This window comes from Hemicordylus capensis, chromosome 2 (genome assembly GCF_027244095.1).
Source record: "Hemicordylus capensis ecotype Gifberg chromosome 2, rHemCap1.1.pri, whole genome shotgun sequence".
NCBI classification, from domain to species: domain Eukaryota; kingdom Metazoa; phylum Chordata; class Lepidosauria; order Squamata; family Cordylidae; genus Hemicordylus; species Hemicordylus capensis.
In genome coordinates, this window is record NC_069658.1 from 241,610,052 (window position 1) to 241,849,765 (window position 239,714).

At 47.0% G+C, this 239,714-nt stretch overlaps 8 protein-coding genes, 1 long non-coding RNA gene and 1 pseudogene across 21 annotated transcripts; 5 read left to right on the forward strand and 5 right to left on the reverse strand.

Annotated features, from left to right (window-relative positions):
• Positions 1 to 4,794: 4,794 nt before the first annotated feature.
• On the reverse strand, positions 4,795 to 35,029 carry LOC128347580 (zinc finger protein 420-like; annotated as a pseudogene).
• LOC128347564 (zinc finger and SCAN domain-containing protein 31-like) lies at positions 12,417 to 18,197 on the reverse strand. The gene is made up of 3 exons (XM_053302524.1): positions 17,127 to 18,197; positions 15,971 to 16,097; positions 12,417 to 12,633 (listed from the first exon to the last, which is right to left on the reverse strand). Exons 1-3 carry the CDS (start codon positions 17,520 to 17,522, stop codon positions 12,569 to 12,571), a joined length of 588 nt encoding a protein of 195 aa, XP_053158499.1. The 5' UTR covers positions 17,523 to 18,197; the 3' UTR covers positions 12,417 to 12,568.
• Positions 35,030 to 37,676: 2,647 nt separating the features above from the next.
• Positions 37,677 to 54,227, forward strand: LOC128343902 (zinc finger protein 41-like). Its single transcript, XM_053293334.1, has 7 exons — positions 37,677 to 37,748; positions 37,874 to 38,224; positions 42,360 to 42,492; positions 43,217 to 43,281; positions 46,373 to 46,499; positions 47,930 to 48,031; positions 49,388 to 54,227. Exons 1-7 carry the CDS (start codon positions 37,677 to 37,679, stop codon positions 49,642 to 49,644), a joined length of 1,107 nt encoding a protein of 368 aa, XP_053149309.1. The 3' UTR covers positions 49,645 to 54,227.
• A 2,308-nt stretch (positions 54,228 to 56,535) lies between these two features.
• LOC128347499 (zinc finger protein 773-like) lies at positions 56,536 to 68,867 on the forward strand. Of its 4 annotated transcripts, none has more exons than XM_053302349.1 (6): positions 56,536 to 56,570; positions 57,735 to 58,418; positions 59,695 to 59,815; positions 60,972 to 61,048; positions 64,641 to 64,767; positions 66,480 to 68,867. In XM_053302349.1, the coding sequence occupies exons 2-6, from the start codon at positions 58,011 to 58,013 to the stop codon at positions 67,523 to 67,525; spliced, it is 1,779 nt and encodes a 592-aa protein (XP_053158324.1). In that variant the 5' UTR covers positions 56,536 to 56,570; positions 57,735 to 58,010; the 3' UTR covers positions 67,526 to 68,867. The 4 variants fall into 4 exon arrangements, with proteins under 4 accessions (XP_053158324.1, XP_053158323.1, XP_053158321.1 ...); XM_053302348.1 differs by lacking the exon at positions 56,536 to 56,570 and adding an exon at positions 56,575 to 56,691; XM_053302346.1 differs by lacking the exon at positions 56,536 to 56,570 and adding an exon at positions 56,585 to 56,691 and having other exon boundaries at positions 56,847 to 58,418.
• LOC128347623 (uncharacterized) lies at positions 59,817 to 70,194 on the reverse strand. The gene is made up of 2 exons (XR_008317624.1): positions 70,139 to 70,194; positions 59,817 to 60,215 (listed from the first exon to the last, which is right to left on the reverse strand). It is a non-coding gene; the product is annotated as an uncharacterized LOC128347623 (long non-coding RNA).
• A 5,136-nt stretch (positions 70,195 to 75,330) lies between these two features.
• Positions 75,331 to 118,653, forward strand: LOC128347591 (zinc finger protein 420-like). Its single transcript, XM_053302540.1, has 7 exons — positions 75,331 to 75,404; positions 76,690 to 77,166; positions 77,536 to 77,662; positions 77,947 to 78,029; positions 78,122 to 78,248; positions 82,820 to 84,418; positions 114,834 to 118,653. The coding sequence occupies exons 2-7, from the start codon at positions 76,771 to 76,773 to the stop codon at positions 115,610 to 115,612; spliced, it is 3,111 nt and encodes a 1,036-aa protein (XP_053158515.1). The 5' UTR covers positions 75,331 to 75,404; positions 76,690 to 76,770; the 3' UTR covers positions 115,613 to 118,653.
• Positions 118,654 to 123,112: 4,459 nt separating this feature from the next.
• On the forward strand, positions 123,113 to 140,285 carry LOC128347463 (oocyte zinc finger protein XlCOF6-like). Of its 4 annotated transcripts, none has more exons than XM_053302188.1 (6): positions 123,113 to 123,216; positions 123,629 to 124,240; positions 124,543 to 124,669; positions 125,408 to 125,490; positions 125,704 to 125,830; positions 132,758 to 140,285. In XM_053302188.1, exons 2-6 carry the CDS (start codon positions 123,845 to 123,847, stop codon positions 134,371 to 134,373), a joined length of 2,349 nt encoding a protein of 782 aa, XP_053158163.1. In that variant the 5' UTR covers positions 123,113 to 123,216; positions 123,629 to 123,844; the 3' UTR covers positions 134,374 to 140,285. The 4 variants fall into 4 exon arrangements, with proteins under 4 accessions (XP_053158163.1, XP_053158166.1, XP_053158164.1 ...); XM_053302191.1 differs by having other exon boundaries at positions 132,761 to 140,285; XM_053302189.1 differs by having other exon boundaries at positions 123,127 to 123,216; positions 123,712 to 124,240.
• A 1,503-nt stretch (positions 140,286 to 141,788) lies between these two features.
• On the forward strand, positions 141,789 to 169,516 carry LOC128347449 (oocyte zinc finger protein XlCOF6-like). Of its 6 annotated transcripts, none has more exons than XM_053302148.1 (6): positions 141,789 to 142,576; positions 142,877 to 143,003; positions 143,785 to 143,867; positions 144,077 to 144,203; positions 149,417 to 151,217; positions 165,320 to 169,516. In XM_053302148.1, the coding sequence occupies exons 1-6, from the start codon at positions 142,169 to 142,171 to the stop codon at positions 166,875 to 166,877; spliced, it is 4,104 nt and encodes a 1,367-aa protein (XP_053158123.1). In that variant the 5' UTR covers positions 141,789 to 142,168; the 3' UTR covers positions 166,878 to 169,516. The 6 variants fall into 6 exon arrangements, with proteins under 6 accessions (XP_053158123.1, XP_053158119.1, XP_053158118.1 ...); XM_053302144.1 differs by lacking the exons at positions 141,789 to 142,576; positions 142,877 to 143,003; positions 143,785 to 143,867; positions 144,077 to 144,203; positions 149,417 to 151,217 and adding exons at positions 156,565 to 156,647; positions 157,370 to 157,864; positions 158,186 to 158,312; positions 160,422 to 160,504; positions 161,900 to 162,026 and having other exon boundaries at positions 164,974 to 169,516; XM_053302143.1 differs by lacking the exons at positions 141,789 to 142,576; positions 142,877 to 143,003; positions 143,785 to 143,867; positions 144,077 to 144,203; positions 149,417 to 151,217 and adding exons at positions 157,086 to 157,864; positions 158,186 to 158,312; positions 160,422 to 160,504; positions 161,900 to 162,026 and having other exon boundaries at positions 164,974 to 169,516.
• A 17,315-nt stretch (positions 169,517 to 186,831) lies between these two features.
• On the reverse strand, positions 186,832 to 231,979 carry LOC128347467 (zinc finger protein 11-like). Of its 2 annotated transcripts, XM_053302202.1 has the most exons (8): positions 231,871 to 231,979; positions 230,890 to 231,405; positions 230,445 to 230,571; positions 228,543 to 228,625; positions 227,677 to 227,803; positions 213,351 to 214,826; positions 210,077 to 210,089; positions 186,832 to 192,750 (listed from the first exon to the last, which is right to left on the reverse strand). In XM_053302202.1, exons 2-8 carry the CDS (start codon positions 231,292 to 231,294, stop codon positions 191,439 to 191,441), a joined length of 3,543 nt encoding a protein of 1,180 aa, XP_053158177.1. In that variant the 5' UTR covers positions 231,295 to 231,405; positions 231,871 to 231,979; the 3' UTR covers positions 186,832 to 191,438. The 2 variants fall into 2 exon arrangements, with proteins under 2 accessions (XP_053158177.1, XP_053158176.1); XM_053302201.1 differs by lacking the exons at positions 186,832 to 192,750; positions 210,077 to 210,089 and having other exon boundaries at positions 212,390 to 214,823.
• On the reverse strand, positions 193,542 to 202,831 carry LOC128347549 (zinc finger protein 213-like). Its single transcript, XM_053302503.1, has 5 exons — positions 201,771 to 202,831; positions 201,322 to 201,448; positions 199,393 to 199,475; positions 198,666 to 198,792; positions 193,542 to 193,785 (listed from the first exon to the last, which is right to left on the reverse strand). The coding sequence occupies exons 1-5, from the start codon at positions 202,164 to 202,166 to the stop codon at positions 193,691 to 193,693; spliced, it is 828 nt and encodes a 275-aa protein (XP_053158478.1). The 5' UTR covers positions 202,167 to 202,831; the 3' UTR covers positions 193,542 to 193,690.
• Positions 231,980 to 239,714: the final 7,735 nt, after the last annotated feature.

Consider the following 239,714-nt stretch of genomic DNA (forward strand, 5'->3'; position numbering starts at 1 on the left):
TTAGCAGTTTTATTTTCAATCCCCTTCCTAATGATCCCTAGCATGGAATTAGACTTTTTCACAGCTGCCGCACATTGAGTCGACACTTTCAATGAGCTCTCCACCACGACCCCAAGATCCCTCTCCTAGACAGTCACCGACAGCTCGGATCCCATCAGTGTATACTTGAAGTCGGGGTTTTTTTGTCCCCATGTGTATCACCTTACACTTGCCAACAGTGAACCACATTTGCCACTTTGTCGCCCACTCACCCAGTTTGGAGAGATCCTTTTGGAGCTCCTCACAATCTGTTTTGGATTTCACTACCCGAAAGAGTTTGTAGTGTAGTATTTCTATAGTTTAGACATTTTGCCTCTAGGTTGCTAAAATATTCCAGTTAATGATTTTGGTTACTTAGTCAGTCTTTCTGTTTTTACTAACTGCAGGCCTACAAAATGGACAAAGACTGAGGCCTGTGTGTTTGCTAACCTATTAATCTATAAAACATCATTGTTTGGGCCCAAAGGTACATGCATATTTTACACCAATCACAAAGTTATAACATTGCAGTAATATATCAGTAGTGAATCGAGCAGGTATTACCAAATGAATTAACCAATGTGTCATTTGCTGTGCCATCAGTACAACATAATATAGTTTCAAGAACATGAACAGCTCTGACACCTCCTAGCCCAACACATCCCACCCAAAAGCATTTTGTGTATTGGGGAGATCCCTAACGAAGGCATACCACCAGGAGTGGCTGGTGCAGGAGCCGCCGGGGGAAAGACACCTTTAGGCACAAATTAATAGGTGCTTACCTCCACTCTGGCTGCAGCTGCAGTGCGCTGCTCGGGCGGATCAGCTCCTCCACTCACCTGGCCACTGGTGGGGGATGGACTCTCTGGAAGCCAGGTGGCATAGCCGATTGGCTGCAGGGAGTGCCGGGCAGCTGCCGCTCAGAGTAGTTTGCAGCTGCAGCCAGAGCAGAGGTAAGCACCTCTTGGTTTGTGCTTAAAGGTGCCTTGTTATTCCACCGTTATTCCACCAGTAGCGGCAGCCACTTCTACATACCACATATTAAGGAACTTCTCTTCCTTGGTCATTCCCTTAGCTATTGTTAGTTGTTGTGTGATCCTCCCCGCCCCCCACCTGCTATTGCAATTGCCCATATTCCAGCGTACTATTCTATTAACCCCATGTGACCTGTCCTCCATGCAAAGCAGTTTCCATTCTAGCTGCTGCCAGAAGTAGTATTATTAAATCTTTGTGGAGGAGATCCCAGAGCCTAAAGGGTGATCTTTATCTGCAAGAAGCAAAGAGGCTGTTAAAGGCCTTGTGGTTTATTCTCAGATGGTGGATTTATTGCTGAAGTGTTGGAAATAACTGAAACCAATATACTGGGAGGTCTCCTAACTTGTCTTTTACTTCCTATCCTGATAATGCTTTTTATTTTATTTATTTACCATATTTCTATACTGCGTGATATATACATCTCTAGGTGGTGTACAAATTTAAAACACAATATAAAACAGAGAAAAACGGTAAAAAAAATTTCACAGAATGCAATAAAAACAATCTTATAAAATAAAAATTAAGCAGTTAAAAAATTAGTATCAGTTAAAAGCCTGCAAAAACAGAGGCGTCCGGAGGGTCCTCCTAAACACAAATGGAGATGTTCTTAATTCAACAAGGAACATATTCCAAAGCCCCAGGACAGGCATAGAGAAGGCCTGGTCCCAAGTTGCCCCCAAATGAGCTGGCAACAACCATAACTGGAACTCTCCAGATGATCTTAATAGGCGGCAGGGTTCATGACAAAAAAGGGGCTCTCTTAAGACCCAAGCCATCGAGGGCTTTATAGGTAACTAGTGATTTGAGGCCCGTTAAATAACGGGCGCTAGTAGAGTTGTGCACTCCGGGCCCCCCGCTGCCATTCCCCCTTCCGCCGGTGCCAGCCTCCATGCCGCGGTTTCGGCAGCGCCGCCAGGCCTCGGCGGCGGCTTCCCCCCCCCTCTTCCCCCGCCCGGCTTCGGCGGCGCGTCCAGGCCTCGGCCATGGCTCCGCCGCCGCCTCGGCCGCGCTGCGTCTTCTGGCCGAGGCGGTGGCTATGCCGCCGCCTCGGCCAGCTTCCCCCGCCGCCTCTTCCCTGGCTTCCCCGACTTCGTGGGGCTTACCCGGCTTCACAGCGGCCGCTTCTGGCCTTTCCGCGGCCAGCTTCCCCCGCCGCCTCTTCCCTGGCTTCCCCGGCTTCGCCTCTTCCCCGGCTTCGCAGCGGCCGCTTCTGGCCTTTCCGCGGCCGGGCAAACAACCGCCCAACATGGCCGCCTGGTGCTTGCGGTCGTGTCTCCCTCGGCATGTTCTGGGCATGCGCTCCGCGCATGCCCAGAACAGCCAAGGGAGACAAGGATGCAGACACCAGCCTTCTAAGGCACGGACGCACACCTAACCATCTTATTAGAGAGGATAACCAGCACTTTGTATTTTGCTTAGAAACATAGCAGCAGCCACTGCAGTTCTTTTAAAAAATTGTGTTATATGGTCCCTTTGAGTTATCCCAGAGACATCTGGCTGCCACATTCTGTACCAGTTGAGGTTTCTGGACTACATACAAAGGCAGCTCCAGGTAGAGAGCATTACAGTAGTCAAGCCTGAAGGTTACCAGCATATGCACCACTAGTTTAAGGTCATTTACCTCCAGAAATGGATGTAGCTGACAAATCATTCGAAAAAGTGCTCCTGAACACTGCCTCAATATGATAAACCAGAGAGAGTTTTGGATCCAGGGGCACTCCCAAGCTACATACCTGATCTTTCAGGAGGAGTATAACCCCATCCAGAACAGGCACATCTAAACCATCTCCCAAGTCCCGACCCCGTAACCAGTAGCCCTTATTTGGATTCAACTTCCATTTGTTATCCCTCTTCCAGCCCATTACCACATCCAGGCAGGCATTTAGGGAAGTTCTGCCATTTCCTGATGAAAGTGATATGGAGCAATATATCTGGGTGTCATCAGCATATTGAGAACACCTTGCACCAAATCTCCTGATTATTTTTTTTAATTGTTACATTTGTATACCACCCTTCATTAAAACAATCCCAAGGTGGTTATGCTGCTGCTGATCTCTCTCAGCAATTTCATGTAGATGTTAAAGAACATTGGAGACAGTACAGAGCCCTTTGGAACTCCATGCTTTAGTTCTTACTTTGCAGAGCAGCAGTTTCCAATCGACACCATCTGGAATCTACCGGAGAGCTTGGAACGGAACCACTGTAAAACAGTGCCACCCAATTCCCTCCCTCCTCAGGCAATCCAGAAGGATACCATGGTCGATGGTATCAAAAGCCACCAAGAGATCCAAAAGAATCAGCAGAGTCACACTCCCTTTTTGGAGATCATCAGGCTGACCAAGACAGTCTCTACCCCATAGCCCACTTGAAAGCTGGTTTGAAATGGGTCTAGATAATCTCCATCATCCAAAATTGCCTGGAGCTGAGAGGCCACCACTCACTCAATCACGTTGCCCAACCACGAAAGATTAGAAACAGGTCTGTAATTAGCTTACTCTGAGGGATCCAATTCAGGTTTCTTCAAATAAGGTCTAATAATGATCTCCTTAAGACAAGGAGGCATCCTGCCCTCCCTCAGAGAAGCATTTATATTATTTACCAGACCCTCTCTAATACCAGATCCCACTAGACATGAATTTGCAGCAGCAATGTGGGCAGAAGAGAACCGCTTCTTTGCTGCCCACACTGCCAGAGCATAGATCTTTCAAATGTGTTCTGTGTTGCTACCTGTCAGATTTGTGCTGGGTCTTCCCCCTGCTTGTGCTCTAGTCATCTATCTTACCTCTTCAGCCCCTATAGTTCTTTCGAATATCATGGGGCTGACTTTGAAGCCAGTTGTAGAGGATGCATAAGAATGATTGTACCTACTGCTCTAGTGAGTTTGTTATACCATGTTTGCACCAGAATCACTAGCAGAATCACTAGCAGAGCCAACTCTAAACCCTTCCAAGGCTTCTTGGAATCCTATTAGTTCCAATAACCTTCTCAAGTGGACCAATCTAATAGGTCCTTCACCTCTGCAGAGGTGGGTTTTTGTTGCAAGTCCTACCTTAACCAGGTGGTGATCCATCCATAACGGGAGATAATCCGCCCAATGGGGAGATGACAGGACCCTACCCATGGAACACCACCCTGATTGGAACAAAAGACCCAACCGGATGTGTTACCAGCATTATGCATCGGTCCAGAGACCAACTGCTATAGGCCCATAGTCGTCATCGCTACTATGAACTCCTGAGCCACTCCCAACAACTCATTCCCGAAATGAACATTAAACCCACCACCACCAAAAACCTGGGCAACTCCAATGCCAACTCTGCAACCAGAACCATCATTTCAGTTAGGGACTCTGTTGGGCAGTGGGGTGATTGGTACACCAACAGATGTCAGTCTATCATTGGTCCCTAGACTTAAGTACACACATTCAACAGAGGCTAATTCCTTGATAGGGATCCTGGTAAGGGAGATGGTATTCCTATAGACCACAGCCACCCCACCTCCTCACCCATACCTGCTCCACCACAGAGTAACCCACAGGAAGAAGATGGGACCAACCAGACCACTAGGCTCTCCCGACCAAGTCTCTGTAATGCACACCAGGTCAGCTCCTTCATCCATAATCAAGTCATGGATGATCTCAGACTTATTTTAGACCAACCTGGCATTACATCATAATAAGGTGAGGTTCTGTGACTAATTGGCACTGCTCTCCAAGGTCAAAGAGGTGGCAGGCCTCCTGGATGGGGAAACCGCAGTCCATTTTATTAATTAATTATTTATTTAACTTATTTCTATACCACCCAAAACTTACATCTCTGAATTCCCTTCCCCTGTAATGGCCTGCTGACCTACTAGCGCCATATCTTTGTCGATTCACCACCACCACCACTGGAATAGCTGTCCCAGAGTCATCCCCTATCTCTGGTCAACCCAAGACACATACCTGTACCAGGCCCAGCCAAGTTTTAGGCAACAAAAATAGTGTAGTCAATGGGCTCTGGCCTTTGGTGGTGGCCTTCAGGGGTGGGACTGAGTGCTGGGGCCAAACATATTGTTTTGGACTCGTAAAAGGAAGACTCCTGCCCAGCACTCAGTCCCACTGGTTACAGCACCAAAATTTTTAAAAGTTGTCAGGCTTTACAGAGTTTACAAATGGTGGATGAGACATGAATGTTTGTAGAGGGGAAGTAGTGGCTTCTCTCCTGTGTGATGAATTCCTTGATGGATAGTAAGGTCTGACTTGTGCCTGAAACATTTTGCATGCTCCTAACTTTTAAGAAGGATTCTTTCCTGTGTGACTTCTTTCATGTTTCCTAAGATCTGAGCTCCGACTGAAGCTTCTCCCACACACTAAGCATTTAAATGGTTTCTCTCCTGTATGAATTCTTTGGTGGGTAGTAAGGTCTGAGTTCTGACAGAAATTCTTCCCGCACTCTGAACACTGAAATGGTTTCTCTCCTGTATGAATTCTTTCATGTTTCCTAAGATCTGAGCTCCAACTGAAGCTTTTTCCACAGTCCAAGCATTTAAATGGTTTCTCTCCTGTATGCATTCTGTGATGCTGTGTAAGATATGAGCTCTGACCGAAACTCTTTCCACACTCCAAACATTTAAATGGCTTCTCTCCTGTATGGATTCTGTTATGGGTAGCAAGGTCTGAGTTGTGACGGAAACTCTTCCCACACTCCAAACATTTGAATGGTTTCTCTCCTGTGTGAATTCTTTGATGCCTACTAAGGACTGAGCTCTGGCTGAAACTCTTCCCACACTGCAGACAAGTAAACGGTTTCTCTCCCGTGTGAATTCGCTGATGAACAGTAAGTCCTGAGCTGTGCCTGCAATTCTTCCCGCATTCCAAACACGTAAATGGTTTCTCTCCTGTATGAATTCTTTGATGGATAGTAAGTACCGAGCTCTGACAGAAACTCTTCCCACACTCCAGACATGTAAATGGTTTCTCTCCTGTGTGAATTCTTTGATGGACGGTAAGGAATGCGCTCCGACTGAAGCTCTTTCCACAGTCCAAACATATAAATGGCTTTTCTCCTGTGTGAATTGTTTCATGTTTTATGAGAGTGGACCTGTCACGGAAGCTCTTTCCACACTCCAGACATTTAAAAGGTTTCTCTCCTGTGTGAATTCTTTCGTGTTTTCTGAGAGCAGACTTGTCACTGAAGCTCTTTCCGCATTTCAAACATGCAAATGGTTTCTCTCCTGTGTGACTTCTTTGATGTATAATAAGTAGTGACATCTTTCTGAAACTCTTCTCACACTCCAAACATTTAAATGATTTCTTTTTTCCTCTGTGAATTCTTTTATGTTCTGTAAGAGTGGATTGCTGACTGAAGTTCTTTCCACATTCCAAACATGTAAATGGTTTTTCGCCTGTGTGAATTCTTTCATGGTTTGTAAGTGTTGAGCTTCGACTGAAGCTCCTCCCACACTCCAAACATGTAAATGGTTTACCTCCTGTGTGAATTCTTTGGTGCATACTAAGACCTGACCTGCGAGTGAAACTTTTCTCACACTCCAAACATTTAAATGGTTTCTCTCCTGTGTGAGTTCTTTGATGAGTAGAAAGGTCTGACCGCTGACGGAAACTCTTCCCACAATCCAAACATTTAAATGGTTTCTCCTCTCTGTGAATTTGTCCATGTTTTTTAAGTGCTGAGCCCCAACTGAAGTTCCTCCCACACTCCAAACATTTGTATGGTTTCTCTCCTCTGTGAATTCTTTCATGGATTGTAAGGTCTGATCGCTGACGGAAATCCTTCCCACACTCCAAACATTTAAATGGTCTCTCTCCTGTGTGAATTCTTTGATGTTCTCTAAGATGTGTGCTCCGAGTGAAGCTCTTCCCACACTCCAAACATTTAAATGGTCTCTCTCCTGTGTGAATTCTTTGATGGATAGTAAGGACCGAGCTCCGAATGAAGCTCTTTCCACAATCAAAGCACTTAAATGGCTTATCCCCTATCCTGATTCTCCAATTAAGGCTTGAATTACAACTGAAGCTTTTTGCACATGAGAGGCGCTTCCTCCATTCATTTATTTTGTCCATTTTTTCTTGGATTGGGGTTTCCTGTTGGTCCCCAGCATGAAGAGCAGTGGATTCATTCCTCCTTTCCTGTTTTATGTCAGTTCTCTTTCTCTGCTGTCCTCCCTTTTTATGTCTCATTCTTTGCACTAACGCTCTACATGGTTCTTCCTCATTCTTTCTGTACCATCCATCATCTACTGGGAGAGAAAGAAAGCAAGCAAGCATGAATTACAAGGAGAAATGGAGCTTGAGCAATATAGTCATCCCTCACCAACTGCTAGGGTTCCATTATGGCAAAACCTCGCCATTAGCTAATTCACAGTTGGCGAGGCATTAAAGACTGTGGGAAACTGCAAGTTAGGGGAACCATGACCGCAAAAAGACCTAAAAATAAAGGAAAACAAAACAAACAATATAAAAATCACCAAAAAATCCTGTAATATCGCCAAGAGTCACCAAGAAGAATGAGCAAATCAAACCTCTGGACATTTTTTGAACCCCGCCAAATCACACAAAGGCATTTTAAATTGGTAAGGGACAGCAAGGGTTAGCAAAGGTCACCAAGAGGATTGAGCAGATTGAACCTCTGAACCCCGCCCCCAAAATCACAGAAACGCCTTCAAAATCACTAAAGAGCCTCGCTACTCGGGTCGCGGTTGGCAAGGCCTGTCACAGTTTCCCATTCACATATACTCAAAACTGTGGTTGGTAAAAACCGTGGTTGGAAAGGGGTGACCATAGACTCAAATAACTACTATCAAGGCTGGTGTGGTCTTGAGAGGTGGACGATGGAAACCTACATTTTAGCTGCCCACTCAGTCATGGAGTTGAATGGGTCCAATTACTATCTCTCTGCCAAACTTACTGCCCATGCGTGAGTTGCAGGCACTCCCCGCGTTACAAACATCTGTTCATACAAACAAGACGTCACTCATGGGAACTATATACATTCCAATTTATCAATAGCTGGAGGTCCCAGTCTTAATCCCCAACACATTGAATTGAAGTATTTGAGTAGCATGGTTTGGAAGTCCAGTGCAGAAGACGCGGGAGAGAGGCTTCCCATCAGCATGGACAAGATTCAGCTTAGTAGATTAATAGCAGTTTCATGTTTCTGTAAGATGACTAAGTCTTCAACATTTCCCCTAGAATTTGGATCCCTCCAAAAATTGGATAACGGGGGAGCTTTGCCAGAAGATGTTACCAAAAGAGACTGATATTTTAAAAATACCCAGCAGCAATTTCAGGATAAAGAGGGAGCCTTACCCAGAGAGGCCACATTCTGCCTATTCTCCTCCATGACGGCTCTGTGCAGGGCTCTTTGGTCTGCATCCAGCAGAGCCCACTCCTCCTCCGTGAAATGCACAGCCACCTCCTCAAAGGACACAGGACCCTGAAAGAAGAAGAAAAATTTTTCACTCACAGATAACAAAAGGATTCTAGAAAGGGAACCTCTGAGGATAATCAAAGAGAAACATTCGAAGTGAAGAAAGATATTATTTCAGACTCAGAGGAAGGAATTGGCCCATCTCCCCAGTGATCCCTTTCCTACCTGCTGTGATGTTAAAGAAGCCTTTTCTCCACCATCACCCAGGGCAGAAGAGCTTGGGAAAATTGCTGGTGCTATTCCATGACCTATGAGAGGCAACATTAATCAGAGTGATTTGCTTTTTATAGACATTTTCAGCCACAGTTCCTTGTTGGAGGTGGTGGGGTGGGGAGAGTGCAGGGGAGAAAAAGATCACTCTACACCTCCTGGTTTGATAAGGACATTTATGAATATACATACTTTAGCTTGCTGACTCTAAACAGATTTCCAGATTTATGTAGAATAACCTGGGGACAGAACTCCCCCTCAGACAGTGTCCCAGGAAGATACAAGCAGCGAACTCCTGTGTTTTAGGCACAACGGAGAAAAGGGCACCCAGCAGAAGCAGTGAGCTCCATCATGAGGCAAACTGAGGCCGTTGCTTCAGGTGCAGGCCCATCCTGAGGCCGGGCTGACCGCCTAAGGTCCTGCCCTTCTCCAGGCCCTGCGCTCTCTCCCCTGACCAGCACTCAGCAGTAGGGATGTGCACAATCTGTCGGCTGGATGGTTCGGTGGACGGTGGTGGTGGTTGAAGGAGCAAGGAGGGTGCCCTTACACCCCCCACACAGACCGTGTTTCCCCTGCTGGCGCCAGCTGGCGTGGAGCTGCTGCATATGAGCTTGTAAGTAGGAAGGATGGTGGACAGGCTAATTACGTTTATTGTGTAAACCACCTAGAGATGTGAGTTTGGGGGCAGTATACAGTGTGAGTGAGTGAGTGAGTGAGTGTGTGCGCGCACATGCTCATAAACAATTTATATTAGGAACATAGGAAGCTGCCATATACTGAGTGGTCCATCTAGCTCAGTGGTCCATCTAGCTCAGTACTGTCTACACAGACTGACAGCGGCTCCTCCAAGGTCGCAGGCAGGAATCTCTCTCAGCCCTATCTTGGAAATGACAGGGAGGGAACTTGGAACCTTCTGCTCTTCCCAGAGCGGCTCCATTCCCTGAGGGGAATCTCTTACAGTGCTTGCACATCAAGCCTCCCATTCATAAGCAACCAGGGTGGACCCTGCTTAGCTAAGGGGACAGGACCTGCTTGCTACCACAAGACCAGCTTGAAATAATAGGTGGTCCCTCGTGTACTGATTTGCCCTGAGACCCACACGCCCCTAGGGACAGCCCTGCCCAAGCGCATAATTTCTGGGGAGCCAAAGGGGTGGCAACAGAAGTGCACTTAAGTAATTTTGGAGCCTGGACCTAAAGGCCTCCCACTGCCACAAGATAAGCTGCCATCCACTATTTTTTACATCATAACATGCTCAGGCAAAGCTGGAAACTACTTTTTATTTTATTTTTTAAAGCAGAAATTCTGAATAAGATACTTCCAACTGACCTGCAGATAACACATTTCCCATGGACAATCCTGCCACTTCAGTTAGCTGAATGCACGACTCGCTCCCCCTCTCACTCACTTACTCACTATTACCTGTTGCTCTTCTCTGGACTGGACTGGTCTGGTGGTGGTTTTCTGTTGGTCTGAGTGTGTGTGTACATGGTGGCAAAAGAGGGACACGTGTGCTGGCTGGCTGGCTTGCTGCAGGTGCTTGCCTGGCGCTACGGTTTGCCTCTGCCACTCCACTCATGCCTGTAGTCACTGCTTGGATTGGTGGTGGTGGTGGTGGGGATGTCTCTTTCTCTCTCCGTCACTGTGGCTCTGTGTCTCTTAGGATGCTGCTAGTCCTCGTGTCTCAGTCTCTCTCGGGCTGCCACTCGCGCCGACGGTACAGGCGGGGGCAGGTGGCGCAGGCCTAGCCGTACCTGGCCCAGCTGCACCCGGCCCTCAGTACCACCCACCTCCGCTTTAGTCATAGGAGAGGAGAGCTGGTCTTGTGGTAGCAAGCATGACTTGTCCCCATAGCTAAGCAGGGTCTGCCCTGGTTGCATCTGAATGGGAGACTAGAAGTGTGAGCACTGCAAGATATTCCCCTCAGGGGATGGAGCCGCTCTGGGAAGAGCAGAAGGTTTTGGGTTCCCTCTCTGGCTTCTCCAAGATAGGGCTGAGAGAGATTCCTGCCTGCAACCTTGGAGAAGCCGCTGCCAGTCTGTGAAGACAATACTGAGCTAGACAGACCAATGGTCTGACTCAGTATATGGCAGTTTCCTATATTTCACATGCTCTATGCAGGAGCCCTCATTCCGCAATAGAAGAGAGAGAGCTCATTCTCTTGGCCTCCAAAAAATTTCTCAGCTGCTTAGGGAACTTCCACTCCAGTGTGCCCCCATCGCCACCACCAAGGGCATGCCTCTGGCATTTGTTTACCACAAACTAAAAACTTCAGGCATTCTGGTAATAGTTTCTGAGTTGTACAAAAGTGCCTCAGGCTGCAGTGGTTTCACGCTGCTCTCATTTTTTCTGCGTTCAGATTCGTCCTGGAAAAATCCTATGCGCTCTCTCTCTTCTTTTGAAGATGCAGGGGTCCTGCATAGAGCATGGGATGGAGGTTGGGTGGGGCGTACTGAGGGCCGGGTGCAGCTGAGCCAGGTAGGACTAGGCCTGCATTACCTGCCCACGCCTGTACCGTTGGTGTGAGTGAGAGAGACTGAGACACTAGGTCTTTTAAAATTTGTTGTACACTGTCCAGAGCCTTTGGATGGGGCAGTTTATAAGTGTAATAAAAATAGATAAATAAATAAATATGCATCTTATAATTTTCAGTTTTAATTTGAATCTAATAATTGTTTTTCATATTTTTTTAAAAAAAATTAATTGTATTACTTGTATCTGTGTCTATTTTATTGTTGTAAGCTGCCCCGAGCAGTATTGCACTGGAGGGGCAGGGTATAAATATTTTAAATAAATAAATACCTGCTCGGGGCGGCTTACAACAATATCCCTGCTAACTTGGCAAAGAGGCACCTTTTAGCATGGTGATTCTCTTTTATTGAGCAGGGGGAGAGTAACTGGCCCTCTCCACCCCAGCACAGTACCTCTAGTGACTGTTGCTGGTGTCTATCTTATGTTTCTTTTTAGATTGTAAGCTCTTTGGGGACAGGGATTCATCTTATTTATTTATTATTTCTCTGTGTAAACTGCCCTCACCCATTTTTGTAAGGGTGGTATAGAAATAGAATGAATAAACAAACAAACAAACCTTTACTCAGAAGTAAGTCCCACTGTGTTCAATGGGCTTACTTCCTAAGTGAATTTAGGGTTTTCATTTTAAAATTTGCTATCTGACTATCAGGAATATATTTTTAATCAAGCAAGATTTTTAATCAATTAGCTTAACCAACTAAATGATATAGCTGTAATAAGTAGCGAGACTAAATTTCTAGGCTACGTGGTTTCCTGATATTACACAGGCATGGCGGTGCCTATGTATTATGGGTGGAAATAAAACAGCATCCTTTCATGTTATTTCACCAGATCGCCCCCACCCCTCCTTCTGCGGCATCTCAAGGCTTTCCCTTTGCACTATTCACACTATTCAGAGCATTAAGTTCAGAATAATCTGAACAAGTGTGCCAATCTGCACAGAATCTGCGGGGAAATGGTTAAGTTACAAGGAGCAGCAGTTGAAAAGCTGGCATGAAACTTCGGAACGTGAGCTGCGTCTCTCTCCACCCCGCCCGCCAATCACAGGGAATATTATGCATCCAAATAGGGAAGACCAAATGGGCTCCGTTTCTTCAGGAGACTTTCCCATACTCTGATGCTTCAATACTCCATCTTCCGCACAAGGGCCTTTCATGGGTTAGTTGAAATAAATAGGTTTTGCATTTCTACAAGTTAACTTGCAAGCTTTGTATTGTAGCATCAAATTCAGACACGTTCAGTTCGGTTGGGATGTTTGTGAAGAGAAAAGGAGAGGGGGGAAGAAGGGAGTGACTGGGCGGAGACGGGAAGCAGTGGCTGCTCAGTGTGGTCTGTGCTTGTTGTTTTTAGCCCGGGAGGCAGCTGAGAAGGGCTTCTGACAGGGCTGGATGGTGAAATCTCCCCACCCCTCCTGGAAAGGGAGAAATATCTTGAAAATAAAGGACACTCATTACACGGCAATGCTTCAACTCATGTTCCTGAGGTAATTAACACTTCTGCCTATACAGCGGCCTCCATTTTGCAATACCTTACCTCAGAATCGCTAGGCCTCAGTGCTCATGTTTGTTTTCCACCCTCCAACTTTGTGCCTCATAAGAGGGAAGGGCTGCTGAGTTCCTTCTAAGGGCCAGAGGGCCCAGGACTTTTAACAGTTGTAGGACAAACATTCATCAGGTGCAACGTTGCCTAGCATATGAGGGTGCAAGAAGCACCTGTTGATATTCTGCCTCTACTTCAGTTTCTTCCCCATTATAGAACCCTATTATAATGTCTGGGAGACAAAAAGCCACCTACCTTGCAAGACAGCAATATGGATTGCTTCCACATACTTTTTTGCATCATAGCAAGCTTTATGATTAAAATCCCCCTATATTTTTCTGTTGTTGTGTAGTAATACCAACAGCCCACCTACCCAACAGGGCTGTTATCAGAATCCGCATCCAAAAATTTTATGGTAAGAAATTTTCATGGTAAGCAGCACCTGTTGATATTCTGCCTGTACTTCAGTTGCCTGACATTCAGAACTTCAGTGGGTGCAGTTTGCATAACCAAACGCTGGGGGAGAACTCCACCAGCTGAGTGGACCAGCAGAGAGACAGAGCACAGAGCATGGAAGCAGCAAGCAATGCTTCAATCATAAAAATTACCATGCTTGCACCATGTCTGGAGGTCTGGGTCTAACATCTCAATAATAAGCAGAAACTCAGCTATTGGAGCAAGGAGCACCTTGATGGAGTTCTCCCCAGCATGTGGGAGATGTATCATGGGGCGTTTTCCCCATCATGTGGAGACAAAAACTGCACCCTTTGAAATTCTGAATGTCATATAGCTGGCTGTCAGGCAGCTAAGGTTCAGGCAGGATAACAACAGGTGCTGCTTGCATCCTGTCCTGCAACTGTTAAAAGTCCTGGTTCCTTTGGTCCCATTCTCTCACCAGAGAGTGGGACAACTAAAATATACTGTATACTCCTTATCTGTTTGCTTGGAGACTTGAAGCAGCAACTGGTCAGCATTCTATATCACTGATGTGTCTTTGGAGAGAGAGTTTAGTGTGGAATGTTGGTAGATAGATAGATAGATAGATAGGTAGATAGATAGATAGATAGATAGATAGATTTACTGTACCTAAAGCTTTTTTTAAAAAATTGAACAGACACCTCAGAAGCTTGATAGATTGATTTAGAACTTGAGTTTCTAGATTAAGGTAGGGTGACAATCTGTACACAAAGTAGAGTTGATGCTGATTCACTGTTGGGGAGATATATATGGTTGTATTCAAAAATTTCCAAGAAAGCAGAATGCATGTGTTTTTAAACACACACACACACATACACAGAGAGAGAAGATGTACTATTGGAAGTTAAAGGGCACTGGTTAACTGTCAATGTCTTTTTATATTTCAAAAGTAAGGCAAGCACCATTCTATGTATGCAGTAGCTGGCATATTCATCCCTACAGTTACCATCCCTGTGGTGAACATATCCATCCCTCATTTTACTCATTCTGCTGATTGCAGTTGTTGCCTCACCAGGTACTCAGAAACACGTTACCAAATTCTTTTTAAACCTTGTAACGCTAATCCCCAGCTTTTGCTGTTGCCACCAGCCTAAGCAAGTAGTGGGAAGGAGCATGGGGTCCCAGCCAAACTATATTTCCATGGTTATGATTTTGTAGGCCAGTACAATATCTCAGACTGGACATCAGGTGTCATGCCCCCATGGTGTGAACATCATCATCATGAGCCATCAGATTTCCTCACTTTTTGCAATGATTGCTTGCAGCCCAAGGACACACAGAGTTGGGCGCCTAGAGGGCCTCATTCATGGTGGTACCCTTGAGTGCTCATCACTCAGTGCATTGTGGGATATCTGGAGGCCAGGATGCATTGTCCCATCCCCAAGAGATCTGAACTGCTCCAAGGATTATTATTTATACAACATTGAAAGGACAGATCTATTCTAGGCATTCAGTTATGGATATCTGATATTTGGTCCTTGACATTTGAACTGGTTTTCTTTCAATGGAATGGCAATCTGGTCTAATTTTAATGTGCTTTTTGCGGTTTAATGAGAGAGATCTTTGGAAGGTTCCTCCCTCCAAGTATTAATACAGGAAGCCCTCCTTTTTTGTGGGGGTTCTGTTCCGGGAAACTCCCACAAATGGTGAATCCGCAATATTGGAGTGCTTAACCATCAAAAAAAAAAAGGGATTAGGTTCATCACAGGTGGTGTGAGTGGCTGGGACACTTAAAGAATGTCCCAGCCACCTGTGCCACCACTTTAAATCACCCTGTATACCAGATGCGAAGCAGGGAGAGGGGCCATTTAAATGTGCGTCACCACTGCCCAGGTGGTGGTGCACAGGCAGGTGGCGCACAGGCAGGGTTCAAGAGCCGGTGCGAGTGGCCAAGAACCTTCCCCTCCACCTCTCTAAAGACTTCAAGGGGCCGTGAGGAAGGCATCCAGCCACACATGCTGCTTCTTAATGTCTCCCCGTGTGGGCAGGGAGGCTTTAAGAACATAAGAACAGCCCTGCTGGATCAGGCCCAAGGCCCATCTAGTCCAGCATCCTGTTTCACACAGTGGCCCACCAGATGGCTGGGGACCTTTCTGACTGCCTCTCTAAACCCCAGAAGGCTTAGAGAGGTGGTCAGGAAGGCATCCGGTCACTCACACCCCACTTTGGGAGGGGCAGCGGGGACAGTGGCCATGTAATGGTCATTTAGCCTGCTTCTTAGCTGGCATGCCAAGAGGCTTAAAGTGGCAGCTCTTAGAGCTCTTAGAGGCAGCTCTTAGAGGCAGCTCTTAAGTTATTGCGAGGATAGAAAACCCCTCATAAGCAGAACTACTCCCATGGTAACTGAATTGGTATGCAGGCAGGGAACCTGCAAATAGGTGAATCTGCGATGTGAAAATCCACGGAAAACAAGGGCCTCCTGTACTAGTATTATTTATATATTATGTAAATGATTAAGGAGGTTTTCTTCTTTTTCTGTTTGACTTCTGTCTTTCTCCTTTTTATTTATTTAGCTAATTATGTATATCATCACTATTTTGTTGTTGTTTGGTTAGGTAAAATAAAGTGGGGGAGGGGGGGAAGGAGGTAGCAATGTCTCTGCCACCTGGCTTGGCAACATGGTTTAAAAGCATATACCTACTGTGGGGTGGGGGGTTCATATTGACCTTTGACTCAGGCAGCATAATTCCTTGAGCAGCTTCTGAGCAGAAGTACGATCCATTAATCCTTACCCAGTGAGGTGGTATCTCTGTTGGCCTCCTGAGAGATCCCCCTGTACAGCAGCTTCTGTCTGGGGTCTGATAGAACCTTCCCTACTTCAGAAAAATCAGTGGTAACTTCTGATAACCTCCCCTGCACCTGAAACACAAACAAAAATCGAAGGCAGGGATAGGAAGTGGGAATTAGAGAAGGAATGAGGTTAGGGAAAGGCAATAGGTGGAGGAAGGAAGGAATGTTAGCAAACATCCACCTGCAGGGACTTTGAAACAAATCTGGACCACCATGGGGAATTTATTTTTGCTCACATTGATCTTCATTTGATTAATTACCTTTAGCTATTAATTAATTATACTTCTTTGTTGTATTAGTTTGTTCTCAATAATTGTTATGCAGTGCCTTGAAGGTTTGCAGAAAGGTGGGATATCTATTTTTTTAGCCTACTTTCCAGTAGGCTTATGAGGTCACCTGGCATTCTTTGTGTGTGTCCATGTACCCCGCCCCGCCCCCGCCCCCCATCAACTTCGCAATGCCTGGACCAATATGAACCAAATCATGTACAGTTGTAGGGACACATAGGGATACCTCAACAGTGTAGTTTGTGATGATGTCATCCAACCCAGTTCAAGGTGGCAGACATGTAAACCTTTGAGGTGCAAGTGCACTAACTTGTGGACTGTCTAACCGATTTGAACCAAACTTGCCACAGATCTATGGACACATAGTGATGCCCCAATGGTGTAGTTTGTGGTGATGTCACCCACCCTGATCCAAGATGGCGGACGTGTGAACTTTTGAAGTGCAAGTGTACTAACCTGAGGACTGTCTGATTTGAACCAAATTTGATACAGTTGTAGTGAGTGACACACAAGGACACCTCAATGGTGTAGTTTGTAATGATGTAATCCACTCCGATCCAAGACGGTGGATGCATGAACATTTCAGGTGCAAGAAATTTAACTTGTGGACCTTGATTTGAACCAAATTTAGTCCCATTGTAGAGACAGTGAAAGGAAAGTAGGCTGATTAGTTCTTACTAGAACAACTTGTTATATAAATGAATGAATGAATGGGATTTATCTATCAAATTTGTATGCTGCCCCAAACTTCTGATGCTGAGCAGCTTACAATCTTTTAATTTAATCTTCTATGAGTATAAACCTCTCTCACCTGCTGCTCTTCCTGCTTCTTGTCCTCTTCCTGGCTCAGGAGGAAGCCTTCTGCCAGGGCCACCGCCTGCGAACTGGTCTCTGGCCCACATTCTCTGACCCAGCTCTCCAACTCTGGAGGAAGGCCTGTCAGGAATCGCTCCAGGACCAGCAGATCCAACATCTGGTTTTTTGTGTGTCGCTCTGGTTTGAGCCACTGATAGCAAAGCTTGTGGACTTGGTTGCAGACCTCTCGGGGTCCTTTAGCCTCCTGGTACTGGAACTGTCTGAAGTGCTGGCTCTGGACATCTGAACTGAGCATGCCCTCATCCAGATTCTTCTGCAGAGTCTTTTCCTGGAATTCCTCACTGCTCCCCGCTGTGATGGCATCTGGGACATCTGAGGCTTGCATTCCCATCTCCCGTTCTGGGCTCTAAAAACCACCTCTAACAAGGCAAGGACTCTTCATCTTTGCAGCAGGAACTGCTATAATTGCTGGGACCACTGCATTCTGCAATGCCAACACATGGTTTTGTGACCAAAGTATTGTACACTCAAGTCAGGGAGAGGCTTTTCAGAGAAAGGGGATTCCAGGCAGTAAAAGAAACTTCTCTCCTATAGGAAATGAGGCAAACATTCAAAGAGCAACTAGAGACTGGAGGGCGGTTCCTTCACTTGCAAGTCCCCTCAGGATGAGGATCACACAATGCTCCCATTGAAAGCCTTGCCTTGGGCTCCCACCCCTGCCCATAACAGCTGTCTTTTCCTCGCCCTCTTCCCTCCAGCAAGCACCCCAGCCAGATCTCCTCCCCTCCCTTCAGCAGCCATTTGTCTCTCCCAGGGCACTGAAAAACCTGCATAAATTGACTGAAAACTGGCTTCAGTCTCCCCAAATCCCAGGGCCCTCCATGTTTTGCATAGAGGTGTGTGTGGCGGGGGGGGGGGGAAGCTTGTGTTGGCTTTGGAGGGACCCCAGCTGGATCAGCCACACAGACCACCTCCCCATGGGATGCAATGTGGGGCGGGAGGCTCTCTCCCCCCCCTTCTCTTCCCCCCCCTTCTCTTCCTCCCTCCCCAGTCACTTGCTCAGCTGTACTCTGCCGCGGGGGGGGGGTCTTCCAGTCCACCCTTTGCACACTCGCCTTTCTGTCTGCTTGCCACCCCCTCCCTCACATTGAGACTGCCCTCCAAACGAATGCACCGAAGGAGGCTCGCCAGGTCCAAGAGAGCATTTTAGGGGGCGGGAGAGGGAGGGCATCAGGGCAGGAAGAAGCTGCCAGCAAGCAATCCCCTTACTTTTGCCTCTCTAGGGCTTGCGCGTCTCTCTCACTTTAACCCTGAGATGGCAGGGCATCTTGCTAGAATGCCCAAACAAATGGACGGAGGTACCTTCTTCCTTGCCTTGCAGAAGACAGAAGTAGCACCAGTAAATAAAGAGGATTTCCAGACTGAGTGTTTGTGGGGAGCGTCAGTGAACTACGGAGTCATCCTTGGACATCCACATCTTGGTCGTCCCTTTTGCCGACTCTAGGCCTCTGCAGCTGGGTTGCCTTGCCACACTTTTTCTTACACTCTCTCTGGTACACCGTAGTAAGCGTGTAGAAATTCAACAGGTGCAGAGTACTGCCACCATGAAAGTACAATGGACTTTGCCTGTTGAATTATTGCCTGTCAACTCGTTTCTCCCTGGCTCTGCCCTAAGAAGTGAGAAAAGGCAGAGATTCCCCCATGCTGCCACACAATGTGCTCCAATAATTGGCATTTTTACCACCCACCTCCTTTGGCCAGTTTTCCAGGGGAGTTTGCTAAAGTCAGGGTGGGAAGTAAAAATCCAAATCCTGCCTTGGCTACAGAGAAAGAAAGACAATCAAGTTACTACACGTTTCCCTAGCAACCTGACCTAGCCCAAGAAACTCCATTGTTTGTCCTCTCAGAACAATTATTATCTGAATAGAAATGATAATGATCCCTCCCAAGAGGAACTAAAGCTCACAGTACTTTCACACAACACGTGATCCACTTGTGGAACTCTCTGCCACAGGATGTGGTGACAGCCAACAACCTGGATGGCTTTAAGAGGGGTTTGGATAACTGCATGGAGGAGAGGTCTGTCAATGGCTACCAGTCGCAGGGCAGTGGGCCACCTCCAGCCTCAAAGGCCGGATGCCTCTGAGTACCAGTTGCAGGGGAGTAACAGCAGGAGGGAAGGCATGCCCTCAGCTCCTTCCTGTAGGTTTCAAGAGGCATCTGGTGGGCCACTGTGCAAAGCAGGATGCTGGACTAGATGGGCCTTGGGCCTGATCCAGCAGGGCTGTTCTTATGTATCCAGAACCTTTCCCAGAGGCGGGAAGGTAGGGTAAAGTCGATTGAGTTATGAGGGTGTTTATTAGCCATAAGCGCAGTAATAATTCAGAGAAACCTGGGGGCCATTCACATTGGTGTTCTTTTAATAGGGTTGCTATCCGTTCTTGAATATTTTTTCCAATCCCCACCCCCCACCCCCTGTGTACCCCTCATACCACTTGCTCTCTGGTCTGGTCTTTCTCTGGACCCCTCTGGCCAGGAAGTGGGATGCCGCTCCTCCTCCTTCCTACCTGCACATGCCTGGTGTGTTTGAAAATTTCCAATTGGTAAACATTCTGTCTATTGCCAGCGTCTGGGTCTCTTCCAGGAGCAGGGCTAATGACACTTGTCAGTGCCCCCTCCCCCCCGCCCCGCTCCCAGCACCATTCATTCATTCGAATTCGATTTCTAAACCGCCCTTCCAAAAACAGCTCAGGGCAGTTTACACGGAGAAATAACAAACAAATAAGATGGAACCCTGTCCCCAAAGGGCTCATAATCTAAAAAGAAACATCAGATAGACACCAGCAACAGTCACTGGAGGTACTGTGCTGGGAGTGGATAGGGCCAGTTACTCTCCCCCTGCTAAATAAAGAGGTGCACCAGAGGTACACCTAGGTAATTTTGGAGCCTCGACCTAAAGGCTTTTGGAGCCCCCCCCCCCCAATTAAGCATTATTATTGTTGTTGTTTACACAGTCAGACAGGTGTTATTGACTGGTTTGTTTTATCCAGACATCGAGTCCTTCCCAAGGACCTGGGATGCCAGAATTTTATTGTCAATGTTGTTGCTGTTACTGTTATAGATATTGCCGCAGAATATAGGCTGTTCCCAGTAAAGCTGCTATTTGTAATTGGCTGGTGGTGATTTCTGTGGCCCCTATGGTGTTGAGGTGCTCTTCAACGTGTTTTGGAATTGCACCTAAGGCGCCAGTTACTACTGGGATTATTTTGGTCTTTTTCTGCCACAGCCTTTCAATTTCAATTTGTAGATCTTTGTATTTTGTTATTTTTTCTATTTCTTTTCCTTCTATTCTGCTATCACCTGGTATTGCTATGTCGATTATTTTAACTTGTTTTTCTTTATTCTCAACTACAGTTTTTTCTTCTCAACTACAGCATCATTATTATTTCTTGTTCACACAGTCAGACAGATGTTATTGACTGGTTTGTTTTATCCAGACATCGAGTCCTTCCCAAGGACATGGGATGGCTGAATTTTGTTATCAATTTTGTTGCTGTTATTATACATATCGTTGCAGAATATAGGCTGTTCCCAGTAAAGTTGCTTTTTGTAATTGGCTAATGGTGATTTCTGTGGCCTCTATGGTGTTGAGGCGCTCTTCAAGTTGTTTTGGAATTGCACCTAGGGTGCCAATTACCACTGTGATTATTTTGGTCTTTTTCTGCCACAGCCTTTCAATTTCAATTTGTAGATCTTTGTATTTGTGATTTTTTTCTATTTCTTTTTCTTCTATTCTGCTATCCACTGGTATTGCTATGTCGATTATTTTAACTTGTTTTTTCTTCTTCTTGACTACAGTTATATCTGATGTATTGTGTGGCAGATGTTTGTCTGTTTGTAGTCGGAAGTCCCATAATATTTTTGCATCTTCATTTTCTACCACTTTTTCAATTTTGTGGTTCCACCAATGTTTGGCTACAGGTAGCTTGTATTTTTTGCAGATGTTCCAGTGTATCATCGCTGCTACCTTGTCATGCCTTTGTTTGTAGTCAGTCTGTGCGATCTTTTTACAACAGCTGATTAGGTGGTCCACTGTTTCATCTGCTTCTTTACAAAGGCAGCACTTGCTGTTTGTTGTTGGTTTTTCAACTTTTGCTCTTATTGCATTTGTTCTTAGTGCCTGTTCTTGCGCAGCCAGTATTAAACCCTCTGTTTCTTTCTTCAAGTTGCCATTCTTAAGCCATTGCCAGGTCTTGGTGATGTCTGATTTTCCACCTATATTGTGCAATATTGACCATGCAGTGGCTTATTTTTCCATTTTTCTGCTCGGTTCTTGACTTGATATTTCTTGTAGGCCTGCTTTGTTTCATTGGTGTTGAATAGTTTCTCATTATTGACCATTTGAAGTGCATCTTCTTCACTGTCCTTTATATATTCTTCAAGGCCTCTTTTCTCTTCCTTTACTGTTTGATGGACTTGCAGCATTCCTCTTCCACCTGAGCTGCGAGGGAGGTATAGCCTATATCAGGGGCGTAGCTATAATTGCGTGAACAGGTTCAAAGAACCCGAGCCGCACCCAATCAGGAGCCGCCATTAGCGGCCCTGACACGCCCCCCACGTCTGACATCAGACATGGGGGCGGGAGTTTAGCTCCCGAGCGGGGGCTGTGCGGCCCCTTCGAGAGCTAAACAAAGGTTGGTGCTGTGAACGCAGCGCCAGCCTAACTAGCTCCTGAAGGGGCTGCCCGGCCCCTTCAGAAGCTAAGACTGGTGCTGCGTTCGCAACGCAGCCCAGAAGCGGCTCTTCCCTGCGAACGCAGCCCCAGCCTTTGTTTAACTGTCGAAGGGCCACATGGCCCCTTCGACAGTTAAGCTGCTTCTCCCAAATGGAGCCTCAAGGCTCCGTTCGGTAGCCAGACCACGCCCCCCGCATCTGATGGCAGACGCGGGGGCATGGCTATCCCCTGCATCTGACGTCAGACATAGGGGGCGGGGCTATCGGGGCGCCCGCCGCGGCTGCACACAGGCTGCCGGCGGGCTAGCTACGCCCCTAGCCTATATACATCACTGCGGGGGTGCAGAGCATGATTGATGGTCATTATTTTCCTGGTCTTACGATCTAGCATCTCTAGCTCTGCCTGGGTCCAGTCTATTATTCCTGCAGTGTATCTAATAACAGGTATAGCCCAGGTGTTTATGGCTTGTATGGTGTTCCCGTCATTTAGTATGGACTTCAGGATTTTTTAAAACTCTCCTGATGTATTCACTTCCAATTTTTCTTTTAACTTCAGTGTGTGCAATGTTATCCGCCTGGAGAATGCCCAAGTATTTGTAATGTTCTTTCTCTTCCAAGTTCTTGATCTTGCTTCCATTGGGCAGTTCTATTCCTTCTGTTTTTCTTATTTTCCCTCTGTTCATTATTAATGCAGCACACTTGTCTAGTCCAAAGTCCATTGCTATATCGCTACTGAATATATGGACAGTGTTTAGCAGTGATTCGATTTCTGACTGGGACTTTCCATACAACTTCAGATCGTCCATGTACAGCAGATGGTTGATTTGACTTCATGTTTTAGATGTTTGGTATCCGAGGCCTGTTTTGTTTAGTATTTGTGAAAGTGGAGTCATGGTGATTACAAATAACAGAGGAGATAGTGAGTCCCCTTGGAAAATACCTCTTCTAATGCTAACCTGACCAAGTGTCTCGCCGTTGATTGTTAACTGTGTACTCCACATGCTCATTGCTTTTTTACTAAATATCTGAATGTTTTTGCTGACACCAGTTGTTTCTAAACATTTTAGTATCCATGTGTGAGGCAATGAGTTGAAGGCTTTCTTGTAGTCGATCCATGCAACACTTAGATTTGTTTTTCTTCTCTTGCAATTTTCTAAAATAATTTTGTCAATTAGCAGCTGGTCTTTTGTGCCTCTGGTGTTCGAGCAATTTCCTTTCTGCAACTGGAAGCTGTTTGTTAGTTAATAAGTGTTGCATTACTTCATCTGCTATTATTCCAGTTAATAATGTGAACATGGTTGGCAGGCAGGTTATCGGTCTATAATTACTTGGAACTGCACCTTTTGCTGGGTCTTTCATTATGAGATGAGTTTTCCCAGTTATTAGCCATTGTTCGATATCTCCTCCTTACAAAAAGTGATTGAACTGCTTTGATAGTTGTTTATGAAGGCTTGTTAGGTGTTTAAGCCAAAAGCCATGCAGTTCATAGTCGCCTGGTGCAGTCCAGTTTTTAATTTTCTTTGCTCTTTCACTTATTAATTCTGGTGTTATTATTAGATCTTGCATTTGTTGGTTACATTTTTCGACCTCTTTCACCCAGCCTGCTTTTTTATTATAATCTATTGGATTGTCCCATAATTTCCCCCAGAATTGCACTGTTTCTTCTTTATTTGGTGCTTCTATGTTTCTTGCAGTTTCTCCTTCTATGCTGTGGTAGAAACGTCTCTGATTCGACTGGAATTGGAGATTCTGCCTGTGTTGTGTAATTCTGGCTTTGTATCTGCTAATCTTCTTTGACACTGCTGTTATTTGCTGCATCATCATCATCATCATCATCATTATTATTATTATTAATAATAATAATTCAATTTCTATACCGCCCCTCCAAAAATGTCTCAGGGCAGTTTACACAGAGAAATAATAAATAAATAAGATGCTCAGCTGGGTGAGCACACCACCCAGGACAGACTAAAGAGAGCACACTACCCAGGACAGACTAAAGAAGATTTGGGAGCCCCCAAGAGCTATGGAAGCCCTGGACTTTGGCCCGGATGTCCAGGGATAAGAGCATCTTTATCCGCCAAAGAGCCAACCACCTCCTAGGACAGCTTTTGGCCAGCATCCAACCAAGGATGTACACGGACCGTCGAGGCACGGTCTGACGCTTGGTGGGGGGGTGTAGCTTTAAGGGCGGGGGGTTGTACTTACCTCTCCCACCGCTTTCCCCCCTCCAGCGCTCCATTTGTTAGTGAAATTTTCAGGGCGGCAGCATTCCTCCCTGCCACCCCTGCCCCCTCGTTGCCTGTGAAAAGCGGAAGTAACGTCTGCGCATGCACGCGCTGCACATGTCACACATGCCGCACATGTCACACATGCTGCGCATGCGTGGACATTACTTCTGCTTTTCGCAGGCAACAAGGGGGCAGGGGCAGCAGAAGGAATGCTGCCGCCCCGAATATTTCACTAACAAATGGAGCGCCGGAGGGGGGGAAGCGGCGGGAGGGGTAAGTACAACCCCACCGCCCTTAAAGCGATACACACACACCCCAGCGTCGAACCACCGGACCAGGCCACTTGCAAACCGGTTCGCAGGCCTCTAACATGGCCTGCAGACCGGTTCATGCACATCCCTACATCCAACATTATCCACCACCACCATGGCACTTGGCAAAGAAATCAGAAGTGTGAAAGAGCAGTCAACAACCCCGCCATTAAAGGATGTTACCCTGGCAGGCTTTGTGTAAGGCCCTATGCCTGGACCTAGCTGCTGTCTACATGCCACTGGAAACGCCAACCAGAAGAGGACAGAAATTTACTGTACAGTTCTGAGATCTCCACCAAATTAATTAGGCAGCTGCCTATCACCCAAGATTTATCTCCAGGACGTTCCCTCTGACTTGACTCCGCGCAGAGGAATGGGATGCTATTCTGCCCAATGACCAACACCTGCCATTATTGCAAACAGGGACACTGGGAGGCAGGATGTCCCAATCGCCCAGCGCCTCGCCCTTACCCAGAGTCTAACCCTTTCGGACAATAAGGCGGCTGCCATCTTAAAACTCAATAGTATTTAGGACCTGCATGTCGGGGAAGGGGTTTTGGGTAACAACTGCAACAATTATATGTTGTCTGCAGCTTTGCTTACTGTTGACCAATCTGGTCCCTTTGTGCAATAGGGGAAGGGAAAATACCTCTGTTAGTGGGTACAGGTGCAACCAAGTCCACCCAGCACACATGGAGGATGTGGCTGCTGTCCTGGCTCCATCTTGACAGATTGTAAACGCTGTTGGAATAAGTGGAGTAGTGATACCCCTCCAGTGTCACACCCCACTTCTGTGCAAGTGGGTCCTGTACAATGAGATAGGCAAAGCCCTGCTTTCTCTGGCCTGGGAAGAAAGATCAGACAAATAACTCTCCAGAACCACCTGGATCTGGATGATGTCCTGGCCTTCAAGGGAGGTGTCTGTACCCTGTTGAATGTTGAATCTATGTGCCTGATAACTATGATGAAACTTTTTGACCATGTCCAGAAGATTCAGCAAGTGGCTTATGTACCCACAGACAACTTTGGGGAGTCTTGATCTTGGCTAACCTCCTAGCTGCCTGATATAGGGGTTCTAGGGAAGAAAATACTAGCAGTCTGCATGGCAACCTTATATGTTGGAATAATGCTGATAAAATGCTTGATGCAGCGGATCACTCCGCCTCCCAGTATGCTCCCCCTAGATGCTCAGACATGCAGGTGATTTATAACAAACTGCACAGGTTGGAAGAGCAAACCTCTAAGAATGATTTTGGAAGGAGTGAGTCTTAATGTATCCACATGAAGCCTCAAAGGGTGGACTGATAAAGGAAAATTCCAGTCTCCTTTCACGTAGTTGTGTAATCTACATAAGTCCTAAAGGTTGGAGGTTTCTGCACCCTGCTGTTACAACTTTGTTGTTGTTGAGGCTGGGCAGACTGCTAGGAATAAGTAGGAATAGAATGAGGCTATTCTCACAATGGGGAAAAACTAGGCTAAGGGAGCCCAGCCTGGTTTTCCCTCATCGTGAGAACCTCCAGGCTTGTGGGAGGGCCCAGTGGTTCAGTGGTGGCTAGCCTGCCAACGTAGCCCTCCTCTAAAAAGGTTAGCAGAGCGAGCGCCCCGCTAACCCTGTTTTCTCGATCATTGGACGCCGCGGTGTGGCTCCATGCCAACCCAGGAGACCCCTAACATGCGAGTAGACCCCTAACCTGGAGGCTGCAACAATCCTCCTGGTGTCAGGGGTCCCCCCAGAATGCCCCACACACTCACGTGGGGCATGCTGGGACTTCCAAGGGGTGGACTGCCCCCAATCCCCGCCAACCCTACCGGGTCTGTGACAGATCCGGTAATTATGTGGGCAGCCAATCCAGCCAAGGGAGAGCTTGATGCTTGTGTGCGGGGAGAGCGGGCTTGACCCACTCTCCTCACCAAACCCCTCCCAGCTCTACACACCGATCGTGTGTACAGCCTCAACATGTTTATGAAAAGAATGTTATAGAGCCTGTTTCTAAGTTATTTGAGAATATGGCTTCCCTGGGGGTCAGATGCTGACCATAGCTGACATATCCTGACTCAATTTAATAGAGGAAGTTCTACTATAATTTAGCAGCCCTTTTAGAGCAACTCCCAAGTAGTAATATTGACTCATTGAGTGAGGATCTCAGCCAATGGCTTGGGCCCAAACCACGGCTGACGTGCTGCAGCATCTTCCACCAGTGGGATTGTGTGAAGGCGCTCTTGTGCAAGGCTGCCAGGATGCCTTGGCATCAAGAGCAGCAGCCCCAGCACAGTGGTTATGCCGACGGCAGACTGTGCATCATGTTGACCCATGAAGACAGTGTGGAAGACGTCATTATAGGATTGCCTAGGAAGCTGCTTTATACCGAGTCAGACCATTGGTCCATCTAGCTCAGCATTGGCTACACTGACTGGCAGTAGATCTCCAAGACTGCAGGCAGAACTCCCTCCCAGTCCTGCATGGAGAGATGGCAGGGATTGAACCTGGGACCTTCTGCAAGCAAGCATTCAGCCCCGGAGGATGGTGCCATCCACTAAGGGGGATATATTCAAGCGTTCACATGTAGTCTCCCATTCAAATACAAACCAGTGCAGACCCTGCTTAGCACAGGGGACAATTTATGCTCATTCTTCATGCTGAAGGCAGCTCAGATGAAAAGCCCTTGCAGGGCAGGCAGGTAAGTAAATATCTTGAGCTTCAACCCTTCCTGGCACCTCCAGTTTCAAGGCCCAAAGGGAAAATAATCACAGATGTCTTCTAATGCCTTGATCTCCTGAGGGGTGTCACTTGATGCAAAACCTTCCCCTGCATGGAAGTGGCTCAGCTCTTGCAACTCTTTGCAGTCCAAAGGCCATTGTGGCTGGGGTTGGTTGGAGTCACCATCTAACCGCATCTGGGGACAAAAGCTAGGAACCCGGGGGGCGGGGCTTGAGAGAGGCACAGTAGCATTCACAGTAGCAGCAGCACATTCACAGTAGCAGCAGCACCTGCCTTCCGGATGGGGCATGTTTTCAAACATTTATTATGAAAAGAGAAATGAAAAATGCATTATATATACATGCAGGCAATTCCAGAATACAGAGGCAAAGATAAACAAAAAGAAATGTTGTAAGACTAATTGAGTCATGGCATGCATTCTTCAAACATACAGAAAGAATAGGGAATTGTTTGGCATTTAAACAAAAAAAAAAGACAGAGTGAGTTTATTGCATTATTTTAAGAACATTTCCTTAGGTATACCTTCTCTTGGAAATCTATGGTGGACATTCTGGGACTTTCTCATAGTTGCTAATTCCCATTCCCATGAATCTGCAGCCCCCTCCTGCTGCTAGGTGGAGGCAGCTCTTCTCAGAGTGGGTCATCATTCCTTGGCTGTTTCCCACATTTCAGGCACCACAGGGGCCCATGGAACTGGCTGGGAAATCCTGTGGGCCATCTGGGATGTCTAGTGTCCCTCTGTGCTTTCCCAACATCCCCACATGCCTGCCCAGCTGGCCCTGTGGACTCTGGTTCCAATAGAAGGGGCCCTCCTGGCCCTGGAGATGTGAGGAGGAACTACGTGGGGATGTCTACGCTGGGAGCAGCACCAGGAGGATCCAGTCCTTTGGCTTCCCATCCATGGGATCCAGTTGACTTCCCATTCACAGAACCTAACTTGAGCAGCAAGGAGAGTGTTCACCGCCTTGAAATAGAGGGTGGAGAATGGCACCAACATACTTCAACTAGGGAACAGACTTGTTAGTGTGAAAATAACAGCCATTACATTTCTATGTCTGCTCCTCCTTTAAAAATGGAATCATTCCAAATGACCTCATAACGTAGGTTTCCCTAAGCTTTACATGCTATCTGTTTATTATGAAACTAGGCAGGGGCAGTGACCAGAGGAGCGGCCACTGACATGGGCATACCCTATCTGTGTGCCTGCTAGGGATGTGCATGGAACAGGTCAAGGGAAGTTCAAAGGTTTGTGGGGGTGATTTGAAGGGTGGGGGAGGGTGCACTCACTCCTCCCTCCACTTTTCCCCTGCCGGCTCTTCGTCTGTAGAGGATCCGTCGAGGAGGTAGCATACGTCCCTGCCGCCCTGCCCCCTCGTCAGACCCTACATCAGCGCAAGTACCAGATGCATATTTCCACTGATGTAGGGTCCGACGAGGCAACGAGGTGGTAGGGAGGTATGCTATAGCCCCGACAGATCCTTTGCAAATAGAGGGGGAAAGCAGAGGCAGGGGTAAGTGCACTCTCCCCTGCCAGAGTCAACCCCACTGCCTTTGAACCAGTGGTCGTTTGAACTGGTTCGGAGGCCCATAAAGGGCGTCCAAACCGGTTCCATGCACATCCTTAGTGCCTGCCTCTTTTGTATGACCTATGGCTGTAATAAAATTGATTGATAGTGCCTGCCTCCTCTCGCTTTCCTCTTGGCTGCCCCGACCCCCAACTGCATGCCTTTCCTCCACTCCACCAGTGAGTGCTCTGTACAGGTGCTGCCCACCACAGCAACTGCAGCAGTTTCTCTGTCCCCCGCCCTTCTTCTTTAAGAGGTGGAGGGGTGTAGAAGAGAAGTGAGATAGAAGCTATGAATATACAAACATGTATATCCTTTCACATGTGAATTCTTTTATGTTGTGTAAGATTGGAGCTACGACTGAAGCTCTTTCCACACTCCAAGCATCTAAATGGTTTCTCTCCTGTGTGAATTCCTTGGTGTTGCTTAAGATTTGAGCTCCAATTGAAACTCTTTCCACACTCCAAGCATCTAAATGGTTTTTCTCCTGTATGAATTTTTTGATGTTCTCTAAGATTTGAGCTCTGACCGAATCTCTTTCCACACTCCAAGCATCTAAAGGGTTTCTCTCCTGTGTGAATTCCTTGGTGTTTCTTAAGATTTGAGCTCGAATTGAAGCTCTTTCCACACTCCAAGCATTTAAACGGTTTCTCTCCTGTGTGTATTCTTTGATGTTCTCTAAGATGTGAACTCTGATTGAAGCTCTTTCCACACTCCAAGCATCTAAATGGTTTCTCTCCTGTGTGAATTCCTTGGTGTTTCTTAAGATTTGAGCTTGATTTGAATCTCTTTCCACACTCCAAGCATCTAAATGGTTTCTCTCCTGTGTGGATTCTTTGATGTTTAATAAGGTGTGAGTTCTGACTGAAGCTCTTTCCACACTCCAAGCATCTAAATGGTTTCTCTTCTGTATGAATACCTTGGTGTTGCTTAAGATTTGAGCTCGAATTGAAACTCTTTCCACACTCCAAGCATTTAAATGGTTTCTCTCCTGTATGAATTTTTTGGTGTTCTCTAAGATGTGAACTCTGATTGAAGCTCTTTCCACACTCCAAGCATCTAAAGGGTTTCTCTCCTGTGTAAATTCCTTGGTGTTTCTTAAGATTTGAGTTCCAATTGAAGCTCTTTCCACACTCCAAGCATCTAAATGGTTTCTCTCCTGTATGAAGTTTTTGATGTTCTCTAAGATTTGAGCTCTGACTGAAGCTCTTTCCACACTCCAAGCATCTAAAGGGTTTCTCTCCTTTATGAATTTTTTGATGTTTTGTAAGATTTGAGCTCCGACTGAATCTCTTCCCACACTCCAAGCATCTAAATGGTTTCTCTCCAGTGTGAGTTCTTTGATGTTTAATAAGGTCCGAGTGCTGACTGAAGCTCTTTCTACACTCTAAGCACGTAAAAGTCTCCTCCCCTCTCTTCATTCTCCAGTGACATTTAAGCGACGATTTATAACTGATGCTTTTCTCATGTGAGAGCGGCTTCCTCCTTTGCTTTCCCTTCTCTATTTTTTCTTGGATTGGTGTTTCTTGGTAGTCACCAGCATGAACAGGAGATGATTCATAATTCCTCTCCTGGTTTACTTTTGTTATTTTTCTCTCTTGTCCTTCCTTTTTACATCTCATTCTTTCCACTAATGATCCACATGCTTCTCCTTCAGTCTTGATTTTCCACCCATCACCTGCTAGGAGAGAGTGAGAAAGAAGCCTGGTATAGATTGCAGGGAGAAAAGAATGGTCAAATCAAGCAATAAAGCCAATTAATTGCTACTCTAATAGACAAAACAGACTTCAGGCCAGGAAGTAAATCATGAAACTCATCTTCAGTGATTGACAGTAAATGTAGTCTGGTGTGGTGTAGAAAGGTGACCTATGGAAACTCAGGTTTGGCTTCCAACCCAGCCCTGACGTTGATTGGGTTGCCTTGTCGAGTTCCTACATCTCAGCCAACTGTATTAAGCAAGATTGTTTCCCTGTATAATGGGGTAATCCCACTGTTACTGCAACCCGTGGAATAAGCCCACCATTGCTGATCAGAACCCTTTGGAAGAAGGTCAGCTTACAAGAGATACGTCAACAGGACAGAGAGCCATTAGCGCAGAGGAAGAACAGGCAGCATTTGTATTCATAAAGTCCCAGAATTAATCCTCAACACTTCCAGTTTAGGATTTTGGTAGCAGGGATTAGAGGTCCTGTGCAAGAAACCCTACTGAGATGGAACCAATTAGCACAGACAGGATTCAGTTCAATGCATCACCCTACAAAAAACTTTCTCAGCTTTTTTTTTTATGGTGAACAATTCCTAATTTAGGATGAAAATTTTCTTCAGGACTTGGAGCCCACCTGCCCAATTACCTATTTCCCCCATCCTTCTCAGTTTATGTATTCACTTGTCAAAAGGATGTCAAAGATGTACCCAAAGGAGCTCATCACTTCTGTCACCACAACTTTCCCTGCCCATTCTCAATCTCAAAAGTCCCTCTTCAGGGCTCGGTTTTGCTGCAGCCTGTGCATCTTGCTTGTCCTCATCCAATCAGCTCCAAAGCAGGGTTCAAACACCGAGATGAGAAGTACTCTCAAAATATTCCACATCCTCCAAAGGCAAGCCAGCAAGAACTCCCCGATATCCAAGCCTAACACTCAGGGACGTAGCTAGGGAGCCCATAGAGGGGGCCCATGTTTGCCGCTCTCCCTGGCGGCCCCTCAAAGTGAGAGAGATAATGAAGGAAATATGGAGGAGTGAAGCTGAACCCATCCGCTCAATTATAGCTCCACCCCGGTAACACTCTTTCATGTGGTTCCCACAACCGGCCACTGGATAAGTGTTCCCCCACCCAGCAGAGAGGCCCCACAATCCTGCCATATGAACACACCAAAAATGAATGCTGGGTCCTGATAAAGAAAGTAGCAGCAGCAATTTCTTGGAAAGAGAAGGAGCCATACCCAGAGAGGCCACATTCTGCCTATTCTCCTCCATGACTGCTCTGTGCAGGGCTCTTTGGTCTGCTTCCAGCAGAGCCCACTCCTCCTCCGTGAAATGCACAGCCACCTCCTCAAAGGACACGGCACCCTGAAACAAGAACATATCTGACTCACAGGTAAGAAAACAGTCCCCCCACCCCCATAAGCAAATCTCTGGGGAAAATTAAGATGGAACAGCTAAGAGTCCTCTGGTAGGATTCAAGCCCTCACAGCCTTCCTAGTGGGCAGATTCCAGAGAAGCAAAGATTATTTCAGGCTCAGAAAAAGGCACCCAGGCTGTTCCCCGCATGATGCCTCTCCTACCTGAACTGGTTGGGTAGAAGCTATTTCTCCATCCACACACGGGAGCCATGACCTCATCAACACCTCCACTGGTGTTCCATGAACTAAGAGAGACAAAAGCAACCAGAGGATGATTTATCATAGAGCCATAAATGGTGACATTTGAAAGGGATCTTTGAGGTCCTCTAATTCCCACCCCTTGCTCACTGCATGAAATTGCTATTGTGTTCCTGACAGATGACTCTCCAGATAGCTTATCCTGATATGTTCAATATCAATTCCTGCTTATTGAGGGGAGAGGGAGAGGAAGGTGTCCCCACTCCCACTGACTCCTGGGCAGAACTAGAGGTGCTGACTTGGACATACACGCTTTCTAATTTGTTGGATGACCCAACAGGCAGTGACACATCAATAGGATCAGAGCTGTGTCAAGGCAGGGAGGCTTCAGCATTAACTGCCCTGCAGGCTTGATGAGCAGAGCAGCACAAGGGGAATGAGATCTGGAAGTGAGGTTTGCTTCTGTCCCTTCCCTTTAAAATGCTCACCTCGTGGACATATTTAGTTGTAATGTGCATCATTAATTAATATTGTACATCATTAATCATATTTATCTGTAATGTGCATCATAATTTAGCAGGGGGAGAGTAACTGGCCCTATCCACCCCCAGCACAGTACCTCCAGTGACTGTTGCTGGTGTCTATCTTATGTTTCTTTTAGATTGTGAGCCCTTTGGGGACAGGGATCCATCTTATTTATTTATTATTCCTCTATGTATATTATTCCCCTGAGCCGTTTTTGGAAATCAATCTATCAATCCCTCATGGACATAGTTCTGGCAGTGGACAGCACTTTCATGAGGAGAGGAGCAAAAATCGCCCCCTAGTCTCCTTCCCCGTGTGCTGCCCTGCCCATCAAGCATGCAGGGTAACTGCTCTAAAAGTTCCCTGCTCCAATTCAGCTCTGATCAGGTTGACAGACCACTCACTGCCCATCACATCATCTGTGGACTCCAAATTGATCTTTAGCTTTGTTCGGGATAGACTAGACACCAATAGCCCCCCCGCCCACCACAAATGGACTCAGGGGAACAAAGAAGTTGCCCTTTTTAGGCACATGGGATTAAGGGAGACCCAGCAGAAGTGTGATCCGTTATTCCTTACCCAGTGAGGTGGTATCTGCATGATACTCCTGAGAGCTCCCTACGTGCAGCAGCTTCAGTCTGGTATCTGGTAGAGTCTTCTCTGCCTCAGAAAAACCAGTAGTTGTTTCTGCTAGCGGCCCCTGACCCTGAAACACCAACCAATATCCCAGGCAGGGAATGGGGAGGGCTAGGATACTTCCACCTCAAGGGCACTGAGAGAAAACTGGGCAAATTAAGGACATTTCTACTTGCTTATAATATTCTCCATTTCAGTAAGCAGTAAAATAAAGTGTGTTGTGAAGTTGATTTCGACTCCTGGTGCCCACAGACCCTGCGGTTGTCTTTGCTAGAATACAGGAGGGGTTTACCATGGCCTCCTCCCATGCAGTATGAGAAGATGCCTTTCAGCATCTTCCTATATTGCTGCTTCCCGATATAGTAGCAGCAGGATTTGAATTGGCAACCTTCTGCTTGTTAGTCAAGCATTTTCCCACTGCGCTACTTGAAGAGTCAATAAGCAGACTTAACCATTTATTAACTTTACTTTCTTTCTGGTGGGCCACTCTGCAAAACGGGATGCTAGACTAGATGAGCCTTGGGCCTGATCCAGCAGGGCTATTCTTATGTTCTTAGTATTAGTGACACTATGAGCTTTCTCAGAAAAGTTGGATATCATTTTTTATATACATGAACATATGATGAAAAGAACTCATTTCATCTCCCACCCACTCTCTCACCTGCTGCTCTTCCTGCTTCTTGGCTTCTGCCTGGCTCAGGAGGAAACCTTCTGCCAGGGCCACCGCCTGCGAACTGGTCTCTGCTCCACATTCCCTCACCCAGCTCTCCATCTCAGGGGGCAGGATGGTCAGAAACTCCTCTAGGATCACAAGGTCCATGATCTGGTTTTTTGTGTGTTGCTGTGGTTTGAGCCACTGACGGCAAAGGTGGTGGAGTCGGCTGCAAACCTTTCGGGGGCCCTCAACCTCCTGGTAGCTGAACTGCCTGAAGCGCTGGCACTGTACATCTGAAGGGAGCGTATCCTCATGCAGTATTTCCTGCAGAGCCCTTTCCCAGAATTCCTCACTGCTCCCAGCCTTGATGGTCTCTGGGCCACCTGAATCCTGCATTTCCATCTTCAATTCCGTGCTCCAAAGGCAGCCTCCCAGAAGACCAAAGTTCTTTTATCCACAGACTGGTCCTTGCAGCAGGAACTGCTGTAAAGGATGAAGCCACTGAGTACTGCAAACACAAAACTTGCTTCTGTGCCTGAAGGAAAAGGGAGTTTTTGAGCTCCTAACAAGGACTTTCCCCTCTAGGAAAGGAGCCAAACATCCAAAGGGCACCTGGAGAATGAAAGGAGATTCCTTCATTTGCAAGGCACAGACCAATGGAGCCCCTCCTCTCCTCCCCAGACTCCCGTTGTGTCCCCCGCGTGCCAAAAACAGCCTTCTCTCCCCCACCCCTCTTTCCTCCCCAAATACTCCAGCCCGATCTGCTCCCCCCTCCCCTTCAGGGACCACCGTCTTTCGCGTCAGGGCACTGCAAAGCTGTATATGGGAAGTAGCTTGAAAACTGGCTTCAGTCCCCTCAAAACCTCCTTCGTTTGCAGACAGAAGGAAAGAAGCTTGTCTTGGCTGGGGAGGAACTGCAGAGGCATCACCAGCCCCACACAGGCCACCTCCCCAGGAGCTGAAGTCCGGTGGGGTGGGTGGGCTGCTGGGGTGACTTACTTTCCCACTGGCCCCACCTTTGGCCCCACTCCCCTCCTGGGTTTTGCTCTCCGTCTGGGGGGGGGGGGTTCCACCCACTCCTCCTCCATTGATTCCTTGCCCTTTATCACTCACCCACTCTCCACCGAGCGAGACTCCCCTCCAAATAGACGCCCCGAGGGGCTCCCCAAATGATCCCGGAGTCCACTTGCCAGGGAAGGGGGCGGGGCAGGAAGAGAGTGTTGCCAATGCCATTGCCAATCACGAGTCCTTTTTGCCCTCTCTAGGATCCACGTCTCTCTCACCTTAACCCTGAGCTGGCATCTCAGTCGGGAGTCCAAGGGGTGGGCACTGCTTCCCTTCTTTGCCCTTCCGAAGAGGGAAACTGGTGTTGTTGGCACCCGGGGGACACCAAGCCATCCTCAGCAGAATGGAGCCTTTAGGTCACGAGACAGGGATGGTTGATACTGGTTTTAAAATGGGGAGCTTTTCTCAATGGCCACAATGGAGGAAAGTAAGCAGTGGGGTCCCCCAGGAATCTGTGCTGGAACCATTACCCTTTAAATTATCCATATTAATGATCTAGAAATTGGGGTAAGCAGCAAAGTAGCCAAATTTGCAGAGGACACTAAATCTAGTGTAGTAATCACAGGGTGCTTTCCCAAGAAAAGACATCTGTGAGCAAAGGAATTGCCTTCCACAATGCAGTCCTCTTAGCAACCTCTCTAGGAAGATACATGTCCAGGGGTGTAGTGAAGGGGGGAAGCGCTGCAACGGAGCACCGGTACTTCTTGGTTCCTGAACTTCTGAATTTGCAACTCTATCACTGTACAGGTCCTTGATTTAACCCTGCGACTGAATTATGCTGAATTAGGCAAGCAGAGAGGACTGGCTTCTCTTGCCCTGCAAAAGAGAGAGCAGAACATGCACTGAAGTGTTTACACTCAGATTCTAATTCCAGATTCACTACTGAGCTGCCAGCCTTTCATACCTGCTTGAGATGTAGACACTGAACCAGTGCAGTGTTTCTCGTCATAGTGATTTCAACACAATCTTTTTCTATTGAATTTCCCCGCTACTACCCATCAATTTGTTCAGAACCGAATTGCATTGACTACAACTCCCATCACCCCGACACAAAATTATTTATTTTTACATTTATATCCCACTTTTTCCTCCAAGGAGCTCAGAGCAGTGTACATGGTTATTTTTATCCTCACAACAACCCTGTGAGGTAGGTGAGGCTGAGAGATACATGACTGGCCCAGAGTCACCCAGTGAGTTTCATGGTTGAATGGGGGTTCGAACTTGGGGCTTCCCAGTCCTAGTCCAACACTCTAACCACTACGCTGTGCTGGCTCCTTATTATGGCCTTACTCAGTATAAAAAGCTTCACCTCTGGGACACAGGGCACATGTCATAGGGCACAACTGCTCTCAATGGCATGGGAAGTGGGTGACTTTGCCCAGTTCACATCCTTCTACCCCCCCGCCCCCCAATCTTGATTCACAGTCCCTTCTGCCTCAAGCGCTGCTCTAGGAATGGGAACCAGTCACTTTTAACAGTTATAGTTTAACCCTTGGTGTTAGAGATGAAATTTCTTGCAGCCAGCACTTTTGCTTTGCCCTGGAAAGCAGGAAGCACAGATGGCATTTGCCGCCACACAAACTCTCACAAACGATTAATCTAGAAGACTAACTATTGTTATATTATTATCCATACAGTGTTGTCATTGTGCTATCTGTGTGCTGCAGCCTGCCAGGCTGTTAAAAAGCACAAGAGAATAGGTCTGTGCCCCAAGGAGCTTACAATTTATTTTGTGAGGCGGCGGGGGAGGCTAGCAGGGGTCTAACAGTTGCATGGGAGGCAGCTACACTCTAACAATTTGTACCGCACAAACCTCGTTATTTTTAAAGTGGACTTATGCCACCTAATGGCGCAGCGGGAAAGTAACTTGCTTAGCGAGCAAGAGGTTGCTAAACACCTATATCGGGCAGCAGCGATATAGGAAGATGCTGAAAAGCATCATCTCATACTTGACAGCACAACTTTACAGTGCAATAGCACAATTCCCCAAATCCCCAGTTTTTAGTGCAACTCAGGGGTGTAACTATGATAGGGCAAGGGGAGACAGTTGTCTGGGGGCCCAGTGCCTTGGGGGCCACCCCAGAGGCAAGTCACATGACTGATTCCCCCAGCTGCGCACCCGCCCGGGCTTCCTTCAGTTGCATTCATCCTCCAAAATTGATGTAAGTGTTAAGATCTGGAGCTACCAGAACAGCATGTCTTTCTCTAGTACCATTAAATGACTTGCATCGTCCACAATTTACAAAACCTTTTAAAAAATAATTTAGGATGATGTTCTGTGACACATAGGTGTATATATATATTACTATGCTTTTTGTTACCACTATTCAGCCTCACTTACGATTTCTTTACTCCATCAGCTGAGCTTTAGTGCGGGGGGACCCATTTTAAAATCTTGTCTCTGGGCCCATTCCAACCTTGCTACGCCCCTGGTGCAACTATGCAATCTTTGTGTGCTTGCACAATTCTGCTTGTTACGCAAGCGCTCCATGAATTAGGGTGTCGTCAAAGAGTCTCCATACCAAATACCACGAGGATAGGATAGTTTATTGTAAGGAGTAGGATGATTACGTTTCGCAATACTAGCATGCCAAGAAGGCGCTTTGCCTTCACTGCATTTATTACACCCAAGGGCCAAGATAGGGAAAGGGGCCGACCACAAGGAACTGAAATATATAATGTATGTATCTCCTTTTTAGAAAAAACCTAAAAAAGTATAAAGGTTCCTTTATACTTTATTTCCCCACCGCCTGTGTGTCCTTGGCAGGAGGTAGAATAACACCGGAGATGCACATGAGAGACTATTCCTTCTTTAATGCCGAAATGGAGACTTTTTACAACCAAATCAGGCATTTGAGCGTAATCCACACTGGACTCACTCAACCCAAGGCGCCCCCAGGCAATACAGCCCTTTCATCTCAGTGGTTTTGAAGAGTGGCTCTTTAAGAGTTAGAGCGACACTCTAGCGCCGTGACAAAGTCTAGGAAAGGGGGAAGTGTGACCTCACACCGCCACTTCCTACCCCGCCTCTTCCTTTGTGCGCGCTTGGAAAGAGTTCCTTCGGCCCCTTCTGCGGCTGGAAAAGGTTGAGACTCCGCCAGCCTCTCGTTTTCGCAGCCGGCTCCTTCCCTCGTGCTTTTTGCAGCTCGTGGCTGAAGCCTGAGAGGCTCCCCAAGGAGAACATCCTGGATCTTTTGACCCTGCAGCAGTTCCTGACCGTCCTGCCCCCGGAGGTGCAGAGCTGGGTGCGAGAATGCGGGGCAGAGACCAGGTCCCAGGCGGTGGCCGTGGAGGAAGGGTTCCTCTTGGGCCAGGCGGAGCAGGAAAAGCAGCAGGTGAGAGGGTTTCGTCCTCCCTTTCGAAGCTGGGTTGCAAGGAGATCCTGCCCCTCAAACCCCTCTGCCAGGTGACTGTGCGGGCGTTTCTGAGAATGGTCCAAGGCAGCTTGGTTCATGGGTCAGCCTCCGAGTGTGGCATCACTGGGTGCTCTCTGGCCCCTTCCGGATATTGGGAGGGCAGCTTAAAAGCAAGGACTGGATCACTTGACACTGCTGAGAAGAGTCACATTTGTAAATGTTCCCTGTGTTTAAACAAACCAACCCACAAACTTCCTTGCAAGTAGAAAGCTTACATCAGAGAGAAATGTGATATTCCTGTTGTTTTGGTTTTTCTGCTTCAGAGGTAGTTTTTCCTCCCCAAATGGAACTTTCTGAAATGCAGCATTTCACTAAGAGTGTGATGCAGCTTATTTGACTGCCTCAGCAGGTGATTGTTGAATTGCTTCACTGGATTGTAAAGTAAAAGTGTGCTGTCGTGTTGGTGTTGACTCCTGGTGCCCACAGAGCCCTGTGGTTTTCTTTGGTAGAATACAGGAGGGGTTTACCATTGCCTCCTCCCGTGCAGTATGAGATGATGCCTTTCAGCATCTTCCTATATCGCTGCTGCCTGATATAGGTGTTTCCCAGACTATGAGGGCATAGACTAGATTCTCCAAGGTCCTTTCCAACTTTAAATTCTATGACTTTATCTTCCCAAGCTCTCACTTTTTTTTCACCCTGCACATAATTAATCTATAGAATTCCCTGCCACAGGATGTGGTGATGGTCACTAGCTTGGATGCTCTTAAAAGGAGCTTGGACAAATTCATGGAGGACAGGTCTATCAATGGCTACTAATCAGGTGGCTATGGGCCACCTCCAGCCTCAGAGGCAGGATGCCTCTGAATACCAGTTGCAGTGGAGTAACAGTAGGGAGAGAGGGCATGCCCTTACCTCTTGGCTGTGGGCTTCTCAGAAGCATCTGGTGGGCCACGGTGTGAAACAGGATGCTGGACTAAATAGGCCTTAGGCCTGATCCAGCAGGACTGTTCTTATGCCCTAGCCTCTCACGGCCAGGAGTGCGTCAATGTGTTGGTGCAAGTTCCAGTTCTGTTTTATATTTTATAACTGTTTTCTGACCCAGTTTCCATGGACTTGAAAGTAAATCCACCAGATCCCTACCTGCAGCTTGGGTGAGGTGGCAGAGACCCTGCTTAAGTTAAGAACAAAAGGACAGCCCTGCTGGATCAGCCCTTAGGCCTTTCTAGTCCAGCATCCTGTTTCACACAGTGGCTCACCAGATGCCTCTGAGAAACCCACAGGCAAGATCTGAGGGCTCAGCCTTGGCATATAGGGTTACGAGAGACTCCTGTCTGAAACCCTAAGGAACTGCTGCCAGTCAGAGCCAAGGATACTGAGCTAGATGGACCAATGGTGAGTTGGCATAAACCAGCTACCTATGCAAATGTAGCACGATTGAATAGTTATTGAGTTAACTGTTGGTGCAGTTAGAATGCAACTGTACGCTCTAAACAATGCAATACACTTGTTTCCTGGGTAGGTACATACACATAAGAGAGGAGAGCTGGTCTTGTGGTAGTAAGCATGACGTCCTCTTAGCTAAGCAGGGTCTGCCCTGGTTGCATTTGAAAGAGAGACTAGAAATGTGAGCACTGAAGATATTCCCCTCAGGGGATGGAGCTGTTCTGGGAAGAGCAGAAGGTTCCAAGTTCCCTCCCTGGCAGCATCTCCAAGATAGGGCTGAGAGAGATGCCTGCCTGCAGCCTTGGAGAAGCCGCTGCCAGTCTGTATAGACAATACTGAGCTAGATGGACCAATGGTCTAACTCAGTATATGGCAGTTTCCTATGTTCCTATACAGAGCTTAATTAGTGCACAACTCCTATGCTTCAAACAGCTGGGTCTTGGGGTGTGGGTGCGGGAAACCACTGTGGCTCAGTAGCAGAACATCTGCTTTGCATGCAGAAGGTCCTAGATTCAGTCCCTGACATCTTCAGGAAGGGCTGGGAAATCCCCATCTGAAACCCTGGAGAGCTTCTCCCAGTCAGTGTAGTGCTTAACCTGGGGCCCATGGCATAGGTCTAGGTGGTCCGTGCTGGACTGACCGTCTTTGCTGCACTGAATTAATTTACTTTTTGCTGAGCCAGAATAAGGCTTTTTGAAAACAACTGTCCTGAGCGCTTCTTTTGTTTTCTCTAACTTTTACAGAAGCCTTATGGAAATATATTCCATAAATCGTGGGGTGTGGGGGTGTGGCTCATGGGTGACACTTGAGGACCTGGGGGTTCTGTAGGTGCAAAAAGATGAGAACCAGCGTGGTGTAGTGGCTAGAGTGCTGGACTAGGACCGGAGAGACCCGAGTTCAAATCCCCATTCAGCCATGATGCTTGCTGGGTGACTCTGGGCCAGTCACTTCTCTCTCAGCCTAACTTACTTCACAGGGTTATTGTGAGGAGAAACTCAAGTATGTAGTACACCGCTCTGGGCTCCTTGGAGGAAGAGTGGGATATAAATGTAAAATAATAATAATAAAATAATAAAAAGGTTACGAATCACTGGGGAGCTGAAACTCAGCTAGTTGGTAAAGGTAAAGTGTGCCGTCAAGTTGGTGTTGACTCCTGGTGCCCACAAAGCCCTGCGGTTGTCTTTGGTAGAATACAGGAGGGGTTTACCATTGCCTGTTCCCACGCAGTATGAGATGATCCCTTTCAGCATCTTCCTATATCGCTGCTGCCCGATATAGGTGTTTCTGGGAAACATACTAGTGGGGATTCGAACCAACCTCTGGCTTGCTAGTCAGGTTATTTCCTTGCTGTGCCATTAGGTGGCTTCCAGCTAGATGGACCGAGAGTCTAACTTGGCATAAGGCAGCTTCCTATGCAACCTCTGGGAGGCAGAGTCAGGGACTGGGATCTGCAACATGGCCACTTTACCTGAATCATTCAGCCCTCCTGCAGATGTTGGACTACTGCTCCCATCATCCCTGACTATTGGCAACTGTGGCTGGGGGGATGATGGGAGTTGTAGTCCAAAAAAAAGCTGGAGGGTTTTTTGTTGTGCAGCCCTGCTCTGATTTTAATCCCCCTGCCAACAGAGCAAAGAGGCACATTTTTAGCATAGTGACTCTCTTATACTTAGTAGGGAGGGAGCTACTGTCTCTTTCCAACCCCAGCACAGTATTTTCCTAGCGGCTGTTGCTGGTGTCGCATTTGTGTTTCTCTTTAGATTGGGAGCTCTTTTGGGAGAGGAAGCCATCTTTCTTGCACCCCTATAGAAATCACTTTGTGAACTTTTTTTTGTTGAAAAGCGGTATATACATATCCTCTCTAATAAAACGCTTGGTGTCCGTCCGTGGACGGACACCAAGCGTGCGTTCGTGCCTGGCCTGTTCTGGGCATGCCCAGAACAGGGCAAGGGAGGCACGAACGGCAGGACCCGGCGGCCATGTTGGGGCTGGGAGAAGGAGAAGTGGCCGCCGCCTACGCCAGGAGGAGAGTGCAGGAGAGGCGGCGGCGCAGCCGTGGCCACGGCCAGAGGTGGCGGTGGCCGCGACGGGGCAACTGGCGGCGGGAGTGCGGGTGAGGCGGCGGCGGGGCCAGAAGCGGCCGCCGCAAATAAAGGAGAGAGGCGGCGGGGAAGCTGGCCGAGGTGGTGGCGGAGCCGCCGCCGAGGCCTGGCACCACCAGTAAAGCCGGGCGGGGGGGGAAACCTTGGGGCCCGATCCCACCATTCCCGTCCCCCCGCCAAATTACTAAGGGCCAAATTGGCCCTGAAAAATGCCGCCGCCGAACCGCCCTCCCAGCTGCCCTATCCCACCATTTGTACAGGAAAGAGGAGCTCGCTAGCAGAGCTCCTCTTTCTGCAAAGGCTCTTCTCAAACTGGCGCTTTGAGCGGAAAGGGTGTCCTTTCCGCTCAAAGCGCCAGTTTGAGAAGAGCCTTTGCAGAAAGAGGAGCTCTGCTGGCGAGCTCCTCTTTCCTGTACAAATGGTGGGATCGGGCAGCTGGGAGGGCGGTTCGGCGACGGGGGCCGAAAGCATTACTAGCGCCCGTTTTTCAACGGGCTAAAATTCACTTGTTCATAATAAGAACTCCTCTCCTTGTTCCTTGCATGGTATCTTTACTGCTGTTTCAGGTACAAGGTCCAATTCTGGTGGTTGATTCTTCAGAATCAAAAGAGGATGTACCAGAATCAAAAGAGGATGCATCAGAAACCTATCAGGAGCTGCTCCTCGGGGGCAAAAGCCTGACTTGGGACCCCTTGCCTGGTAAGGATTCCTTATGCCTTAATTATGGTGATGGAATTGACCTGATGAATTTTAGCTCTCTCCTCCTTTTGTGCCTGCAATAAAGCCTTTTGTTTGTTGTGCCTTGTTTTAAATTGGAAGTGTATCAGTTGCAGCTTATCAATATGGGAGAGGCAAGCAACGTGCGTCTTCCAATGTTGCTGAACTACAACTTCCATCGGCTCTAGCTGTATTAATGAATCCCATTAATCTCTGGAATTCTCTACCAGGGAAAGTGGTGATGGCCACTAGCTTGAATGGCTTTAAAAGGGGCTTAGACAAATTCATGAAGGACAGGTCTATCAGTGGCTACTAGTCTGGTGGCTGTAGGCCACCTCCAGTTTCAGAGGTAAGATGCCTTCAAATACCAGTTGCAGGGGAGCAACAGCAAGAGAGAGGGTATGCCCTCAGATCTTGCCTGTGGGCTTCTCAGGGGCATCTGGTGGGCCACTGTGTGAAACAGGATGCTGGACTAGATAGGCCTTGGGCCTCATCCAGCAGGGCTGTTCTTATGTAATGAATTGTGGCTAGGGGTGCTGGGAGTTGTAGTTCAGTAACAACTCTAGAGCTCCACATTGCCTGTCCATGCAATATTGTAAGCTTCTTGGGAGGCTCCAGTCAAAAAGCAATTTAAAATCTACTGCAGCCATGTTAAGTGAGGCCTTATACGTCCCTTTTCCCTTGATTGACCTCCTTTCTCTCACAGGACCTGGACTGAGATTGCAGCAGCTTTCTAAACCAATAAGAACGCCCACCGTGCAGCCAGCTCAGGTAGGGTGGGGTGTCATCAGGGGGCAGTTTGTGCAGGGGGCAGTTTGGGGGCTGCCTCTTTGATTGCAGGACCCAAAGCAACATGTTTCTTTTCTGTCGCAAAAAGCATATGGCGTAGGGGCAAAGTCCCCTGGTGTAGCCAGGGTTCAAATCCTGATTGGTTAGAAGCTCATTGTGTGACTTTGGGCCAGTCTGTCTTAGGCTGTCCTACCTCACAAGGCCACTGCATCTGCACAAAAACTATGTCCGTCGTCCTGGTTTTCTCAGAAGGAGGGCAGGATAGGATTCAGCTGGGGTAAATGGAAGACATTGAATATTTGGAGATCACAGCTCATTTCTTCCTTATGTAAATTTTTCCTGCCCATCCTCGCTCACAAGGCTGTTGTGCAGGAAAAAAAGAGGAGGAAAATCTTATTTGTTGTCCTGACCTTTTTTGGAAGAAAAGAGAGAGAGAGAAAAGATGTGATGAAAATTGAACTTCCAGGTAGGGATGTGCATGGAGCTGATTCGGAGACCCTTCCTGGGATACTTCCACCGATTTCCAGTAAATGGGGCAGCAGGGAGGTACACTGCTACGTTGCTACCCCGGTGGACATTCAAAACCTGGTGGAGGGAGGGGTAAGTGCACCCTCCCCCGCCCTTAAAGCAGACCATACCTCCACCTTTGAGCCTCCTCTGCCCGGTTTTGTGTACATCCCTACTTCTAGACAGCACAGGTTATCTCCTCTAAAAAAATGTAAATCTTTTTCCCCTGCCTCCCTGTTCATAGTCCCAGAGCTGTCCCTGGGGGACGCGAGGCTAGGGGCAAATCAGCATGTGTGCGGGGAGGGGGGGACCTTAGCATTTCGATCTAATATACATCATATATAAAACATGCACACAAACATAGTAGTAGTAGTAGTATCTTCATATTTTCAGATGGGGAGGAGTTTGCTAAGAGATGGTGGCTATCCAGTAAATCTATGTTGGAGCTGACGTGTCAGTTGACTTCCCTCTCCTTACACTGTTAACTTTCCAAACCGCTAAATCTAAGCACTAAACTTCCATGCCTATTTGCTTGGAAGTAACTCCCACTGAATTGAATGAGAATTGCTCCCCAGTCCCAAGTAAGTGTGTGCACAAGGTTGCAGCTTGTAATTCCAATTGATTTCACTTGGAGGAAGTAAAGCACATGCTTCACTTTTCCACGAAGATCAATGAGACTCGATCCTTAACTTTAGGTGGATTATGCCCAGAATGATTGACAGAGTCTTTTCAAGGGTTTCAAGCCGGGGGAATTAGTTCAGATAATAGTGTGTGTGTATAGTCATGGTTCTGTATTGCAGAACGGTTTGTGGGATTCTCATGATGTTGAGCACTAGGACCCAGCAGGAAGATTCCCCCCTTTCTCTGGTTTTAACAGTACCTCGGATTACAAGGATAACTCTTGTGCATGGAGTCTAGGCTACCGCTGTATTCTGTGCGGGGATCATTCCAAACCAAATGCTGAATGAGACCAAAATGAAGGGATTAACTGAATACAATAAGAACTGCAGAAGCAACTAATGTAGGAAACAGCAGCCGGGAGGCGGGGGGGGGGGAGGGAGCCCTACACACGCACAGATTATAAGGTAACTGAAATGGTTCTCATTTCCTGTCTTTTAATCTTTGGCTCAGGATTTAGCATTGTCATTAGAAGTTTATAAAACATTAAGGCAGTTGCATTTGTGCACACTTGGATTTTGGAGTTTTGTGTCGGGGCAGTCTGTTTTCTTGTCATTCCCTTGGTTTTTAAGCTGACAACTACATGCGTTTCACTTGCTGGAGGAGCTTCATTCTCACCCCAGTCAGTTGCAGAAGTTGTCTTAAAAACACGAGCAAAACATTTTGTGGGGCACCTCCTCTCTTGCAGCTGTTTGATTTGTTCTAGGAAAGCCTAATTTGACAGCTTTTTGCCGTTAGAAAAGTGTGTTACTTTTTATCTTATGTTTTTGATGATGGGTTGAGTTTTTTAAACTAAATTTGTGAAGGAAGTTTATTGAGGGCACCAACAGTGGCTGAACTCACAAGAATATAAAAACAAGTATATAATGCTGCAAATATGCATTAACAGAAACATTTCGACACGCAACATAGCAATTGGCGCATTAAATAGCTCTTTTAAGTGACCCCCCCCCAGAGAGCTCCCTGCCCCTTAATTCCCTTGTTTGCAATCCGGGCAGGGGCGTAACTACTATTAGGGAAGGGGAGGCGGCTGCCTGGGGCCCCCCACGCCTCAAGGGGCCCCCCAGAGGCAAGTCACATGACTTGTCGTGTGTGTATGTGTGTGTCAGCGAGAGGCCCATTTTAAAATTTTGTCTCTGGGCCCACTCCAGCCTTGTTATGCCCCTGAATCCGGGCAGTGCTTCAGCACATTGCAGGGGTGGGGAAGTGGGGTGGAGGCCCCAGCGCCACCTCCAGCACCGGCTGCATATGACCCAGCAGGCTAGGAAGTCTGGGAGAGGCTGGAGACAGCTGCACGGCTGCTGAACCAGCGAAGAGGCCGACTGCTTGCCGCCAGCTCGGCCACCGCCGCTCCCCCCGCCTCACCAGCACACATGGCGACTGGCTGCCGCTGCTGGGAGCCGAGGCAGGCGCGCGGCAGAACAAGGCTGCAGAGCGAGTGGAGAGACGGGCTGCTCTCTGTTCGCTTGGCCACTGCTAGTGTGCCGTGTGCCGCCCGCCGCCGTTCCTCCCCCACAAGCACCCCTGGCGGCTAGTTGCCACGGCACCGCCGGGCATGTGGCTTGAGGCTGCCTGCTCGCAGCGTCACCACTGCCGCCAACGAGGGGCCCCTCCAAGCGTGGGGCCCAGGGTGGTCGCACCGGTCGCCCAGCCCTACAGACAGGCCTGCATAGGCCAAACACAAAGCAATGGGGAAACCCCAGCAACCCCTTAAGGAACCTTTCCAGTCGCTGTTAAGCAGGGGAGCAAGGGGCATCTTTGAGCTCTGCTACGGTTTCCTCACGTGCGCAGACTCTGCCAGAGAAATGCCCGCTGCCAGTGACCCCCTTCCCTTCCTCCGCCCTCTCTGGGGTTCTCTGTTAATGGGGAACGTTTCTCCTTCATTCAGGCTTCATTTTCCTTTGAGGAGGTGGCCGTGTATTTCTCCAAGGGGGAGTGGGCTCTGCTGGATCCAGGCCAACAGGCTCTTTATAAGGAAGTCATGCTGGAGAATTACGGGATGGTCGCCTCTCTGGGTAAGGATCCCTCTTCCCTTGGTTGGTAAGTGCTGAAAGGCCTGGATTCCCATTGGCTTGTTCCTGATCAATGTTCCTGATCAGATTTGCCAAGGAGGAAGGATGGCCGGGTTGTCCACCTGAGCATGCTGGCTGAGTATTACCATCTTCTGCTCCTCTCTGGGCACACCCACTACGTTTCACCAACCTGCCTTTGCATGGCTTGTCTAGCCTGGCAGGATGCAGGGCCTTTTGCAGGCTGCTAAACATAGGAACATAGGGAGCTGCCTTCTACCGAGTCAGACCCTTGGTCCATCTAGCTCAGTATTGTCTACAGAGGCTGGCAGCAGCTTCTCCAAGATTGCAGGCCGGAGTCTCTCTCAGCCCTATCTTGGAGATGTCGGGGAGGGAACTTGGAACCTTCTGCATGCAAGCACACTGGTGCTCTTCCCAGAGTGGCCCCGTCCCCTATGGGGAATATCTTACAGTGCTCACACATGTAGTCTCCCTTTCAAATGCAAACCAGAGTTGACTCTGCTTGGCAAAGGGGACAATTCATGCTTGCTACCACAAGATCAGCCACCTAATGGTGCAGCAGGAAAATGCTTGACTAACAAGCAGAAGGTTGCCGGTTTGAGTCCCTGCTGCTACTATATCGGGGCAGCAGCGATATAGGAAGATGCTGAAAGGCATCATCTCATACTGCACGGGAGGAGACAATGGTAAACCCCTCCTGTATTCTACCCAAAGAAAACCACAGGGCTCTGGGGGCGCCCGGAGTCGAAATCGACTTGACGGCACACTTTACCTTTACCACAAGACCAGCTCTCACCGGTCTTCCATGAGGGGAGATCAGACAGTTGCATCAAGCAGCAGATTCTTTGGAGTGGGCGGCATATTAAATGTTTCTAATAAATAAATGTTTCTAATAAATTATTGGGGCACCAGCAAGGGTGGGGAGAAGGGTCACCCGGGGGGGGTGACATTTGGCATCCTGCCTTGGGTACTCATTGCCCCTCAGATCAGGGATGCCTCCTAAATTGCTTCCCATCTTTGCTTGGGAACCAACAGGATGCTCTCCCGTCCTGGATGGGCTCCAACATCTCCCATCCAACAGGATGCCTTCCCAGTGTTTAGTCTTTGCTGCCCCTGAGCTGAGACCCAGGCAAGTGTGAGGCACTGCTGCCTTCTCCACCCCGTCTGTTTTCCTGATCAACACTCCAGCCCCCTCTTATTTGAATCACAGGCCGGGACGGGCAGAGATCAGGAGGATGTTTCCAGGCTCCTGCTGTGCTTCCGTGCTCTCTAGGCAGGGGCCAAATTCTTACTGTGGGCCCTTTGCTCGTTTTGGCGGAGAAGGGGACAGGCCGGTTTTGCCAGGTTGGTTTGGGATGCCAAGCATTTATTTATGCTTCCCAAGATGCTGAAAACCCGCCTCTGTTTTCCTCCAGAAGGAGGGCATTCCGTTCCCAAACCTGACCTGATCACCTGGCTGGAAAACGGAAAAGAAGAGCCGTTTGTCCAAAACTTAAAGGAAGGGGAGAAAACGGCAGGTAAGTGCTTTAAATGTGGGGTCTAATAATAATAATAATAATTCGATTTCTATACCGCCCTTCCAAATATGGCTCAGGGCGGTTTACAAAGAGGAATAATACATAAATAAGATGGATCCCTGTCCCCAAAGGGCTCACATTCTAAAAAGAAACATAAGATAGACACCCGCAACAGTCACTGGAGGTACTGTGCTGGGGGTGGATAGGGCCAGTTACTCTCCCCCTGCTAAATAAAGAGAATCACCACGGTAAAAGGTGCCTCTTTGCCCAGTTAGCAGGGGTTAGGGTTAGGGTCAAACAGCGACAGAAGTGTCTCAGGCCTTGAGTTCTCCCCATGAGCGTCTCCTCTAACTGAGTAAAGAGACACCTTTGTAAAGGTGTTATTTTGACACCTGCTTTAACTTTTATGTGTGTTTTAATTGTTGTTAGCCGCCCAGAGACGTAAGTTTGGGTGGGGTATAAATTTAATAAATAAATAAAATAAAATGGTGATTCTCTTATATTCAGCAGGGGGAGAGCTATTGGCCCTATCCAGCCCCAGCACAGCATCCCTCCAGTGGCTGTTGCTGGGATCTGCCTTCTTTTTCCTTTTATATTGTGAGCGCTTTGGGACAGGGAACCATCTTATATATGCATTATTTATTTTTTCTATGTAATCTCTTTGAGAACTTTAACCAAAGAGCATTATTTTAATATTCGTAGTTCATCGTTCGCTCTGTTGGCTTCATGGGGTCCACTTCTGACTACTGGGGGCCCCATTTCCTTCTCAAAGTTTGCTTTCATGTTAAGATAGGCCTTGACAAATTTTCTTTAGATCTAGGAGCCAGCCCAGAAATGGACAGTGGGCATTTGGTAAATTAATGGACTTAGTGACTGATGTTGTGGAGAGAGAGGGTAAATGGGCTTCTCTTTCTCCTGCTAACTGAGCAAAGCGGCACCTTTTAAAAGTGGCCGTTCTCTGTATTTAATAGGGGGAGAGCAACTGGCCCTGTCCATCCCCAGCACAGCATCCCTCCAGTGGCTGTTGCTGGTGTCTATCTTGTGTTTCTTTTTTCAGATTGTGAGCCATCTGGGATCAGGGGGACATTTTATTTATTTATATCTATGCAACCTCTTTGGGGACTTTTAAAAAGCGGTATCTACATATTCTTTATCCCCTTTACAAGTGTATATACTTGCAACAGAAACAAAGCTGCCTGGGACAGATAAAGATCTTCTTAAACTCTCCCTCTGAATATCCTTGTCTTGGCTCCTTGGCACCTGGAAACTGTCAAGCCCTGTCTTAAAGGCTTAGATAGGCTCTGAAGGCTGAATTGTCTGTTTGTTTTTAAAATACTTCCCTCCTTTTTACTACAGGAGAGAAACCATACAAGTGCTTGGAATGTGGAAAGAGCTTTGCTTGTGGCGAATGCCTTCAATCCCATAAAGGAATGCACAGAGGGGAGGAACCGCATAAATGCTTAGACTGTGGCAAAAGCTTTGCTTGGAGGACATACCGGAGTAGGCCTAAGCTGCAGGAGAGTGAGAGGCCACGTCAGCCTTTGGAGTACGGAAAGCACTTCAACCCAATTAGAACTCGTCTTTCACATCAAAGAACCCGCTTGGAGGACTGATGGTATGAAAGGATTCTGGAAATAAGGAGGCATAATGAATCACCCTAGCAACACCATTAACTGCAATCTTCTCTCTTTTGGCATAAGATTCTGTGGGATTCATTTGCCGAATGAATTCATTTGCCGGGGTCAGGAGATTGCTCCATTCAGTGGTTCTGACTGGGACGTGTTCTCAAGAGTGCTTGTCATATTCTGAAAAAGGAAGAAAATGTTTAAAGGGTTAATTCACGATTGTGGTTTTGCAATAAAACTAGTACGTCGCAAACGCCCTGATCACCTGGTTGATCAAGCCTCCGCTCCCCACCCCCTGGTTTCTGTGGTTCACAGAGATTCTCTTTTCTACTGAGGGTCATTTCTGCAAGTTGGGGTCCAAAGTGCTGGTTCTGGATGGATTCTCCAAATGCCCCATACTCAGGGGGTGACTTTGTACACGCTTTCATGCTGTCTTCAGGCTAAATACACCAGTGCCTCTGGCTCCAACAGAATGACCGCACTCTCTCTTTTTAATCTATTCTGAGACTTTTGGGGGTCAGAACAAAAGCTGTTGATCCTGGCATTGTTTGGTACCTGGGTCCTTCTCTCCACTCTTTAAAATGCTGTCTCATTTAAGAAAATCGTCAGTATTCTTACAAATTCATTGATATGCCCAAGGGATGGGGATTTTAATGTCACGTGATCAGTCATTGTTCCTGCTTTCAGCCTGGGTTCCTTACACTTACGTTTTCCCTCCTTCTTTCAGCCTCCATTCTCTTCCTCTGGCTGAGACATTGCAAATTAGATCAGTGCAATAGAAGTGCCAAACTGACACTGCTCAGTTCTAAATATTTAATTCGAAGAGCCAACTTCTTGCAGTGCTTATCCTAAGAGGCAGAATGCCATCTTGGGCACACTTAATCAAAAGGGAAGCTTGCAAAGAACCTAGGCAGGTGTTATCAGAGCATCAGATTTTGTTTCTTTTTAGACTGTGAGCCCCTTGAGGACAGCATCTTATTTTTTCTTGTAAATGACTTTGCAAACATTTGTGTTGACGAGCATTAATAGTTTGCTGCTGAACTCTCTAAATAGTAAATTAATTCATTTTAAGCAGCACCAACCTTTTGCAAAGCTGAATCCTATCTTATTATTTTATTATTATTATTAATAATACAGACAAACCTCGTTACTTGCTTGGATTCTGTTCCTCGCCTACTACCACGAGTAACAAGGCATTATGCCTGTGGGAAAAGCGGGTTTAGGTTCCAAAATGGACCAAAAAGCTGGAAAAATTGCAAAAAAAGAAGAAAATAATTGAAACTGTTTACTATACCGTGCTCCCATGTTCTCAGGAATGCCCCTAAAACTGAAAAATTGTTGCTGTTTTTAAAGCCACAAAATGGCTCCTCCTGACAAAATGGCAGCTAGCAATGACCTCCATGGTCACTTCTGGCCCTCTAGGAACAGTGGATACGTGGGTTTAACCCTCTAGTATCCGTGGATAATGAAAATGTGTGTCAATTAGAAACCCCGCGAATAGCGAGGTTCTACTGTAATGTTTATATACGGCTTTTCAACAAAATTCTCAAAGCTGTTTATTTAAAATATTTATACCCCACCCCTCCAGTGCACTACTGCTTGGGGCGGCTCACAACATTACGGTTTGCATAGCTGTCATGGCTATGCGTAGACAGGAAATGGTTCCTTGTCCTCGTAAGTAATAATAATAATAATAAGCTAAAGGACTCATAAGCTAAAAATAAACAGAAAGTAGGCCCTAGCAATAGCCACTGGAGGGACATTGTGCTGGACATGAATAGGAACATAGAAAGCTGCCATATACTGAGTCAGACCATTGGTCTATCTAGCTCAGTATTGTCTTCACAGACTGGCAGTGGCTTCTCCAAGGTTGCAGGCAGGAATCTCTCTCCGCTCTATCTTGGAGAATCCAGAGAGGGCTACACAGAAGAGAACCACCACTTTAAAGGGTACCCCTTTGCCCAGTTCTAAAGTCCCACTGCCAGTCTGCCTCTGGTCATGTGTGTTCTCTCTCTCTCCCCCTCCCCATATTCAACCCATCAACCTTCAGGTAGATGAGATCATCACGTAGATAGGAACTTGTGCCCCAAGATGATGAGCCTGAGGAAGACAGGAACCATACCCAGGACTCATAGTGGTAGGGAGGAAAGTTGGCAACCAGGCATGCAAAGGTCCTGGTACTGAGGGGCGTTGGAGTTGGTCTTGTAGTAGTAAGCATGACTTGTCCCCTTAGCTAAGCAGGGTCTGCCCTGGTTGCATATGAAAGGGAGACTAGAAGTGTGAGCATTGTAAGAGATTCCCCCTAAGGGATGGTGCCGCTCTGGGAAGAGCAGAAGGCTCCAAGTTCCCTCCCTGGAATCCCCAAGGAAGGGCTGAGAGAGATACCTGCCTGCAACCTTGGAGAAGCCGCTGCCACCCAGTCTGTGTGTAGACAATTCTGAGCTAGATGGACCAAGGGTCTGACTCCGTATATGGCAGCTTCCTAAATTCCTATGAGCAGAGCAACCCCACCCAAAAGGCAGCCAGAGCAACTCGTTGCCACTGACTGAATTGCCACACCCAGAGCCCTGGCCACTTTGTGTCCTTCCTAGGTAGTGCTGCCTTGTGTTCTTGGCTCCCACCAGCCTCAAGACAACTCCCTATTCAGCACCCCTACAGTAACTGTTCCTGGTGTCGTCCTTATGTTTCTTTTTAGATTGCGAGTCCCTTTAGCACAGGGAACTATATTATTTTTATTTTTATTTTATGTAAACTGCTTTGAGAACTTTTCCATTGAAAAGTGGTAAATAATAATAATTATTAATACAGACCATTGGCATACAAACTCCCTGCCTTTTTCAACTGTGGGAATTCTCCATTCGGAAGCCCCCTTTCTTTGAGTCCTTCCAGACTGCAAAAAACTGCACAAAGGGAAAAGCTTTTGTGCAAGTTGGAAGCAAAAGCTTACTCAGTCTCCACACACTCCCTGCAGGCTGGCATCTGAGCCTGTGCAGTGATTCAAATATTGGATTAGGACCAGGGAGACCCAAGTTCAAATCCCCACTCAGCCATGAAACTCCCTGGGTGACTCTGGGCAAGTCACAATTGTGAGGATAAATATAACCACCTACACCACTCTGGGCTCCTTGGAGGAAGAGTGGGATATAAATGTCATAAATAAAATATCTTCTTTTCCAGTGGGATCTCACAAACTGCTCCGATGGCCGGCAGGCCCCTGCATTATTTCTAGAACTCCACCTGCCAGTCAACTCTTGTTTTCCTGGAATATTACACTCCTTCCCTCCTCTGCTTTGCTAAAAAAGTACTAATGAAAAGGGTGTCTTGTTTTTGGAAAGCAAGAGATAGCCAGTAGGTGGCGCTGTGGAAATTGCACAAGGTCCCTGCCAGCTGTATGAGCAGCCCCGTGAGATGTTGCTGGGGGATGGGGTGGAGAGACACATGCCTGCAGGAGTGTGTGGAGGAGGCTGAGTGAGCTCTCGCTTCCAGCCTGCACACAAGATCTTCATGTCCCACAGGGGGGTTTTTCCTGTCTGGTTTGCACAGACTTAGAAAGTAGTACTACACACATGTACACGTACATGCTGTTGGACTCCCTGAGTTTAAGGAGCCAGCCTGACAGTCCTATAACCTCCATCCAACCTCAGGAAAAAACATGGTGGAAATATGTGCTCTCTGTGCTCCATAATTTGCAGGGTGGGTTGGGGAAATCTTGGATTTTACAATGTACCCTTTGAAAGTCAACTTTCTCCCCTATCCTTGTGTTTTCCTTCTCCTTAAATAGTAATAATAATAGGTGGCCATGCTGATCCATTAGATACAAAGGCTGACATCCTGACTAAGGCTGTACATGTGCCATGGGAAGAAATGCCCTTGCTGTAGAAAGCTTCCTGACTATTGAGCACCAGTGCTTGGGTAGGTGGGAAATTTTGCCAATGAATCTCCCCTTCCCCTAGAAATGCCTCGTGCCTCCTGAAAACCTGTCCATGAGGGCTGCATGACCCTTAGGGACATATTTTCAGGTGGTGCAGAGCATTTCCAGGGGAAGGAGAGCTATGCAAAACTCCTCCCACCCTTGTGCAATTGCCGTAGCTGAGTTAGTAGAAGCCTTCCACGGCAGGGACACATCTCATGTAGCATACATGCAGCCTTAGACAGCATGTTGGCTGAAGCCTTGAGCAGCAAGCTTTTGAGTTCTCCAGAACTCTTCATCAGGCTCGTAGCGAAGCGAAGCGAAGGGAGGTGGCTAATCAGGGCATGGTTTCATAGCTCCAAAGTCTGCAGCTTGTAATAGGCTTAAAATAGCATACAGAAGTTTATGAATGTTAAAAGCTGCAGTACTGAGGAATGGAACACCATGTCTACTCTCCCTCCCACTCACCTTATCTCTTTTTTCTGTTTAATATCCAGCCTGATGAAGAATTCTGCAAAACTCAAAGGTTTGCTGTTCATGTCATTTTGATTGGTTCTAATAAAGGTATTATCAAATTGTGACTTTTGAATCTTAAATAACTAAATGGTCTTTCTCAAGACCTATATTTAGAAGACAAACGCAGAATAAAATTGTGAACATTTCTGTCTTGTCTGTTGATTTTCATTAGCTCCCCAATTTTTATAGAAGATCTTGTTAGAATTCTATTTCAGATTGTGTGTGAGGAGTTTGGTGAAAAGAAAACTGAAAGGGAAAATCAGGAAAATCACTTCGCTCCAGAATGCATGGAGTTTACTTAAAACCACAATACTAGAAGCCCAGTTAGAATGTATACCAAATCCAGGAGGATGCCAGCATGGCTAACAAGTAAAATCAAGGAAGCTATAAAGGGGAAGGCCACCTTAAGTGGCACAGCGGGGAAATGCTTGATTAACAAGCAAAAAGCCCTGGATGGCTTTAGGAAGGGTTTGGATAACTTCATGGAGGAGAGGTCTATCAATGGCTACTAATTGGAGGGCTATAGGCCACCTCCAGCCTCAAAGGCAGGATGCCTCTGAGTACCAGTTGCAGGGGAGTAACAGCAGGAGAGAGGGCAGGCCCTCAACTCCTGCCTGTGTGGCTTCCAGCGGCATCTGGTGGTCCACTGCGTGAAACAGGATGCTGGACTAGATAGGCCTTGGGCCTGATCCAGCAGGGCTGTTCTTATGTTCTAAGGTTGCCGGTTTGAATCCCCACTGCTATCCCCATTGAGCAACAGTGATATAGGAAGATGCTGAAAGGCATCATCTCATACTGCGCGGGAGGAGGCAATGGTAAACCCCTCCTGTATTCTACCAAAGAAAACCGCAGGACTCTGTGGGTGCCAAGAGTCAAAATCGACTTGTTGACACACTTTACCTTTATAAAGGGGAAGAAGACTTCCTTTAGAAATTGGAAGGCCTGCTCAGATTAGGGATCCCACTCTTTCTCCAAGGAGCTCAAGGACAAGGAGTTGTAAATGCAGGAAATCTCATTTCTGTCTGCACAATTAGTCAAACTAATGGAGCATGTGGATAGGCACAGAGCCTCCTCAAGCTCCTGTTAAAGATGGAGGGAGGCATCTGAAAGTGTTGGAAGGGACCACAAGGCATGCCCCAAAATGCTGGTGTGGTGGTAGTGGTGGGTTACCCAGACAGCATGTGGATAGGTTCAAAGTGTGTTGATCAGCACAGAGGAAATGCAAGCTCCTGTTAAGGATGAGGGGGGCATTGAGGGTGTTGGGAGGGACCACAAGGCATGCCCAATCATGCTAGTTTCGGGGGGGAAATCCAGACTACTGAAAGCCACCCCAAAAGATGCAGAAAGTGCCGATGCTAGTTTCGGGGGGGAAATCCAGACTACTGAAAGCCACCCCAAAAGATGCAGAAAGTGCCGATGCTTTGCAGGCATTGAATGCTCAGATGAAGGTTCTGAAACAACGTCCCTCTTTCTTGGATGCATTACCATACCTCTGTACAAGACAGTCCCTTTAACCCTTAGAGAAAAAGAAAAAAAGGAAAGATTGTGAAAAAAGGAAAGATTGTGCCATCGAGTCAGTTTTGACTCCTGGTGACCACAGAGCCATGTAGTTTTCTCGACAGAATACAGGAGTGGTTTACCATTGCCTTCTCCCACGCAGTATGAGACCTTCCTATATTGCTGCTGCCCAAGAAGTTTCCCATATTCTGGGAAACACACCCGGGGGGGGGGTTTGAACCAACAGCCTCCTGCTCTCTAGGCAGGTTGCTTCCCCGCTGCGCCATTAGGTGGCATAACCCTTAGAGAACCACTCGTCGAAAAATCCTGTGATGAAGTGTATATTGCCAAGAGACAACAGGGCGGGACATAGATTGAACCGTGGCAGCCCTAGGCTAGTGTGGATTAATTTCCAGCTCTATTGCATTTTTATAGCAGATACTTTGGAAACCAGATTTACTTATTCATTTTTGCTTGTTTTATCATCCCTCTTCTGTCTTTTTTAGATTGTAAGCCCCCTTAGGACAGGGAACCAACCATCTTCATATTGTTCTGCTATGCAGATTGCTTTGAGAACTTATTTTTGTTGAAAAGAGGTAAATAAGTGTCCTTTTAAATAAGAATAGGTCAGACAAGTCGTAGCCACTTTAAGTGGCGCAGTGGGGAAATGCTTGACTAACAAGCAGAAGGTTGCCGGTTTGAATCCCCGCTGGTATGTTTCTCAGAATATGGAAAATACCTATATTGGGCAGCTATATAGGAAGATGCTGAAAGGCATCATCTCATACAATGGCAAACCCCTCCTGTATTCTACCAAAGACAACCACAGCAGGGCTCTGTGGGCGCCAGGAGTCGAAATCGACTTGACGGCACACTTTACCTTGACATAAGAGTCTTGCCGGCTGTTTGCTGGTGAAGTTCCATCTCAGGGTTACAGTGAGGGAGTCAGAGATTCCTAGAGAGGCAAATAGGAAGGAAGACACAAAGGCTGGTAAGTGGTGGATAGAAAAGGATCGTGCTGTCCTGCCTGCCTGCGTCCTGTGTGCTGTCTGCCTGCTTGCCTGCGTTGTCCCTCCTCAGCTCTGGGGAGACGCAGCCCCCTTTGGGATCTGGTGGGTTCCAAGGGCGTTTGGGTGAAGGGCTTCAAGACTGCGGGGGTGGGGGGGTGGAAGGAAAATACAAGGCAGACAAATGAGAGGTGGGTGGGAAGAGCCAAGATTAGGGTTGCCAACGCTGGAGACTGAGATTGGTGCCTGTTTTGGTTTAGATTCCTGGCCAATTCCTGGCAATCCTAGAAATTTTGAGAGAGGCGCCCAGCTTCCCAGCTCGGTCAGCGAGGAGAGAAAAAACCTGAGAGGCAGTTGCAGGTTGGGGGAGGGGGGCAGCAAGAGCTCCCCATATTAACCCCCACCACACACAAAAAATATTACCCCCACAATGGGAGCTGGCCTTTGCAGATGACCATCTGGGGCTGATGGCACCACCACAGCAAACATATACCAGGTACTTTCTTTCCTCTCTGAAAAACCAGGAGAGGTCTTGAATTTGGATAAATCAGATATTTCCGGAGAAAGGAGCAGCTGAAAGGAGGGCAGGGAGAACAGCTGGGATCCACTGGGAGAAAGGAGACCTCCGCCAGGCTTCGTGTGTGTGTGTGTGTGAGGGGGGAGGGGCGGGGAGGAATTACAGGGGGAGAGAGAGAGAGAGAATGAACTGTGTATGGCTAAAAGAGAAGCTGCTAGGATGGGTTCAGTGGTGGGAAGATATTGCACTGACTGTCTGTTCAATGAGAGAAGGAGGCTCAGTGGTAGAGCATCTGTTTACATGCAGAAGGTCCCAAATTCAATCCCTTGGCATTTCCAGGGAGCGCTTGGAAATATCCACCTGAAATGCTAGAGAGCTGCTGCCAGTCATTGTAGGCAATATTAAGCTAGATAGACCAAGAGTCTGGCTGGGTGTAAGGCAGCGACCTGCATCTGCCTGCTTGCATTCAAAAGGTTCCACGTTCCCTCCTTGGCAGTTCCAAGACAGGGCTGAGAGAGATTCCTGCCTGCAACCTTGGAGAAGCTGCTGCCAGTCTGTGTAGGTAATCCTGAGCGAGATGGACCAGTGGTCTGATTCTGAATAAGGCAGCTTCCTATGTCCTGTATTCCAGATGGAGATTTTCTGGCCTACAGTTGAAGGAACCTTCTCCAGGAATTTAGTTCCTTTTGAACAACCTGTATAGGGAAAAGACCCTCTCACTAATTGGAACCATCTATTTTGCCTTGTAAAATATTTCCTACTTTGAAGTGTAGTAGATCCACATGCAGATTTATCTGTTACTTTTGCAAGACCTTGTGGTCCCCCCAGATGCCTAAATAGAACATTTGGTAAAACAAGGTGAGCCTTCGACTGTGTTAGAGCCTGCTTTTGGTGCACAGTTTTGAGAATGGAAGATTTGGCTGGCCCTGAAGCAGGAAAAGGCCTTGATGCCACCCAGGCTGGGAGCAGTGGGGAATTCTGGGAATGGACTGTGCAGAAGATCCTAGGTGAGGAAACCGTCAGCTCAGATGTACAGCGCCAGCGCTTCAGGCAGTTCCACTACCAGGAGGCCAAGGGGCCCCGAGAGCTTTGCAGCCGACTCCATTACCTTTGTGGCGAATGGCTAAAGCCAGAGCAACACACCAAGAAGCAGATCCTGGACCTGGTGATCCTGGAGCAGTTCCTGGCCATCCTGCCCCTGGAGATGGAAAACTGGATCAGAGCATGTGGGCCAGAGAGCATTTCGCAGGCGGTGGCCCTGGCAGAAGGTTTCCTCTTGAGTCAGGAACAGGACAAGAAGCAGGAAGAGCAGCAGGTGAGAGAGTTTTGTCCCAGTAGTTCCAAGAGGCTGAGGATATTTCCAAGCATGTCTTAAAATTCCCCAGGAGTTCCCCATTTCCTCAGAATCATCCAAGAAGGGGATGTCCTAAACTCTCCAGACCTTTGCCAAAACCAATTAAGAAGAGCCCTGCTGGATCAGACCCAGTGCCAACCTGGTCCAGCGTCCCGTTTCACACAGTGGCCCACCAGACGCCTCTGGGAAGCCCACAAGCAAGAGGTGAGGGCATGCCTTCTCTCCTGCCGTTGCTTGCTGGCAACTGGTGTTCAGAGGCATCCTGCCTCTGAGCCTTGAGGTAAGAACATAAGTACAGCCCTGCTGCATCAGGCCCAAGGCCTATCTAAGTCTAGGGATGTGCACGAACCAGTCCGGAGGCCATTCGAAAGGCCTCCGAACCAGTTCGAAGGTTCAATGCCGGGGTGCCTCTTTAAGGGTGGGGGAGGGTGCACTTACCCCTCCCACCGCTTTTCCCTGCCAGCGCTCTGTTTTTAGTAAAATTCATGGGGCGGCAGTGTACCTCCCTGCTGCCCCTTCCCCCGTTCCTGACCAGAATTGGCTGGAAGTATCACCTGCATGTGCACCCACCATATGCACGTGCCCACCGCATGCGTACACCCACCGCACATGTCACGTGCGTGGCGGGCGCACCTGCGCATGTGGCGTGCACACGCGCAGGCAATACTTCTAGCCAAGAACTGCTGCCCCATGGATTTTGCTAAAAATGGAACGCTGGCGGGGGGGGAAGCGACGGGAGGGGTGAGTGCATCCTCCTCCACCCCCTCAGTGTCAAACCGCACCTCCATGGTTCTGTGCACATCACTAATCTAGCCCAGCATCCTGTTTCCCACAGTAGCCTATAGCCATGGAGGAGGTGAGCTGGTCTTGTAGTAGCAAGCATGACTTGTCCCCTTAGCTAAGCAGGGCCCACTCTGGTTGCCTATGGATGGGCGACTAGATGTGTGAGCACTATAAGATATCCCCCGTAGAGCTGCTCTGGGAAGAGCAGAAGGTTCCAAGTTCCCTCCCTGGCTTCTCCAAGATAGAGCTCTGAGAGATTCCTGCCTGCAACCCTGGAGAAGCCACTGCCAGTCTGTGTAGATAACACTGAGCTAGATGGACCTACGGACTGACTCAGGATATGGCAGCTTCCTATGTTCCTTTAAGACTGGTAGCCATGGATAGACCTCTCCTCCAGGTTTTTCTTTTTCAGTCCTCTCTCATTCCCGGCTTGGGATGCTCACTGCCATTTCAGGTGCGGAACCCATTAAGGGAAGTGGATACTGATTTCCTCGAGGCAGAGAAGGCTCTGTCAGATAGGAGACAGAGGCTAACGTTCAGGTGGATTGTGCATGAGAATGGGACCACTTCACAAGGTAAGAGTGTATGGGATGCATGCCCACTTTATTTATTTATTTAACATGTTTGCATACTGCCCAAATCTCACGTCTCCGTGTGGTTTACAATAAAATACAAATTAAAACAATATGAAAACATTAAAATGATTTAAAATATAACACAGTATTAAAACTGTTAAAATCTGTAGATCTAATTCAAAGCCTGGGTGATCAAGTGTGCCTTAACTGCCTTTTAAAACATTGTTAGAGATGGGAAGGCTCCTATTTCAGTAGGAAGTGCATCTCAAAGTCTTCGGGCAGCAGCAGAGAAGGTGGTTTGTCTGTTGATTTGGTCTCCCTCCCTCAAATACATATGAAATCTGGGGGCTGAAGTATGAAGGCATCTATGTTTTTGAGCCTGTTTGAAGTGTTTTCTTGCCTGTAAAAGGGACCAAGATGCATTACCAATATAAAATGTGTTTAGCTACAAAAAGGTTGGATCATTATCAAAGAAAGTGAGGGGGGAAATGACTGAAATGATGAGGAAAATTACTCACACTCTTCTTACTTAAATTAAAAGGGCAAGTTAGGCAGTGTTTAACATAGGGGTAGGCAACTTTGACACTCTAGCGGTTGTTGAACTACAACGTCCATCATCTCCAGCTACAATTTATTTGGATTGGATCCTCTTGAGTCCTAGAGTTTGAATCCAAGCGACTGCCTTTCCCACAAAATTGTTAAACCAGCCAGACTCATATATAACCCTTTACTTAAGACATTATGGACTCAGACCACTTCCATACAGCAACAAAGTATGGGATATTCAAAGCTTTCACATAAGCAATTGTATGATTCCCTGTACACATGCTGTTCCACTTGTCAGGCAGCTCCTGTATTCCAAGACATCCTTTTTGATTACCACTTTAGTGCTTCTTGGAATGCAAGAGCTGGCCAGCAGGTGGCGCTGCAAAAACTGCACCTGGTCCCTGTTTGGTGTGTATACCGAGGTAAAATCAAGAAAGTGCAGAAGCCTGCAGGAGCTTGTGTATGGGGAGTAAAAGTACACTTGAAACTTGCATGGAAGCTTTGGAAATCCTGCATTATATTGTCATATGAAAGTAGCCTCAGTTCAGCCTAGGAGATGCCCTTAATGCAGTGTCTCAATACCATTATAAACAAACTGTCTCTCTCATAGGTGGTGGAAAGACACCAGAGATGTGTACTAGATTGTCTCTTCTGTATGGTGGAATACCTTCTTTGCAACCCAATGAGGTAGGAGAGGGATCACTGGGGAGGAGGATGGGGGGAATCCTGGGGATTCCATGGGGAGCCAGCATGGTGTAGTGGTTAGAGTGCTGGACTAGGACCGGGGAGACCCAAGTTCAAATCCCCATTCAGCCATGATACTTGCTGGGTGACTCTGGGCCAGTCACTTCTCTCTCAGCCTAACCTACTTCACGGGGTTGTTGTGAGGATAAACCTAAGTATGTGGTACACTGTTCTGGGCTCCTTGGAGGAAAAGTGGGATATAAAAAATGATTTAAAACAAAAAATAATTTAAAAATCCTGTGTTGCCCCATGCATCTCCCCAGGTGTAAATGGTTGTATCTCTTTTCCTTTGCTTCTGTGAAGCTGTGCTCTGAAAGCTACTGTGAAGATTTAAATCCTGTAAGACAGGGTTCCTCAGATGTCATTGAACTACAACTCCCATTATCCAAAGGCCACTGTAGCTGAGGATGTTAGGAGTTGTAGATCAAGAACATCTGGGGATCCAAGGTTGAGAATACCTGTCATAAGGGAACCCTTCAGCCATTTTGCCTTAACTGCCCTCTCAGGTAGTGCTTAATGAGGGAAGAATTATTGGGCAGGTTCAGACGTTATGCCAACCACTGTTAAATGCCAGTTCTACACGACATCTCCTCGCCTCAGGATCGTGTACTCCTCCTCCCTTGTCTGAGTGCAAATTGGAAGAATTCTCACCTCTGATAGGTGAGGAAGAAACCATGATCTGCCATGACATCCGAACCAACTCATCTTGGTATATTCTAACTGACTTGAAATAAACCGTGATATAAAACCCACTTCAAACTCTGGGTTCACATCTCGGGTTTTTTTTTAATAAGTAGGTTAGAATAAACTGCAGCTGGTTGTTTTGGAAATCGTGACCAACCTAAGTTTGTTCCTAACCTCAGTCAGAAGTAAAATTCTTCTGATTTGTGTGGAGGCAAAGTGTGACGACCGTGCGCTCCCAGTGCTAGAAGGCTTTGTGCAGAAAAGATATTTAAATATTATTTATTTATTTATTTATTTTATTTACTTGATTTATATACCGCCCTTCCAAAATGGCTCAGGGAGGTTTGCAATTAAAACAATAAAAAGCTAAAACAAGTTAAAAACAATATAGCCACAATTAACAATTTAAAAACATTTTAAAACAACAATTAAACAAATTACAGTAATTAAAAGCCCCAAAATTGGGTTAGAATTTAAAACCCTGGAAAGCCAGGCCAAAGAAATACGTTTTAAGGGCTCTCCTGAAGGCTAGTAAAGAATTCAAATTACGGATTTCCGCAGGGAGCGCATTCCACAGCCCCGGAGCAGCTATAGAGAAGGCCCGCCTCTGAGTCGTCACCAGATGAGCTGGTGGCAACTGGAGGCGGACCTCCTCAGATGACCTTAATGTGCGGTGGGCATCACGCAGAAGAAGGTGCTCTCTAAGGTAACTCGGACCTAAGCCGTTCAGGGCTTTAAAGGTAATCACCAGCACTTTGTATTTTGCCCGGAAACATATCGGCAGCCAGTGCAATTGTTTCAAAATAGGCGTAATATGGTCTCTCCGGGTTACCCCAGAGACCAATCTGGCTGCCGCATTCTGAACTAACTGAAGTTTCCGGACTACGTACAATGGCAGCCCCACGTGGAGCGCATTGCAATAGTCAAGCCGGGAGGTTACCAGCTGGTGCACCACTGTTTTGAGGTCATCCTCCTCAAGGAATGGACGCAGCTGTCGAATCAGCCGAAGCTGACAGAAAGCATTCCTGGCCATGGCCTCCACCTGAGAAACCAGGGTGAGGCCTGGATCCAGGAGTACTCCCAAGCTGCTCACCTGCTCCTTCTGGGGGAGTATAACCCCATCCAGCACAGGGAGTTCTAACTCACTCCTCAGATTCTGAGCCCCCACAATGAGCACCTCCGTCTTGCTTGGATTCAGCTTCAATTTGTTCTCCCTCATCCAGCCCATTACTGCCTGTAGGCAGGCATTTAAAGAGTGAGTGCCATTTCCTGAAGGTGAAAAGGAGAAGTAGATTTGGGTGTCATCGGCATACTGATAACACCCAGCACCAAATCTCCTGATGACCTCATCCAGCGGTTTCATGTAGATATTAAAAAGCATTGGTGACAGAATGGAGCCCTGAGGGACTCCATATAACAGCTCCTGCTTTGAGGAGCAACTGTCACCAAGCTCCACCATCTGGGATCTACCCGAGAGATAGGAACGGAACCACTGCAAAGCAGTGCCCCCTATTCCCAACCCCCCCAGGCGACCCAGAAGGATACCATGGTCGATGGTATCGAACGCCGCCGAGAGATCCAAGAGGACCAGCAGAGTCACACTCCCTCTGTCGATTCCCCGGTAAAGGTCATCCATCAGACCGACCAAGGCTGTCTCAACCCCATAGCCCATTCTAAAGCCAGTTTGAAATGGGTCTAGATAATCAGTTTCCTCCAAAACCGCCTGGAGCTGGTTAGCCACCACCTTCTCGATTACCTTGCCCAGCCAGGGGAGATTGGAGATTGGCCTATAACTACCCATCGCTGAGGGATCCAGGGTAGGCTTCTTAAGAAGAGGTCTAACTATTGCCTCCTTCAAACATGGAGGCACCCTACTCTCTCTCAGTGATGCATTTATGATATTAACTAGGCCATCTCCAACCATCTCTCCGCTAGATCGAAGCAGCCAGGTCGGGCAAGGATCCAGAGAACAAGTGGTAGGCCGTACCGCTCCAAGCAGCTTGTCCACATCCACGTCCAAATATGATTCTGTGTCTGGACCTACTCATTACATTATCTCTGAAGGCAGTAGGGCAGTTCAAGAATAGGTTAGAAGATGCCTCCAAACCTAGTTTGGGAGCGGCGTGTGCTCCCAATTTGTGATTGTTTGAGAGTTAAAAACAAGGCTGGAGGTTATTATGTGTTAAGCTGCAGCTGAGTCGGAGGATCCCTGCTAATGGAGCAAAGAGACACCTTTTAAAGTGGTGATCTCTTACATTTAGCAGGGGAAGAGCAACTGGCCTTATCCAGACCCAGCACAGCATCCCTCCAGTGGCTGTTGCTGGGATCTGCCTTATGTTTCTTTTTATATTGTGAGCCCTTTGGAGACAGGGGACCAGCTGACATATTTATTGTTTGTTTTTCTATGCAAACCACTTTGAGAACTTGGGTTGAAGAGCGGTGTATCAATATTCGTCATCGTAGGACTTCCCCTCCTACCTTGTTAAAGAGCTGGGTACAGCTGCTGGGTATGAGGGAGTCCTCTGACTCAGCTGCTGCTTTACACATGATCACCAACCGCGCCACCAACCTTGTTTTTGACTCCGATGATCACTCACAGGAGTGCGTGCAGCTCCCGAACTAGTGTTGGAGACTTCCCCTCCCCTATTCTTGATCGTCTCTGATGCCGTGGCTAAATTTACTTAAAGAAGTCCCATTGAAATGAAAAGAACAAGTTAGGCATCACTAACTTGTCCTTTTACTTTCAGTGGGACTTCCTTGAGCATGCCTAACTTGCCCTTTTAAATTCAAAGGGACTTCTTTGAGTAAGTTTGGTCAGGATGTTAGTCACTTTTGGTTTGTTTCCTTTCAGGGCCTGGTGACCTTTGAGGATGTGGCTGTGTATTTCACAGAGGAGGAGTGGACTCTTCTTGATCTGAACCAGAAAGCACTACATGGGAAAGTCATGGACGAGAATCATGGAATTGTGGCTTCTTTGGGTAAAGCTTCCTTTTCATCCAGACACTTTTGTCTTTCTGTTTGCTTTATCAGCTACCTGGGTCCTCTTCTTTTGGTCAGTTCTGGCAGGTTTGTGGGTGGGTGGGCGGGTGGGGGTAAATTTGGGTTGCTGCCACTAAGTTGGCACCACCCTAAATTAAGGAGAAGTAAGTTTTCTGGAGATTAAGGTTGTGGGAGTCAAGAATGAAACCTTTTCGTTTAAGCAGGGCAGAATTCACATGTTCCTCACGGAAAGTCTTATATTCACTCTTTCTGATAAGACTTGAAACTTTTGTTCTTGGCATATCTCCAGATCTGTGAAGCACAGTAATCCAAGGGTCCTTCTAGACTACAAAAAATTGCACTACAAAAGTCTAGTCCTTCTAGCTAGACTATAAAAAAATGCACAATTTGGAAAGTTTGCCCGCAAGTTGGAAACGAGAGCCTACTCAGCCTCCAGACACTCCCATAGGCTCATGTCGTCTTTTTCAGTGTGAGATCATGGGCTGGTCACATGATCATGGGCTGGTCTGAAGCCAGCAGGGACTTTGAGCAATTATATAGTGCCATATGCTGGCCATTTGAGGGCAATCTGTGACAAAAGGTAAGCAATTTTTAAAGTAGTTTCAAAATATGCAATGTTCAGCACATATTGCCTGCAATGGCCAGCAGATGATGATGATGATGATGATGATGATAATTCAATTTCTATACTGCCCTTCCAAAAATGGCTCAGGGCAGTTTACAAAGAGAAATAACAAATAAGATGGCTCCCTGTCCCCAAAGGGCTCACATTCTAAAATGGAGCTGCAAAATTGCACCAGATCCCTGCTGGCCCTGGTCTGTGAGTTTGTGCTGGGAAAGAAGGTGCAAACCTACAGGAGTTATGCAGGTGTGTCTGAAGACGAGTCAGCTCTCGCTTCCAAATTGCAGATGAACTCTTCAGGTCACAGAACAGTTTTGCATGCTGGAAGACCCAAGGTTGCAGCTGTGTCTGGGAGCAGGAACCTTATCGGTCACCATTGTTGTATATAAGAACATAAGAACAGCCGTGCTGGATCAGGACCAAGGCCCATCTAGTCCAGCATCCTGTTTCACACAGTGGCCCACTAGATGCCACTAGAAGCCACAGGCAGGAGTTGAGGGCATGCCCTCTCTCCTGCTGTTACTCCCCTGCTGTTACTCCCCTGCAACTGGTACTCAGAGGCATCCTGCCTTTGAGGCTGGAGGTGGCCTTTAGCCCTCTGTAAACCTTTAGTGGTTTACACAGAGAGAGAGAGAGAGAGAGAGAGAGAGAGAGATATCAATAAATTAAATTAAATTAAATTAAATTAAATAAGAAAGTTGTCTCCCTGTCCCCAAAGTGTTCACAATTTTAAAAAGAAATGTAAGGTAGACACCAGCAAAAGCCACTGGGGAGATGCTGTGCAGGGGCTGGATAGGGCCAGTTGCTCTCCCCCTGCTAAATAAAGAGAATCACCACTTTAACAAGGTGCCCCTTTGCTCAGTTAGCAAGGGGTCTAATTAGATGGATGACACACAAGAATAAGATATGCCTGCTGTGAAAGAAAGGGTGGCAACGCGGAGAGTACAGAGATGTGTGGCAGCAGGCCGAGGACGTATCACAGACCATAATATGTCCAGTCAAGAACAATCCATTCCCTGATTGGAGGGGTTTTTGGGCTCTTACCAGTTTTGTGTCTCTTCATTCTAGGAAGTGATGGCTGGAAGAGCAAGAATGAGAAAGCATTACCTGGAGTGGCACTGCAAAGAATCCGATGTAAAGAGGGAGGAAAGCCAGGGAGGAAAACTGAAGCAAAACAAGAGCAGAAGGATGACTCTTCTGCTTCTCAGGGCGGTGTCTTCCAGGGAATGCCAATTCAAGAAAGAATGCATAAGGGCAAGGAAAAGAACAAATGCCCCGTGTGTGGGAAAAGCTTCAGCTCTCCATCAAGCCTAAACTATCACTGGCAAACTCACACAGGGGAGAAACCATTTAAATGCCCTGAGTGTGGAAAGAGCTTCTGTCAGAGGACAAATCTGGTTAAACACCAAATAATCCACACTGGGGAGAAACCGTTTCAGTGCTCTGAGTGTGGGAAGAGCTTCTACCAGAGGACAAACCTAGTTAAACACCAAACAATCCATACCGGGGCAAAACCATTTAAATGTCTGGAGTGTGGGAAGAGCTTCAGTCGGAGGGAGAACCTTATTGGCCATCAAAGGATGCACACGGGGGAGAAACCATTCAAATGCCCGGAGTGCGGAAAGAGCTTCATGTGGAATGCCCAACTGACTTCCCATCAAGCAATCCACATAGGGGAGAAACCGTATCAGTGCTTGGAGTGTGGCAAGAGCTTCTGCAGGAAGCAGAGACTCCTTCGACACCAAACGATCCACACAGGGGAGAAGCCGTATCAGTGCTCAGACTGTAGCAAAAGCTTTTCCGATCAGTCATGCCTTACTAGACATCGAAGAGTCCACACAGGGGAAAGGCCGTATAAGTGCCTGGAGTGTGGAAAGAGTTTCCGGCGCAGCGCGCACCTGACAGTACATCAAAGAATTCACACTGGGGAGAAGCCATTTAAATGTTTTGAATGCGGGAAGACTTTCAGCCAGAGAACAAGCCTCACTTCCCATCAAAGAATGCACACAGCAGGAAGAGTGTACAAATGTCTGGAATGCGGAATGCGCTTCAGTCAGACCACAGCCCTCACTTCGCATCTAAGAATCCACTTAATGGATGCCCTGTATAAATGAATTCTAGAAATGCTGAAGCTGCTGAATGCTGAGTCAGACCCATAGTCAACCTCAGTATTGTCTGCCCTGACTGGCAGCCACTGTCCAGGGTTCCAGACAAGGGTTTTTCTCATCCCTGCCTAGACATCCTGGGAGTTGAATCTGGAACTTTCTGCAGGCATGATAGATATTTTAGAATTTTAAGCTGTTAAAGCTATCCCCGAACCTCATGCAAAGTCGGTGCTTTCCCACTGAGCTAGAGTCTCTCCAAAATGAAATTGAGCCATTGTTCTCTGTAGGAAAAACAACAAAGAGTCTTGGGGCACTTTAAGCATTAACAGATGGAATGTAGCATGTACTTCCATAAGATGTGTTTGCTGACAGAGGCTCCGGGAAAGTTCATGCTGCAGTATGCGTTCTTCACCCCCAGTGCTGGAACAGCTCATCCAGCCTTGGGACAAGGAGCTTCTGTCCACTGGACCCACCCATTTTATGAACCTTAGGCTTGATGGTGTATATTTAGCAATTCATCACAAGCTAGAGCAGACAGTTTGTCCAGCATATTGCATCACAAGGACATGAGTGTCCCTTTTCATGTTGTCTATTTCAGGGAGACAGAATATTGATCCATCTTAAGGGCCATCTGCTTCCATAGCCAGCATAGCATAGTGGTTAGAGTGTTGGACTAGGACTGGGAAGACCTGAGTTAGAATCCCCATTCAACCATGAAACTCATTGGGTGACTGGGCAAGTCATGTATCTCTCAGCCTAACCTACCTCACAGGGTAGTTGTGAGGATAAAAATAACCATGTACACTGCTCTGAGGTCCTCAGAGGAAGAGCAGGATATAAATGTACGAAATAAATAAATAAATATTCAAGATTATCATTAGGGGCTTTTCTCCAGATGTCCATATTGCCAAAGGGTAAGGGACAGGGCCTTTTCAGTAGTGGCACCCTGATTTGGAGATGCTCTCTGCAAAAGCTGCTCACCTGGTGCCCAGAGTAATGAGATTTTGGTTCCAGGCAAAGACCTCTTGATGTCCCTGGTCTCTTCATGTTTAATCTGATGTTGCTGCTTTTGAGTTGTTATCAAGGATTCTCAAACTTGGGTCCCCAGATGTTGTTGAACTAAAATTCATGTAGAAGCTACAATGCCCAAAGAGAAGATGGGAGTTGTAGTCTAACAACATCTGGAGACTCAAGTTTCAGAACCCCAGTGTTATATGATGGCTGTGATTCTGGTATCAGGGCTGTGTTTTATAGGCTGTTTTGTATGCTGAGAGATGTAAGCTGCTTTGAAAGTTTCATGAAGGAAAAGGAGGGATGTAAATATTCTAAATAAATAAAATGGGTGCCTGAGGAGGTCTGCCTGGCTGGATCTTGACAGCAGGAGGTGTTAATTGATTCTAGAACTGGGACCATTGCTGTAATAACACAAAACACATGCCTGGAACAGGCAGTTTTTCACAGTGCTGTTGTGGGGTTGGCAGGATTATCCTATATACAAATATGACGGATATTTATATATCGCTTTTCAACAAAAGTTCCCAAAGTGGTTTACAGTGATATAAATAAATAAATGAAGCTAGCTGGGCCGGGCACAGAGCATCTCCGCCTCTAGTTCTCTTCTCGGCTTTCTTCTCTCCTCGCCCCCCCCCCCCGCTGCCGCCTTCTTCCCACCACCCCCCTGGCCGCCACTTTCCTCTCCCTGCCCATTGGCCTCTGCTTTCCTCCCCCACCCCCTGGCCGCCACTTTCCTCTCTCCCCCCCACCGGCCACCACTTTCCTTTTCCCCGCTCTGGCTGCTGCTTTTCTCTCCCCCACCCCTGCTGCCGCTTTCCTCAGCCTGCACCTTATCTTTTCCGCCACTACTTTCCTCTCCCCCTCCCAGAAGCTCGCTCACGAACTCTTGCAATAGCTGCCACACATGTGATTAGCAACGGGTATGCCTTAAAGAGAGAGAGAGAGAGAGAGATCCAGCATAAACTGCACAGAGCATCTGTGTGCTAGTATTTGATTGCTCCCCCTCACCCCCTGCCACAGCCCCCCTTACCTCAGAGATCTCTCCACCCTCACCTGAGCCGCACTCCTGCTCCTCCTCCTCTATCCGGTTGCTTCCATCTCCCTCACTCCTCTTGGTCACTCCTCCATTTCTTTACTCCATCCCCCTTTCCCCTCTTGGTTGCGGCTGCAACGCTGTGGCACCTATTGGCCAAGCTGCAGCTCTCTATCCCCAGAGACCTCCCCACCAAGCCCCGCTTTTTCTCCTCCCCACAGGAGCAGCAGCGGGCGATCACCACCGTACCTTGCTTGCCTTCCTCCCTCCGCCAATGGCCTCAGTAGCCCCAAACAGCAGCAGTGGTTGACTGGGTCCTTTTTTGCTGCCACCGCCGCCATAGCCACTCATTCCACTCAGGTCACTGACAGGCTGGGGCCTGTCCCTCACCCTTCCTTCGTTCTCTCTTCCCCTCCCCTCTTTTTATCTCTCCTCCACTAGCTCTTCCCTCCCCCCGTCTTTCTTCCCCTCCATTCTTTCTTTCTCTCCCTTCTTGAGTTAACAGATCTTGTTCATCTTGTTTCCTCATCTAATTCACACAACGGCGGCCTCCTCCTAAAGGGTCTCTTTCCTACCTCACGGCCCCTCTCTTTGCTGACCCCTGCCCACTATCCTTTTAGATAGATAGATAGATTCCTCTCCTCTACAATCAAGAACGTCTTCCGACTAGTAACAGTTGCATTCCAACTGACCTTAACCATCACAGGCTCCTCCTCCTTATCTGCATATGGAATCCCCACTGCCCAATCACCGTGGTGCTTCTGCTCTCACAGGCTCCTCCCTATCTGCATATGGAATCCCCACTGCCCAATCACCATGGTGCTTCTGCTCGCGAGAGCTGCAACACACGGGACTAGTCATGGGTAAGCCTTAGAGAATAATATAGCGAGATAGATGGCTCCCTGTCCCCAAAGGGCTCACAGGAGAGCCAGTGTGGTGTAGTGGTTAGAGTGCTGGACTAGGACCGGGGAGACCCGAGTTCAAATCCCCATTCAGCCAGGAAACTAGCTGGGTGACTCTGGGCCAGTCACTCCTCTCTCAGCCTAACCTACTTCACAGGGTTGTTGTGAAAGAGAAACTCAAGTATGTAGTACACCGCTCTGGGCTCCTTGGAGGAAGAGCGGGATATAAATGTAAAAAAAAATTAATAATAATAATAATAATAATAACAACAAGATAGACACCTGCCACAGCCACTGGAGGGATGCTGTGCGAGGGTGGTGGAGAATAGGGCCAGTTGCTCTCCCCCTGCTAATTAAAGAGAATCACCACTTTTAAAAGGTGCCTCTGTATAGCAGGGGGCGGCTATATACCTGAGGCTCTCCAGCTGTTGTTGGGCAACCATCATCCCCAGACACCATTTATTCTGGCTGGGGATGATGGCTTGTAGTCCAGCAACAGCTGGAGAACCTCGGGTTGGCCACGGCTGCCGTAAAGGATAAAGATGCAATTATTGGAGAATGGTTTACTTGCTGCTGTGGAAAGTTGCTCGTGCTGAGCAAGTTCCCCAGATCAGCAGCTTCCAAACGGGATAGGTGGGAGGTTTTACAGCCAGTGGCAGCTGGCTGGGGGTGAGGCCTACAGAAGATATCCCTGCCTCTTCAACTCCAGCAGGAACTGAATCTATAACTATGTTATAGCCTGGTAGTGAGTGGTTCCAAAGCATTATGATGCCAATTTCTGTAGCAATCCTGTGTTAAGAACATGTTCTGCTGGATCAGGCCCAAGGCCTCCCTAGTCCAGCATCCTGTCTTACACAGTGGCCCACCAGACTCCTCTGAGGAGCTCACAGGCACTCCCCACAAGAAGTGGAGGTTGGACTACTAGGAGATCTATTAGGTTCTTTCCAGCTCTAACATTCCATGATTCTACACTCAATGGATGTGTGCAGTCCCCCGCGCCCTACAGATTGCACATATTCTGGATGCAGATTTAAAATCAGCATACATTAGAATAGATGCTTAACTGCTCTCTTGTGAATTAGCAGAAATAGCATGAAAGAGGCTGATGCGTTGTGAAATGCTTCCTGCTTTGCTACTCAGTGAATCTTGCAGCATGAACATAGGAACATAGGAAACTGCCATATTCTGAGTCAGACCATTGGTCTATCTAGCTCAGTATTGTCTTCACAGACTGGCAGCAGCTTATCCAAGGTTGCAGGCAGGAATCTCTCTCAGGTATGCTTTGGTAGTTTGTTGGTTCAATAAAAAAATCTTGTCCTATTAAAAAAAATAATAATCTTGTCCTATCTTGGAGAAGCCAGAGAGGGAACTTGAAACCTTCTGCTCTTTCCAGAGCGGTTTCATCCCCTGAGGGGAATATCTTGCAGTGCTCACACATCAAGTCTCCCATTCAGATGCAACCAGGGCAGAACCTGCTTAGCTATGGGGACAAGTCATGCTTGCTTCCACAAGACCAGCTCTCCTCATGCCACAAGCCATATCATGGTTATATTCATTTTTTAAAAAACCAAATTAAATGTCAAGTTGTCACCTCAAAGAAACCTGGGAAATGTAGGCTGCTGAGGTATTGAAAAATTCAAAATATTCCCTGACCACTTTATGGAACACTTTATGTTCCCTAATTCCTAAGAAACTATTAAGCCGGTTAAAGTCAGTGGTATGTTCTGTTAATTTTAATTATACCAATGAAATAAAACATCCTCAACATGATTTAACACAGATAACTAATCTGTGCTAATTCAACTTGAGGATGTGCCCTGTTTACTGCATTTGTATCCTCTTATTCATCCAGCGTTCTCAGACCATTTGTTTATGCTTATCTTCTTCATTTTCTTTCCATAACCATCCTGTAAGGTAGGTTAGGTGGAGCATGTGTAACTGGCCTAAGGTTACCTACTGAGCTTCATGGCGACATTGGTGAGTGAGATTTAAAATGAGATCTCTGAGACACTGGAGTGGGAGATTTGAAACTAGGTCCCTCCCTGTGGAAGATCTGAATAGGAGATTTAAAACTGGATCTTTGTGGGAGTTGTGAGCAGGAGATTTCAAGCTGAGTTTCTTGTGAGATTTCAGACTGGGTCTCTGTGTCCTCTATCTGGCCCTTGTTTGTAGGACGGAAACCTCTACACATGAACACGCACACAGAGGCCTATTTATATGTTACCTTCAAGGCATGTACAATCTGGGTATACTGTACGTACATATATTATTTGCCTATTAGGTTGGAAGCTGTCCAGAGAAGAATTTGTTATGGGGTGGCCATATAAATAAATTCATTGTTTTTATTATGTTTAATGCAGAAACAGTAATACACCTCCTATATGTACCCTGTGTTTGAAGGGGCCTCTAGCCTCTACCCAGACACTAAGATGAATGCATGTACAGTCATTCACACAAAAACATGTACAGAGACCTGTGTGCATATACAAGATGGTGTCGGTATAATGATACATGGAAAGACACATCCAGGCCCACCACTCTCTTCCCCCCAGTTTGCATTCAATACCAAGATTTTCTGTTCACTTTTTCCAATGGGAAAACACACCATGAAAAACTCACAAACTTTCTACCTGCTTTGCCTTCAGAGCAAACATTATTTATTATTATTATTATTATTATTACATTTCTATCCCGCTCTTCCTCCAGGGAGCCCAGAGCGGTGTACTACATACTTGAGTTTCTCTTTCACAACAACCCTATGAAGTAGGTTAGGCTGAGAGCGAAGTGACTGGCCCAGAGTCACCCAGCTAGTTTCATGGCTGAATGGGGATTTGAACTCGGGTCTCCCCGGTCCTAGTCCAGCACTCTAACCACTACACCATGCTGGCTCTATACCTATATCATTTTTGGTTAGTTAATTTATTTCATCCTATTTACAAACTGCCTAACACATACATCCCAAGGAGGTCTACAGCAATGTAAAATAATAAAATAAAGCACAATTACAATTAAAACAAAAAATTTTAAAAGGCCTGAGAAAACAGGTGTGTCTTGAGTAATTTTTTGAAGGCAGCCAGAGACAGAGAAGCTCTTCTATCGACAGGGAGCACATTCCAAAGCCCCCCTGGGGTAAAGGGAGCCAAATACAGTGTACTGCTTTGGATACCCAAGACAGAGCTTTACGTGTTTTCCAGACTCTTCCACCACCAGGGGTTCTCAAAGCGTCCCCAGATGCTGTGTGAGTGCACCTCCCATTCACCCCAGCCACAATGGCCCTTTTTTGCTGGGGATGATGGGAGTTGTAGTCCAACAACACCTGTACACAGAAGTTTGAGAACTCCTGCTCTACATTTTGAAAAGTTTCTCCAGTGCGATCTGGGGAGGAAACAACACCCACCACTTATGCAGATGAGGGGGCCCTGTGGTCAATTCTGAAGGCACAAGCTGTAATTTTGAGGCTTGCACAAATGTGTTAAATAAATGAAAAAATATGTATATTTTTTAAGACTCCACAGCAACAAGTGCAATATAATCTGTGTACCTGTTTCGACCAAACCCATGGGTAAGGACTGTTTATTCCCTTGGAGAAGCCACTGACAATTTTGGTCCTGAGTACATTGTATAGTGGTGGAGGCAGGGGTGTCCTTAGCCCTGGCAGGGGGCGGGCCTGGGGTAAGTCAGCCAGTGCAGGGGGGACCCTTCTAGTTAATTGTAATGGCAGCAACAAGAACAGAGCCCAGGCAATCACCCTGGTTGCCCTGGAGAGCTGGTCTTGTGGTAGCAAGCATGACTTGTCCCCATAGCTAAACAGGGTCTGCCCTGGTTGCATATGAATGGGTGACTTGATGTGTGAGCACTGCAAGATATTCCCCTCAGGGGATGAAGAGCAGAAGGTTTCAAAATGGTCAGGCAAAGATCTCTTCCCCAACTATTGTTGGTAGGTATCCAGAGCAAATACAAGTTAACTAGAAAATGCAGTTGCTAAATTGCATATGCAAATTATTGGCAAACCAATTTACATATGCAAAGTAGGTGCCCAGATTTGGAGACCTAGAATATGGCAACCCTACTTTCACTATAAAGTGATAATTACCATCTTCACAAGTTAGCCAATCTTCAGTCTTAAACATTCACACACCCGCCATCTTGAATCAGGGTAGATGACATCATTACTAACTACGCCCTTGATCCCTCCCTATGTGTCGCTCACTACAATTGTGCCAAATTTAGTTCAGATTGGTCAGGCAGTTCACAAGTTAGCCCACTTGCACCTCAAACATTAACTATCCACCATCTTGAATCGGGGTGAATGAATCACATCATTACAAACTATGCCAACATAGGTGTCCCTACAGTTACCCAATTTGGTTCATATTGGTCCTGGCATTGCAAAGTTGGGGTCCAGGCATTGCAAAGGTCCAGGCATTGCAAAGAAAGGGACACAGTCACACACAGACTGCCGCGTGATCTCATAAGCTTACTTTCCTTAAGGAAAATGGGCTAATAAAAGGGTACGTGAGTTTTTACTGCTGCTTCTGTGTGTTTTTACCTGTTGTATTGTTTTTGTGCCTGTATTTTATATGTTTTTATATTTTTTAGCTTGATGTTTTTATTGCCTTTTTATTGTATGTTTTAACTTTTGTAAACCGCCTTGGGGTTGTCTTTTAACGAAAGGCGGTATATAAATGCAACAGTAAAAGAAATAAATAAAATAAAATCTCCTTCGACTGTCTACACTGCAGAGATGATGGCATCTCAGAGTTAAAGTAAGAGAGACGGTGAGTCCTAGAGAGGCAAAAATGAGAAAAAGGAATTGTGATTGGTGAGAGTCCTTCTCAGCTCTCCCGGCTTGCCTGGGAAGTGGCTTCACCCACTAATAACTTGGAGGGGAAGCGCAGGCTGCACGGAAAGCTCAGGCTGGGTGACAGATGCAAAGAAGGTAAGTGAGGATTGAGGAGGCTGGAAAGAAACCCCGGGAGGAGGAGTAAAGCGTGGTGAATTGGGTGAGAGCCAGCGTGGTGTAGTGGTTAGAGTGCTGGACTAGGACCAGGGAGACCTGAGTTCAAATCCCCATTCAGCCATGAAACTAGCTGGCTGACACTGGGCCAGTCACTTCTCTCTCAGCCTAACCTACTTCACTGGGTTGTTGTGAAAGAGAAACTCAAGTATGTAGTACACCGCTCTGGGCTCCTTGGAGGAAGAGCGGGATATAAATGTAATAATAATAATAATAATAATAAAGGGAGTGAATGGGAGAAAAACATGCAGAGGAGAAAAAGCCCCGGGGGGGGGTCCCCACACATCACACACCCCACGTTTCATCCCACGGGTGGGTGGTCTGTGTAGCAGCTGAGCTGATCCCTCTGTAGTTACCCCAAAGGGAGCTCAAGCACCTTTCCTTCACTTTGCAAAACCGAGAGGGCCCCTGAATTGGAAGAGGGTGAGACCAGTTTCAACTTCTTTTCCAAGTAGCTTTGTAGTGTGCTAAGGAGAAGGACAAGAGCCGCCGAAGAAAGGGTGAAGGAAAGGGAGCAGATCTGGCTGGGGGATTTGGGAGAGGAAAAGTGGGGGCGGGGCGGGGTGGGGCGGGAGCTCACAAAAGATTTTCAGAGGGAGAGGATGCACTGCGTGACCCTCAGCGGGGGGGGGGGGGGTCAGTGGCTTGCAGGCAAAGGAGGAAGTCTCTGGTTGCTCTTTGAATGTGTGCCTCCTCCCCTTAAGGGAAGAGCCTCTGTAAGGAGCTGGGAATGATCCCTTCTTTTGTAAAATGCCCCCCTGGCATGATGATGGTCTTGTGGTAGCAAGCAAGAACTGGTCTTGTGCTAGCAAGCATGACTTGTCCTCTTAGCTAAGCAGGGTCCACCCTGGTTGCATATGAATGGGAGACTAGAAGTGTGAGCACTGTAAGATATTCCCCTCAGGGGATGGAGCCGCTCTGGGAAGAGCAGAAGGTTTCAAGTTCCCTCCCTGGCTTCTCCAAGCTAGGGCTGAGAGAGATTCCTGCCTGCAACCCTGGAGAAGTTGCTGCCGGTCTCTGTGTAGACAGTGCTGAGCTAGACAGACCAAGGGTCTGACTCAGTATATGATTGCTTCCTATGTTACACTTCCCTCCCAGAACAATGTGCAGAATTCAGTGACACCATGTGTGCTGTAAACCCTCCAGAGCTGTGAGCTTGGGGCAATATCCAAATATACTATGTAAACTAAATTCAATTCAATTACAGCCATTCCTGCTGAAAGGACAAGCCTGGTGGAAGAACAACTCCAATCTTGTTGGAGGTGCCTGTTGGAGCATAGAACTGGAGATGGAAATGCAAGCTGCAGCTGGCCCAGAGACCATCAAGTCTGGTGGCAGTGAGGAATTCTGGGAAAGCAGTGTGGAGAAGGCCATGGGTTGGGACACAATCAGTTCAGATGTATACTACCAGCACTTCAGGTGCTTACGCTACAAGGAGGCTGAAGGACCCCGAGAGCTCTGCAGCCAACTCCACAGGTTTTGCCATCAGTGGCTCAAACCAGAGCAACACACAAAACACCAGATGCTGGACCTGGTGATCCTGAAGCAGTTCCTGGCCATCCTGCCCCCAGAGATGGAGAGCTGGGTCAGGGAATGTGGGCCAGAGACCAGTTCGCAGGCAGTGGCCCTGGCAGAAGGTTTCCTTCTGAGCCAAGCAGAGGACAAAAAGCAGGAAGAACAGCAGGTGAGAGAGTTTCATCCTGGTAGTTAGAGGAAATTAATTTGTTTGTTTATAGTTTTAAGAATAACTTTTTAAATTCATTTCTATTAAAAATTGCTATTTCACCTTTCTGCAAATGTCAGTGTGTCTCATAATAATAATTAAGAACAAACTAAGTCAACAAAGAAGTACAATTAATTAATAGTTAGTTAATTAATAGTAATTATTAAAATAAAGAACAATTTGAGCAAGAATAAATTCCCCCTGGCTGTCCAGATTTCGCTCAAAATCCTTGCAGGAGGTTGTATTCCAACCCTCCAGCCTCCTATCTATGCCTGTCCTGTCCCCCACCCTTCACCCATCTCCTGCCTGGGATTTTCATTGGTGTTTCAGGTGCAGGACCGGTTAGCAGAAGCGAACCCTAACTTTTCTGAGGCAGAGAAGACTCTATCAGAAACCAGACGGAAGCTGCAGTTCAGTGGGATCTCTCAGGGGGGTGATGCAGATGCCACCTCACTGGGTAAGGATATTAATGGATCTCATGCCTACTGGGTCTCCCTTCCTCTGATTTGGCTAAAGTGCATGCTGCTTTTGCGTTCCCCTGAGACTGTTTGTGGGAGGCTTTTCTCTCCAGTCTACCTTATATAAACCTGGAGATCTGTTTATTGTCAACAAGTTAAGAAATGTATATGTCACCTTGGGTTCTGCACATCAGTCAGTGGCAGTCAGATGATCTTCTTCTCCCCTCCCCACAACAAGGAACCGATATTAAGCATCATCTGGCCACCCTTGTCTCTCTCATAGGCTTTGGAATATCTCTGGCAATGAGTTCACAGTCGGGTCCTCTGTGTGGTGGAAGAGAAATGGCTTCTCTGCAACCACATCAGGTAGGATATGGATAATCAGGGAGATGTTTTACCTCGGCTATTTGCTTACAAGACGAAGACGTATTTGAGCTGAAAATGTTTACTTCTTTCAGGGTCCCTTGTCCTTTGAGGAGGCTGCGGTGCATTTCACGGAAGATGAGTGGGCTTTGCTGGATGCAGACCAAAGAACCCTGCACAGAGAAGTCATGGAGGAGACAACTTGGAATGTGGCCTTTCTGGGTAAGGCTCCTTCTTGATCCAAAAATTGCTCCTGCTACCTTGTTTGTTGTTACCCAGCATTCTTTTTTTCTGGCAGGATTCTGGGATCTCTCCACTGGGTAGGGGGAACACCTACTAACTTGGCAAAGAGGCACCTTTTTAATGTGGTGATTCTCTTTATTTAGCAGGGGGAGTAACTGGCCCTATCCACCCCCAGCACAGTACCTCCAGTGACTGTTGCTGGGGTCTATCTTATGTTTCTTTTTAGATTGTGAGCCCTTTGGGGACAGGGATCCATCTTATTTATTTATTATTTCTCTCTGTAAACCACCCTGAGCCATTTTTGGAAGAGCGGTATAGAAATCGAGATGATGATGATATTTATAATAATAATTAATAATAATTTTATTATAACAATAATTTTATAATAATATAAAGGACAGTGAAGAAGATGCATTTAAAATGGTCAATAACTAGAAACTATTGAACACCAATGAAATAAAGCAGGCCTACAAGAAAGAACAAGTAAAGAACCGAGCAGAAAAATGGAAAAATAAGCCACTGCATGGCCAATATTTGCACAATATAACTGGAAAATTCAGCTGGAATTTTATTATCAGTGTTGTTGCTGTTATTATTATAGATATCATTGCAGAATATAGGCTGTTCCCAGTAAAGTTGCTTTTTGTAATTGGCTGGTGGTGATTTCTGTGGCCCCTATGGCGTTGAGGTGCTCTTCAAGGTGTTTTGGAATTGCACCTAGGGCGTCAATTACTACTGGGATTATTTTGGTCTTCTTCTGCCACAGCCTTTCAATTTCAATTTGTAGATATTTGTATTTTGTGATTTTTTCCTATTTCTTTTTCTTCTATTCTGCTATCACCTGGTATTGCTATGTTGATTATTTTGACTTCTTTTTCTTTCTTCTCTACTACAGTTATATCTGGTGTATTGTGTGGCAGATGTTTGTCTATTTGTAGTCGGAAGTCCCATAATACTTTTGCATCTTCATTTTCTACAACTTTTTCAATTATATGGTCCCATCAATTTTTGGCTACAGGTAGCTTGTATTTTTTGCAGATGTTCCAGTGTATCATCCCTGCTACCTTGTCATGCCTTTGTTTGTAGTCAATCTGTGCGATCTTTTTATGACAGCTGATTAGGTGATCCCCTGTTTCATCTGCTTCTTTACAAAGGCGGCACTTGCTGTTTGTTGTTGGTTTTTTCTATTTTTGCTCTTATTGCATTTGTTCTTAGTGCCTGTTCTTGTGCAACCAATATTAAACCCTCAGTTTCTTTCTTCAAGTTGCCATTCTTAAGCCACTGCCAGGTCTTGGTGATGTTTGATTTTCCAGTTATATTGTGCAAATATTGACCATGCAGTGGCTTATTTTTCCATTTTTCTGCTCGGTTCTTTACTTGTTCTTTCTTGTAGGCCTGCTTTGTTTCTTCATCGTTGTTGTTGTTGTTGTTGTTGTTGTTTTGTAGCCAATCAGACTGGTAGTAGACTGTGACGAGAGAGGGGAGATCTTGTTTGTATTTACTTTCTGATCTTCCCAAAGAATTTTGTTTTGCTGCACCATACATGCTCTCTTAATAATTGGGAACTCTTTTTATTGGGGTTTTCTGGTTTGGTAACATGTTGATGTAGGCATGAGGATAAGGACAACGTCACTCTAAGATCCTTTAACATTGAATAAAGTAAAAGTTTATTAATTACACAAATTCCGTTGGTTGCTTGGGTCTCTGTTTGGAAAGTAGGGTAGCTTGCTTGTTTAGTTACAAGATTGCAGTTACAATATGTTTACATATACTTGATGAGTCTTGATTTTAGAATTGTTTCCTTCCCAAGCCCGTATAACCTTTTACTCAGAACCAGAGACACACTTACCCCTGGACTTCGGGGCCAAGGGCCAGGGCCCCCAAACCTTCTTTAGTCTGTCCCAGGTGGTGGCGTTGCCATTCTGTGCTGCTAGTCCACAATGCACCGGGTGGCTGACAGTGTTCTCTCTAATTTTTTTCATCTGTGTGCAGAATTAGATTTTGCATTAGCAGAAACACTTCTGCTGGGTGGCAGTATCAAGGCAGTGTGCACATGCATTCAAGGTGGGGCCTTCCTGATTCAACCTGAGCAGGATCTAAAATTAACTGAGCGGACATCAAAAAATGTGTGAGCGTGCGCACGCCTTAGAGGGAACTGGTGGCTGAGCATGACCTCTGCTTTAGAGATGGAGGAGGGGAAAGAAATATGTGGGATGGGAATATGTGGAATATAAATATGTGGAATATACTTGTTGTATATTCTTACATTCTTGTGAGTTCAGTTGCTGTTTCTGCCCTCAAGAACCCACATGTTAAAAATACTGCATGTGTCAGTGTGTGTGTGTTGGGGATGATGTTTAACTCGCAGTGGGGTGTCTGTGTCTCCAAAGACCTTTAGGTTCAGGCTCCAAAATTACCTAGGTACGCCCCTGCTCAGAACCGCACTAGGTTCTCTTTACCTCCCGCCTTCTCCCTGGGCTGTCCCTCAAACTCTTGTATTTACTTCCCTGAACCAAACCAGGTTCTCTCTGTACCCAGCCTATTCCGAGGCTGGACGTCAGATACCCTCTCTGTGTGTGTCTTTTATTTCCAACTGACATTCTCTAACTGAATTCTAACTGCTTTGTTTTCCCCTCACTGATCAGGGGGCTTCCCAGACTCAGCTACTGGGCTTTAACCCCTAGGGATGTGCACGGAACCACGGCTGGGCGGTTCTGAAGCAGCAGGGTGGCACTTTAAGGACAGTTGGGGAGTGCACTTACCCCTCCCGCCATCTTTCCCCTACTGGCGTTATTTTTTCATAAAAACCTTCAGGGCAGCAGCATACCTCCCTGCCGCCCCATTGCCCTTCTCGGCTGGAAGTGGCTAGAAGTACTGGGGGTGTGTGCGCACACACAACCAGTACTTCCAGCAGAGGAGATCTACGGGGCAGCAGGGAGGTTCGCTTGCGGGAGGAGTAAGTGCACCCTCCCCCTGCCCTTATAGCGCCAACCCCCCAGGGCCTTCGAACTTCAAATCGGCCCCGTGTTCGAACCTGTTCGGAGGCCCGTAAAAGGGCCTCCGAACAGGTTCGTGCACATCCCTATTAACCCCTTCATATCTGGACAACTAGAACGATACACTCATTTCATCATATAGAGGCTGTTCTCACGCTCATGGATTAGGCTGCACGAGAGAACCACTGGGATCGGTGCCCTAATCCCGAGGACCTGGGCACCACCTAGCCAGGCTAGCTGAGGTTAAAGGAGTGAGTGCTCCCTTAACTCGGGCTCCGGGATCATGTGGTTTCCAGCCCAGCCAAAGGCAGAGTCAGGGGAATCCCCCAATGCATTGTGCATGTCACGCAGTGCATTGTGGGATCTCCAGAGGCCAGGACATGTAGGCCCAGCCTCTGTAACTGCATGCTGCATAACGCAGTGCTGCTCTTCTGGGAGTGTGGTTCGTACTCCCAGCCAGAATCAGGCGCTTGTCTGGGGAGAAGGTGAGTTAAACCAGCCTTCCCCGCCCACCCAGTCTTGTGAATGACCTCACTGACTGATATTGGGGGCGTCCTTCTGGCTTGCCTTTGGAGGATGTAAAATTTTCGAAGCAAGTGCCTTTTAGATTCCCATGTCATAGACTCTTCTCTGCTTCAGAAAAGTTGGGAATCTAGACTGGCTATTAACAATTGCACTGGCTGGATTCCAAGACTGGCTATAACAATCACACTTCAAGCCAAGCCGGGAAAGCAGCAGCTGTATTCTTGTGCCAGGCTGATTATTCCTGGTTCAAACAATGTGGCATGACTCACTGGCTATTTGGGCATCGTCATGGAACTCTCAGCTGGCTTGCATCTATTTTTGGGAATAATGCTTTGGAGCTAATTGGCTGAAGATGAGCAGGAGGGATGTGCGACAGCAGAACCACATCCGGCAGAGAGACTTTTGGTATGAATCTTTATCCAAACAGCTCATCCCCTGCTAACGGAGCAAAGAGGCACCTTTTACACGTGGTGATTCTAGACAATACCTTCCATTCAACTTCATGGCTGGGTGGGAAGCGAAACCCAGGGGTCCATAGTCCACTCCACACCATAATTCATTTAATGCCAACCACTGGCCAGTATTTGATTTGTGTGAAGACATACCTCTTGTTAGGAACATAGGAACATAGGAAACTGCCATATACTGAGTCAGACCATTGGTCTATCTTGCTCAGTATTGTCTTCACAGACTGGCAGCAGCTTCTCCAAGGTTGCAGGCAGGAATCTCTCTCAGCCCTATCTTGGAGAAGCCAGGGAGGGAACTTGAAACTTTCTGCTCTTCCCAGAGCGGCTTCATCCCCTGTAGGGAATATCTTACACTGCTCACACATCAAGTCTCCCATTCATATGCAACCAGGGCAGACCCTGCTTAGCTATGGGGACAAGTCATGCTTGCTATCACAAGACCAGCTTTCCTCTCCTAGTCATTTTCTCAGTGGTAGTAGCAGCTGATTGGTTTGACGGTTTAATTTCAGCTTCCATATTTCCCTGCAATTCATACTTGGTTTCTTTCTCTCTGTTCCTGCAGGTGATTGGTGGACAAGGAAGTATGAGGGAGAACCATGCAAAGCATTAGTGGAAAGAGTGAGATGTAAAGGAGGACGACAGCTGAAGAAGGAAACAGAAGCACAACTGGAAAGGAGGAATAAACTCTCTGCTCTTCATGCTCATGGCTCCCAGGAGACCAATATCCAAGAAGAAATAGACAAAAGAAATCAAAGAAGGAAGTACCTCTTTAAAACTGAAGCTTTTTTGAAGAAAAATGTCATTTTTAAATCGAGGGTTAAACATAATTGGAGACTCAAGAGAGGAGAGAAGCCATTTCAATGTTTGGAGTGTGGAAAGAGCTTCAGTCAGAACTCAGCCCTTACACAGCATAAGAGAATTCATACAGGAGAGAAACCATTTAAATGTTTGGAGTGTGGAAAGAACTTCAGTCGGAAATCAGCCCTTACACAACATAAGAGAATTCATACAGGAGAGAAACCATTTAAATGCTCTGTGTGTGGAAAGAGCTTCAATCGGAGATCAGCTCTTATAAAACATCAAATAATTCACACTGGAGAGAAAGGATTTAAATGTTTTGAATGTGGAAAAAGCTTCAGTGGGAGATCAGAACTTACAAAATATCCAAGAATTTGCATAGGGGAGAAAGTATTTAAATGCTCTGAGTGCAGGAAGAGCTTCAATAGGAGCCCAGATCTTACACATCAGCAAATAATTCACATAAGAGGGAAACCATTTCAATGTTTAGAGTGTGGAAAGAGCTTCAATTGGAGCTCATGTCTTAAGAGACATCAACGAATTCACAAAGTAGAGAAGCCATTTAAATGTGTGGAGTATGGAAAGAGCTTCACTTGCAGTGAAGAACTTAGTGTATGTCTAAGAATTCATCCAAGAGAGAAGCCCTATAAATGCTTCAAGTGTGAAAAGAGCTTCATATGGAGCACGGATCTTATGAGACATGAAAGAATTCATACAGGAGAAAAACCGTTTACATGTTTTGACTGTGGAAAGAGTTTCAGCCAGCGAGAACACCTTAGCATACATCTAAGAACTCACACAGGAGAGAAATGCATGGAATCTGGAAAGAGCTGTAGTCAGAGCTCAAAACTTAGACAACATCAAAGAATCCATACGGGGGAGAAGTCATTTAAATGTAGGAAATGTGGAAAGAGCTTCAGCTGGAGCCCAGATCTTAAACGACATGTAAAAATTCACAGAGGAGAGAAGCCAGTTAAATGTTTGGAGTGTGGAAAGAGCTTCAGATGGCGCTCAGACCTTACAAGGCATGAAAGAATTCACACAGGAGAGAAACCATTTATATGCTTGGAGTGTGGGAAAAACTTCAGTTGTAGCTCAAGACTTGCACAACATGAGAGAACTCACATAGAAGAGAAACCCTATAAATGTCTGGAGTGTGGGAAGAGCTTCAATTGGAGCTCAAGACTTGCACAACACCAGAGAACTCACACAGGAGAGAAACCATTTAAATGTCTGGAGTGTGGAAGGAGCTTCAGTCAGACCTCAGATCTTAGGAGACATGAAAGAATTCACACAGGAGAAAAACCATTCAAATGCTTGGTGTGTGGAAAGAGCTTCCGTCAAAGATCAGTCCTTGTTAGCCATCAAATAATTCACAAATAAGATCAATTGTTTTAAATGTCTGGAGTGGGAAGAGAGCATTTGTCAGAACTCAGATGTTACACAGCATCAAATAATTCATTCAGGAGAAACACACTCCAGGGTTGTTGTTGTTGTTGTTATTAATTCGATTTCTATACCACCCTTCCAAAAATGGCTGAGGGCGGTTTACACAGAGAAATAATAAATAAGATAAGATGGATCCCTGTCCCCAAAGGGCTCACATTCTAAAAAGAAACATAAGACACACACCAGCAACAGTCACTGGAAGTATTGTGCTGGGGGTGGATAGGGCCAGTTACTCTCCCCCTGCTAAATAAGAGCCCCTGGTGGCGCAGTGGTAAAAAAACTGCCGCCCTGTAACCAGAAGGTTACAAGTTCGATCCTGACCAGGGGCTCAAGGTTGACTCAGCCTTCCATCCTTCCGAGGTCGGTAAAATGAGTACCCAGAATGTTGGGGGGCAATATGCTAAATCATTGTAAACCGCTTAGAGAGCTTCCAGCTATAGAGCGGTATATAAATGTAAGTGCTATTGCTATTGCTAAATAAAGAGAATCACCACTGGGCTCTTTGCCCAGTTAGCAGGGGTAACCCCTTATAAACCCTGGTGAGAGTCTCAGTCTGTTTCTTTAGCTTTAAAACTCCCAATGCATTGAAGCCTGACAACCATATATGTTCTTTTTCACACGTGGCCACCTGCTGTCATCCTATGAAACACTAAGGTTAATAGATACAAATAGGGGGGCCCCTCTTTTCTTTTGTTTTACTGCCAGGATAATGGTGGATAAATATTCTCACTTCCCTTCCCAGGGCTGAGAATATGAATACAACAAATATTTATATACCGCTTTTCAACAGAAGTTCCCAAAGCGGTTTACAAAGATATAAATAAATAAAATGGCTCCCTATCCCCAAAGGGTTCCCAGTCTAAAACAGAAACATAAGATAGACACCAGCAACAGCCACTGGAGGGATGCTGTGCTTGGGATGGATAGGGCCAGTTGCTGTCCCTCTGCTCAATAAAGAGAATTGCCACTTTTAAAAGGTGCCGCTTTGCTCAGTTAGCTGACATAGGAGCTGACAGAATTGTATTAGAGAATATTTTAGCTGTCTTCCTGTGTGTCTGAGCTGTTAGGCAGCTGGATAAATCAGATTTCATATTTGCCCTTTAACTAAGGAAAATGGAATAAGCAGTGGAGGTTTTTTTTAGTTCACTTCCAGGAGAATGGACTCAGATGCATATGGTCTGGCTGCTGTACCTTGCCAGAAGCAATGTTCCTTTTTTCCCTCAACCTGGAACAAAGGACTACCATCATGCATTTAAGCTGTAAATTTTGAGTAAATATTTTTACAACTCTAAAATAACTGATGTCTGCTCCAACAACAACCAGGTCAGGAAGCATGTAAGAATACTTTCAGACTTTTCTGTACTGTTTTCCTCTGGTTTCATCACAATCTTCATTTGCCTATAAACTCTGTGCCATTTGTTTATACTAAAGCAAGATTTTTGATTTATTTTATTTTTTTAACTCTAAAGCTGGACTGTGCTGGGTTTTATATTAAGCTAGCTTTGGCTAACGTGCTAAGTGAAGGCTCTAGGATTTGGGGGGTTTCCCTTCTCTCCGGCATATGTGGCTGAATTTGTGAGTTCAGAGAGGCACAAAGGTAGCCAGCCTGCCTGGAAACAGTTGCCATTGGTAGGGGATACTCAGGGTGAGCTGAGCAGTAGGGGGTATAAAGATTTTAACAAACAGGAGCTTGCACTCTGGGTTCTCCACATAGATATGAACTGAACTCATTTATTTATGGTCAACAACCAAATAAACACTACAGCAAAGAACAATACAGTACAATACAATAACATAAGTAAACATTTAAAAACCAGTTTGCAGGCACCTTATTTTACATGCCTCTGAACAAAAACAAGCAATCTTATGAGGTAACTTCTTCATGCTTATCTCCTAAAAAATAAACAATAAAATGTTTGATATGTGTGTGTCTGATATGTTTAATATATAGTATAACCCCTGCTAACTTGGTAAAGAGGCACTTTTTAATGTGGTGGTGCTCTTTATTTAGCAGGGGGAGAGTAACTGGCCCTATCCACCCCCAGCACAGTACCTCCAGTGACTGTTGCTGGTGTCTATCTTATGTTTCTTTTTATACTGTGAGCCCTTTTGGGACAGCGATCCATCTTATTTATATATTATTTCTCTGTGTAAAACGCCCTGAGTCATTTTTGGAAGGGCGGTATAGAAATCGAATTATTATTAATAATAATAAGGGCAGGTATTGGTCTCTGAAAAATCACATCGATCTTTATTTGTTTATGTTTATAACTTCCTCCAAGGAGCCCAGAGCGGTGTATATATTTGTTTCTCCCCAAATCACCCCTGCTAACTTGGCAAAGAGGCACCTTTTTAACGTGGTGATTCTCTTTATTTAGCAGGGGGAGAGTAACTGGCCCTATCCACCCCCAGCACAGTACCTCCAGTGACTGTTGCTGGTGTCTGTCTTGTCTTTCTTTTTATACTGTGAGCCCTTTGGGGACAGGGATTCATCTTATTTATTTATTTATGTATAATTTCTCTGTGTAAACCACCCTGAGCCATTTTTGGAAGGGCGGTATAGAAATCTAATAAAAAATAAAAATAAATATGCATTGCGTGCAAAGTAAACCTGATGTGCACATTCAAAAAATAAGGCTAATTCATAAAATTGATAATATGTGAAAATATAAATTTCTCGCACTTGCCCAGATTTTGAACAAAGTCCTTTTTTTAGATGGATATATTCCAACTCTCTGTCCTCTACCCCCCACCTTTGCTTGTCCTCTTCCTTTTCTAATTCCCCCCCACTCCTCCCCAGCCCCTGCCTGGGATTTTGTTGGTGTTTCAGGTGCAGGGGCAGTTAGCAGAAGGGGCCGCCAACTTCTCCGTGGCAGTGAAAGCTCTCGGAGATACCATCACAAGGTGAGGGTCAGTTGGATCTCTGAAGAGGGTGACGCCTTCTTGCTGAATGCGGATTAATGGTTCATGCTTCTACTTGTTAATGGACATCACTTCTACATGGTTTAGCTTCCTAGGGTGTGCCTAAAATGTATGGGCTGCTGCTCCGGTGTCCCCGAGTCAGTTTGTAGGAGACCTTTTTTCCTCCAGTCTGCCCCAAACAAAGCTGGACATCTGTTTAAGGTCAACAAGCTAGCAAATTCATTTGTCCAAATCAACACATTGAATTCTGCCCAGGATCCTATGGGGCTTATGTGTGTGATCTTTTTCTTCCTTCCTCAAGGAACCAGTATCTTTATTTATTTATAGATAAAGGGTGTGTGTGTGTGTGTGTGTGTGGATACATCACTACCTTTGTCTCTTAGTCTGTGGAATAATGCCAGCAATGTGTACAAGGTCATCTTCCATGTGTGGTGGTGGAGAAATGACTCATACAACCAGATCAGGTAGGAGAGAGTTCTCTGGGAATAGAGGCAGGGGACAGCTTGGGCACTTTTTTCTGAGTCTGAGAGAATCTGCCTCTTGATGTCTATCAAAGCTTCAAAGCTGCCCGCTAGTAAGCCTATAAAGGCATGAATTATTTTTTAAACATTTTATATTCTGCTTTTCCTCCAAGGAGCCCAGAGCGGTGTACTACATACTTAAGTTTCTCCTCACAACAAACCTGTGAAGTAGGTTAGGCTGAGAGAGAAGTGACTGGCCCAGAGTCACCCAGCAAGTTTCATGGCTGAATTGAGATTTGAACTCGGGTCTCCCCGGTCCTAGCCCAGCACTCTAACCACTACACCACACTGGCTCTGCCATTCTCACAGAACCATTGCCTGCTTCATCTTCATTATCCTTAGCTCTAGGCTTTCAAGAGGAAAAACCTTTTTCTTGTCTGCAAGTTGAAAACCTTTTCTTCTCAGGATCCCGTATCCTTTGAGGTGGTGGTTCTGCATTTCATTGAGGAGGAGGGGTTCCGCTGGACCCTGATCAAATAGCTTTGTGTGGGGCAGTAGGTGCTACGGCTCATAGCTAGAAAACCACTCAGTGGATTGATTTAGAAACTTGACAGTATGGGATAAGTGGGTTTGATGATGGTCCATGTCGATTTTGAGGTATAGAAAGGAAATAAATGGCTTGCTTGTGAGTTTTAATGTTTGACAAGTAACCCCAGCAGTCTGGCAGAATTTTTGTTATCTGAGACTGTGTCTTTTGGGAAATGATATATGATAAATCGAGGGGAACATCTAGAATATGCTTTGCCGTAGTAGCAATGTTAGATGTCTGTCGGGTGTTGTTGTTTTTTAATTAAACACAATTAATGACTCATTTTTGCTTGTCGTAGCACATCAGTAGGTGGGAACCCCTGTTGCTTAGCAGCAGTCCAGCTACCGAAGTTGGCTCTTTAGAGTGGAAAAGGGTGGCTCCACCCTTTGGAGCTGCCTGGGGCACTGTCAGGCATGGAAACGCCCCTGAAGAAGCTGGAACATTCGCTGAAGTTTGGGGAGTGTGTATATATGCAAAGGAAAAAACTTGTTTGGTAATTAGGGATAATTAAATGAGTGGCAACTTCAACTGAGCTCCAGAAAGCAAGGAAATTTGATGGCCCATGATGTTCATGCCATGGAGGCACGGGACTCTTTCTCTTGTCAGGTATCGTACTGCCTTCCAAAATTGTAACCATAGAAACACTATTGGGCAGGGTCCAAAACAGGGTAAAACCAACGAAGGGCATTTATTTATTTATTTTATTTGTCATGTTTCTATACTGCCTGGTATAAACATCTCTAGGCAGTGTACAAATTAATCACAACAAATATTAAAACAGTATAGAACAGTTAAAATTCACAACAGTTAAAATTCACAAACCGAATATAGTCACAGATATACTGGTCTTGTGGTAGCAAGCATGACTTGTCCCCTTAGCTAAGCAGGGTCTGCCCTGGTTGCATATGAATGGGAGACTAGAAGTGTGAGCACTGTAAGATATTCCCCTCAGGGGGAATAAGCCATATTTAAAGCCATCCAAACTAGTGGCCATCACCACACATCTCATGGCAAAGAAATCCATAGATTAATTATGCGCCGTGTGAAAAAGTACTTCCTCTTGTCAGCCCTAAATTTCCCAACATTCAGTTTCATGGGATGACCCCTGGTTCTAGTGTTGTGAGAGGGAGAAAAATTTCTCTCTGTCCTCTCTCTCTACTCCATGCATAATTTTATACACCTCTACTATGTCTCTCCATAGTCTCTTCTTTTCCAGACTAAAAAGCCCCAGATGCTGTAGCCTTGCCTCATAAGGAAGGTGCTCTAGGCCCCTGATCACCTTGGTTGCCCTCTTCTGCAATATTTCCAGTTCTACAATGTCCTTAATATAAGGTCACCAGAACTGTACACAGTACTCCAAATGTGGCCACACCATAGATTTGTATAAGGGCATTATATTAGCATTTTTCTTTTCAATCTACTTCCTAATGATCCCTTGCATAGAACTGGCCTTTCTCAAAGCTGTCATGCATGGAATCAACACTTTCAATGGGCTGTCCCCCACGATGCCAAGATCTCTCTCCTGCCTCTCCTGGGGGAGGAGAGCTGGTCTTGTGGTAGCAAGCATGACTTGTCCCCATAGCTAAGCAGGGTCTGCCCTGGTTGCATCTGAATGTGTGAGCACTGCAAGAGATTCCCCTCAGGGGATTGAGCTGCTCTGGGAAGAGCAGAAGGTTTCAGGTTCCCTCCCTGGCTTCTCCAAGATAGGGCTGAGAGAGATTCCTGCCTGCAACCTTGGAGAAGCCGCTGCCGGTCTATGAAGACAATACTGAGCTAGATAGACCAATGGTCTGACTCAGTATATGGCAGTTTCCTATGTTTCCTATGTTCCAACAACTCACAGAACTTTTTCCATTGTTTTCCACTAACATTTTTCAAAGGACCTTTTCATTATTCTCCCCTCCCCCAAGCACTGTCCCCTCTAAGACATGAGCATGTGTGCGCGTGCTCACAAGTTTTTGGATGTCCGCTCAGTTCATTTTGGATCGTGCTCAGGCTGAATCAGGAAGGCCGCATTCTGAATGTATGTGCGCACACACTGCCTTGATACTGCCGCCCAGAACAAAATTCATTCCGCACAGAAATGGAAAAAAAAATTAGAGGGACCACCCAACCCCCAAGGCTAGGGATATGTATGAACCAGAGCGGGATCTTTAAAAACAAAGAGGAGAGCAGGTCTTTACATGCTCTCTGCTGCAGCATGCAGCTTCCTGCTGTCACGGTGCTGCCCCCAATAACACATGTGTGGCACATGCACATGCAAATCCCTACCTGACAATTTTTCAGGGATTGTTTGTTCCCTCATTATATGGAAGCAAGTCGCTCTGAGTTTAATGGAGTTTTCCCCTCTTAGGTTTGAACATAGAATTGCCAGCATCCTCTTTCTCACAGTGCTCAGCTACATGCTTCCAGTAAGCTCCAAAAAAATACAGCAAGGAAATCCCAGAAACCATTCCCACCCAGTGCCAACAAACTATTATTGTGGTGTAGAGACTGCCCTTCAACATGGAGGTTCTACATGAGAGCCAAGCCACCTGTGAATATGGAGACTTCATTTCTTAAGTATGGCCAAGTGAAGCTTCCATATTCACTGACAGTTTGGTTCTGATGTAGAACCTTCATGTTCAAGAGCAGTATACACCAGAATGATGGTTTCTTGGTGCTGCGTGGGAATGCAACTTCCTAGCATGGGGTCCTTGGTCCCAATACTATACATTTTTACTCAGAAGTAAGCCCCAGATAAATAAAAGGGGGCAGAGGGAGAAAAACAAATGCCCATGAAAGGAAAGTGAGGGGGAGGAATGTTTGTTTAACTATACAAGTCCCAGAGTGCTCATAAAGGTAAAGTGTGCTGTCAAGTCGATTTTGACTCCTGGCGCCCACAGAGCCCTGTGCTTTTCTTTTGGCTCATAAACTGTCCTTATTAGGCACCTATGTTCAGAACCAGGAAGTCACTCACTATAAATTGCCAGGACTGACCCCTCCCTACTTTGGCTTCAGAATTCTGAGTGGGCAGACTCCGTTATGCTCATAGCTAACTTTCCCTTAGTTATTTTCACTGTTATGAGGATTTTGAACAGCAATTACTCAACAATAACGAAATTGATGTCTTTCAAAACAGCAAAAGGCACCAGTCCTTTATGGACCTTAATTTGGGGGGAATGCTAAAAAGACATCAAATATTTGAAAATATATATTGAGGTCATTCACACAATTGAAACCCAGGTTTGGGAGCTGTGTGTGCTCCCTATTTTCAGTTGTGTGGAAGCAAGGTAAGAGGAAAACCTGGGCCTGGGGAGAAGTGATTGTGTGGAAGCAAGGCAGGAGGAAAACCTACCCAGGAAACTGGAAACATAGTCTGGAATACAGCAGCCAGATTGGTCTGGGGAACAATTCGAAGGGACCATATAACTCAAATTTTGAAATAATTGCACTGGCTGCCAAAAAGTTTCCGTGGAAAATACAAAGTGCTGGTTATTACCTACAAAGCCCTTAAGGGCTTGGGTTCAGGGTATTTAAGAGAGTGTCTTATTTGTCATGAACCCTGTCGCCTACTAAGATCAACTGGAGAGGTCTGGTTATGGTTGCCGCCAGCTCGTATGGGACTGGGCCTTCTCTGTGGTTGCCCCAGGGCTTTGGAATATACTCCCTGTTGAAATAAGAGTATCCCCTTCACTGTTTTTTTTCCATGAAGACTCTCAAGACGTACCTGTTTTCTCAGGCTTTTAACCACAGATTTTTAAACTGCCCAGAGACATACGTTTTGGGCGGTATAAAAATATGTTTGCTAACTAGTTAATTAATTAATTAATTAATTAAATGTGATAGGGACATAAGAAGCTGCCATATACTGAATCAGACCATTGGTCTGTCTAGCTCAGTATTGTCTTCACAGACCAGCAGCAGCTTCTCCAAAGTTGCAGGCAGGAATCTCTCTCAGCCCTGTCTGGGAGAAGCCAGGAAGGGAACTTGAAACCTTCTGCTCTTCCCAGAGCAGCTCAATCCCCTGAGGGGAATATCTTGCAGTGCTCACACATCAAGTCTCCCATTCAGATGCAACCAGGGCAGACCCTGCTTAGCTATGGGGACAAGTCATGCTTGCTACCACAAGACCAGCTCTCCTCCCCCAGGAGAGGCAGGAGAGAGATCTTGGCATCGTGGGGGACCAGTGGGGGAAGAGTGGAGGGAGGGGTACGTGCACCCTCCCACACCCTTAAAGCAGCACCACCACCCTGCATTCGAGTTTCCCCTGCCCGGTTCCATGCACATCCCTACCACTTGCCTGTGGGCTCCCCAGAGGCATCTATATATACTGAGTCAGACCATTGGTCCTTCTAGCTCAGTATTGTCTACCCAGACTGGCAGTGGCTTCTCCAAGTTTGCAGGCAGGAATCTCTCTCAGCCCTATCTTGGAGATGCTGCCAGGGAGCAAACTTGGAACCTTCTACTTCTTCCAGAGCAGCTCCATCCCCTAAGAGGAATCTCTTACAGTGCTTGCACATCAAGACTCCCATTCATATGCAACTAGGGTGGACCCTGCTTAGCTAAGGGGACAAGTCGTGCTTGCTACCACAAGACCAGCTCTCCTCAACTAGCAGTAAGGCATGAAGACCTTATCTATCTCCCTAATGGATTTCCTCAATAAACTACTTTATTTAGAACTCTAACTCCATGTCCCCAGACAGTATTAATCAGCAGTGCTCTCCTTACCTGTGCACTTCCACTGTAGCTGGGGTGAATAAAGAAATCTCCCCTCCAAGCAATCCAACATTTCAGACCATGAGCAGGTGGCTACTCAGACTATACTGGTCTTCATGAGAGAAGTTGAGAAAGACACAAAAGCCCTCTGGCCCAGAGTGAATGGGATTAAGGATACTTTGCTCAGTGTTAACAGTCGCATGGAAAACACTGAGAAGCAAACTGGAATGGTGGTAGAGGGAAAAGCTGCAGGCCAGCAGAAAAATCCCACTAAGTTCCAGGCTGAAGTTACAGTACTCTAGGCCAAAGTATGGGACCTGGAAGACCAAAGCTGCAGACCTAACATCTGAACAGTCAGGGTTCATGAAGGGACAGGCGGAAAAGACCCTTTTAAAGTTGTCGATGCATTACTGGGAGAACTGCTTCACCTACTAGAGGAGGTAGAGAGCTCCACTGAGTTTGCTCACAGAACCATTGGGCCTCTCCTCAGCCAACTACAGAGGCGTAACTATAGGGGGGGCATGTGCCCCAGGCGCCATCTTTTCTGGTCACGTGGGGGGGCGCCGCCATGACCAATTTTATTTATTTATTTTTTAATTTTTTGTTAATACAAATGTTTCCTGCTCAGTGCAGCAGCGCTGCAGCACTCAAGGGAGCGCGTCGGTGCCCCCTTCCCCACAAGCGGTCCCTTCCGTGCTGCCTGCGCCCCCCCCATTGCTTTGCTGGTGCCTGGCGGCCAGTCAGTGGCCTGGCTTGGCGGCGGCGGCAGGCACTTGTGAGGAAAAACCTAAGTATAATGTAGTATGTTGGGGGGTGGGGGGGCGCGGTGGGGGGGGCGCCATTTCAGTGCTTGCCCCGGGCGCCATTTCCCCCTGTTACGCCTCTGGCCAACTACCCTGGCCTTTCTTAGTAAAACTGCTTTGGTTTCTTGTGGAAGAAGAAAATGTTGCATACTCGGGGTGGGGTGGGGTGGGGAGAGTTTTGCTGTGGCCCTAATCAGATTAAAGTCTGGTTGTTTCAGAGTTTTTCTAAGCCGGTTGTTGATTTAAGGAAACCTCACCCAAAATGGCTAGTTCAGGAGAATCAATTACCTTGCTTCTTTAAATATTCAGCCATTTGTTGCTGAGGGTTAGCAACTCAGTTAAGCAATCTGGACCCTCACAGAAGACTGAAGAGTTCCTGTTTAGTGGCTAACGTTTTGTAACCTTTTGTAACCTCATTATGTACCCTTTTAACGTTACATAACGAGGCTACTCACACAGACTACAAAAACCGAGCTAAGGGAGCCTAGCCCAATTTTTGCAGTCCGTGTGAACCACTGGACTTGGCTGCGAGCCCGGTGGTTCCTGAGCGGGTAACCCGCTCAAGTAACCCGCCCCTTAAACCGGGTTTAACTACGGCTCTGCGGCGCGGCTACTCACAAAGAGACCCCCAACCAGGAGGCTTAAAAGCAGCCTCCCAGCTCGGGGGTCTCTCCAGTATGCCTTGCGTGCTTGTGCAGGGCATACTGGACCTTCCGGGGGCCATGCGGACCCCTATCCTCCCAGCCCCCTCCCCTCCGGGGTGCGAGGAGAGCAGTTTTAGCCCACTCTCCTCGCAAACCCCCCTAGAGCAGTGATTCTCAAACTTGGGTCCTCAGGTGTTATTGGACTTCAACTCCCATAATCCCCAACCAAAGGCCACTGAGGCTGGGGATTATGGGAGTTGAAGTCCAATAACACGTGAGGACCCAAGTTTGAGAATCCCTGGTCTAGAGGCTCTTCTCACCGATTGTGAGAAGAGCCTCAACAACTTTCTTCACTGTTACAAAGTCTTGATTCATGCCTGATCTGTCACTACAGCATCGCCCCAGCTTTGGCCTCCAGTTACTACAACAAAGAGAGAGTACTGTGGCTTTGCAAAGAACTGTAGTAAAAGTTCTTTACTGTATAATTAGAGCATTATTACTCTCACTTGCTTTTTGAATGTGAGGACTTTTCTCCATTGGAGCAGGTTTAGCAAGTTACCAGGTCTGTGGGTGCACTTACCATGTCTGGGACACACCCACCCACCCAAACAAAAAATTGATTGACAGTTCTCAATATAATACTGGTTGGGTTTCCTAATGCTATCTCAGTTTAGGAATTTGAAATGTTATGTTTATATTTAGGTCCAGTAAACAAATGTTTTTAAGGTTTTAAGGATTCTGCTTAAAGCACAAGGTGTGAGAATAGCATTTTGAGGTGGCGATCTATGAGGCCTGGATCATCTGGAATCTTAAGTGGGGTGCTGGTCGTTTAGTGTAGTAGGACTTCTTTGGGAGATTTTACATTTATTTTTATTTTTCTTGGTACACCATGCCCACTGCTGGATCATTCCTGAATTGCTTATTGTAATCTACTCTCCCTCCACATTTCTTGCCATAGCCTGCAATAGGGATTCCCAACCTCTTTGACAAGTATACCCGTTCTGTTGCAAACCTTCAGCTCAGGTATGCCATAGAGATTTTTAATGTGTACGTAAACAAACACACGCGTGCGCACACACACACACACCTACCTGCACACATGTTAAAGTTATGAGACAGGCTACTTCAGTCACTGGCTAGTGTCCAGACTAAGTTACTCGCAAGTACTCCCACTGAAGTATTGAAATTTTTCCCATTTGAAGTAAACTTGTCCATTAATTTAAATATGATTGCTTATGAGGGAGGGAGAGCTCTGAGTATTTTATTTATTTATTTTATATACTGCCCGACTCCAAAGGCTCTAGGACAGGGTATCTTAATCTTGGGCTCCCAGATGTTGTTGGACTACAACTCCCAGAATCCCCAGCCACAAAGGCCATGTCTGGGAATTCTGGGAGTTTAGTCCAACAACATCTGAGGGCCCAAGGTTAAGAAACCCTGAGCTAGGAGGTTCCTGGGAGTCCTTTTGGTACCCCTAGGCTACTGGTATACCCTGTTCAAAACCCCTGGCCTGCAACAGTCTTTTGGGCCGGATACTCTAGGTGCTTTGGAACCCTCAGAAATGCTTAATTTTTATTTTATTTTATTTTATTTTATTCTTTTATACATTTTCTATCCTGCTCTTCCTCCAAGGAGCCCAGAGTGGTGTACTACATACTTAAGTTTCTCCTCACAACAACCCTGTGAAGTAGGTTAGGCTGAGAGAGAAGTGACTGGCCCAGAGTCACCCAGCAAGTATCATGGCGGCATATGCAATTTGGTATTCATACCTCAATTCAGATGTTTGTAATGTTTTAAATGATGTTAAAGCTGAGTGGTGTGAGGAATAGAGCGTGAATTTTATGGACTCTCAGTGGAATAGTGTTCTCTCAGGCATCTCACAGTCTACTATGGACATTAAACTGTCTTATTCAAGCAAAAGTAGTTTTAAGGGTGTACTGGTCTCCAGTAGGATTTTGATAACAGGATAACAAAGTTCTGACAGGTGTTGGTGAGGCGGTGGTCCAGAAGGAAATGTTGATGCCTCTGCTGCAGCACTGTAAAGTAATTGGCCCTTTCTGGAGAGAAGAATCTGTGAGAATTAATGTTACACTTGAGCTAAACCTCAGATTACCAGATGCTTTGGTGGTCCTTGGTTTCTGCCCCCCACCTAACTTTGATCTCTCAGAGGGTGAGAAACAATGGATTATTAGATCTTTAGCTACAAGGCTTATTTTTCAATTGTGGAAAGCCTCTGAAGCCCCAGATATAGAAGACTGCATGAACAAGATCATGGCTCTGGCTTCATAGAGAAAACAATGCATTTAGGGGGAAAGGGCACACCAGGCAAATTTAAGAACGTTTGGAAAGTATTCCTTGAACTCTTCGGATGCTGTCTTAAGTATAGAACTGTACTACCTCCTACCTTTGGTGGTGGTAGTTTGATTTAGTTTATTTTTCTGGAGAAGTAGAGGAGTGAGCCCTATGGGGCTCCCATTTCTCGCTCCAAGCATTCAGTGTGGGCCAGGCACATCTTACTCCAGGGACAGTATCAAGTGGGGAGTTTGACTGGATGGTACACCTGTTGAACCATAATGCAGGTGTTATGCAGATGAGCTCAGGGAAGACAGAAACCTCCCATGGAGCAGAATGACAAAAACTCACTTGATCTTGATTTTCAGTGTGAATACAGGGAAAGTGAGACCGCACAATCCTTCTGACTTTGGGAGTTTTAAGCACGAGATGTCAGAAAGGTTACCACAGGGATAACTGGCTTGGGACAGCCAAGTGTTCACAGCAGTGTTGCTGTTTGATCCTTTGATGTTCGTGGTTCTTATCAGTGTGAAGCAGAATTCACCAAGTGTTGCATTGTTCGCACAAATATTGTGCTGGGAATTCTCTCCGGTAAGAGATACCCTTCTAATATAGCAGAGTGCACAGAGGCACAACACATCGGAGTCTGTCCAGGCATGCGTGTATGCTGAGAGTAAAAGAACTTGGAGCCAGTTCATAGTTTCAAATCAATATAAGGAGTATTTATTAGTGAACTCAATTCTAGATAGTAAAGTGGGGAGATAGGATCTCTAATCTAGCTAGCTAGCTGAATGCATCTCTGCACACATGGTGCAAGGAGAGAGGAGCTTGCATGTTGCAAGGGAGAAGGAATGGAAGAGGAAGTGGCAAGGCAGGAAGGAAGGAAGTTCCCTGAGAGTAGCAATCTACATATCAAAGGGATAGTGTCAGAGCTGTAGATAAGGGATGACCAATGTCTTGACCTCTCTAGCCCTCTGACTCACTAGTCTGTCCCCCTCTGTCATTGAGACATGAGACAGCGCAAAGTCCTTCACTTCCAACATATTGGAGGTGTCATGCCCCTAAACATCAGGTGCTAGAGAACGCTATGGGGAGGGGATGGTTGCCCTCTTTCCCTGCTGCTTATTGGCTTCCCAGATGCATCTGATTGGCCACTGTTTGAAGCGGGATGCTGGACTAGATGGGCCTTGGGCCTAACCCAGCAGGGTTTGTCTTATGTTCTTATGAATGTTTGTTGTTTTTGATTGTGTGATCTTACTGAAACTAATACAAAAATTTGTATTTATACTTCCTCAGCCTAATTCTTTTTCTTACTTCAGGCACTTTAGCTTCCCAGGCTTTATATTACCTGCTCCTTAGCAACTAGCACTATTCACATGTTTTATGTTCAACACTCGTACAAATGTACATTGTATACGGGTACAGTGATTCACATGTTATGTTGAATGCAGGTACAGCAATACCCTTCCTATCTATACTGTATGTATGTATGTATTATATCCCTATGTAAACCGCATTGGAAACTTTTGTTGAAAAGTGGTATATAAATATTTGTTGTAGTAGTAGTAGTAGTAGTAGTGGTAGTATATCATGCATCTGAAGGGCCTATACCCATGTTCACTTTTAAAATGAACAAAGGTACAGTCATCCACACAAAAACATTTACCTGTGTACAGATAACTGTACACTTATTCAGCATAATTGGTGTTGAGTAGATCAGCCCTCTGTTCTGGACTTGGCACATCGGCTCAGCTCAGAGTACTGGTCTACCTGCCAACCCCAATTGGTAGACCAGTTCTCCCTGGAAAAAAATTGCACTCAAATAACTTGAATTTGAGGTCAATTTGTCAAAACAAGCCAGCTGTTTTGACTCATTTATTTGAGGATTTTGCAATTTGATTTGAGCTTGAATTGAATAGCAAAATCTGATTCGTGCACATCTCTACAGATCTGTACCTGTGTGTGCTGTACACTTGTTGAATATAATGTGTGAATAAGGTATGTGTTTCTTTTCTTAAATAACTTCTGGTGCCAGGAATGTTAGGGCTTCCAAGTAATAAAGGCTTGGAGGAGGAGGAGGAGGAGGAAGAGGAGATAAATCACCTGCTTAGTTGGAAGAGAAACTAGTTGTTTATCTTTAAGAGGACTCTTCCTTTCCAGTGCATCATGAATTCATTTTCTCTTGTTAATTTGATGCATATGTTCTTATCTCTTATTTTAATGCTTGTGTAGAACCTTAGTGATAACAATAAATGATTTAATTTGTTTCAATAAATCACCACTGTGTGCACTTGTGTGAAGATCAGTAGCTGTGGTGTGGGTACTATTGACTTCATAACTGGCTACTTAGGACCATGACCCCTGACCTAATTGTGCTCATCATTCTTTATGTTCTATTTGCGTTACTTAAGACACCTCCTACCCTGCTATAGAAAGGCCCAGCAGCAGGCCCAGCCAAAGGTTTCTAACATCAAACTTTCCGTGTTTGGCTATTCTGACACAGGAAGCAAAGTTTGGGGGGAAGTTACTGAGGACCCTAAAGTCACCTCTATTTTCTTCTATGACACTGACCTCCACAACTATGATTCCACAGTTGTGTAGCTGTAGTACTGAGGACTCTCAAGACAGCGTGTGTTCACTCTATGGCATTTACATTTTCCCCAGATATATGGATCCTGTGAGAGCAGAGCATCCGCTGGTGTTCACAACCATTATCCAAACTGTCCTTCACTTTTCTGCAACCAAGAGACTGGTGTTTCATGATTGATGTATGTGTTCAGAACACATTGAATGGAATAATTTAAGGGATAGTAAAAATTCTCTCCCACTGAGCACTTTCTCTTAAGGCGTGGAGAGCTGAGTTGTAAGAAGATGGTCTGCTTGGCTTGCTCATCCTATAAATAGCTTGCTGTCTCAAGAGTGCACCACAGACTTGACCATTGAACAGGCAAGGCTCAAGGATTGTCCCTATAGTATGCACTCTCAACACTGGAGTGCCCTTTGAAACACTTGAGAAGGTAACACTTTCTGGTAACTTGCCTCATACATGAATGTACTCCTGGGTTGGGTAACCTGAAGGAGTCTGTCATTGTTTATAGTTGGTACTTAATCTCTGTCTATTCTCTTGGAGAAATGCTTCTTTTAAATCTTGAGAACTGTGTAGCATGACCCGCAGTGTCTGAACCCTGAAGAGGTAAAACAGACAAGTAGCGATGTGTACCTCCTGAGTCTAAGGCTTCAGCCAGAGGCGTAACGATAGGGGGGGCAGGGGGGGCACGTGCCCCGGGCGCCACTCTGGGAGGGGGCGCAGAAAAGCTCCACCACCAAAAAAAAATTTTTTTCCAAAAAAATTTTTCCCCAAAAAGAATTTTCCCCAAATTCTGGGCGGCAGGGGGTGGCTGGCGGGCGCTCCCACTGGCTGGAGTCTGCACTCTGCAATCCGCCGCCGCCCGCCACGCGATGTCAAGGTGCAGTCAACTACGCTCATATCAGCCTGCTCCTTTTCCCGCCCAGGCTCTGTTTCCGAGAAAATACGATAATACCCTTCCCTGCTACGAGTGAAAAGGAGGTCCCGAGACCTCCCCCAAGGCGACGCGTGGGTGACAGGTCCACTCTGCGCCCCTTCCTGATCCACTGTCCAGTTTGGATTTGGACGGAGGACACGAAGCTGACTTCACTGCCAGCGCCTTTCTCCAACAAAGTTTAGACCTGACGTCTTAGCCTCCCACTCTCCCTGCCCTTTGTGCCTAGAGTTCCTCATCAAAGCAATAAGAGCCTCTTCGGAGAGTCTGAGCGTTGATCTGCCTTGACAAAACGAATTGTGACTAGTTCCATAGGTTTATAAAGGAGCTGGAGAAATGAGGATTCCTAAGAAACTATCTAGTCAGTGTCTTAAAGTAGAGGAGAATGGACCCCAGAGGGCGGGATGGCTGGAGCTTCCTCGGAAAGTCTCTGTGCGTTTGTCTTTCCGATAAGCTTTCTTTCTATTTTGCACCGTTCCTGAGTCGTCGGCTGCCCTCTGACTCATGGAGGAGGGCAGGGCATGCCAAATTGCATTTGCAATATATGCCCTTACCTTAGCTGCCTAGTGCGGGCTACCTGCTCAGAGAGGCTTTAAGGACGGAGGGATGCACGGAGCACAAAGGCAGCGGGGAGGCAGCAAGCAAGTCCTCCAATGGCTCTTGTTTCCGCCCGGAGTGGAGGGAGCCTCGTCTTGGCTTTTCCCTTGCTTCCTTTCCCTCCCACTCCCCTCCTCCCCAATCTCTGGCTCTCTGCAGCACGGCATCCGGTGTGTCCCCTCAGGCAAGCCTATTATTATCTTGCAGGTTTGGGTGGGGAAAGTAATCACACCGTGACTTTTCCATCTCCAAAGTGGTCAGGTAAATGAGTCCCAAGGATAAATAGACAGCCTCCTTTGCAAGTCAACAATAAGATTCCTGCTAGATGGAGAGCTGCCTTTACCATTCATTTTTGTTAACCAGGTAAATGGGAAGGAAGAGCAGTCTTCTTAAACAGACCAAGAGCAGCTCCTCCTTTTGTTTATCTGATCCAATACACAAGTGAGATGGGGCCATAGCTCAAGGGCATTCTACTTCACAGTTTGAGAACCTAGGATTCAATCCACCCTAGAAAAGGGGAAGGGAAGGCAAGCAATTATTTATTCACAAGAATTTGTGAATGCCTGTTTTGTTTTTTTTTCCCATTTACCAAAGAATGTGTGCAATATAAGTTTAAAAACACACACAATATAGCAAGTGCAGACAAAATGTGCATACCAAACTGTTCAGGAATATGAAAATTGGTCAAATCTGAAGGAAATAAACCCCGTCTACCTTTCCTATCTGTGCAAAATAAATATAATACAAATCAAAAGGCTTTTTACTAGTACATTGTTTTTGCCTGCTACACAACTAGCATAAATGCCCTTATTTGCAAAACTATAGCTGCTTTTGAAAGGTGAATACTAAGCAGGGATGCACAAGTTGTTATCTCTTACCTCACCCTAGCAAAGTCTGACAGCAGATTTGTAACAGAACACTAGCCTTGTACTAAAACCAATACCAGTCTATGTGCTTTATTGCTCTAACATCCAGTTTATTCCCAGGAAATTGGGCTGTGGGCAATTAAGATTTATAAGTGAAATGGCTTTTAGGCTCCCAGCTATTTGCCTTTTGAGCAAGTGCATTCCCATCTCTTCTTACATATCCTTTACTCAAGAAGAGGAACTCATAGGCTCTTATGAAGAACCTATTCGCCTATTACTGTAATAAGAAGCTTTTTTTCCCCAATACACAGAAATGGATTAAATATTTTGGTATGGCTGAAAGAGATGTCAAAAAGGAGTATGGTGATTGAAAACATCTCCTGCCTGCCCCAGAGATAAGCAGCGTAGTCTTCCTCGGATCTATTAGCTACCATGGAGTGTCACAGGCTCTGTACACATATTAGCTGCTCTCCCTCCTAGGAGGGGCAAACCCATGTTTTGTGGGTATATGTCATATCACAGATCAGAATAAGAATGATTTTTTTAAAGACAGGCAAAAATAAACAGTCTTGTCTGAATTCTTATTTTATACTTAAAAGGTATGAGGTTTTTTTAAAGGACAGGCACTCCACAGCAAGCTTATCATGATGTATATGTTTGAGGATTGTTTTTTTAGCCTAACAAATGGGTCCCATTGGCAATTTACTTGTGTACTTAGCATGTAAGCGCAGGCATTATTAAGAAAAAAGAAGAAATGAAATGCTTGCTTAATTTATGTATGTTATAAGTATGAGAGATTTTTTTTTAAAGTGGTGGCTTAGTTATAGCATCGCAATATTGAAGTGATTAGATAGATAGATAGATAGATAGATAGATAGATAGATAGATAGATCCCCTGCCTGGGCACGCGCGCACACACACACACACACACTCCTTTCCTCAGAAGCTGAAGTGGGTAGGAGGGCCGGGGGGCATTTCTTCTTTTCCACTGCGCTTCCCACCCTACACAGTTGTGAGGGAGATCCGGGGAAACCCGAGTTCAAATCCCCATTCAGGCATAATACTTGCTGGGTGGCTCAAAACTGACTTTGATGGCATCATAGACTGATTTGCATCTATGAAAGCAAGGAGGGCCAAGTTATGATAGTTTGCTAATTAGAAAATTAGTGAGCGTGAGTTGCAATTTCTGCATTTTTGGTTATTTATTGCATTTTTGGTTATTTATTGCATTTATTGCATTTTTGGTTATTTATTGCATTTTTGGTTATTTATTGCATTTATTGCATTTTTGGTTATTTATTGCATTTTTGGTTATTTATTGCATTTTGAAATTTTTGGTAATTTTTGTAATTTTTAAAATAAAAGTTTTCTGAAACATGTGTGTCAGTCAGATGTATGTTGGAGGGTGGCAGGGGGGGCACGGCGGGGGGGGCGCAATTTCAGTGCTTGCCCCGGGCGCCGTTTTCCCTTGTTACGCCTCTGGCTTCAGCCATGGGAAGCCAACCCTGGCTCCGACACTTGCCCGATGTCTGCTTTATAAGTGTATGTATGGAACCAATAAAAGGTGTTTTAAAAAAACCTTTTTGTTTGTTTCAAATAAACTAGGGTGCCACCTAATGGTGCAGCGGGGAAGTAACTTGACTAGCAAGCCAGAGGTTGCTGGTTTGAATCCTTGCTGGTATGTTTTCCAGACTATGGGAAACACCTATATCACACAGCAGCGATATACAGGTGAAACTTGGAAAATTAGACTATCGTGCAAAAGTCCATTAATTTCAGTAATGCAAATTAAAAGGTGAAACTGATATATGAGACAGACGCATTACATGCAAAGCGAGATAAGTCAAGCCTTAATTTGTTATAATTGTGATGATCATGGCGTACAGCTCATGAAAACCCCAAATCCACAATCCCAGAAAATTAGAATATTACATGGAACCAATAAGACAAGGATTGAAGAATAGAACAATATTGGACCTCCGAAAAGTATACAGTGTACTGTGCTTGATTGGCCAGCAAACTCGCCTGACCTGACCCCATAGAGAATCTATGGGGCATTGCCAAGAGAAGGATGAGAGACATGAGACCAAACAATGCAGAAGAGCTGAAGGCTGCTAATGAAGCATCCTGGTCTTCCATAACACCTCATCAGTGCCACAGGCTGATAGCATCCATGCCACGCCGCATTGAGGCAGTAATTGCTGCAAAAGGGGCCCAAACCAAGTACTGAATACATATGCATGCTTATACTTTTCCGAGGTCCGATATTGTTCTATTCTTCAATCCTTGTCTTCTTGGTTCCATGTAATATTCTAATTTTCTGGGATTGTGGATTTGGGGTTTTCATGAGCTGTACGCCATGATGCTGAAAGGCATCATCTCATACTGCGCAGGAGGAGGCAATGGTAAACCCCTCCTATATTCTACCAAAGACAACCACAGGGCTCTGTTGGTGCCAGGAGTCGACACCGACTAGAGCAGGGTTTCTCAACGTGTGGGTCCCCAGATGTTACTGGACTTCAACTCCCATAATCCCCAGCCCCAGTGGCCTTTGGTTGGGAATTATGGGAGTTGAAGTCCAATTACATCTGGGGACCCACACATTGAGAAACCCTGGACTAGAGGGTGCACTTTACTTATATTAACCCCATAAGATCCATTTCACCACAAGATGGAGCAATTTCCTCAGGCCTTCTGCCTTGACACAGGGAATGGGGGAAGGGGCACATCCTGTCTGGGATGCTAAGAAGTCCTTGTCTCTGGGAGCAGCTCCCCCCAATACATTTTTGGACTACAACTGCCATAATCCCCAGTCACAGTGGCCAATAGCCAGGGATTATGGGAGTTGTAGGCCAACATCTGCAGAAGGGCCAAAGTTGAGGAGCCCTGGTGTATACACACACACACACACACACACTCCAGCTAGTTTGGGGTATGAACAAGAGGTGCAAAAGGGTGGGCTAGAATAATTCATCATCATCATCATCATCATCATCATCATGCCCCTTTTCAGCTGAAAAGTTATCAGAGCAGTTTACATAGAATAAGATGGTCCCCTGTCCCCAAAAGTGTTCTAAATTTAAAAAGAAACAAGATGTCAGCAACAGTTGTGCTCATCTGGAATCGAGTAGGGAGAGTTTATCCCCGTCAGTCCCTCAGAGGCTTCTATTCCCTTGGAAAAACCGCTGAGATATTTGATCTTGAGTATATTGTCCTGTGTGTGTGTCTGTGTGTGTGTGTGTGAGAGAGAGAATCTTCCCTTCTTTTCCCCACGTTTTGACAACCCTACGGTGAGGAAGAAGAGAGGGTATGGACCATTTGCATGGGAGGATGATCTGGGGCAAGTGCTACCAATTATCCTCAGGGCAGAACCAGGAGGAACTAGATGACAGGCAGGAATTCAACTGGAAAAGTCATCTCCCAGCCTGCTTTTCTCTTCTGCAAGGCAAATGCGTTCCCTTTGGCATGGTACTGAGCTGGCATCTCAGGGTTAAAGCGAGAGAGGTGTGAAACCTAGAGAGGCAAAAACAGGAAGCAGGTTTTGCAGTCGGTGACAGACAGCCCCTTCCTCTCCCGCCCCTTCTCTGGGAAAGTGGCTCGTGGTGGGGTCTAGTAAGTCCTACGTCCATTTGTTCTAAGGGGATGTTTAGTGGGTAATGCGTGGCAAATGCAGAGGAGGCATGTGAGAAGTGGGGTCTCTGGAAGGCTCCCGCGGAAGAGCAAAGCCCAGCGAGTGGGGAGAGGTGGGGAGAGAAGAGAGCTTAACCCAGGGGCGGCTGACCCGTCTGTGGTTTCTCCAAAGCCAACTGGAGCTTATTTCCCTCATTGCCAAACATGGAGAGCCCTACCATTTCAGGAGATTGTAGCTAGTTTCATGCTATTTTGCATTTATAGCTTTGCAGCGTACTAAGGGGAGAGCAAATGGTCCTTGGAGGAGAAGCAAAAGTGGGGGTGGCAGATTTGACTGGGGCGGGGGAGGGGAGAAAGTGAATCAAACAGCTTTTGGGGAAGGGGAGAGCTTATTGTCTGGGACTGATCAGTGGCAGAGTTGCATTGCAGAGTTTCAGAGTTTCATTACGTCCCATTTAGGTGGGAGGGTTTGATCCATGGCCCCCATTTGCAGGAACTGACTAACTCTTCAGTTCCTTTTTGTCTCCCTTCCTGCAGAGAAAGGGTCCCTTCACTAGAAGGAGCAATCTTTTTTTCCTTCTTCTTATAAAATCCTTCCCTGCCTTGATTGTGAAATATTTCGCTCACAGAATAACACATTGATTTTTCAGGATTTTGTGGGGCCCCAGCAATTAGAATAGTTCCTGCCTTATCCAAGAATTTGATAAAGGAATAAGGTAATCCTTGGACATTATTTGAGGCTACTTTTCAAACAGAGACTGGAGATGGAAAATCAGGACCTGGGTGGACCTGATGCCTCCCCGGTGGGGAATTGTGAATTCTGGAAAAGGACTGCACAGAAGATCCCAGGTGAGGATATCATCAGCTCAGATGTGCAGCGCCAGCACTTCAGGCAGTTCCGGTACCAGGAGGCTGAGGGGCCTCGAGAGATTTGCAGCCAACTCCACAACATTTGTTGTCGGTGGCTGAAGCCAGAAAAGAATACAAAAGCTCAGATCCTGGACCTGGTGATTCTGGAGCAGTTCCTGGCCATTCTGCCCCTGGAGATGGAGAGCTGGGTCAGAGAATATGGAGTGGAGACCAGTTCCCAGGCAGTGGCCCTGGCGGAAAGTTTCCTCCTGAGTCAGGGAGAGGACAGGAAGCCGGAAGTGCCACAGGTGAGAGAGTTTCATTCTTGGTGATAGTTTTGGTGGTTTATTCATCATTTATATAAAAATTAATATCCTGCCTTTCTGCAAGTGCTCAAAGTGGCAAATAGGAAGTGTTGAAAACCAACTAATTCAACAAACTATTTGAAGCCAGAGTTCCCTCTAAGGTGTGTGCACGTGTGTGCACACACAGCCTTTGATGTCTGCTCAGTTAATTTTAGATCCCGCTCAGGTTGAATCAGGAAGGCCCCACTCTGAATGTATGTGTGCGCACACTGCCTTGATACTGCTGTTCAGAACAAAACTCATTCCGCACACAGATGGGGAAAAAAATTAGAGGGAACGCTGGTTGAAGCCAATTCATGAAATGGAGAATAATGTCAGCAAGGATGTCCCCCACAACATTTTCCAGGGTTGCCCAAATTTCTCTCAAAATCCTTGCAGGTAGAAATATCCTAACTCTAGTCGTCCCCCGCCACACACACCCCTACACCTGAGCCACTCCTTTTCTAACCCCTCTTCTTCATTCCCTACCTGGGATTCTTGTCATTTCAGATGCAGCAGCAGTTAATGGAAGTGACTCCTTATATCTCTGAGACCAAGAAGGTTCCTTCAGACACCAGACAGAAGCCGCTGTTTGGGGGGACCTCTCATGAGGATGACAAAGCTGCCACCTTACTGGGTAAGGATTGATGTGTTTTGGGCACGGCTGCAGAAATCCACTAGTCCTCCTCCTCCTCCTCCTGTATTGATATCTCCTCGTCAACTAGGAGAGTTGGTCTTGTGGTAGCAAGCATGACTTGTCCCCGTAGCTAAGCAGGGTCTGCCCTGGTTGCATATGAATGGGAGACTACATGTGAGCACTGTAAGATAATTCCCCTCAGGAGGATGGGGCTGCTCTGGGAAGAGCAGAAGGTTCCAAGTCCTCTCCCTGCAAGTTCTTGGCATCTCCAAGATAGGGCTGAGAGAGATTCCTGCCTGCAACCTTGGAGAAGCCACTGCCAGTCTGGGTAGACAATACTGATCTAGATGGACCTATGGCCTGACTCAGTATATGGCAGCTTCCTATGTTCCTAACCAACGTTCTCAAAGTGGTTTACATAGAAAAATAAATAATACATCAAGAAGATGGTCCTCTGTCCCCAAAGGGCTCACAATCTAAAAATAAACACAAGGCAAACACCCACAACCACCACTGGAGGGATGCTGTGCTGGGGTTGGATAAGGCCAGTTGCTCTCCCCCTGCTAAATGTAAGAGAATCACCACTTTGAAAGATGCCTGCCACACATTCGCTGCTTCCTCCACAAAGCCTGGCAGCTAGGTTGCTGCTGTGATGGCCATATTGATGTGATGGCTGCATGTCATGCCTTTCTCCACGCTCAACTGCTGGGTTACCACTGGATGCGAGGACTGCCTGTCACTCCTTCACAGTGCCCAGTAACTGGGCTGCTGCTGGGCACAAACCCTCCATGCTCTCCAGCTGCTTCCACTGGGCATGAGGCCCACCAGCCACCCCTCCATAATGCTCATCAGCTGGGTTGCCGCTGTGAGTGAGATCGCCCACTGGCCCTCCACTGAGCCCAGCAACTGGGTTGCCACTGGGGCTGCCTGCCTCCCCCTCCAAGGGGGCTGCCTGGCGGGCCCCCCTCCACCATTCCCAGCAGCTGAGTTGCCACTGGATACAGGGATGGGGGCGGGGGGGGGGCTCCCACGGCTCTCTTCACCATTCCTAACAGCTGGGTTGCCACTGCTTGCCAGGTCCACCCACTGTCCCTCCCCTTTCTCCAATCCTGGCACCTGGATTGCTATAGAAGTGGAAGGGACAGATGCAGAGGAAATGAGGAAAGGGTGCTTGGCTCTGTGCCCCTTTCTATTATAATATCACAGAGTGGGGAATATTTATTTTATTTTTATTTATTTATTTTTGCATTTATATACCACCTTTCGTTAAAAGACAACCCCAAGGCGGTTTACAAAAGTTAAAACATACAATAAAAACATCAAGCTAAAAAGTATAAAAACATATAAAAACAGGCATAAAAACAATACAACAGATAAAAGCACACAGAAGCAGCAGTAAAAACGATTATGTAAAAGCCTAGGTAAAAAGCCAAGTCTTTACAAGCTTTCTAAAAGCCGTGATGGAGTCCGAGGAATGAATGGCCACTGGGAGAGCATTCCAGAGTCTAGGAGCAGCAACAGAGAACATGGAGGCTCAGTGACAGTGGAGGCAGTAATGGGAAGTGCCTGAAAGTTCCAGCTGCAAGCATGCCCCTCCCCACTGTCTCCTGCTTCTTCCAAACAAGGATGGTGATATGGGAGGGGCAGGCAGCCGGGAAATGCTTGACTAACAAGCAGAAGGTTGCTGATTCAAATCCCCGCTGGTACTATATCAGGCAGCAGCGATATAGGAGGATGCTGAAAGGCATACTCTCATACTACGCGGAAGGAGGCAATGGTAAACCCCTCCTGTAATCTACCCAAGAAAACCACAGGTCTCTGTAGGCGCCAGGAGTCGAAATCGACTTGACGGCACACTTTGCCTTTAGGCAGCCAAACAATGGGGGCATGTTCCCCTTGTGCCCAGTTCTAACGAGGTTGATGTTCTGTGCATTAGTGTATAGACACTGGAGACTGGGTGACACCATCTTCTGTCTTCCATGCTGTATAACTACTGGATTTCTGGGCACCTTCTCCTCCGTTTTGCTTCCACATTTGGCACATTTTTTTAAAAAACCCTGGTACTTAGTTCTATTTATTTGTTCATTACATCGTTCAATTTTTATACCGCCTTTCATAAGGCGCCCCAAGATGGTTTACAAAAGTTAAAATACAATAAAAATTTCATAAAAATCACATTAAAAACCTTAAAATCAGTTAAACAGTAAAAACCATAGAACACCAAAAAATGATGATAAAAAGATAAACAGAAGCAGGAAAGCTGAGAAGCCTGGCAGCCTCTAAGGGGTAAAAGCTTGAACAAATAAAAAGTTGTGTTTTTTAATTTAGTGGTTTTTTAAAAGCAGCCACAGATTTCAAAGAGCGGACATTCACTGGGAGAGCAGTCCAGGACCGGGCGGAATTTATATATACCACCTTTCCTAAAATATCCCCAGGCAGTTTCCAATATTGAAACAATAATAAATTGATAACAATTAAAAATCCGCAATAAAATCCTAAAAACCAGCTCACAAACAGCACAATTAATAAAACACGTAATACAGACTGAGACAGAGGCCTGACTGAATAGCCAAGTCTTCATTTGCCTTTTAAAGGGGGCCACCTAATGGCACAGCGGGGAAATGACTTGATTAGCAAGCCAGAGGTTGCCGGTTCGAATCCCTGCTGGCATGTTTCCCAGACTATGCAGTGGTATAGGAAGATGCTGAAAGGCATCTCAAACTGTGATGATGTATAAGGAAGTATAAGCAGGAAGTATAAGCAGGTAAGGAAAGAGCATTTCACCTAAAGTGGCGCAGCAGGGAAATGCTTGACTAACAAGCAGAAGGTTGCCGGATCGCATCCCTGCTGGTATGTTTTCCAGACTATGGGAAACACCTATATCGGGCAGCAGCAATATAGAGAGATGCTGAAAGGCATCATCTCATACTGCGCGGGAGGAAGCAATGGTCAACCCCTCCTGTATTCTACCAAAGACAACCACAGGGCTCTGTGGGCACCAGGAGTCGACACCAACTCGAGCTTAGGGGAGCTTAGGAGCAGATATCCTTGGGGAGGGTGTTCCAAAGCCTAGGGGCACTGGCTGCAGAGGCCCTGTCCAACATGCACGCCAATTGTGCCTCTCTCATAGTTGATGCAGCAGAGGCCTCTCTGATGATGATGCCAAGCAGGCCGAAACCTTCAGGAACAAAGGAACATAGGAAGCTACCTTATACCAAGTCAGACCTAGTTCATCTATTTCAGTATTATCTATACTGACTGGTAGCAGCTCTCCAAGGTTTCAGGCAGAGGTTTTCCTCAGCCCTACCTGGAGATGCCAGGGATCAAACCTAGGGCATTCTGCATGCAAAGCAGGTGCCCCATCCTCAAAACAGCTTCTGAGGACAAGGGTCATAGGAACATAGAAAGCTGCCTTCTACGGAGCCAGGCCATTGGTCCATCTAGCTCAGTATTGTCTCTTCTGACCGACAGCATCATTCCAGGATTTCAGATAGGAATATTTCTCAGTTCTGTACCTGGGGATACCAGGAATTGTAAGCGGGTGTTCTACCACTGAGCAACAGCCCCATGCCCAGGTATCCAGGGCCCAAACTGCTAAAGGCTTCAAAGGTAATAAGCAACACCTTGAATTGGATCGGGAAACAAATAAGCAGCCAGTGCAGCTCTTTCAACATGGGCATAATGTGCTCCCAACAGGCTTAGGACAAAATCTTAGCTGCTGCATTTTTCAAGAGCAGCCCCCCACAGAGCACATTGCTCTATGCCGGGGTGGGGAACCTTGGCCCTCCAGCAGTTGTTGAATTACAACTCCCATCATCCCCAGCCACAATTATTGTAGCTGAGGATGGTGGGAGTTGTAGTTTAAAAACAGCTGGAGGGCCAAGGTTCCCCACCCCTGCTCTATGCAATAAAAGAGGGGAAGAAGGTGCATTATGCGGACCCATTATGCGAAGATCCAGCTCCCTTGTGAAGTCTATAATGCTGGGGAAAGTGGAAGGAAAGAGAAGAAGAGGATGACCAGCAGCAAGGTGGATGGACTCAATTGCGACAGGAATGAATGCACCACTGGGAGACCTTAAAGGCCAAGTTGAAGACAGATAATCCCGGAGATAATCTATCTATGTGGTTGCTAAGAGTCGACACCAACTTGATGGCACTTAATCAATCAATGAACAAGAAGCTGCAACCTCCCTTTCTGCCAGTTATCGGTAAAGTGGAATTTCTGCATTCTGGCATTTCAAATCAATGGTACTGTCTACATCAGCTCTCTGAAGTCCAAAGCAGCGATCTTTCTCACAGTACCACCTAAAATATTTAATTGGAGATGGCCATGTATTGCATTTGAGACTGTATGTAAGAATGTTGGCACTGAGGTACCTCTCTCCAAACTGATATTAACCCTTGGAAGAATTTGGGGTGGATTTAAGAAGGGGGTGATGGGAGGGAGTCATAAAACCTTGTGTTCAGTGTTCTGCTACTGCTACTGCATGCTCCATGGTGTCAGGATCAGCCTTAATGAGATTAAGTGCTCTGTGGTGTTTGATCCACCATCCCCTAATAATAATAATAAAAATGGTGGTTTATTGGGTGTAGACAGCCCCTATTGGATTGCGTGTTAACTGAAAGTACTGTGCACTTATGGCGCTGGGGCAAAGAGACCACACAACATGGCAGAATAACATCATAATGCTTTTTCTCTATTGATGCTTAGAACAGAACTTTATGCCATTGTAGTGGATTACAAGCCTTTATCTCAGAGTAAGCCCACGTGAAGGGAAGAAAAATGCTGAATCATTCCCCCCAGCTTTCTGAGCAAGGCTTCTCCCCACACTTTCTTATAGTCTTGGTAGGATCTAGGCTGCCACTACCGCCCAATTATCAACAGAGTTCAACATGCACACCCTGGGCTTCGGTGGAAATCCCAGAGAAAACACTCCTTTTGCTGTTGGAAAAGTATACAAAAGCCTTCCACGTGCAAGCTTACAAGTTGTGAGAAAACTGATAGTTGCTGAATGTGTGAGGCATGTTGCATCAGAGAAACCCCCTTCCTGCCTCCCCTTTTTCTGAGTTAAAAATCCACTCGGAGAGGCTTGCAAAATGCAAAGAACAAAGAAGGGGAGGGGACTTTATTCAAATGCTACAGACTGCTTCGGTCTGAGGCTCTCTCAGCTTTTAGTTACAGGTAAAAGAAATACTCGATAGCTTACAAGAGCTCAAAAAGCACCCCAGATGATATTGGGGCGGCACACTTTAAAAATCATAGTTACCCAGCTGCAAAGAACATGGATGTAGGAAAATACAAAGTCACCTTTAAAAACTTACTGATAGACCATCCTAGAACAGTATCAGGGATTTACAAAGCACACAAAAGAAATATCAGTTTCTAACACAAAATTTGACTAACAGACTGTTCCCTAGGCTGAATCCCCTTTTCCTTGAAAACGCACCCACCATCTGATGAAAATCAAGCTTCCTGCAATCCTGTCTCTCAAGGATCTGCAATCCCTTCCACAGCCATCCTCCATGGCCACACGTCCTGCCCTCACCCCCAGCCTGCTTCTTCCTCCCCAAGAAACCCTTTTCTTTCTCCCAACTGCTGTCTAGGTCCTACCCACCTGGTGTGCTGATTGGCTGAGCCCTGGATTTCACCAGCCTGTCAGCCAGTACAGAGATCACTTCCAGTTTACTCTTTAGGGAAGAGGATGGGCTCGTCACTACAGCCATACTTTGCAGGTTTAGATTGTATGTGCTGGAATATTGAGCATTTCCCTATGGAAACTATTCATTAAGAGTCTTAACCCCTGCTAACTGGGCAAAGAAACACTTTTTACCATGGTGATCCTCTTTATTTAGCAGGGGGAGAGTAACCGGCCCTATCCACCCCCAGCATAGTACTTCCAGTGACTGTTGCTGGTGTCTATCTTATGTTTCTTTTTAGAATGTGAGCCCTTTGGGGACAGGGTTCCATCTTATTTGTTTGTTATTTCTTTGTGTAAACTGCCCTGAGCCATTTTTGGAAGGGCGGTATAGAAAAATTAATAATAGTTCATGAACATGACATGGTAGGAAAGTATCTATGAACATATTCCACAGTTGTCTTTCACTGGGACAAGTTTGCTTCTCACTGGTGTAGTCTAGACTTTGATCCTCGAACCACAGCACACTGTTAATTTGTTTGAATGTGGCCAGGGACATTGTTCCCCAGAAATGAGATCTACCAAGTGTAGGCAACCACAGCTCCTCCAGGATAGCTGATCTTGTGGTAACAAGCATCAATTGTCCCCGTTGCTAAGGAGGGTCTGTCCTTGTTGCATATGAATGGGAGACTACATGTGTAAGCACTGTAAGATGTTCCCCTTAGGGGATGGGGCCACTCTGGGAAGAGCATCTGTATGCTTGAGGTTCCACATTCCCTCCCTGGCATTTCCAGAAAGGGCTGAGAGACACTCCTGCCTGCAACCTTGGAGAAGCTGCTTCCAGTCTCTGTAGACAATACTGAGTTAGATGGACCAATGGTCTGACTCAGTATATGACAGCTTCCTATGTTCCTATATTTTGCCATTGGTTTTGAACACTCCTGCTAAAATCCAAAGCCCAAGGTGTGTCCAGTGTCTAACATATGTGGTAGGTTTTGCTAAGAGATAGTGAATGAACAACTTCACGACTGGGTGGGAAGCTAAACCCAGGTTTCCATAGTCCACCACTCTTTACCAGCGTGGTGTAGTGGTTAGAGTGCTGGACTAGGACTGGGGAGATGTGAGTTCAAATCCCCATTCAGCCATGATACTAGCTGGGTGTCTCTGGGCCAGTCACTTCTCTCTCAGCCTAACCTACTTCACAGGGTTGTTGTGAGGAGAAACTTAAGTATGTAGTACACCACTCTGGGCTCCTTGGAGGAAGAGTGGGATATAAAATGTAATAATAATAATAATAATAATAATAATAATAATAAATATCAGCATTCATTTAATCACTGGGCACTGCTTGATATTTTCTAGATTTACATCTTGCTCTAAAGTCAATTTTGTCATTTGCAATAGCAGTCTATTGCCTTCTTATTGCCACATTTCTCCCTGTAATTAATGCCACATTTCTCTCTCTCTCTAGCAGGTGATTGGTGGAAGAGCAAGACTGAGGGAGAACCATGCAGAGCATTGATGGAAAGAGTGAGATGTAGTGAGGAAGAACAGCAGAGAACAGAAACTGAAGTCAAACAGGAAAGCATGAATGAATATTCTGCTTTTCAAGGTGGAGACTTCCAAGAAACCCCAACTGAAGACAAAGTGTCCAGTCACAACTCAGACTTTACTGATCATGAAGGAACACATGAAGGTGGATTGCAGTATAAATGCTTAGATTATGTGGACAGTAACAGCTCAGTTCTTCCAAAACATCAAAGGATTTACGCAGGAGAGAAACTATTTAAATGTTTGGAATGTGAAAAGAGCTTTCGGCGGAGCTCAGATCTTACAAAACACCAAAGAATTCATACAGGAGAGAAACCATTTAAATGTTTGGAATGTGGAAAAAGCTTCAGCTGGAGCTCAGATTTTAGAAAACATCAGAGAATCCATACAGGAGGGAAGCCATTTAAATGTCTGGAGTGTGGAAAGAGCTTCAGCTGGAGTTCAGATCTTACAAAGCATCGAAGAATTCATACAGGGGAGAAACCATTTCAGTGTTTGGAATGTAGAAAGAGCTTCAGTCACAGCTCAGATCTTACAAAACACCAGAGGATTCACACAGGCGAGAAACCATATAAATGTTTGGAGTGTGGAAAGAGCTTTAGTGAAAGCTCTAATCTCACACAACATCAAAGAATCCATACAAGTGAGAAACCATTCAAATGTTTAGTGTGTGGAAAGAGCTTCAGTCGGAGTGAACACCTTACTGTTCATAAAAGAATTCACACAGGAGAAAAACTATATAAATGCCTGGAGTGTGGAAAGAACTTCAATCAGAGCTCAGATCTTACAAAACATCAATTAATTCACACAGGAGAGAAACCATTTAAATGTCTGGAGTGTGGAAAGAGCTTCAGTTGGAGCTCAGATCTTAAGAGACATAGAAGAATTCACACAGGAGAGAAACCATATACATGTTCAGAGTGTGGAAAGGGCTTCAGTTGCAGCTCAGCTCTTACAAAACATCAAAGAACCCACACAAGAGAGAAACAATTTAAATATCTGGAATGTGGAAAGAAGATCAGTGAGAATTCAAATAATACACAACATGAAATAATTCATACAACATAGCAAGGATATATGTGTTTTGAGTGTGAAAAAGAATCTAAATCTAAAGCGTCCTCTCTGACCTGCTTTAAAGACAGCCCCGTGGTATTCGGATGAGTTACGGGAACTGAAGCGGTGAGGTAGACGACTAGAGTGCAAATGGAGGAAGACTCAGTGTGAGTCTGATCGAGTACAACATAGAGCACATTTGAAGATCTATGTTCTGACAGTGCGGGCAGCAAAGAAGCAGTTCTTTTCTGTCCGCATTGCTTCCGCAAACTTACATCCAGCTGAGTTGTCTAGGGTTGTGAGGGGGCTAGGATGTATCCCCTCCCCCTTGAATTTAAACTTGGAACCATTGGTTACTCGCTGTGACATTTTAAATGACTTTTTTTGCGGATAAGATTTCTCACATTTGGGCCGAGCTGGATTCCATGTTTATTGCAGGGTCTGCTGTGGAGGTCTCCAGCAACTCCTCTTATGGGATTAGATTGGATCATTTTCAGTTTGTGACATCTGAGGAAGTGGACAAACTGCTTTGGACTGTGTGCCCTACAACCTATTCTTTTGACCCTTGCCCCAACCTGGCTTATCTCATCTAGTAATAATATTATCAGAGAGGGTCTGGTAAATATTATAAATGCTTCTCTGAGCGGGGCAGGGTGCCTCCTTTTGTTAAGAAGGCTATTATTAGACCATTTTTGAAGAAACCTGCGCCACTTCCCTCAGAGTTAGCTTACAGACCTGTTTCTAACCTTCCATGGTTGGGCAAGGTGATTGAACAGGTGGTGGCTTCTCAACTCCAGGCAGTTCTGGATGATAAAGATTATCTAGACCCATTTCAGACTAGCTTTCGTGTGGGCTATGGGGTCGGGACTGCCTTGGTCGGCCTGATGGATGATCTCCAATTGGCTATCGACAGAGTGAGTGTGACTCTGCTGATCCTCTTGGATCTCTCTGCAGCTTTTGATACCATCAACCATGGTGTCCTTCTGGACTGCCTGAGGGAGGTGGGATTGGGTGGCACAGTGGTTCCGCTCCTATCTCTCTGGTAGATTCCAGATGGTGTCGCTTGGAGACTGTAGCTCTGCAAAGTGAGAACTGAAGTATGGAGTCAGTTCCACAAGGCTCCACACTGTCTCCAGTGCTCTTTAACATCTACATAAAACCGCTGGGAGAGATCATCAGGAGGTTTAGGTGCTGAGTATTATCAATATGCTGATGACACCCAGATTTACTTCTCCATGTCGACCTCATCAGGAAATGGCATATCTTCCCTAAATTCCTGCTTGGAGGCGGTAATGGGCTGGATGAGGGATAACAAACTGAAGATGAATCCAGATAAGATGGAAGTACTGACTGTGGGGGGACGGGACCCGAGAGATGGTTTAGATCTGTCTGTTCTGGATGGGGTTACACTCCCCCTGAAAGATCACGTACGTAGCTTGGGAGTGCTCCTGGACCCAAAGCTCTCCCTGGTTTCTCAGGTTGAGGCGGTGGCCAGGAGTGCTTTTTATCAGCTTAGGCTGATACGTCAGCTACATCCATTTCTAGAGGTGAATGACCTTAAAACAGTAGTACATATGCTGGTAACCTCCATACTTGACTACTGTAATGTGCTCTACATGGGGCTGCCTTTGTACGTAGACCAGAAACTACAATTGGTACAGAATGCGGCAGACAACTTGGTCTCTGGGACAGGGACCACATAACAATGGTTTTGAAAGAATGCCGATATGCTTCTGGCTTGGGACCAGGTTATTTAAGAGAGCGCCTCCTTTGTCATGAACCCTCTCGCCATTTATGATCTTCTAGAGAGGTCCGGTTATGGTAGCCACCAGCTCGTCTGGTGGCGACTCAGGACCGGACTTTCTCTGTGGCGGCCTGGGGCTTTGGAACATGCTCCCTGCTGAAATAAGAACATCTCCTTCTCTGTCTGTTTTCACGAAGACCCTCAAGACTTTCCTGTTCTCTCAAGCTTCTAATTAGAATTTTAATAATTTTAATAATTTGTTTTATATATTGTTTTTATTGTGTTGTGTATTTTAACTTGTGATTTCAATGTTGGCATTTGTACACTGCCTAGAGATTTACATATCAGGCGGTATAAAAATATGATAAATAAATAAATCTGTTTCTCTGTCACCATCATCAGGAGAAGGCATAACTCTATATGCCTGCCTGGAAGTGGACTGAATCCAGATAAGACAAAGGTACTTATTATGCAGGGTCAGAACTCAGGAGACTATTTTGATCTGCCATTCTGGATGGGGTCACATGTCCCCAGAAGGAACAGGTACACAGTCCAGAGGTGCTTGTGGATCCGAGCCTCTCCCTGGTGTCTCGGGTTGAGGCGGAGGCCAAAGATGCTTTCTATCAGCTTTGGCTGATACGCCAGCTATGTTCATTTCTTGAGATGAACGACCTCAAAACAGTGGTACATCTGCTGGTAACCTCTAGGTTGGTTTACTGTAATGCGCTCTATGTGGGGCTGCCTTTGTATGTAGTCTGGAAACTGCAGCTGTGTACATAATATAGCAGCCAGGCTGGTTTCTGGGTCATCTCGGAGAGACCATATTACTTCAGTATTGAAAGTGTTACACTGGCTACTAATACGTTTCTGGGCAAAATACAAGGTGCTGGTTATAAAGCCCTGAACAGCTTAGGCCCTGGGTGTTTAAGAGAATGTCTTTGCCATGAGCCCCACTGCCTATTGAGATAATCAGGAGAGGTTTGTCTGCAGTTGCCACTGGCTCATCTGTTGGCTACTCAGGGATGGGCCTTCTCTGTTGCTGCTCTGAGGCTTTGGAATGTGCTCCCTGCTGAAATAAGAGCCTCCCCATCTCTGACAACTTTTAAACAGTCTGTAAAGAAACATTTCTTAACCCAGGCTTTTAATGAGATTCTGTTTGATGGTTTTTAACATTGTTTTAACATTTTAAATTATTGCAACGTGTTAACCTTTTAATTTTGCTGTAATTTGTATTATTTTATTGTAAACTGCCTGGAGACGTATGTTTGGGGTGGTATACAAATATGTCAAATAAATAAATAAAATAAGAGTATTCAAACCTTATTTTCCAACAAAATCCCGAAAATCACCTTGCTGCTGCACAGGAGGGTGGGGGTGGGGAACGAGAGGCTGCTTTATTGGAGAAGAAACTGGAGAGAGATTAATGGGAAAGCAAATAAAAGCAACCCTGAGCACTGAAAGAGAGAGCTAGCGCCTGCCTGCCTGCCATGGCCCCACTCAGTCAGCCAATCAGATTTGCAGTACTGGGTGGCCATGGCCCCACTCAGTCAGCCAATCAGATTTGCAGTACTTGCTAGAAGGAAAGAAAGGGAGGAGCGAGCTTCAAAGCCTGGTCAGCTCCTTCAGGTAAGCCCGGGGGTTTACCAGTAGCTTTTGAGCTACCTAATGTTCACCCATGGTCTCAAAAAGGATAGCACTTAGCAATAGCACTTACATTTATATACCGCACTATAGCTGGAAGCTCTCTAAGCGGTTTACAATGATTTAGCATATTGCCCCCCAACATTCTGGGTACTCATTTTACCGACCTCGGAAGGATGGAAGGCTGAGTCAACCTTGAGCCCCTGGTCAGGATCGAACTTGTAACCTTCTGGTTACAGGGTGGCAGTTTTATCACTGCGCCACCAGGGGCTCAATTAAAAGGATCCCTATTAATCTCTGCCAAAAGGGACAAACTGTCTTGCAACACTTCAATGTGGTGCTCCTCTTTCCTTACCCCTCCCCCCCCAACTAGGTGGGTGCACTTTGGGCGGGTGCCACTTCAGGGAAGGAGAAGGTGTGTACAGGCAGAGAAGCTACTGCAATGGCAGCAGCTGGTGGGTGGCATCCACACAGAACGTGCTTCAGTGGGGTGGCATGGAGGAGAGAGAGGAGTCCTGTCCCAGATATATGAGGAGGGGAGAGAGAGGAGGTGACAGGCGTGCAGATGGGTGGTGTCCATTACTGCACCCACCACTCCCTGCCCTGGACACTACCCTCCACCCGCCCTTTTAGCTAACGGAAGTTTTATTTGCCATCACTAACAATTCTAAAACCTTGTTTTAATCATTTTATTCTATTGTTTTTATTGTCATGTATTTTAATTTGTGACTTTTAAATATTTTAAATTTTGTACACCGCCTAGAGATATACGTATCAGGCAGTATAAAAATATTATTGATCAATCGATCACTAACACTGGAGCCCCTGACAGTGGGGCAATATAGTGGAGATACGATCAGAGAGTGGTTGTTTCAGGATGCTCCAATAATATGCATGGGTGGCGAATTAATTAAACGCCTGGCATATAAAGCTCAGGAGGACATGTCATACTTTGGGGATGTTTGGAATGATTCCTTTTGGAAAGGAAGAGGCTTCGTCCCTGGTAATGTCATATTTAAAATTCTGCTCCTCACCTGGGCTTGCTCCAACCTGCTGCATTGAAATGGGAGGAATGAAATACTGTATCTCCTTGCTGTTGAGCGTAGCTCATTTGAACAGAGAGCCAAAGAACTTTGAATGGAAATTCCTTAAGACAAAGTGCCGCTTTAATGAAAGGTGTAGAAATTGCTGGAATATAATAATTATATTATGATTCACAACTATCGAGGCCCAAAATCGCCAGGATAACACAGCATTAAACAGCAATGAGAAGTTCGTGGGTTTCAGTTTGTTTCAAACAATAGGTCTCTGAGAGGAAGCTTATACAGTGGTCCCTCTACTTACGAAATTAATCCGTTCCGAATGCACATTTGTAAGTCGAAAAATTCGTAAGTCGAAAAGCGGTTTCCCATAGGAATGCATTGGGAACGGATTAATGCGTTCCGGAGCCTAGAAAAAAGACCCAGACCCCCAGTAAGGCTTGCAAACTGCACAGGAACATTTCTTTTCAAGAATAAACAGGCAGTAAACAGGCAGGCAAGTCAAGGAAACCGCATGTAAAATTTGTAAGTTGAGGAAACCCCATCTAAAAATTTGTAAGTCGAGGAAACCCCATCTAAAAATTTGTAAGTCGAAAAAACCGCATCTAAAACCGGATCTAAAACTGCCGTTTGTAACTCGAAAAATACTTATGTCGAGTAGTTTGTAAGTCGAGGGACCACTGTACAAGAAAATATTGCCAGTTGTGCAATACAAAGTAACGCTACTCCATATTGTGGATCAATACCAAGTAATCCCCTTTATTTCTGTTCTTTGTCTCTGTATTCTGGCATTACCTATGTGTATTCCCACCCACCCCAATTTTCATGAAAAAGTGTTTAAAGATACCCCATATTGAAGAGTTGAAGTTTGCTGCTGCTATTTTACCTGCCTCAAGGACTCCCCACCATCTGCTGAAACCCCTTCTCTTTTCCTGACTGACCCCTGGCTCACTTTTCTCACTCTTTCCCAGCCAATCCGGACTTAGATGAATCCTTTTTCTTCCTTCAGGTAGAGTTAGGCCTCCCCGTGTGTCTTCTACCATCAGCCAGACCTTAGCAACTGTCCCTGAGAAATCCCACCCGGCTCCTCCTCCTGCTCTCACGGATGGCCTCCCTCCTTCTGGAACCCCCCAGCCCTTTCTCCAATCCTGCCTGGCAACTCAGGCTCCTTCTCCCTTTACTACAGCAGATACTCTATAATAACAACTTTTTCACAAATCTTGGTTAATGTATTAATCGCATATGATCATGGGCCTCTATGCCCACCCTACCGCAGGACCCACTCATCCCCTGGAGCATCCTGTTCATGTCCCCCTCCTAGCCCAGGAGGGCATCATGCCTCTCTTCCCTTCCCCTTCCCTGACATGAGCTAGGATTAATGCCCCCCCTGCCACCAGGGCTGCAGACAAAGGGGACACTGGAGGAGCTCTTCCTAACTTCATTTCTTTGCAATAACAGGGAAGACACTGGCGGGGGCGGGGGAGAAAAGTATGTTTTGCAGGGACAGCACAGCACTTTTTAAGATGGTGGGGATTGGAGAGAGAAACTCTTTAAAAGTTGGGGAGAAGAAAAACAGTTGAGGGAGGTGAAAAGAAAATATCACTTTGGAGTAGGAGCTCAGTAAAATGAGGAGGAAATGACTCAAATGCTTGGGGGCGGAGGGGGGGAGAATCTTCTTCCTTGTTGGTCCACACAGGGGCGTAGCAAGGTTGGGGTGGGCCCAGAGACAAGATTTTAAAATGGGCCCCCCCTCACTGAAGCTCAGCTCATGAAGTAAAGAAATCTTAAATGAGGCCGAATAGTGGTAACAAAAAGCATAGATAGATAGATAGATAGATATCTCCATCTCCTATGTGCCACAATAGAACATCATCCTAAATTATTTTTAAAAAGGTTTTGTAAATTGTGGATGATGCAAGTCATTTAATGGCACTAGAGAAAGACATGCTGTTCTGGTATTAACACCACATCAATTTTGGAGGATGAATACAACTGAAGGAAGCCCGGGTGGGTGCGCAGCTGTGGGAGTCAGTCATGTGACTTGCCTCTGGGGGGCCCCCCAAAGCAGTGGGCCCCCAGACAGCTGTCTCCCCTTGCCCAATTATAGTTACGCCCCTGGGTCCACAGTCACTGCCTGGGTTGATGACATAGTCTGAGAATGCTTGCAGCCACTGCCTCAGTTGCATCATGACCTGGGAATGCTGAGCACCGTCAGCCAATGTTCATCACTTCAGGCAGTCATACTGTCCATCACCTCACGCAGCAAAAGCTTTTGACCTGCCCTGACACACACGGCTTGTGCCCATTGTAGGTCTGTAGTGTAGCCACACTACAATATAAACAAAGCAGTACTGCGGTCCGCTTTGCAGGCAGTGGCTGTTTCCTCCCACCAGGCAGCTGCTAGTTTGAGGCTTGCAGCAATTTCATATTTTTCAAATCACTGCCACAAGAACAATACAGTAAAGGATGTCTGACAGTCTTCTCAGGAAGCCTCTAATGCCTGTGAGAAGCCACAGATTTTCTCCTAGATACATTGTGTGGCAGTGGGGGGGAGGATCTTTCCCCTTTTCAACCCACTTTGAGCACCCCGATGTTGAAGATGAAAACAGGGTTATTATGGAGCATTCACTTGGGGTGGTGATCAGAAGTATGCCCCCGATGCACCTCAGGATAGAACCAGGGGGAACTAGGTGACAGGCAGGAATTCAACAGGCAAAGTCCACCATAGTGCTTCCATGGAGGAAAGCTGTATCTGTTGAAATTCTGCCTTCTACGTAGATGCTAAAGACGCGTGAATCTTGGGGTGGAGGGAGTTTCAATCCAATGTCACAGTCCTCCTGGTATGGACTGAGAGCTAAAAAGCCCTTTATCGACGTGAGCAGTTTCCCTCTTCTGAAGTGCAAGGAAGGGAAGCAGCCCCCACCCCTTGGACTCCCTCCTGAGATGCCAGCAAAGAGTTAAGGGGAGAGAGACGTGAATGCTAGAGAGGTCAAAAGGGATCGTGATTGGTGTCAGTCTCTTCCTGCCCCTCCTCCTTCAGAAGAGGACTCTGGGATCATTTGGGGGGGCCCTCAGGCGGGGCATCTATTTGGAGGGGAGTGGGAGGGAGGGCGATTGATGAAGGGCAAGGAATCGAGGGAAGAGGAGTGGGTGGGCTGGAAACCCACCCACCCCCGGAGAGCAAAGCCCAGGAAGTGAGTGGGGTGAAAGGTGGGAGGAGAAGGGGGAAAGAGAGACTCATCCCAGCAGGCACCCCCCCATTTCAGCTCCTGGGGAGGTGTGTCCTGTGTGTCTTCTGCAGTTCCTCCCCAGCCAAGACAAGCTTCTTTCTTGCTGTTTGCAAACGAAGGAGTTTTGAGGAGACTGAAGCCAGTTTTCAAGCTACTTGCCATATACTGCTTTGCAGTACCTTAATTCAAAAGACAGACGGTGGTCCCTGAAAGGGGGGGGCGGGTCTGGCTGGAGTATTAGGGGAGGAAAGAGGGGTGGGGGAGGTAAGGCTGTTGTGGGCACCCGGGGGACACAAAGGCAGCCTTTGGGGGGAGGAGAGGAGGGGCTCCATTGGTCTGTGACTTGCAAATGAAGGCATCTCCTTTCGTTCTCTAGGTGCCCTTTGGGTGTTTGGCTCCTTTCCTATAGGGGAAAATCTTTGTCAGGAGCTCAAAAACTCCCTTTTCCTTTTACTTCAGGCACAGAAGCAAGTTTTGTCATTTCAGAACTCAGTGGCCCCACCCATTACAGCTATTCCTGCTGCAAGGATCATTCTGTGGATAAAACAACTTTGGCCTTCTTGGAGGCTGCCTTCAGAGCACAGAATTGGAGATGGAAATGCAAGACTCTGGTGGCCCAGAGACCATCAAGGCTGGGAATGGTGAGGAATTGTGGGAAAGGGCTCTGCAGGAAATCCTGCACAAGGACACGCTCCCTTCAGATGTACAACGCCAGCACTTCAGGCAGTTTCGCTACCAGGAGGTTGAGGGGCCCCGGAAGGTTTGCACCCGACTCCACCACCTTTGCTGTCAGTGGCTCAAACCAGAGCAACACACAAAAAACCAGATCATGGACTTCATGATCCTAGAGCAGTTTCTGACCATTTTGCCCCCGGAGATGGAGAGCTGGGTGAGAGAATGTGGAGCAGAGACCAGTTCGCAGGCAGTGGCCCTGGCAGAAGGTTTCCTCCTGAGCCAGGCAGAGGCCAAGAAGCAGGAAGAGCAGCAGGTGAGAGAGTGAGTGGGAGATGAAATGAGTTTTTTTCATTATGTTCTTGTATATAAAAATTTGATAGCCCGCCTTTCTGTAAGACCTCAGGGTGTCACTAATACGAGAAAGAAGTAAAGTTAATTAATGGTTCATTCTGCTTACTGAAACAGAGAATAATAATAATATAATAAATAATTAAGTTAAATTAAATAAGCATGGAGAAATGTCCTTAATTTGCCCAGATTTCTCTCAAAGCCATTGCAGGTGGAAGTATCCTAACCCTCCCCATTCCCTACCTGGGATTTTTGTTGCTGTTTCAGGTGCAGGGACAGAGAACAGAAGTGACTACTGTTTTTTCTGAGGCAGAGAAGACTCTATCAAATGCCAGACCGAAGCTGCTGCATGGGGGGACCATCCAGGAAGCTCATGCAGATTCCATCTCACTGGGTAAGGAATAATGTATCACACTTCTGCTTGGTCTTCCTTAATCCCATGTGCCTAAAAAGGGTGACTTCTTTGTTCCCCTGAGTCTGTTTGTGTAGGGTCTCTTTGGAGTCAACAGTTGATGGGATGGGCAGTGTGTGGTCCATCAACCTGAACAGAGCTTTGTTGGGGCAGGGAGTTTTTAAAGTAGTTGACCTGCAGGGTAGCACGCAGGGAGGTTTGCTTCTCTTCTCACCTCTCCTTGCAAAAGTGCTGTTCACTACCAGAAATATGTCCATGAGGGCTGCTCAATACAGACAAATACAGACAAGATGAACATTTTGCAGGGAAGGGACAGAAGCAAACATCACTTCCTGATCTCATTCCCCATATGCTGCTCCACTCATCAATCTTGCAGGGCAATTACACTGCAAACTCCCTGCCTTGATGCAACTCTGATCCCATTGATGTTTCACTGCCTGTCCGGTCATCCAAGAAATAAAAAAACACTTATGTCCAAGTCAGCACCTCTAATTCTGGCCAGAGGTCATTGGGAGTGGGGTGAATTTTTTCCTTTCTCATCAAGAATTCATATTGAAAATAGGAGGATAAGCTATCTGGACAGTCATCTGTCAGGGACACAATAGCAATTCCATGCGGTGAGCAAGGGGTGGAATTACAGGACCTCAACAGTCCCTTCTAACTGTCAGCATTGTATGGCATTATGATAAATCATCCTTTGATTGCTTTCGTCTCTCCTAGGTCATGGAACACCACTGGGGGTGCTGACAAGGTTATGGCTCCCGTTTGTGGATGGAGAAACAGCTTCTACACAACCAGATCAGGTAGGAGAGGCATCATGGGGTGGGGGGACAGCCTGGGTGTCTTTTTCTGAGCCGGAAACCATCTTTGCTTCTCTGGAATCTGCCCACTAGGAAGGCTGTGAGGGCTTGAATCCTACCAGAGGACCTTTAGCTGCTTCATCTTAATTTGAGATTTGCTTACGGGGTGGGGGGGACTGTTTTCTTACCTGTGAGTCAAATATGTTCTTCTTTCAGGATGCCGTTTCTTTTAAGGAGGTGGCTGTGCATTTCACTGAGGAGGAGTGGGCCCTTCTGGATGCGGACCAAAGAGCCCTGCACAGAGCAGTCATGGAGGAGAATAGGCAGAATGTGGCCTCTCTGGGTAAGGCTCCCTCTTTCTCCAGAAATGGCTGCTGCTTCTTTCTTTATTGAGACCCAGCATTTCTTGTTGATGTATTCTTATGGCAGAGTTGTGGGGGCTCTCTGCTGGGTGGGGGAACACTTATCCAGCAGCCTGTGGTTGGAACCCCGTGAAACATTTTTGGATATCGGAGGCTTCTTGCTGGCTTTCCTTGGGAGGACGTGGAACATTCTGAGAGAGTGCGTCTCTTCCCTGTGTTTGAGCCCCAGTGAATTCTTCTCCAAGACTGGTTTTCCCAACTGAATTTTAAGCCAAGCTGGGAACACAGAAGCTTCATTTGGGCATTGGACTGATGCTTTCTGGTTTGAGCAATACAGCATCACTGACTGGCTTTTTGGGAATTGTTATGGAAACCTCTAGCAACTTGCACCTATGATTGTGACTCATTCATTCATTCATTCATTCATTCAGTTTTTATACCACCCTTCCAAAAATGGCTCATGGTAGTTTGCATTAAAACCATAAAACAATTAACAGTTAAAACATTCAAAACAGTTTAAAAACCCTGGAAAACCAGGTTACAACAAGTTAAAACCATTTACAATAATTTAAAAACCCTGGAAGACCAGGCCAAACAGATAGGTTTTGATAGGCTCTCCTGAAGGCCAATGAAGAGTTGAAATTATGGATTTCTGCAGGGAGTGCATTCCACAGCCCAGGAGCAGCTACAGAGAAGGCCCACCTCCAAGTTGCCACCAGACATACTGGTGGTAGCTGGAGACGGACCTCCTCAGATGACCTTAACGTGCAATGGGGATCATGCAGAAGAAGGCTCTCTCTAAGGTAACCTGGACCTAAGCCGTTTAGAGCTTTAAAGGTAATAACTGTCCGGAGCCTGTCCGTCAAATGTCCAAGTCAAAGTCGCTGTCAGGGTCTCAGGCAGCTCCTTGAAGTCCTCCCCAGTCTGCAAAGAAAACACAAGAGAATACTTTTCTACAGTATCAAGTTCAGACAGTCTCCCCCTCAAACTCAGTCCGCTGACCAGATAGCATGGTTCCAGAGCAAAAGGAGTGCAAGGCGTTCCCGGGGGAGGTGTTGCAGCTAGGGCAGCTGTCAGGACTCAGTCAGATAGCTGTCATGAGCATGTGGACAGACTCCGACGAGGAGGCAGAAGAGACAGAGGGGATGGCAGCAGAGTTGGGAGTGCAAGGTCCAGAACTTGCAGAGGAGAGCGGGACCAGCCCATGGGAGGCTGGAAAAGAATTAGAGCCTGTCCTGGCAGCTCCTGTGGAAGAAGCACGGCCGGTCTCAGCAGAGGAGAGGTGTTGCTCAAGAGACAGCAGGAGATTAAGGACCACATGCGCAGAATGGCTAGACTAACAAGCAAGGCTGCTAAGTCAGTGAACTATGATTAACAGCACATGGTTTCAGCCTGGTTTTAGCTGGCTTTGCCACAGCGGCTATGCTGGTATCAACGTTGTTCTTCACTGAGGTACCTGGGTTGTTCCTGTTTGCTGTGCCTGTGTTTTGACCTTGGACTGTTTGGACTCTGTTTGTCGATTACAATTTGGACTCTGTTCGACTGAATGGTGATATTATGACCTGGACTGACTCTGGTTTGAAGAAGCTGCTTACTGCCCGGCTTTGTCGTTTGACTTCTGCCCCATCTGTTTCACTCTCCGGCGTTTGAGATTTATAGCTCCAGATTAGTGGGACAGGCTTATGACAGTAGCAGAGTAGCAGGAGGAAAAGCCTGGGTCTCTAGAGGTCAACACGAAGCTGAGGTTTCCTCTGAGTCGGAGGCTCGGCTGTAGCAGGCTCAAAGAGACCTGTTGCTTCCAGCGTTTAGCTGCAGCCTTCGGACTTGATTTATAGCTGGGCATAATTGCTCTCCTCCTTCGGCCAGCTGACACAGATTCAGGATTTATCTGGTTTGTAAAGTAGGTGTCTGCTTCTCCTGAGTTCTTCCACCTGTTGTCTGCGTCTCATCAGTCTTCTCTCGCGAGGATGCAAATGTGCTTCGTCGTTTGAAGTAAACGAGGAAGCACATTTGCATCCTCGCAAATGAATTCTGCTCTCCATTCCCTGTCTCTGCTACCTCTGATGGTTCTGGTTGTCCTGAAGCTTCAACTGGACCTGCCTGAGGTATCTGCTGTGGGCTCAGAGCTGGGCACTGCCCTTCAGGTTCCCCTGCAGCTGCTGGCTGACTGCCAGCTTCCCCTTCCTCTTCGCAATCTAAGGATGGGGGCATGACAATAACCAGCACTTTGTATTTTGTCTGGAAACATATCGGCAGCCAGTGCAACTGCTTCAAAACAGGCATAATATGGTCTCTCCGGGTTGCCCCAAAGACCAATCTGGCTGCTGCATTTTGAACTAACTGAAGTTTCTGAACTATGTACGTACAAAGGCAACCCCACATAGAGTGCATTGCAATAGGCAAGACTGGAAGTTACCAGCTGATGCACCATGGTTTTGAGGTTGTCCTCTTCAAGAAATGGACGCAGCTGTTGAATCAGCCGAACCTGATAGAAAGCATTCCTGGCCATAGCTTCCACCTGCGATACCAGGTTGAGGCCTAGGTCCAGGAGTATTCTCAAGCTGCATACCTTCTCCTTCCCAGGGGAGTGTAACCCAATCCACCACAGGACGGTCTAACTCATCCCTCAGATTCTGAACCCCTACAATGAGCACCTCTGTCTTGCCTGAATTCAGTTTCAATTTGTTATCCCTCATCCAGCCCATTACTGCCTGTAGGCAGGCATTTAGAGAATGAATACCATTTCCTGATGATGAAGATGAAAAGGAGAAGTAGATTTGAGTGTCATCAGCATACTGATAACACCCTGCACCAAATCTCCTGGTGACCTCAACAAGTGGTTTAATGAGGGACTCCATTTAACAGCTCCCATTTTGAGGAGCAACTGTCACCAAGCTCCACACTCGATTCCCTGGTAGAGGTCATCCATCAGGCCAACCAAGGCTGTCTCAACCCCATAGCCAACTCTAAAGCCAGTTTGAAATCGGTCTAGATAATCAGTTTCCTCCAAAACTGCCTGGAGCTGATCAGCCACCACTCTCTCAATCACCTTGCCCAGCCAAAGGATATTGGAGATTGGCCTATAGTTATCCATCACTAAGTGGTCCGGTTCTTCAAGTCTATGCCCCAACAACCGATGCAGAAGAAGAGGAAGTTGATGAGTTTTATGCTCAAGTTCAGTCTGAAATTGACAGAACATGCAAGCAAGATGTGCTGGTGGTGGTTGGAGACAGGAATACCAAAGTTGGAAAAGGTAAAGAGGAAAACACAGTCGGCTCATATGGCCTAGGAAACAGAAATGAAGCAGGAGAACAACTTATTAGTTTCTGCCAAGCCAATGATCTCTTCATTGCTAACACATTCTTTAAACAACCAAAGCGGCACCTATACACATTGACATCACCAGATGGAGTACACAGAAATCACATTGATTACATTATTGGTGCAAGGAGGTGGAAGAGCTCAGTTATAACAGCAAAGACATGGCCGGAGGCCAATTGTGAAACTGATCACGAATTGCTCATGTGCAAGTTCCAAGTCAAGCTAAAGCGGAAAAACAAAGCTATCCAGCTTCCACAATATGATCTCAAGAATGTACCCACCATTTTCAAGGAGAACATCAGAAACCACTTTGAAGTTCTGAACCTCATTGATAGGGACCAGAGGAACTGTGGAATGAAATCAAAGAAGTTGTTAAGGACGAATTTGAAAAGAGACTGCCAAAGACCAAGAAACAGAAGAAAGCAAAATGGATGTCAGAACAGACCGTGGAAATTGCCCAGAAGCGGAGAGAAGCCAAAGTCAAGAAAGATCAAGACAGCAGGAAGGAACTTAATAGGGAATTTCAGAAAGCTGTTAGAAGGGAAAAGGAGCAATACTACAACGACATCTGTAAAGACCTTGAGGATGGAAATAGACAAGGAAAAACAAGGCAAGTTTTCCAAAAGATCTCTGAACTCAGAGGGAGGTCCCATCCTCAAATTTGTATGTTAAGGGATGCCAAAGGACAGATAGTAACTGATTCAGAGAAGATCAAACAGAGATGGAAAGAGTATACTGAAAATCTGTACAGCAAGGACGTCAACATCCAAGATACTCTAGAAGATATTCCCTACTTGCAAGGACCTCTAGTACGGGAAGATGAAGTTAGATCAGCACTCCGGTCATTACGAAGTCAGAAGGCTACAGGAATTGATGTAATAGCTACAGAAATATGGCAGGCAAGAAGAATCAGTCAAGACTCTAACCAAACTATGCCAGCAAATTTGGAGAACAACACAGCGGCCAACAGATTGGAAGAGGTCAGTCTACATACCCATACCAAAGAAAGGAGACTTAACAGATTGCACAAACCATCACACAATATCCTTAATTTCACATGCTAGCAAAATAATGCTCAAGATCATTTAACACAGATAAGAGCCCTACATGGAAAGGGAAATGCCAGATGTTCAAGCTGGTTTCAGAAAAGACTGAGGAACAAGAGACATCATTGCTGATGCATGCTGGATAATTAAGAAAGCCAAAGAATACCAGAAAAAAGTCAATATGTGCTTTATTGACTACAGAAAGCCTTCGATTGCGTCGACCAGGTCAAGTTGTGGAATATCCTTAGGAAAATGGGCGTCCCAGAACATCTCATTGTTCTCATGAGAAACCTATACATAGAGCAGGAAGCCGCAGTCCAGAAGGAACATGGTGAAACAGACTGGTTCCAGATTGGCAAAGGAGTAAGACAAGGCTGTATAATTTCTCCTTCTTTATTCAATTTATATGCTGAACATATAATGAGAGAAGCTGGATTGGAAGAACACGAGTGTGGTTTTAAAGTTGGAAGAAGAATAATCAATAACCTGCGCTACACTGATAACACCACTCTGATTGCTGAGAATGTGGATGATCTGCAAGCTCTAGTAATGAAAATCAAGAAGCACAGTGAAAAAATGGGATTATAATTAAATGTAAAGAAGACTAAACTAATGACTATGGGTCAACCAGCCTCAGAATTAAAAATGAAGACATTGAAGTGGTGGATAGCTTCTGCCTTTTAGGACTGACCATCAACAGTAATGGATTCAGCAGTCAAGAAATACGCCACAGACTAGCACTTGGTAGGGTAGCAATGAAGGCCTTAGAAAGGATATTTAGATCCTGTGATGTGTCTACACCTACAAAGATTAGAATCGTTTGGACATGGTTTTCCACATGACACTCTATGGGTGCGAAAGCTGGACTTTGAAGAAGCAAGATAGAAAAAGCATTGATGCTTTTGAACTTTAGTGCTGCAGAAGACTTTTGAGGATACCATGGACAGCCAGGAAAACAAACAAATGGATCCTAGAACAGATCAATCCAGAATTTTCGCTCGAGGCACAAATGACCAGGCTCAAACTATCATACTTTGGACACATTATGAGAAGACCCAGCACCCTTGAGAAATCTATAATGCTGGAGAAAGCTGAAGGAAAGAGAAGAAGAGGACAGCCAGCAGCAAGGTGGATGGACTCGATTACGACAGCAATGAATGCACCACTGAGAGTCCTTAAAGGCCAAGTTGAAGACAGAGCATCCTGGAGAGAATCTATCTATGTGGTTGCTAAGAGTTGACACCGACTTGACGGCACTTAATCAATCAATCAATCAATCAATCAAGGGGTCCAGGGAAGGCTTCTTGAGAAGCAGTCTAACCATTGCCTCCTTCAAACATGGAGGCACTCTACCCTCCCTCAGCGATGCATTTATGATGTTAATAAGGCCATCTCCAACAATCTTCCTGCTAGATAGAAGCAGCCAAGTTGGGCAAGGATCCAGAGAACAAGAAGTAGGCTGCACCTCACCAAATAGCTTGTCTTGTGACTCCTCAGGAGTCACAGATTGAAACTGATCCAACCTAATACTGCAAGAGGAATTGCCGGACACCTCTTTCATAGACCCTGCAGAAATAGTGGAGTCCAAGTAGGCCCGAATACAGGAGATTTTGTCTGATATCCAAGCCTAACTAGTGTTTTGGAGGCGATTTCATGAAGACACGCAAGATGCAAGGAAATAAACCTTTCCTTTCCTTTATTTTCTTACAGCCAAACCATGCCCTGAAGAGGGACTTTTGATATTGAGAATGGGCAGGGATGATTGTGGTGATAGAAGTGATGAGCTTCTTTGGGTATCTCTTTGATATCCTTCTGACAAGCTAATATATGAACTGCCAAGGATGAGCTATAATGGGGAAAATGGGTAATATGGCAGGTGGGTTCCAAATCCTGAAGAAAATGTCAATCCTAGATGAGGAATTATTCGCCATACAAAGCAGTGAAAGCTTTGTATGGTGATGCCTTGAGCTGAACCTTGTATGCACTGATTAGTAGCATCTTTCCAGGGTCTCTTGCAAAAGACCTCTAAACCCTGCTACCAAAATCCTAAACTGGATGTGTTAAGCATTAAGTCTGGGACTTTCTGAATGCAAATGCTGCCTGTTCTTCCTCTGCACTAATGGCTCTCTGTCCTGTTGACATATCTCTTCTAAGCTGACCTTCTCCCAAAGGGTTCTGATCAGCAATGTTGGGCTTATTCCATAGGTTATTCCTTTATACTTGGCAACAATCTTGGTCAATACATTTGGCTGAGACATAAGAACTGTGCAAGGCAACGTATTCAATTTCACGGCTGTGTGGGAAGCCAAACATGAGTTAACATAGGTCACCTTTCTACACCACACTTCATTTTTCATAGGTCACACTTCTACACCACATCTTCATTTAATGTCAATCATTGAATAATTTTTCATAATTTACTTCCTGTTCTAAAGCTCATGTTGTAATTTGCAGTAGCAATTGATTTGCGTTATTGCTTGATTTGACACTTCTTTTTGCCCTGGAATCTAAACTAGGCTTCTTTCCTTCTCTCCCACCTAGCAGGTGATGGGTGGAAAAGCAAGACTGAAGGAGAAGCATGTGGATCATTAGTAGAAAGAATGAGAAGTAAAAAGGAAGGCCAACAGAGAAAAGCAACAAAATTAAACCAGGAAAGGAAGCATGAATCTCCTTCTGTTCATGCTGGTGACTGCCAAGAAACACCAATCCAAGAAAAAATAGAGACGGGAAAGCAAAGGAGGAAGCCGCTGTCATGTGATAAAAGCTTCGATTATAAATCGTGGCTTAAATGTCACTGGAGAATGAAGAGAAGAGAGGTGCTTTTTAAGTGCTTGGAGTGTAGCAAGAGCTTCAGTCTGAATTCGCAGCTTATTAAACATAAAAGAACTCACACAGGTGCAAAATCATATAAATGTCTGGAATGCAGAAAGCATTTCAGCTGCAACTTAGGGCTTAGGGGACATGCAAGAATTCACACAAGAGAGAAACCAGGGAAATGCCTAGAATGTGGAAAGAACTTCATTTGTAGTGTATACCTTAGTGACCATCTCAGAGTTCATACTGGAGAGAAAAGGTTTAAATGTCTGGAGTGTGGAAAAAGCTTCAATAAGAGCTCAGATCTTAGGAGACACCAAAGAATTCACACAGGAGAGAAACCATTTAGATGCTTGGAGTGTGGAAAGAGCTTCAGTCAGAACTCAAGCCTTATTAAACATCAAAGAATACACACAGGAGAGAAACCATTTAGATGCTTGGAGTGTGGAAAGAGTTTCACTCGGAGCACAGATCGTAAGAATCACCAAAGTGTTCACACAGGAGAGAAACCATGCAAATGCTTGGAGTGTGGAAAGAGTTTCAGTCGGAGCTCACATCTTAGAGAACATCAAAGAATTCATACAGGGGAGAAACCATTTAGATGCTTGGAGTGTGGAAAGTGTTTCACTCGGAGCACAGATCTTAAGAATCACCAAAAAATTCACACAGGAGAGAAACCATGCAAATGCTTGGAGTGTGGAAAGAGTTTCAGTCGGAGCTCGCATCTTAGAGAACATCAAAAAATTCACACAGGGGATAAACCATTTAGATGCTTGGAGTGTGGAAAGAGCTTCATTCGGAGGGGAGATTTTAAGAAACACCAAGGAATTCACACAGGAGAGAAACCATTTAAATGCTTGGAGTGTGGAAAGAGTTTCAGTTGTAGCTCAGCTCTTAAGAAACACCAAAGAATTCACACAGGAGAGAAACCATTTAGATGCTTGGAGTGTGGAAAGAGCTTCTGTTGGAGCTCAGAACTTAGGGAACATCAAAGAATTCACACAGGAGAGAAACCATTTAAATGCTTGGAGTGTGGAAAGAGCTTCAGTTGGAGGGGAGATCTTAAGAAACACCAAGGAATTCACACAGGAGAGAAACCATTTAAATGTCTGGAGTGTGGAAAGAGCTTCCTTTGGAGCTCAGCTCTTAGATGTCATCAAAGAAATCACACAGGAGAAAAACTATTGAGATGCTTGGAGTGTGGAAAGAGCTTTAGTCGCAGCTCAAATCTTACACGACACTGCAGAATACACAAAGGAGAAACACTTTATAAATGCTTGAAGTGCGGAAAGAGCTTCAAATGTAGCTCCCATCTTACACAACATGAAAGAAGTCACGTATGAAAGGATATACATGTTTGTAACATAGAAAAAGTGTGAATGAGACCTAGGCCTCTTGGTTCTGTAAATGAATTGTATTATTATTGAACTGATATTCCCAAATCTCTTGTTGTAAGTAATCCCTTGTCTTATTGAATTGATATTCCAAAACTACTTCATTTTTCTAAATAGGAACATAGAAAAATAGGAAGCTGCCATATACCAAGTCAGACCATTGATCTATCTAGCTCAGTATTGTCTACACAGACTGGCAGCAGCTTCTCCAAGGGTGCAGGCAGGAATCTCTCTCAGCCCTATCTTGGAGGTGTCAGAGAGGGAACTTGGAACTTAGATGCTCTTCCCAGAGTGGCTCCATCTAAGAGGAATACATTACAGTGCTCACATGTAGTCTCCCATCCAAATACACCAGGACGGACCCTGCTTAGCTAAGGAGACAAGTCATGCTTGCTACCACAAGACCAGCTCTTCTCTCAAATACAAAATTGTGTGTTTAATACGCTTGCAAATTCCTATGCATGAAAAAAACTAGCAGAGTCAAAAGTTCATGCCTGCTGTATTATGGTTTCACTTTGAGAATGTCAAAGTGTGGTTTGGTTTTGGAGGGAAGATAAATTTTGAAAAATGGAGGGAATTTTGTGTTATAGGGATTGGATTGTTTAAAAAACTGTTGGGATAATTCATGTATATATAGGAGGCTGCTTTAGCAGAGAGTTAATCAGAGTTGGAAAGTCGGAGAGTCCTGGAAGAAGTCAGAGACAGAATCAAGAAGGCAGAGTTGGCGCAATGGAGTGCTGTGTAGAGCTCTGATTCAGAAGAAGAAAAATCAGTGTGGCTCAGTTTCTGAAGTTACAAACCATAGCTGAAAACCACTACAGAGAATAGGGATGTGCACAAACCTATTTTACGGGCCTCAGAACAGGTTCAAACATGGGGCTGGTTCAAAGTTCAACGCTGGCGGGGGTGCCGCTTTAAGGGCAGGGGAGGGTGCACTTACCCCTCCTGCCGCTTTCCCCTCCAGCACTCATTGCTGGTAAAAACCTTCATATGCTGGTAAAAACCAGCCTACCTTCCTGCCGCCCCTTCCCCCTCTTCAGCCAGAAGTACCGGGTGTGCGTGTCGTGTGCCTGCAGGCACATCAGACGGGCGGGCGCACATGCAATGGACACACACGCACCCGCTACTTCTGGCCACCTCCGGCCAAGGAGAGGGAAGGGGCAACAGGGAGGTATGCTGCCGCCCCAAAGGTTTTTACCGGCAACTAGCGCCGGTGGGGGGAAAGTGGTGGGGTAAGTGCACCCTTAAAGCGGCATCCCCGCCAGCGTCCAACTGCCCCGCTGCGGTTCCGTGCACATCCCTAACAGAGAATAGAGACTCTCTGAAGGGCGCTAATCACAGAACCAGTAGTCTGGATTTCATCCCAGACTGGTAAAAGTGACTAAGACCTGAAACTGCAGAAGGAACAAGCCAGGTAACTGCAGAGGACTCTGTGTGAGGGACCATTTCAAGTTGGGTTAATGATTGAGTTTTCCCAACCATTTCTTTTCTCCTTTATGGTATTTTGGTTAATGTGTGGTATTGTTGTTTTGTACTGAACTTGTGTAACAACTTTAAATTGTAAACTGATCTAATTGCAAAGTTTATCTTTAAAAGAAATTTCTCCACCCCACACCTGTAGGCCTTACCACTCTAACAAGGTTTGTTTTGGGCAACAAAGGGTTTGAAAGACTGTTTTACTGCTAAACCCAGGCAAAAGCATAGAAGTCTACTTGGTGGCAGTGGTTAAACTTGTAATTTGGGGGGAGGTCTTTGTCTCGTGTTAGCAGCAGGTGGATCCTCCACATGTGGTGGCAAGCGGTGGGATTCCTCCACGAAGTGCTTCCATCTTGCTTCTCCTTCCAGAAGATGGAGGAGAGGAGAGTGGTGCGGAGACTCTCTAGCCACCTCTCTCCTCTCCACCACTTCCAAAAGAAGAAGGGTGGAGCAGCTGTAGTTGCGTGGTGGGCAGCACCTGTACAGAGCACACTCCCGTGGAGTGGAGGCAAGGCATGCTGTAGTGGGACAGGGAGGTAAGGGAGAGGAAGCGGGCACAGAGATGGGGTATGCCCATGGCCGTGCCTGCTCCTCTGGTCACTGTCCATGTCTAGCTTCAAAACAAATGTATAGCACGTAAAGTTCAGGTGAACCTATGTTCTCAGAACACTTGGAATTATTCCATTTTAAAAGGAGGAGGAGTCTTAGAAACTTAGTTGCTGGTAATTTCACACTAAAAAGTCTGTTACGTAGCTGAAGTATTGTTGATGGAACTGCCTCGAGGGTGTTTGGTCAGCACCCCCAGTTCGGGCAAATGTGTGGAATTTAGCTCACAAGGAGAGACAGTTCCAATCAGCCTTAATTTGTGCAAGTGTATGAACTCAAGAAAGTGGGCTTGAGAGAGAGATTTTAATTAACAAAAAGGAGTTTATTGAAAGAAAAATAAGAGCAATAAACTAAGTTACTAGGTGGCCCTAACATAAAAGCAATGCAAATATGTTTAGAAACAGCCTATTGTAAGGCTATTGTAAGTGTAAAGTTCCAAATTATGTGTAAAATCCCAGGTGGGCTAGAGAGAGGTACTTTAAGATAGGGGACAAGGTTTAAGAAATAAGAGAAAGGGATAGATTCAGCCCTGAAGGAGCCAGGTAAGAGGCTATGTCACCTCTCCTGAAGAGGGGAACACCAAGGTGGTCTGCTAGAGTTCTTGTTGCAGTCTGATGGGGTCCCGGGGGAGAGGCACAAGGGAACACTGAGATGTTTCGCAGTGGGAGTCCCAGGTGTAATGCAGGAGGAAGCACACTGAGTCATGGGGTTAGGGATACTTATTTCCCAAAATGGGGGCACTTTGCTGTTGTCATGCTTTTCTGAATAGGGGAGTCCAGACTGGCTTTTTCGGAATTCATTGTCAGTCAATCAATCAATTTTGATTACAGCCATAGGCCAGACAGAAAACATACAAGAAAGATTAAAACAAGATTAAAAACACAATGTGCCAACAGTAATATAATACATAATAAACAGGATAAAACAATAAGCTCCTATGAATTAGACCTTAAACAAGATTTTAATCTGATAGCAACATAAAAGAATTTCGCCACCACCTTAGTAACCTCATTATTTTGATCCTCAAGACATACAGAAAACATACAACAAAGATTAAAACAAGATTAAAAACACAATGTGCCAACAGTAATATAATAAACAGGATAAAACAATAAGCTCCTATGAATTAGATCTTAAACAAGATCTTAATCTGATAGCAACATAAAAGAATTTCGCCATTAAAAAGTATACAGTGTACTGTGCTTGATTGGCCAGCAAACTCGCCTGACCTGACCCCATAGAGAATCTATGGGGCATTGCCAAGAGAAGGATGAGAGACATGAGACCAAACAGTGCAGAATTGCTGGAGGCCGCTAATGAAGCATCCTGGTCTTCCATAATACCTCATCAGTGCCACAGGCTGATAGCATCCATGCCACGCCGCATTGAGGCAGTAATTGCTGCAAAAGGGGCCCAAACCAAGTACTGAATACATGCATGCTTATACTTTTCAGAGGTCCGATAGTGTTCTATTCTTCAATCCTTGTCTTCTTGGTTCCATGTAATATTCTAATTTTCTGAGATTGTGGATTTGGGGTTTTCATGAGCTGTACGCCATGATCATCACAATTATAACAAATTAAGGCTTGACTTATCTCGCTTTGCATGTAATGCGTCTGTCTCATATATCAGTTTCACCTTTTAATTTGCATTACTGAAATTAATGGACTTTTGCACGATATTCTAATTTTCCGAGTTTCATCTGTATGTCTCCTCTGTGTAGGGTCCAGTGTCCATCCAGTCCAGCATCCTGTTTCACAAAGTGGCCCACCAGATGCTTCTGAGAAGCTTACAGGCAAGAGGCCCTCTCTCTTGCTGTTGCCTCCCTGCAACTGGTACTCAGAGGCATTGTAGAAAGAAGAGAAACTAGCTGGCCTTGGCGCAGACTCAGAGCATCTGTGCCTCTAGTTCTGCTCCCTCTCTCAGTCCTCCCTCTTGGCTCTCCCCCCCCCCTGTTCTCAGCCCCTTGGCTGTCGCCACTTTCTCTCCCACCACTGCCATTTCTTTCCACTCCCACCCACCATTATCTCCCTCCCCCGCCACTGCCGTTGCTGTTTTCTCCCCACACTGACATTTCCCTCTCGGCCGCCACCGTTTTCTTTCCGCCACTGCCGTTTTCTTTCTGACCACATGCCTGTCCACCACCACTTTCCTCCCCCTCTCCTGGTAACCTGCTTGCAAATTCTCGCGAGAGCTATCACGCATGGGATTAGCGACAGGTATGTCTTAGATAATTATCCTCTATAATAAAGACCCTGAGTGTGCGGCCGTGCTGCTCGTGTATTTTTTGGCAGTTCTGAGCATGCGCAGAGCGCATGTTCATACCGCCAAAAAAGATACGGCCGCCCAGATATGGGCGGCCATGTTGGAGGAGGAGAAGCGGCGGCCCAGGAGAAGCGGCTGCCACCAACGCCAGGAGGAGAGTGCGGGCGAGGCGGTGGCCGCGGCTGTGGCGGGGCGACTGGCCCTGATGGCGGTGGCCGCCACAGCGGCGAGAGTGCGGGTGAGGCGGCGGCGGCCGCGCCAGGAGGAGAGTGCGGGCGAGGCGGCGGCGGCAGAGCCTCGGCCAGAGGTGGCGGTGGCCGCGGCGGGGCGACTGGCCTTGATGGCGGCGGCCGCCACGGCGGCAAGAGTGCGGGTGAGGCGGCCGCGGCGGGGCAGGGCGGACTGGTGCTGATGGCGGTGGTGGCCACCGTGGTGAGAGTTAGGCGTCGACAGCTGCGGCAGGGCAACTGGCCCCGATGGCGGCCGTGACCACAGCAAGAGGTGGCGGTAGCCGCGGGGCGGACAGGGAAGGACTGGGCCCGCTGGCGGCCGCACTCGGGGGGCAGGGGCGCGCCCCCCACATGATTAAGGGGGCCAAATTGGCCCATGAAATTGCCGCCGCGACTGCCGCCGCCGCCTGCCCTCCCTCCCTCCCAGATGCCCGTGTCCTCCTTACCCAGAAAAATGCATATTCAGAGAAAGAGAGAGTTTGGGAAGAGGCTTTGCAGAGAGAGGAGCTCTGCTCTGATTATGTTTAAAGATCACCCAACTGACACAAGCCAGAGCAAAGGATGGCGGAAAACAAAGATAAAGAGAGAAAGAGACAAAGAGAGAGAGAGACAGACAGTCAGGTAAAAATAAAAATAAAAAACCGGGACACACACAAACACAAAGGAAAAGAGATGAGGAACGCTTAAGGGGGGGGGGAGAAAGGGTGGAGGAAAACAAAAACAAAGAGAAAGAGACAAAGAGAGAGACACAGACAGTCAGGTGACAAAAAAGAAAAAAGAAAAGAAAAGAGATGAAGAACTCATAAGGGGGGGGGGAAGGCTAGCGCCCGTTATTATAACGGGCTTAAAATTACTAGTATATGATAATTCATATCAGCCATGAAACTAGCTGGGTGATTCTGGGCCAGTCACTTCTCTCTCAGCCTAACCTACTTCACAGGGTTGTTGTGAGGAGAAACTTAAGTATGTAGTACACCGCTCTAGGCTCCTCAGAGGAGGAGCAGGATATAACAAATGGCAGATATCCACAGTTTAGGCTCGCTGTCGGCTTTTAAGAGAGTCCTAAAAAGGTATTTGTTTGGCCTGGCCTTCCAAGGCTTGTAAAGTGTTGTTGTTGTTGTTGTTTAAGAAGTATTTTAATTGGTTTTAAATGGTTTTAATTGTTTTTATATTGCTTTTAGCACTGTGTTTTTTTATATCTTTTAAAAAGTTGTTGTACACCACTGAGAGCCTCTGGATGGGGCAGTTTATAAATGTAATAAATAAATAATAAGAGGCCTGAAATCACCTGCTCTGTGTCCTTTGAGCGTAAGCTGGGCTTGAGTGAGGACCTCTGTAGCAGCCGTCCTCCACTGCCTGACCTCACTTCCTGTGGTGGCTTAGGAGGTGGGCAGAGCCTCCACCGCTACACAGCATCATTTTTAAAGGTTGGGGCGGGGGAGAATTAAGTTTCCCTCCAAGATGCCACTCCCCAAGATTTGCTGCCATAGGCAGCTGCCAATACTGCCTATGTGGTAATCCACCACTGAGAACAGGGAAGGTTTTCATGTTAGTTTTTGTCTAATAGGAGACTGGTGGCAGCTCTACCAGAGGATATATTTAATTCATGTAAATAGTTGGTTGGTTGATTGATTGATTGATTGAGTGAGTGAGTGCGGTCAAGTCGCTGTCGACTCTTAGGAACCACATAGATAGACTCTCCAGGATGATCTGTCCTCAACTTGGCCTTTAAGGTTTCTCAGTGGTGCATTCATCGCTATTGTAATCGAGTCCATCCACCTTGCTGCTGGTCGTCCTCTTCTCTTCTTTCCTTCAACTTTCCCCAGCATTATAGACTTCTCAGGGGAGCTGGGTCTTCGCATAATGTGTCTGAAGTATGACAGCATAGCACTTTTTAAGATGGTCTGGAGGGAGAAAGAAACACTTTTTCAGCGTTGAGGAGAAGAAAAACACTTGAGAGGGGTGAAAGGTGACACTTTGAGAGTTCAGTAAAATGAGGAAGAAACGAAGCCAATGCTTAGCATCCTAGTGCTTCCATGTGGGGATGCTGTATCTGTTGCATTTCTGTCTCGTAGATATTAAAGACGCATGAACGGGGTGGGGAGGTTCAATCCAACGTCAGAGTCCCGGCTTGGATTGAGAGTTAACACGCCCTCTATCGACGTGAGCAGTTTCCCACTTCGGAAGGGCAAGGAAGGGAATGAACTGAAGCAGCCCCGCTTTGGCTCCCGACTGAGATGCCAGCTCAGAGTTAAGGTGAGAGAGACGTGGATCCTAGAGAGGACAAAAGGAATCCTGATTGGCATCAGGCTCTTCTTTCCTGGCCCGCCCCCTTCCCTGGGAAAGAGGAAGACTCCAGGATCACTGGTGGTGAGTCCCGCGGTGCGTTTGCCTGGAGGGGAGTCTCGGTGGAGGGAGGGAGGGAGGAGGTGATAAAGGCCAAGGAATCCCGGGAGGGAGGAGTGGATGGGAGGAATTCCCCAGGGGGTGAGCAAAGCAGAGGAAGCGAGTGGGGGCGGAAGGGGGCAAGAGAGTCACCCCAGCAGCGCCCCCACCCCTCTTCTGCTCACCGGATCAACCTGTGTGGGGCTGATGATCCCTCTGCAGTTCCTCCCCAGCCAAGACAAGCTTCTTTCTTGTTGTTTGCAAAAGGAGGAGGGTTGGAGGAGACTGAAGCCAGTTTTCAACCTACTTGCCGTAAATAGCTTTGCGGGGCCCTACTGCGAAAGACGGTGGCCCCTAGAGGAGGAGGAGGAGGAGGGGGAAATGTGGGGAAGCAGATCTGGCTGGAGTATTTGGGGAGGAAAGAGGGGTGGGGGAGAGAAGGCTGTTGTGGGCAGCAGGGGTAGAAAGCCAGCCATTTTAGGGAGGGGGCGCTGCATTGGTCTGTGACTTGCAAATGAAGGAAGCTACTTCTGTTCCCTAGGTGCCCTTTGGAGGTTTGGCTCCTTTCCTACAAAGGGAACAGGGAAGCCTCTGTCAGGAGCTTGAATAATCCCTTTTTCTTAGTGAAATGCCTCCATGACTTGGGGGAGTTCTGCTTCAAGCACAGAACCACGTTTTTGCTTTGCAATACTCAGTGGCATCATCCATTACAGCAGTTCCTGCTGCAAGGACCAGTCTGTGGATAAAACAACTCTGGTCTTCTTGGAGGCTGCCTTTGGAGCATGGAAATGAAGATGGAAATGCAGGATTCAGGTGGCCCAGAGAGCATCAAGGCTGGGAACAGTGAGGAATTCTGGGAAAGGACTCTGCAGGAAATCCTGCAGGAGGACACACTTCCTTCTGATGTAAAGCACCAGTGCTTCAGGCAGTTCCACTACCAGGAGGCTGAGGGGCCCCGACAGGTGTGCAACCTATTCCACAAATTTTGCCATCAGTGGCTCATACCAGAACAACACACAAAAAACCAGATCATGGACCTTGTGATCCTAGAGCAGTTTCTTACCATCCTGCCCCCAGAGATGGAGAGCTGGGTGAGGGAATGTGGAGCAGAGACCAGTTCGCAGGCAGTGGCCCTGGCAGAAGGTTTCCTCCTGAGCCAGGCAGAGGCCAAGAAGCAGGAAGAGCAGCAGGTGAGAGAGTTGGTAGAAGATTAAATGAGTTCTTTTCATCATATGTTCGATTATATTAAAAATTGATATCCCACCTTTCTTTGAGACCTCAAGGTGTCACTAATATGAGAAAGAAGTAAAGCTAACTAATGGTTAAGTCTACTTACTGAAATAGAGAATAATAATAATGTAATAAATAAATAATATAATATAAGCAAGGTGAAATTTTCTTAATTTGCCCAGATTTCTCTCAAAGCCCTTGCAGGTGGAAGTATCCTAACCCTCCACATTCCCTGCCTGGGATTCTTGTTGCTGTTTCAGGTGCAGGGACAGCGAGTAGAAGTGACTACTGATTTTTCTAAGGCAGTGAAAGCTCATTCAGGTGCTGGATCGAAGCTGCTGCACAGAGGAATCTCTCAGAAGGATCATGCAGGTGCCATCTCACTGGGTATGGAATAAAGGATCCCGCTTCTGCTGGGTCTCCCTTAATCCCATGTGCCTAAAAAGGGCAACTTCTTTCAGACCTCTTCTGATATTCATTAGTATCTAGTCTATTCCGCACAAAGCTGGAAATCTCTTTGGAGTCCCCTTGGGCTGTGGCCTCTCAACCTCATCATTGCTGCAGCAGTGAGCTTTTAGGGTAGATGGCCAGCAGACTTGAAGGGCAGGGCAGCACCTGGGGAAGGAGACTGGGAAGTGATTTTTGCTCCTCTCCTCTTCTCCCCTCTCCTCACAAGTGCTGTTCACTGCCAGAAATATGTCCATGAGAGTTGCGCAGCACAGACAAATATGTCCATGACATGAGCACTTTAGCAGGGAAAAGACATGAACAAACATCACTTCCAGATCTCATTCCGCGTATGCTGCTCTGCCCATCGAGCCTATGGGGCAGTTACACTGAAGCCTCCCTGCCTTGATTCACTTCTGATCCCATTGATGTGTCACTGCCTGTCAGGTCATCCAACAAGTTAAAAAATGTACATGTCCAAAGTCAGAACCTCTGCCCTGGAGTCATTGGGAGTGGGGTGACCTTCCTCTCCCTCCCCCCCATTGCTAAACAGGAATTGATATTGAACATATCAGAATAAGCTATCTGGATAGTCATCCTTCAGTAGCAATTCCGTGCAGTGAGCAAGGGGTGGAATTCGAGGACCAGAAAGGTTCCCGCCTGCTGTAACATTTTATAGCTTTACGATCAATCATCCTATGATCGCTTTTGTGTCTCTTAGTTCATGGAACACCACTGGAGGTGTTGAGAAGGTCATGGCTCCCGTGTGGGGATGGAGAAACAGCTTCTACACAACCAGATCAGGTAGGGGAGGCATCATGTGGTGGACAGGCAGGGTGCCTTTCTCTGAGCCTGAAGTAATCTTTTCTTCTCTGGAATCTGTTCACTAGGAAGGCTGTGAAGGCTTGAATCCTTCCAGAGGACCCTTAGCTGCTACATCTTAATATGAGATTTGCTTACGGGGGTGGGGGGACTGTTTTCTGACCTGTGAGTCCAATATGTTCTTGTTCCAGGGTGCCGTGTCCTTTGAGGAGGTGGCTGTGCACTTCACGGAGGAGGAGTGGGCCCTTCTGGATGCAGACCAAAGAGCCCTGCACAGAGCAGTCATGGAGGAGAATAGGCAGAATGTGGCCTCTCTGGGTAAGGCTCCCTCACTCTTCAGGAATGGCTGCTGCTGCTTTCTTTGTTGGGACCCAGCATTCCTTCTTGGTGTATTCTTTTGGCAGGATTGTGAGGGCTCTCTTATCCAGAGGCCTATTGTTGGAACTGCATGAAACAATGTTTCACCCCTGTTCCAGTGCAGGTCCGGTAGTCGCTGCCACCACTCTCTGCTTCCAGAGAGAACTCAAGTCTGGGCTTAATCAACCTTTGGCGGATTCCTTCCATCCCCACAGAGCAGGAGCCAGGCTTGGTAGGCAAGTTTCCCTTTTAAGTAGCTCAGTGAAGCAGTCAGCTCATGGGAAGTGGCAACTCCAGAGTCTCAGAGCATGCACATACAAGAGGCGAGCTTCTTCCTTCTAAAGGATTACTTTAATAAACCACAAGAACCAAGGTGGGTAAGGGAGTAGTTAGGTGGTAGTAGTAAAATAAAACAAAAGTCATTTCTAGCTCCTAACACATTCTACAGTCTAAGCAAAGCGCTTACATATTTTGGTGACTGGACGGTTCAGTAAATAGATGGAAAGTTGCTGAGGACTTTACACAAGCAACACAAAACTTTTAAAGAGTTTCTTAGGTAAAGACCTGGAGGGGTGGTGAGTGCCTCCCAGCAGTGGGAGGTAGGCCATGAGCACTCAGGTTGGCAGCTCCTCAGACAATGAAAGAATGAGATGTCGTGGTTGGCAGAGGCAACTTTGAGGTTGCCACCTGTCCGTAGTTCAAAGAGTTTTCCAGTGACCATCCCCACAGGGGCGTTGGGGTGCAAAGTGTTCATTTCTCCTGCGCTAGACAGGATTAGGGAATTGGTGAGAGGCGGTCCGGTGGATGCTGTAAACGTAGTGCCTCCGCTTTTAAGATTATGGAGGCTAACTCTCATCATGCACAGGGTTCCTTCACATACCTTTTCCACCTTGAATTGGGGGTGTTGGTTTCCCCCCAAAACCTGCTGCCTCAGATTCAACCATGTTCTCTAAAGACTGTCTCTTGGCATGTAACAACGAAGCTTACTCACAGCATCTAAAGATTCTAACTTATACAGTGAAGTTGCAGGGTTAACAAGGATCAGTTACATTGGGTACATATTCTAATACCTATAGTAAATATCAGGGTAAGCACACAGAAACAGAAAGAATTCCCGAGCTGGTGGCTCAGCCTCCCCACTTCCTGTTTCCAGTGAGAGGCTCAGGTCTCAGTCAGGTTGGTTCTTCCTGGTTTGTCACCATTGTTCCCTCTAACAGGGATTCTCAGATGTTGCTGACTACACTTCCCAGAATCCCCAGCTGCATTGGCTTTTGTTTGGGGATTATGGGAGTTGTTAGTCAACAACATCTGGGAATCCCCGTTAGAGGGATTCCTGTTTGTCACTAGAATGTCTTTAGAGTTTATGAGTAATTTACACATCTGAGATACCTGCACTCCAGGTAGGGAAGGGTTAATATTCACTTGGACTCCTCCCTGTATTTGGCTCTCTGCATAGAGCTCTGGTACTTCTTGCTTCAGGAGAACCCTATCTCCAGTTGCTCGTAACACAATGTCATGGCTCAGACTTCTGACTCAGAAGAGTCAGAGCAGGAACGGGAGGATTCGCCTGCTAGTGAGGGCTCAGAGGCACAGCAACAGGATTTGGCAGGGAGACCAGGCTCTGGAGCTGAGGATTCGGAACAGCTGCCAGACATGATTTCTAATGAGGAGGAGCCTGGGATTTCACCTGTCTTGAGAAGATGTCTCAAGAGGCAAGCTCAATGGGAGTCACGCAGGCGCAGGAGATAACAAGAGAAGAAGCAGAAGTGCTGACTCAGGGAAGCCTGATTGGCTGCTGGTTCTCGTGAGCCATATATATTTAGCAGTCTGTCAATTGTTCAGATGCGGTTAGCAACGTTGCTGACCGCAGTCCATGTGCTATTCTGAATTTCTAACTTTTCCAAATTCCAGTTTGCCCTTGTTTATGCTTTCCTGCTTTGTTCCGTTAATTCCTTGTTTCTGGTGTCCTTCGCTCTTTCATTCTTCGCTCTGTGTTTTCTTTTCAGTTATTACTCAGTTATTGTTAGAGGGGGGTACCTAGTTCAGTTCAGGGGGACTTAATTCATTTACTATTTTATTTGTGAGCATTTTATTTTTCACTCGTGCAGTTCCGCTGCTGCTTTCTGTTACCTCACTGGGGAGTGCTGAAGGGGGTTGTAAATCCTGTTGGGTGAGCCGAGCTAACAGATTTACGACACACAACCACTGCCCGCACTTTTTTCTGGTTTGGGGTAGCATTCACATTGGCAGTGGCTAGGTTCATCTCACATTCCTCTGACACCTCTGGCTGGCTCCATATTACCGAGCATCTCCCTTCCAGCTTTTTGCTGAGGTCTCTGCTAGATAATGATCCATCTTCCCACACAAAATAGGATCTCTGAGTCTCTGGGGATCTGGAGGCGGGGCCGCAGCCTCTTCCCTGATCGTAGCTAGGGAGGAGTCATCCCATTGGCGACGTTTGAATTCTGCTGTTATTGGGTTATCCAAAGACACCAGCGACAGTTCCTCTCCCTCCTCCTCTCTTCTTGGCAATTGTTCAGATTTGGGGGTGGGGGCGGCAAGGTGAGAGGCGAGTTGGTGTGCAGAGCAGGGGAAGGGCTGAGGGTCCCTTAGTTTTCCTCAGCTTGGACTACTTCCCTTCTCATCCCTCCTGGCTGGGGTATAAGCTCCTGGTTGTTGAGGGGAGCGGCGGAGGGGGCCGTGGGGAGGAGCCCCCCACTCTCTGCCGTGCCCACCTGATTCTGGGTCAGACCAAAAGGTCTGTTCCCACCAAGACTGGTATTTTGGGATGGGAATGAACGCCAGCTGTCCAGTCCAGTTTCAATCCATTGTATTCTAGGGAGACTCTGGCTTTGGGGGATCAGAAATGTGGTTCATTCAAAGGTAGGATGGACAGACTTTCCCCATTTAATATCTGTCCCTTTTTGAGACAGTCCTCATGTGCAGATGTGATGTTGGGCCCAGAGTCCACTAACCCTGGAACTTGTTTGCCATTTACGGTGATCGGGATCCAGCGATGTTGGGAAAGGAGGTGAAGGGATCCTGGAATCTCACCTCCTATGTCCATGGCTCTCTCGCGCGGAAGCTATTGCAGCCACCACCTGGAGTGGGGTTTGTGTGCTGGCGTTCTCCACCCTTGCCACCATCGGTGACAGGATGGGTGTCACTTGCATCTGTATGGTTCCTCTTGCTCTCCCCACACCCCATCAGGGTTGGCTTGGCCATCTTCCCTGGTGCCTGCCGCTGCTGTGTCTGCGGGATCTAGTCTAGTAGCTGCTCGGTCTCTCTCATGCTGCCGCTTGGCCTTGTCCCTTCCCTGCCCACTGGGGAGGTTTGGGTTGCCACCATAAGTGTGGGGCTCACACAGGACGTGATCATGTAGACTTGGTGGGGTTCCGAAGGCACTGCCAGTGCTACTTGCGGGCAATCCCATTTCAAGTGTCCCATCACCCCTGGGTAAAGAATTTGTGGAGCCCCAGACTGGAATTGGGGTGGGTGGGAGTTTCATTGCTTACTGCCCCCTTGTGGCAACCCTGCGGGGATCCTGGTGGGTGAGTGTAGGCATTGCCTTGGAGAGGTCGGTAAAGGCTTTCCCTCCTTAAGGCGATGGCATCTGCGGCGACGGCAGCCTCCTCGGCTGTCCTGGACCCCCCCGATCCACTTGGCAATTGTGTTCTGGGTCAGAGCATACCTGCTTCTCACCCTGTCTTTGAAAATATTGAAATTGCTCTCCATCTGGCCGCAAATCCACCAAAATGTCCCACCACCCAGATGTGTGCGCATGTATGCTAGCCATCTGCCCTTGGGCAGCTGCTGGTCCCAGCAAGCACGTCCAGAGTTTCCAAAAAGGTTTATAACATTGTCATCTTCATGAAAGGTCGGGAGCAATTTCACTTCTGTTTTAGTTTTCATGGGGGCAGAGTGGGTGGTATGGTTTCTGTCTGCTGCTCTCCCCCACTCCTTCTGCTCCTTCTCCCGTTTCAGGGCTTCTGCCTTGCGTCACCAATACCCTAAGTCTTGTATTTGTTCTGAGCTTGTGGTGGGTTCATTTTCCCTGTCCGAGGCCATGGTAACTTCTTCCTGGACATGGTTTATCCTGATCATTAACTACACTGCTCAGTTTGGAATCCCACAGTGCTGACAACCATGTAAAGGTGGCCCCACTGGAGTTTAGGTATTTTCACTCACTCACCCCTGCTCCAGTGCGGGTCCAGTAGTTGCTGCCACCACTCTCTGTTTCCAGAGAGAACTCTGGGCTGAATCAACCTTTGGCGGGTTCCCTCCATCCCCACGGAGCAGGAGCCAGGCTTGGTTCCCCCTTGTAGGCAAGTTTCCCTTTTAAGTAGCTCAATCAAGCGGTCAGCTCATGGGAAGCGGCGGCTCCAGAGTCTCGGAACATGCACACACAAGAGGCGAAATTATTCCTTCTAACAGATTACTTTATTAAACCACAGGAGCCAAGCTGGGCAGGGGAGTAGATAGGTAGTAGTAAAATAAAACAGAAGTCATTTCTAGCTCCTAACACATTCTACAGTCTAAGCAAAGCGCTTACATATTTTAGTGACTGGTGATTCAGAAAATAGATGGAAAGTCACTGATGATGTTACACAAGCAACATACAACTTTTAAGGAGCTTCTTCAGTAAAGACCTGGAGGGGCAGGGCATGCCTTCCACCAATAAGAGGTAGGCCAAGAGGGTTCAGGTTGACAGCTCCTCAGCCAATGAGAGAATGAAACGCCCTGGTGGGCAGAGGCGACTTTGATGATTAGGAAACTGGTGAGGGGCAGGTCCGGTGGATGCTATGAAGGTTGTGCTCCCGCTTTTAGGATAGTGGAGGCTAACTCCCATCATGCACAGGGTTCCTTCACAGCAACCTATTCAACTTCACAGCTGGGTTGGAAGCCCAATCCAAGTTTCCATAGGTCACCTTTCTACACCACATCATTTAATCACTGGAGATGGGTTGCATGATGATGATGATTAATTTGATTTCTATACCGCCCTTCCAAAAATGGCTCAGGGTGGTTTACAAAGAGAAATAAAACAAATACTTTTTTAAAGGATTTACTTCCTGTTCTGAAGTCCGCTTTGTCATGGGCTTTATTGCTTGATTTGACCCTTCTTTTCTACCTGCAATCTATACTATGCTTCTTTCTCTCTCTCTCTCTCCTAGCAGGTGATGGGTGGAAAAGCAAGACTAAAGGAGAAGCATGCAGGTCACAAGTAGAAACAGCAAGATGTAAAAAGAAGGGACAACAGAGAAAAGCAACAAAAGAAAAGCAGGAAATGAAGAATGAATCTTGTCCTGTTCATGCTGGTGACTGCCAAGAAACACCAATCCAAGAAGAAATAGAGAAGGGAAAGCAAGAGAGGCAGCCCCTCTTGTGTGAGAAAAGCATTGGTTATAAATTGTGGCTGAAATGTCACTGGGGAATGAAGAGAAAGGAGGAGAAACCATTTAAGAGCTTGGAGTGTAGAAAGAGCTTCAGTCAGAACTCTCAGCTTATTAAACATCAAAGAACTCACACTGGAGAGAAATCATATAAATGTCTGGAATGCAGAAAGAGTTTCAGGTCCAACTCAGGGCTTAGGAGACATGTAAGAATTCACACAGGAGAGAAACCATTTAAAAGCCTAGAATGTGGAAAGAACTTCATTCACAGTGTATACCTTGGTGACGATCTCAGAGTACATACTGGAGAGAAAAGGTTTAAATGCTTGGAGTGTGGAAAGAGCTTTAATCGGAGATCATGTCTTAGGAGGCACCAAATAATTCACACAGGGGAGAAACCATTTCGATGCTTGGAGTGTGGAAAGAGGTTCAGTCGGAACTCACATCTTAGACAACACCAAGGAATTCATACAGGAGAGAAACCATTTCGATGCTTGGAGTGTGCAAAGAGCTTCAGTTCGAGGGGAGATCTTAAGAAACATGAAAGAATTCACACAGGAGAGAAACCATTTAGATGCCTGGAGTGTGGAAAGAGCTTCAATCAGAGCTCAATTCTTAAAGACCATGAAAGAATTCACACAGGTGAGAAACCATTTAGATGCTTGGAGTGTGGAAAGAGCTTCAGTTGGAGCTCAGGTCTTAAAAACCACAAAAAAATTCACACCGGAGAGAAACCATGTAGATGCTTGGAGTGTGGAAAGAGCTTCAGTTGGAGCTCAGCTCTTAAGAACCACGAAAAACTTCACACAGGAGTGACACCATTTCAGTGCTTGGAGTGTGGAAAGAACTTCTGTCAGAGTTCACTTCTTAGACAACATCAAATAATTCATACAGGAGAGAGACCATTTAGATGCTTGGATTGTGGAAAGTGCTTCAGTCACAGACGAGATCTTAAGAATCACCAAAGAATTCACACAGGAGAGAAACCATTTAAATGCCTGGAGTGTGGAAAGTGCTTCAGTCGGAACTCATTGCTTAGGAGACATCAAGTAATTCACACAGGAGAGAAACCATTTAGATGCTTGGAGTGTGGAAAGAGCTTCAGTTGGAGGGGAGATCTTAAGAACCACGAAAAAATTCACACAGGAGAGAAACCATTTAAATGCTTGCAGTGTGGAAAGAGCTTCAGTCAGAGTTCAAAGCTTAGACAACATCAAATAATTCATACAGGAGAGAAACCATTTAGTTGCTTGGAGTGTGGAAAGAACTTCAGTCGGAGGGCAGATCTTAAGAATCACCAAGGAATTCACGCAGGACAGAAACCATTTAGATGCCTGGATTGTGGAAAGAGCTTCAGCCAGAGCTCAAAGCTTAGACAACATCAAATAATTCACACAGGAGAGAAACCATTTAAATGCTTGGAGTGTGGAAAGAGCTTCATTCATGGCTCAGCTCTTAGGAGACATCAAATAATTCATACAGGAGAGAAACCATTTAGATGCTTAGAGTGTGGAAAGAGCTTCAATCAGAGCTCAAATCTTAAGAAACACCAAGGAATTCACACAAAAATTCATGAGCCTCAGTTGGAGCTCAGATCTTAAGAATCTCCAATTAACACAAGAGAGAAACTATTTAAATGCCTGGAGTGTCGAAAGAGCTTCAGTCAGAGATCAGTCTTTGCAAAACATCAAGGGATTCACAAAGGAGAAAAACTATACAAATGCCTATAGTGTGGAAAGAACTTCAATCCTGGCTCCCACCTTACGCAAGATGAAAGAATTCACACCTGAAAGGATATACATGTTCTTCTAAGTGGTCTCTGTCCATCACACAGATGGGGCTTCACGCCTGTGGGAAGAATAATCTGGAACGCCTATCAAGCTGATTTTTCTCCTAGATTGCCTCAGCTGGACACCTCCCCATACACCTTGGTCACATGACCCTACCCCCTTCTCCTCAGTTCTTTTTCGTCCGCCAGAAAAGTAATATCTCTGGACACCTGTCAAGTTGTTCTCTGGGCCATTTTTTCCTTTCTGTTTTATTTTGCTACATCCCTTTCATTTTTCCTTCCTTTCTAATTTTGCGTTTTACTTTACACCTATTTGGATTTTTAGGTTTGTTTGTTTTTTGTTTTTTAAAAAAGGAGGGGAGGGGAGAGAGGGAAAAGAACTGGAAGCTTCATATTCGGTTTATGGCCAGTAAATTTGCTTTTAAGCGCTGCCCTGGGTGCCGCTCTGCTTTTCCTGCCTCTGATGCTCATACCCTGTGTCTCTTTTGCTTGGGTGAGACCCACCTTCCTGACGCCTGTCAACATTGTCAGAAACTTTCGAAGAGGGCCAAGCGTGACAGGGCGTCCCGTTTGCACTTATTCCTTTGGGGAAAGCGCCTTGTCGGGAAAAACCATGGAGTGCTCGGGCACCGCTCCGAATGAGACCTCTGATGAGGTGAATGGATTCTTGGGGGTGCTCTCACAGCCGCCAGGAGGGACTCCCTCTGCTTCGTCGCTGCCTCCCGCCCCGATTGTGATCAAGATTACCTCACAGAGGCAGGCTGTTTCATCCTCCATCTCGACACAGCCTTCAGTTCCTGAGCAGTAGTCCACTGCCTCTGGGGCTCACCTGACCGCTCCTGTACCTAAGAAACACAAAAAGAAGAAAAACAAGTCTAAGGAGTTGTCGGCATCGAAACCTAAACAAGCTCAGACTGATGGCGGCCATAAAGACAGTGCTTCTCATACTGAGCATGCTCGGAACTCCGTTAACCCTCTGCAACACTTGGAGCTCTCCAGCACTGAAGCCGTACAGAGGCTGAAAAAGCAGCAGGGTCAGGGGCGTAACTATAATAGGGCAAGGGGAGACAATTGTCTGGGGGCCCACCGCCTTGGGGGGCCCATCAGAGGTAAGTCACATGACTTACTCCCCAGGCCGCGCACCCGCCCGGGCTTCCTTCAGTTGGATTCATCCTCCAAAATTGATGTGAGTGTTGAGACCTGGAGCTACCAGAACAGCATGTCTTGCTCTAGTGCCATTAAATGACTTGCATCGTCCCCAAGTTACAAAACCTTTAAAAAATAATTTAGGATGATGTTCTGTTGTGGGACATAGAAGATACACACACACACACACACACACACACACACACACGGGGGCCATTTTAAAATCTTGTCTCTGGGCCCACTCCAACCTTGCTACGCCCCTGAGCAGGGTGCCGAGGGGAAGCAGCGCTCACAAAGACAGCAGTCGAGCTCCCCAGCACCAGTGACACACACTCCTGACCCCCCACGTAGACCGGAAGGGCAGCATTTGACCAGTGTCTCGTAATCGGAAACCCTAGAGTCTGTTCCCTAGCCGAAGTATGTTGGTGACATTCTGACCGCTGTCTTTCAAGGCAATGAACACTCTCCTTGCTGCTCGAGTTAGTTTCTCTGAATGGGAAGCCAACTGGATCCCCTTGAACAGGAAGCCAAAGGACTGGATGGCCCTGGTGCTGCACAGAGGCGGCTGCTCTCAGTGTAGCCATCCCCACGCGGTTCCTCCTCACATCTCCAGGGCCAAGAGGGCCCCTTCTGTTGGAACCAGAGTCTACAGGGCCGGCTGGGCGGGCATGTGGGGATGTTGGGAAGGCTCACGGGGACACTACACATCTCAGATGGCCCACACAATTTCCCACCCAGCCCCACGGGCCCCTGTGGTGCCCAAAATATGAGGACCAGCCAGGGAATGTCCCACTTTGGGAACAGCTGCCTCCACCTAGCACCAGGAGGGGGCTGCAGATTCCTGGGAATGGAGTGTCCGATGCAGAGCCCTGAGGGGTACATTAAAATTAGCAACTAGGTGGGAGGCCCAGAATGTCCACCATGAAGCACTGGTGAGTCTGAAATGGCAATGTGAGGAGTCTGTAGTTTGTTTTTTAATAAGAGATTTCTAGGAGAAGATGTACCTGAGGAAATGTCGTTAATAATGCAATGTGAGGTGTATCTTTGGAGTTGGAGATAACTCCCTTGTCATGGACAGATCATCATCTGGTGGGGTTTCGTTTGACTGCTCTGTCTGCCTTCTACAGGGGTGGTGGGCCGATTAGAATGGTCCGCCCCCGGAGGCTTATGGATCCGCTCAGTTTCCAGACGGCCCTTGGGGAGTTTCCAGTGTCTAGAGCTGGTGACCCTGTCAAGGCCCTGGTGAATCTCTGGAATGGAAAGATAGCCTCGGCTGGTGCCTAGCAGCTGACTTAGAACTGGTGCAGACAGGGGAATCCAACTGTTTAATTAAAACCTATTGACAAGGTTGTTCCTAAATGCCCTTTCTGGCTTGGTGGGGCCCATTCGGCTCCTTGGTTTTCCTCAGAGCTTAGGTTGATGAAACAACTCGGGTGATGGCTGGAACGACGCTGGAGGAAGAGTCATGCTGAATCCCACCAAACATGGGCTAGAGCCCATTTAAGGGACTACTCTGTGGCGCTGGGCGTGGTGAAGAATTTTTTTTTCTCCGCCTCCATTGCCTCTGCTCAGTGCAGACCAGCGGAGCTTTTTCGTGTAGCAAAGACATTGCTGAACACATCCCCCAGATAAAGGGGGAGGAATCATCTACAGCCTGTTGTGATCAGTTTGTGTGTCACTTTGCAAATAAAGTCGCTCACATCTGTGCTGATTTGGACTCCAGAGTTTTGGCAGTTCTGGCAGACCTACCTTTGGTACCATCTGGTCCTATTGTGTTGGATTCTTTTCAGTTGGTGCAGCCTGAGGATGTGGACAAGATCCTGGGTAGTGTGTGGGTGACATTGTGTGCTCTTGACCCTTGCCCTTCATGGCTAATAATAGCTGCCAGGGAGGGTACAAGCAGATGGTTGGGGGTGATTATTAATGCTTCACTGAGGGCAGGATGCCATCGTGCCTCAATGAGGTGGTGTTAAGACCATTATTTTAAAAGCCCTCCCTTGATTCCCTCCAACCCGGACAACTATAGACCAGTCTCTAACCTTCCCTTTTTGGGCAAGGTGACAGAGCGTGTGGTGGCATCCCAGCTGCAGAGGGATGATAGGGATTATCTGGACCCTTTTCAATCTGGCTTCTGCCCCGGATATGGGACAGAAACTGCCTTGGTCGCTCTAGTGCATGACCTATGCCAGGAACTAGACAGAGGGAGTGTGTCCCTGTTGGTTCTGCTGGACCTCTCAGTGGCATTCAATACCATTGACCATGGCATACTTCTGGACTGCCTCTTGAGTATGGGAATTGGAGGTACTGCGTTGGAGTGACTCTGGTCCTTTCTTGGGGGGAGGGTCCAGAAGGTGATGCTGGGGGACTACTGCTCGGCTCCGTGGCCATTGGCCTGTGGGGTCCCGCAGGGTTCGGTTTTGTCCCCCATGCTGTTTAACATCTACATGAAACTGCTGGGAGAGGTTGTCTGGAGACCTGGACTTGAGTTTTCAGCAATATGCAGGCGACACTCAGCTCTATCTCTCCTTGTCACCTGATCCTAGGGAGACAGTGGATATCCTGAATCAGGGGCTGGAGGTCGTGATGGGTTGGATGTGGGCTAATAAACTGAAATTGAATCCGGACAAGACAGAGGTAATGTTGGTCATTAGGAGAGCCAATCGGGATGAGGAGTTTTTACCGGTTCTGGATGGGGTTGCATTCCCCTTGAAGGAGCAAGTACGCAGCTCGGGGGTACTACTGGACCTGGCTCTGCTCTTGGAAGCTCAGGTGGAGGAGGTGGCCAGGGGTGCCTTTGTACAGCTTTGGCTAGTGCGCCAGCTGAGTCCCTTTCTTGAGAAGGCAGATTTGGCCACAGTTACCCATGCCTTAGTTACGTCACGTCTGGATTACTGTTAACACGCTCTACATGGGGCTGCCCTTGAAGTATATCCGGAAACTGCAGCTTGTGCAAAATGCGGCAGATAGGGTTTTATCTGGAGCTGCCTGATGGGAGCAGATCACACCCATCTTGAAAGAGCTGCACTGGCTACCACTGTGTTTCTGGGTCCAATTCAAGGTGCTGATTTTGACCTTTAAAGCCCTTAACAGTTGGAGCCTGGGATACCTGAGGGACCACCTGCTCCCAAGTTTACTGCCTGCTTGACGAGATCATCTGAGGGGGCTCTGCTCTGGGTGCCGACAATAAGAGAGGTTCGGTTGTTGTGCACACGGGACAGGGCCTTCTCTGTTGCTGCCCCCAGATGCTGGAATTATCTCCTAGTGGCTATTTGCTTCTCAGTCTCCATCACAGTTTTTAGAAAGCATGTTAAATCTTGGCTTTTTACCCAGACTTTTATATGATTGTCTCTGCTGCTGCTCTGTATTTTGTACTGTTTTTATGCGTGTATTTTAAATCTTCTTAATTAGATTTGTTTTATATTTTTAGCTTAAAAATATTTCAATTGTGGCATTTTTGTAATCTTGTTTTTAAATTCTGTGCAAACCACCTTGGGATTGTTTTAATAAAAGGTGGTGTATATATGTTTAACAATAAATAAATAAATTAAGCACATATGGTCTGTACCACCACAAAATGCCACCCCACAGGCTGCCTCCCTGCTCCCCCCCCCCACTGCCACAGGGCCTCTCTCATCCCACTGGGGCATCCTGTGCATTCCCCCCCCCAGCCCAGGAGGGCACCAGGCTTCCCGCCTCCCTTCCCTGATGTGAGCTAGGATTAATGCCCCCCATTCCCCCCCCCCCGCTGCAGCAGGAGCTCTTTCCAGGTTCCAGGGGTGTGAAAAGTAGCACTTGGAGAGTTCAGGGAAATGAGGAACCGCCGACTCCAATGCTGGGAATCACAGTGCTTCCACGGGGGAAGCTGCATCTGTTGCATTTCCAACTGTCGCGGTAGATGTTAAAGACCCATCAACCCTGGCTGGGGTGGGGTGTTTCATTCCAACATAATACACCGAGCTTGGATTGAGAGCTAAAAAGCCGTTTATCGACGTGAGCAGTTTCATTCTTCGGAAGGGCAAGGAAGGGAAGCGGGAGACCACCTTTGACTCCTGACTGAGATGCCAACACAGAGTTAAGGTGAGAGAGATGTGAATCCTAGACAGGCCAAAGCTGATCGTGATTGGAATCAATCTCTTCCTGCCCCTCTCCCTTAGCTGGGAAAGAGGAGGACTAGTCCGGAATCATTTGGGGAGCCCCTCCGGGTGTCTATTCAGAGGGGAGGGAGGGAGGAGTGGGTGGGTGAAAGGAACCTCCCAGGGGGAGAGCAAAGCCCAGGAAGCGAGTGGGGGGAGAAAAAGGTCACCCCAGCAGCCCCCCACCCACTGCAGCTCATGTGTGGGGCTGATGATCTCTCTGCAGACAAGCTTCTTTGCAAAAGGAGGAGGCTTTGAAGAGACAGAAACCAGTTTTCCAGCTGCTTGCCATCAATAGCTTTGCGGGGCCCTAACGGGAAAGACTGACAGTGGTCCCTGGAGGAGGAGGAGGAGGGAGGAAAGGGGGAGAAGCAGATCTGGCTGGAGTATTTGGGGAGGAAAGAGGGGTGGGGGAGAGAAGGCTGTTGTGGGCAGCGGGGGACATGCAGCCAGCCTTTCTGGGGAGGAGGCGCTGCATTGGTCTGTGACTTGCAAAGGAAGGAATCTCCTTGCATTCTCCAGGTGCCCTTTGGAAGTTTGGCTCCTTTCTTATAGGGGGAGGTCTCTGTCAAGAGGAGCTCGAATAATCCCCTTTTCTTAGTGAAATGCCTCCATGACTTGGGGGAGTTCAAGCACAGAACCACATTTTTGCTTTGCAATACTCAGTGGCTTCATCCATTACAGCAGTTGCTGCTGCAAAGACCAGTCTGTTGGTGAAACAACTCCAGCCTTCTTAGAGGCTGCCTTTGGAGCATGGAATTAGAGATGGAAATGCAAGACTCAGGTGGCCCAGAGACCATCAAGGCTGGGAGCAGTGAGGAATTCTGGGAAAGGAGTCTGCAGGAAATCCTGCACAAGGACACGCTCCCTTCAGATGTTCAGCACCAGCGCTTCAGGCAGTGCCACTACCAGGAGGTTGAGGGGCCCCGACAGGTTTGCAGCCGACTTCACCACCTTTGCCGTCAGTGGCTCAGACCAGAGCAGCACACAAAACACCAGATCATTGACCTTGTGATCCTAGAGCAGTTTCTGACCATCCTGTCTCCGGAGATGGAGGGCTGGGTGAAGGAATGTGGAACAGAGACCAGTTCTCAGGCGGTGGCCCTGGCAGAAGGTTTCCTCCTGAGCCAGGCAGAGGCTAAGAAGCAGGAAGAGCAGCAGGTGAGAGAGTCGGTGGGAGATGAAATGAGTTCTCTTCATTATATGTTCATGTATATAAAAAATTGATTACCCACCTTTCTGCGAGGCCTCAGGGTGTCACTAATACAAGAAAGAAGTAAAACTAATTAAGGGTTGGGTCTGCTTATTGAAATTGAGAATCATATAAGCAAGGAGGAATGTCCTTAATTTGCCCAGATTTGTTTCAGTGCCCTTGCAGAGGGAAGTATCCTATCCCTTCTCCCTCCATCACCCACCCCTGCCATTGTCTTTTCTAAACCCTGCCTCCCCCTTCCCTGCCTGGGATTTCTGTTGGCTTTTCAGGTGCAGGGGCCATTAGCAGAAGCGACTAATGTTTTTTCTGAGGCAGAGAAAACTCCGTTAGAAGCCAGACCGAAGCTGCTGCACGTAGGGAGCTCTCAGGAGGATCATGCAGATCCCACCTCACTGGGTAAGGAATAATGGATCCCACTTCTGCTGGGTCTCCCTTAATCCCATGTGCCTAAAAAGGGCGACTTCTTGGTCAACCTGTCTAAAGTCTCTAGCCTCTCTTGCACCAGGCTTGAGATCTCTTTAGAGCAGAGGTGCACAACTCAAATGCTGTGGTGGGCTGAAACCAGCCATGACTTGGTGTGCAGGGGCTGAGGTCAATTTTTAGACCCTAAATTTAGGGCACTGATTATTACAATGTAATATTTATTTATTTATTCATTTAAAAAATTTATATACTGCTCAAAACTGGCAACCTAACCCTTATTGGATAACCTCAGATGTGGGTGGTGGGTGGGGGCAGCTCTCCAAGATGGTGTGGAAATCCAAGTAGAGTCATTTATTCCTCAATCCAGTTGTAACTTAGGAATTGATTGAATGGAGGCATCCAGTTGGAGCGTAGGTGGGGGCACCACTCCACAGGAGCGAGGTCAAGGCGGCGCGTTCTGCAGGCTTGCTCCATCTGCCCTCCCCCACTCCCAAGCCTCCCTGGCCTCCTTCAGTTGGGGCTGGGAGCTTCTTGGAGAGGAGGGAGAGCGGCTGGGAAGGTGAGCAGAGCACTGCCTGGCTCCCCTTTCTGCTGCCATGCCTCCCAAGCCCCTCGCTTCCATTGGGGCCTGGGAATAAGGGGGCACATGCTTTCTGATGGAGACAGAGTGTGCATGCGTGCCATCATTCTCATCAGGAGGGCAGAGGGGCTCAGGAGGGAGAGCACCAGCTCCCACCCACATGCTCTCTTTGCTGGTTCAGCCCGCAGCATCCGCCCCAGGCACATGCCTCTGAGAGAGCGAGGCAGTGCAGGACCTTTAGGACTGCCTGCCTGCCGACTTGCCTTCCGTCCACTGGCCGAGCACCAAGTATGTACTCAATGGGGCTCCCTCCCCTTCCTCCTGCTCGCTTCTCCCCACCAGTTCCCGAGCCCCTCGCTGCTTCTGGGAGCTTCCTGGAAAGGAGGGCCTGTGTGTGCCCTGAAAGAGATACAGAGCACCTGCCAACACTGAATGAGGACACACACGTGCCCTGTATCTTCTTCAGGGCTCAAACACACCCTCATTTCCAGGAAGCTCCTGGCCCTGAGAGGCTCAGAAGCTAGTGGGGAGAATTGAGTGGGGACGGGGGGAAACGAGCTGGTCTTGTGGTAGCAAGCATGACTTTTCCCCTTAAGCTAAGCAGGATCCACCCTGGTTGCATATGAAAGGGAGACTAGAAGTGTGAGCACTCTAAGATATTCCCCTTAGGGGATGGAGCCGTTCTGGGAAGAGCACCTAGGCTCCAAATTCCTTCCCTGGCTTCTCCAAAATAGGGCTGAGAGAGATTCCTGCCTGCAACCTTGGAGAAGCCGCTGCCAGTCTGTGAAGACAATACTGAGCGAGATAGACCAATGGTCTGACTCAGTAAATGGCAGCTTCCTATGTTCCTATAGACCTTGCAGAAATCGTGGAGTCCAAGTTGGACTGAATACAGGAGATCTTATTTGCAAAGAACCCATTAAAGGCATCACAGCAGAGCAACTGATTGGAAGTAGAAGGAGCAGAAACCAAACTCCTCACAACCCTCCTGGGCCAGATGTTGTGCTGCTCAGGCCTGTTTTATAGTCCACAGCTGATGGGATGGACAGAGGACCGTCAACCTGATCAGAGCTGCGTTGGAGCAGGGAGCTTTTACAGCAGTTCCCCTGCAGGCTTGATGGGCAGAGAAGCACGTGGGGAAGGAGACTAGGGGGTGATTTTTGCTCCTCTTCTCCCCAGTCCTCGCAAAACTGCTGCTCCCTACCAGAAATATGTCAGTTTGTGTGACACAGTACAGACAACAATAACGACTACTACTACTATTACTACTATAATATTTATATACCGCTCATCAACCAAAGTTCTCTAAGTAGTTTACATAGAAAAATAAACAAACATGTCCGTGGGATCAGTCCTTTTGCAGGGAAGGGACAGAAGCCAACAACACTTCCAGATCTCATCCCCCATGTGCTGCTCTGCCCATCAAACCTGCAGGGCAGTGACGCTTCCTAATGTAACATTGTATTGCTCGACAAAAAAAGGATTGCTTTTGTCTCTCCTAGTTCATGGAACCCCACTGGAGGTGTTGACAAGATCATGGCTCCCCTGTGTGGATGGAGAAGCAGCTTCTACACATCCAGGTCAGGTAGGAGAGGGATCATGTGGGGGGCAGCCTAGTAGGAACGTGCATGGAACCAGTTGGCCTGGTCTGGTTTGCGTCAGGATCGAACTTGAACCTGACCAGACTAGTTTGGTCCCGCACCCCCTCCCCCCACCCGGTCTAGTCCAGCAGGGCATTTCATGAACTTTTCCTTCTCCCCCCCCCAAGTTTTTTTTTTTTAATTTAACCTTCTCCCATTCGGAGAAGGTCCTTGAGGCGGTGGGGGTGGTCCGTGGAGGTTCCCCCTACTCCCACCAGCCTTTGTTCTCACCCCTTGGCCAGTTTTTAATAGTTTGGCTCAGCAGCCACACCGAGGCCATTTGTGCATGCGTGGTGGCATCCAAAATAGTCACCGCACTGAACTATGGCTGTAGAACCTGCTGGAGTGGGTGAGAAGGAAAGCCAGCGGGGGAGATGGAATCTCCGCGGGGGCAACCCCCCCCGCCCCCTTGAGGACAAAGGGGAGAAGGTTAAAAAAACCCTAAAGTTCGCAAAGCGTGGCCAGACCGAACGTGGTGGTTTGGTTCGACCACGAGCCGTCAAACCAAACCAGCTCGACATCGAACCCATTCGACGTAGAGCCGGTTTGCACATCCATACAGCCTAGTTGCCTTTATCTGAGCCTGAAATAATATTTGCCTCTCTGTGATCTGCCCACTAGGAAGGCCAAGAGGCCATGAATCCTGCCAGAGGACCCTTAGCTGCTTCATTGTAATTATCCTCAGAGATTTGTGTATGGGCAGGGGCACACCTAGGTAATTTGGGCACCCAGTCCACCCAATTGATAGCCCCTGCTTCTGCAAGGCCACGCAAAACCTTCTTTGGTTTGCTCAGACCACCCAATCACTAGCTCCCCTGCGTGAGGCCACGTGAAACCTTCTTTGGAAAGCCCACCCCGCCAAATCTCTGCAGTTTTCCCCTCTTTTTTCTCTTTTAAAATTTCTTACCATGGCCGAAGGGTGGCTTTGGGGGTGGGGAGCAGAGTAGTCCTTCTGCCTTTTCCCCACCGCCATGGCGGTGGGGACCAGAGCGACGCTGGGCCCGTCCATTCAGGTCAGGTTCTTTTACTAACTGTGAGGTGTGCCTGTGCAGTTTAGAGATCGTCCCCAACACCTCAGGCGGAGGGCGGGAGAGGGGAAAAGGGCTGCTCCGCAGCCACCCCTCAGATGCGGTAAGAATCTTTTAAAAAAAACAACAACCAGTGGAGGTTTGGTGGGGTAGGTGTGGTGTTGGAGGCCCCGGGCCCCGGCCATCTGTAGCCCCCCCCCCGACCTTGGTGGACTGGACCGGGTCCCCAAGGTCTGGGGGTTAGAGCGCCTCTGTGTATAGGGGTAGGGGGACTTTTTTTTAACCTGTGAGTCCAATATGTTCTTCTTTCAGGATGCTGTGTCCTTTGAGGAGGTGGCTGTGCATTTCACGGAGGAGGAGTGGGCTCTGCTGGATGCAGACCAAAGAGCCCTGCACAGAGCTGTCATGGAGGAGAATAGGCAGAATGTGGCCTCTCTGGGTAAGGCTCCCTCACTCTCCACGAATGGCTGCTGCTGCTTTCTTTATGGGGACCCAGCATTCCTTCTTGGTGTATTCTTCTGGCATGATTGTGGGGGCTCTCTGCTGGGTGGGGGAACACTTATCCAGTGGCCTGTGGTTGGAACTGCTGTTGCTGGAAGTGTTAGGGGCTTCTTGCTGTCTTGCCTTGGGAGGATGTGGAATATTCTGAGAAAGTGCTTCTCTTCCCTGTGTTTGAGCCCTGCTGGCTTTTTCACCAAGATTGCTTTTCCCACTTGAATTTCAAGCCAAACTGGGAGAACAGCAGCTTCTTTCTGGCATCGGACTGATGCTTTCTGCTTCAAGCAATACAGCATCACTGGCTGGCTTTTGGGGGCATTGTGATGGGACCCTCTGCCAGCTGGCACCCCTGTTTGGGATTAGTGCTTTGGAGGCCATTGGGTAAAGCTGTGCAGGCTGCAGCTGAACCATGCCCTGAAGCGAGACTTTGGATATGGAGAATGGGCCGGGATGGTTGTGGTGAGAGCTGTGATGAGCTCCTTTGGCATCCTTCTGACCAGCTGATACATAAACTGCAGAGGATGAGCCTTAGTGGGGGGAAGAGGTGATTTGGCAGGTGGGCTCCAAATCCTGAAGAAAATATTTCCAGTGAATAGCAGAGAAACTGATGCATTGAGCGGAATCTTGTCTGCACTGACTGGGAGCATCTCTCCAGGGTCTCTTGCTCATAACTTCTCAACCCTGCTACCCAAATCCTGAACTGGGTGTGTTGAGGAGTCAGTCTGGGACCTGCTGAATACAAATGCTGCATGTTCTTTCTCTGCACTGATGGCTCACTGTCCTGTTTATTTATTTATTTAACACTCTTCTATACCTGCCAAAACTCACCTCTGAGCGGTTTACAACAAGCAAACAAAAAGTTAAAACATTAGTTAAAATAAATGACGACAAAAAACTTAACAGTAGTTAAAACAAAATAAATGACATAGTAAAAGTTAAAACATTACAACAATTAACGATGTTAAAACTGTTAAAACAATATTTAATTAAAAGCCTGGGTGACTAGGTGTGTCTTTAAAGACTTTTTAAAAGTTGTCAGAGCATGGGGAGGCTCTTTTTAAAGCAGGGAGTGTGTTCCAAAGCTCTGGGACAGCAGCAGAGAAGGTCCGTCCCCGAGTAGCCAACAAACGAGCTGGTGGCACCTGCAGACGGACCTCTCCTGATGATCTTAATAGGCGGTGGGGTTCATAACAAAGAAGGCGTTCTCTTAAACACCCAGGGCCCAAGCCATTTAGGGCTTTATAGTATCTAAACAGCACCTTTTATTTTGCCCGAAAACCTATTGGCAGCCAGTGTAGATCTTTCAAAACGGGAGTAATATGGACTCTCCTAGATGACCCAGAGACCAACCTGACAGCCACATTCTGTACCCAGGGCAGCCCCACCTAGAGTGCATTGCAGTAATCCAGTCTGGAGGTTAGCAGCCTATGTACCACTGTTCTGAGGTCATTTATCTCAAGAAACGGATGCAGGTTGCATATCAGCTGAAGCTGATAGAAGGCACTTCTGGCCACTGCCTCAGCCTGGGACACCAGGGAGAGGTTTGTGTCCAGAAACACCCCCAGACTGCGTACTACTTCCTTCCGGGGAAGTGTGACCCCATCCTTGGTAATATTATCAATGTCATCCTAACATTTTTTAGTGTAGTTGTCTCGTATATAAACAATCACCTTTCCATTTTTTAATCTATGAGGACTTCCCGTATATGAAATGGTTTATCTTCACCAAAAGCACTGGTAATAACTACACCATTAGTCAATTCAATGGAACTAACAGTAAATGAAATGCAAGAATATCCAAGAACTCCTACTACACATTTCTGGTTACTTTCTCAAAGAATCACATTTGCTGAATCCAACTGGGAAGAAGGCAACATTTTCTTTTCATGTTACAAACAACAGAGACCTCACATTGTTCCACAAGCAAGCAGCAAGCATGTGTCACACGCTGCTCCAGCCCAAACAGAAGGGGGAAGTCCGGGTGGGAGGAGGGATCAAAGAGAGATTTGGAAGTAGGAAGGAAAGACGGGAGGAGAGAAGAGAGGAAGAGCAAGCGGGAGGGGAGCCCCAAGAGGAAAGTGCTGTGAATGTAGCAATGGGGCACGCAGTTGGGGTCTAGAGAGCAGTCCAAACAGCAGCCAAAAGCTGTGCCCCAAACTCTGACTGCAGAGGAGTCCCACAAGGGGCAGAGAAAGGAGGAAGGAAAACCAGTAAGGAGCTAACAGTAACACCAGAAATAGTAAGAAAAGAGAAATGATCAGGAGATGAAGAGGAGGAGGAGGAAGGGGGCAAGGAGAAAGAGAAAGGAAAGGGGGCTGAGCGGGAGGTGAGAGAGGGACCTGAGGACGGCTGCTTGGCTCCAGTTGACTGCGGCTCCTGCCTGCTGGTTGTTACTGCCTCCTGCTCGTCCTCCCTCACACAGAGCACAGGAGCAGTCTGAAAGGTGGGCAGAAACAGCTGTGTGCCTGGCAGCCTTCTCAGCCGTGCCTCCCGCTCCGAGCCTGGCTGGATCGAGTTGCAGCAGTCAGCCCCACTTCCTCCTTGTGGCTTGGAGCGATATTTGGAGCGGCAGGGGAAAAGATAGAATGGGGGAAGCGACCTGAAGCAGCAATCCGAGCGCACGGGGAGACTGTGCGGCTGCTGGGATGGGCTGAGCGGGGAGCCACACCTCTGTGCTCACTCCCTCAGCCGCACAGCTTAGAGCCCCAAGCCGGAAGTTCAGGACAGCAGCGAGACAGAAGCTGCCGCCTCTCTGCCTGCTGCTCCACAGTGAGTGATTGCGGCTGAGGGAAGGAGCGAGCAGCGCAGCAGCAGCTTTGACATTAGCTTTATTGCTTGATTTGATGCTTCTTCTTCAGTCTATACTATGCTTCTTTCTCTCTCTCCTAGCAGGTGCTGGGTGGAAAATCAAGACTGAAGGAGAAGCATGCGGGTCACTAGTAGAAAGAGCAAGATGTAAAACGAAAAGACAACAGAAAAAAGCAACAAAAGAAAAGCAGGAAAGGAAGAATGAATCTCCTACTGTTCATGCTGGTGACTGCCAAGAAACACCAATCCCAGAAGAAATAGAGAAGGGAAAGCAGAAGAAGAAGCCCCTCTCCTGTGAGAATAGCATTGGTTATAAATTGTGGCTGAAATGTCACTGGGGAATGAAGAGAAGGGAGGAGAAACCATTTAAGTGCTTGGAGTGTAGAAAGCACTTCAGTCAGAACTCTCAGCTTATTAAACATCACAGAACTCACACTGGAGAGAAACCATTTAAATGCCTGGAGTGTGGAACGAGCTTCATTCAGAACTCACATCTTAGACAACACCAAGGAATTCATACAGGGGAGAAACCAATTAAATGCTTAGAGTGTGGAAAGAGCTTCAGTCAGAGCTCAGCTCTTAGGAGACATCAAGTAATCCACACAGGAGAAAAACCATTTAGATGCTTGGAGTGTGGAAAGAACTTCAGTTTGAGCTCAGCTCTTAGGAGACATCAGATAATCCACACAGGAGAGAAACCATTTAAATGCTTGGAGTGTGTACAGAGCTTCTGTTTGAGTTCACATCTTAGAGAACATCAAAGAATTCACACAGGGGAGAAACCATTTATATGCTTGGAGTGTGGAAAGAGCTTCAGTCGCAGCTCAGGCCTTAGGAGCCATCAAAAAATTCACACAGGAGAGAAACCATTTAGTTGCTTGGAGTGTGGAAAGAGCTTCAATAAGAGCTCAAATCTTAGACAACATCAAAAACTTCATACAGGAGAGAAACCATTTAGGTGCTTGGAGTGTGGAAAGAGCTTCAACCAGGGTTCACATCTTAGAGAACATCAAAAAATCCACACAGGAGAGAAACCATTTAGATGCTTGGAGTGTGGAAAGAGCTTCAATCACGGTTCACATCTTCGAGAACATCAAAGAATTCATACAGGAGAGAAACCATTTAAATGCCTGGAGTGTGGAAAGAGCTTCATTCAGAACTCACATCTTAGACAACACCAAGCAATTCATACAGGGGAGAAACCAATTAAATGCCTGGAGTGTGGAAAGAGCTTCAGTCAGAGCTCAGGTCTTAGGAGACATCAAATAATGCACACAGGAGAGAAGCCGTTTAGTTGCTTGGAGTGTGGAAAGAGCTTCAGTTTGAGCTCACATCTTAGAGAACATCAAAGAGTTCACACAGGAGAGAAACCATTTAAATGTCTGGAGTGTGGAAAGAGCTTCAGTCGGAGCTCAGGTCTTAGGAACCATCAAATAATCCACACAGGAGAGAAACCATTTAGTTGCTTCGAGTGTGGAAAGAGCTTCAATCAGGGTTCACATCTTAGAGAACATCAAAAAATTCACACAGGAGAGAAACCATTTAGATGCTTGGAGTGTGGAAAGAGCTTCAATAAGAGCTCAAATCTTAGAAAACATCAAAAAATTCATACAGGAGAGAAACCATATAGATGCTTGGAGTGTGGAAAGAGCTTCAATCAGGGTTCAAATCTAAGAGAACATCAAAAAATTCACACAGGAGAGAAACCATTTATATGCTTCGAGTGTGGAAAGTGCTTCAGTTGGAGCTCAAGTCTTAGAGAACATGAAAGAATTCACACAGGAGAGAAACCATTTAGATGCTTGGAGTGTGGAAAGAGCTTCAGTCGGAGGGGAGATTTTAAGAAACACCAAGGAATTCATACAGGAGAGAAACCATTTAGATGCTTGGAGTGTGGAAAAAGCTTCAGTCAAAGAGGAGGTCTTAAGAAACACCAAATAATTCACGCAGGAGTTCAAGAGCTTCAGTTGGAGCTCAGATCTTAAGAATCACCAAGGAATTCACACAAGAGACAAACCATGTAATTGCCTGGTGTGCGGAAAGAGCTTCTGTCAGAGATCAGTCCTTGCAGAACACCAAGGAATTCACAAAGGAGAAAAACTATACAAATGCCTATAGTGTGGAAAGAGCTTCAGTTCTAGCTCCCATCTTACACAAGATGAAAGAATTCCCACCTGGAAGGATTTACATGTTACATTCAGTTCTGCTCAAAACCTCAGGACCAGAGAAGGGAAAACGACACACGCTGTTATGTCTGCTGGCTGAAAGCTAGGAGAAACTTGAAAAGCACTACAACCGCCTCGGGATCGATAGCTGTTTCGCTGAACGCTTCCTCAGGAACATTTTCCATCAGACTCTGTTAATATGCAGGCTAAATGCATGTTAATCAATTTAGCCTGCATATTAATGGAGTCTGATGGAAAATGTATCTACAATCATCGTTCCCAGCTAGCAGACATAACAGAGTGTGTTGTCTTCTCTTCTCCGGTCCTGAGGCATCTGAGCAGAACTGTATGTATGTACAAACACCAGCAAAATATCTAGAGATCATTATTGAACTTCTGGCATCCCTCTGTACTAGTCTGGACTTGGTCCCTATAAAGAGTTGCAGTCGGGAACTTTGAGCCACTTCGGAGCTACATATTGTTGCCAGTTTTGGCTGTTGGAGTTATCTCTTTGCCTCAAAAAAACCTTGGGTTTTTTTATGGAGTTTACAATCACACGTCTTCATATGTGCATTGTATTCTGTTGGTTATACATGTGGGTTATATATGTCTAGCTGGTTGATTTTTCTGTATAGGATGTTTCCAGTCATACGGTTTACTGCATGTGTACTGGTTTTTGGTTACACAGTGGTTGTTTTGATTAAACTTTACATAAGGTTTAGTATATAATTCAGTGTTATTTTCATTGTTAGAGTGGTGAGCATTTTGTTCACGGGTTGGGTTTGTTTTTCTCCTTCATGGTTCTGTGAATTCCCCCTTCTCTTTGATTAATTATTAATCTACACAAGAATTCTTGTTTAAAGGTTTGATATACCCCGAGAGGTCATTTATCCTCAAATATTTCCACCTCCAGAGGAGTAAGACAGGGCTGCATACTAGCACCTACTTTGTTTAACATCTACATTAATTCTGTAGTGTCCTGTCTTTCGACTCCTGTCATTCACCCTCCAAAACTGGCCAATATTCCATTCTTCTATATGCAGATGATATGGCCATCATGACCCAGACTTCCATAGGATTAAAACGTGCCCTTGGTATATTAGAGCCCCTGGTGGCGCAGTGGTAAAACTGCTGCCCTGTAACCAGAAGGTTACAAGTTCGATCCTGACCAGGGGCTCAAGGTTGAGATAGCCTTCCATACTTCCGAGGTCGGTAAAATGAGTACCCAGAATGTTGGGGGCAATATGCTAAATCATTGTAAACCGCTTAGAGAGCTCCGGCTATAGAGCGGTATATAAATGTAAGTGCTATTGCTATATTATATGATTTCTGTAGGCAGGAATCCACTGAGGTCAATTATCACAAAATGAAAGTCTTAGTGTTCACCAAACATCCAAGATATCACAATTGGGTTATGCAGGGGCACAAAATCGAGCAGGTCAGCTCGTTTAAATATCTTGGAATTGTTTTCCAGTCTTCTGGCTTGCAAAACGCCCACTTAAATTTGTCCATACAAAATGCTCAAATTTCTACAAATAAAACAAAATCATTCCATTTTACGAGAGGGGCCTCATTTATCCCAGCGGCGATCAAGTTATTTGTTCCTAAAGTCTATCCGGTATTTTTTTATGGTGCCCAATTGGGGCCTCCTAGTGATTTTGGCCCGCTGGAAGCTGTACAGTCTAAATTTATTAGAGCCATTCTTCAAGTTCCCCCCTGTGTTCCCAACTGTCTTACCAGATGAGAAGTAGGTCTCGCTAGGGTTGAATCGGGTTATTGGACCTGTATTATAAAGTTTTGGTTAAAACTGGTTTTTGCCAATGTAGGCCTGGCTTCCTTGGTAATGATCGATGACTTTATAAGTGGAAGACCTTGGTTAAAAATAAACTTCTTCAATTTGGGTTCTCCCATGAGGAAATTCTTAGATTAGGACATGATCAGGCCTGGCAAGTTATTAAGCAGTGTAATGCCGATACAGAATTACAAGTGGATACAGCCTGTCTAAGGAGTGGCATCTATCTGGGGAAACAACTTTTTAATTCCAAACCAACAGCATATTTAGATAATATTCTTAACCCTAAATTTATGCATCCAATTACTCTTCCCTGCCTAAACGCCCTTCCAACTGCCGTTAGGGAAGGTAGATATAAAGGGATTCCGTTTAATTTAAGGATTTGCCCCTGTGGAATGGGTGCCGTAGAAACTACCACTCATGTTATTTTGTATTGTAAATTTTATAGTGATACTCGTTTAAAACTAATTAATCCTCTTTTGGGGAAGTTTTCAGGTCACTCTGATGAATTTTATTTAGAGTTTTTGTTATCTAACTTTTGTAAAGAGATCACTTTCATTGTGGCTAGGTTTTGCTACATTGTTTATATTATACGCTCTAGTCTTATGTAATGTTTTTTATTCTACAGTCTGATCTATGATCGTAATAAAGTTTATCCAGAACTTCAGCTTTGGACTACTGAAATGGGTTCATTATCCGCATTTGAATTGTGGTCCCCCCCCCCCCCGCCATTTAGGCAAAGAAGAGTTTCAAGCTATATGGTCAAAATTTTATGAATTGTATGTGCTTTAGAAGGTGATTACACATATATATGCATTGTTTGTCAGGGTTTTTTTTCTTTTCCTTTCTTTTCTAACAGCCAGGGAATGATCTACTCTGGGGACAACTGCCTCCACCTAGCACCAGAAGGGTGCTGCAAATTCATGGGAGGCCCAGAGGCTTATGGGAATGGGCAGAGCCCAGAGAACAATTCACAGGAATGGGCAGAGCCCAGAGGGTTATGTTAATATTATCAGCTATGGGGAAGGCCCAGAATGTCCACAACAAAGCATTGGTTAGTCTGAAATCAGAATGGGAGGAGGTGGGTGGTGTTTTTGTTTAATAATAGATTTCCAAGAGAAGAGGTACCTAAGGAAAAGTTGTTAATAATGCATTATAAGGTATGTCCTTTTTTGTTTAAATGCCAAATAATTCCCTCTTATTTTGTGGTGACCCAGCCTTCCCACCTCAATAGGATGAACCGGAAGTGAACCCCTGACCTTGACTGACAAGCTGGCAACCCCTGGACTTGACCAATCAGTCCACCAGGTGTGCGGGACATGAGATCTGCAGGAGCTTCTGGGAACAAGAAGCAGGAAGTCTGTGCAGAGAGGGCAGAGGGGAGTGACCAGCATGGAGGGTGCTCCTGCATGGGACACTGCAAATCCTTGAAAGACAGGATTGCAGGAGGCTTGATCTTGCCAGGACTTGGCCCCCCATGCTTTGGGGCCTCGGAAATTAAAATAGAGAAAATGCATTTAGTCATGCTTTGCATTAGGAATTATTTTGCTTTCTTTGTGTTGTTTTGTATACCTAAATATCTCTTCTTTGCAACTGAATAACTGTGATTCCAATGTGTACCGCCTAATAACAATCTGAGTGCTTTGAAATATTATTGTAATCAACTAAGTATTTTTAAGTGCCTCAAAATAGCCTCAGATGGGCCAGTCTGCAGCAACTGGAATAAAAAGGTATTCTTTCTTGTTTTTACAGGCCTCCCGGAGTTGGTTATTAAGCTGGCAGGAGAAGGGAGGGGTGGAAAAGCCCACTAGTGCCAAATGCGTCTCTAAAAGAGCTTGGCCACTTAACATTAGCTTCAGGTGCAGGTAAACACTTGGGTAGCAGGTCTTTGTATTTACCCAATATCCAGTCCCAGAGAGACCCATGGACTAAAGCACTCTAGTCCAATGGTCCAATCTCTGAAGGTTTTAGAGTGCTTGGTGGCAGCAGTAAACTACCATAACCTCTGTGTGACCAGAATCTTTATGGTTTTCTTAACTTTTGGGTCTTGAAAGTTCAAGATTAAACACCAGCCAGCTTCTGAGGGCACACAAAGGGATGACTCAGAGCTAAATGCTCCCTCGTGAGAAGAGTGGTTAAAACTGGCCAGCTAATTAACCATTCACCTGGTTAATAGCTAAAGGAAAATACCTGTCTGGCTGCCTGCCCTGCAAGGGCTTTGCTTCTTAGCTGCCTGGAGCTCAGCCTGAAGAATGAGCATGAAGACTCTTTGCTAAGCAGTGTCTTCTCTGGTTTGCATTTGGCTGGGAGACTACATGTGAGCTCTCTAATATATCCCCCTTAGTGGATGGGACCATCCTCGGTGGTAGTCTTATACATGACTAAGGGGACAAGTACATGTGTGGATTGCTAACTAGTTGAAGGACAGGAATCAGAGGGTAGGTATAAATGGAGACAGTGGAGGGAAGTAACAAGTGGGGTCCCCAGGAATCTGTACTGGGACCATTGATTTTTAATGTATTCCTCAATGATCTAGAAGTAGGGGTAATTAATTTATTCATTAATTTAATTTATTCATTAATTTATTTATTCATACCTCTGGAAGTAGTGGTAAGCAGCGAGGTGGCCAAATTTGCAGATCATTCCAAATTCTTTCAGGTAGTGAAATCCAAAATAGATTGTGAGGAGCTCCAAAAGAATCTCTCCAATATGGGTGAGTGGGCAACAACATGGCAATACATGCGGTTCAATGTTGGCAAGTGTGAAGTGATGTGCATTGGGATGAGAAAGTCCAACGTCAAGTATATATTGATGGGATCTGAGTTGTCGGTGACTGATCAAGAGGGGGATCTTGGGGTCATGGTGGATACCTCATTAAAAATGTCAACTCAATGTGCAGCAGCTGTGAAAAAGGCCAATTCCATGCTAGGGATCATTAGGAAGGGGATTGAAACTGCTAATATTATAATGCCCTTCTACAAACCTATAGTGTGGCCACACCTGGAGTACTGCATATAATTCTGGTCACCACATCTAAAGAAGGACATTGTGGAACTGGAAAAGGTGCAAAAGAGGGCAACCAAGATGAACGGGGCTAGAGCACCTTTCTTATGAGGCAAGGCTACAACACCTGGGGCTATCTAGTTTAGAAAAAAGATGACTGCGGGGAGAAATGACAGAGGTCTATAAAATCATGCATGGTGTGGAGAAAGTGGATAGAGAAAAATTCTTCTCCCTCTCACATAACACTAGAACCAGGGGTCATCCCATGAAATCAATTGCCAGGAAAATGGAGGTACTTTTTCACACAACGCATAATCAACTTGTGGAATTCTCTGCCACAAGATGTGGTGACAGCCAACGAACTGGATGCTTTAAGAGGGGTTTGGATAACTTCATGGAGGAGAGGTCTCTCAACTGCTACTAGTCAGAGGGCTATAGACCACCTCCAGCCTCAAAGGCAGAATGCCTCTGAGTACCGGTTGCAGGGGAGTAACTGGGGATCATGCCATGAATACCAGCTGCAGGGGAGTAACAGCAGGAGAGAGGGCATGCCCTCAACTCCTGCCTGTGGGCTTTCAGCAACATCTGGTGGGCCACTGTGTGAAAGAGGATGCTGGATGAGATGGGCCTTGGGCCAGATCCAGCAGGGCCATGTAGAACAGCTGCATGCTTGCATGCAGAAGGTCCCAGGTTCATCCCTGGCATCGCCATGCAGGACTGGGAGGGACTCCTGCTGGCAATCTTGGAGATCGGCTGCCAGTCAGTGTAGCCAACGCTAAGCTAGATGGACCAACGGTCTGACTCACCGTAAGGCAGCTTCCTAGGTCATCCTAACGAGGTCTCACCCACTGTCTTCATGGGCCAACAGGATGCACAGTCTGCTGTCGGCATAACCACTTTACTGAGGCTGGTGCTCCTGTTAGAGGCATTCCTGGCACCCTTGCACAATCCCACTGGGGCTGCCCTTTACGAGTGCAGCATTCTCGGTTGCTGCTATCAAGGCATCTCATTGGGTTATCCTTGTCACATGCTCCTGGGCAGGACTATGTAAATTCTAATAGAAAAAACCTATAGAGCCTGACGGGGATAACCTCTCCCCAGTTCTTATAGTCCTGCGTTGCTCCTGGCAGGCTGTTGTCTCTCCATTTTATAAGCTTTCTAAGTTCTTTGTCTCTGTTGTAGCTATTACTGGTGCCAGCGGGACGCGCAAAAGCACGGCTCCCGAAAAGCACAAGAGCTCCCAGCGAGCTCCCCGCCTGTGAGCGGTGAGAACGCGGCCAGGATGGAGGGGGAGCATAGCGCAAGCCTGCCGAAGCACTTTACGCGCAGTTCAGCGGCAGCGATCGAAGAGATACAGCAAAGGGAGAAAGCAGCCTTCGAGCTGTTGTCGGCTCAGATCAGAGCAGGAGTGGCTCATCCGGTCGCTAACCCCCCTCCCTCACAAGCCGAAATAAGAGCTATAGCGGAGGGGCGTATAATGGCGTCTCGAGCGGGCGAGGAAGAAGCTCCACAAGATGGCGCCCTCATTGTTAATCCAGGAGAAAAGCCTGCCAAAAATCAGGACGCTCCGCATCAGCTTCAGGCAGCACTGGTGAGCTCTGACCAGGGGGAGGGGGGTGCTGGGCCCTCTAGGGGGACTAAACCTCAACCTGTTCCAAGATCAGTCCCACCTGAGTGGCAGGCTTGGCTAAAAAATGCTATAGTGGACACAGTTTTTCAACTAAAGCCCACTAAGAAGCCACAGAAATCTAGAAAGCACAGGTGTCCCTCCTCTTCCACCTCTGAGGTTTCATCTGACTCCAGTTCGTCTGAACCTATGCATAAGAAGCAAAAATTTATTTATTTAAAAAAAACAACAACATAAAAGAGTTTTTTTTAAAAAAAGCAGTTAGAAAAGCTATTTCAGTGCATTCTTCAGAACTTTCAGGGGAATCAGCTTCAAGTGGCTGTGAAGAGCGCTTTGGGAGGCTCCCTATTGCCAACGCCCCACCAACCTCTGAAGAGATTAGGTGGATTGGCGAGCTGGCTAGCAACCTGACTGGCAGGGCAGCGAGGTCGTCACAGGCATCTTCTGTTCCTAAGATGGCAATGGTTGCGAAGAATTCCTCCATTTTACCTAAGGGAGCCGGTAATGTAAAAGGGAGACAGTCTCTAAAAGGGCAGGAAAAGCCTAAGACTGTGACTATGGTGTTTGGCCAGCAGGGGGAGTCTGCTGCAGAGACTGGGCCTAAAGCATCCAGTTCTAACCCTGCTGTTTTACTTAAGTCTGTGCCACCTGAGTAGCAAGCATGGTTTTGCAATGCATTCATTGGCACCATCTACCAGGTTAAGCCCCCTAAGAGGAGTAAGAGATCCAAAAAGGGGAGAAGGCATAGGTCACCCAGTGTCAGCTCCTCATCTAGCGAGTCTGTCAGTCCTTCTCCCAAGAAGGCCAAAAACAAACTTAAGCATAGTGAGCTGGGCAAGTTGGCTGGCAAGGTGGCATGGGACCATTCCTCTGATGCTTCCGGTCAGACTCTGGGGGCCCTGGAGGTTTACTTGCACCTCCAAAAAAAAAAAAAAAAAAAAGTCATTGCAAACTCAGAGAGGCCTAATCTGCCTTCTGACCCTGAAGACCCAATTAATGCAGGGGGAGGTTTTGATCTGGACCCAGAGACTCCGTTAGACAAGAATGACGGGGAATGGTCTGGAGGGGAGGACACTGGTGATGCCTCAGTGTCACAGTGCCTCTTTGTGGCAGAGGACTTCAGCCCACTGATGTCCAGAATTATTAAAACAATGGGACTGAGGCTGGGCAGAGTTCTGACTCTTGCGCCAAAGGGGACTTGGTCTTTCCTAGAGCACGCCCCAAGGACAGGCTGATGCCCATGCCAGAGTTGTTTGTGGATGTAGACCAGGCCTGCACAGCATACGGCCTGCGGGCCGCATGCGGCCCGCAAGGCCTTTTTTCTTGGCCCATAGGACCATTCTGCTTGTCCCCCTTCCAAGTCCTGCTCGGCTGGCGGCCGCCCCCAAGAAGACCCGTGCCGCTCCAATAACACCCACCCGTGCCGCTCCTGAAGTGATTCCGAAGATCGGCACCAAGATCCTGAAGTGTAGACCCCTGCCCTGCCGTGAAGACCCCTGCCCTGCAAAAGCCCTCCCATTGCAAAAGGGCGGCGGGAGAACTCCCCTGCCGTGCCCTTCCCCTTTGCCGGTCTGGCTGCAAATGGTTTCTAAGAAGCCATTTGCAGCCAGACCGGCAAAGCGGACGGCAGGGAGTTCTCCGCCGCCCGTTTTCTAAAAGGAGCTTCCTTTTAGAAAACGGGTGGCGGAGAACTCTCTGCCGTCCGCTTTGCCGGTCTGGCTGCAAATGGCTTCTAAGAAGCCTTTCGCACATGCGCATTTGCAGCCAGCGCATTTGCAGAATGCGCATTTGCAGCCAGACCGGCAAAGGGGAAGGGCACGGCAGGGGAGTTCTCCAGCCGCCCTTTTGCAATGGGAGGGCTTTTGCAGGGCAGGGGTCTTCACGGCAGGGCAGGTGTCTACAGTTCAGGATCTTGGCGCGGATCTTCAGAATCACTTCAGGAGCGGCACGGGTGGGTGTTATTGGAACGGTGCGGGTCTTCTTGGAGGCGGCCGCCAGCCGAGCAGGACTTGGAAGGGTGTGCAAAGAGGAGGCCAAGGAAAGGTTAATTTTTCTTTAAATTTCTGCTGCTGCGCGGCCGGGGGATGGCTGTGGGGGGCAGGGGTGAGCCAGGGGTGGTCCTTCTTCCCTCTCCCCCAGGCAGTGACAGCGGTGGCTCCCATAGCGACTCAGGGCCTGTAGCGATGGTTGTTCCTACTGCTCAAGGACCCTTGCCTGTGCATCTCTCTCTCAAGTCAAGCCTCCTGCCCCATCCTTTCCATCTTTCTTTCCACTTCTCCCTTCTTTTCCAAAATTATGAGAAGAGCTTCTCATATTTTTCCCCCCTTAAAAGTGTTCCATGTTATGTGTGATGATTTGGCAGAGGTGGATAGGAAAAACAATGCATTTTTAAATGTATTTTGTACAGATTGTATAATATTTATATTATTAAAATGAATTTTAATTCAACTCACTTCATATTAATTTAAATTAATCTTGGTCTGCTAGAATGTCAAAAGTTAAATTTTGATTAAATTCATTTTAAATTAATTTCACTTTAATTTGATTTAATTTGATTGATTGATTGATTGATTGATTGATATTAAGTGTTACTCTAATAATCAGCACCCTAAGAATTGACCTCGGCCCCCATGAACCAAGTCACGGGTGGTTTCGGCCCACCAGGTCATTTGAGTTGTGCAGGCCTGATGTAGACAAACAGGAAGGGTTGACACCAGTTTCCAACTGCAAGGCTATGTCCATGGCTAACAAACTTTATTCTTTTCATCAAACCACTACAGATATGTTGAGGACGCCAAATGCGGATGCCCTGATTTCGCAATTGGTGCCGGATTCCCTGGTATCTTGAGAGGGTGAGTTTTCTCTAAAAGACATAGGTGACAAGAAGGCCTAGCTGTCATTTAATCGTGTCATGAGAACGTGTCCCTGGTGGTCCATGCAACAGCAGCAACATCCAGGGCAGGCCGTGACTCCTTATTATTGGTGGTCAATCTTCTGAGTGATCCTCCAGGGGACCCAGTTAAGATGTGATTAAAGATCCAGAAGGCGCAGGCCCTTATGGCCGATGCCATTCTTGATATGATTAGATTCTCAGCGCGAGTGGCGGTTTCATCATTTGTTGGCAGACACCACTTGTGACTCAAAAGTGGACAGTTGGTTCTATCTCTAGGCATAACCTCGCTACCGTCTCTTACGGCAGCAAGAAGATTTTTGGTGAGTCTGCCCTACAAGACATTCTTGTAGAATCGTCTGATAAGTGAAAGATGATGCCTTCAACCAATAAAATGACAGATAAACGGCCTTTCAAAAGGCCCTTCCAATACAATCGGCTCTTTCATAGCTTCTGGCCCTTCAGGGGCTGGGACAGAGATACAAAATTCCAGAGGGGATCTTGGAATCGTCAGAGAGCACCCTTTAGAGGGTTTGGTACCTACTAACAGCAAGCTACTTAGTCAAAAGCCACTACAATGACTTGAAGCAGGGAGACCTGCTCTCTTCTAGCGACTTAAAGGAGGCATACCTACATATACCTATCCATCCAAAGAGCAGGCGGTTTCTATGTTTCAAGTCAATTTACAGTACAAGGCTCTGCTGTTTGGCCTGGCATCCACACCCAGGGTCTTCACCAAGGTCCTGGCACCAATCATGGCCCACCTGAGACTACGAGGGGTCCACGTTTTTGCGTATTTAGACGATCTTCTAGTGAAATCAAGCTCTCCAGAAGCAGCAGCAGTCGACCTAGCAGTGACTCTATCCACCCTGGAACAACACAGGTTCCTCATAAACAAAAAGAAAAGCTACCTGATGCCCACTCACAGGATTCAACATCTAGGAGTGGTCATAGATACCTTGCAAGGGCTCCTTTTTCTACCAAGGGAAAGAATCCAAATGCTTATATCAAAAGCACATCTGGCCTTTCAGTTATGGGAGAGCCCAGTACTATCCCTGGCAAGACTACTGGGGCTAATGGTCTCCACGCTGGAGGCAGTTCCTTGGGTGAGGTTCCACCTCAGAGAGTTGCAGTGGTTCCTCCTGACGTTCTGATCTTTCATCTCCAGAAGAAAGAACATGATGGTCCATATGCCGTCCAGGGTCAGGTTATCGCTTTGGTGGTGGAGTTCCCTGCAGAACTTGTCCAGAAGGAAGAGATTCTTAGAGTTCCCAAGAACGATCGTGACGACGGACGGCAGCAACAGAGGTTAGGGAGCTCATTGTCTCCAATTCTCGGTCCCAGGGAAATGGAATCAGGAAGAAAAGAAACACTCAATAAATTGGCTGGAGCTGTCATGCCTTCGAGCTCCGACAGCGAAGAGGAAGGGAAAGCTGTCGGCTTCCCAGCCGAGTCAGGAATGTCTGAAGGGCAGAGCCCAACTGTAAGCGTTCCTGAGACAGCTGCAGTAGATCCAGCTGATGGTTTAGAACAGGCTCAGCAGCCTGAGTCAGCAGAAAGCATGAGAGACCAATTGGAGGGAGAAGTAGATATTGGAACACCGCTGACACCGCAACAACGCAGGTGTTTTAAACGCAGAACACAATTAGAAGCGGTTAGAAGGAGCAAATGCCTATTGTTGAAAGTTGACAAGCCGTAAATTCCTACCAGCTGGGAGCTCTCGGCTTGCTCCATAAATTACAGCATCAGACTCCGACTCATTGCTGAGATTCAACATACGTCATTCAGTCGACAGAGTTCAGCCGAGCCGTGAACTTCCCTGGCCGTGGGCCAGACCTTGACAGTTTGAATCTCAGCCAAGACTGCAGCGGGAGATTGAGAAATGGCAGAGCAACTTCTGAGCCAGGTAGACCTACTCACCACTGCCGTCACAGCCCTGCAGGCGCAGTTAGGCAACCAAGGACAAACTGGCAGACGTAAGTGTCCAGTAGCTATGCCTGACAAATTTGATGGGTCTCCTGAAAAATTCCAGACCTTTCTGGCACAATGTGAACTGTTTATGCTCCTTCAAGCCGAGGATTTCCCCAGTGAAAGGCACAGGGTGGGGTTTGTGCTCAGCCTCCTGACTGGAACAGCTGCCAGGTGGGCTACTCCTTTCCTGTGCCAGGGGGCACCCCCTTACAGAACTATGCAGCATTCGTAGCTAAGTTCAGGGCTGCCTTTGCAGACCTCTTAAGACCAGAGACAGCTAACCGGGAGATTCATCGTCTGACCCAAGGGAAGGATTCTGTAACAACTTATGCTACAGCTTTTCGGCTGCTGAGTCAAGACCTGGCCTGGAATGAGGCAGCCCTGATGGACCAGTTCCAGGAGGGACTATCAGATGAGGTCTTGGATGAACTCGCAAGGGTGGGACGCCCCCCTACTCTGAAAGGCCTGATTGAACTTTGTACCCGTATCGATAGCCGCTTGGAGAGCCGCCAGCATAACCACCATGCTACAGAGGTATGGAGGGAGGTTCGAAAGCTACCCCGTGGTGTTCCCTCTGACTCCCCGACGCTGACGGAACTGCCAGTGGAAGAACCCATGCAACTAGGCGGGGCCCGGCCCCACTTGACTACGGAAGAAAAGAACCGCCGCAGATGGGCTGGCTTGTGCCTCTACTGTGGACAGGCTGGTCACTACGCAGCAGCTTGCCCTGCAAAGCGGACCCGCCCCGTGGCTGCGGGAAACGACCAAGCTCGGACCTAATAGAGATCCTACGCCTGGGCAGTAAAGGACTTCTGAGATCCCCTCTTTCCTCACTCCAGGTTCCAGTCATCCTCAGTACTCCAGGGAGACGGCCAGTCCGAGCCATGGCCATGATCGACTCGGGAGCCATGAATTGTTTCATTGATCTAGACTTTGCCAATGCACACCAAATACAATGGGAACGCCTTGATGTACCAGTGACTGTAGAAACTATTGATAGTTGGCCACTGGTTACGGGACCTGTGACCCAGCAGACAGAGCCACTCCAGTTGGATATCCAAGGTCACGTTGAGACGCTGCACTTCTTGGGAACCAAGGTGGGGCCTTAGCCCCAAAACCATGGGGTAAGTTGGTTAGCCCTCCATGATCCTGAAATCACGTGGTCCCAAGGTGAGGTGGTCTTTACTTCAGACTATTGTCAGACGCATTGCTGGCCGATTGCTGCCAGGGCAGGAGTGGAGGTTGAACCTCCTGCCAGTATTGCGGAACTTCCTGAGAAGTATCAGGACTTCGCTGATGTCTTTGACAAAAAGGAAGCGGACCAGCTACCCCCACACCAACCCTATGACTGTGCCATCAATTTAGTACCCGGGGCACCCTTGCCGGTAGGGCGAATCTGCTCCCTCTCTGAACCAGAGTTGGCCGCTCTGCAGGAGTTCCTGAAGAAAAATCTACAGAGGGGTTTCATACGACCCTCTTCTTCCCCGGTGGCCGCCCCTGTGTTGTTTGTAAAGAAGAAATGCGGAGAACTGCGGCTTTGCAACGATTATCGGGCTTTGAACAAAATCACCATCCGAAATCAGTACCCGCTGCCTCTCATTCCGGAGCTCTTGGAGAGGCTTCAAGGAGCTACTATCTATACCAAACTGGACTTACGGGGGGCATACAACCTAGTGCGCATTCGTAAGGGGGATGAATGGAAGACGGCTTTCCGAACCCGATATGGACACTTTGAGTACCAGGTAATGCCGTTTGGCTTGTGCAACGCCCCAGCCGTGTTTCAGCATCTGATGAATGACATTTTCCAAGATTACCTCAACCGTTTCCTGATCATTTACTTAGATGACATTCTGGTTTATTCACCAGACGCCCAAACCCATTATAACCATGTCTGGGCAGTGCTACAATGGCTACGAGAGTATCAACTCTATGCCAAACTTGAGAAATGTGCCTACGATCTCTCCATGGTGGACTTCCTGGGACATCGGGTCTCACACAGGGGGATCGAGATGGATTCAGTGAAGGTCAAGGCTGTGATGTCATGGCAACCTCCTCAAAACGTGAAAGACATACAAGGCTTCCTGGGATTCGCCAATTACTATCGGAAGTTCATACCCGGTTTTGCCCATCTTACTGCTCCTATCACGGATCTGCTCAAGAAAAAGACCACGTTCCATTGGGGACCTGAGGTGCAAATAGCTTTCAGCCAGTTGAAACACCTGTTTGTTTCCGAACCTATTTTACAGCATCCTGACCCAAGCACCCCCTTTGTCGTGGAGACGGACGCGTCCAGTGTGGCCATCGGGGCAGTTCTCTTGCAACCCCGTCTCCCCGAGGGTACTCTACTACCATGTGCGTACTTCTCCAGAAAACTGAACTCCTCAGAAAAGAACTACACCATTTGGGACAAGGAACTACTGGCGATCAAGGCAGCGTTTGAATTCTGGAGGCATTTGCTAGAGGGAGCACAACATCCCGTGGAGGTGAGAACTGATCACCGTAACCTAGAATACCTACAGACTGCCCGTAAACTGAATCAATGACAAATTCGCTGGTCCCAGTTCTTTGCCCACTTCGATTTCAAAGTGACATACATTCCTAGCACCCAAAATAAACAAGCGGACGCTCTCTCCCGGAAACCAGAATATGCCATAGAACCCGTAGCAGAACAGAAAGCTACTATTATACAAACCGAGAATTTCACTGCAACAAACCAGAGTCCCATGACCAGAGACCTGCTGCAAGCTCAACAAGCACAGGACCCCTTCGTGCAAAACCGTATCTGAGAGTTGAACCAAGCCAGACCAAACGATTCATCAGACTTTTCACTCCAAGATGGTCTGTTGTACTATCGGGATCGGTTGTATATACCCACAGAAGACCTCCGAGCTAAGATCCTGAAACAATGTCATGACAGCCACCCAGCAGGTCATTTCGGCCTCTACAAGACCTTATACCTGGTTGCCCAGGACTTTTGGTGTCCCAAAGTACGCCGAGATGTGGAGAATTACGTACGTACGTGCCCCACGTGTCGGCGAGCCAAAGATCAGTGCGGGAAACCCACAGGACTATTCCACCCCCTGCTGACCCCCAGTGGCCCATGGAAAATGATCTCCTTAGACTTCATTGTTGACTTGCCAACCTCTCAAGGCCACAACACCACTCTGGTGGTTGTGGATCTATAGTCAAAAATGGCTCATTTTATTCCATGTTCAGGAACCCCCTCAGCCCAAGGGACGGCCAAACTGATCATCCAGCAGATCATCTGGTTCCACGGCTTGCCTGAAGAGATAATCTCCGACTGCGGACCCCAATTCATCGCCCATTTCTGGCAGGTTCTGTTCCGTCTCCTTGACGTGCGAGTACACCTCTCTTTGGTGTACCATCCACAATCTGATGGTCAGACCAAACGGACAAATGCCACACTGGAACAGTACCTAAGGTGCTATGTGAACTACCAACAAACGGATTGGGTAGACTTGTTACCTCTTGCAGAGTTCGCCTACAATAATACCCCACATGCATCCACCCAACAGACATCCTTCTATGCGAACTACGGGTACCATCCCCGCTACTTCCCAAACACCTGCACTTCGGGCTCCTCCATCCCTGCAGTTGACCAGTTCCTTGAGGAACTTTGGGCCGTACAAGACATCCTAAAAGAACAACTAGATCGTGCAAAGAATGCATACAAACATGCTGCAGATGCCAAAAGACAAGCAGGTCCAGTCCTGAAAGTGGGGGATCGGGTCTGGCTATTGACCCAACACTTCAGGAAACGTAGACAATGCAAAAAACTGGATGCCCGCTTCATGGGGCCTTATCCGATTGTCGCCCAAATCAACCCGGTTGCCTATCGCCTTCGCCTACCCGCCGGCCTGTGCATTCACCCAGTCTTCCATCGGTCCTTGTTAGTCCCAGCGGACCCTACCCATCCCTGGCATGGGCAGGAAGTACCTCCACCTCCGGTGCTGGTGAACGGTGAGGAGGAATTTGAAGTCAAAGAGATCTTGGATTCCCGGGTGCGGCGTGGAAACCTACAATATCTGATCGACTGGTCAGGGTACGGGCCCGAAGAACGTTCATGGGAAAATGCCAGTGATGTTCATGCACCTGAGCTCGTGCGCCAGTTTCACCGGTCGCATCCCGCCAAACCCAGACCCCCGGTCCCGGAGGGGGAGGACCCTGGGGAAGGGTGTAGTGTCATGCCTTCGAGCTCCGACAGCGAAGAGGAAGGGAAAGCTGTCAGCTTCCCAGCCGAGTCAGGAATGTCTGAAGGGCAGAGCCCAACTGTAAGCGTTCCTGAGACAGCTGCAGTAGATCCAGCTGATGGTTTAGAACAGGCTCAGCAGCCTGAGTCAGCAGAAAGCGTGAGAGACCAATTGGAAGGAGAACTAGATATTGGAACACCGCTGACACTGCAACCACGCAGGTGTTTTAAACGCAGAACACAATTAGAAGTGGTTAGAAGGAGCAAACGCCTATTGTTGAAATCTGACAAGCCGTAAATTCCTACCAGCTGGGAGCTCTCGGCTTGCTCCATAAATTACAGCATCAGACTCCGACTCATTGCTGAGATTCAACATACGTCATTCAGTCGACAGCGTTCAGCCGATCCGTGAACTTCCCTGGCCGTGGGCCAGATCTTGACAGGAGCTGAGAGCCATCAGGCTAGCACTCTTACATCTCTGCTGTCAAGTCTCAGGCTGGGATGTCCTGATAAAGATGGACAATACAACAGCAAAGGCCCACGTCAACGGACAGGGCGGTACGAGGTCCAGGTCCCTGTATCAGGAATCAATCCTTCTGATGAGTTGGGCAGAACGCCATATGAAATCCCTTGCAGCCCACCATGTGAAAGGGGACCTCAACTCAGTTGCCGATTGGCTCAGCAGAGAGGATCTACTCCCAGGAGAATAGGCATTGAACATTCAAGTTTTCAAACAACTGACATGCAGGTGGGAGTCCCCAGTGGTAGATCTGTTTGCAACACCTCTCAACGCAAAGCTAAACAGATACATCACCAGGTTCCACTGCCAAATGGCGGTGGGGACAGATGCCCTGTCCTGCCAATGGCCAAGGGGCATACTGTATGCCTTTCCTCCAATACCACTCCTAACGCGAGTGTTAAGGAGAATAAGTGAACATAAGGCAGAGGGCATCCTAGTGGCCCTCTACTGGCCAAGAAGACCGTGGTTTGCCGAGCTGGTTTCTCTAACCACGGACAGGCCGTGGCATCTACCAGTCGGGCCAGACCTGCTGCTCCAGGGACCAGTGTGTCACCCGAACCCAGCATGGTTTCAGCTAGCCGTATGGAGACTGAGTGGCGGTTGCTGAACGCACAGGGACTAACACAACAGGTAGCTGCTACCATCCTGGCCTCTCAACGTCCTTCCACAAACAGGATATACCAATATGCATGGAGGGCATTTCTCCGTTGGTCTTCCAACATCAGATCCCAAGAGGTCAGGCCACACTAAACCACCTTCTACAGTTTCTACAGGACGGGCTTGATAAGGGTCTAAGACCAAACACACTCACACGACAGGCGGCCTCTCTGATTCCGCTACTGATGGGGAAGGTGGCAAAGTTATTGATATCACACACTCTGATAAGATGATTCTTAAGAGGGGCGACCTCATTGTCACCACTGGTGGCACACCGCTTCCCTACGTGGAATCTCAACCTTGTACTGAAAGCGTTGCAAAATACACCATTTGAACCCATCTGATCGATTTCTCTCAGATTATTATCCATGAAGCTGGCCTTCCTAGTGGCTGTGACGTTGGCAAGGCGGGTGTTCGAATTAAGGTCACTGTCAGTGCATAAATCCTACTGCATAATTTCACAGGATGCGGCTCGTCTGATACCGGACCCATTCAGTCATCCAAGGGTCCTGTCGGATTTCCTTATGGCACAGGATGTATACCTTCCATCATTCTGCCCACATCCGACACACCCTCAAGAAAAGCTGTGGCATAAACTTGATGTACAGCGCTGTATGGCGCTGCCTGAAATGATACATTGAGCGCTCTGCGGATTTTAGGAAGTCAGACTCCCTTTTCGTTTAATATTTACCAGCATCTATGGGAGAAGCAGTTTCTGCTAGAATAATCGCAAGATGGATCAGAGCTTGCATTTCTCTGTCATATGAGACTCAAAAGGTGCACCCACCTGAGCACATACTAGCTCATTCTACCAGATCAATGGCTAAATCAGCGGCTTTTGCTACTAATGCACCGGTTCAAGAAATATGTAAGGCAGCAGTCTGGAAGAATTACTCCACTTTTATTAAACACTATAAGCTAGACTTATATGCCTCCACTCAGGCAGCCCTTGGGAGGCGGGTTCTTCAGGGAGTTCCTCCCCAGAAATAGAGCAAATCTGTGGGATCCCTCCCGGAGACATACTGCTTGGGTATGTCCCAATGAGATGCCTTGATAGCAGCAACCGAGAACGGAGCATTGGTCACTTACCGTGAAGGCTTCTTCTGGTTCCTGCTGTCAAGGCATCTCAGCCCACCCTAAGTTTCTGGTTATTATTACACTAGTATTTTTAAGCCCATTAAAATAACGGGCGCTAGTTCCTTTTTTGTTGTTGTTGTTGTCCTTTATTCCTTCTCCCTTAACTTATTTAACTCTTTGTTTAAAATTTGACTGAACGTAATGCTCTGTCAAAAACAGGGCAACTAATTAAAGCACTGAGGCTGCTACTTTTCTCTCCTTGCGGCACTCTTGACAGCTACCGTTGGTCCGGTTTTTTTCACGCATGTGTGAATGAATGATGATTCTGGTTTTCCCGCTCGAGACTGATAGAGGGGGATGGGCTTATTAATGGTATGGATTTGGGCTTGGGGGGGTTGCTGCTCCTCTGGGTGCTTTAATTTTAATTAATTGTGTTTGTGTTGTCTTACGGGTGTTTTGGCGGGCGGGGGGTATTGTGCTTAGTGCAAACGTCTCACACACACTCCTCCTCTCTTGCCCTCTGATGTGTGTGAAGTCAGCACCAAAGCCCTCAAGCCATCTGCTGAATTCTTTATAGGGTTAAACACACACACACCCACCCTGCAAGAAGCTTTTCTGTTCGGCTGCCGTGAGCAACTGGGACAGAGGAATGCTTCCCTGGGTGATATGAGTCAGACCGAGTTGAGAAATCTGCCTGCCTAGCTGCACAGGATCAGTGAGAGGGTATTTGGCTTTTCAACTGAAACAATCATTAGTGCCGAGTAAGGGGAAAATATGGCAAAGCAGGCAAGAGCACCATTAAGCAACAGACTAATGCTTTCGACCGAGGGTATTGTGCTTAGTGCAAACGTCTGGTAGTGCAAACGACTGTTCAAGGCACCATTTTACTTTAATTCTTCTGGGCTCTTTTTTCTAAGCTGGTGTTTCCTTTGTCAGGGCTGGTCCCTTCTCCTGCCACTTTTCTGCCTGCCGGGTCGGGTCCGGTCTCGTCGCTGCTCTCTATCTCTGACCCGCTATGGCCGCCATTTTGTGTTCCTCAGTCTCGTCTCCTCTTTTTAATCTCTCTGCCGCTGCTGTTTTATTTTTAGCTTTGTTGTTAAAGCTGCTTCTAATCTCCTCTTTTAAATCTCTCCGTCGCGGCTGTTTGTATTTTTACCTTTTTTGTTTTTCTGGTCCCCTCGTAGCCGCCTCTGCCCTCCCGATCCCCCTGCTGCCGTCTCTGCCTTCTCTGTTGTCCGTTCTGCACCCGCTGCTCTCTAAGTCTTGGTGTCTGTTTTCCGTTGCTCCCGCTGCCCTCCCGGTCCCCTCGCAGCCGCCTCTCCCATCCGTTCTCCACGCTGCCGTCTCTGCCTTCTCCTTAGCCTGTTCTTTCTCCGCCACTCTTTCCAGCATGGCTGCCCGTGTCCCTGCGGCTGTATCTTTCTTGGATGTTCTGAGCATGCACTCCGTGCATGCTCAGAATGGCCGAGAAAGACATGGGCAGGGACACGGGATTACAACCAAGCTCTTTATTATAGAGGATGTATATCGTTTAGACTTGCTCTACTCCAAGGGAAGATTTTTGGGGAAGATTGTAAGGATACCTCTTGTCCTTTCAGGCTATTTCTGTCATTTGGACCCTTTATGTATCCTCTGCTGTATTCAGTTATTCTATTATATATGGTTATATGTGCCTTATCTGTTAACTCGGCCTATAAGAACTGGGGAGGGGTTATCCCCGTCAGGCTCTATAGGCTTTTTCTATTAGAATTTACATAGTCCTGCCCAGGAGCACGTGACGAGGATAACCCAATGAGATGCCTTGACAGCAGCAACCAGAAGAAGCCTTCACGGTAAGTGACCAATGCTCTGGTCCCAGCACATGCATGACATCCGTCGTGGTTTGGGCCCAAGCCATTGGTTGAGATCCTCACTCAATGAGTCAATATTACTACTTGGGAGTTGCTCTGAGGGGCTGCTTAATTACAGATCAGATTCTTTATTTTGGTCATTGACCAGCATAAAAAAGAAAACAATTCGCAGTAACATCCAATTAATTGATAAATTCTTTATGGGTTTTACAAACAATATAACAAAACTTGGCCACACTGCCAGAAACCGTTTCTTTAACATTGGACAGCAAATAATCTAAATAAAATTCATCAGTGGGGCCAGGAAGGTTCTTTAAACAAAGGGGAAATTAAACAAATAGCCTTGTAAAAAGCACAATAAAAAATCACGTGAGCAGAGGGTTCTATGTCACCTGAGCCACATGGACAAAAGTGGGCTTAGTAAGGTATCTTTTTGAACTTCCCCTCAAGAACTGGAGTAGGGAGTGCATTAAGGTGGGCGAGAGTTATAGCTCTCCTAAGTTTTGCTATTGATAAGTTGTTTAAATATTCAGAAGGCCTAGTATTTAAAGGCTGATTGCCTATATACAATCCTCTCGGTAACTTTGCTATTTCATCTTGTAATTCTATGTCTAAGACACACTGTTTGATGACCCGCATGGCTTGGTCATACCCCAGCTCTTCCTGGGGGAGTTGGTAAAATCTCCTGGGGGAGACCGCTTTTGAGGTGAAGCTATCTGCCAATGTCAAAGGAGCCAAGCCCACCTGGGAAGAGCTCAACTTCAGCCACAATGCAATTATGCACAGCCAATGTCTCGTTTCCAACCTAGTGACTCCTGCCTCACATCTGAGGACATTATTTGGAACACTAAAAAGGACTTGGAAGATTGCTCTGAGGAATTTTGTTTGTATTACTTCCAACGGGGTGAAGTTCTCAAAAGGGCCCATTTGGGCACCATACAAGAGCTGCGAATAGACTTTTGCTGTAAAAGGTTTAATAGCAGCGGGGATAAAGTGAGCACCCCTAGTAAAATGGAAGGACTTGATTGCGTTAGCCGATTGTTGAGCATTTTGAGTTACAAAGTTGAGGTGAGCTTTTCGGCCTCCAGCAGAATGGAAAACGACACCGAGATATTGAAAGTGTGGGACCTTTATTTACTCTAAGTCCTTTTAGCACTGCACCACCAACAACAAAGTAGCCCCAGGAAAACGGACAGACACCAGCTGGTTTTACTCAATCAAGAATCCATGTTTATTTCAGTCAGTTAAACAGCAAGCTAGCTTCTAACTCATACACACACACATACTCACCTAGCCCCACTCCAAAGGTGATCAGTCTTTGAAAGGGGTGTTGGAAGAAGCGTAGGGGCCTCACTTGGGATGGTGGTGCTTCTCAGGGGTCTTCTGGTTTCCTGCCTGACTTATAAAGGAAAGTTTCCAGTCCAGTTCCGGTTGGTACATTTGCAGTCCACTTTCATCTCTGTGATTACAAGACGTACTCATCCTGTCTCCTTCTGCTCTTTCTTCTCTTGCAATGTCACTGGCAGTCACTGGCAGTCCTCCCTGGTTCTCACCGACTGGAGCAATCGTGTCCACTGCCCTGGTGAGCAAGTTGTTCCAATTCTCAAACAGGGCATCAACAGGATCACCAGCAAAGCCAACATTAAATCCCTCTAAGGCTTCTTGGAATCTTAATGGATCCAATAACCTCTTTGGGCGTACCATTCTAATGGGCCCCTCACCCCTGTGGAGGTGGGAAGTACTTGTAAAACCAACCTTAACCAGATGGTGATCCGTCCATGACAATGGGGAAATCACAAGAGTCCTCACCCAAGGAACACCACCCTAAGAGTAAAATACCAAATCAAGTGTGTGACCTGCAATATGAGTTGATCCAGAGACCACTTGAGCTAGGCCCATAGTTGTCATGGCCGTTACGAACTCCTAAGCTACCCCGGACAGATTGGTCCCGAAATGAACATTGAAGTCCCCCAGCACCAAGAGTCTGGGAGACTCCAACGCAAGTTCCGCGACCAAGTCCGTGAGCTCAGTAAGGGATTCCGCTGGGCAGCAGGGCAATCGGTACACCAACAGAAATCCCAATCTATCCCTGGTCCCCAAACTCAAGTACACACATTCAGTATGGCCTGATACCTTGACAGGGACCCTGGTAAGGAAGATGTTATCCTTATAGATCACAGCCACCCCACCTCCCCGTCCACGTCCCCTCACCTGTTCCTCTACAGAATATCCTGGAGGGAAAAGCTGGCACCAAACTAGACCACTAGCCTCCCCCAATCAAGTCTCGGTAATACATACCAGGTATTTTGAGAGAGGCAAGACAAAAAGAGCAGGAATCGCCTTTTTGTTTAGCACTGCAGTGCTTGTAGGAACAGTTCCTCCTGCATTGTGTGAGGAAAAGACTTGAAAATAAGATGTTCAGCAAAGAAACAAACTCCATTGTTAATATAGGACTGGACAACATTTGAGTGGTGGTGGTGAGTATATTTCTTGTACCCTTGAAATTTGTCTCCCTGTCTGCCATGAATGAATGTCCTTCAACTTATTTGTACTTGAGTTTTTCATATGTTCTGAAACCAAGCTACCCCACTGATAGTTCACTTCTGAAGACTAGAGGAATGTTTTCAGCCTTTGAGTTGCATATTGTTCTCTCCTGCCTCCTTAACAATTCTGTTCTGTCTATTCAGACATCATTAAGGTCTTCTGCATTTGCATTAAAAAGGGATCACTCATCTATTTTGTCTACCTTCCACAGTAGATCTTGATTTGATGGAGGCTTGTTAAAGAGAGATGGAGAGTAATTTGGCTAGTGAATGAGAAGGGTTATGTGGTGGGTTGTGCTATGGTGATCATATTCCAAAAGGGAATAGACCACACATTTAAACTAGTTGAAACAGCTTTCATCATTTTGGGCCTCCTGACCGTCCAAAAAAAAAAACCAATGGGAACTGCAATTTTGTGCAAATGCTGAGAAGCCTTCTTTAGAACCCTTTAATCAAAGAACTGCAGCTCCTAGTGCCTGGGTGGTGAGGGACCATGATGATTAAGCAGGTTTGAATCTGGCTTAAAAGGTGTAGTGTAGACATGCCCTTAAGAGTTGGGGAAACTGCACCTGTGGAACCTTGGTTTATCAAAGACCTTAAAGGAACTGGCATTCCTCTTCTTTTTGGAACAGCACTCCTCCTCCTCCAATTTGTGCAAATAATGTATTTGTGTATTTTGTCCTTAGACTTTTATTTTATTGCAGGAGCTGGTTGTTATTGTGAAGGGCATGTTGCTAATATACAGTATGTTGGAAATAAACATAACTAATAAGGCCATTTGTGAAATATTCCTGCATTGGTTTTGAGGAGTGTCTCCTTCATCTTTCCGTGTCCCATCCCAACTTATTCCCAAGGTTCCTACAACCCCCAAAAGTAACATATCAAGGAGCTGGTGGGACGAGAGGTGGGGCAGTTTTTTGGCATCCACTTCTATATGCCCAAGCCATCTAATGGCACAGCGAGGAAGAAACTTGCCTAGGGAGCAAGAGGCTGCTGTGGTTTGAATCCCTGCTGGTATGTTTCCCAGACTATGGGAAACTCCTCTATCGGGCAGCAGCAATATAGGAAGATGCTGAAAGGCATCATCTCATACTGTGCGGGAGGAAGAAATGGTAAACCCCTCTTGTATTCTATCAAAGAAAACCAGATGGCTCTCTGGTTGCCAGGAGTAGACACCGACTTGATGGCACAACTTTACCTTTACTTGCTATATGCCTACGGGAGTTTGTTGTTGTTGTTGCTCCACCCCTGCGCCACCCACTTTGGCTCTGCCCACCACCTGCCCTGCCTGGCGCCCTCCCAGTCCCAGGAGTCACCAGCCACTACTGAACTGCAGGGAGAGATTTCTACAGCCATACAGTGTATGTCACCTTGAAAACATTCAACTGAACACACCCTCTTCACACATCCGCTGGAAATGTTGAGAACAGGCCTATTGAACTGCATAACAATACCAGCTAACATCCATGGCTCAACAAAATTCAGAGCCCTCCGTTCCAATCCAATAAAGCGGAAGCTTGAGCTCTTTAAGAGAACACCGGAATATTCATTATCTTAATATCTTAGTATCTCAAGTCTAGATCTCACTGAGATGGTAAAGCTGAGATTAACAACTTCTGCCAGCTGACATGACTGAATGAATGTATGATGAACCCACATACTTGGCACATTGGAAACTAAATGGCAGGAAGAAGCATTCTAAATGTAGCCTCCTTCCCAACATGCAAACATTTCTTTTGCGCGATAGTCAGTAACTCTTGTTTGTGTTTGTGTGTAAGTGAGAAAGAGTTCTGTTCACACACTGACTTGATGCTGCCGCCCAGGACAAAACTCTTTCCACTCATCAATTCTAAACATTAGAGGGAACACTGCTGCTCACCACAGCTCTTCTGTCCCCACCCTTCTTCTTTCGGAAGTAGGGGAGAGGAGAGGGGAGGCTAGAAAGTCTCTCGTTCACTCTCCTCTACAACTTATTTGGGAAGGGGAGGGGGAAGCGAGATGGAAGCTCTATCTACATTAAAAACATGTATGTCTTTCCAGGTGTGAATTATATCATCTTGTCTAAGATGGGAGCTAGGATAGAAGTTCTTTCCACACTACAGGCATTTGTATCATTTTTCTCCTTTGTGAATTCCTTGGTGTTTTGCAAGAACTAATCTCTGACTAAAGCTCTTTCCGGACTCCAGCCATTTACATGGTTTCTCTCCTGTATGAATTTCTTGGTGTTTCTTAAGATTTGAGTTACGACTGAAGCTCTTGAATTCCTGCGTGAATTTCTTGGTGTTTCTTAAGACCTCCTCTTTGACTGAAGCTCTTTCCACACTCCAAGCATCTAAATGGTTTCTCTCCTGTGTGAATTCTTTTATGGTTCTTAAGACTTGTGCTCTGACTGAAGCTCTTTCCACACACCAGGCATCTAAATGGTTTCTCATCTTTGTGAAGTTTTTCGTGGATCTTAAGAGCTGAGCTCTGATTGAAGCTCTTTCCACACTTCAAGCATCTAAATGGTTTCTCTCCTGTGTGAATTCTTTTATGGTTCTTAAGATTTATACTCTGACTGAAGCTCTTTCCACACTCCAGGCATCTAAATGGTTTCTCATCTTTGTGAAGTTTTTCGTGGATCTTAAGAGCTGAGCTCTGACTGAAGCTCTTTCCACACTCCAAGCATCTAAATGGTTTCTCTCCTGTATGAATTCCTTGGTGTTTCTTAAAATCTCCCCTCCGAAGAAAGCGCTTTCCACACTCCAAACATCGAAATGGTTTCTCTCCTGTGTGAATTATTTCATGATTCTTAAGAGCTGAGCTCCAAATGAAGCCCTTTCCACACTCCAAGCATTGAAATGGTTTCTCTCCTGTGTGAATTCTTTCATGTCCTCTAAGACTTGAGCTGCGACTGAAGCTCATTCCACAATCCAAGCATCTAAATGGTTTCTCACCTGTGTGAATTCTTTCGTGGCTCTTAAGAACTGAGCTCCAGCTGAAGCTCTTGCCACACTCCAAGCATCTAAATGGTTTCTCTCCTGTATGAATTCTTTGATGGTTTCTAAGATGTGAACCGTGATTGAAGCTCTTTCCACATTCCAAGCATCTAAATGGTTTCTCTCCTGTGTGAATTTTTTGATGTTCTCTAAGATATGAACTGTGCGTGAAGCTCTTTCCACATTCCAAGCATCTAAATGGTTTCTCTCCTGTATGAAGTTTTTGATGTTGTCTAAGATATGAACTGTATTTGAAGCTCTTTCCACATTCCAAGCATTGAAATGGTTTCTCTCCTGTGTGAATTCTTTCATGTTCTCTAAGACTTGAGCTGCGACTGAAGCTCTTTCCACAATCCAAGCATCGAAATGGTTTCTCTCCTGTGTGAATTCTTTCGTGGATCTTAAGAGCTGAGCTCCAACTGAAGCTCTTGCCACACTCTAAGCATCTAAATGGTTTCTCTTCTGTGTGAAATTTTTGATGTTCTCTAAGATATGAACTGTGTTTGAAGCTCTTTCCACACTCCAGGCATTGAAATGGTTTCTCTCCTGTGTGAATTCTTACATGTCTCCTAAGCCTTGAGTTGCATTTGAAACTCTTTCTGCATTCCAGAGATTTATATGATTTCTCTCCAGTGTGAGTTTTTTTATGTTTAATAAGCTGGGAGTTCTGACTGAAGCTCTTTCTACAATCCAAGCACTTAAATGGTTTCTCCTCCCTTCTCTTCATTCTCCAGTGACATTTCAGCCACAATTTATCACCAATGCTTTTCGCACACGAGAGGGGCTTCCTCTTTTGCTTCTCTATTTCTTCTTGGATTGGTGTTTCTTGGCAGTCACCAGCATGAACAGGAGGAGATTCATTCTTCCTTTCTTGCTTTTCTTTTGTTGCTTTTCTCTGTTGTCCTTTCTTTTTATTTCTTGCTCTTTCTACTAGTGACCCACATGCTTCTCCTTCAGTCTTGCTTTTCAATCCATCACCTGCAAGGAGAGAGAGAGAAAAAGAAGCATAGTATAGATTGCAGGTAGAAAAGAAGGGTCAAATCAAGTAATAAAGCCAATGACAAAGCAGACTTCAGAACAGGAAGTAAATCATGAAAGCCATCTTCAGTGATTGACATTAAATGAAGAATGGTGTGGTGTAGATAGATGACCTATGGAAACTTGGATTTGGCTTCCCACCCAGCCGTGAAGTTGAATGGGTTGCTGTGAAGGAACCCTGCAAAAACTATATAGCAAAACCCATGTATAAAGACAAAGGCAAGAATAACAGAGGCCCAGCGCAGGTAGTGACCAGATTGAACAAATCATGACAAATCCCACAGGCACCCATATAATGACTATCAATTAATACAGAAATAAGGGCTAAACAAGCCCCACACAGTGAAGAATGTAAATTAAACAACAGTCACTCAAAAGCTGGTCATGAACGATGCTCTGGATGGTGCTGCTGTGCCAGAAGACAGTCATCAAACATGCGAAGTGCTGCACTCTGCACAAAAACCTTCGCCTAAAAGGCTAGGCACAGAAATCTTGAAAATAAAGCTGGAATCTTGAGAGACTTCCTAGGTAGTGGTCTGTTTCATGAAAATCTTCATCAGAAGTATAGTAATCTGTGCATTAATGATCATGATAATGAAAGCCCAATAATACAACATTCATAGTAAAAACATGTGTTATAGATACAAACACACCAACCTTAAATCTGGGAAAGCCTTGTCACTAAAAGCAGCAACTCACCACCGTGCCTGCTCGGACATGCTATGTTCTTTAATGAATAATGCTTGAGCTTGGAGTTATATACTCCCCCCAACCATCAATCAATTATACAATGAGTGAGAAAGCTAAACCAGCTGTGCTGATGTTACTATCCTTTTCTATATGATTTAGATTATTTAGAGGAAACAGGAGAAGTCACAATTCACATTTAACCCATTGGGTATACATGTATTGAACTTGTGAATAAAAAATGATTCTTTTTGAAGAAGGATCCTCTGCTTATCTTGTTTGTCAAAGGACCTTGGAATAAATTTGAACAGCACAAAAAACTTGAAATCGTCGGGAAAGCCTTGTCACTGTGAGATTTCTCAATGAAATGTGGCACTAGTGGGGCATCTAATATACTGTGCTTGAGCCTAGATCTGTGTTCAAGCACACGGGTCTTAACAGGTCTCATAGTGCTCCCAATATACCACAGGTTATATGGACACACTATGACATCAACAGTCCCTTTTGTCTTACAGTTAGCAAAAAAAATTAAGCTAATATGTTTCTTCAGACCCGGGTCCCAATACTCAGTAGTGGGAAGACTGAGCGGACAAGCTGCACAACTCCCACAGGGGTGGAAACCTTGTGCAGCCCTACTCACTGATGGTCTCACTGTAAAGTCTGAGTGAGTCAAAAAATTCCTTAGACTCTTGGTTTTTCTAAAGGCCACCATAGGGTTTTTTTTACAACCAGGGATATCAGAAACAAGGTGCCAATGTCTATAGATGATCTTTTTGATCTGATAAGATAGTGGAGTGTAATCTATAGACCAGATCAGATGGTCCAGCTGTTTATTCGGGGCATCCTGCAATAACTCACTTCGTCTAGTGGTATCTGCTCTAATCTTTGCTCTATATATAACTTCCTTCGGATATCCCCTATTGACCAATTGTGAGGATGGCAAATTAGCTTCCCTACGATAATGGATAATATCTGTAGAATTTCTTTTGACCCGTAAAAACTGGCCAAAGGGAAGATTGTCCTTTAAATGTCCAGGGTGCCAAGAGTCATAATGCAGAAATGTGTTCCTATCCATAGGTTTCCTGTATAAAGAGAAACTCAACTTATGTTCTTTAGTCACCCAAATATTGGTATCCAAAAATGGAACCATGTGCTGACTGGAATTACTAGTAAATTTAATATCGGTGTGAAGTTCATTGATCCACCCCAAAAATGACTGAAACAGTGTGGTATCTGTAAATATGATTAAGATGTCATCAATGAAACGCTTATATATAAAAATCTCAGAAAAAAATGGATTAGCTGTCTCATTCCAAAAGACTACATCTTCCAAAGCGGACATGAACAAATTAGCCACACTGGGGGCTACAGAGCTACCCATAGCAACACCCTTGATTTGGAAATAGAATTGGTCATCAAACCTAAAATAGTTCTTATCAAAAATAAGGTCCATTAATTCTAACAAAAAATATGTAGGAGGATCCTTATTCTACCTGGTTTCCAATACTCTCTCTATGACCATTCTGGCCTCCTCTAAAGGTATACTGGTATATAAAGAAGAAACATCCAGCGTTGCTATAAGGGATCCTTTAGGAATACTAGGAAACATAGGAAACTGCCATATACTGAGTCAGACCATTGGTCTATCTAGCTCAGTATTGTTTTCACAGACTGGCAGTGGCTTCTCCAAGGTTGCAGGCAGTGATCTCTCACAGCCCTATCTTGGAGAAGCCAGAGAGGGAACTTGAAACCTTCTGCTCTTCCCAGAGCGGCTCCATCCCCTGAGGGGAATATCTTTAAGTGCTCACACATCAAGTCTCCCATTCATATACAACCAAGGCAGACCCTGCTTAGCTATGGGGACAAGTCATGCTTGCTGCCACAAGACCAGCTCTCCTCTCCTAGACCAGCTCTCCTCTCCAGACTGACCCCCCCTTCCAACTGTCTAATGAGGTCCTTGGTGTCCCGAATATACAATTTTGTTTTAAATACAAAAGGTTTCAAAAATGAATCCACATAGATGGCAAGGGGTTCAAGAACAGAATTAGAAATGGATACAATTGGTCTCCCTGGAGGTGGAAAACCATTCTTATGTATCTTCGGAAGGATGTAGAACACTGGCACCCTAGGGTACTGATTGAATAAGCCTTTTGCTAAGTTATCAGTGATGATCCCTAAGGCGAGTGCTTCATTAATGACTATTCTCACAAGAGACATAATGTGGGAGGTAGGATCATGAGGAATAGGACTATAGCTATCTTTGTCATTCAACAGCCTTCTGACCTCATTCAGATAGTCCTCCTTGTCTAGAATTGCTCCCCCTTTATCAGCTTCTTTAATGATGATTTTGGAATCTTCCACTAGTCTATGAAGTGTGTGCCAGTCCTCTATAGAAAAATTGGACACCCTGGCTCTATTATTCATCTCCAGATTCTTAATGTCTCTCTCCACTACTTTTTAGAACACCTGAACCGCAGGATACTCTCCACTAGGTATAAACCTGGATTTGGGTTTCACCACATCAGGAATGACAGAGGGTGTATCCCCAAAAAACCTTTTTAATTTCAAAAGTCTAATCAATTTGAATAAATCTATCCGGGTATCAAAATCATTGTATCTAGGTCTAGGTACAAAACTAAGACCCAGATTTAGAACTGTCTGTTCCTGTTGGGATAAGGAACAGACAGTTCCTTTACCCTGGTGGCGCAGTGGTAAAACTGCCGCCCTGTAACCAGAAGGTTACAAGTTCGATCCTGACCAGGGGCTCAAGGTTGACTCAGCCTTCCATCCTTCCGAGGTCGGTAAAATGAGTACCCAGAATGTTGGGGGCAATATGCTAAATCATTGTAAACCGCTTAGAGAGCTTTGGCTATAGAGCGGTATATAAATGTAAGTGCTATTGCTATTGCTATAAAGTCCGGGAGCTCAAATTGATGACTAAATCCTCCGTCTGCCCCGGGGTCTCCTGTCCCTGCGAAAAGACTGAGACCCCCTAAAATGGCTCTTGGAAGCTCTGTCCAAACGAGGTCTCTTCTCCTGAATATAGCTGTCATCACCCGAAGTAGTAGCTGACTCCTCTGTATCGGTACCCTCAGTATCAGATGTACTAATAGGGTCCCTCCATCTAACCATTTTTTAAGAGATACCTGTAGGCATAATCCAATTATAAACATAACCTGATGTATAATCCCGACTGTCTCTTTCAAATTTTCAGTTTTTAAATTCCTTAAGTTTCTCCTGAAACTGTAAACTATTCACATCCAGATCCTTATACCTTTTCTCAAATGTATCAGGAGCAACTGATTTCTTCAATGTTGTTTCACAAGTAACAATCTCCTTCTGAATAACCTCTGCCTCTTTAAGGGCCTTTTGGATAATTAACAACATCAAATCAAACGAACACTTGTTCAAAATAGCAATCCACCTATGTTTAAACTGTTGTTTAATTTACATTCTTCACTGTGTGGGGCTTGTTTAGCCCTTATCTCTGTACTCATTGACAGTCATTATATGGGTGCCTGTGGGATTTGTCATTATATGTTCAATCTGGTCACTACCTGCGTTAGGCCTCTGTTATTATTGCCTTTGTCTTTATACATGGGTTTTGCTATATAGTTTTTGCCTGTTACCCGTGTTCCCCTTGTTTTTTTCTTGTTCATTAGCGAAGGAACCCTGTGCATGATGGGAGTTGGCATCTTATCCTAAACGCGGGAGCACCACCTTTACAGCATCCACCGGACCTGCCCCTCACCAATTCCCTAATCCAGCAGAGAGTGGTGGCAGCAAGGGTCGTCCTTAGGGTTAGGGTTAGCTACGGCTGATATGCAAGGAAGAAGTACGTAGTCTGGGGTTGCTTCTGGACACAAACCTCTCCCTTGTATACCAGGTTGAGGCAGTGGCCAGAAGTGCCTTCTATCAGCTTTGGCTGATACACCACCTTCGTCTGTTTCTTGAGATAAACGACCTCAGAACAGTGGTACATATGCTGGTAACCTTCAGACTGGATTACTGCAATGCACTCTATGTGGGGCTGCCCCTGTGTATAGTCCGGAAACTACAACTGGTACAGAATGCGGCTGCCATATTGGTCTCTGGGTCATCTAGGAGAGACCATATTACTCCCATTTTGAAAGATCTACACTGGCTGCCAATATGTTTCTGGGCAAAATAAAACACGTTTCTGCTGTTTATAACCTATAAAGTCCTAAACTGTTTGGGCCCTGGGTATTTAAGAGAGCGTCACAATATATAGTCATGTGACTTGCCTCTGGGGGGCCCCTCGAGGCGTGGGGGCCCGTAGGCAGCTGCCTCCCCTTGCCTAATAGTAGTTACGCCCCTGCAGTGGTGCCAGCTGGCAGAGGGTCCCATCCCAATGCCCCCAAAGCCAGTCAGTGATGCTGTACTGCTTAAAGCAGAAAGTATCAGTCTGATGCCAGAAGGAAGCTGCTGTTCTCCCAGTTTGGCTTGAAATTCAAATGGAAAAAGCAATCTTGGTGGAAAAGTCAGCAGGGCTCAAACACAGAGAAGAGAAGCACTTTCTCAGAATATTCCACATCCTCCCAAGGCAAGCCAACAAGAAGCCCCTGATCACGAAGCCCCTGATCACTTCCAACAACAACAGTTCCAACAACAGACCGCTGGATAAGTGTTTCCCAACCCGGCAGAGAGGCCCCACAACCCTGCCAGAAGAATACACCAAGAAGGAATGCTGGGTCCCCATAAAGAAAGCAGCAGCAGCCATTCCTGGAGAGTGAGGGAGCCTTACCCAGAGAGGCCACATTCTGCCTGTTCTCCTCCATGACTGCTCTGTGCAGGGCTCTTTGGTCTGCATCCAGAAGGGCCCACTCCTCCTCCGTGAAATATACAGCCACCTCCGCAAAGGACATGGCAGCCTGAAAGAAGAACATATTGGACTCACAGGTCAGAAAACAGTCCCCCCACCCCTATACACAGAGGCGCTCTAAGCCCCGGACCTTGGGGGCCCAGTCCAGTCCTTCAAGGTCCAGGACACACCTCCAATGCCCGGGGCCGGGGGCCTCTGGGTGCCACCCCACACCTGCCCCCCAATCCTCCGCTGTTGTTGTTTTTTTAAATTCTTAATTCTTACAATGGCGGGGGTGGGGCTAGCAACTGGGTGGTCTGGGTGCCCAAATGGCCCCCGCAGCCACCCCGCAGCCATGGTAAGAAATTTTAAAAGAGAAAAAAAGGGGGTGGGGGAACCAGCAGAGGTTTGGCAGAGCAGGCTCCCCAAAGAAGGTTTTTCATGGCCTTGCGGGGTGTGTGTGTGTGTGTGGTCTGGGCACCCAAATTACCTAGGTGCACCCCTGCACATACACAAATCTCTGAGGATAGTTAAAATGGAGCAGCTAAGGCTCCTCTGGCAAGATTCATGGCCTCTTGGCCTTCCCAGTCAGCAGATCACAGAGAGGCATATATTATTTCAGGCTCAGGGAAAGGCACCTAGGCTGTCCCCCACATGATCCCTCTCCTACCTTATCTGGTTGCGTAGAAGCTGCTTCTCCATCCACACAGGGGAGCCATGATCTTGTCAACACCTCCAGTGGTCTTCCATGAACTAGGAGAGACAAAAGCAATCCTTTTTTGTCGAGCAATAAAATGTTACATTAGGAAGCATCACTGCCCTGCAGGCTTGATGGGGAGAGCAGCACATGGGGGATGAGATCTGGAAGTGTTGTTGGCTTCTGTCCCTTCCCCGCAAAAGGACTGATCCCATGGACATGTTTGATTGCTTCATTTATTTATTTATGTAAACTGCTTTGAGAACTTTGTTTGATGAGTGGTACATAAATATTATAGTTGTACTGTGCCACACTCATGGACATATTTCTGGCAGGGAGCAGCAGTTTTGTGAGGACAAGGGAGAAAAGGAGCAAAAATCACCCCCCTTCTCCTTCCCCGCGTGCTGCCCTGCCCATCAAGCCTGCAGGGCCACTGCTCTAAAAGCTCCCTGCTCCAAAGCAGCTCTGATCAGGTTGATGGTCCACTGTCCATCCCATCAGCTGTGGACTATAAAACAGGCTCACGCAGCACAACATCCTGCCCGCGAGGCCTTTTCTCTTGGCCCGCTACTCGCCTCCTGAGCCCTCCGTGGGGATTGCTCCCCCCCGCCCCCACTCGCTTCTCCCCACCAGTTCCCGAGCCCCTCGGGCCTGGTAGCTTCCTGGAAATGAGGGTGTGTTTGAGCCCTGAAAAAGATACAGGGCACATGCGTGGCCTCATTCAGTGCAGGCAGGTGCTCTGTATCTCTTTCAGAGCGCACACGGGCCCTCCTTTCCAGGAAGCTCTCAGAAGCAGCGAGGGGCTCCGGAACTGGTGGGGAGAAGTGAGCAGGGGGCAGGGGAGTGGGGGCAGAGGAGAATGTACCCCATTGAGTACATACTTGTTCCTCGGCCAGTGGACGCAAGGCAAGTCGGCAGGCAGGCAGTCCTAAAGGTCCTGCACTGCCTCGCTCTCTGAGGCATGTGCCTGGGGCGGATGCTGCCGGCTGAACCAGCAAAGAGAACATGTGGGTGGGAGCTGGTGTTCTTCCTCCGGAGTCCCTCTGCCCTCCTGATGAGAGTGATGGCACGCATGCACACTCCGTCTCCATTAGAAAGCATGTGCCCCCACATTCCCAGGCCCCGATGGAAGCGAGGGGCTTGGGAGGCAGGGCAGCAGAGAGGGGGGCCAGGCAGGGCTCTGCTCGCCTTCCCAGCTGCTCACCCTCCTTTCCAAGAAGCTCCGAGCCCCATCTGAAGGAGGACAGGGAGGCTTGGGAGTGGGAAAGGGCAGATGGAGCAGGCCGCAGAACTGGCCGCCTTGCCCTCGCACCTGTGGAGTGGTGCCCCCACCTACGCTCCAACTGGATTCCTCCATTCAATTAATTCCTAAGTCACAACTGGATTGAGAAATGAATGATTCTGCTTGGGTCCCCACACCATCTCAAAGAGCTGTTCCACCCTCCCATCACATCTGAGGTTATCCAATAAGGGTCTTGCTGCAAGTTTTGGGTGGTATAGAAATATTTTAAATAAATAATAAAAAGAATGGTTATGAAGTGTAATTCAGTGTGATTTGATTCACCTTGGCCTGCAAGAGCTTTTACAGTTTAATCTTAATTAAATTAATTTGAATGAATTTCATTTTGATTTGATTTAATTATAAATTTTAATAATCAGTGCCCTAAATGAAGGGTCTAAAAATTGGTCTCAGCCCCTGCACACCAAGTCATGGTTGGTTTCAGCCCTCCACAGCATTTGAGTTGTGCACCTCTGCTCTAAAGACTTCTCCAGCCTTGTGCAGGAGAGGCTAGAGACAAACATCCCCCTCAGACAGACTCAAGAAGTTGACGAAGAAGTACCCCTTTTTAGGCACATGGGATTAAGCGAGACCCAGCAGAAGTGGGATCCATTATTCCTTACCCAGTGAGGTGGGATCTGCATGATCCTCCTGAGAGCTCCCTACGTGCAGCAGCTTCTGTCTGGCCTCTGATAGAGTCTTCTCTGCCTCAGAAACATTGAAGTTTGCTTCTGCTAATGGCCTCCGCACCTGAAAAGCCAACAGAAATCCCAGGCAGGGAAGGGGGAGGCAGGGTTTAGAAAAGGCAATGGCAGAGGAGGGTGAGTGGGAGGAGGAAGGTTAGGATACTTCTCCCTGCAAGGGCACTGAGACAAATCTGGGCAAATTAAGGACATTTCTCCTTGCTTATATGATTCTCCATTTCAATAAGCAGACCCAACCCTTAATTAGTGTTACTTCTTTCTCATATTAGTGATACCCTGAGGTCTTGCAGAAAGGTGAGATATCAATTATTTATATACATGAACATATGATGAAGAGAACTCATTTGACCTTCCACTGACTCTCTCACCTGTTGCTCTTCCTGCTTCTTGGCCTCTGCCTGGCTCAGGAGGAAACCTTCTGCCAGGGCCACTGCCTGCGAACTGGTCTCTGCTCCACATTCCCTCACCCAGCTCTCCACCTCCGTGGGCAGGATAGTCAGAAACTGCTCTAGGATCACAAGGTCCATGATCTGGTGTTTTGTGTGTTGCTCTGGTCTGAGCCACTGACGGCAAAGGTGGTGGAGTTGGCTGCAAACCTGTCGGGGTCCCTCAACCTCCTGGTAGCGGAACCGCCTGAAGCGCTGGTGCTGTACATATGAAGGCAGCGTGTCCTCATGCAAGATTTCCTGCAGGGCCCTTTCCCAGAATTCCTCACTGCTCCCAGCCTTGATGGTCTCTGGGCCACCTGAGTCTTGCATTTCCATCCCCAATTCCGTGCTCGGAAGGCAGCCTTCAAGAAGGCCAAAGTTGTTTCACCAACAGACTGGTCCCTGCAGCAGGAACTTCTCTAATGGATGAAGCCACTGACTGGCCCCTGCAGAATGGGAGGAGATTCCTTCCTTTGCAAGTCACAGACCAATGCAGTGCCTCCTCCCCCGAAAAGGCTGGCTGGGGAAAAGGCTGGCTGTGCATCCCCCGCTGCCCACAACAGCCTTCTCTCCCCCACCCCTCTTTCCTCCCCAAATTTTCCAGCCAGATCTGCTTCTCCCCCTTTCCTCCTCCTCCTGCTTTCACATTAGGGCCCTGCAAAGCTATTGAGGGCAAGCAGCTGGAAAACTGGCTTCTGTCTCCTCAAAGCCTCCTCCTTTTGCAAAGAAGCTTGTCTTGGCTTGGGAGAAACTGCAGAGGGATCATCAGCCCCACACAGGCCACCTCCCCATGAGCTGAAGTGCGGGGGGCTGCTTGGGGGTGACTTTCCTCCCTCCTTCGCCCCCCCCCCACTCACTTCCTGGGCTTTGCTCTGCCCTTGAGAGATTCCACCCACTCACTATTCCCTCGATTCTTTGCCCTTTATTTATCATCCATTCATGCTTCTTCCCTCTCCTTCTCCTCCTCCTCTCCTCCTCCTCCTCTGGGGCTCCCCTGTCCCCTCCAAATAAAGCCCTCCCCCCCCCAATGGTTCCAGAGTCCTCCTCTTTCCCAGAGAAGGGGGTGGGGCCGGAAGAGACTGTGGCCAATCAGGATCCCTTTTGGCCTTTCTAGGATTCATGTCTCTCTCACCTTAACTCTGAGCTGTCATCTCAGTTGGGAGTCCAATGGGGGCTGGTTCCCTTGCTTGCTTGCCCTTCCAAAGAGCGAACTGCTCACGTCGATAAAGGGCGTGATAGGTCTATGATGTAGGATTGAAACCCGCCAGGGTTGATGGGTCTTTAACAGCTGCATGACAGTTAGAAATGCAACAGACACAGGAAGCATTGTGATCCTAAGCATTGGATTTGGTGGTTCCTCATTTTACTGAACTATCAAAATGCTACTTTTCACCCCTCCTCCTCAAGTGTTTTTCTCCCTCCCACCTAATGTCTTTCTCTGATACCTCAAAGAAATGAACCTGGAAAGAGCTCCTGCATCCCTGGGGGCAGGGGGGCGGCATTAATCCTAGCTCACATCAGGGAAGGGGAACGGAAGAGAGGGAGGCATGGTGCCCTCCTGAGCTAGGAGGGGGAAAGCACTGGATGCCCCAATGGGTTGAGAAAGGGCCTGTGGCAGTGGGGGGGAGGACATGGAGGCATCCTGTAGGGTGGCATCTTGTGGTGGTACAGACGGACCATATGTGCTTAATATATGAACTATGATTTCTGTGGAAGTTGTTATCTATCTATCTATCTAATTCTCTAAGGCATACCCGTGTCTAATCCCGTGCAAGGCAACTCTCAGGAGAGTTCAGTTCGTGAACAGAAGCACCTGATTGGGCAGTGGAGATTCCATATGCAGATAGGGAGAAGGAACCTGTGAGAGCAGAAGCACCACGGTGATTGGGCAGTGGGGATTCCATATGCAGATAGGGAGGAGAAGTCTGTGAGGGATAAGGTCAGTTGGAATGCAACTGTTACTGGTAGGAAGATGTTCTTGACTGTAGAGGAGAGGTATCTCTCTATAAGGATAGTGGGCAGGAGCCTGCGATGAGAGGGGTCTTGAGGGAGGAAAGAGCCCCTTCAGGAGAAGGAGGCTGCCGTTGTGTGAATTAGATGAAGAGACAAGATGAACAAGATCTGTTAACTCAGGAAGGGAGGGAGGGGAGGGGGAAGAAAGAGTGGGGAAGAACCAGTGGAGGAGAGATAAAGAGAGAAAACGGGAGGGTAAGTGAGAAAGAAAGAAGGGCGAGGGACAGGCCCGAGCCTATCAGCAGCCTGATTGGAATGAGCAGCCATGGCAGTGGAGGCAGCGATGAAGGGCCCTGTCAACCGCTGCTGTTCCTGTGGGGAGGAGCAGGAGCGGGGCTCGCGTGAGGAGGTCTCTGGTGATAGTGGGCTGCAGCTTAGCCAATAGCCGCCAGCAGTGCTGCAGTCATGACCAAGAGGGGTGAGGGGGATAGAGTAAAGGGATGGATGAGTGACCAAGAGAGTTGGGGGGAATGGAAGCAACGGGATGGGGGAGAGGAGGGGGAGCAGGCAGTGGCGTAACCAGGGGGAGGCAGGCAGGGCACGTGCCCTGGGCGAGTTGAGGGGACACAGAAGTGCCTACCATGATGCACAAAATGGTTTTTAAGATTAATTTTTTTTAAAAAAAATTCCAGTCAGCCAGCGGGGGCGCCAAGCTGGGTGGGCCCGCTGCTGCTCACCGTCACCGCTGCCGCCATCAATTCCAGCTCTGGGTGGCGCCTGAAACTCCCTCCACACACACACACTTGCACAGGTGCACGTGCAGCGCTTCGCACTCTCAATTCGGGAGAATCTCCGGGCGGGCCGAGCAGCAGGGTGGGACAGAGATCTGCTGCGGGGTGGGGTGGGGAGGAGAGGGGGGCGCAAACAGCAGAGGTTTCCACTCTTTGTCCTAAACTCTTTGTCCTCCACTCTTTGCCGTGGACAAAACAATCAACCGCTGCAGTTCACGCCCCAGCCAGCCGGGACTCCGTCCACGGAGCTTGTTGTTTCCCCCCACTTGCCCCTTTCCGGCAGCTATGGCTTCCTTCCCTGGCCGAGCCCTCCATGGAGCTCGCTTCCGTTCCCCTATCCTGCCTGCCTGCCGCCTCTCTCTTCAACGGGCCAACAGCGCTCGCTTGCTTCCCCCCAACCTGCTCTCCTGCTTTCCTCTCTGGGGCTGCAGGCTGCAGCTCTAGCTGCCTTTATTCCCAATGCCCTGCCCAGCCCAATCGAGCATCCGCCTGAATTTGCTGCTGCCGGGGTTGGCAGCAGGAGTTTCCTGGCAATGAGGGCGCAGGCGTGCTCTGAATGCGCCTTCAGTCATTGCCAGGAAGTTCCTGCCCGCCGGCGGCGGCAGCAAATGGAGGTGGGTGGGTGGAAGCGAGCCGCATGGAGGGCTTGGGACGGGTGAGAGGAGAGCAGGCAGGGGGAGCGAGCCCCAAGGATGGAGGGCTCAGGTGGTGAAGGCAGCCATAGTAGCTTCCGTCAATCACGGCGATAAGCAGCCCAGAAAAAGTGCACCATTGCAGCCGAGGGCAGTGAGTGCAAGAGGGAGGAGAGGGCAAGTAGAAATCTTAGTTCTCAGTTCATGTTTTGTAGTATCCAGCTTCCCAGTGCCTGGATTTCATTTTCCACTGCCTGGTCCACCAATGTATCGTTCCACGTTTTGCCCTTTAAAATCGGTTTTAGTTGCTACCAAGGGGGGGGGGGGGTTGCCATATGGCTCCTGGGATTCGCTTCCCTAAAGTACTGCTTCTCTGCTGCTGCCTACGGCGGCGGCTGCTTCACTGCCTCCTCCAACTCCTCCTCGGCTGGGCCCTGCTCAGTGGTTCATGATGGTGTGCGACTCTCTCCTCACTAGTGGCGGCGGTGCCCCCTCCCCCACCCCCCGACGGGACAGCATCGCCTACTCGCTGGGGCAGGCGGAGTGAGAGGCGTCCTCTTCTTCTTCTTCTTCCTCTTCGTCTTGAAAAACAGTTATGGCTGCTTAGAACCAGGATGAGACCCCAGACTTCTTTTGGCAGGAAAGAGGAGCAGACCACGCTGGCATTCAGAGCCCCTTTTGAGTTGGGAAGAAAAAAGGAAAGCCGAGAGCCAGGGCACCTGGGTTCTTCTGCTAGAGTAAAAGAATGGAGGCACTGGAGTCCCTGATAGTCTCTAAACAGAAGGGTGGCATCTGAGGAATTAAAGCAGGAAGGCTGGGAGCCACCTAGGACACCGGGGTCCTGTTCCCACTTTGTTTTTTGAAGGAGGAGTGAGGGTGAAAAGTGTGTCTATATTTTGTCTAAACTCTATGGGAAAGACTTTGAAAAGCAGATGGCACATAGTGAGAGAAGCAGAAATAAGATGTCAAATGATTGAAGAACTTGTGCTTCAAGGAATTAAGCTGTTGAGAAGTGTGTAGAAACTCCTGTGTATATTTATTTAGAATATTTAAAATGACTATACCCTGCCCCTCCAGTACATTGCACCCATGGTTAGCCTAGCTGGATGTGATGTAATGTTGTTTCTGGAAAGATAAGTGGTGGTAGCCTGCAAAAATAGTTTGGCAGCTGAAGTGCTGGACCAGGACCGGGGAGACCAGAGTTCAAATCCCCATTCAGCCATGAAACTACTCTGGGCGACTCTGGGCCAGTCACTTCTCTCTCAGCTAGCTTAACCTACTTCACAGGGTTGTTGTGAAAGAGAAACTCAAGTATGTAGTGCACCGCTCTGGGCTCCTTGAAGGAAGAGCGGGATTTAAAAAAAATGTAAAATAAATAAATAAATAAATAAATAAATAAAAGGTGTGAATGTTGCTGCTTGCTGGCAGATAGCAGCTGGGGGGGCAGGGGGGTTGCTAACATACACTGCTGGATTTGGAAAAGAAAGTCAGAAAACTGACTTTGATCACATCATAGACCGATTTGCATCAGTGAAAGCAAGGAAGTTGCAGTTATAATTTTCATGTAGTGCCATAATCTGTAAATAAAAAGATTTGTTAATTAACAAGCCTGATTTGTATTTTTTGAGCTGATATTATGGTAAAGTTATCAGAAAAATGGGTGTCAGATTTTTTTTGGGGGGGGGAGGCGCAATTTCAGTGCTTGCCCTAGGCACTATTTTCCCTAGATATGCCTCTGCACAGAGAGTTCACAATTATGTAGCAGCGGCGGAAGGAGCCTCGTGTTTTCAATGGGATATATACCTTCACACGTATATCCAGCTGTCAGGGGAGCAGATGCCCCCACAAGCATTTGAGGAGTCCCCCCTCCTCATTTTACTGAACTCCCCCTGTGTTTTAACCTCCTCCCAAAATATTTCCCCTCCCCAACTCTTAAGTGTTTTTTTCTTCTCCCTCATGTTAAATACATTTCGGGAGAGTAGAGTGGACCCCAAACTCCGTGCCCCGTTGTTTCCAATGGGATGACAGAGAGGGAGAGAGAGAGAGAGAGAGAGATATCAAAAAGGAGAGAAACAGGGAAGGGAAGGGAAGGGAAGCTAAGGGAAGGAAAGGGAGCAACAATAGGAGGAGGGGAAGAGTGGCTTCAAAGCGAGGACATAATGGCCAACAGGCTCCAGCAGTCCCTACCCCAGGGGTCAGAGAGCAGCCGAGGCTGTAGCTACTCTCTGGAGTGGAGCTTCTTCTCCATCCTACTCCTTGTCTCCTTTGTTCAAGTAAGTAACAGTTCTTTCTTTCTTTCTGACACCATTGCTGCCGCTGCCCAACTTCCCGCCTGCCGTGCTGCCTGTACTCTTGTCCGGCCTCATGGCACACGAGGCAGGCAGGCGGCTACTGACCCACCCCACCCCTGCCCGGACGGAAGAGAGAGGGTGTGCAGGTGCAGATGGTCATCTTGCCTTTTGAAGACAAGGGAAAGCCCTTGAGGCCACAGGCCATTGCACGGCCTGCCTGACCGGCTGCAAATTCATCAGGACGGGCAGGCGCAGTGGGGTGAGTGCATGCCCTACCCCTGTGCCATGGGGGACTGGCCTTGGGGGGCCCTTTGAGGCAGCTGGGCCAGGAGACAAATGCCTCCCCTTGTATAACATGCTGTACGCCCATGTCCCTAGGTCATCCTATAACGAGGTCTCACCCACTGTCTTTATGGGCCAACAGGATGCACAGTCTGCTGTCGGCATAACCGCTGTGCTGGGGCTGGTGCCCTTGTTAGAGGCATTCCTGGCAGCCTTGCCTCATAAGAAAGGTGCTCTAGGCCCCTGATCATCTTGGTTGCCCTCTTCTGCACCATTTCCAGGCCTACAATGTCCTCCTTTAGCTGTGGAGACCAGAATTGTACACAGTACTCCAGGTGTGGCCGCACCATAGTTTTGTAGAAGGGCATTACGCTATTAACAGTTATATTTTCAACCCCCTTCCTAATGATTCATAGCATGGAATTGGCCTTTTTCACAACTGCCGCACATTGAGTGGACACTTTCAACGAGATGTCCACCACAACCCCAAGATCCCTCTCCTGGTTAGTCACTGACAGCTATGATCCCATCAACGGATACTTGGAAGTTGGGGTTTTTCGTCCCCATGTGCATCACTTTACACACTTGCCAACACTGAACTGCATTTGCCATGTTGTTGCCCACTCACAAAGTTTGGAGAGATCCTTTTGGAGCTCCTCGCAATCTGTCTTGGATTTCACTACCCAAAAGAGTTTGGTATCATCTGTAAATTGCTGCCTACCCCTACTTCTAGATCATTTATGAATAAATTCAAAAGCACTGGTCCCAGTACAGATCCCTGGAGAACGCCACTACTTAGATCCTTCTACTGTGAAAACTCTCCATTTATACCTACCCTCTGTTTCCTGTCTTTCACCAAGTTAGCAATCCACACATGTACTTCTCCTCTTATCCTATGACTACCAAAGATGGTCCCACCCACTAAGGGGAATATATTAGAGTGCTCACATGTTGTCTCCCAGCAAAATGCAAACCAGAGAAGACACTGCTTAGCAAAGGATCTTCATGCTCATTCTTCAGGCTGAGCTCCAGGCAGCTAAGAAGCAAAGCCCTTGCAGGGCAGGCAGCCAGACAGGTATTTTCCTTTAGCTATTAACCAGGTGAATGGTTAATTAGCTGGCCAGTTTTGACCAGTTCTTCTCACGAGGGAGCATCTAGCTCTGAGTCATCCCTTTGTGTGCCCTCAGAAGCTGGCTGGTGTTTAATCTTGAACTTTCAAGACCCAAAAGTTAAGAAAACCATAAAGATTCTGGTCAAACAGAGGTTATGCTAGTTTACTGCTGCCACCAAGCACTCTAAAACCTTCAGAGATCGGACCATTGGACTAGAGTGCTTTAGTCCATGGGTCTCTCTGGGACTGGAGATTGGGTAAATACAAAGACCTGCTCCCCAAGCGTTTACCTGCACCTGAAGCTAATGTTAAGTGGCCAAGCTCTTTTAGAGACGCATTTTGCACTAGTGGACTTTTCCACCCCTTCTTTCTCCTGCTGGATTAATAACCACCTTGGGAGGCATGTAAAAACAAGAAAGAAAAACCTTTTTATTCCAGTTGCTGCAGACTGGCCCATCTGAGGCTTTTTTGATGCACATACTTGCTTGATTACAATAATATTTCAAAGCAACCAGGTCGTTCTTTGGTGGTACACATTGAAATCATAGTTATTCTGTTGCAAGGAACAGATATTTAGGAATGCAAAGCAACACACAGTAAGCAAAATAATTCCTAATGCAAAGTCTGACGAAACACACTTTTACTATTCTAATATCCGAGGCCCCAAAGCCTTGGCTTCATTCCCCTTGACACTCAAGTCCTGGCAAGATCAAGCCACCTGCAATCCTGTCTTTCAAGGATCTGCAGAGTCCCGTGCAGGAGTGACCTCCATGCTGGTCACTCCCCTCTAGCCTCTCTGCACAGACTTCCTGCTTCTTGCTCCCAGAAGCCCCCACAGCTCTCATGTCCTACCCACCTGGTGGACTGATTGGTCAGGACCAGGAGTTGCCAGCTTGTCTGTCAAGGTCAGGTGTTCATTTCCGGTTAACCTCATTGGGGTGGGGAGGCAGGGTCACCACAAAATAAGATCATGTTGGCATATAAACAATTATCTGGCATATAAACAAAAACGTATATAACTTATAATGCATAATTAGCAACCATTCCTTAGGTACCTCTTCTCTTGGAAATCTATTTTTTTTAAAAAAACAACAACCCACCAACCACCTAATCCCATTCTGATTTAAGACTAACCGATGCTTTGTTGTGGACATTCTGGGCCTTCCGCATAGTTGCTAACATTAACGTAACCCTCTGGGCTCTGCCCATTCCCGTGAATTGGGCTCTGCCCATTCCCGTAAGGCTCTGGGCCCTCCATTCCAGTGAATTTGCAGCACCCTCCTGGTGCTAGGTGGAGGCAGCTGTTCCAAGAGTGGATCATTCCCTGGCCGTTCCTCACAATTCAGCACCACAGGGGCCCATGGGGCGGGCGGGCTGGGAAATCCTATGGGCCATCTGGGATGTTTAGTGTTCCCATGTGCCTTCCCAACATCTCCACATGCCTGAACAGCTAGCCCTGTGGATTCTGGGTCCAGTAGAAAAGGCCCGCTTGGCCCTGGAGATGTGAGGAGGAACTACGGGGGGATGAATACGCTGGGAGCAGCCATCTCTGGGAAGCACCAGGGATATCCAGTCCTTTGGCTTCCCGTCCAGGGGAATCCAGTTGACTTCCCATTCAGAGAAACTAACTTGAGCAGCAAAGAGAGTGTTCACTGCCTTGGAACACAGCATGGAGAATGGCACCAACATACTTCGGCTAGGGAACAGACTTGTTAGTGTGAAAATACCAGCAACTAAGTTTCTATATATGCTGCTCCTTTAAAAATGGAATCATTCCAGACATTCCCATAACATAAGTTTCCCTGAGCTTTACATGCTATATGCTTATTATGAAACTAGGCAGGGGCAGTGACCAGAGGAGTGGCCACTGATGTGGGCATACCCCATCTGTAGGCCTGCCTCCTCTCTCTTCTTATTGATGTATTTTATATACCACCTGACTCCAAGGGTTCTGGGCAGTTCATTAAAATAAACACAAGAAAAATAAAATAAAATACACTATTAAACACAACAATTTAAAAATTTAAAACATTTAGAAATTTTAAGAGAACATCTTTTTTTGCTATGAACTACATCAGCCATTGAGATCATCAGGAGAGGTTCATCTGCAGTTGCCACCGGCTTGTCTGGTGAATACTGAGGGACGGGCCTTCTCCATTGCTGCCCTGAGGCTTTGGAACACGCTTCCTGGCTGAAATAAGAGCCTCCCCATCTCCTACAACTTTTAAAAAGGCAGTCAAGACACATTTCTTCACCCAGGTTTTTCATTAGATACTGTTTTAATTGTTTGATCTTTAGTAGTTTTCACCTTTTAAATTTTAAATTGTTTTAACATTTAACCTTTTTATTTGTTTGTATTGTTTTGTTGTAAACCGCCCAGAGACTTGCATTTTGGGCAGTATACAAATATGTTTAAAAAATTATTAAGAATAAACAAAAAGCTGGCAAAAATTTTTTAAATAATTTTCACCATTAAAATTTTGAATTGTTTTAACGTTTTAACTGCAGTCCTTGTAGGAACCATTCCTCCTAGTCTTAAGAATTTCTACTTTTCCTAATTAATTTGTAGTAAATCTTTCAAACAGCTCAAATTTGATAGTTCCCTTCTGAAGACTAGAGGAATGTTTTCCCCCTTTGAGTTGCATATTTTTCTCTCCTGCCTCCTTACCAAGTTCTGTTCTGTCTGTTCGGACATCATTAAGGTCTTCAGCACTTGCATTAAAAAGGGATACCTATTTTGTCTACCTTCCCCAGTAGATCTTGAATTGATGGAGGCTTGTTAAAGAGAGATGGAGAGTAATTTGGCAAGTGAATGAGAAGGGTTGTGCTATGGTGATCGTATTCCAAAAGGGAATGGACCACACATTTAAACTATTTTGAAAGAGTGTTCATCATTTTGGGCCTCCCAACCCTCCAAAAAAACCAATGGGAACTGCAATTTTGTGCAAATGCTGAGAAGTCTTTATTAGAACCCTTTCATCAAAGAACTGCAGCTCCCAATGCCTGGGTGGTGAGGGACCATGATGATTAAGCAGGTTTGAATCTGGCTTAAAAGGTGTAAGATGCCCTTAAGAGTTAGGGAAACTGCACCTGTGGAACACTGGTTTTTATCAAAGACCTTAAAGGAACTGGCATTAGGGATGTGCACGAAAAATTATCGGTGCCGGCGGGGATAGGGCTTTAAGGGTGGGGGAGAGTGTACTCACCCCCCCCACCGCATTTTCCCCGCTGGCACTCTCCGAATTTTAAGCCCCTCGGGGCAGCAGCGTCCCTCCCTGCCGCCCCATTCCCCCCGTTGGCCGGAAGTGGCCGGAAGTCCCGAGCGCGCGTGCGCCCGATGGGCGCACACGCGCTTGGGACTTCCGGCCAACGGGGGGAACAGGGCGGCAGGGAGGAACGCTGCCGCCCCAAGGGGCTTAAAATTCGGAGAGTGCCGGCGGGGGAAACGCGGCGGGGAGGTGAGTACACTCTCCCCCGCCCTTAAAGCCCTACCCCCGCCGGCACCGAATCCGCCCCCACACCTGAAATGTTTCGGCGGCCTTTTCAAAGGCCGCCGAAATGTTTCGGGCACAAGCCTAACTGGCATTCCTCTTCTTTTTGGAACAGTGCTCCTCCTCCTCCAGTTTGTGCAAATAATGTATTTGTGTGTTTTGTCCTTAGACTTTTATTTTATTGTAGGAGCTGGTTGTTATTGTGAAGGGCATGTTGCTAATATACAGTATGTTGGAAATAAACATACCTAATAAGGCCATTTGTGAAATATTCCTGCATTGGTTTTGAGGAGTGTCTCCTTCATCTTCCCGTGTCCCATCCCAACTTATTCCCAAGGTTCCTACAACCCCCAAAAGTAACATTTCAAGGAGCTGGTGGGACGAGAGGTGGGGCAGTTTTTTGGCATCCACTTCTATATGCCCAAGCCATCTAATGGCACAGCGAGGAAGAAACTTGCCTAGGGAGCAAGAGGCTGCTGGTTTGAATCCCAGCCAGTATGTTTCCCAGACTATGGGAAACTCTTCTGTCGGGCAGCAGCAATATAGGAAGATGCTGAAAGGCATCATATCATACTGTGCGGGAGGCAACGGTAATCCCCTTCTGTATTCTATCAAAGAAAACCACATGGCTCTGTGGTTGCCAGGAGTTGACACTGAGTTGATGGCACAACTTTACGTTTGCTTTTTATATGCCCATGGGAGTTTGTTGTTGTTTTTGCTCCTTTCTGAATTTAATTTCCTTGGTGTTTTGCAAGGACTGATCTCTGTCTGAAGCTCTTTCCACACTCTAGGCATTTACATGGTTTTTCTCCTGTGTGAATTCCTTGGTGATTCTTAAGATCTGAGCTCCAACTGAAGCTCTTGAATTCCTCTGTGAATTTCTTGGTGTTTCTTAAGATTTGAGCTATGACTGAAGCTCTTGAATTCCTGCGTGAATTTCTTGGTGTTTCTTAAGACCTCCTCTTTGACTGAAGCTCTTTCCACACTCCAAGCATTGAAATGGTTTCTCTCCTGTGTGAATTCTTTCATGTCCTCTAAGACTTGAGCTGCGACTGAAGCTCTTTCCACAATCCAAGCATCTAAATGGTTTCTCTCCTGTGTGAATTCTTTCATGGTTCTTAAGAGCTGAGCTCTGACTGAAGCTCTTTCCACACTCCAAGCATCTAAATGGTTTCTCTCCTGTGTGAATTCTTTCATGTTCTCTAAGACATGAGCTCTGATTGAAGCTCTTTCCACACTCCAAGCATCTTAATGTTCTCTCTCCCGTGTGAATTCTTTCATGTTCTCGAAGAACTGAGCTCTGATTGAAGCTCCTTCCACACTCCAGGCATCTAAATGGTTTCTTATCTTTGTGAATTTTTTCATGGTTCTTAAGAGCTGAGCTCCGCCGGAAGCTCTTTCCACACTCCAAGCATCTAAATGGTTTCTCTCCTGTGTGAATTTTTTGGTGTTGTCTAAGATTTGAGCTCTTATTGAAGCTCTTTCCACATTCCAAGCATCTAAATGGTTTCTCTCCTGTGTGAATTTTTTGATGTTCTCTAAGATGTGAACCCTGTTTGAAGTTCTTTCCACACTCCAAGCATTGAAATGGTTTCTCTCCTGTGTGGATTATTTGATGTCTCCTAAGAGCTGAGCGCCGACTGAAACTCTTTCCACACTCCAAGCAACTAAATGGTTTATCTCCTGTGTGGATTATGTGATGTGTCCTAAGAGCTGAGCTCCTACTGAAACTCTTTCCACACTCTAGGCATTTAATTGGTTTCTCTCCTGTATGAATTCTTTGATGTTCTCTGAGATTTGAGTTCAGACTGAAGCTCTTTCCACACTCCAAGCATCGAAATGGTTTCTCTCCTGTATGAATTATTTGGTGTCTCCTAAGACATGATTTCCAATTAAAACTCTTTCCACACTCCAAACATTTAAACCTTTTATCTCCAGTATGAACTTTGAGATCATCACTAAGATATATACTGCGAATTAAGTCCTTTCCACATTCTAGGATTTTAAATGGTTTCTCTCCTGTGTGAATTCTTACATGTCTCCTAAGCCCTGAGTTGCATCTGAAACTTTTTCTGCATTCCAGACATTCATATGATTTCTCTACATGTTTAATAAGCTGAGAGTTCTGACTGAAGCTCTTTCTACATTCCAAGCATTTTAATGGTTTCTCCTCCCTTCTCTTCATTCCACAGTGACATTTCAGCCACAGTTTATAATCAATGCTTTTCTCACACAAGAGGGGCTTCCTCTTTTGCTTTTGCTTCTCTATTTCTTCTTGGATTGGTGTTTCATGGCAGTCACCAGCATGAACAGGAGGAGATTCATTCTTCCTTTCCTGCTTTTCTTTTGTTGCTTTTCTCTGTTGTCCTTTCTTTTTACATCTTGCTCTTTCTACTAGTGACTTGCATGCTTCTCCTTCAGTCTTGATTTTCCACTCATCATCTGCTAGGAGAGAGTGAGAAAAAGAAGCATAGTATAGATTGCAATAAAGCCAATGACAAAGTGGAGTTCAGAACAGGAAGTAAATCACGAAAGCCATCTCCAGTGATTGACATTACATGAAGAATGGTGTGGTGTAGAAAGGTGACCGATGGAAACTTGGATTTGGCTTCCCACCCAGCCGTTAAGTTGAATGGGTTGCTGTGAAGGAACCCTGTGCATGATGGGAGTTAGCCTCCACTATCCTAAAAGAGGGAGCATCACCTTCACAGCATCCACCGGACCTGCCCCTCACCAATTCCCCAATCCAGCAGAGAGTGATGGCAGCCAGGGCCGTCCTTGGGGCGGTGGGAGAGGCCTGTGCCGGTATGGACTATTGGGGTGTCTGAGAGGCCCCGAGTCCGACAGACTGCCCTTGCTTGCTGCTGCTGCGCTGCTCGCTCCTTCCCTCGGCTACAATCACTCACTGTGGAGCAGTAGGCAGAAAGGCGGCAACTTCTGTCTTGCTGCTGTCCTGAACTTCTGGTTTGGTGCTCTAAGCTGTGCGGCTGAGGGAGTGCGCACAGAGGTGTAGCTCCCTGCTCAGCCCCTTCCAGCAGCCGCGCAGTCTCCCCATGCGCTGGGATGGCTACTGCATATCGTTTCCCATGTGCCATCTTTTCACCTGCCGCTCCAAAGCTCCCAAGCCACAACGAGGAAGTGAGGGCTGACTGCTGCAACCCGATCCAGGTGACAGCGGCACAGCTGAGAAGGCTGCCAAGCATACAGCTGTTTCTGCCCACCTTTCAGACTGCGCCTATGCTCTGTGTGACTGGAGCCAAGCAGCCGCCCTCAGGTCCCTCTCTCACCTCCCGCTCAGCCCCCTTTGCTTCCTCCTCCTCCTCCTCTTCATCTCCCTGCTCATTTCTCTTTTATTTTTTCATCTTTACTATTTCTGGTGTTATATTGTTAGCTACTTACTAGTTTTCCTTCCTTCTTTCTTTGCTCCTTGTTGGACTCCTCTGCAGTCAGAGTTTGGGGCACAACTTTTGGTGGCTGTTTGGACTGCTCTCTGGACCCCAACTGCCCCTTGCCCTTCTCCTGCGTGCCCCATGGCTACATTCACAGCACTTTCCTCTTGGGGCTCCCCTCCCCCTTGCTCTTCCTCTCTTCTCTCCTCCCGTCTTTCCTTCCTACTTCCAAATCTCCCTTTGATCCCTCTTCCCACCCGCCCTTCCCCTTCTCTGCTGTCTTTTCTGATCTCTTTGCCTCCTCATGTCTGCTTCCCCCCAATCAAACCCCATTCCTGTTTCCCGCCACCAACATTTCCTTAGCTCTTTCCATCTTTCCAAGCATTCTGTGCTTGCAAAGCCCCTCTTTCCCCACTTGTCACAGTGGAGGAGCCAAAAGGCCACCCGAGGACAAGGAGGTGAAACCCACATGGGAAGAGGATGCTTTTAGAGAAAACTGGGCTGGAGCAGCCTGCGACACATGCTTGCTGCTTGCTTGTGGAACAATGTGAGGTCTCTGTTGCTTGTAACATGAAAAGAAAACGTTGCCTTCTTCCCAGTTGGATTCAGCAAACATGATTGAGAAAGTAACCAGAAATGTGTAGTAGGAGTTCTTGGATATTCTTGCATTTCATTTAGTGTTCGTTCCATTGAATTGTCTAATGGCGTAGTTATTATCAGTGCTTTTGGTGAAGATAAACCATTTCATATACAGGAAGTCCTTATAGATAAAAACATGGAAAGAAAGCTGATTGTTTATATACAAGACAACTACACTTCACAATACTACACTACACTACACAATAATTTTAGGAGGACATTGATAATATTACCAAGGATGGGGTCACATTTCCCCAGAAGGAAGTAGTATGTAGTCTGGGGGTGCTTCTGGACACAAACCTCTCCCTGGTGTCCTAGGTTGAGGCAGTGGCCAGAAGTGCCTTCTACCAGCTTCGGCTGATGCGCCACCTGTGTCCATTTCTTGAGATAAACGACCTCAGAACAGGGGTACATAGGCTGCTAACCTCCAGACTGGATTACTGCAATGCACTCTATGTGGGGCTGCCCTTGTCTATTGTCCGGAAACTACAATTGGTACAGAATGCAGCAGCCAGGTTAATCTCTGGGTCATCTAGGAGAGACCATATTACTTCCATTTTGAAAGATCTACACTGGCTACCAATACGTTTTCGGACAAAATACAAGGTGCTGGTTATAACCCATCAAGCCCTAAATGGCTTGGGCCCTGGGTATTTAAGACAACGTCTTCTTCGTTATGAACCCCACAGCCCGTTGAGATCATCAGGAGAGGACCGTCTGCAGTTGCCACTGGCTTGTTTGGTGGCTACTTGGGACCCTTCTCCGCTGCTGCCCCAGAGCTTTGGAACGTGATCCCTGCTGAAATAAGAGCCTCCCCATCTGACAACTTTAAAAAAGTCTTTAAAGATACATCTATTCAACCAGGCTTTTAACTAAATATTGTTTTAATAGTTTTAACATTGTCTAAAATGTTTTAAGGTTTTAATTGTTGCAGTGTTTTAGCTTTTGCTGTATCACTTTCTTTTAACTGGTGTTTTAATTTTTGTTGTCATTTATTTTAGCTAATGTTTTAACTTTCTGTTTGTTTGCTTTGTTGTGAACTGCCCAGAGACATGAGTTTTGGGCGGTCTAATATGTTAAACAAAACAAAACAAACAAACAAACATAAAATTACAAAGACATCCTTTTCTTGTCTGTGGATAATATTTTGATTATTTTTGATAAGCGTTGTTCCTAAAATAATAATTTCTTTGTGGAAAGGAGTTAGATTCCTACTTGGAGTTTATCTAGTGAGACACACAACTTTACAGCATTATTCCATCTGGATGATAGTTGGGAGTTCCTTCAAGACAGTATTTACTTCATCAAAATAAGTCATCAAAAATATTAAATATAGGCATTTGTATTTAATAAGTTCCTATATTTAATATTTTTGATGACTTATTTTGATGAAGTAAATACTGTCTGGAAGGAGAACCACCTATCTTACAAATACAGTGAGGGAAATAAGTATTTGATCCCCTGCTGATTTTGTCCGTTTGCCCTCTGACACAGAAATGACCAGGCTATAATTGGAATGGTAGGTTTATTGTAGCTGTGAGAGACAGAATAACAACAAACAAACCCTCAAAAGCCCAGTGCCCAAAAGTCAGCGATGGATTTGCATTGTAGTGAGGGAAATAAGTATTCGATCCCCTATCAACCAGCAAGATTTCAGGCTCCCAGGTGTCTTTTCACTATATGCAGGTAACGAGCTGAGATGAGGAACACCCTCTGTAAGGGAGTGCTCCTAATCCCAGCTTGTTACAGTACCTGTATAAAAGACACCTGTCCATAGAAGCAAGCAATCACTCAGCTTCCAAACTCACCACCATGCCCAAGACCAAAGAGCTGTCGAAGGATGTCAGGGACAAGGTTGTAGACCTGCACAAGGCTGGACTGGGCTACAAGACTATCGCCAAGCAGCTTGGTGAGAAGGTGACTACAGTTGGCACGATAACTCGCAAATGGAAGAAACACAAAATAACTGTCAATCTCCCTCGGTCTGGGGCTCCATGCAAGATCTCACCTCGTGGAGTTGCAATGATCATGAGAACGGTGACAAAGCAGCCCAGAACTACACGGGGGGGACTTGTCAATGATCTCAGGGCAGCTGGAACCATAGTCACCAAGAAAACAATTGGTAACACACTACGCTGTGAAGGACTGAAATCTTGCAGTGCCCGCAAGGTTCCCCTGCTCAAGGCAGCACATGTACAGGCCCGTCCGCAGTTTGCCAATGCACATCTGAATGATCCAGAGGAGAACTGGGCAAAAGTGTTGTGGTCAGATGAGACCAAAATCGAGCTCTTTGGCATCAACTCAACTCGCCATGTGTGGAGGAGGAGGAATGCTGCCTATGAGCCCAAGAACACCATCCCCACCGTCAAACATGGAGGTGGACACATTATGCTTTGGGGGTGTTTTTCTGCTAAGGGGACAGGACACCTTCACCGCATCGAAGGGACAATGGACGGGACCATGTACCGTCAGATCTTGGGTGAGCACCTCCTTCCCTCAGCCAGGGCATTGAGAATGGGTCGTGGATGGGTATTCCAGCATGACAATGACCCAAAACACACAGCCAAGGCAACAAAGGAGTGGCTCAAGAAGAAGCACATGAAGGTCCTGGAGTGGCCCAGCCAGTCTCCAGACCTTAATCCCATAGAAAATCTGTGGAGGGAGCTGAAGGTTCGGGTTGCCAAACATCAGCCTCGAAACCTTTCTGACTTGGAGAGGATCTGCAAAGAGGAGTGGGACAACATCCCTCCTGGGTTGTGTGCAAACCTGGTGGCCAACTACAAGAAACGTCTGACCTCTGTGATTGCCAACAAGGGTTTTGCCACCAAGTACTAAGACATCTTTTGCGAAGGGATTGAATACTTATTTCCCTCACTACAATACAAATCCATCGCTGACTTTTGGGCACTGGGCTTTTGAGGGTTTGTTTGTTGTTATTCTGTCTCTCACAGCTACAATAAACCTACCATTCCAATTATAGCCTGGTCATTTCTGTGTCAGAGGGCAAACGGACAAAATCAGCAGGGGATCAAATACTTATTTCCCTCACTGTAATTCTGTAAAGTTTTGTATGTCACTGAATAAGCTTCAAGTAGGAATCAAACCCCTTTCCACAAAGAAACCATTCTTTGCAATGTATATCCTCCTTTTTCGGTTGAAATCTTCCAGCTTTGCTTCTGCTTTAGATTTTGCCTTGTTTTTATTGTACTTAAATGTGAAGTGTAAGAAAGTAAAACTCCAATTTTATAAATAAAATAGAATTATAAAATACATTTCTTTCCTTCCATGTTTATGGAGAGAGTGTGTGTGTGTGTGTGTGTGTGTGCGCGCACACGCGTGCCATATATCTATATATAATAGTTCACATGTGCGTACACTGCTCTGATACTGCTGCCCAGAACAAAACTCATTCCACTCTCAGATTTAAAAAATTAGAGGGAACACTGGTTAGAGTGTGGAAGAAGACCAGCTCATAAGAAATTCGTCAACAGGACGTAGCTTGAAGGAGAAGCCTGCAGGAAAGAAGAGGAGGAGGAACATCTGCCCCCCAGGCAGATCCCAAGGGTGAGGGAATGGGTGCCTGCCTGCCTATTTCTGCTATCTGCCCCCCAGGACAGGCTGCTGGACTGTGGTGAGGCTTTGGAGGACTGGGGCCCACAGAGGGTGACTTGACAAATGCCTGGTTTCCATCTGCCATAGCTTGCTGCTCTGGGCTATTTAGAATGCTGCCAGTGGCGGCATGCCCGCCATCGAAGGGCGACACCAAAGGGGGTTGCCTCTTTGGGGGAGCCACTTCTGGGGAAGTTAGGCCAAACCAGGTATGTGTATGTGGGGCGGGGAGCATTTAATAGTGGGGCTTCTGTTTTAATTAGTCATGGGTGAGATTGTCTTAGAATGTATCCGGGCTTATCTGGGGATGGGGAGACGAGGCGTGTCCACTGACTGTGGGGAGGCAATTCCGGTGGTGGTGGAGAACAGAAGAAGGAACGTTGGCAGGTCTGTGGGCCATTACAGGGGAAGGGGACTGCTTTGATTCTGGATGAAGGCGCTGGGGGAGGCTGGTGGCCCAATCTGGTCCCAGCTTCTCCCTCCAGGGTACTCTGTTGAGGAGTGGGTGAGAGGATGTGGGCGGAAAGGTGGAATGGCTGTGGTCTTTAAGAACAATATCTCCTTTACCAGAATCCCTGTTAGAGTGTCAAACCATATTGAAAGTGTGTACTTACGTTTGGGGACCAGGTATAGACTGGGCCTTCTGTTGGTGTACTGATCGCCCCGCTGCTCAACGGAGTCCCTAACTGAGCTGATGGACTTGGTCTTGGGTTTGGTATTGGAGTCACCCAGGCTTGTGGTGCTAGAGGACTTCAATCTTCATTTTGGGGCCAATTTGTCCTGGGCAGCTCAGGAGTTCATAGTGCCCATGATTACTAAGGGCCTATCCCAAGTGCTCTTGGGACCGAAGCCCATTGCAGGTCACACACTTGATGTGGTCTTTCACTCTGATCAGGGTGGTGTTCCGTGGGTGGGGAACCGTGTAGATTTCCCCATTGTCATGGATGGACCACCATCTGGTTACAGTTGGACTTACAGTCACTTCCCACCTTCGCAGCAGTGAGCGACCTATTAGGATGGTCCACCAGAGAAGGATATTGGATCCAATAGGATTTCAAGAAGCCTTGGAGGGTTTTAGTGCTGGCTCTGCCAGTGATCCTGTTGATGCCCTGGTGGAAAATTGGAACAGCAAACTCACCAGGGCAGTAGACATGATCGCTCCTAAGTGTCCTCTCTGATCCACTTCAAAATTGGCCCCTTGGTAAATGGAAGAACTATGTGGGCTGAAGCGGCAAGGTAGATGACTGGAGCACAAGGAGAGGAAGTCTCAACTCGAATCCAACAGATTACAACAAAGAGCGCATTTGAAGATCTATGCTCAGGCGATGTGGCAAAAGAAGAGATTCTTTTCTGTCCATATTGCATTCGCAAGTTCACATCCGGCAGAGCTGTTTAGGGTTGCGAGAGGGCTAGTATGTGTCCCTCCCTCCTTCAAACAGAATCTGGAACCATTGATTACCCACTGTGACATGTTTAATGAATTCTTTGTGGGAAACATCTCTTGTATTCGGGCTGACTTAGATTCTGTCTCCACAGTTACTTCAGTGTCTGAGTGGAGGTGTCCAGTGACATACTTCCCATATAATAGCGCTGATGGGAAGGCATTAAACCTCACCCTGGAGAAGACCTGGCTTAAATCCATCTTAAGCTGTTCAGATATATAAAATTGCAGTAAACTAGCCTTCTCATTTTGTATTTCTATGTCAGCCAGTCTTTGCTGCACCAGTTTGTGAGCTATAGTCACACCAGCCTCTGGCAAAAGAGCAGGGGTAATCTGCAGCAGCAAAGCTTATGCACTATTTCCTTACACCAGGATGCTTTGTGGTTCTACCGCCAATAATTTGGGGATTAATCCCATCGGGAAAAGATGGAGTTTTATCCAGTAGTTGGACTCCAATTTAAGAATGAGCGGAGCACCGCATTGGGCACACAGTTGGGGGCAACAAATAGCTTCCTCAAGAAACCCATTTGGGTTTCCCTTATCCAGCCCATTACTGCCTCCAGGCAGGCATTTAGGGAGGTTATGCCCACTCCTGACTGATGATGTTGACATGGAGAAATAGATTTGGGTGTCATCAGCATACTGATATCACCCTGCACCAAATCTCCTGATCATCTCTCCCAGTGGTTACAGTACATGTAAATGTTAAACAACACTGGAGACAATATGGAGCCCTGAGGGACACCTTTAAAAAAGTTCAGATTTGAAGAACAACAGTCTCCAAGGGACACCATCTGGAATCTGCCCGAGAGGTAGGAGCGGAACGATAGCAAAGCAGTGTCTCCCACCCTAACCCCCTCAGACACTCCAGGATACTATGGTTGATAGTATCGAAAGCTGCTGAGAGGTCCAAAAGGACCAACAGAGTCACACGTCCTATATTTCCTGGCAATCAATTTCATGGGATGACCCCTGGCTCTAGTGTTAGGTGAGAGGGAGGAGAATTTCTCAATATCTCAAGGCCCATCTAGTCCAACATCCTGTTTCACACAGTGGCCCACCAGATAACACTGGAAGCCTACAGCAGGAGTTGAGGGCATTTATTTATTTTATTGTTTGTTTATTGTTAAGTTTATACCACGCCTTTCATTAAGAAAATCCCAAAGTGGCTCACAATAAAATTTAAAAACATGATTATAAAAAAGACACATTAAAATATTGAGCTAAAAAGTATAAAAACAAATATGATTTAAAAGAATTAATAAGTTTATTTATTTATTGCCCCTCCCAGAGGACATGCCCTCTTCCCTGCTGTTACTCCCCTGCAACTGGTACTCAGAGGCAAACTGCCTTTGAGGCTGGAGGTGGCCTGTAGCCCTCTGACTAGTAGCCATTGATAGACCTCTCCTCCATGAAGTTATCCAAACCCCTCTTAAAGCCATCCACGTTGTTGGCTGTCACGACATCTTATGGCAGAGAATTCCACAAGTGGATTATGCATTGTGTGAAAAAATACTTCCGTTTGCTGGTCCTAAATTTCCTGACAATCAATTTCATGGGATGACCTCTCGTTCTAGTGTTATGTGAGAGGGAGAAGAATTTCTCTCTATACGCTTTTTCCACACCAGGCATGATTCTATAAACCTCTAACATGTCTCCCCACAGTCGTCTTTTTTTCTGAACTAAATAGCCCCAGGTGTTGTAGCCTTGACTCATAAGAAAGGTTCTCTATACCCCTGATCATCTTGGTTGCCCTCTACTGCACCTTTTCCAGTTCTACAATGTCTTTTTTTGATGTGGTGATCAGAATTGTATGCAGTACTTCAGGTGTAGCCGCACCATCGTTTTGTATAAGGGCAATATAATATTAGACGTTTTATTTTCAGTCCCCTTCCTAATGATCCCTAGCATGGAATTGGCTTTTTTCACAGCTGCTGCACATTGAGTCAACACTTTCAACGAGCTGTCCGCCACGACCCCAAGATCCCTGTCCTGGTCAGTCACAGCTCAGATCCAATCAGCGTATATGTGAAGTTGAAGTTTTTTGTCCCAATGTGCATCACTTTACATTTGCCAACACTGAACCACATTTGCCACTTTGTCTCCCACTCACCTAGTTTGGAGAGATCCTTTTGGAGTTCCTCACAATCCTTTTTGGATTTCACTACCCTGAAGAGTTTGGTATCATCTGCAAATTTGGCCACATCGCTGCTTACCCTACTTCTAGATCATTGATGAATAAATTAAAAAGCACCAATCCCAGTACAGATCCCTGGGGGACCCCACTTCTTACTTCCCTCCATTGTGAAAACTCTCCATTTATACCTACCCTCTATTTCCTGACCTTCAACCAGTTAGCAATCCCCATATGTACTTTGACCTGTCCCTATTTCCCATGACTGCTAAGTTTCCTCAGGAGTCTTTGATGAGGAACTTTGTCAAAAGCTTTTTGGAAGTCCAGGTATATTATGTCAACTGGATCACCTTGATCCACACACTTGTTGACACTCTCAAAAAAGTCCAAAAGGTTGGTGAGGCAAGATTTCCCTTCGCAGAAGCCATGCTGTTTCTCTCCCAGCAGGGCTTGTTCTTCTATGTGCTTTACAATTTTATCCTTGAGGATGCTTTCCATCCATTTGCCTGGAACAGACATTAAGATAACCGGCCTGTAATTTCCCAGATCACGCCTGGACCTCTTTTTGCAAATCAGTGTTACATTTGCTACTTTCCAGTCCTCTGGTACAGAGCCCGATTGCAGGGATAAGTTATATATTTTAGCAAGGAGGTTTGGCAATTTCACATTTGAGTTCTTTGAGGACTCTTGGATGGATGCCATCCAGCCATGGCAATATGTTAGTTTTCAGTTTTTCCAGACAGTTTAGTACATCATCTCTTGTCACTTCTATCTGACTCAGTTCTTTAGCATCCGTTCCTGAAGAGCCTGGTTCAGGAACAGGTATATGCTCAGTATCCTCTGCCGTGAAGACAGATGCAGAGAACTCATTTAGCTTCTCTGCAACCTCCATATACTCCTTAATAATCCCTTTCACTCCCTCATTATCCAGAGGTCCAACCGCCTCCCTGGCAGGTTTCCTGCTTCTGATGTATTTAAATAAGCTTTTGTTATTCCCCTAGATGCTTTTGGCTAATTGTTCCTCAAACTCTCTTTTGCCTCCCTTATTGTCACCTTGCATTTCTTTTGCCAGAATTTGTGTTCCTTTCTGTTCTCTTCATTTGGACAGGCCTTCCAATTTCGGAAGGAAGTCTTCTTCCCTTTTATGGCTTACTTGATGGTACCTGTTAGCCATGCTGGCATTCTTCTGGACTTAGTGGTACCTTTCCTCCTTTTGGGTACACAATCTAACTGGGCTTCTAGTATTGTGGCTTTGAGTAAACTCCATGCACTCTGGAGCGAACTGACTCTCCTGATTTTCCCTTTCAGCTTTCTTTTCACCGTACTCCTCATTTTGGAGAAGTTTCCTCTTCTGAAATTCAAAATGTCTATGTTAGACTTCCTTGGTGATTCTCTCCCTGCATATATGTTGAATTTGATTGCAATATGGTCACTGTTCTCTAAAGGGTCGATGACACTGACATCATGCACCAGGTGCTGGATGCCACTCAGAATTACAGGTGAAACTCGGAAAATTAGAATATCGTGCAAAAGTCCATTAATTTCAGTAATGCAAATTAAAAAGGTGAAACTGATAAATGAGACAGACGCATTACATGCAAAGCGAGATAAGTCAAGCCTTAATTTGTTATAATTGTGATGATCATGGCGTACAGCTCATGAAAACCCCAAATCCACAATCTCAGAAAATTAGAATATTACATGGAACCAAGAAGACAAGGATTGAAGAATAGAACAATATTGGACCTCTGAAAAGTATACAGTGTACTGTGCTTGATTGGCCAGCAAACTCGCCTGACCTGACCCCATAGAGAATCTATGGGGCATTGCCAAGGGAAGGATGAGAGACATGAGACCAAACAATGCAGAAGAACTGAAGGCCGCTAATGAAGCATCCTGGTCTTCCATAACACCTCATCAGTGCCACAGGCTGATAGCATCCATGCCACACCGCATTGAGGCAGTAATTGCTACAAAAGGGGCCCAAACCAAGTACTGAATACATATGCATGCTTATACTTTTCAGAGGTCCGATATTGTTCTATTCTACAATCCTTGTCTTCTTGGTTCCATGTAATATTCTAATTTTCTGGGATTGTGGATTTGGGGTTTTCATGAGCTGTACGCCATGATCATCACAATTATAACAAATTAAGGCTTGACTTATCTCGCTTTGCATGTAATGCGTCTGTCTCATATATCAGTTTCACCTTTTAATTTGCATTACTGAAATTAGCAATAGCAATAGCACTTACATTTATATACTGCTCTATAGCCAGAGCTCTCTAAGCGGTTTACAATGATTTTAGCATATTGCCCCCAACATTCTGGGTACTCATTTTACCGACCTCGGAAGGATGGAAGGCTGAGTCAACCTTGAGCCCCTGGTCAGGATCGAACTTGTAACCTTCTGGTTACAGGGCGGCAGTTTTACCACTGCGCCACCAGGGGCTCATTAATGGACTTTTGCACGATATTCTAATTTTCCGAGTTTCACCTGTAAGTCCAAGGTCACCTTCTCTTTGGTTGGTTCCAAGACCAACTGTTCTAGGTCAGTCATTCTGCATACATAGAAATTTGACCTCTATGTCATGACCTGACTGTGAATTTACCCAGTCTATGTGTGGGTAATTGAAGTCACTGATTATTACAGCCCTGCCTCTCCTTGACGCCTCCCTGATTTCCTCCTGCAACTCCCAGTCACTGTCAGCATTTTGATCCGATGTGCTGAAGCACGCCCCCAGTAGCATATTCCCTTTCAGGCCTTGTATTGTAACTATGCTTTGCTTTGTTTTTTGTTTGCTTTTCTTTCTTTATTATTTCAATAAACTTATTTTTTTAAAAAAAGAAGAACGTCCTCTTCATTATGAACCCCATCTCCCATTGAAATCATCAGGAGAGGTCTGTCTGCAGTTGCCACCGGCTCATTTGGTGGCTACTCGGGGACGGGAATTTTCTGCTGCTCTCCTAGAGCTTTGGAACGTGCTCCCTGCTGAAATAAGAGCCTCCCCATCTCTGACAACTTTTAAACAGTCTTTAAGGACACACCTATTCACCCAGGCTTTCAATTAAATATTGTTTTAAAAGTATTAACATAGTTTTTAAATGTAAATTGTTGTAATATTTTAACTTTTGCTATGTCATGTATTTTGTTTTAACTAGTGTTAATTTTTTTGTTGTCATTTATTTTAATTATAGTTTTAACTTTTTGTTCACTTGTTGTAAAACCACCCAGAGACATGAGTTTTGGCAGGTATAGAAGTGTGTTAAATAAATAAATAAACCGGACAGAGAGCCATCAGCGCAGAGAAAGAACATGAAGCATTTGTATTCAGCAGGTCCCAGACTGAAACCTCAACACATCATGTTTAAGATTTGGGTAGCAGGGTTGAGAAGTCCTGTGCAAGAGGCCCTGGAGAGATGCTACCAGTCAGTGCAGACAAGATTCAGCTCAATGCATCAGTTTCTCTGCTATTCACTCGGAATATTTTCTTCAGGATGTGGAGCCCACCTGCCACATGACCTCTTTCCCCCACTAAGGCTCATCCTCCGCAGTTTACATATCAGCTGGTCAGAAGGATGCCAAAGGAGCTCATCACAGCTCTCTCTACAACGATCCCAGCCCATTCTCCATATCCAAAGTCCCGCTTAAGGGCATGGTTCGGCTGCAGCCTGCACAGCTTCACCCAAGAGCCTCCAAAGCACTAATCCCAAACAGGGGTGCCAGCTGGCAGAGGGTCCCATCCCAATGCCCCCAAAGCCAGTTGGTGATGCTGTGTTGCTTAAAGCAGAAAGCATCAGTCCTATGCCAGAAGGAAGCAATCTTGGTGGAAAAGCCAGCAGGGCTCAAACACAGGGAAGAGAAGCACTTTCTCAGAATATTCCACATCCTCCCAAGGCAAGCCAGCAAGAAGCCCCTAACACTTCCAGCAACAGCAGTTCCAACCACAGGCCGCTCAATAAGTGTTCCCCCACCCAGCAGAGAGCACCCACAATCCTGCCATAAGAGCACACCCACAAGGAATGCTGGGTCCCAATAAAGGAAGAAGCAGCAGCCATTCCTGGAGAGTGAGGGAGCCTTACCCAGAGAGGCCACATTCTGCCTATTCTCCTCCATGACTGCTCTGTGCAGGGCTCTTTGGTCTGCATCCAGCAGAGCCCACTCCTCCTCTGTGAAATGCACAGCCACCTCCTCAAAGGACACGGCAGCCTGAAACAAGAACATATTGGACTCACAGGTCAGAAAACAGTCCCCCCACCCCTATAACACAGTGGCGCTCTAAGCCCCGGACCTTGGGACCCCAATCCAGTCCACCAAGGTCATTGGGGGGCACTACAGCTGGCTGGGGCCAGGGGCCACCCCATGCCCGCTCCACCAAAACTCCACTGTTTTTTAAAAGGAATTCTTACTGCGTCTGAGGGGTGGCTGTGGAGCAGCCCTTCTTCCCTCTCCCTCCCTCCTCCCGTGGTGGCGGGGACTGATCTCTAAACTGCACAGGCACACCTCACAGTTAGTAAAGGACGCTGGTCTGAATGGATTGGCCCAGCGTCGCTCTGGTCCCCGCCGTTGGGGGTGGGTGGGAGTGGGGAGAGGGGAGAAAGACTACTCGGCTACCCGTCCCCGCAGACACCCCTCGGCCACGGTAAGAAATTTTAAAAGAGAAAAAAGGGAAAAAACCAGCAGTGGTTTGGCAGCGCGGGCTTTCCAAAAGTTTTGTGTGGCCTCACAGGGGGAGCTAGCGATTGGGTGGGCTGGGTGCCCAAATTACCTAGGTGTGCCCCTGCCCATACATAAATCTCTGAGGATAGTTAAAATGGAGCAGCTAAGGATCCTCTGGCAGGATTCATGGCCTCTTGGCCTTCCTAGTGGGCAGGTTACAGAGATGCAAATATTATTTCAGGCTCAGGGAAAGACACCCTGGCTGTCCCCCACATGATCCCTCTCCTACCTGATCTGGTTGGGTAGAAGCTGCTTCTCCATCCACACAGGGGAGCCATGATCTTGTCAACACCTCCAGTGGTCTTCCATGAACTAAGAGAGACAAAAGCGATCCTTTTTTGTCGAGTAATACAATGTTACATTAGGAAGCTTCACTGCCCTGCAGGTTTGATGGGCAGAACAGCACATGGGGCATGAGATCTGGAAGTGTTGGTTGCTTCTGCCTCTTCCCTGCAGCCCTTCTTCCCTCTCCCTCCCTCCTCCTGCTGGTTCAGCCGGCAGCAGCCGCCCCAGTCACATGCCTCTGAGAGAGAGAGGGAGTGCAGGACATTTAGGACTGCCTGCCTGCCGGCTTGCCTTGCCTCCACTGGCCAAGCAACAAGTATGTATTCAACTGGACTCCCTCCCCTGCCTCCCGCTCACTTCTCCCCGCTGGTTCCCAAGCCCCTCGCTGCTTCTGGAAGCTTCCTGGAAAGGAGGGCCAGTGTTTGCCCTGAAAGAGATACTGTTGTTAATCTGTTAGCTCGGCTAACCCAACAGGATTTACAACCCCTTCAGCTCTCCCACTGTGAGTTAAATAGAAAGTAGCAGCAAAGCTGCACAAAGGAAAATGAAAGACTCACAGAGAAAAATAGTAGTAAACGAATAAAGTCCCTGAACTACACTAGGTATCCCCTCTATGATAACTGAGTAATAACTGAAAAGAAAACAACAAAGCAAGGAATCAATAGAACAAGGGACAACGGAGCAAGGAATTAACGGAACAAGTGACAGCAGAGCAGGAAAGTACAGAACATGGGCAAACTGGATCTTGAAAAGTTGAGGAATTCTAAATAGGAACACGGTCTGCGGTAAACGAAAGTTGCTGACAGCAATCTGTGCAACTAACAGACTGCATAATATAGAGTTCAAGCTAACCGGAAGCCAATCAGGCTTTCCTGAGTCGGCACTTCTACTTCCTCTCCTCTGATATCCTGTGCCTGCGTGTCTCCCACTGAGTATTCCTCTTGAGACTCCCATGTGGTCTCTGCCCTCCTGATCAGAATGATAGCACGCATGCACACTCCGTCTCCATCAGAAGGCATGTGCCCCCACATTCCCAGGCCCCGATGGAAGCGAGGGGAGCCAGGGCAACAGAAAGGGGGGCCAGGCAGCGCTCTGCTCGCCTTCGCAGCTGCTCATCCTCCTTTCCAAGAAGCTCCCAGCCCCAACTGAAGGAGAACAGGGAGGCTTGGGAGTGGGGGAGGGCAGATGGGGCAAGCCCACAAAACATGCCTCCTTGCCATCACTACTGTGGAGTGGTGCCACCACCTATGTTCCAACTAGATTCCTCCATTCAATTAATTCCTAAATTACAACTGGACTGAGGGATGAATGATTCTGCTTGGATTTCCACACCATCTCAGGGAGCTGCCCCTGCCACTAATCACATTTGCGGTTATCCTATAAGGATTTTGTTGCCATAAGGGTTTTGTTGCATATTTTGGACAGTATAGAAATATTTTAAATTAAATAAATAAATAATAGTTATGAAGTTTAATCCAATTTAATTTTATTCACCTTGGCCTGCAAGAGCTTCTACAGATTGAATATTATTAAATTAGTTTTAATGAATTTCCTTTTAATTTGATTTAATTCAATTAATTAATTAATATTACATTTTAATAATCAGTGCCCGAAATTTAGGGTCTAAAAACTGACCTCAGCCCCTGCACACCAAGTCATGGTTGGTTTCAGCTCACCACAGCATTTGAGTTGTGCACCCCTGCTCTAAAGAGTTCTCCAGCCTTGTGCAGGAGAGACTAGAGACAAATATCCCCCACAGACTGACTTAGGTTGACCAAGAAGTTGCCCTTTTTATACACATGGGATTAAGGGAGACCCAGCAGAAGTGGGATCCATTATTCCTTACCCAGTGAGGTGGTATCTGCATGATCCTCCTGAGATCTTCCTCCGTGCAGCAGCTTCGGTCTGGCATCTGATAGAGTCTTCTCTGCCTCAGCAACATTGGGGTTTGCTTCTACTAATGGCCCCTGCACCTGAAAAGACAACAGAAATCCCAGGCAGGGAAGGGGGAGCAGGGTTTAGAAAAGACAATGGCAGGGGTGGGTGAGTGGAGGGAGGAGGGTTAGGATACTTCCCCCTGCAAGGGCACTGAGAGAAATCTGCACAAATTAAGGACATTTCTCCTTGCTAATATGAGACTCCATTTCAATAAGCAGACTTAACCTTCAATTAGTTTGACTTCTTTCTCGTATTAGTGACACCCTGAGGTCTTACAGAAAGGTAGGAAATCAATTTTTTATATACAAGAACATATGAAGAGAACTCATTTCATCTCCCACTCACTCTCTCACCTGCTGCTCTCCCTTCTTGGCCTCTGCCTGGCTCAGGAGGAAACCTTCTGCCAGGGCCACTGCCTGCGAACTGGTCTCTGCTCCACATTCCCTCACCCAGCTCTCCATCTCCGGGGGCAGGATGATCAGAAACTGCTCTAGGATCACAAGGTCCATGATCTGGTGTTTTGTGTGCTGCTCTGGTTTGAGCCACTGACGGCAAAGTTGGTGGAGTCGGCTGCAAACCTGTCGGGGCCCTTCAACCTCCTGGTAGCGGAATTGCTTGAAGCGTTGGTGCTGTACATCTGAAGGGAGCGTGTCCTCATGCAGGATTTCCTGCAGAGCCCTTTCCCAGAATTCCTGATTGCTCCCAGCCTTGATGGTCTCTGGGCCACCTGAGTCTTGCATTTCCATCTCCAATTCCATGCTTCGAAGGTAGCCTCCAAGAAGGCCAAAGTTGTTTTAAGTTGTTTTAGCAACAGACTTGTCCCTGCAGCAGGAACTGCTGTAATGGGTGAAGCCACTGAGTATTGGCACCTGGAGAATGGAAGGCAGTTCCTTTTTTTACAAGTCACAGACCAATGCAGAGCCTCCTCCCCAAAAAGGCTGGTTGTGTGTCCCTCGCTGCCCACAACAGCCTTCTCTCCCCCACCCCTCTTTCCTCCCCAAATATTCCAGCCAGATCTGTTTCTCCCCCTTTCCTCCTCCTCCTTCAGGGGCCACTGTCTGTCTTTCATGTCAGGGCTCTGCAAAGCTATTGATGGCAAGCAGCTGGAAAACTGGCTTCAGTCTCCTCAAAGCCTCCCCCTTTTGCATACAGAAAGAAAGAAGCTTGTCTTTGCTTGGGACAAACTGCAGAGGAATCAGCCCCACACAGGCCACCTCCCCATGAGCAGAAATGGGAGGGCTGCTGGGGTAACTTTCTTCTCCCCCCTACTCACGTCCTAGGCTTTGCTCTCCCCCGGGAGAATCCACCCACTCGCTACTCCCTTGATTCCTTACCCTTTATCATCCATCCTCCGAAGCTCCCCCCTGATAGACCCCTGAGAGGCTCCCCCACAAATGATCCTGGAGTGGAGTCCTCTTCTTTTCAAAGGAAGGGGGCGGGGCCGGAAGAGACTGTAGCCAATCACGATCCCTTTTGGCCTCTCTAGGATTCACGTCTCTCTCAACTCTGAGCTGGCATCTCAGTCGGGAGTCCAATAGGGGCTGCTTCCCTTCCTTGCTTGCCTTTCCAAAGCGCGAAACTGCTCACATCGATAAAGGACATGTTATCTCTCAGTCCAAGCCAGGTATATGATGTTGAACTGAAACCCGCCAGGGTTGATGGGTCTTTAACATCTACGCGACAGTTAGAAATGCATCAGGTGCAGCTTCCCCCACTGTGATCCTAAACACTGGATTTGGTGGTTCCTCATTTTACTGAAATATCAAATTGCTACTTTTCACCCCTCTTTCTTTTTTTTCTCTCCCCTCTCCCAATGTCTTTCCCTGATACCTCAAAGAAATGAACCTGGAAAGAACTCCTGCAGCCCTGAGGGTGGGGCATTAATCTTCGCTCACAGGGAAGGGGAATGGAAGAGAGGGAGGCCTGGTGCCCTCCTGGGCTAGGAGGGGGGAAAGCACAGGATGCCCCAGTGGGGTGAGAAAGGGCCTGTGGCAGTGCGGAGGGGCATGGAGGCAGCCTGTGTGGTGGCATCTTGTGGTAGTACGGACCATATATGCTGAATACATGGACAACTTCTATCTATCTATCTATCTATCTAATTAGTCTAAGGCATACCTGTGTCTCATCTTGTGCAAGGCAACTCACAGGAGAGTTCCCAAACAGAAGCACCTGATTGGGCAGTGAGGATTCCATATGCAGATAGGGAGGAGCCTGTGAGAGCAGAAGCACCACGTGATTGGGCAGTGGGGATTCCATATGCAGATATGGAGTCTGTGATGGTTAAGGTCAGTTGGAATGCAACTGTTACTAGTAGGAAGATGTTCTTGATTTAGAGGAGAGGAATCTCTCTATCTATCTATCTAAAAGGATAGTGGGCAGGGGTCTGTGATGAGAGGGGTCTTGAGGGAGGAAAGAGCCCCTTCAGGAGAAGGAGGATGCCGTTGTGTGAATTAGATGAAGAGACAAGATGAACAAGATCTGTTAACTCAGGAAGGGAGAGTGGGGGGGAAAGGGAGGGAGAGAGAGAGAGAATGTGTGCATGCTCACATGTTTTGTGACTACATTCAGTTAATTTTAGATCTCACTCAGATGCTCCCAGCGTAGCCATCCCGCAGAGTGCACAGGGCCAGCTGGGCAGCCATGTGGGGATGTTGGGAAGGCACACAGGGACATCTGAGATGGCACACACAATATCCCAGCCAGCCCCATGGGTCCTTGTGGTGCCCCAAATGTGGAACCCCTCAGCCCTCTCCTCCAATCCTGCCTGGCCACTCAAGCTCCTTCTCCCTTTATTATTATTATTACATTTTATATCCCGTTCTTCCTCCAAGGAGCCCAGAGCGGTGTACTACATACTTGAGTTTCTCCTCACAATAACCCTTTGAAGTAGGCTGAGAGAGAAGTCACCCAGCAAGTCTCATGGCTGAATGGGGATTTGAACTCGGGTCTCCCCGGTCCTAGTCCAGCACTCTAGCCACTACACCACGCTGGCTCCACTTTACTATCGGATAGATGCTTGAGCACATATGGTCCGTACCACCACAAGATACCACCTCACAGGCTGCCTTCCTGCCCCTCCCCACTGCCACAGGCCCTCCCTCGCCCCACTGGGGCATCCTGTTCATTTCCCCCCTCCTAGCCCAGGAGGGCATCAGGCCTCCCTCTTTTCCGTCTCCCTTCCCTGACGTGAGCTAGGATTAATTTGCCCCCGCCCCCAGGGCTGCAGCAGGAGCTCTTTCCTGGAAGATTCATTTATTTGAGGTATCAGGGAAAGACACTTGTGGGTGGGGGTGAAAAGTAGCACTTGGAGAATTCAGAAAAATGAGGAACCTCCATGCTGAGGATCGCAGTGGTTCCGTGGGGAAGCTGCATCTGTTGCATTTCTAAGTGTCGTGTAGATGTTAAAGACGAATGAACTCTGGGGTGGGGGGGAAGTTAAATCCAACATCATAGTCCTTGCTTGGACTGGGAGTTAAAACGCCCTTTATGGACATGAGCAGTTTCCCTCTTCCGAAGTACAAGGAAGCCAACACAGAGTTAAGCTGAGAGAGACGGGAATCTTAGAGAGGCCAAAAAAGATCGTGATTGGCCACAGTTTCTTCCTGCCCTGCCCCACTTGCCTGGGAAAGAGGAGGAACCCCCGGCATCATTTGGGGAAGGGATCATTTGGGGAGCCCTGCGGTGTGTTTATTTGGAGGGGAGGGTGGGTGAACGGACGGACCCTCCCAGGGGCAGAGAAAGGCCAAGGAACTGAGTGGGGGGAGAAGGGGAGAAGAAAGTCACCCCAGCAGCCCCCCCCCCCGCACTTCAGCTCATGGGGAGGTGGTGGCCTGTGTGGGGCTGATGATCCCTCTGCAGTTCCTTCCAATCCAAGACAAGCTTCATTCCGGCTCTTTGCAAAAGGAAGAGGCTTTGAGGAGACAGAAGCCAGTTTTCCAGCTGCTTGCCCTCAATAGCTCTGCGGGGCCCTGACCCGACAGAAAGACAGTGGTCCCTGAAGGAGGAGGAGGAGGAGGAGAGGGGGAGAAGCACATCTGGCTGGAATATTTGGGGAGGAAAGAGGGGTGAGGGAGAGAAGGCTGTTGTGGGCAGCGAGGGACACACAGCCAGCCTTTTTGGGGAGGAGGCTCTGCATTGGTCTGTGACTTGCAAAGGAAGGAACCTCCTTCCATCCTGCAGGGGCCCTTTAGATTTGGCTCCTTTCCTATAAAGGGAAGCCTCTGTAAGGAGCCCGAATAATCCATTTTCCTTAGTGAAATGCCTCCACAACTTGGGGGTGTCCTACTTCAAGCACAGAACCACGTTTTTTCTTTGCAATGCCCAGTGGCTTCATCCATTACAGTAGTTCCTGCTGCAAGGATCAGTCTGTGAATAAAACAACTCCGGTCTTCTTGGAGGCTGCCTTTGGAACATAGAATTGGCGATGGAAATGCAAGACTCAGGTGGCCCAGAGACCATCAAGGCTGGGAGCAGTGAGGAATTCTGGGAAAGGGCTCTGCAGGAAATCCTGCACAAGGACACGCTCCCTTCAGATGTCCAGCGCCAGAACTTCAGGCAGTTCCACTACCAGGAGGTTGAGGGGCCCCGACAGGTTTGCAGCCGATTCCACCATCTTTGCCGTCAGTGGCTCAAACCAGAGCAACACACAAAACACCAGATCATGGACCTTGTGATCTTAGAGCAGTTTCTGACCATCCTGCCCCCGGAGATGGAGAGCTGGGTGAGGGAATGTGGAGCAGAGACCAGTTCGCAGGCCGTGGCCCTGGCAGAAGGTTTCCTCCTGAGCCAGGCAGAGGCCAAGAAGCAGGAAGAGCAGCAGGTGAGAGAGTCAGTGGAAGGTCAAATGAGTTCTCTTCATCATACGTTCATGTATATCAATAATTGATATCTCACCTTTCTGTAAGACCTCAGGGTATCACTAATATGAGAAAGAAGTCAAACTAATTAAGGGTTAAGTCTGCTTATTGAAATGGAGAATCATATAAGCAAGGAGAAATGTCCTTAATTTGCCCAGATTTCTCTCAGTACCCTTTCAGGGGTGAGTATCCTAACCCTCCTCCCTCCACTCACCCACCCCTGCCATTGTCTTTTCTAAACCCTGCCTCCCCCTTCCCTGCCTGGGATTTCTGTTGGCTTTTCAGGTGCAGGGGCCATTAGCAGAAGCAAACCCCAATGTTTCTCAGGCAGAGAAGGCTCTATCAGATGCCAGACCGAAGCTGCTGCACGGAGGAAGATCTCAGGAGGATCATGTAGATACCACCTCACTGGGTAAGGAATAACGGATCCCACTTCTGCTGGGTCTCCCTTAATCTCATGTCCCTAAAAAGGGGTACTTCCTTGTCAACCTGAGTCTGTCTGAGGGGGATGTTTGTCTCTAGCCTCTCCTGTACAAGGCTGGAGAACTCTTTAGAGCAGAGGTGCACAACTCAAATGCTGTGGTGGGCTGAAACCAACCATGACTTGGTGTGCAGGGGCTGAAGTAAATTTATAGACCCTAAATTTAAGGCACTGATTAATAAAATGTAATATTAATTAATTAATTGAATTAAATCAAATTAAAAGGAAATTCATTAAAATTAATTTAATAATATTTAAACTGCAGAAGATCTTGCAGGCCAAGGTGAATCAAATTAAATTGGTTTAAACTTCATAACTATTATTTATTTATTTAAAATATTTCTATACCACCCCAAACCTGCAACCAAACCCTTATTGGATAACCTTAGATGTGATGGGGGGAGGGTGGGTGGGGGCAGCTCTCTGAGATGGTGTGGAAATTCAAGCAGAGTCATTCCTTCCTCAATCCAGTTGTAACTTAGGAATTGATTGAATGGAGGAATCCAGTTGGAACATAGGTGGGGGCACCACTCCACAGGTGCGAGGGCAAGGCGGCGCTTTCTGCGGGGTTGCTCCACCTGCCCTCCCCCACTCCCAAGCCTCCCTGTCCTCCTTCAGTTGGGGCTGGGAGCTTCTTGGAAAGGAGGGCGAGCGGCTGGGAAGACGAGCAGAGCGCTGCCTGGCCCCCCTTTCTGCTGCCCTGGCTCCCCTCGCTTCCATCGGGGCCTGGGAATGAGGGGGCACATGCCTTCTGATAGAGACGGAGTGTGCATGCGTGCCATCATTCTCATCAGGAGGTCAGAGGGGCCCAGGAGGGAGAGCACCAGCTCCCACCCACATGCTCTCTTTGCTGGTTCAGCTGGCAGCAGCTGCCCCAGGCACATGCCTCTGAGAGAGTGAGGCAGTGCAGGACCTTTAGGCCTGCCTGCCCGCCAGCTTGCCTTGCCTCCATTGGCCGAGCTACAAGTATATACTCGAAGGGGCTCCCTCCCCTGCCCCCCGCTTGCTTCTCCCCGCCAGTTCCTGAGCCCCTCACTTCTTCTGAGAGCTTCCTGGAAAGGAGGGCCCGTGTGCGCCCTGAAAGAGATACAAAGCACATGCGCGCACGGAATGAGGCCACGCATGTGCCCTGTATCTTCTTCAGGGCTCAAACACACCCTCAGTTCCAGGAAGCTCCCTGCCCCGAGGGGCTCGGCAGCTGGTGGGGAGAAGTGAATGTGGGGAGGAGAGCGAGCCCTCTGGAGGGCTCAGGAGGCGAGTAGCAGGTTGAGAAAAAATGCCTCATGGGTCAAATGTTGTGCTGCTCAGGCCTGTTTTATAGTCCACAGTTAATGGGATGGACAGTGGACCATCAACCTGATCAGAGCTGCATTGGAGCAGGGAGCTTTTAGAGTAGTTGGCTTGATGGGCAGGGCAGCACGTGGGGAAGGAGACTAGGGGATGATTTTTGCTCCTCTTCTCCCCTATCCTCGCAAAACTGCTGTTTCCTGCAAGAAATATGTCCATGAGTGTGGCACAGTACGGACGACGACGACGACTACTACTACTACTACTACAATATTTATATAATGCTCATCAAGAAAAATTCTCAAAGCGGTTTACATTGATAAATAAATGAAGCAAACAAATCAACGAATATGTCCATGGGATCAGTGCTTTTTCAGGGAAGGGACAGAAGCCAACAACACTTCCAGATCTCACCCCCCATGTGCTGCTCTGCCCATCAAACCTGCAGGGCAGTGACACTTCCTAATGTAACATTTTATTGCTCTACAAAAAAGGATCGCTTTTGTCTCTCCTAGTTCATAGAAGACCACTGGAGGTGTTGACAAGATCATGGCTCCCCTGTGTGGATGGAGAAGCAGCTTCTACACAACCAGATCAGGTAGGAGAGGGATCATGTCACCAGGTTCAAATATCTTGGGATTTATTTTCAGGCCAATCTAAATTGGAAATCTCAGCTCCTTTATGCTATCTCTTTGGCATGCAATACATTATTTGCCTTCTTGCGCTTCTTCTTTAGAAGAGGCACTCAATTTATACCCATGGCCTTGCGTGTGTTGCGCGCTAAAATTGCAGCTCAATTGCTCTTTGGTGTCTCCATATGGATTCAGGGGATCTCTTTGGATATTGAATCAATCCAGTCTAGATTCCTTAGAGCTATCTTCCGAGTCCCTAAATGCATGTCTTATGCTACCCTTTGCCACGAGACTGGTTCCTGCTCGATCTCCTGTCTAGCCTGGGAGGCTTCTCTTATTCGCTGGCTCAAACTTTGTTTGAACTCCCAGGGATCTCTTTATGTTCAGTATATGTGGAGGGATTCTTTTTCTAATCCATGGTTGTCTGCAGTTACCAACAAAATGCTGAGTATGGGGCTTTATCCCTCTCACATTCTCTCCTTGAGCTATGTAAAGGCGAAGGCCATTGTCATCCAGCGCCTAAAGGATATTGAGCACCAACGTCTGGTTGTCCTTGGAAATAGATGCTGCTCCCCCTTATATCTTGGCGTTTCCCTCCCAGCTAGAAACCAGGCTGCCAGATATTTATCTTCCCTCCACTTTGTCAAATTCAGGTCAGCTTTTGCTAGGGCCAGGTTGAATGTCTTACCTTCTGCTATACTCCTAAGCAGGTTTTCTAAAGATCCTACTTCTTCAGGCTTGTGCTCCTGCAGAGAGGGTAGCCTTGAAACTGTCACTCACATCTTGCTATATTGCCGCTTATATTGTGATTCTAGGAGAGAATTATTGGCTCCTGTTTTACAGCAGTTCCCTGGTAGGCCTGATTCCTTTTATCTTAACTACTGGCTGACACTAATGACGAAGTCACCAGGATAGTGGCTAGGTTCATTTATGGGGTTATGAGACAGACATCCCACCGCGGTTCTCTATAATGTGTTTCTCGTTTTATCTGCATGTCTGTTTTTATACTTTTGATATTCTTATTGATATTTATTGTACTGCTGTATGTTTTTCCTCTTGTTTTCCTTCTGGTTGGCTTAAGGCTGTAATAAAATTGATTCTGATTCGGATCATGGGGGTGTCATCCTAGGTGCCTTTCTCTGAGCCTGAAATAATATTTGCCTCTCTGTAATCTGCCCACTAGGAAGGCCAGGAGGCCATGAATCCTGCCAGAAGATTCTTAGCTGCTTCATTTTAATTATCCTCAGAGATTTGTGTATGGGCAGGGGTGCACCTAGGTAATCTGGGCACCCAGACCACCCAATCGCTAGGCCCACTGTGCGAGGCCACGCAAAACCTTCTTTGGGGAGCCCACCCTGCCAAACTTCTGCTGATATTTTCTTTTTTTCTCTCTTTTAAAATTTCTTACTGTGTCCGAGGGGTGGCTGCGGGGGCTTCCCACCTCCCGGCGGCAGGGACCAGAGCGACGCTGGGCCCGTCCATTCAGGCCAGCATCTTTTACTAACTGTGAGGTGTGCCTGTGCAGTTTAGAGATCAGTCCCTGCAGCCGCAGGAGGAGGGAGGGAGAGGGAAGAAGGGCTGCTCTACAGCCACCCCTCAGACGCAGTAAGAATTCCTTTTAAAAAACAACAGTGGAGGTTTGGTGGGGCAGGTGTGGTGTGGCTGCTGGAGGCCCCCGGCCCCAGCCATCTGTAGTCCCCACACACACACACCTTGGAGGACTGGACTGGGCCCCCAAGATCCGGGGGTAAGAGCACCTCTGTGTTATAGGGGTGGGGGGACTGTTTTCTGACCTGTGAGTCCAATATGTTCTTGTTTCAGGATGCTGTGTCCTTTGAGGAGGTGGCTGTGCATTTCACGGAGGAGGAGTGGGCCCTTCTGGATGCAGACCAAAGAGCCCTGCACACAGCAGTCATGGAGGA

What these genes read in the sequence shown, in the direction of transcription:
- LOC128347591 (XM_053302540.1), top strand. Translation starts at nt 76,771, where the DNA reads ATGGAAATGCAAGCTGCAGCTGGCCCAGAGACCATCAAGTCTGGTGGC. An exon ending in AAAAGCAGGAAGAACAGCAG is followed by an intron (nt 77,167 to 77,535) that starts GTGAGAGAGTTT and finishes TTGGTGTTTCAG; the next exon opens with GTGCAGGACCGGTTAGCAGA. An exon ending in AAGATCAGTCCTTGTTAGCC is followed by an intron (nt 84,419 to 114,833) that starts ATCAAATAATTC and finishes ATCTTACAAAAC; the next exon opens with ACCAAAGAATTCATACAGGA.
- LOC128347463 (XM_053302188.1), top strand. Translation starts at nt 123,845, where the DNA reads ATGGAAATGCAAGACTCTGGTGGCCCAGAGACCATCAAGGCTGGGAAT. An exon ending in CTTCTACACAACCAGATCAG is followed by an intron (nt 125,491 to 125,703) that starts GTAGGAGAGGCA and finishes TTCTTCTTTCAG; the next exon opens with GATGCCGTTTCTTTTAAGGA. An exon ending in GCAGAATGTGGCCTCTCTGG is followed by an intron (nt 125,831 to 132,757) that starts GTAAGGCTCCCT and finishes TCTCCCACCTAG; the next exon opens with CAGGTGATGGGTGGAAAAGC.
- LOC128347499 (XM_053302349.1), top strand. Translation starts at nt 58,011, where the DNA reads ATGGAAGATTTGGCTGGCCCTGAAGCAGGAAAAGGCCTTGATGCCACC. An exon ending in GAATGGGACCACTTCACAAG is followed by an intron (nt 59,816 to 60,971) that starts GTAAGAGTGTAT and finishes TCTCTCTCATAG; the next exon opens with GTGGTGGAAAGACACCAGAG. An exon ending in TGGAATTGTGGCTTCTTTGG is followed by an intron (nt 64,768 to 66,479) that starts GTAAAGCTTCCT and finishes TCTTCATTCTAG; the next exon opens with GAAGTGATGGCTGGAAGAGC.
- LOC128347549 (XM_053302503.1), bottom strand. Translation starts at nt 202,166, where the DNA reads ATGGAAATGCAAGACTCAGGTGGCCCAGAGACCATCAAGGCTGGGAGC. An exon ending in AGAAGCAGGAAGAGCAACAG is followed by an intron (nt 201,449 to 201,770) that starts GTGAGAGAGTCA and finishes TTGGCTTTTCAG; the next exon opens with GTGCGGAGGCCATTAGCAGA. An exon ending in GCAGAATGTGGCCTCTCTGG is followed by an intron (nt 193,786 to 198,665) that starts GTAAGGCTCCCT and finishes ATTAATGCACAG; the next exon opens with ATTACTATACTTCTGATGAA.
- LOC128343902 (XM_053293334.1), top strand. Translation starts at nt 37,677, where the DNA reads ATGCACATGAGAGACTATTCCTTCTTTAATGCCGAAATGGAGACTTTT. An exon ending in ACCAAATCAGGCATTTGAGC is followed by an intron (nt 37,749 to 37,873) that starts GTAATCCACACT and finishes GACAAAGTCTAG; the next exon opens with GAAAGGGGGAAGTGTGACCT. An exon ending in CGGAGCAGGAAAAGCAGCAG is followed by an intron (nt 38,225 to 42,359) that starts GTGAGAGGGTTT and finishes CTGCTGTTTCAG; the next exon opens with GTACAAGGTCCAATTCTGGT.
- LOC128347564 (XM_053302524.1), bottom strand. Translation starts at nt 17,522, where the DNA reads ATGGGAATGCAAGCCTCAGATGTCCCAGATGCCATCACAGCGGGGAGC. An exon ending in AGAAGCAGGAAGAGCAGCAG is followed by an intron (nt 16,098 to 17,126) that starts GTGAGAGAGGTT and finishes TTTGTGTTTCAG; the next exon opens with GTGCAGGGGAGGTTATCAGA. An exon ending in CAGAGATACCACCTCACTGG is followed by an intron (nt 12,634 to 15,970) that starts GTAAGGATTAAT and finishes CTCCCTTTCCAG; the next exon opens with GAGGGGTGGGGAGATTTCAC.
- LOC128347467 (XM_053302202.1), bottom strand. Translation starts at nt 231,294, where the DNA reads ATGGAATTGGAGATGGAAATGCAAGACTCAGGTGGCCCAGAGACCATC. An exon ending in CCAAGAAGGGAGAGCAGCAG is followed by an intron (nt 230,572 to 230,889) that starts GTGAGAGAGTGA and finishes TTGTCTTTTCAG; the next exon opens with GTGCAGGGGCCATTAGTAGA. An exon ending in GCAGAATGTGGCCTCTCTGG is followed by an intron (nt 214,827 to 227,676) that starts GTAAGGCTCCCT and finishes ACTCTCTCCTAG; the next exon opens with CAGATGATGAGTGGAAAATC.
- LOC128347449 (XM_053302148.1), top strand. Translation starts at nt 142,169, where the DNA reads ATGGAAATGAAGATGGAAATGCAGGATTCAGGTGGCCCAGAGAGCATC. An exon ending in AGAAGCAGGAAGAGCAGCAG is followed by an intron (nt 142,577 to 142,876) that starts GTGAGAGAGTTG and finishes TTGCTGTTTCAG; the next exon opens with GTGCAGGGACAGCGAGTAGA. An exon ending in TGCAGGTGCCATCTCACTGG is followed by an intron (nt 143,004 to 143,784) that starts GTATGGAATAAA and finishes TGTGTCTCTTAG; the next exon opens with TTCATGGAACACCACTGGAG.